At 45.2% G+C, this 288,358-nt stretch overlaps 1 protein-coding gene across 2 annotated transcripts; it reads right to left on the reverse strand.

Moving 5' to 3' along the window:
* Positions 1-220,670: 220,670 nt before the first annotated feature.
* IL10 (interleukin 10) lies at positions 220,671-237,706 on the reverse strand. 2 transcript variants are annotated; one of them, XM_069238593.1, is made up of 5 exons: positions 237,407-237,706; positions 230,370-230,432; positions 229,300-229,452; positions 224,939-225,004; positions 220,671-222,904 (listed from the first exon to the last, which is right to left on the reverse strand). In XM_069238593.1, the coding sequence occupies exons 1-5, from the start codon at positions 237,572-237,574 to the stop codon at positions 222,815-222,817; spliced, it is 540 nt and encodes a 179-aa protein (XP_069094694.1). In that variant the 5' UTR covers positions 237,575-237,706; the 3' UTR covers positions 220,671-222,814. The 2 variants fall into 2 exon arrangements, with proteins under 2 accessions (XP_069094694.1, XP_069094695.1); XM_069238594.1 differs by lacking the exon at positions 237,407-237,706 and adding an exon at positions 236,473-236,673.
* Positions 237,707-288,358: the final 50,652 nt, after the last annotated feature.

Genomic DNA, 288,358 nt, shown 5'->3' on the forward strand with positions numbered 1-288,358 from the left:
ATTTCAGGCACACTATTTTAGCAAACTAGGCCTGCTGTTGTGTACTTTTGCCCAGTTACATTTTATTTAGCTTTGGTTTATTTTTCTAGCAATAGCCACATTTGCAGTGTTGTTTTATTTTCCTCAATCTATTTGTTCTTTCACCTAGGTCATACATTTCACTTTATGCTTTCTTCAAGGCTGCAGTCAGATAGGGTTGCCAGCAAAAGTGGTATGCTATGTCGCCAACATTCATAGAAACACACATAGTCCTATGTGGTGACCCTATCCTAGAATGTTAACTGTTTTATTATAAAAACAATCCTTTGTCCCATACATGTTAAATGAGGATTCCAGCCAGATGACCTCGACTGCATGCTGATTGATCCGCTACAGCTGTTTGCTTAGACTGCTGAGTCCCTTGCCTACATAGGGAGGATGTCTCTCTAGACTACTCAGGTATGAGGGACGGTTTCTTCCCAGGGGGGAACCTGAAGGGCAGATTAAGCCTTATTATACTGTGCTCTAACATAGTTTAGGTAGGAGAACTATATATCACTCCTAGTGACAGTATGGAGGGACTGTTTTTGTGTTTCACTCTCCTTGTCACAGCTTTGCTTTTATTGTGTTTTATTATCCTAGTTATTGCAATACGTGCCACTTTATCTAAGATGCAGTTACCTCAATAAATCCTTATTGAACTATACTCTGCCTCTATTTGTCTTTGTCTGTGTGAGACTAACGTAGCTGAGAGAAAGGGATAAGTTCTGATCGACCATGATTCCCCTGAGGAGTCTTTCTTGTCATTTGCCCGGTTGCCACAATCATCCCTGCTCTTGGGTAGAGATGAGATGCTTATAGTTAGCCGGAAAACCCACCAGATTAGGCTGACAGGTGGCACATGGTGTGGGACTGTACTCAGTACCCCACAATCTATGTGATCCTACAGCCAAATCCAGTAGTTTCATTAGGATAATGAGAACCTACGCAACACCTCTTAAAGCTAATTGCTTTGTTTACCTCTTCCTCTGTGGTGCCTGGGTGGGTTGGGATAGAAGTCAGCCGAGAGCAACAAGTCACCCTCTCCCACTTATAAAATTATGCACTGCAGGTCTCCCTGCGAACCTGTCCACTTCGCTTGCAGGCTCTATGTGTGGCAGGGGCCAGCACTACCCCTCGGCACCAGGGCAGGACTGGGAACCCAAAGCAGCCCTGGCAAATTTTGTCAGACCAGCCCCCATAGGGTGCATAGCGAGTGAGTCTGACCACTACAATGGGGATTGGGGGGTTCTCCCCTCCTCCAAGAAAATTTTGGGGGAAAATGTCAAAAAGAGGGCACTGCAGTGCGTAACTGCAAAAGCAATACATTCTACAGCACATTTTTCATTATATATTCAATTGTACTCATTTTAAGACATAGTAAATGATGACCTTTCAGGGCACTAGGGTATGGCAATCTTTACTGAGACTCTTCAACGATCCCCTCACCCTCTAACAGTGCCTCTCAGCTCTCCATAGCCCCTATCTTACATGTATTTCATTTGTTTTATAGCTCCTCTCTTACCAGCGTAGAGTGTTGGAGAATTTACATGATATACACACATACATAGACAAAAATTTGTATGTGTATAATCAGAGAACAGAAAACGTCACATAAGACAAAGGGGGCTACAAAGTGAAGAATTCATTTCATCCATACTGGTAGGCATTTTTTAAGAGTGCTTAGTCTGGGGAAGTTCAGGATTCAGAGTTCAGAACATAATACAGTAGTTAGGGTTGATTTTACTAATATCAATTTATTTCTACCCAAACAAACTTTTTTTTAGCAAAATCAGGATAATCAAAGACTGGGAAAAAAACATTACTTTCTAACCTACACTATGCAGTTTTCATGCAGCTCCTTGATGCCATTTCATAGCTCACTGCTAGATTATGATTGCAACTGCACAGAACCAAATAGATCTTTGTGACCAAAGCAGTATCCCACTGTGCATTGCTCATAAAATAAGAATCTGTGATCTTCCTAGTACATGTTCCTTTCCAGCATGCATATTAATACACTGCACGACCTTAAATGAGTTATAACTGCCACTAGACAAAACTCTGATCTCTCTCCAGCAGGTACATTAACCACCAGAGTTATCTTTGCGCTTTTATAGTTGCCTGAAAACTGTTGAATATACAAGAAACTCTGCAGTGCTTTTAAAACTGCTTCGCCGCTACAAAACCGCCCCCCCCCCCACTAACAAAAGCAGCCCCTCACCCTTCCAGCCATATGGGGAATGCCCCATGCCCAGGCCAGTCCGGCCTTGCTCGCCACCTCCATGCTCGTGCTTCTTGAGTTATCCAATTACTCAGCAGTTTACACATGCACCAGCCCAGAAATGTACACAGGTACCCTGTTAATGGCCCCTGCTTTTTTGTCTATTATGTGCGCGACCCCCGCCTCACTCCCGCAATCCTTCCACCAGGAGAAGAGGAAGCAGAGCTCATCACAGCCTGACATTAAAACAATACAAAATAATCTGAACATCTGACACATTTATTGATTGTAGTCAGGGCAGAGCAAGCCCTCTGTCGTCTGAGCCTGGGTGCCATGCCCCTGCCGCACCCTTGATAGCTACACCCCTGGTAACCTTTACTGAGGAAGTTCAAATGGCTATGAAGTCAATCTTTCTCCCCCAGTCTGGCATCTCCTAACACTGTCTCCTGTTTGCAGTTTACTATAATCACCTTCAAACTCAGATTCCTAATTGTGCATTTCCTCATTAAGTTTAACTTGTTATCAATGTGCTCTGATCTGATCAAGAATGGTGACCTAAGCAGACTAAAACCGCCCACTTCTTTTTTACCCATGGAGATTTAATCAAAGAAATCCTGGCATACCCGTGTCTTTGTGCTTATAATATTGTATGCATAAAATAGATATTATGTGCCCCTGCCTCTAGCCACCCCCAGCCGCCTTCTTCCATAATGAGTTCAGCAATTTATTATCCGTCGCAGAGGTTAAACTTTCCATGCCAAGGGACCAGAAATGTTAAATGCTGGGTAATGAACTCTGCTCAGATGTACTATTCTTCCAGCCTTGGCTGACAACTTTTAGAGCGATGGCAGCCTCCATGAAATGCAGTTTTCCAATTTTCCAGCAGGCATACGTTTTCTTGCTCAGTGAAACCAAGTTCTCTTACAACAGTTATACATTCATCTATCCTTTTCTTGCCAATGGAATTTTGTGACTTTCAGAGAAAATTATTTTTTCACTATAAACTAATATTATGAGCAGGGTGGGAAACCAAGATAATAAACAACATGCATCAGTAAATTCAGTAGTTATCGCCTTGGCTAGATAGGGCGATTGTGATTTTTTGCATTATTATTGCAAGCCTATGCCACTGAAATAAAAGAATGAAAAAAATAGACCGCCATTTAAACGTGGCCGCCACACTTGCAAAAAAGTGTTGCATTTACAGAACATTTACTGATGTGGCTATTATGTCAATTATGTTTTTTTAACTAAAAGGCCTTTCAATTGGGGCTTGCATTTATTAATATTATTGGTGTTATTATTATTATTATTATTATTATTATTATTATTACTGTTTATCAAAGTCATTCCCTTTCAAATAAGCTGTGAGGTTCGATGTTATAAATGCAAGAGTTTGTTCTAAGTCTTAAGAGTAAAGTGTTTTTGAATAGAAATGTTTTGTTCTCTCTCTGTAATATGATGAGGAAAGGACACCACAGTTTGGCTCAGGGCTGGTAACCCTGAGATGTTTGACTTGCCTCACGAGACGGACAGATTTACATCTAAGTCATTTAAACCTGGCCCTTGTTAATTGTGCATTGGGGTTCTATAGGCAGCCAGTACAATGAGATAAGGACTGTTGCTATGTATTCAGAGTATCTTCTCCAAAACTAAGATCCTTTATTGATATTTCACATGAATTGCATTCATGTTAGACGAGGGGAGGCAGAAACCTCCTTGTTAACTACAGCTGTAGGTTTGATAAGGGTTGCAAAGAAATGGTGTACCACTTCTTACTCAAGAATCCATCTGACACAGGCAGAAGAGCAGCAGGTACGGATGGGGTGATGGGGTGGGGTGCAGGCTGAAGACAGGCGGCAGTTGCAGGAAGGAAATTCGATTCGATGTTGTTCGCAGATAAACAGGTTTAACTGCAAAAAGCTGGTGCAAAAATACATCTGCATTTTGGGAACTTTTCCTTTTTCTGGCATTTGTGGGGTGGGACCAAGGAGGTTGGGAACTAAAGTTTTCAAGCAGTCAGGGGCTTAAGGGCGGAGGAACATCAGTCCCCTTTCCCTCCACCCGCCAGCAGCAGCAGCTGCAAATCCTTTAAAATAAAAGGATAATAAACTTTGTTTAGGGCCACAGGCTGTGAAGTGTGCAGAGCACATGTATGTTTGACCAGCCGTTTTGGGCCGGCCAAACATACATGCGCAGTGTGCTCTCTGCAGCTCAGCAACACAGTTGCCGGGCTGTAGAGAGCCTACGTGGTCCCCCAGTCTGCCTGGGAGCGCCTTAGCTGGGACCTCCCTGCCAACCCCGACGCTGCTTTGAGCCAGCCAGCTGGAAAGAGGAGCGCAGCGCAGGACGGCGTGGACAAGGTAAGCAGTATTTTTTTTTAATTTAATTTATTTTAAAGTTTATTACCCCACCCACCCTCACCCCTTATCTGCCCGCTGCCCCACCCCTTCCAAAACCCGCTCCTGCAAGCAGTGACAGGTTGGGCAGCATGGCAGGGTCAGACATTCTGCATGGGAAAGACCATTGGCTTAGAAGCTCATTATAGTTTAAGAATAGCGGCCGTTTGAGCCAGGAGGACTCTTAGAATAGAGCATTGTGGAAGCAAATCATTTCGCTATCCAGATTGATGTATGTTGGCCAGTAGTATTGTAAAATAATTAAGGAGGCCATTAAAAAAGGCGGAGTAGCAACATAAGGCACAAATCTCTGGTTAGTCACATTATTCACTTGTACTTTTATTTTATTGTGACCATGTTTCTGTTTCAGCATGCAGGCTTTTGGAGCGTATTGTGTCAAGCTTGAATGGAGGAGGCCTGCATGGCATTTATACTCCAAGATTTTTCTTCTGTGCTTTCTTCTCATACTGCCTGTGTCCTTGGCTGGTAGTCTGTATTAAAATGTTTGTGATTTCAATATTTAATATGACTTTTATTCAATGTTAAGAATTCATTTCTAGTCAGTCAGTCACAAAACTTTATTCGGCAAATGCCATAAAAGTACAGACAAAAACACAAATACCACACAATAATTACGTTACAGTAAATAGATAGAAGAATAAAATAGTACCATATCTAAAACATTACGTAAACATCCGGTCTAAAATCTCATAAAAGAAACAAATAAAACTCATAACATAAGAAAAATCACAATAACAGAATACAAAGATTAACTTACAATATTAAACTATACATACATATACATTTAAAATGAAATGAGCCTTTTCCTAATGCTTAAAGAAGCTGTAACAAAATCTAATACAAAATGACAAATTTGTCTATCTGGCAATCTCTGAAAATATATTAAAGCTTCCTTGTAATGGATGGGTCTAACAGAACGTAAAGTGGGTAAAATGCAAACCCCTCTAGGAGCAGCATAAAAAGGGCAAAAGAGAAAAAAGTGCAAAGTACTCTGGGTTGATCTAGAATCACAGGGACAAAGAGGTAAATCCCTTTTCCAAAAACATGGTTCAGGAAACGCTACTTTAAAATGAATTAAATTAAGTCTAAAAAGTGTTAAAAAAGAAAGTATCTTAAAACTGGAAAACCAGGTCAGATAAGGTTCAAGGCATGGGGCTGTCACAACCTGAGAATAGGAATCAAAGGATTTTAATTTCAGAGAACTGTAAAATCTCAGGTCTGATATGTACTCGGAGTAAGTAGCCTTCAGAACGGACCTAGAATTTATAGTTAATAGGTGAGGTTCATCAAACATATATCTAAGACCTAAATTCTCAAAAGAGTTTCGTAGAAACATAAGCCAGGGGATCCTATTTGAATTTTCCAATTGTAAGCATTCGGAAATACAATCTTGGACCAATTTTGCCATTGGGTTTAGCCAACATCTAATCCAAAGCAATAATGGCGCCAAAAAAACCCTATCCTCCAAAAAACACTGACCAAGTTCTTCGTGGCAGATGATATTTGCAGTACATTTTGGAACCAACAGTAATCTTCGCAAAAATTTATTTTCGACCCTCTGGAGAGATGGTACCTTTACACAGCCCCAGACGCCTGCTCCGTAGAGCACAGCTGCGGTACACTTAGAATTATACAGAGTTTTCATATGTGCGGGGGGTCTATGGCCTAGTTTATTAGAGAAGCGAAAGATCGCTTCGGTGTTCCTTATCAGCTGTTGGAGCTTAAAATTAATATGAGTCTTCCAGGACAGAGAGGAACTCAAATGCATGCCTAGGTAACAAAAATCTTTGACCTTAATAAGAGAATGCCCTCCCATAGTAAATTGTTTGGATTTTGTGTTACGTGGGCCACAGGTCATGACAAAAGTCTTGGGGTAATTGACCTTCAAATCGAGGCTCGACATAAACTCATAAAACATGTCCAATAAGCCCTGTAAGCCATTTGCAGTACGAGCAATTAAAACTGCATCATCCGCATATAATAAAACTGGAAGTAATCTTTGGCCCATCTTCGGTACATCCTTTGCTTGTTTAACCAAAAAATCATAGAGCCCATTTATATAAATCAAGAAAAGAAAAGGGGCTAAAATACATCCTTGCCTTACGCCCCTGGTTGACGGAATAGGAGGGGTTCTCTGCCCAGATGAGCCGACCTGAACAGAGACCGTTAGGTCTGTATGTAGACGTTTAATAAGCTCCAATAGAGCCGGGTCACACCCTAGAACTTCTAGGATTTGCCATAACTTGGATCTGTTAACCAAATCAAAGGCACTGGTTAGATCGATAAAAGCCATGTGGATGGACTCTTTCTTAACAGACACATATTTATTAAGTATCAATTGTAAGTTTAAAACTTGCTCAACTGTGCCCACACCGGGTCTAAAACCAAATTGGATGGGAGATAAAATCTGGGCATCTGTTACCCAATCTTCTAAACGGGACAAGATCACACTACCTAAAATCTTTGCCGTTGAATCAATAAGGGAGATTGGTCTGTAACAAGAGGGGTCTTGTCTATTACCTTTTTTAAAGATGGGAACAATAATAGCCGATTTCCATGAAGAGGGCACATTACTAGTTACCACGTTGTTCAACACATTTGTAACCAAAGGGCCCCAGAGCTCAATTTCTGATTTAAAAAGGTCGACAGGAACCCCATCGGGTCCAGGGGCCTTTCCCTGCCTTGATCTATCAATGGCATCTTTGACCTCATGGAGATCAAAAATAATATTTAGGGCCTTAAAGTTAAAATCTGGAGTAAAATGTGTAGCAGGAGTAACTGCCACATGCGAATTCTCATAAGTTTCAGAGCAGAAAACTTTCCTAAAATGATTTATCCAGACATCCTCAGTAATAAAACATTCATTGGCCAAAGAGTTCTTATCAGAAAAGTAAGGGTGATTTATCACTTTCCAGAATTTGGAAGTGACCTTAAATTCAGATGCGGCCAAAAGATCGCTCCAAGCCCTGGACCTAATTTCGGATTTCCGTTTATCAAGGGCAACCTTATAGTCAGTCCTCGCTGATTTTACTAATTGACGTGCGGGAGGAACTGCTTTAAGAGCTTCTTTAAGTTTTTTATGGGCTAAAGAACACGCAGAATCAAACCATCTATGGACCACCGGCCCCTTCCCGGGCCTGTCCATCACCAGGGCGCGTGAGATATCACTACTTAAGGATTCGAATTCTCGCACAATACAGTCAGAGTCTGATTGCTGAGACAAACACGTATAAATCGTATCAGACCTACTTCTTACAATTTCTTGGTTAAACTTTTTAGGGTCAATTTTATCCCATTTTAAACGAATGCCACTATTTAAATTATAAACTGTAGCAGCACACAAATTTTTGTTCAAGGGTGCCTGATTTACTTTTAGGTCCAGTGTAATACTAAGAGGGTTGTGATCACTTGCACAATGAGGCGTAATCTTAAAATTTCTAATTAGATAAAAATCAGAAGAGCTGATAAGTATAAAATCAATGGTACTCCCCTTCAAATTCCCGGTGTAAGTGGGCGTATTACGGGCATCAGGGGCCAATTTCTCTGTAACGTGAACCAGATCAAATTTACAAATAAAAGAATTTAAGGCATCTCCTTCAGAGGTATGATTAAAATGAATTGGTGACTCTCTACCCTCAACAGGGAAGGCACACAAGTCCGTGTGTTCTTTACAGCATAAGGGAATGTTAAAATCACCCACCCAGAAAATAGTTAAATCACTAAACTGTAAAGCATGTGAGGAATCTATAAAATCCATTACCTCTTCCAGATGGGTCATAAGGAAGCCCCGAGGGATATTATTATAAAAGTTTAAAATTAGAATATCCTTTTGCCCGCTTATAGAGACGAGAACAACCATAAAATAAGGGGAAGACCAAATTAGGGACACATTTAAAAGCGGAAGATTTACAGAAACAAGTACTAAAAGGCCACCACTAGCTCTCCCCATGTGAGAACTCCGTGCCGGCTGGCAAAAAGAAGTAAAGCCATTCAAGAAAAACATATCTTTAGACCAAGTTTCCTGTAGACAAATTATATCATAAGAAGAAATGAAACTCTTCCAGTCCGAATTGTTAGTTTTAGATCGCAACCCTGCTACATTCCAACTGAGCAGGGTTAGTGGTCTAAATGCAGAACATAATGATGAGACTTTGGTATTTAGATGAGTTTGTAAATCTGTAGTACACATTCCTGTGCCCCTGATACGCTTGGATTGGACGGTCCCAACCATCCGTCTCTCTAAATTAGAAGAACAGTGGTGGGTCACCGATAGTCAATCATTCTCATCAAAGTGACTAAGGGTTGAGAATCTATTGCTAGTTGGAACGTTGACCTGTAAGAGAGACCTATCTGGCTCTTGGCTGTGCATGCTTAAATTAGAAATAGGACGATTTGGTAAAAGCACAGGGTCATAAAAATGGTGCAGGGAATGGATTTGAATCTTGTTATTTAACATATTACAATAGGCCGATTTAGTCAAAAAATAATCTACTGACTGAGGATTGGCAAAGTTTAAAATAACATAATCGCCCTCCTTCAATTCTTTTGAGAAGCCAACCCTCTTCACCCTTCGGGCCATAAGAATCTTATCATTACGGAAGCCTGAAGAATTTGGTTTAAATTTAGAATTCAACCAATGGCCGGCTTTCCTAATTAAAGAGTGGGTATCTTCTAGTTTGCGGCACTCCAAAGGAGGAACGTTAGAAAGAACCAAAACGTACGGATTACAGTCCGGAGGTAAATGTAAAAAGTCTGCATGATTAGTGAATAAGTTGGAGCCATTGTCTTGCAACCTAGAGGAGTGAGCCTTCCTTGCTGGACATAATACAGGGTTATCCACAAGGGTTCCTTGGCCAGGGACAACTTGTAGATCAGACAAATAGTTACCGGCTCCTTGGGGTGCCAATGTAGGGGGAGGAGTAGGTAAATGAACTGATTCGGGGCCAGGGAGAATTCCCGAGCTAAGTGGGCCAGGTTTAGAGAAACTAGATAAAAGCCTAGTTACATCATTAAAAAAACAATCAAGCTTCTCGGTAATCAAAGTTGTAATTTTAGCCTCTAAAGTTGCACAAAATAATTTAAGTGTCGAGTCAAATCTATTAGAGCCATCTTCAGAAATGATCGTACTTGGAAGACATTCAGAGGTAAAAACCAAGGGGGCTGAAGGTTTGTTACTTTGGGTCAAATGGGTAGGTAAGTTCTTTTTAAAACCTGTGACATTTTTTACATTTTTTGGCTTTTTCCCGGCTCGCCTCTTCTTCGTAGGTGGAGAAACAGTCTGAGAACCCTCAGAAGGAGGAGTAACTAAAAGGGGAGAAGAAGTAGTACGATCAAAAGTAGGAATTTTGTCTTCTTTCAACTGGATGGAGTTTGTTGTTAAGGACAGTGGTGAAAGACCAGTACTTAAGGAGGTAGGAGCGTGGCTGATAAGTTCCAGAGAAGGTTCCAGCGGAGGATATTGGACAGTACTTTGGACAGCCCCAATCCTTTCTTCTACATGTTCTAGTTCAGACTCAATGGCCCCCATTACAGAGGATAAATAACTGGTAATGGAGGACTGGAGGGAGCTGGACCCACCTATCCCCTTTTGAACATTAATTTTCCTTTTCCCCATATTTAATAAGAGATCGCACTGTACCTGGCGCAGCACACAAGTATAAATGACACTGTAGAGAGGAGAAGGCGTTAGAGGGGGGGCCCAGCCCGGCCTCTTCCGGTCGATGACGGGCGAAGGACGGGCCCGCCCTTTGCCCGGGCTTCGCCCGGGCGCCGCCCGCGCGCGTCCCGCGGTTGCGGGCGCGCTGTGTATTAAAGAAGGGCTTCCCGCCCTATCAGCAGCTGAGGCTGCCTCCGGCAAAGTTTAAAGGGCTCCCGCCCAGGAAAGAAGTTGTGCGCGTCCCGCGGTTGCGGGCGCGCTGTGTATTAAAGAAGGGCTTCCCGCCCTATCAGCAGCTGAGGCTGCCTCCGGCAAAGTTTAAAGGGCTCCCGCCCAGGAAAGAAGTTGTGCGCGTCCCGCGGTTGCGGGCGCGCTGTGTATTAAAGAAGGGCTTCCCGCCCTATCAGCAGCTGAGGCTGCCTCCGGCAAAGTTTAAAGGGCTCCCGCCCAGGAAAGAAGTTGTGCGCGTCCCGCGGTTGCGGGCGCGCTGTGTATTAAAGAAGGGCTTCCCGCCCTATCAGCAGCTGAGGCTGCCTCCGGCAAAGTTTAAAGGGCTCCCGCCCAGGAAAGAAGTTGTGCGCGTCCCGCGGTTGCGGGCGCGCTGTGTATTAAAGAAGGGCTTCCCGCCCTATCAGCAGCTGAGGCTGCCTCCGGCAAAGTTTAAAGGGCTCCCGCCCAGGAAAGAAGTTGTGCGCGTCCCGCGGTTGCGGGTGCGCTGTGTATTAAAGAAGGGCTTCCCGCCCTATCAGCAGCTGAGGCTGCCTCCGGCAAAGTTTAAAGGGCTCCCGCCCAGGAAAGAAGTTGTGCGCGTCCCGCGGTTGCGGGCGCGCTGTGTATTAAAGAAGGGCTTCCCGCCCTATCAGCAGCTGAGGCTGCCTCCGGCAAAGTTTAAAGGGCTCCCGCCCAGGAAAGAAGTTGTGCGCGTCCCGCGGTTGCGGGCGCGCTGTGTATTAAAGAAGGGCTTCCCGCCCTATCAGCAGCTGAGGCTGCCTCCGGCAAAGTTTAAAGGGCTCCCGCCCAGGAAAGAAGTTGTGCGCGTCCCGCGGTTGCGGGCGCGCTGTGTATTAAAGAAGGGCTTCCCGCCCTATCAGCCACCATGTTCTTTAAGTTATAATGAAGCCATCATTTGGGTTAATCCATAGAACAGCAAATCAACGCTTCCTCTTTCTTAAGTGAATACTTTGTTATAAATACTTACAAAATATGTTTACAATTTCCATATTCACTTTATACATTCTGTTGGAAATGGCCTCTCTGCAGGGTCACCCCCAAAACCTTTTGCCGTCCTCCTTCTCCTTTTCTGACCTAATTTTTGCTGACTTTAGGACTCTGCGCACTTTACCACTGCTAATCAAATTAAAGTGCATATGCTCTCTCCCTAAAACATGGTAACATTGGCTCATACCCAATTGGTATATTTAATTTACTTGTAAGTCTCTAGTAAAATACACTACATGTGTTCAGGGCCTGTAAATTAAATGCTACTAGTGGGCCTACAGCACTGGTTGTGTCACCCACATAAGTAGCCCATTAACCATGTCTCAAACCTGCCACTGCAAGGCCTGTGAGAGCAGTTTCACTGCTACCTCGACTTGGCGTTTAAAAGTACTTGCCAAGCCTTAAACTCCCACTTTTCTACATATACGTCACCCCTAAGGTAGGCCCTAGGTAGCCCATAGGGCAGGGTGTTCTGTAGGTAAAAGGCAAGAGATACACATGTGTGTTTTATACGTCCTGGTGGTGGAAAACACCCTAAGTTTGTTTTCTACTGCTGTGAGGCCTGTTCGTTTCATAGGCAAACATTAAAGCTAATCTTATATACGGTTTGAGTGTAGATTCTGATCAGAAAGGGCTAAATAGGTCATGCTTAGTATGGCCGGAATGGTAATAGAAAATCCTGCTTATTGGTGAGGTTGAATTTTGTAGTACTATTTTAGAAATGCCACTTTTAGAAAGTGAGCATTTCTGGGCACTTAAAATCCTTCTGTGCCTTGCTGCTGTCTCCAATCCACGTCTGGACTGGGCTAGTTGACAGCTCCCTTGTGCATTTCACCGATACAACCGCAAACAGAGGATGCTCAGTCACTCCTGCACACATCTGCATACTGAATGGGTCTTCCTGGGCTGGAAGGGTGAAGGGCCTGATACTTACATTTCTTTTTTTGTGTTGTACTTTTTTATTGTTTTCATAGACCACAGCAATATACAAAAATGCAGACCATAGGCCTTCAAGACCTGCATATCGTATACATCCGAATGGCTGTCATAATTACACACGTTAGGATAATAAGCAAATTAGGAGAATATCTACGTCCATGGCACATGGCTATTGTTATCATAGTGTTGAAAAAGAAAATAATCATAGTACAGTAGTACAAGAATACACTAATACAGTACCCTATTATAATAAAACCATAAAGCAAGAACACAACAACTCCATGGTGTAACTCTAGTACAGTATTGTAATTCTAGCATGAGGACAAAATAGCGTTCCAACATTCTCTCTCTGCTCTGCCCCAAACCCCAATAAGGGACAGGGACAGACCTACCCTCCCAAAGCATCCCTTCACTAGGTAAGCGACAGGGATGGGCAATATTGGGATGTTAAAGGAAGATGATGAATGGTGAAGAAAAGATAACTCTGGGAGACCTCCAGCTAGAAGGTATGAGCTGAGGATAAAGAACGAAGTCCCAGTATATTGTAAAAAAGGATAGTAACCTGCCCTTGGAATGGGGAGAGAGAAACCTGAAAGGGACCCTGAATGTAAAAGTAGGGGACAGAGAAGTGTACAAACTCCCCAGTGAGAGTAATGTAGGTAAAGAGATTAGACATCCCTGGATGCTAGAAGAAACAAATATGAAATGGTCATAAGTGAGGGGGGGGGAGGTTATCCAGAGAAGGAGGAATATACAAACCAGACTAGCAAACAGAGAAGGGTATCACTGTGATTATGCAATTTAAAAAAAGCAATGAAGCTTTGTGAAAGACAAACGTGCTAGAAGAAGAATTGGGGAGAATAGAAAGGGAGAAAGGATATGAATAAGAATGAGAAAAAATAAGAAAGAAAAGGTGCAGAGACAAAAGTGGAAATGAGTGCGAGTGAGAAATTAATAATGAAAAGAGTAATGGTAGTGGCAGTGATAGTGGTAGTGACCGAGGGGGAATGAACTGCACAAAGAGGGAAAGGGGGCAGAACAGAGGACATAGAATAGGCGCAACGATGGGGACATGAAAAGGAGGAGATAAATAATTAAATTGAAAATGGGAAAGACAGGAGAGAGGGGAAGGGGAGGGAAAGAGGTAGGAACAGAGGATCAGTACAGCCTCAATAGAGTGCGTGCTTGCATTTAACGGAGGCCATTACAGGATCGAAAGGGATGGAGCTAATCAATGAATAATGGCAAGTGGCTCAGAGAAACGGGGCTCAGTCCGGGCGGTTTTGTTGCGACCTCTCATAGGAAGAACTCAGCTCACTGGCCCGGAGAGAAAGGGCGACCATGTTTGTAAAAACACATCTGCTCTATCCTGCAGGTCATATATAAGTCGTTCGTGGGAGGCTGCTTGGTACATTGCAGTAATCCATTCTTCATGGGAAGGGGCGGCTGCCACACGCCAATGCCTGAGGATACATAGTTTTGCTGTGGCCAGTGCGGTGAGCAATAAACGGCATTGTGGTCGGGAGAGATCATAGAGCCCTCCAGTGTCATGCATTAGTAAAAGGGAAGGGGTCAGAAGAGATGGCAGGGGTAACACTTCCCTAAGGGTATTCCCCACCAACCGCCAAAAAGGCTGAATGACCCGGCAATCATGTAAAATATGGGGCAAATCACAATGAGCGTGTGGGCATCTCCAGCAAGAGGGGTGAGACAGTAATCGTGCAGTATGCAGTTTCTGGGGGGTCCAATACCAATCATGTAAGGTTTTAAAAAGACAAAATTTAAAGCGGGCCTCTATGGCACCCCGATCTCTGGCCTCAATTAAGTCTGCCCAATCCTCTCGGTCGTAGTCGATCTGTAGGCGTGCCTGCCACTTATTCTTGAGGGAAGTAAGGAGGGGGAGTGAGAAGAGATGTCAATTTAATAATGCCTGCAGTCCAGATACAACCCCCCTTCAATTGACCCCAGGTTTGCCTGCCACTTACATTTCAAAGGACAATGGCCTGCCCTCACACAGTGGACTGCCGAACCCCCTACTGGGACCCTGGCAGACAGGGTTGTACTGAAAGGGGACTTTGTACACTTCAAACCCATTCTTTGAAGTCTCCCCCACTTCAAAGCACTTTTGGGTACATACACTGGGTCCCTGACCCTACCAATTTAGACACTTCCTGGAAGAGACACTCTGAACCAGATCCTGCAACCTGCCAAGAGGAGATGCCAGGCTGCCCAAAGGACTCACCTGCTGTGAAGGACTGCTGCCTTGCTTTTGCCCTGCTGCCGTGCTGGCCTCTGGCTCTGCTGATAAGTGCTCTCCAAGGGCTTGGATTGAGCTTGCCTCCTGTTTCCTGAAGTCTCAGGGCAAAAAAGAATTCATCTCTGCAAAGGAACTCCTTGTGTGGTGAAAATTGACACAAAGCCTGCCAGAATCGATGCACAGCCTGCTTAGCGGTGAAAGAATCACTGCATCGCCGAACCGGAACGATGCAGCCCGGCTCCCCAAGGGGAGATCGACGCAGCGCCAACGCTGCAACTGGAACTTCAATGCACAGCTCACCGGATCAATGCATCGCCGAGCCGGAACGATGCAGCCTGACTTCCTGTGAGAGGAATCGACGCAGTGCAAGCTGTGTGACAGAAACTCCGCCGCATCACCCACCTGATCGATGCAACAGCTGTGGCTTTGTCCCGCATGCCCAGGATTTCCAAGCATCGTCCCTGGGCATCAAAAGACCACGCATCGCAAAGAGGATTCAAGCCTGCGCGCCGGACCAGAATTCGATGCAAAGCCCTTGCCTTGTGGAAAAGAATAGACGGATCGTCTGTGTGTGCCCGGAAATCCGATGCACCCCTACCTTTTTCCACGTATCTCCTCCTCTGCGGTCTTAGTGCATGTAATTTTGATGCAAACCAGGTACTTTGTGCTTGCAAGAGACAATTGCTTTTAAGAACTAAAGACTCTTATTATTATTATCAAAGTGATATTTCAACTTGTGATTATCAAATCTTGATCGTTTTGATCGTAATTTATTCAGATAAATACCTCATATTTTTCTGGAACAGTGTGGTGTATTTTTGTAGTGTTTTTCACTGTGTTATTGCATGATTTATTGCACAAATACTTTATATACTGCCTTCTAAGTTAAGCCTGACTGCTCAGTGTCAAGCTACCAGAGGGTGGGCACAGGATCATTTGGATGGTGTGTGACTTACCATGACTAGGATTGTGGTCCCTACTTGGACAAGGATGCATACTTCTGCCAACTAGAGACCCCATTTCTAATAGCCCCCTATGAAATTTCGAGTGCAGGGGGCGCTCACACTTTTATTACGGTAACTTGTTGGTTGCAGTACGTGGAATGGCAAAAAATATGTTACGGACTGTTTATGCTGTTGTTTAAGTTTGCTCTATTCTTCATTGCTCGATATACTGACATGATAACATGTCCATGTTTTCTTGACAGGGTGAAAAATGATATCCTGATTTCCATAGGATAGCTCCTGGAAAGATTGGGAAGGCCCCTACTGTGTCACTAGCTAACTTGGAATACATCCAGAATGGAGTTTTCCAAGATTGTTTTAGTAAAAGGATATGCACTGCTGCAAAATTTAGATGACCTGGAGTGTGGAAACCTGAAGATAGGTTGATGCCTTGCCATCAGTCGCTAGCTAGGGCCTACTATAAAAAAATACACTATTCCCAGAGAGTTCACAATACAGCTACACTTTGAAAGGACAGAAAAGGAAGAACCTGGAGGAAGAGCCTCTGCATGTGGAAAGGACTGGGTCATCGCCAGCTTTCCCTTTGTGCCAAAGAACTAGAAATTTTCTCAGGAGTCAGACAAGCTGGCCTCAAGGATCAGACGGGCTCTCCCAAGGACATAATGAACAGGAAGGTATGATACTTTGCTGAATAACCAACTGGGCAGTGTACTGGAGTGTAGCTAGGCACTAGCTTCTTGAAGTAATCTCTTACTTTTTTGTGAGCTCTTATACCCTGGCACCCAGGAAGCTGTCCCATGCACTTTGGGAGCTTGAAGACTAGTTAAGAGAAAGTATTTTAGGATTCTACTAGTGTTGGGACTTAGGAAATATTAGAGCTACACTACAGAGGAGTAGGACAAGAAGACAGCTTTAATTGAGAAAGAAACGATCACGACTGGTATGATTTCCAGATCTTTAGTGCTTTGAGCTTTGTCCCGCAAGAACAGAAACTTTAGTGGGACATAGGCCAGAAGGCATTTATCCTTTTTGAACCCTGCCTGAATATAGTTATCAATATCTTATAACTGGAGTATTTTGGCTTCCATAATTTCTTCTATGCTCAAAGGTAAAACTTGAGTACAGTTGTTTTTTCAAGTTTTCAGCCTGGGAGCTTTTGGCAATAAACCTCAAGGCATCAGCTGGACCATAAAAATATACTTATTTTGATATAAACTCTGTTTTTGTGTGTCAGGTTTAAAGAATTAGTTTCACTGAGCTTTCAAGTTTGCTTCATTTCTAATGAAAACTAGTATTTGCTCCCGCAATGGCTTCTCATGATGGCCACAAACACATCAGGGTGTCATCAATATTTTGCAGAAATAGGACACAAATTGTTCCTTAAAGGTTATAAAGACTATATTCATCAGCTATATAAAGAGCCTAAATGCAGAGAAAATATTAGATTGATTACAGCTGGTTTGAGTCACCTCTGAGCACACGATGCAATGCATGTGTTTGAGCGTTCAGCTGCTAATTCATGGCATGATTAAAATGAAGGGGGTCATTACAACCCTGGCAGTCAGAGACCACCAGGGCTGTTTTGGCGATTGCATTGCCAACAGGCTGGCGGTGCAATCTTGAGAATTTTGACCGCGGCGGAAGCGGTTTCCTGCCACATTTGCCCCGGCGGTGATAATCCGCCTGGGCAGCACTGCTTGCAGCGCTGCCCAGGGGATTACGAGTCCCTGACCGCCAGCCTTTTCTTTTTTACCTTTCCTGGCGGTATGGGGAGTCGCGGGGGCCCCTAGAGGGCCCTTGCACTGCCTATGCCACTGGCATGGGCAGTGCAGGGGCCCCCTGACAGGGCCCCATGCAGCTTTTCACTGTCTGCTCTGCAGACAGTGAAAAGCGCGACTGGTGCAACTGCACCCGTCGCACGGCCGCAACACCGCCAGCTCCATTTGGAGCCGGCTCCTGTGTTGCGGGCGAGATCGCCGCCGGCCCAGCGGGGATCTCATAATGACCGCGGCGGGAGTGCAGCTGCATTGGCGGCCGCCCGGCGGTCAGATCTTGGCAAGGTCATAATGAGGGCCTAAGTCTTTAGTTATAGCTACAGATAGATTTAGTTGTTTAGAATACCTCATGTCATCAGTTCTTGTAAAAGTACAACATGGAGTACAGAGAGAAAAAGTAGGAATTGAGTCATTCCCTTTCAGCTCTTGGCTTTCATATATTTTCATGATCTGACATTGCTTGGATGGTCTGTCAATCATGACCAATGCATTTAGTGGATGGTAATGTTGTTCTACTTGTGTTCTCTTTAGATTTTGGTGATGGGGCATCAAGTAGACATTTTGCAACACTGTAGATAAGACACAACATGTAGATTGTATTTGAGAGGTAGTAAGTGTTCTTTGATGGCATACCAGCATTTTCATGTTTAAGTGTATGTTGCTTGTGCTGGCTTAACGTGTTATAAAGACATAGGACCTTAATTAGAGTTTGGTGGATGAGTACCCGGCCACAAATGTGTCAAATTACCTAGACACCAAACCCTTGGTCTGTCATCTCTATTTAGAGTTGGGCAAATTGTCATGTCTCTGGTGGTGAAGGCATTGCCAGTGCAAACTTTTGACCAATGGCCTGATGAACACTGTACCGACAATGTACCTCAGGCTATTTGCTGTATTTACGGCAGACATTCCCACGTTCCTGTTTGAGACCGCCAAAGAAAGCCTGGTGGTTCCGAAAAGCAAGCAAATAAATTACCCCTACACTAGGTGAAAATACCAGGATGTCGCAGACATTTATATTTTGTTTTTCAAAAACAAACTCCAGCTATGGGACTTTAGTTTGGAAAAACGTAACACGTGAACAAGGTGCTTGGACAGCAAAGCTTCAGTGCCTTCGGGGAAGCCAAACAGATCCTCTAATAGCATAGAGATCCGCCAGGTAGGTGGAACGCTACAAATATGATGGGCTGTAGTACACCAAGAAAAGGCCCTGGCAGAATGAATTACAGCCTGCAAAGAGCTAAATAATACCCTTGATGTTGTTCACTAGTCAGCCTTGCATGCGTGTTTGCTTTGCTTTCATGTTAACATTTTCATGGACCTATCTTTTCCTATTTGTTCACAAAATAAAATGGTACATGGACATAGACTTTCTTAACAATACAACAAATATACATGCATTTTGGGTAAGTTCCAATTATTACTATCAACCACCCAGCTTAAGAAAATGTACTTTCCACTAACAGTACTTTATTTTAAACACACTAAACAGCCATTATATGAGTTTTTCTGCACAAACACCATATCAATATATTACCATGCATCATTTAACACCTTTATACCACTACTTCAAGCATGCTAAATATATCCAACTTTCAAACTGTACAAAAAACATTTTTTCATCAATACACATGTATACTCAGACATTTTTGTTATATAATAAAACAATCTAGTCACCCCCACTTTCATGAAGGTTTCCATTACCTTTGCGAAACTTCCCTTTTCGTGAAGTAATGTATACCTATTTAACTTTCACACTACATCAACATCTAAAAATAAAAAAGTCTCCCTTACCACGGTTCTACAAATACCAATCTTTTTAGCACGTACACAATTGCTAAAATCAAAAATGAATTACTAACGACCCGTATTTGCTGTATTTTTTCATTTGATTTGTGATACATCTAATACTACTTGGCTACATTTATCATTGCGGTTGTTGTATACAAAGTAACAGCACTTTTGTTCTTTCACATGTGATTCCCAGTGTTGCTTAGCCCATTTAGTTAAACTTCGGGAATTTCTTTGTGATGCACTCTTCTACATCAACATGTGTACGGCAAGTCTGCAATCTTTCCAAATTACCTTCCGTTCGTTTCCTATACAGCAACATGAGAAGTAGACGATCTTGCACCTCGCACACCCATGATCTGCTTGCTTCCATCCACAACAGTTTTTTTGTTTTACATGTTTTCCCCCCTTGCTGCCTGTGTCCAGCACACACAATAAATGTTCAACCACAGCTTTTTATTGTGCAAAGTTCATTTTCTATTCAAGCACTCCAAAATATAAAAACATTACGACACATAGGGGGTCATTATGACCCTGGCGGTCCTGCACCGCCACTCTGGCGGTGGCAGCCAGAATGCCGACAGCGTGGTGGTGCAGGACCGCCAAATTTTGACAATGATAGTGAACTGGCTGTATTGCAGCCAGTTCACCACCTGTATCGCCAGGGAGGTAGGACCGCCTGGCCGAAGGTAGACCACCTTCGACCCAGCGGTCCACCTAACACCGCCCACGTTATTTTGTGCATCCTTACTGTCAGGGATTCCGTGGCAGCAGCCCGCCACGGAATCGCTGGCGGTAATGATACTGGTGACAGAAATGCTCATTCCTGTTGCCACTGCAGGACTCCCCAATCCCCCCCTCCATGTAGGACCTACCCCCCACCTCCCTACTCCATGTGAAGCCCCCCACCCCCAAGCCATGGCACACTCATTCACACACACATGCACCCACTGGCACAACACCCCCCAACTACCACATACACACATTCATACACACACAATACACGTGCACACAACACCTCCACCCTCCTCCATTCACACAAACACACACCCACATTCACGCACACAACACTCAACACCCTGCCTCCCCCTTCCCTGTCGGTCGATCACCTTACCTGCTGGTCACGGTGGTAGTTCGGGAGGGAACGTGGTCCATGGCGCTTGCTCTGCCGCCAGCGCCCCCCCACCACAACACCGCCACGCCTACTACTAAGTCGTAATAGGTGTGGCGGTGTTGTGTTGACGTGGCGGTTGCCAGCAGAACAACCTCCACTGCACCGCCTACCACCAGTATGGCTGCTGGCGTCTCTCTGCAAAATAATGGCGGAGAGCCGCCAGCAGTCATAATATGGCGGTCTCGTGGCTGGTGGGACTTCCGAAGTCAAAATGAGGGCCATAGTCTTCCATATAAAGTCAGTATGACTGCATTAAAATTAGTGCCAGATACAGCAATGGGGACCCAGACCTAGACCAGTCACTAATATCCTACTCTTATAATTTGAGCGCAACACTATTTCATTCATTGTACTTCAGTACCAAATTTTCACCACAGGAGATTCAACTCTGGCCGATTGCGATGGGCTCGGTGTTCCTGTGTGTGAAATCATGGGTGTGAGAACACTGGGACCACTTTTAATGGGCACACTTCTGTCTGTAGAAATGACAAAGGTTTTCACAGCCAGTTTCCATCTGGTCATTGAATGTGGAAAATATCTGTGTTGAAAGCTCTTAATTCAGGAGTCTCATGCGGAACCAGACCTGTTTCTTGAGGGTCCAAAATACAATTACACATTTCAGGGTCTTGAATTTATGATGACTGGAATTAGTGGGAGAGATACCAGCCAGGACCAGTATTGCAGGTATCTGTCCTGCTTTATTCAGGGAATAACAGTATTTCATCAGCAATAAAACATTTCCTTACAATGATGGTACACATTATCACAGGTGGAGGTCACATTGGATGATAGTTCGAATAAAAGTATCTTCTATGCTATACTTCATCAGATTTATTCTCCTGACTTGTTTTAATAATCATTTTCTGTGATGTACAATTTACCTCTGCTATTGCTTCCTGTTCAGCCCAAAATCATGCTTTAATATTATGGGATTTTCTTTCTAGATCAGCTGAGGATACCACGAACAGACAATTGCCCAACTATTACCAAATACTTTCTGTTAGGCCTGGTATCCTCAGCGTGTTTTGCCCATCTAAAGTTTTGTTTGCAGCCTTCCTGTTTGCTGATTTTGTTTTTGCTGGCTTTAGGATTCTGCACAATATACCATTACTAACTATTGCTAAAGTGCTTGTGCTTGCTCCTTAAAACATGATAGTATTGGCTTATACCTAATTAGCATCCTTAATTTACTTGTACTTCCCAGGGCCTGTAAATTAAATGCTACTAGTGGGCGTACAGCAATGATTGTGTCACCCACTTAAGTAACACTTAAAACATGTCAAAGGCCTGTCATTGCAGTCTGTATCTTCAGTTTTAAACCACCATTTCAACATGGGAAAATAAACCTTTTGCCAGACCCACACTTTCCTTTTAACACATATAAGTTATTCTTAGGGTAGGTCCCTGGATAGCTCAGAGGGCAAGGTGCAATATATTCAAAACGTAGGACATGTACTTTTAAGTTTTACATTTCCTGGTAGTGAAAAAGTCATTTATTTTACACTACTGCAAGGCCTACATCTCCCATAGGATCACAATGAAGTTACCTTATTCCATTTAATAAGATATAACTTCCAAATGGCATGAGGTAAATAGTTCTTGTTTGGTGCCTTTGGAATTGTAATGAAAAATCCTAACTTATGGTGAAGTCAGATGTTACATTACAATTTTGAAAATGTCACTGTTAGTAAGTTGGCATTTTCCTGCCTTAGCCATTTGGTGCCTGCAAACTGTCTCTGGTTCACATGACGGGGGTAGTTGACAGTAGGGCTTTGTGTATTCCTCCTAAACAGCCACACACAGTGGGGAGCTTCGGTGTGCCTGGATGAGCCATCATTGCCAGGATGGGTTGGAGGAGCCAGGCACATCCCCATTTACACGTGAATATGCTGTATCCTGCCTCCACTCAAAGGGCTGCATACCTCCTACAGTTAGTTTGGAACCAGGGCAGGGCAAGGAAGGTAGGACACCTGTGCACTTCAAAGGCACACCTCTAGAAGCTTCTCCTACTTCAGAGGCAGAACTGGATATAAATATTGGACCCCAGACACCAACTCTTCAGTACACTTTTGGACCTGTGGATACTTTGCCAGGAAGAAGGACTGCTGTGCTGCTGAAAGGACCACCACTTTCCTGGACAGCTGCTCTGAAGGACTGCTGTCCTGCTGACCTACTGCCTCCTGCCTGCTGCCCTTTCGCCTGTGTGAGAAGGACTGGGCCTGCTTCTGTTAAAGCCAGGATGCCAGAGTGACTTCAAGGGTTCTATGGCTGGCCTCTTGACTTGAGCCTCAGGGACAGAAGCCTCCAACAACCTCAACTGCAACATCAGGACTCTGCCATCCGTGAGTCTACCCTGCCAAGTGGTGTCACTCCAGTCCTGGACCCTTGGAAACGGGCCTAAGGCGCTCTGCCAGCATTGTGGTGTCAGAAGCACTGACGCATCTCCTCCGCTGTGCAGTGCAACCCCGAGCAGAACCAACGCATCACTGCTGCTGCCTGGATCTTCCCCATCACAAAGACTCGCATTGCAGCCTACTGCTTCATCAGAATGCATCCTCGGTGCAGTCCATCTCATCCCTCATCAACGGCAGCCTCCAGGACGATGAAGGATTATGCATCGCAGCCTCATGGCTCCTCAGAACTCACGTGCTGTGCATCCTAGATGCCAGACTTCATATCGCAAGCCGTTCTCAACAGGATCCTCAACTATGATGCAGAACCGCGCAACTCAGCCTTGTTGCATCTTGGAATCGATGCACTACTTCGGCTGCAAGGCGCATATTCGATGCAGGCCTTCGCAATGCTCCACAAACCAGGATTTAGGGTACTTTGTTGAGCAGGCCTAACTGGCACCCTGTAGCTGGGCACACTCTCCATTTTGATCAGACTGAACTTGTTACTTTGTCCCAGTCTGCCGACCAGATATCCACAGTTGGTGCATTGTGCGTTTTGGTGCCATTTTCACTGAAATCTTGAAAATTGTATATTTCCGGTCCTACTGGAAACCTGGTGTGGGGTCCCTTTTTGTGTGGTTTCACTTTGTTTCTCTTTGAACTATTGTACAAATGCTTTACACAATTGCCTCTGAATTAAGCCTGCGTGCTCCTTGCCAAGCTATCAGATGGTTAGGCACAGGTTAATTTGGGGTTGACTTTTGCCTCACTCTTACAAGGATTATGCTTGCTGTTTGACCAGGGCTTACACCGCAGTGAACCAACAACCCAATTTCTCACACTTTCCCTCACAAAAGTCAGACCGATTAGCTGACTGTTGAGTTTGTGTGTGCCATTGTAAAAGAGGTTGAAACACCCTACTCCTCTGACACCAGACTCCCAAATGAGCACAGCACTAAAGACAATAACAATGCTCAAGGAAAGATTCCTTCATAGGTGGGCTGCCTGATGTGATCTTGTCTAGACAAGGACCTCTTGGTTTCTATTCCTGGTGACTCATGTTTTTCTTCACTGAAGCAGAAATACACTTAAGGCTGTTTAGTCGCAGAGGGCAAGTTGCTTGGAAGTGTGGCTTAATAGCTCCTGTCAAGTCTGGGTCACTCAGATTTGCATAATGCATCTACCATTTTTGCAGTAGTCAATAACAAAGACAAATTCACAAGTGATGGAATGACAACAGAGTTTCTTTGATTACCAGCTGAGTTATGTGGATATGTTTTTATACCATGGGAATGTCCTCTAGCCAAAAACTGGATCAATGCCCATGGTGAAAGATTGAACAAACAATATTACTTCTTACACGCTTCATGAAAAATGTATTCCTGTATCCTTGTTGGACTTTGCCATCTCTGCAGGGTCACCCCAAATGTTTTGACTTCACCTCTTCTATTTTTGCGCAATTTCTTTTTGTTGGCCTGCCTTAGGGCTCTATGCAGTTTACTCCTGCTAACCAGTGCTAAAGCACTTGTGCTCATTCCCTAAAACATGAAAGAACTGGTTTACACTTGATTGGTATATTAAATTGAATTCTAAGTCCCTATTAAAGTAGTATACAATATACCCAGGGTTGGTATAAAATGTTATTTGTTGCCTGCAGCACTTGTGGTGCCACTCACTTAAGTAGTCCTTTAAAATATGTCCCAGGTCTGCCATTGGAGACTGACTGCAGTGTTAAACCTCCAATTCGAATTGGCAAAATAAACCCCTTGCCAAGCTTTAAACTCTGCTTTTATTACATATAACTCATCCATAAGGTAGGCCCTAGGCTGCCCAAAAGGAAGGGGGCATTGTAATGAAAATTTACGTTTTACATGTCCTGGTAGTGAAAAAAATTCTAAATTTGTTTTTCACTATTGTGAGGTGTACTTCTCACATAGAATGACATTGGGTTGCCCTGTTACGTCTAATAAGTGCTAAGATTTGATTAGGATTAAGTAGAAAAGTAATGTTCGGTGTCTGAGCATTTGTAATTTAAAAAACTCTTTAATGGTAAAGTCGGATTTTAACTCACAATTTTGTAAATCCCACTTTTGGAAAGTTGCCATTGTCTTGCCTTATTTGGTGCCTGCAGCTTGTTCCTGGATTACGTGACTGGCTGTAGTTGGCAGTTGGACTTTGTTTATTCCTCCCAGACAACCACACAATAGAGGGATTAGGTGTGCCTAGATGGGCACTCACTGGCAGAGTGAGAGCAGATCTAGATACTGCCCCACTTGCAAATCCATAGGCTGTGTCCTGCTTTCACACAAAGGACTTCACATCACTTCATTGTTCAGGCACCCAGTTTGCGATCCAGGGCAGGAGGGCAGGAAACTCCAAGCACTTCAAAGGGAATTCTCTAGAAACTTCTAATTCAACAAAGTCACCAGAAAAATAGGGCACTCAGACTCTCTCTTCAGCTCAAACTCTGGCCCTGCAGAAGGACTCTGGGGACTGCCTACAATTGTAGCCTGCTATGTACTTCAGAAGACTGCTTTGCTGCACCTAGAAAGGACTGCTTTGCTTCCTGAAGCCTGGCATGAACCTTTAGAGGCCTGCCCTGCTGCTTGAGTCCTGTTCCACTTCTTGCACCCAAGACTACCAGTGTGACTCCATGGGCTACTTGTCTAGCCTCCTGATCAGAGCCTCCGGGACACAAAAGGCTGCAACCATCTTGAATCTGCACCTGGATGCACCATTAGAGGGTCCCAACCCTCCAAATAGTGCTCCCAAGTCCTATGCCCTTGGAAGTAGTGCCAACCTACTAGTCTTTTAAGACAAGGTGCATCACTTGTTTGTAAATTTTTCACTGCAGCAGCAAATCCTGTCCAATGAGCCTTCACAGACGGGTTATCTGGCCTCGTGGAGCTGTTCTGGGCTATAGCCACCTGCCTCTACCCGCTGGAGATTTTCAACCTCTAAAAAAAGGGACTAAGGCCCTCATTATGTCCCTGGCTGTCTTCTGACCGCCAGGGGAATGGTGGTGGTTTCACCACCGAGGGGCTGGCGGTGAAGACCGCCACATTATGAGTGTGGCAGGTTGGCCGTTGCCAACCCACCACATCCCCGCCTGTACCGCCAGGGCGGTTGGATCCACCGAGCCAGAGATTAGCATCTACGACCCTGAATGCCACCATTCGTATTAGGAGCCAGCTTTCCACCAGGGTTTCCGTGGCGGTAGCACTGCCACGAAAACCCTGGTGGAAAGGCAAGCGGTGACAGGAAATTTATTTCCTGTCACCGGCAGACAACTCCCCCACCCCTCTCCATACCAGAACTTCCCACCCCCCATCATAACAGCACCCCTCTTCTACTACAGCACCCCACCCCTTCTCCCCCTGGCCCCATAAGCCCCATCTAGTACAGCACCCCCCACATACATGCACACAGACCCCCACACTCACCCCACATACACTCATTCACGCACCCCGCATACACTCATACACCAACACTGACATACACGCATTCACTCACAAGCATCCCTACACGCATTCACTCAAAAGCATCCGTACAAGCATTCACCTCAACATTCATACATGCACTCACTTCAACATTCATACATGCACTCACTTCAACATTCATACACGCACTCACTTCAACATTCATACACTCATTCACACACTCATACACACACCCATGCATACACGCATATACACACGCATACACACATGCATACACACATACATGCACACATGCAGACAACACCTACTCACATATGCACATGCAACACCCACCACCCTCCCACTCCCCTCCCCTGTCAGATGCCCGACTTACCTTGTCTGGCGAGGAGGTCACCCGGCAAGGAATGGGAATGGTAGCTTCCATCTCTGGCAGCACCCCACCATCAGGACACCCCCAGGCCGTGTTACAGATTGTAATATGGCTGGTGGAGTCCTTTTGGCAGGGTGGGCTGGTGGTGGAACCGTCCATACGACTCCAACTGCCAGCACGACTACTGGAGGATTTCCGCCCAAAATTTGGCAGAAATCCTTCAGTACTCCTGATATGGTGGGCGGAAGACCACCAGCACTGGCAGTCTTCTGGTGCTCGTGGCTTTGGCGGTCTTGTAAAAAGACTGCCAAAGTCGTAATGAGGGCCTAAGTCTGAACGTGGAAATCTTCATTGCGACTTCGTCCTTTAGCTCCACAACAGCGACACCTCCTTTTAGGACACTGACTGCAGCTTTGTCCTGCTGAACTTCTACCTTCTCAGACACTTTTTGATGTCATTTTTTCTAAGTCTGTAGGTAAGTGCTAACCGGGCTCAATCTACTATTGTATCTGACTTGCACTCCATCGCATTTGGCCATATTTTTAAACTTTGACCTGGTTTAGGCATGACTAGATGTCCTTAATTGGCGTTTTCATCTTTTAGGAGCTAGATTTTTACATTAAAATTTAAAAACTCCTAACTCTGGCTCTACTGATTGGCTTTTTGTAATTTTGGGGTCAAATAATTTGCTACAATTTACTCAAGTTTTCTAAATTGGTGTGGGGTTTTTCTTGTATTGTGTTTTCACTTTATTACAGTTTGTGTGCTGCATATATAGTTTACGCATTGCCTAAATTAAGCCTGACTGCTTGTATGCCTTACTACAAGAGGGTTAAGCACAGGTTAATTTAGTAACTTTTCACCCTGACAGGAATTGAGCTGTTGATTGAGCAGGATTAACACCCCACTCAATCAGCAACCCAATTTCTCACAATCCTCCAGTCTCATTCTATAGATTTGCACTGGGCCAAATATTTTCCCTCTATCCACCGCTTTCTACGTTCATTGCAGTTGGTACAAAGGCACTGTATTTATGTCAATGTGTTATTTATGTTAATTGGTTCTTCATTTTACGTTTTAGTTTGTTGACCCAAAATCCAAAGCGTAAGGAGGCAACATCACAAACAATCTCCCTTGTAGCTAACAGCACGCTGTTTCCGCTTCGTCTCGTTTTATATAACAAAAAAGATTTACACTAAACAGGGAAATCCCTTTTGTCTACCATTGTACATAACTACATCTCCTCTCCAGACTCCGGCTTCCCCAACTGTCAAATCGCCTGTGGTTTTGCTTCAAAAGATGTATAGTGGGTTTCTGCCACTTCTGCATTTTGTTGGTCTGGTCGTCGCCCTGCATTGTTTTTTTTTACAAATTAACAGACAAGGTGTCGACACCGCGGTGACCGCAGTCTGGATGGTTGGCACTGGCGGAATCCCCGGCTCAGGGGAAGATGCTTTAAGGGCAACCCATCCTCCATATCGATTTTGTCAGCTTCTCTCGTGATTTTTATATTTAAATGCATAATATGTTATGCAATTTTAAGCTTAACTGAGCTGACGCAGAGGATGACTCACTCTACGTATGTGGCAAAAGCTCAGACAGTGAGCATGATTACTTTTTTGTTTTTATTACGGTTGGTAAAAAGCAAATCTGGCACCCTATTGGCTGTCGTGATGTAATTTGGCCTCCTAGAGGACCAGCAATAGTTTGTGTTTCAGTGGGTCTATGTCTCTTTTCATGAAAGAAAATCCTGAGGCCCTGTCGGCAGAAATGCACCCCCTAATTCCTTAACTGCATGCATTATTGCTTTCTTTTGTTGCTGCCACAATGACTTTAGCCTCTCCCTTTAGGCCGCTGTTATGCTTTGTGTATTGCTCTTAAGTTCTTCCCTGTAGTTTTTGTTCTTGAGACAGGAAGTTATCCAACCTACTAGGCGTATTCCAAGCAGACTGCTGTCCTCCCTCTCTAGTGTCTAAGTGTGGAGTTGTTTTCGTAGATTCCTTCCTAACTTCTCTTCTGGAAAATTATATCGGATGCCTACGTCTAGTTTTGTTACTTTTTAGCAGAGGAGAACATTTTCTGATTGGTCCTTGCCTCTTCCCCCTTATAAGTGCCCATCTATGGCTTATGATTGGATGTGGGTCCAGAAAGACTGACTCTGCTCCACCTACAATGACGTTTCCTCAGCACAGGTCCCTGGGGAGACCATTTGTCTGATATGTTTCAGCGGCGGCCAACATAAATTATAAGTGGGGGTGCGGGTGGAGGGGGCCCAGGTCCCAGGGGAGGAGCTCGAGTAGGGAGCAAGGAGGGGTGGAGGGGATTAAACAAAAAAAGACACTTACCTGGTTCTGCCGTCAGCCATGCGCTTCTCTGCTTCCTGGTCCCAGCAGTCCCTGGGATAGCATGGAAGACTCCCTGTGCAATCTCTGTGCTGCTCTCATGCTATTACCTAGTGTGAGAGCATCACAGGGATTGGTATGAGTGGGCTTGTTTGCAGCTCGCTCAGGCACAGAGAGTCTGTGCTGTTTCTCCAACCCAGCTGTCAAATACAGATTGGTTGGAGAAACCTAACTACGCATGTCTGTTTGTCTGGCCTAGAACGACAGGCCAAACAGATATGCACAGTTAAGGGCACACTCCACTCCTCCCCCTCACCCCCACCACCAAGGCCCAGCCCCATTCTTCCCTGCACTCTGTAGCTCAGCCAGCAGCATAAAAATGAAACAATACGACACATCATTTTATTTTTCTGCCTGAGGTTCTGACCCAGCAGGGTGAGGCTCCTCCGCTATTGTGGAGGAGCTGCCACTGATATGTATATTGGTGGTGTGGCAATTACAGGACCCTATGTAGGGGAAGCAGAAAGCTGATGGCAGAGAAGTGAGATTATCTGTGACCAGAAGAATGAAGGAGATTAAGGAGCAGCGAGCAAGGGTGATCTGGGGAATGCATGAAGATCCAGAGTCACCAAATAGGGAGGTAAGTCATGAAGCAGTTTGCTGTAGTGGACAACATCCACGAAAGGAAAGCTGGCAAATAAGTCAGGTGGGTGGTAGAGCATCCAATAATATGGAGGTGTAAGCTGGACCTTCAGGTACAGCAGGACATCGGATGGGGGTCTATGTCAGCCCTCTGCAGGAGAAGCATGAAAGAGGCGTATTGTTTAGAAATCCGAATCAGTCCTCAACAGACGATATGGAAGAATCAAAACTGATTATTTTAAATGGGAGATGTTAAAATGGGGTTTCTGGTTGGCTAGGGTATGCACCTAAGTCAGGCAGAACCCACCACTCTGGTCAGGGCGAGGGAGTTACACACCCAAGATAACCCCTGCTCACCCCTTTGGTAGCTTGGCACAAGCAGTCCCGCTTATCCCAGAAGCAATGTGTAAAGCGTTTGTACAACCCACACACTACACACATGACACAATAAATATACCACAAAGGCAACACAACAACAAGTTATATAAAATAAACTGTATTGCATAAAACATCATTAGACCAAAAACAACATGTATCAGTAATACCCTGCTACACAAGCAGTTGTCAGAATGTCATACAGGTTACCAGTATTCAGAGACAATAGGCAGTAGTCTGGTAAACATATGGGTTACTGGTTATTCTGCAACACAAGCTGTAGGCAGATTGGCAGTATCACCAAAAATACACATGCCATTCTACACACATTAGCACGAATGCCAAGGCATAATTATGGATGCAAACATAAGAAGCTACAACTACACATGGCATATGTCATAACCCCAACATTTCCCTCCCAATACAAATCATACTGGCCTTTGAGGGGGTTAGGTATAGAGGGACAAGGCCCCCACAGTAACGGGGGCAGGCACACAGTGGAGGCTGGGCGGGAGTGAACGAGTATTCAATTTTTGGAACAGAGAGAAAAGGAATAAGCTATTGGGAACCTAGAGTGGAAAGACCAACAAAGAGGAAAATGCCTTAATTCTTAGTCTTATACAGGAGGGGACCCATTCCTACAGAAAAACTATGATGACCACAACACAGACCTCTTTGCACTATAGCAGCGGTCCTCAATCTGTGGCTCCAACCTTCCTATTATTATTTTTTCCAATTATCAACAATGTTTAGAGCGGGGTCCCAAGCTTCCATTAATTATTCACTTGGGGTTCCCGGATTCCAATAATGATTCATTGGGGTTCCCCAGGTTCCAGTAATGATAAAGTGGGAATCCACAGAATTCAAAATGTTGGGAACCACTGCACTATAGCACAAGGGTGTCTGTGTTGGCTCATGGCAACCAAAAGTGCACCAGTACAGGAAGAGAGAAGAACAGTAGATATGGAGTTCTGCTCTCTCCCGTTGATGCAACAAAGCACAGCAACTTGACTTGCTGCACTGTGATGCATCGTTTCTTTTTAAATTTTGCCTGTAATGCATTGCATTCACCTTTGGTTTGAAACAAGCAGCATTCCACATTGGAAAAAATCATGATTGCTATATGATTCTAGCCAGACCTCTGCAACTTTTTCAGTATTGTTTTTTCTTTGCATTCTGTTACTTTTGATCCTGCCCTCATAATGTCTAAAAAAAAAACTGCAAACCAACACATTCAAATGAAATACAGGGCTGAGAAGATTACACACCCACCCTGAGACAATCAGAGTTCCTGTTTCTGTTTGCTGGCTGGTAATACATAATACATTTATAAACCAGACTGTCCTCAAACAAATCTGTTCACTTAAAAAAAGTGACACTATCCTGGATTCTTTTTTCGGAAGTTGTGACGGTTTTGAAAATAGCATTTGAGACAAAATATCATTAAGGAAGAAAACTGGAAAAGCTGCCTGTGGTCTCTACAAGGCCCTCCCAGACTTTTATCTCATTAGAATGATTCACAGCACTATTAAGGCGAAGCTTGTCAGATTCAAGTTGAGTCGAGTCCTAGGTTACTGAGCAATATTGATTCAGTTAAAAGTGGCATCTGTTATTTAAGCGCATAGGATGATGAATTCTGCATGGTGCACTATATTAAAGGTGTAGGAAAACCAGGCTTTTGGCAGATGCTCCTTCACTTGTTGCCTGCATTTGGACCCCTAGATGCTGGTTTCAACTCTGATAGTGCACTGGGACCTGCTATGTGTTCTTTTCCTAAATTAATTGTTGACATGGTAAATTCCTGACTGGCAATACTTTACCCCTTTTGTAAGATCCTACTAGATGGTACCCAGGGTATAGGTGGTAAAGGGGTCCCCAGGGCTGAAGGACGATGTTATACCACCCTAGGTGACACAGGCAAACCACTGATAACAGGCCTGCCACTGCAGATTGCCCAAGTGGTGCAAACTGCTCGAGTTAATCTGTGCTCTCATCATGAGTGGCACAGCCCCATGCACTGCCTTACATATATGTCAGACACTCCTAAGGAAGGCCTCTGTAGCCCAGGAAGCATGGTGCATAATATGTTCTTGGAAAAACATTTTATTGATTTTGCAACACAGGAGCAAGGAAATGTGCCAAATAATATCAGTGATTCAGCACCATGGTCAAACATCAACCCTCCCTGAATCCATTGTAGCTTCATAACAAACTGGCCACCAAAGCCATGTACAACAGTATGATAGTTCACACCCCTGTTGTTCATGTTGCCATGTCGGTAGTATCCCCTCCCCGCATTTTGAAAGGCTCCACTCAGGGCAATTGCATTGTAGACTCACTGGAGGTTATGTCGGGTGGCCCAATGGGGTATGAACTCAGATTAGTTTGGTGGACCAGACGAGTCATGACTCCCAACAAACGTGTGGCTATCATTTTGACCCATATTTTGGCCTCCACATTGAGAAGTGATATTGGTCTAAAGTCCTCACAATGAGTACCCTCAGTGCCCGGTTTCAGCAACACTACAGTCTCGGTTGTCTGGAGATAAACAGGTAATTCACCAGTCTTCACAGACTCACAAAAGGTCTTTAGCTTAAGGAGGCCTGTCTGTGTTGATACTAGGTGCCAGAATTTGACTGGGAAGCCATTTGGGCCCAGCACCTTGCCCAGATTGAGCTGAGTCAGGGCTACAAGCACTTTCTCCCTGGGGACATCTGCCTCCAGGGTCTCACTCTCCCCTGGAGTTAGTCACAGAATTGGTAAGTCTGCCACAAATCGGGGTAGGTCCTCGCAGGGACTCACGGGGTCCATATTATACAGTATAGCTAACAGTAATAATCTGTAAATGCTTCCACAATGGGTCCACTCCCAGTCACCAGTGAACCATCCTCTGCCAACAAGTAGGCCACCTGGGCTCCCGCCCCCCTTGCATGCACAACCAAGGCGATGTGTTGCTGTCCTTGTCACGCCATTGATAGATTCTACTGTGGGGGGTGAGCCACGCTTCTCTCTCCTCTTGTGTAGGCTCCTGTTGGAGCACTATTTGGGTATGTAGTGAATCTAGCAGAAGAGGGTCCTGCTGTGTAAACAAGTATTGATTTTTAAAGTCAATATCTTTTCTTCCAGGTTCAAGACCTTCTGCCTATCCCTGTCCCGTTTACCTTTAGAGTAGGTAATCAGTCACCCCTCACTGTGGCCTTCTGCCTCTCCCACAGGGTACCGCTAGAGGTTACAGATCCCTCATTGTCTTCTTGGAACTGCTGGCAGGCCTGTTGACACAGTTCGCGAAATTCTTCCTCCCTGAAGAACCAGTGGTCTAGGTGCCATCTCACCCCTCCCCTCTGGGCTCCCCATGATATTTCCATTGCCACCGGCGAGTGGTTTGAGAGGCCCTGGACCATCAGGTGTACATCATGGACGCAGTGGCTCACCTAAACAGGCATAAAGAAATAATCCAATGAGAAAAGGAGCAATGTGATCCAGAGTAGAAGGTATAACTTCTCTCCCCAGGGTGATGGACCCTCCATGCGTTCCAGTTTTGTGCAAAGGCCAACAACAATGTAGTCTCCTGGTCTATTCCCATTGAGGCCGAGGACCGATCCAGGCCTGTGTCACACACCCCATTAAAATATTCCCATCACCTCTGCCACCTCGGGCAATTCTCAAATAAGATCTCCAAGTTTGACTAGGAAGTCTGAACTAAGAGGGGGCAGGGCATAGACACTCATCAAAGAGATGGGACTTCCACATAGAGTGCCTGTCACTGCCACGTATCAGCCACAGTTGTCATGCCGCACCTTGGAGACCACCGAGGGGACCCGGCTCCAAACCAGAATTGCTGTGCCCCTCGAGCCCCTATGGAAACTGGAGTGGTATACCTGGCCATATCCCTTGAGAGCCAGAAATGGTCATCTATTCCCCAGGAGATGAGTCTTCTGAAGCATTACTATATCTGCATTGGTCCGCAGGGCTGCTTTAATCACTGCTCCCTCTTAAGTTTATCCAGCATCCCATTAACATTCCAAGAGAGGAACTTTAGCATATTCATAGGTGTGTGTCTCTGCTCAGAATTCAGTGATCTAGTATTGTGTGCTATGTCCCCGGTGTGTCCGTGTATCATGTCGGAGGATAACTATATAACAGTTTGAAAAATCATCCTTTGGGACCCAGCTGGATAGCCACTCCCACATGAATTTAGCTGGCGTGGATTCCTCTGCCACCTCCGAAATGCCCACCACTCGAATGTTGTTCCTCCGGGACCTCCCTTCCCTGTCCTCAGCCTATGCCTCCAACTGCCCCACCAGGCACTGCAGCGTGGCCAGATGGTCGTTCTGTGACTTGACAGTGACCTTTGACCCTGTCACCAGGCCTGTCGCTCCCCCCATCTGCCACGCAGCCCCCTGTGGGTTGAACCTCCGTTGCCGCGTTTGCTGCCTGACTACTCGCTCCCTTTTTTATTCTGTACCCCTGCGCTTGGCTTCTGTGCCTCATTGCTTTTTCATTCTGTGCCCCTGTGTTTTGCTTTCTGTACCCCTGTGCTCTGTTGTCCCTCTCCCGTCGTCTTTTCCTGCCGTTTTTTCCCCGGGTTTTCCCTGGGTTTTTCCCTCGCCGCTGAGCCCCTGCTGCCCCGCCCCCTTCACTCCCATTGGCTGCCCCGCTCCCACCTCCCAGCTGCTCCTCCCTCCCTCTGCCCTCATATGGAGGCCGCGAAGCGGTGGTAGGGAGCGACCTTTGACCCTGTCACCAGGCAGGTCGCTCCCCCCATCTGCCATGCAGCCCCCTGTGGGTTGAACCTCTGTTGCCGCTTTTGCCGCCTGACTACTCGCTCCCTTTTTTATTCTGTACCCCTGCGCTTGGCTTCTGTGCCACTTTGTATTTTCATTCTGTGTCCCTGAGTTTTGCTTTCTGTACCCCTGTGCTCTGTTGTCCCTCTCCCGCCGTCTTTTCCCGCCGTTTTTTCCCCAGGTTTTCCCCAGGTTTTTCCCTTGCCGCTGAGCCCCTGCTGCCCCGCCCCCTTCACTCCCATTGGCCGCCCCACTCCCACCTCCCAGCTGCTCCTCCCTCCCTCTGCCCTCATATGGAGGCCGCGAAGCGGGCGCGCCGCTGGTGCGCTGAAGGCGCGCCTAAGGCAAGCCCGTCTGCGCTCGTCCGCACCTGGACCGCACCCAGCACCAGAACCCCTGGAACCCGCACCCCCGCAACGCCAGACTGCACTACGACGCAAGCACCCTCCACGCACTCAACACCAGACGAGACCACCCCTGCTACCGGGCCACCCCAAAACGCACCCAGGGGCCTTTCACCTGCCGGAACTGCAGATTCACCAGCATCCAACCCTCCACACCATCAGCCAGAGAACCCAACCACCTCTGCTGCATCCTCCTCAACACCCGCTCCGCTCGCAAGCACGCCATCGAACTCTGGGACCTCCTAGACTCCACCGCCTCCGACATCGCCTTCCTGACGGAGAGCTGGCTGAACGCCACCTCAGCACCAGACATCGCCATAGCCATCCCACAGGGCTACAAGATCTCCCGCAGAGACCGCACCAACGGAGTGGGAGGAGGAATCGCCATCATCCACAAAGACTCCATCAAAACCTCAACGAACACCGATGACACCCTCACCGCCGCCGAGCACATGCACTTCCAGATCCACACCGACCCCAACACCACCCTCAGAGGAACTCTCATCTACAGACCTCCCGGACCCTGCCCACAGTTCAGTGACACCATTGCCGACCTCATCAGCACCCACGCCCTCGCTTCCACGGACTACATCCTCCTCGGGGACCTGAACTTCCACCTCGAGAACAACAACGACGCCAACTCCACCGCCCTGATCGACAGCCTCGCCAACCTCTGACTCAAACAGCTCGTAACGACACCCACTCACGCCGCTGGACACACGCTCGACCCCATCTTCTCCGCAAGCCCCCACGTCTCCTTCAACCACACCACCGAACCACACTGGACCGACCACAGATGCGTCCACTTCACGTTCAGAAAACCCACCACACACCACCGCACCCAACAGCTACCACGCCGCTGCTGGGGCAAGGTCACCGAGGACTAACTGACTACCGCCCTCGCACTGAGACCACCCACCAACCCCACCGACCCAGACACCGCCGCGACCAACCTCACACAGTGGATCAACGACTGCGCCAACACCCTCGCCCCTCTCAAGACCTCTACAACCAAACACACCAACAAGAAAGCCGTCTGGTTCACCGAGGACCTCCGGATCTCCAAGCAAACCTGTCGGAAGCTGGAGAAGAAATGGCTCCATGACCAAACACCAGACAACCACACAGCCCTCAAGAGCGCCACCCGCAGACACCACCAACTCATCAGGACCGCCAAGAAGACCGCCTTCAAGGACCGCCTAGACAACAACGCACACAACACCAAAGAGCTCTTCAGCATCGTGAAAGAACTCTCTAACCCCAGCTCCAACACCAACGACATCCCGCCATCTCAAGACCTGTGCGACTCTCTGGCCACCTTCTTCCACCACAAGATCACCGACATCCACGACAGCTTCAACTCCGACCCCCCCGCACCCACCACCGAGTCCACCACCCCTGCGACTACCACTAGCACCAGTCACCTGACCGTCTGGTCCAGCGTCAGCGACGAAGACACCATCAAAACCATCAACTGCATCCACTCCGGAACCCCATCGGACCCCTGCCCTCACCACTTCTTCAACAAAGCCAGCGCAACCATCGCGCCCCACCTCCGGAAAACAATCAACTGTTCCTTCAAGACAGCAACCTTCCCAGAAAGCTGGAAGCACGCCGAGATCAACGCCCTTCTGAAGAAGCCCAAGGCGGACCCCAAGGACCTCAAGAACTTCCGGCCCATCTCCCTGCTCCCTTTCCCGGCAAAAGTGACCGAGAAGATTGATGGACAAAGGAGAAACAGCCGCCCTCATCCTCCTGGACCTATCAGCAGCCTTTGACACAGTCTGCCACCGCACCCTATCAGCACGCCTCCATGACGCCGGTATCCAAGAGAAGGCCCTGGCCTGGACCACATCCTTCCTCTCCGGCAGAACCCAGAGTGTACGCCTCCCACCCTTCCGCTCCAAAGCCACCGAGATCATCTGCGGCGTCCCACAGGGATCCTCCCTCAGCCCGACACTGTTCAATATCTACATGGCCCCCCTCGCCCACGTCGCACGACAACACAACCTCAACATCATCTCCTACGCCGACGACACCCAGCTGATCATATCCCTCACCGAAGATCCCCACACCGCCAAAGCTAACCTCCACCGAGGAATGAAGGCCGTAGCCGACTGGATGAAGGACAGCAGACTGAAGCTGAACTCAGACAAGACGGAGGTCCTCATTCTCGGACCCACCCCATCAGCCTGGGACGATTCTTGGTGGCCCACGTCACTAGGCACAGCCCCGGAACCCACGGACCACGCACGCAACATGGGGGTCATCCTTGACTCCACTCTCTCCATGACCAGGCAAGTCAACGCCGTCTCCGCTTCCTGCTTCAACACCCTCCGTATGCTCCGCAGAATCTTCAAATGGATCCCCCTCGACACGAGAAAAAACGTTACCCAGGCCCTCATCACCAACAGACTCGACTACGGGAACGCCCTCTACTCAGGAACTACAAACAAGCTCCTGAGACGACTCCAACGCATCCAGAACGCCTCGGCCCGACTCATCCTCGATGTCCCCCGCCGCAGCCACATCACACTCCACCTGAGAGGCCTGCACTGGCTCTCCGTCAACAAAAGGATCACCTTCAAGCTCCTGATCCACGCACACAAAGCACTGCACAACACTGGACCCACCTAGCTCAACAACCGACTCAGCTTCCACACCCCCACCCGAAGCCTCCGCTCAGCCAACCTCGCCCTCGCCACAGTCCCCCGCATCCGAAAAACCACCGCAGGCGGCAGATCCTTCTCCTACCTCACCGCCAAGACCTGGAACACTCTCCTCACCATCCTACGACAGACCCAGGATCTGCTGGCCTTCAGAAGACTCCTCAAGACCTCGCTCTTCGACCAGTAGCACCCCCACTCCCCAGCGCCTTGAGACCCTCGCGGGTATGTAGCGCGCTTTACAAATGCAGTGATTGATTGATTGATTGATTGATTGACATTGTCTTCAACTTCCGATACCCTGGACTTCACCTCTGGTGCATGGTGTTTCGGAGGTCCTGACGGATGAGTACAAGATCCACCTTGAGTTCCCCCATCTTGCCTTCTAGGGTGCACTTCAAGTCTTGAATCGCCATTAAGGACCAAGAAGGTCTGCAGGTCCGCATCCATTGGGACTCCTCCCCCCATTGCGCCCCTTCAAGTGTAGAGCCCAGCTGCTTGGTGTACTTATAAATTTTTTGTTAAGAAGCTGCGGCCTTTGGCATATCTCTGGCTATGGCCCAGCCTCGATGTGGAAGCGTAGGAGATCAGGGCCAGTCCGGGGTTTCACCTCCTCTTCCAGATTAACTGTAATGGTGGGCACAAGCAAATCCATTCGGCCTGTGTCTCTGGGGGTCACTGTCTGCCCCATGGGGTGATGTCACACGTGCCCAGGCCAACCGCAGTCAACCCCCTCCAGGGCCACAGCAGATCCACAGTCCTCAATACGGGGGGCCCCAACCCCAATCACCAATCACTAGCTTAGTGTGGGGGAGGCCCCCTGAGGGGGCTCAACTCAGCCTACAAAAGTGGAAATGGGTCCCACTCACCTGTTGTAGTTCAGAATGTCTGGGTAGACTGATCCCCACAAATCTCTCTCTAGAGTGCAAGTGCAGTCCGTAGGATGACCCCCCATCACCACTGCTGCAATGTTCAATACTGCTGGGGATGGAAGGTTGTGTTTCCCCTCACAGTCACATGTTGAATGTCATCACAGGTGAGGAAAGGGAGGGGGGAGCCCCTGGCCTCCCTTCCTTACTCTCACTAATGTCTGGGCTGCACCGGGTTGCTCCTCCATCAAGCACATGAGGTCTCCCTTGCACTGGTCTCAGGGTCTCCTCACACACAAACAGGTCCACCTCCACTGCTTCGCTGTCAGGCCTGCTGTGACTCTGACCCTTGCGGCCCCCATGTCTACCTGTAGATCATCAGTAGGTCTCTAATAGGCCCACTGTCTCCCGAGGCAGCTCTGGCCTCTCCCCACCCCCGCTGCATGTGTCAGGGGCCGTCGTGGCAAGGCCGGCTCAGCCCACCTCCCCGCACATCCTTCCAGCCACACTGTCACCTCCAATGCTTTCGCTCAGCCTCCTGCACCAAAACTGGTCCTCTACAGTGGCAATGCAGATTGGAACCACCCTACGGCTCAACCTGGGCCTGACAGCCCTGCGGAGTGGCGGTAGACAACAGATTCACTGCTGGGGGCCTGGAGCTACTTTACAGAGCATCTTCACCAGCATAACCACGCCCTATGGAGCATTATACTTAAGGTGCAGGCATATAAGCACAAGCTCATATGTCTCTATAGCACCCTTTCCATTATGATACTCTATAACATCTTTTCAGGAGTCCAGACATTAGTTGTTTTAAAGAAAGACAACTGCCCCAAAGATGTTTATTCCTATTATCCAATTAGTCTTTTAAATACGGACTGAGTTGCTAATGAAAGTTTGGATGAGACGGATGACTCTGGCAGCACAGGCACTAATACATCATGACCAGACGGCGTTTGTCACGGGTTGGCTCATGTCGGTGTTCCTATTATAGGTAGTAGACTATTTTTCTGCCAATCAGACTCATGCTGTAGTAATAATGGTTGATGCATAAAAAGTTGGTAAACTGGTACGCAATATTCTATGGTTTAGGGAGGTTTGGCCTCCCTGCTGGGTTCATCACGAAGCTGCACAATCTCTATCTAGGGGCACAAGCTCATATTTATGTGAATGCTACTTTGGCAAAGGTGCTAAATATAAAGAGGGGTATGAGACATGGGTGCCCCCTGTCCCCAATTTTTTTTTTAGAGAGCCCTTAGCTGCTAGGATCTGGGTGAAGCAGGCAATTAATGCACCCCTTGATGGGATGCCGAAGTTAAAAACGTTTCTGGCTGACATTATTCCATATCTTAGGTCAGAGGAGCAGAACATTCAGGAGGTCATTAAGGAGTTTGCATAGTTTGAAGAGATTGGGGGGTACAAAATTAATCAGACTAAAATTGAATTGCTTTTATTCAGTTCTTCAGTTAGTGAACTCCCTACAGGCTTGCAGCAACAGGCTGTACAACAAAACCGATCAGCTACCTGGGGATCCATCTAACAAGGAATTATGCTGAGTTTTCACTTCAATTATGCAGAGATGCTCAAGAAGAGAAGGGGCTTGTTGGAGAGATGGGCTCTGCTCTCCTTAACAATAGTGGGTAGAGTGGCACTTATTAAAATGTCAATTCTACCATTGCTGCTCTTTCTCTTTATGAATGTGCCCATCACAATCAAAAATCAAGAATTAGATGCACTTTAAGGTATTTTGTTTGGAACAAGAACGCCTCTAGGGTTATACTGTCGGTACTTCAACTTGATATCAATCAGTTGAGTTTGGTGCTACCCCATATGCAGACATATTATTATGCTGCTATGGTTGATCAGCTAGCCAGGTCAATAGATCAAGATAGGATGTTTGATCTTCTTTATAATAATAGAATGATCCGGGAAGGGGGAACTCAGCTGCCAGTGTTATCAAAACAGCCAAGTTATCCATGAAAAACAGATACAAGGGGCTGCAAGAGATGTGCGTTTTTTCCAAGTATTCTGTCGATCCAAAATTATTGCAGGAGGCATTGCATATCTTACGTTGCAGGAGTGTAGGTATGCAAGGTTGTCAGTACCACTGAGTCAGGCAAGGTTATGGAATATCAAGATGGTTTAAAGAACGCAGCCATTTATTGTTAAGGGGGAAGTGCATCACATGGCAGGAAGTACAAGCCTGATGTGGAGACTCCTGTAAGCAGTTTTTTCTGGGGTTTACGCAGTTTTCCAACTTTTTTGAAAGACCACTGCTTGGATTCCAGAACTTATCCCCACCTTGTCCTGCGATCACTTGTGAGGTTGAATCTGAAGGGGGTAGGTAACTGGTACAGACTACTCCGTGGACAAGCTGAGAGGCCTCAACTGGGAAGTTTCTTAAAAGAATCCAACTCTCCACACAATGCACTATTTCGGAGGTTGAATGGAATACAACTTTATTGCTAGACCATAAGGCACTGAGGGTTGCTATTTTTAACAGGATCTCATTCTTATCTCATTGGATAACATATTATACTCCTGAGGCCCTCCATAAAATAGATCATTATTTCTGCTTCCAGCAATCGTGAATTGGGGTCTGGTTGCACATTTGATTTACCTGTCAGAGGTTAGAGAAAGTTTGATAAAGGTCTTTGCTGATCTCAGCCTTGCCCTCCAGACAAAGCAGGACCCGGAACCGGAGATGGCATTCTTTGGCTTGGCTAGTAAGGACCAGAGGTTGGGCATGGAAAAATGGATCTTGACATTTGTTTCTGTTGCCTCAGTAGTCTCTCTATCTCTGATCCTGCAGAACCGGAGATCATCTAGGGTTCCAGTATTCCAGGAGTGGTTGAATAAAATGCTCAGGATGAAAATATTTGAAGTGGCATATGCAAGTCAGGTAAGGGGATTAAAAAGATTTCGGGCCTTATGGGGATCCTTGGAGGTATTGGAAGTGCTGTGGCCTAGTCTACCAGCTGCGCTATTGCAGGCACAATGAGCTCTTTCTGGGTTGGGGGGGTGAGGGTTTCAGGTGCAAGACGAGTTCCAGAGGAAGCTGGAAATCACCTAGGATATGATCCTTCTTACTATCTCCATACACATGAGTTTTGGGTACATGTGATTGCTGTGTTTATTAGCATTTTAACTCTTTGCACATTTGCACATCAGTATTGAAATAAGATGATTTGAGGGGGGCAGGATAAAATGGTTTGTTCGCTCTCTGTGTTTTACTGATGTGTCTCTATTTGTACAAAGGAGGGACACTGGCATGTTGCTATTTTATTCTGTTTCTAGGTGTTAATATAATGATTTGGTTGGAGGGGATGGCTGCTGCAATACAGCTGGCTATGCATTTGCACTTTACTATCTCTATGATGGTGTGATAGCACTTTACTTAGTGATTTGCTGCTAGTAGCATAACTCATTATACCTGCGACAGTTGCTATCTGACTACGATATTAACACAAAGGCACTTTAGGATTTTTCTTTCACTATTTTCAGGTCTCTCAATTTCTGTTCAGCTGAGATCAACTATTCTAAATTGTAAATTGTGACCTTTTATTCATATAAGTTTGTTGCTGTATTAGAGCGTTGATACATCTTGGGTAGCTGATTGATTTTTGATTCTCCTCAATAATTTATTTTTTTAAAGTGTATTCTGCACAAGAAAGCCATTAAATTGACTTTAGCATCAAGAAGTATTTTTCCAAAATGTTTTTACATTTTTCTATTTGGCTTGTAAGGATTCTGGATAGACCCCCATTCAACGGGATACTCAATAGGCCTAGTGAGTTAGGAATTTTTGCTAACAGTTTTTCCACATTTTTAATAAGGTCCCACCTCTTAGGTTAACAAGCACAATGCATGCTGGCAAGACTCTCAACTTGCCCATCCAGCCAGCCCTCAGAATCAGTGATCTGAGAGCCTTGTGCGAAGCTAGTGGCATTGGCTATAGAGCTGCAGCCAAAAATGAGCACCTGAAAAAGGCTCTCAGCCTCTATGAAGAAGAGAAAGTAGAGAAGGAGGCTTCTTCCTCAGAAGGTGAACTTGTAGTGGAGGAAGAAGAGGCCCTTGTCCCAGAAGATGATGGAGAAGAAGGTGCAGACCATGACTCTCAACCCTTCCCCAGATCCTTCTTACCAGTGGGAAGTAACAGTAGTCACTCTAGTGTCCCCCAGTTGGGAGGGTGGCTAGGATCCTTGAGGACAAACTTAACCAAATCTCCTTGGAGGAGAAAAAGCTTGAACTTGAGGAAAGTAAACCAGCCCTTGAAGAGAGAAGGGTTAGGCTGGGCCTATGGCCCAAGGATGGTGGCAGCGAAAAGAAACCAAGAGAGAAGGCTAAGTCCTTTGACCCAGAAATTCCTAAAGGGCATGTCCCCAAGTTTAGTAATGCTGATGACATTGACAAATGGTTTGCAGACTTTGAGAGGGCCTGTAGAATGGAGAGGTCATCAACCGTGGGTCTCTCTACTTTGGAAGTTATTCCCAGTTAAGGGCAAAGATAGACTTCTGACCCTTCTTGAGGAAGTGGCTGAATCTTACAAACATGTGAAAGAGATACTCTCAGAAGGGGTTGCCCTCACCACTGAAGAATTTAGACTGAAATTTAGGGATACCCAGAAAGGTCTACGCCAGCCTTGGGTGGACTTTATGGACTGCTCAGTCAGTGCATTGGAGGGCTGGAAATATAGTAAGAGGGTTGACACATATGATGCTTTCTGATTTAATTATGAAAGAATGCATTTTGACAAACTGTACCTCAGGTAAGTTACGCCAGTATCTAGTGGATTCATCCCCTTCTAGTCTCAGGGAGTTGGCTAAGAAACCTAAGTGGGTTAGGTCAAGCGTACCCAAAAAGACCCATAGGGGTGACTCCAAGAAGGGGGGGATTAGACCTAAAAAAAAGCAAAGGAGGGAGGTTCTAAACCCGTCAAAGAGACTCCCTCAGGATCCCAGAACCCTTAAAAAGGAAGAGAGCAAGACCAAACCCAACTGTGACAAGCAGAGGCAAGGTGACCCAGGGCGTAAACACTCTTAGTCAACATTCTGTACTTTGACTGTCAGAAGACAGGTCATATCAGAGGGGATGCCTCCTGCCCCAAAACGTGGTTAGCACTGGACTGTCCATTGTAGCCATAGGTGAGGAATCCTCAGAAGAGGAAGTCCTCTTAGATTTAAACTGGGAGAAAGGTCCAGTTGGTGAGCAGGTGATCCCTGAGGGTGGTAGTAGGCAATTTCACCCCATTCAGGTGAATAGGATCCCTGTCATTGGTTTAAGAGACACATATGCCAGTCACACCATAGTGGCTGACAGGTTGGTGTCCCCAGATCAGTTTGTGCTAAGAAAGATAAAGAGGGTAAGGGGGGTCCCTGAGGAGGTCACAGAGAGACCTTAGAGGCAGTGTGCCCTTAGCTGGTGTAAGGTGGTGGTCAGTTCTTACCTCCCCTTCAATTGTGTTCGTTTTAGTTTCGAAACTTATATAAAAATAAGCTCTATTTTTATGAATTGGTGTCAGATTTCTTTTAAGTTGTGTCAATTACTTATCATCCATATTTGTGGTGTGAAATGCTTAACACACGTAGCTCTAAGTAAAGACTGACTGCTCTTTGCCACAGTACCAGGGCTGAGCTATGGATTTACTAGTGTGAATTCAAGGACAATCTATGAGGTGTACTAAGAGTATTACATGGTGAGGACTAATCCCACACCACATAATTCTCCACTTTCCTACAAAGGACAGTAATGAAAAACAGTGATTGGCACATCAGAATTGAAACCCATTTGAGCAGTATGGAACCAGATTACTAGCATTTCTCACAATAGTAATCAATGATGCAGGTCGTTGTTAAGATTCACTGGTAAGCCTCTGCAACTACACTCTGGATACTTTTGTCTGATATTTGGCTTGGCGACCATGTGACCGTATTTCACCGATAGGTCGTCACACAGTTTTATTTTTTTAACCATCAGTTTGTGTGATGGAATATTATGAGTCCAGTTACGATTTGCACTTTTATCTGTGCAGGCAACATACTCTGTGTTCCAGCCTAAAGAGCAGGGATGCCTGAAGGTGCCACACAAAACATGGAGTCACACAAGAGCCATGTTGAGGAATGTGTGAGGAGGGAAGAGCTATGAGAAGAAGTCTCACAGCCAAAGTTCGTGTGTTGTTTGAGTCCTTGTGTCATGGACGTCAGTTCACCAAAATGCAAGGGGTAGCCATGGTGACATCACACACCCCTTGCCCTTCATTTTCACATGCACATACACATTTAAAAAACAAGGAGAAGGGTGTCCCAACAGACATCCATAAGTAGGAGCTACGGATGAGCTGCTGCTCTATTCCAGACCACTGTCTTGTCCCCCTGAGTCCACAAAGGAAGTGCCGGGGTCGCAAGGGGCAAGCCAGTAGTCACTGTTGCAACCCCTGGAGACCCCTAAATGATTTATATGCCTTGTGTGCTCCTGCAGCAGAAATGAGATAACAACTGATTCCGAAGTAAAACTTTAACATCATGCACATGAAGATATCCAATCAAATGGGCTACCACCCTTCTGAATTCAGTGTCAGTAGTGCAGATCTAACCAGAGAGAAGAGTGGTAAAGAATAAAGCTGACAGAAAATAAAACAGAACTTCTGATCTGTGGAGAGGAATACGTTTTTAGGTTTATCCTGCACACTGCTTGTGGTGTGGTTGTGAAATCTATTGTATTTAGTATAAATCTTAAAAGGAGCTTGCATTCCGCCCCTTGTTTTTCATTGGTTCCTGTTCTTGCAATTTACTTTTCTTATCTTTCACTTGGCTGTAGCATATTTCCTGCATTTACCAATGCTTGTTCCTTGTGTGTTTGCTCTTATCAGTTTCCCGTTGACCAAGTACTGTTTCTATCTGCTTTTGTGGAACTATTTTTTGTGTGCGTAGAAGCTGTAGGAAAATCTCCATCGAAATATTTTTCTCATAACATTTGTATAGAAGCAAAGCTTTGCAACAGAGAAATCTTTATAACTTCTTGAGGTTGTGACTTTTTTCTGTTCATGCAGAACCTGGCATTCGGAATTCTGATTTAATACAACCCTGATTTTGAGACCAATGGCGGAAGTCCAATGCAGGGAGACGAGCAGCTACGACCATCTTTACAGAATTCAGCACCGCCTTTTGCAACTGGGGCCTTGTTACTGTGTCCCCTTCTCAAAGCTCCAAGGCTCCCCTAAACTGGGTCTTCCCCACTGCAGGGTTTCCATCTTAGCCCACGTCTCCTCGCCTTCATTCCACACGTGCCATGTCATCGGTCCCTTGTCGGCAGGGCCTCTAAACCGAAGCTTTGCTCACTCGCTCGATTTGTGCCTGTGGCACTCACTTCCTCCAGCTCTCTCTAAGCCCTACTCTCCATCACTCACTGCCCCCATTCCCTCTTCCACTCTCCCTATCACACTTATTTACCCTGCTCTCGTTCATTATTCCTCGCTCTCCCATCCTCTATCTCACTGAGTTCCGCGCGGTCCATCTTTCTTGTACCCTTGATCTCTCCATCCCCTCTCGACCTCACTCTTCTGTCTTCTCTGTGATGATCTGTTGCTCTCCATTGTTTCTTTTTCACTCCTCTCTATGTTTCACATCCCACTGTTCCACTCCCGTTCCTCGCTTCCTCCTCTGACTCTTTCCCCGTCCCTTCGTAGATCGCTCTTCCACTTCCATCTAACCCACTTCTCTTCGTCTCACTTTCTCCCTCATTCTGCACACATCTACCCTCTTGTAGCACCTCACTCTCTCTCCCTTCCCCAACTTGCATGCCGAATGCCCACCAACCCGTCCGTTGCATGCACCCCTTCCTCCTGCTGTTTTAACCTCTCTCCATTGCTGTACCTCCTCTCTCCTCATAGCTCTGCTTTTTCTTTCTTCTTCTACCTCCTTTCTCGTTTTCTTCTCTCACCATCTCTCTTCCTCCTTCATCCACCCTACCCTGGCCCTTCATTCCCCCACTTCCCGCCTTCCCTGTTTCATCATTTAATGTCTCAGAACAATGTGTGCTTTGATCTAGACTCGTATCAAGAGGCTGCTTTCTCTCTAACTTGAACTTAAATAAACATGCATTGGCAAAGCTAATAGGTTTGACCTCTGGTTTTGTCACTTTTTATTTAGACATGTCACACAGCAGCGCTAGGTGCAGTGCAGCATGTCAAAGTTTTTTTTTAAACTAGTGCTGCTGTGTGACATGTCTAAAAAACATTGATAAAACCAATAGATTTTGTAGAGGCTAAACCAACTGGCTTTGTCAATGCTTGTTTCATATTGACACAGTGCATAATGTCTCTTCAACAAGCCAACACCAGGGGGAAATGTAAAAATGCTGTTTAACATTTCTGGTAAGTAAACGTGGTAAGAATTCAAATCTGGACAAAACCACCAATGTAATCTATTTTAAATTGTAAATCATGGATAATAAACTTTGGTTCTTATATTTCTTCCAGCAAAGGCATGCATTTGCCCATAAAAAAAAACAAAACAAAAAAAAAAAAAGCTCCTACCAAAACAAGAGTTGACAGAGGCAATAAATCCGACCTCAGTGTGCTAACACACACAAACCGCATTTAATATGCATGTGTTTGCATACCTCAGTATATAAAAGCTAGGCTTATTGTATTTGCCAATGCCTGGTTAAGTTTGCAGTTTCTGGGTATGGCGTCTTGAGGAAAGTGAATGACAATGAATCTAGCGGACTCTAGAAGGGAGAAGTGGAACATTAACATTGAAACGGCATAACAATTGTAAGCTATAACTAATTGTTTTAAGTTATAACTAGCTTTCTTCTGTAGGCGAGTGCTACTATGTAGAAGGGGAATGTTTGTGTAGATCATTTCATGTTTGTTTTTTGGCGTTCTGTGCTGGCATTCTACTGTTCCATGTAATTATGCAATTAAATTAGCTACGGTAGACCTCATTTAAAACGTGTAGGTCTCTTTATAAAATTGAATTAAATCATGCTTAAAAACACACCATTTGGCTTAATTTATTTGAACAGCTTTTATTTTTAAGCCGCGAATATTCTAAGGACGCACTACAAAAACTAACACGAATCCACATAAATAATTTCTTTTAAATAAAACAATATTTTCAGTGACTATCTACTGAATTACTTTTTCTTGCTTACTACAGGCAAGAAAACAAAGTGCAAAATGTCCAAAGACAGATATTGTTAATTTAAATATTCATAATGAACTAAAAACAAATTAATAGTAAAACTAAACAGTCCGTATAAACCATAAACCAAAGAGTGAACTATCATTCTGAATATGATTTTGCTAAATGTTCACAATGACAGACAAGTACTTGCAACTACAGTCAACAACAAATCGTAGCAAGAGTTTTTATATGTCTATTTATATGAATGTAACATTATGGGTTTTAGTACTAGAAATAAACAAAGCCATATTGCACAAACGAAGCTTTGAATATTAAAAGCATCACCACCAAAATTAGAAAGAATGGCTTACCAAACGATCGTCAAAATAAATTATATAAATGCTCACATATTATTTTTAAAGACACATTTATATTTGGTTTTATGCAGACTTACTTGCACAATTTTTTTTAATTTCAAAATAGCATCTGGTAAATACTAAAAAGCATTAAAATACTTATGTTGATCATATCCGAAGTACACATTTGTACACATTTGCCTATAGTGCTCAATGTGTTGCTTTGAGGGTTGTAGTTTGCAAGATAGATTCTGTGTTCATCAAATAATCACTGACATGCTGAGAACAACGCAGATCCTACATTGCAATGGAAGCACTTCCTTGGAGGCAATCCTTCTTTCCAATGTGACTTGTGAGTTCACCAAATAATATCCTACCAGCTGCAGTTGATGCTAAAAACAATGTGTAGTGTTTGCAAATCTATGACAGAACCCTTTTGGCTCTGAACAGACTCCATAGCAGTGTGACAGAATTGATAGAACAGAATGTAATGAAGGATTAGTTTAAAATGTGGGGAGTTCACAAATACACACAGAGGAATAAAGACATCTGATTAGATAGGGGATAAATAATCCAAAGAAAGGCAGTGCTTTCCCAGAGAGTTTGCCGTGGTCCAAGCAAACTGCTCATGCATGCCACGTGTGCCTTTGTGGAAGTGTTGAGTTGAAGGTTGGCGTATGCAGAGTCAGCACAACTCCAGCAGGTGTGATTTGTTGGAACATAAATAAAGCTTCACTAAGAAGTCTGCACATCGGTGATCAAGAAATCACAACCAAGGCCATACAGAAAATGCAAAACGGTACCATGCTGCCACGCAAAATTACATTATACATTGAATGGACTATTAACACTGAAGGTGGATGCAGCCAGGTTTACAAAGAGCAGTCAAAGACAGTCATAATTTACCACATAAAGTTGCAAACAGAAACAATGCAAGCCAGAGATCAACCAGGTGTCAGAAAATGCAAACTGAAGTGTAGAAAGGAGGAAATAAATTACTTACAGAGCCTGCTAAGCAGAGTCATCATCCTGTGGCCGAGAGTATCTGAAGGAGAAGTACCTGGGGTTGTGTCTACAGATCTGTCCATACCTGCAGCGGTGAGAATTTTGGCAGAAGGCTGTTCTGCCGATGGAGCCCATCAAGGATGACCCTGAGGCCAGTCCATTGCAGGGCCGAGTTAGGAGCATGAATGAAACAGATCCTGATTTCCAGCAAAAAGCATCAGAGAAACCTTTATTTACAGCTTAAGCCAGTCCCTTAAACAGTTATCATGCTACCACCATCCTGAAATCACCCCCTTTCGATATCACCAAAAAGCAAAATATTGGCAACAGACCGACTGCTTGGATAGAGACATTTAAAGATTTTGTTGAAGCATTTCAAGATACTGATAACAGAAAGACTATCAAATATCTCAAAAATCTTGCTGGTGATGGTGTGAAAGAAGTCATAAAGAAAATGCCGGTAAGTGACAAAGAAGTCATGTACCGTCAGATTAAAGACACTTTGAATCTCAAATTCAATCCAGTACCAAATGTTCATTACGTTCAATACATTTTCAGTCAAGAAATTCAAAGAGTTGGTGAAACTATTGATGAATTTGTGGAAAGACTCGATGCACTCATCAAACACTGTAAGTTCAATGAACGCAATGATGAAAAACCTATGTGTCTTAGAGTTATTGATGGATGTTTGTCTGATTTATTCATACGATGAATGCTGACAGAAACTCTTAGTCTGGAGCGAGAGCTGAGGAGTGTGCTGAAAGTCATGCTGCTGACATGAAGGTCCTAGGTGCCTAGAGCGGATCAGTCATGAGTGTGAAAGGTAAGCCAAAGCAAAAGACTAATGAATACAAAGTGATTTCTACATGTAAAAAGAAGTTATGTTTTAGATGTGGATTTTCATTTCAACATGAAGGAAAGTGTCCCGCTATTGGGCAGTTGTGTAAAGGCTGTGGAAAAGAGATCTATTTTGTGACAGTGTGTACAGCGAAGGGAAAAAGTAAGTGTGCCACAGCGCGAAGACAAAATGGCCGACAGAATGTTCCAGAAGCAACATTCAACACACTCCTACAAAGCCAAGTGGCGACATCAGTTAAGACAAACTTATACTCAAAGAAGTTGATCATAACCTAATTCATTGTCAAAAAGTTCATCAATCTCAATAACAAGTGAAAGTGAAGAAAGTGATTGTGCCATGTCAATGTTTACCTCAAAGAAACGTGTCCATGTTGGACTGGTAGCATGTGAAGAAAAATGTCAGTCAAAGAAAAGTTGATATGCCAAAGCAGAAAAATCATACAAACACTGTCCAAACATTACACTAAAAATAAATGGTTTTTCAATATCTTACATTATCGACAGTGGTGCAGTGATAAACATAGTGCCTGAAGAGAAATGCAATGAACTATCTCCATTATCATTGAGGACTAAAGTGTTTACTCGGGCTGCAATAAAGAATCAAGGTTCATTTGTAGCGACAGTGAAACATAAGAAAATGAAGGTACATGCACCAATCCATGTGCTTCATGGTACAGTATCAGGTGCCTGTTTACTCAGTTTCAATATGGCTCCTGATAAGAGACTCATTTCTGTGATTTGCAACATGAATGCTCATCACAAAATAGTAAATCAATTCCTTTCATTGTTTCATGGTTTAGGAAAGCTTAAGACTATGAAAGTAAAACTGCATATTAATTAGGATGTCCTTTCTATTGATCAGAGACAGAGACAAGCTACTTTTCATTTACAAGAAGCTTTTGAAAAAGGAACTTGAATCGTTATTTAAGCATGATATTACTGAGTGTTCCACTGGTCCAACATCATGGGTTTCTTCCATAGTAATAGTGCCCAAAAAGGACAGTGAAGAAACTGTGTGCATCTGCGTTGACATGTGGAAGGCAAACCAGGCAATTGAACGAGAACGCCATGCAGGTCCACACATCCTTGACACAATGATGTAATTGAATAGAGAATGTAAGTGCATTTAGGTTGGGCTGATTATATATTAAATTGTATTTATGGACATACATTTTACTTTTTTACTGGTTTCTTAACATTCACTACGCCAGTTGCATTGTATCTCGGAAGGTGCGGGTCTGTCAGAGCCCTCCCTTCCATTATTGTTTCCGGTCGGTCATGTGCCGGTCACGTGGACTTTGACGTCTCTACCGGCATGCTTATCTTTGACCTGATGGTGCCGCGCAGTGGATGCACAGAGCTGGACGCGCCTAAGGAAAGCCCGTCTGCGTCCGACCGGGGCCGGGGACTGGGGACTTTGCTCTGCCACAGGCAACTTCGAGCCGGATTTCTTATTCATCTCACACTTTCCACTCATTAGCAGAAGGCTTGCGGTGTAAGTACTCGATGATGATGGCCTCAAACAATCTTACAGAGTGGTGGTGCAAACACTGCTGTTGGTCACTCCAGACTTCAGCTGCTTGCTGTCCTTTATATGGGGAAGGCAAAAGGGCTAAAACAAAAGTGGTTCAAATTATTGATCCTTTAGCTTGTGCTATGATTAATGCTCGTTCCTTGTCTAAACATCAGTTGGAAATTGAAGATTTGATTGGTCACCATAAGTTAGACTGCCTTTTTATTACGGAAATTTAGGCTAAGGCTGATTCCAATCAGGATTTTATTGTGGTGACGCCTCCAGGATACACCTTTAATAGACTGAATAGAACTAAAGCCAGAGGTGGTGGGTTAGCCATTATATGTAAGTCTTATCTCATGCGCCAGTGGGATGCTGCTAATCCCATATCTACGATCTGCAAAGGAATGTATTTCAAGATTCGTAAAAAAAACTCTGTTTTACTTGAAGGACTTTGGTCTGCCGACCTCCAGGTCCTTACTCTACCTTCCTGTAGTATTGGCCTAATTTGATCGAGCCGTTAGCCACAATCACAAAATGTATTATAATAGTAGATTTTAATCTTTATTTTGACGATAGTCAATACCCTCATAATAAGGAATTTTTAAATTTCATGGCCGTCTTTGACTGGGAACTTAAAGTTAAATCTGCCACTTACATGGCTGGCCACATATTAGACAGGATTTTTGCCCATCCTGAGGACCAGGTGATGGTGACAAACATGCCACTTGAGAGGGCTGATCATCATCTCCTAACCTTTAGGTGTATGATTGTACATTCCGTTCAATACATTAGTGCTAACCATAAATCTGTAAGACATTGGAATCATATTAAAAAGTATCAGCTAGGCCCAGCCTTGGCTGCTGTTTGGGAAGCTGCTGGAAATCTCTCTATGTCTGCTCTAGACAGTTTTAATTATGGTATTAATTATGCTACCAATCAACTTGCTCCGGTTGAGTCCTCGGCCCCTTCAGGAAACAAAAAATCAGATGTCCATGTTTTACTAAGGACCTCAAGCTTCTACAAAGGAAATATCGTCAGCAAGAAAGACGATGGACGTTAGCTCCTAATTCAGTAGAGAAAGATAAGATTAGAATGGTCCGAAGGCTTATAAAGATGGTAGTTTTAAGGCCAAATTGGATTATTTTACTCTAAGGATTAAGGGGGCATTGAACGCCCCTAGGGAACTGTTTAGTGTGATACGGACCTTGATGGTGCCCCCTCCCTCCTCTGAGGTGGACAATTCTCAAGAATTCTGTAATAAGGTAGCAACTTTTTTTGAAAATGAAATTTTACAAAGTCACTCAAGCTTATATCACTCTGAAGACACTTCACGGATGTTGGTAAAAACCTGGCTCTTTCCTCTGTATTTTCTTTTTTCTTGCCCTCCTCTTGCTCTTTGACACTTACTGTTTTCGCTTTAGCGCTTCGATTACACAGCCGTAATGCGCTTTACGAATACCAAATACAAATACAATAGTGCAAAGGTCTTTTCTCACCCTGATTTTTCCACTCATAGGGCGCTCAGACAAACCCTTGCACAGGCCTGCCGCTGCAGCCTGTGTGAAATAGTGCACACACTATTTCACAGCCATTTTCACTGCACTTAAGGAACTTATAAGTCACCAATATGTCTAACCCTCACTTGCTGAAGGTTAGATGCAAAGCTACTAAGTGTGAGGGAACCCTTGCACTAGCAAAGGTGCCCCACATAGTTCAGGGCCATTTCCCGGGACTTTGTGAGTGCGGGGACGCCATTACACGTGTGTACTACATATAGGTCAATACCTATATGTAGCTTCACAATGGTAACTCCGATTATGGCCATGTAACACGTCTAAGATCATGGAATTGTCCCCCCATTCCAAATCTGGTATTGGGGAGCCAATTCCATGCATTCTGGGGGTTCCAGCATGGACCCCCAGTACTACTTAAACCAGCTCTCTGAGGCTTGCACTGCAGCTACAGCTGCTGCCACCCCACAGACAGGGTTCTGTCCTCCTGGGGTCTGAGCAGCTCAGTCCCAGGAAGGCAGAACAAAGCATTTCCTCTGAGATCATGGTGTTACACCCTCTCCCTTTGGAAATAGGTGTTGCAGGCTGGGGAGGGGTAGCCTCCCCCAGCCTCTGGAAATGCTTTGAAGGGCACAGATGGTGCCCTCCTTGCATAAACCAGTCTACACCGGTTCAGGGACCCCTTGTCCCCTGCTCTGGCACGAAAGTGGACAAAGGAAAGGGGGGTGACCACTACCCTGTCCTTCACCACCCCAGTGGTGGTGCCCAGAGCTTCTCCAGTGTGTCCCAGACTTCAGCCATTTTGCTTTGCAAGGTGTGGGGGCACTCTGGAGGGCTCTGAGTATCCACTGCCAGCAGGTGATGTCAGAGACCCCTCCTGATAGGTCCTTACCTGATGAGGTAGCCAATCCCCCTCTCAGGGCTATTTATGGTCTCTCCTGTGGATTCTCTTTAGATTCTGCTTGCAAGTTTTCTTCAGCAATCCTATGCAACTACTACTTCACCCTCTGACCTCGGATCAACTGCAGCCTACTCCAGGAACCGCTGTAATAGTAACAAAGTATCCACAAGGGATACTTTTCTTCTTCAACTTCAGCTCCAGCCAGCAACTGCAACGTTTCCACGATGTGCACGCTCTAGGGACTTCCTGTCTTCATTCTGCACCAGAAGGACCGAAGAAATCTCCCATGGGATTACAGATTCACTCCCATGCTCACGCAGGCACTTCCCAAGACGACGACCGGTACCCTTGGACTCCTCTCACAGCGACGAGCATGTTCCTAAGGACACAGAGGGTGGAACCCATCGACATAGGCTATCCTGAGGTCCTGCTGACGCAATTTGGAGGAGGTAGGACCTTGCCTTCCCTGAGAGTGACAGTAGCCCTGTGTAACGCGTCTTCTTCACCTCCTGAAGCCTCTGTGCCCTATTTGAAGAATTCCTTCATGCACAGCCTAGCCCAGGTCCCCAGCACTCCATCCTCTGATGCTCAACTTGCTGAGTTGTTCTCTTTGTAGGTTAGAAACATATGTTTAAAGAAGTGTTTTGTGGTACAGGTACATACCACCGAAACCTACTCTGAAGTGACATGAGTCTGCATTTGCTAGGCCACATGTCCACACATGCACAGGGAAGATACTTTCCGTGCCCACCATGCCAGCCCTTTCATTATCACTCAAGTGTAAGGGTGAAGTCTGTACTATGATAGTTGCCTGTAGGGACTGTATGCATTGAGTCAGTGTTGCAGAGTGTAACTGTGTTTGTCCAGTCAGGCCTAATGAAACCACTTTGCTGTGTGGTGTTTCATTGTGGCTCACATCACAGTACATGTTGCTGGAGCATCGAATACCTGATGTCATTAGGCTTGCTTAGTCATTGTAGGCCTTGAGCTGGGTAGTGGGTAAGTCTGCAGATGAATCCAAAAGTGTGTAGTCATGTCCCTCTACTTATTGGTATGTGCTTCACACTTGTGGTGTGTTGACAAATTGCACATTTTATGCTTGGTGTTTCTGACGTGTATGACACAACCATTTGAGCAAAAACATGTGTTTGTAATCACTTGATTTGTCTCTTGAATCCATATAGGTAAACACTCATCAAAAGAAGGAGATTTGGAGAGCCATCGCCCAGGAGGTGCAGACCCTTGGGTTCCATAGCTGGCAAAGTGCCCACTGTTGCAAGAGGTGGAAGGACTTGAGGTGCTGGGCCAGAAGATCTCAAAGATTCAGATAGGGCTGTCCTCCCAATGTGGGCGGGCACACCTTGAAGCATGACCCCCCCTAGGGACCCGCATTCTGGCAGCAGCATACCCGGACCTTGATGGGCATTTGCAGGGGGCACAGCAGCCACAGGGAGTACAGGAAATATTACTTCCTGTCAAAAAGCCAAGTTAATGTTTTAGGTTCTGACATCTCCTGATGACTTGGGATGGACCATGTGTGACACACATGATGAGTAACTGTTTGTGTAGATATGTAATTTGGTGCATATTGATGTGCCTTGCCTAGTAGCCCAGAGACCTGGATCACAACTGAGTATAATCCCCAAAACAATTGCTCCCAGAGGACAACACATTGCTTTGAACAGTGATCAATCAAGGAAGGTTTGTTGTTGTAGTGGGTCTAAATTCTATGCAACAGACCTCTACTCCTCGGTGTTACAGTCCAAAGAAAAAGAAGTGAAAGATCACTGTCCTCAGCCATGTGTCTGGTTAAGTGAGTAAATGGGCATCTGCTCCCAAGAGGTCACTTGTTTTCAGTGTGTGATGAGTGCTGGTGCCTCACTACTGTCTGACATGTGAAGGTGGCATCACACATGTGACAGAGCATACATTGTTCTTTTGGTGCAGCTACAGATCAAAACTTTCCCTTGGTGAGTGGTGAATGTACATTGACATGCTTTATGTCCCTGTTTCACTGTTGCTAAAATTCCTTGTGCTGACATGTTAGCATATGTCCCATTCTATTTTAACAAAATGTGTACACTGCTGTTTCATGCTTAATCTACCTTTGTTCACAGGAAGATTTCTGGATTCCCTCACATATAGTTGCATGCCAACCTGTCTTTGGAATTGGACATATGCAATGGGGCTACATTTTATGCGGTGCCACAGACAGGAGTGTATTACCATTGATTGTTGGCTCACACATACTCTCACCCGTCATTGCATGTCATTTGGCATGTACAACTTCAGTAGCAATGAGAGATATGACATGTAGGACTAGAGTTTTTACACACAATGCCAATTTCCATGCCATTGATGTGGCATCAAGTGGCAAAGTGCACTGAACGTGTTAAATGGGAAAGATTTGTTGCCTGACTGTTGGCACACTTCATGGAGTGACTTGCAGTTTTGTTGGAATCACATGTGGTTGGGTAGAACCATTCATCCACGGACATCTGGGTTTGCAGGACCAAAATGGAGACAGTGATGTAGCTTCCCATTGGGCAACATGTCCAGGGCCTTCTACAAGTTTTTGTAAATCCCCGGGCCTCTCCAATATACAAAGAACTAATGGCTTCTACTGATACATTTAGAGTTTGTCATTGTAAGGGGTGCCATATAGTAGTGGTGATTTTCCAGGGGCTAGCTGTTTCATTGTGTTATGTATTTTAGCAACATATCTCCCTGTCAATTTGCACATTTTGACTACAATGTACATTTCCTTGACAAATATGTAGTACATCTGAGCAACATTTGTATTACCTCCATGACTCAATTAGGACAATTTACACATGGTGAAGTGTGCATTGTTGACATGTTTCCATTGTGACGTGAGTATTTCCATGTCACCTTCTTCAGGATACTGTACTGCTGTCAGCAACATGGCAGGATTTGGAGCATCATTTCTTATTATTGTGTTATTGAGTATGTGACAAATAGATGTCTGCATGACCTTGTTTGGGATCTGTTGGAATGAACTTGGCGTTGGCCTACTATTGTATGACAACAGTTAACAGGTATGCTCCATGAGGCAAAACATTGAAGGTGATATGGTCTTCTACTTGTTCAATGGTTATTATGATTGCCCAACTTCATCCATGCAATTGGAGATCTGAGACCTGATGTTTCTGTGGGTAACTGTTGACAGTTCATATGTCATACATGCATATGTATGATTCATGTAGAAGCTACCTTGAAGTAGTTTGTTGCTGGGGCCTACTTGACATCATGGTACTGTTTGTAAATCACAGGTTTTGTTCAGGTGTGATTAGGAGCATGTGGAGACCCTTTTCCCTTTGTATTTGGAGCATAATCCCAGGCAAGTGAAGGAGACAGGGTGAAACCTCCAGTCATGACACCACCTACACGGAGGGACCCAGTGGCCCGGAAGTTGAGGGGAGTGCCACCGAGGGCACAGGATCAACCTTGTCATCTTTAGATTTACCTCCAGTGGCCACTTCCTAGTGGTGGGGGACCCATCAGGACCTGTTCCTGTACCATCCTTGTCTGCCATCCCCAGTACTAGCACCATCCTTCCTCTTTGCTCCCCACTCAATTGGCCATGCCCTTTCACCTTAGAAGGTGGGCGTCTCCTTTGCCCTAGGTACCTCAGTGCCAGCCCCTGTTACTCCTGCTGCCCAGAGTGAGAAGGCTATTGACCACCTGAGGAGTATCAGGAGGTCAATAGCCTTCTGTGGGGCAGACTGCCGTTGTGAATACCATCCAGGGGTTGGTAAGCCAACTTCAGACAAATGCTTTCCTGGAAGACATTCATAGTGACATGTCAATCAATCAATCAATCAGGAATTTGTAAAGCGCACTACTCACCCATGAGGGTCTCAAGGCGCTGAGAAGGGGGGGGAGGAGAAGTAGGGAGTATTTCTACTGCTCAAACAGCCAGGTCTTGAGCAGTTTCCTGAAGGTAAGGAGGTCTTTGGTCTGGCGCAGGTGGGTTGGAAGAGTGTTCCACGTTTTGGTGGCGAGGTGCGAGAATGATCTACCGCTGGTTGTAGTTCTGCGGATGCGTGGGACTCTGGCGAGGGCGTGGTCGGTGGAGCGGCGATGCCTGGTCAGGGTGCAGAAGTAGAGACGTCTGTTATTCTCGTCCGGTGTTGTGCAGTGCTTTGTGAGCGTGGGTGAGGAGTTTGAAGGTGATTCTTTTGTTGACTGGGAGCCAGTGCAGGTTTCTCAGGTGGTCTGTGATGTGGCAGTGGCGGGGAATGTCCAAGGTGAGGCGTGCAGAGGCGTTCTGGATGCAGTGCAGCCTCTTCTAGAGTTTGGCCATGGTTCCTGCGTAGAGGGCATTGCCGTAGTCCAGTTTGCTGCTTCCGAGGGCTTGGGTGGCTGTTCTTCTGGTTTTGGTGGGTATCCATTTGTAGATCTTTCAGAGCATGCAGAGAGTGTTGAAGCAGGAGGAGGAGATGGCATTGACTTGTTGGGTCATGGATAATGGGGAGTCCAAGATGAATCCTGGGTTGCGTGCGTTGTTTGTGGGAGTCAGAGCGGCTCCGAAAGTGGCAGGGCATCAGGAGTCATCCCATGCGGAGGGGGTGGAGCTGAAGATGAGGACTTTCGTCTTGCCGGAATTGAGTTTGAGGCATCCATTCGGGAATGGCCTTCATTCCTTCATGGAGGTTGGTCTTGGCAGAGTCCTTGGTGAGGGATAGGATCAGCTGGGTGTCGTCGGAGTATGAGATGATGTTGAGGTTATGGCATTGGGTGATGTTAGCAAGCAGGGCCATGTAGACGTTGAAGAGGGTCAGGCTGAGGGATGAACCCTGGGGTACGGCACAGATGATTTTGGTGGCCTCCAAGCGGAAAGGGGGGGAGGCGGACTGTCTGGGTTCTGCCGGTGAGAAAGGAGGTGACCCAGTCCAGGGCTCTGTCACGGATTCCTGCATTGCTGAGGCGTGAGCGTGGGGTGTGGTGGCAGATGGTGTTGAACGCGGCCGAGAGGTCCAGGAGGATGGGGGCCGCGGTTTCACCTTTGTCCAGTATGGTTGTGATGTCATCAGTGGCGGCAATGAGGGCGATTTCGGTACTGTGGTTGCTGTGGAATCCGGATTGGGAAGGGTCCAGGGTGCAGTTTTCCTCAAAGAAGCGGGTTAGTTGTCTGTTGACAGCCTTCTATGAATTTTGCCGGGAAGTGTAGCAGGGTGATAGGCCAGAAGTTCTTGAGGTCCTTTTGGTCCGCCTTGGATTTTTTGTAGAGGGCGTTGATCTTGGCATGTTTTCAGCTCTCTGGGAAGGTGGCAGACTCGAAAGAGCTGTTGATGATCTTCCGTAGTTGGGGTGCGATGACAGAGCTTGCTTTGTTGAGGATGTGGTGAGTGCAGTGGTCATATGGAGAGCCGGAGTGGATGGTGTTCATGATTTCGATGGTGTCTGGCCTACAGAAATCTTCTCAGGCTCTGGCCTCCTCAATAATGACAGCAATCTATCCCCAACCCCCCCTCCCACATCTTCTCTCCTCCATATCCAAATTCCCTATTCCCCTACTTGTCCTAAGCACACAGACACATCCGCATGCACCAACCTCAACACACTCAAGCAGCACACAGCGACACAAACTCTACCAGGCACACAGGCATGCAGGCACTCAACATTCACCCACAGACACCACATCAGCCACCATTTCAACAGACACTCCCACTGACCCACACACCACATCCACCATTCCCACAGACACCACCATAACACCCAGTGACACATCCATCACACCCACCATACACCCAGACAAGACCTGTGAGAAAGTAGTCTCTTTGTAGCATGGTTATCCCCACTTTTGTCTTGTTTGTGAGTGTATGTCAGTGTTTCTTTACTGTCTCACTGGGATCCTGCTAGCCAGGACCCCAGTGCTCATAGTTTGTGGCCTACTGTGTGTGTTGTCAGTAGTGCTTAACTGTGTCACTGAAGTACTGCTAACCAGAACTTCAGTGCTTATGCTCTCTTTGCTTCCAAATTAGTCACTATAGTTTAGTGACTTCATACGCCAATTCCAATTGGCACATTGGACCCCCCCATTAAGTCCCTAGTATATGATACCTAAGTCCCCAGGGCATTGGAGTTCCAGGAGATCCTTATGGGCAGCAGCATTTCTTTTGCCACCCATAAGGAGCTCAGACAAACCATTTCACAGGACTGCCACTGCAGCCTGAATGAAATAGTGCACACACTATTTCACAGCCATTTTCGCTGCACTTAAGTAACTTATAAGTCACCTATACGTCTAACTTTCAATTACTGAAGGCTAGGTGCAAAGTTATTAAGTGTGAGGGCACCCTTGCACTAGCAAAGGTGCCCATATACAGTCCAGGGCCAAATCCCCAGACTTTGTGAGTGCGGGGCCACCATTACACTTGTGCACTACATATAGGTCAATACCTATATGTAGCTTCACAATGGTATCTCGAATATGGCCATGTAAGGTGTCTAGGATCATGGAATTGTCCCCCCAATCCCATGCATCCTGTGGGCTCCACCATGGACTCCCAGGACTGCCAAACCAGCTCTCTGAGGCTTGCACTGCGGCTACACCTGCTGCCACCTCACAGACAGGGTTCTGCCCTCCTGGGGTCTGAGCAGCCCAGTCACAGGAAGGCAGAACAGAGCATTTCCTTTGGGAGGAGGGTATTATGCCCTCTTCCTTTGGAAATAGCTGTTACAGGCTTGGGAGGGGTAGCCTTCCAGAGCCTCTGGAAATGCTTTACAGGGCACAGATGGTGCCCTCCTTGCATAAGCCAGTCTACACCTGTTCAGGGACCCCTGTCCCTGCTCTGGCGTGAAACTGGACAATGGGAAGGGGAGTGACCACTGCCCTGTCAATCACCACTCCAGGGGTTGTGCCCAGAGCTCCTGCATTGTGTCCCGTGCATTAGCCATCTTGTTTCCCAAGGTGTGGGGACCCTGTGGAGATCTCTGAGTGGCCAGTGCCAACAGGTGACGTCAGAGACCCCTCCTGATAGGTGCGTACCTGGGTACGTAGCCAATCCCCCTCTCAGGGCTACTTAGGGTCTCTCCTGTGGGTTGCTCTTCAGATTTGGCTTGCAAATTTCCACCAGGAATCCTCTGCAACTCCTGCTTCATCCTCTGACCTCAGATCAACCACAGACTGCTCCAGGAACCGCTGTAAATGCAACAAAGTATCCAAAAAGGCTACTGCGACTCTACAACTTCAGCTCCAGCCAGCAACTGCAACAGTTTCCATGGTGTGCACACTCTGGGGATTCCGTGTCTTCACCCTGCACCAGAAGGACCAAAATAATCTCCAGTGGAGTGACAGAGTCACTTCCCTGCTCCAGCAGGCACTTTCTAAGACAACAACAGGTTCTCTGAGACTCCTCTCCTGATGACGAGCATGCTCCTTGGAACACAGGTGGTGGACCCCTTTGGCACAGACTGTCCTAAGGTCCAGCTGTCCAAATTTGGAGGAGCTAACAGCTTGCCTTCCCCGTTTGCGACAGTACCCCTGTGCACCACGTCATCTTCACCTCCTGAGGCCTCTGTGCACTATTTGCAAGAATCCTTCATGCACAGCCTGGCCCAGGTCCCTAGCACTCTATCCTGTGACGCTCAACTCGCTGAGTTGTTCTCCGGCGGCGTGGGACCTTCTTTTGTAGTGCTGCAGCAACCGGAATTTGCACTTTCTTTGTCCCCGTGTCCTGGGACCTCTGTGGGTGCTGTCTGGTCATCTGTTAGTTCCCTCCAGTGTTGGGAGCCCCTCCTGCCTCCTCACTCTGAGTTGAGGCCCCCATATTCCTCCTAGGTCCAGGCAGCGCCATTTTGACACAATCCGCGACATTGCTTGAACCAAGGCTTGTTGGACTATTGCAGCACTACAACTCGCCTGCATCCAACATCTTCATGTGGGACATCCTTTGCATCAATCAGGAACCCACAGCCATCTTCTTTGGTGCTCTTCTGCAGACTTCTTCTAACTGGAGAATCCTCTTTTGCACCATCTGCTAGGTTGGCAGGGGCTCCTGTCCTTCCTGGAATCTTCTGCGGCTTCCGGACTTGGTCTCCTCTCTTTACAGGTCTTCAGGTCCAGGAATCCACCATTTGTTGCTTGCAGTCTTGCTTTGTTCTTGCAATAACTCTATTCACGACTTTTAGTGTGTCCTAAGGAAACTTGCAGTACTTTACTCCTACTTTTCTGGGCTCACTACACTTGCCTAGGGGGGAATTAGTGATTCGCATTCCACTTTCAAAGTATATGGGTTGTGTTGCCCCAAGGCCTATTTCTTCCTATTGCATTCTATGGTATTTTCTATTGTATGCACGAGCCTATGACTATTTACTTACCTGCTTTTGGTGTCTAGTGTATATATTGTGTATAATACTTACCTCCAGAAGGAATATTGCCTCTAAGATAATTTTGGTCTTGTGTCACTAAAATAAAGTACCTTTATTTTTTGTAACACTGAGTGTTGTCTTTTATTGTGTATAAGTACTGTGTAAATATAAGTGGTATTGCAGGAGCTTTGCATGTCTCCTAGTTCAGCCTAAGCTGCTCTGCCACAGCTACCTCTATCAGCCTGAGCTGCTAGAACACTACTACATTTCACTAATAAGGGAAACTGGACCTGGTATGAGGTGTAAGTACCTAAGGTACCCACTACAAGCCGGGCCAGCCTCATACAACAGCTCACAACCCACAGCCCCACACACCTCAGTCACCATACCCCCAGACACCACCACAACACCCACAGACACATCCACCACATTTGCTGTTGTTTTCTAATATCTGACTTTGTGGGAAGTGTTGGTCACCCAAGACAAGGGTAGATGCTCACTGTATGGATATGTGGGTGTTGATCCAATTGGGGTGTCATTGCATTGTGTTATGCTTGCTAGGGTAAGTATTTCATCTTGTGTTGGCTAATGTCAGCATGTATGGTGTAGATTTGTCCCCTGATATAGACTGTACTTTCGTCTCATGTGCGGGAGCTAGAGTTTTGTTTGTCCACACATGGAGGGTGTTAAATTGTGGTAGCTTCCTTTGGATTTGACTGACCATGTGTTCACTTTGATGTGTGTACCTTACAGCTACATCATCTAGATGTCTGGACCATGCTGTTGCCGTTGTATGTGCTTTCTTGACTTGCACTTACACATTTGGCAGCTAGGCATATCTCTTGGCTCAAATATTGTTTGTCCCTGAGATACCGGAAGGGTCAGTTCCTATGCAAATGCTCTTTTAGGGGTGTGTGCCAAGTGAAATGTATCCATGAATGCTCCTGATGTCGCCATCACTATTATGCAGGTATTGTTTGCATTGTGAGCTTTGGATATTCGTTTCACAACCTATTGTGCATCCCATTGACCTTCCATTATGTTGCAATGTGGGTGCTGTGTGGGTCCATCGATGAGCAGCACCTGCGGCAGGACGTGTGTGTGATGGGCTCCATGGCGGCACAGATCATGTAACACTGTCTGCAGGTGAGTTGCTTCCTTTATGCTTTCCGTTTCCACCTGCTGGGATGTGGTGGTTGGACTGCCACGTCAAGCTGACAGTAGGCATCATCATAATGTTTCCGTCTGAAACACCAGCTCCGTCAACCTTTTTGTCCTGCCTCGCCACCGCAGTGGTCTGCGCTGCCTGGTGGTGCTGGTGGGATTGTGGCAGTCTTTCCCTATGGGACTGCCAGCATTGTAATACTGTGGTCTGACTGCCAAGCAGATGATGGTCACACCGCCGCCATGGTGGTGCACAAACCGCCAAACTCGTAATGCGACCCTTTGAGACTACGTAACATTCATTTCAATATGTAATAATAATTTTAAAGCAAATCCACATAAGTTCGGAGCAGGCCATATTCATTTAAACTGCAATCATATTTATTTAAACATGGCTTGTGTTCATTTCAATTTTTGTCTAATTCAATTCAAAGCATGTTACATTTATCTCACAGTTTCATTTTCATTTCAAAAAGTGTGATATTCATGTTACAGAATGTCATATAACTTTTGACAAGGGCCATATTAATTTCATCAGGTGTCATATTCATTTCAAAGTGGCTCATATTCATCTTAACATGTGTCATATTCCTTTCTTTGAATGTCATTCATTTCAATGGCTGTCATATTCACCTTAACACCTGTCATAATAATTTTAACAGGGGTCATATCCATTTCAACATAGGTCATATTAATTTCAATATATGCAGTATTAATTTTACTGTGTATCATATCAATTTCAAAGCACAACATATTCATTTTGACAAGTTTCATTTTAATTTTAGCATTGGTCATATTCAGTTTAAGACATGTTGAATTCATTTCGGTGGAGCTCATATTTGTTTCAATGCATGTCATATTCATCTTAGCATGTGTCATATTTCTTTCAATGGATGCTTCATTCATATTAACACATCTTAATTTTAACATGAATCATATCCATTGCAACATATATTGTAATCATGTCAATGTATATCATATCACTTTCAATGCAAGCCATATTCATTGTGATAAATGTCATGATCATTTTAACGTTTCTCATATTAATTTTAAAACATGTCAAATTAATTTCAATGAAGGTCATATTTATTTCAACATAGGTCATATTCATTTTAACATGTGTTATATTCTTTTCCATTAAAGTTAGGTTTATTTCAATGGATGCCATATTCATATTAACACTTGTCATATTAATTTAAGATGCATCTTATCAATTTTAACATATATCATATTAATTTGAATATGTATCATATTAGTTTGAATATGTGTCATATTAATTTCAAGGCATGCCTTATTCATTTTAACAAATCTCATGTGAATTTCAGCTGTGGTCATACTCATTTGAAGATATGTCTACTTCAATTCAATGGGGTTGCATTAATTTCAACACAAGCCATATTCATTTTCAATCATCTCCTATTCATTTCTGTGTGTCTCATATTCATTGCCATCTCGGTAATATTCATTTCAACACAATTCAAATTCATTGCAACATGTTTAATGTTCATTTCAATGTACATTGTATGTCAACACCAGGGCAGTGCGCGCTCTATTGGCGACTAGAATGCAAAAACCCAGCACTCTCAAAACAACGTAATTTATGCATTGTGCTGATATGTTGTTGTTTAACCTTTTGCATTGCAGAGTTCAATCCTGAAGACTTATTTTTAATGTGCTTACAAATGCTGTTCATTTGCATTGTATTGCTGCAGGCTTTCAGAGTGTGTAAGGGTGTGGTCCCTTTCCAGGGCCTTCTAGAGACTTTCCCTGCAACATGCCTGGGTGTGGTTGTGGGCTGGGCCAAGACTCTATAAAAAGGAGCCAGCCCAGCTCCAAGTGCTCACTATTTAGAGGTCCCGGTGCAGAGCAGCAGCTACTTCCTGAGCTCCTGTCCCGGTGGCCTATTTGATCTTCCAGACATCTGACTTTCATTCTTCATTTGGAGATCCTTGTTCTGGGCGGTAAAACGGTGGTTGGGCTGGCCTCCCGACGCCGTTATCAAGAACTCTCATGTTCTTGGGCCTAATTCTTTTATGATTTGACAGAGTACTTTGTGCGTGTGAAATATGCGCTTGAGTGTTTGTGACATTTGCAGGGTGGCTTGCGAATCAACAAGACGCGCGATTCGTTTCATGATAATTTAATCTTGTTATTCATTGCACGCTACCATTTCTTGACATTTGCATGGTGGCTTAAGAATCGGCAAGACGCGCAATTCGTTTTATGGTGTTTTAACTTTGTTGTTCATTGCGCGCTACCATTTCTTGACATTTACATGGTGGCTTAAGAATCAGCAAAAGACGCGCAATTCGTTTCATTGTACTTTGATCTTGTTATTCATTGTGAGCTGTTATTTCTTGGCGTTTACATCGTGGTTTACGAATCGGCAAGACGTGCAATTCGTTTAATGATGATTTGACTTTGATATTCATTGCGTACTACCATTTCTTGGCATTTTACATGGTGACACTCAAATTGGCAAGACGCATGATTCTCTCCTCGAGTTTAATTCATGTTGTTTATTGTATGCCACTATTCTAAGATATTTATCATGTAATATTTGAGTTGACAAGTTACGTGATTTGTTTTCCTGAATCCATATTGTGTTATTCATGGTGCACAATCATTTTATGGTGTTTACTATATATATATATATATAAATCTACAATATGCGCAATTTGTGTTGAAACATTTTAAGAGTACACAGAAGATCAGAGTTTCTAGATGCAATATTGTATGGTCCTAGTATGCATTCTCAAAAAAGGATTTATATGACTGGTTTAAAATTTAGTCAGAATGTTTTTCTGATTCTCATGTAAAGGAAAGTACTTGAATAAGAAAGTTTTCATTTAATCCATCTTGATTCCCTTACAGGTATCCGGCCATCTTGAAACTTAGTCATTTTAAATTTAATTCTTAGATTGCTCATGTTTTCAGAATGACTATGCTTAGAATCATAGTCTAGTATTGATTTCAGGAGATATAATTTTCATATTGTGTGCTCTAACCTTTTTCTTTCTACAGGCCTCCTTCCCAGCTTTTTCCCTTCCTAATCCCCTCTTCCCCTCTTGAACTCTCTTAGCCTCTGTGATTTATCTATCAGAGTCTTGGAGCTGTTCAGTGGTGTACGTGTTGGGAACGTGTGCAGACCCCGAGGATCTGGTGACTCTGACATTGTATTAGTTTCAGTGTGCATTGTTTTCTTTTCAGAATATAATATATTCATTTCAATACTTTATATTATTTTCAATCTGCCATATTAATTTCAATGTATGCCATATTTCTCTTGGCATAAGTTAATCATTTCAAGAAATGCCTCATTCTTTTTGGTGAATACTGTATTCGTTTCAGTGATTGCTTTATTGTTTACAGTGAGGGCCATATTAATTTCAGTATGATTTATATTTATTTCAGTATATTTCTTATTCAATTGTGTGTGTTTGTTATTCTTATTAAGCACTAAGTAGCATATTAATTCCGCCAGGTTTCATATTTGTTTTGGTTCAATTCAGATTCACTCTGCCAGGTATCATAATTAATTTGACACATAGTACATTCATTCTGGTGGGGGTCATATTCATTTTGCAGCACGCTATGCATTTCAGGAGGTGTCCAATATGGGGAGCTGTTATTTTGACATGAACAGCTTCCCATACAGTGGCCCCGCCGAAAATGTCAAGGGGGCAGCAGTGCTTCCACATGCACAGGAATGAAATGGGGTGTGGCCCAGAAGACGAAGCACCCCGAGGGCGGAAGGCCCACAAAACGTAAACAAATCACTTTCTAATTTGGCAGCGGTTATTTACACCCTCCTTCTATCTTATATAAAACATCCTGTTCGAACAGTTTCCATACTATAACAGCACAATAGTTTCTTTTATTGCACAAAATACACACTAACATTCATGTTTCTCAGGGTAGCATAAATATATTCCAATCCCATAGTATCCACTGTCTTTTCAATGTGCAATGATGGCTCTGAGAGTAAGCATAAGCTGCACATGAGCAGGTTGTGTTTCCGTATATACACAAAAACATTCCCTAGCTTGGAGATGCATGTCCCTACAAGTATCTTGTTGTAACCTCTGCACCATTCCTTAAAGTTTGCAGCCGCTATATCGCTAGCTGTTGTTTATAGAGGTAGATAAGACTCATTCCAAGCTGGGTCTGCAATACAGCAAGTCGCTTCCCCATGTTACTGGAATGTGTGTTCCTATAGTCGTAAACAGGTTACAAATGTATTCAGGAAGTAGATAAGTGCAGCATTTGGTGTGTAAATGCATATAAGCACTAGAGGCTTCCAATTTACCCTACCCTTTACCATCAGTGATATATCGTTGGAATCAGTGTACAAACAATGAAACCCTTGATCTCCCCAAATTAATACGCACCTACATAGGTGGAATATTTCATATCTGCTCTCACCAGCATTTTTGGAGTTTTTGACTATCACTACCTGTGAAATGTGTTCCCACACAAATGGCTTTATGGACTCACCCTTCCATCTGCTTTTGATAACTCAGTATATTATGTCACTAGGCAGGACTTTCCAGGTCATTAATGTATATACACTGACGTTTGTCACCATGTTAATGTTAGTGTCAGGTATGTGGTGTTCCTATTCATGGCAACTTGCTATGTTCAGCCATGCATGACTAGGAGACTTTAGTAACTCAGTGCATTAATAATTGCAACTTTTTTCAGACTTTTGACTATGTTATCATTCCCCATAGAGCTAGGATCCCTCTTACCCCACCAAACTTTCATCAATTTACTCCAAAGAATACCTCAAGTGTAGACGAGACAATAATTGCAAAAAGTGATAATATGTCAACGTGAAGACAGCAGAATATGAAGGGAGATAAATCCCTTAAAAAGGTTTAAAAATAGATATAAAATTCCAAAGACAGAGTGCATGTTTTTCTCCATTGTGTGTGCGCACTTCCTCTCCTCAGACCTGTTCAGACCTCTTACAGCAATGAAATTCCATAAAGCAGTGGTTCCCAACCTTTTGACTTATGTGGACCCCCACTTTATCATTACTGGAACCAGGAGGACGCCCACTGAATCATTATTGGAACCTGTGGACCCCACCTCTGAGTCATTAATGAAAGCTGCAGATCTAATCTGTTAATATTATTTAATACTGTAAGCAGTCGCAGACCCCCTGAGGAGGCTTCACAGACCCCCAGGGGTCCCTGAACCACAGGTGGGAACCACTGCCATAGAGTACTCTAGATTGTAAAATTTTGTTGGTTGCCTTCAGCATACCAATATAGCTTAAATTGTTATTTGGGGAAACACTGTAATATAATCCATATTAGTGGAGGGTTTCTAAATAATACTATTGTTAGACCTGACAGCCTTAGGGTGGTCACCCCCCAACTTTTTGCCTGCCTCCCTCCACTTTTTGACACTGTTTTTGCTGGTTTAAGGACTCTGTGCACTTTACCGGCGCCCCCCCCAAGCGCCTTGAGACCGTCACGGGTAAGTAGTGTGCTTTACAAATGCTCTGATTGATTGATTGATTACCACTGCTAACCAGTGCTAAAGTACATATGCTCTCTCCCTTAAAACATGGTGACATTGGCTCATACCTAATTGGCATATTTAATTTACTTGTACATCTCTAGTAAAGTGCACTGCATGTACCCAGGGACTGTAAATTAAATGCTACTATAGTGGGCCTGCACCACTATTTGTGCCACCCACACACGTTGCCCCTTAACCATGTCTCAGGCTCGCCATTGCAAGGCCTGTGTGTGTGCAGTTTCTCTGCCACTTCGACTTGGCATTTAAAAGTACTTGCCAAGCCTGAAACGCCCCTTTTTTACCATATAAGTCACCTCTAAGGTATGCCCTGGATAACCCACAGGGCAGGGTGCAATGTAGGTAAAAGGCAGGATATCTACCTTTGTGTTTTATATGTCCTGGTAGTGGAAAACTCCTAAATTTGTTTTCCACTGCTGTGAGGCCTGCTCATTTCATGGGCTAACGTTAGGGCTACCCTTACATACCTTTTGAGTGGTAGGTTCTGATCAGAAAGGGGTAGACAGGTCATATTTAGAATGACCAGAATGGTTACTATTTTAGAAATGCCACTTTTAGAAAGTGAGCATTTCTCTGCACTTAAAATCCTTCTGTGCCTTACAGCCTGTCTCCAATCCACGTCTGGGCTGGGCTGGTTGACAGCTCCCTAATGCATTTCACCCAGACACCACAAACACAGGATGCTCAGTCACACCTGCACACACCTGCATACTGAATCGGTCTTCATGGGCTGGAAGGGTGGAGGGCCTGACACTTATATTTCAAAGGACAGTGGCCTGCCCTCAAACAAAGGACTGCCAAACCCCCTACTGAGACCCTAGCAGACAGGATTTTACTGAAAGGGGGCTTTGTGCACTTCAAAACCACTCTTTGAAGTCTCCCCCACTTCAAAGGCCCTTTTGGGTAGATACATTGGGTCCCTGACCCCACCAACTCAGACACTTCTTGTCTGTAACCTGCCAGGAGAAGCTGCCTGGCTTCCCAAAGGACTCACCTGGACTGCTTTGCTGTAAAGGACTGCTGCCTTGCTGTTGCCCTGCTGCCTTGTCGGTCTATAGCTCTGCTGAGAAATGCTCTCCAAGGGCTTGGATTGAGCTTGCCTCTTTTTTCCTGAAGTCTCAGGGCCAAAAAGACTTCATCTCTGCAAAGAAACTCCTTGTGCTGCGAAAATCGACACACAGCCTGCCGTAATCGATGCATAGCCTGCCTAGTAGTGAAAGAATCACCACATTGCTGAACCGGAATAACACAGACCGGCTCCCCGAGTGGAGATCGACGCAGCGCCAGCGTTACGACTGGAACTTTGACGCACAGCCAACTGGATCGACACATCACAGAGCCGGAACGACACAGCCCGACTTCCTGTGGGAGGAATCGACGAGGCACCTGTAGTGCTACAGAAACTTCGGTGCATTGCCCAGTGGATCGGCGCAGCACCTGTGACTTTGTCATGCAGGCCCATGATTTCTACGCATCGTCACTGGGCGTCAAAAGACCCCGCATCGCAAAGAGGATTCAAGCCTGTGTGCTGGAATTTGATGCAAAGTCCTTTCCGCATGGAAAATAAACGACGCATCTTATGTGTGCACACAGAAATCTGATGAACACCCTTCATTTTCCTCACATACCCTCCTCTGTGGTCTCTGTGCGTGTAATTTTGACGCATGCCAGGTACTTTGTTCTGCAAGCGACACTTGTTGCTTTTTAAAGACTTAATGAATTATTTATTTATATTTATCTGAATGAATTTTGACCTTAATTCATTCAGAGAAATATCTTATATTTTTTCTAAACCTGTTTGGTATATTTTCATGGTGTTTTCACTGTGTTATTGCATGATATATTGCACAAATACTTTACACATTGCCTTCTAAGTTAAGCCTGACTGCTCAGCTCCAAGCTACCAGAGGGCTTGCACAGGATAATTTGGATTGTGTTTGACTTACCCTGGCTAGGATTAGGGTCCCTACTTGGACAAGGGTGTATGCCTCTGCCAACTAGAGACTCAATTTCTAACAACTATCAACAGACATCAGTGTAACTTCCAATCCATCTTGTAGGCTTATCAGAGATTTCTCTGAATCTGTATCCAGTATCACAGAACTGAGCTATGGACCTGGCCCTTGTCCTCTGCATGCTGTACGTCGCTGTCCAACCACGTGTTGCAACACTGCAGATTTATATTTTACTGGTTGCACCCTGGTTAGTCATATCAACCTCTTTGCGTGCTTCCTATTTCCTTGAACACGTCATTGCGTCCATCAAGGTTCTGGTCTGGTTCTTCCTGTCAACCTGTCTTTTGAAATACTCAGTCCAATGCTTCTTTAACATCCTTGAAAAAACATGTTGTCCCTTCTAAGATCAACTTCAGTTTTGTAAGAAAGAGACAAGTATTTAGGACCTAACCGATGAAGCTTTTTCTTCACCCACAGATAGGAGACATGCTCATTTTGTACTGCTATGTGGCGATCATGAAAGATATCTTTTTAGCACTTTTGTATAGTATTAAGCTAGTGTTCCTTGCTCTTTCCAATTTGTAATCATGGTCCCTATAATTCAGGAGCCTTGAAATAATTGTTAATGGCCTGGATCCTGGCGATTGGAAGAATTTAGTGCTGCAGCCATAGAACACCAGTCCTTCAAGAACCGCTCCATTGATGGCCCTTTGCTTTCTTGAGTAGGCCTTGCGTGATGACATTGTACACTGCAGTTGTTACGCTGTGCCTTGGCCCAATACTCTCACCCTGTCTTCAAATTCCTCTGCTTAGTTATGAAGATCCACAACATCAGGTTCAGGGTAAGTCAAATTGGATTCTACCTCTGTCACTCTACCTACCAACTTGCATTGGTCAACACTCAGGATGTTGACTTCACTTGCTACTGAGTTTATTTTATGCTTCATTGCTGCTCCTGTGTCTTGAACGCCCCGGACTATGCAATCAAACTTGTCAGTGCTCTGTCTTTGGGTCAATTCTCTTTTTGCCTTGGGAAACCAAGATCAATGGCATTTAAAGTAGTTGGCATTCCATGTGCTCTGAGAGTGTCTCAAAATGAGTGACCTTTAGCCTCTCCTTGTCTGCTCACTCAAACATCTGCTGTGTGTGAGCGAGATCCATGCTGTGATGTTCCCTTGTTTTTATGATGAAGAATATAGGTCAGATTTAATTTGGGACACAGCTAAATCAATTGACAGAGCAATACTAGCTTACTGTGGTACAGAATCTATCTTATAGGCAAAGGTCTGTATATCACATGACTTACTTGGAAGCTGGAAGGGGCTGAGGGAGCGTAGCACTTATACTCAAAATTAACATGAAATGTTTATGAACTGATGCATAATAATGCCGCATAGAAAATGTATTAATGTGCTTTTGCTAAACGTGTGCTTGAAATGTGCCCACGGGGAGTGGCCGTCAATATATACGGGGATTAATGAAACTGACTGATAATAATGAAATGAGATGTTAAAGTATGATTTTACACTAATATTAAGAGTTATACATAAGGATTTGCTAGCAAATCATTAGACTTTAGTTAGCATGAGTCGAGGCCTAGCTGCCCGGTTTCATATTAAATGTGTTTTTCTAATGTGCAATGTGCTGACTTGCTGAAGGACAAAGCTAAAGGATGAATGTAACCGTAGTAGATCCGTTCTCATGAAATTCGACTTACTAGAAGAAACATTTTTGCTGAATGCAACACTGTAGACTAGTTACAGGTACAAGGTCACCTGAACCGGTACAGACAATGGACCTACTGACTGAAGAAGAGAGAGGACCACAAGAGTATGAAGTCATACTGGACATTCTGCTCGCTGGAGACGTCAATCATAAGAACCAATAAACTACGTGAGAACTGTTATGGGGTGACAAAATTTGATACTAACACTGTAAACCCATTGAATGAAGATAGTGGGGTGCCAACCCTATCCAATCAGAGATTAGGGGACTGTACAACAGAAAAGGGATAAAAACCTTTGACACGAGGAGTCATTAGGAGATGCCATCACGAACTTTTGTTATGACCCAGACACTTTGTCACTCTGCATAGAGACTTTGCTGTTTGGTTCTTCAAACCATCCTTGCCTTACCTTGCCCGTTATATACTTTTCCTCCTTATGAGGGAAGTGTCCCTTTTTACCCATCTTGCTGAATTCCCTGGCTGATGGCTAATCAACTGATGTTCTGAGGATGAAGACTGAATCTGTATGCTGACCCATTACGGAGGGTAACTATATGATGATGAAATTGTAATTGTCTGATTGCCTTTCCTTTCTCAGTACCAACTGCTTCTTTTAACAGAGACCATAGTTAGATGTTTTCCAAATTAGTGTTACCAAATTGTTTTGCATGAAGCCCAACATGCCAATGCTAATTCGAGGTTAGTTAACGGGTTCACTAAAGCGGACGCAAATAGACAAATGACTGGTTCAATGCATTGTTGAATGATGCATTAATGATACTCTACTAAGGTTAATTCATGGTGACGTCGTGCTATGTTCTAATATTCGTGATCTTCGCCTTATTGAAATCCTATTCGATTTGCCATATTATGACAATGCTGATCTGTTTCATGGTTTTGAGACTAATAAACTTACTAGTAGAATTGTAATTAATAGGGAATAAAAATCACAAAATCATACTAAACTGGTGTGGTTATTCATGACTGAAAGGTCATGGTGGTTTCTGAGTCTTATTGATGACGGTATTGACATATTGATTGACATGTTAATCAGCTATCTCGTCCTAAGGTGTCTTCAATCTGGGCCAAAAGATTAATTGGCCTAAAATGAGTCCCAGAGGGAATAAATTAACAAGATTGGGACGCGTTACCAGTTCCAAACACTGATTCTCCAGGGTGCACTTTTTCTTGTCCTGCCAAATAACTGGAGAATGTAGCAATGAGCGTTACTCTCACCATATTTGTATCACTTGCTAGTGAATTGTAAGACAAAGTTTCAGTGTAATTGACTTTCAAAAAATGCTGTGTGTCTCTGTGTATCTACCATATGTTTTTCTGAAGTCACCAAGTGCTTGTCTCCCTATTCGAGGTCGAGTCACCTTAGCCTTTGTGAGCCAGGACTAATATTCCTATCTCATGAGTCCCTGTTGATCCTGTGACAGGTAGGATGAAAATGGTGGTGTTAAGAAGGTGCTCAATCATCTTCCCTCAATTAGTTCAATTTTCAAACAATTGTAGGAAGTTGGGTTACTAGTTGAGGAATTGTAACCCTACTTAAGCAGCAAACACAATTCCTGTCAGGATGAAGTCACAAGCAACCCCAAATTAACCTGCGCTTAGCCCTCTGGTAGCTTGCGCAAAGCAGTCTGACTTAACTTAGAGGCAATGTGTAAGGTGGTTATGGGGCACTTCAAACAGTGATAAAGTGACAACATATTACAAGAAAATTCTCACCCAATTCAGAAGAATAGAGTAAAATCTACTAAAGTATTTGAGGCCAAAAGAACAAAACCCCAATCAGTAGAACTGGATATATGCCATTTTAAAGATTTAAGTGAAAACAGTGCCTAGAAGCTCAAAGCTCCAACTGTGTTTATCTGGTTACACCAGACTGAGAACAAATTACAGGTTCAGGTGGACAGGGATGGAGCACGGGCCGGATAAAGGGCCTGCTGAACAAAGTTTCTCAAATCCGGGTTGCAGAGCACTGCGCAGTCCAGCCAAGGAGGTGTCACACAGAGGCGGTTCTGGGGAGCTGCGGGGCTGTGATGCAAAGTTCTGTGTCAAGGACACATTAAATAGCAATGGTTCCTAGGAGCTGCAGGGCAGTGATGCAAGGTCCTGCATCGAGGAGGCATTGCACAGCCGTGATTCTGAGGAGCTACAGGGTCCTACGTTGGGGAAGCGTCTCGCTGTGGAAGTTCCAATGCAGTGCTCCGAGAAGATCCATTGCGCTGCTTTTCCTCTACCCAAGGGAACACAGTTAAGCTAGCAGAGTACCTTCAGGCCCACTTCAAAGGGTCCTGGACCTGGGTGGCACCACTTGGGGGACAGGACTCACAGCAGGCACAGTCCAGCTGTTGGGTTCAAGGTTGTTGGAGCCTTTTATGTCCTTGAGGCTCTGACCAGGGAGCCATTAAGAGCCAACAAAAACGGGTTCAGGAAGCAGTACTGTGACAGTAAAAAGCTTGGGGTTGACCTTGCAAAGAAGGCCAAATCCAACAACGATCATCTTGGTTGTCAGCTCAAATCATTGTTTTGAATACCCCCTATGATGCCAGTGTTACCCTGGTCTTTTTTCTAGGGGTTGACATGTAGTCCTTGTTCACCAGGTACAATCTGGCATTTGTAGTCCCCCATGTAATCATGCTGTTCCCACCCTCATTCCTTGCAGGATAATTAAATGGCAGCCTCTGAGCAGACCACTTGAGCAGCCACCTGCTAGGTGCCACTACCTTTGCTGTTCCTGAAGTTACCATATATTACAAAGGATTTTCAGCCCATGTAAGACAAACTAGAATACCACTTGCTCATGAACAGGCCAGAAGAACAGGAAGACAGATGTTTTCTTGAGGGATTGAGTCTGGATAAAAGAAAATGAAGTCACATTTATCACATAAGAAACTGCTAGATTGAGAGCGCTGGTAACATTACAAGACATACCTACAGGTGATGAGGAGGGCCTAGCAGTCTCTAAGTCATCTTAACTTTACATGCTATGTGGGTCTTCTCTGGCAAGCTCTTTCTAGGAATGCAGCATTTTCAGAGTTGGGAGAATTAAAACATTGAAATCAAATTGAGCTCACCAGGCTGATCATAGAGGGTTTGGAGTGGTTGGGTATTTGACAATTTTTTCTGAAACAGTTGAATGTTCTAATGTAAGGGTGACATAGAAGAGACAGATATGCTTTGATGCAGCAGATGCAGTAAGTGTAATTTTGTATGCTGAGCTATGGAGGAGAGCATTATTTTTGTGAGGGTACCTCATTGTTTTTCTGCATTTTCTTCCAATGGAGTGAAATCTGGACTTTGGGGATATGTCATGGAGGCAGAAAGAATACTTTAAATATGGGTATGTAAGTTGTGATAGGAAGTAGGAACAGATAACTGATGAAGGAAGGATGTGTTGAGGTTGAGCTCACAAAGAGCATAAGTGCTGATGTGCTTGAAGAATAACGATCAGTTTTTTAATACAAGCAACAGGGTGTGACAATTTCTTCAACAATATCTTATCTCGTTAGCAAAGCAAACAACAGAGTCAACTGGTCTAAATTTCCAGTGACATATCTTAGTGAATCACCGTTCTTAAATGTTATACACAAATTTTGAAAAAAGACTTGTTATTGAAACACCCACAACCTTTGTCTGTATTGTTACTCACATCGTTTCATAAGGCTACTTGTCATATCTTAAATTGAAGCTCTTGGGGAAACCTTCAAAGTTTTCTCAAGTGCATTGCAAACAAGTTCCTCTCTCACATGTGCCAATATCAGACTGACTCATACTTTTTCAGTGCCTCTAGTATGCTTGAACCACAAAGCATTTTGATGGATAACAGTGGACAATTAAGTAAAAATAAAGTTTAATGCAGAGCCTTATTCATACAAGCAAAGCTAGTGGAATGTTATATTAAAACATTATGCTATTCTACTGAGATTGTGGAACTACTGCACTCACAACATTAGAGTATCAAGCTAGAACCTGGAATTTCTAGACTGGTACAACCTACAAAATATACTGAACACCTACTGACTTATAAATGTGTGTTGTCGATACAGGCATGTTCCCCGCATGTTAAATAGGTGTAAAACCCTGTGTTGACTGACCCTACTGCAAGTGAAGCTCTTAGCTTGTGTTTTGTTGGCCAAGCTGGCTTTAGGTCTAGTGCATGAAGAGCACCCTTTTTTACTAACATAGGACTACTGCCATGTCCTGGTTGTTGACATGAAGCCCTGGTAGCAGCATACCACTTTTTACAAATAAATAATATTGGACAAACCGTTTTACTGTTTCTGTAGGAGTGTGACCTACTGTCCTCACTTGTGTAAAGTTCAGCTTAGATGTAACACTCAGACCTTTCATTGACATTCCCTGCATATGTCGAGTGCATGTGAATTGTGCGTATGAGTGTGGTGGTTGATAGCAAGACTTTGGGCCTGATTTTGAGTTTGCAGAGAGGTTACTCCATCGCAAACACAACAGATATCCCATCCACCATATTACAAGTTTCACAGGCTATAATGTTTGTGATTGAGTAACCCCCTCCGCCAAACTTTAAATCAGGCCCTAAGTTTGTTGTGGTGAAAGTCTTGTTGATGGGACCAGTGGGATCAATTTCAAGTGGGATCAATTTTGGATAGCACCAGGTATTATATAGCTTATGATGGAGGATGGTATCCAGCTTCCCCAGATAGTAGAAGTGTATTGTCAGAATTCCTGGAGCTGAGGGAAATAGATCCAGTCCCTAAAGTGAGGGCAGATAGAGACAGGGCTATCCTTGTAAATTTAATGAGAATCTTTTAGCAGGGGATTGCAGATTAGTCCTTCACGATTACTGCCATTTGGTGGATGATAGGGAGAGAGGGAGAGTTAACAGATTCTGTTGTTAAGGTTGAGGACATTTCTAAGCAGGGTCTGCTCTTTTGTCTCTCCCTCACTGCAACTTCAAGAAGGATGATTACTGACAGGTGCAGTGTCTTCATGCTTCATTGTGTCCATTTGTTGCATGCTTGGATCGAGCACCATCACTGCCATTACTACCTTCCACAAAAAGCGGAGTCTGCACTGCAGTCAGAAATTAAATTTGAAAGGGATCCACCTCAACTTGGTTTCAGGACTTTAAACAGTGGATCAACATCCTTTGCCTGGAAAAACAGTCTAACAGTGGAATCCCAACTATTCCATTTTGTTCCAGTTCAATGTTCTTCCTGATGAACCAAGGGAGTTCTCTGCAGAGTACTAGAAGGGATGCTGTGATCCAGGGTTGGTGTGAGCATGACAGCCAGTTGCCCAGATGTGAGTGGACATCACCAGACGTCTTCACATCTTGCTACAGAATCTGATTGAGATCTTGGCAGACGAGTTACTCCGTCACAACAAATCCTATTCCTATAAGCCAGAAAGTGACAGTCAGTGGTGGAAGTGTAATTTGCAAGATCAAGGCCTTCAAATTTGAATTATTTTGTGAAGCAGACTTTATTATTTGTATTCAGCAAGCAGAAGTGAGAGCATTGACTTATTGCTTAAACAAAAAAGAGTAATCTGCCCAGATATTTAACAGCAGATTTCGGTATGGGTGGAGACCCTAACTCAATGGGCCCCCAATGATCACCCCACTCTTGTGAGTGTTTCTCTAGCTGAACTATCTCCATTTTCTTCGCATTCAATTTCAAACAGTTGGAAAGCATCAATTCAGCAACAGATGTCATGCAGCTCTAAGAATTGATGGAAACAGCTTCAGTCACAGCAGACAGTGATATAATAAGCTGGGTATCATTTGCGTAGGATACTAATGATAACCCAAATAAATTCACCACATCTGCCAATGGCCTTACATAAATATTAAATAGAGTAGTACTTAGGGATGAGCCTTGTGAACACCATAACCTAAAGTCCCCTTGATAGAGGCAAAAGGTTGGGTAATCATCTGCAAAGACTAATCTTTTAGAAGCCAGACTTAGGAAGCATTTTAATTAATGAGCTGCCTGGCGGATGTGGATTGCCTTAACACAAAACAGAATTTTAAGTGGTCTTACATTACACGCAGCTACCAAATTCCTGAGGAAACATAAAGAAGACTGCTTTTCCGAGTTTTCCATACAAAAAAATGTTTTTATTAATAAAAATTGGTATGCATAAATAAACGTGGGACTTGACCGGAAACATGTGAATAGGTGAATGCAGGTTTTTTTTTTTTTTTTTTTGCAGTGTGCGAGTTTTCTTACAGTATATGGTTGAATAATTTCGGTATTACAAGGAAGAGCAGTTTGGTGTTTATTGGGAAAGGTTACAGAGAATGTGTATGCTGGCTCCTCGCTTTGCGGTCATTACTTTTCGGCACTCTTCGCTATTCTTCACTTTAATACAGTGCTCAAAGCAGCAATGTGTATAATGAAACGGTTCCAAGCCTGCCTTCCTACCTCTGCAATTTAAGTTAATATCTTTTATGATTGTCTGACAATATCCCCCATGTATTTTAGCCTGAAACTGTATTGCTTTCTGTTAGACTTTTGAATTCATGCAGGGTCATCCCCAATATCTTTGCATCCTGCCTCTTATTTTTTCTGACCTGTTGCTGTTGGCTTTTGAACTCTGAGCACTTTACCACTGCTAACCAGTGCTAAAGTGCATATGCTCTCTGTGTAAATTGTAATTGGTTTAGCCATGATTGGCATATTTGATCTACTAGTAAGTCCCTAGTAAAGTGCACTAGAGGTGCCAGGGCCTGTAAATCAAATGCTACTAGTGGGCCTGCAGCACTGGTTGTGCCACCCACATAAGTAGCCCTGTAATCATGTCTCAGACCTGCCACTGCAGTGTCTGTGTGTGCAGTTTTTAACTGTAAATTCGACTTGGCAAGTGTACCCACTTGTGAGGCCTAAATCTTCCCTTTTCTTACATGTAAGACACCCCTAACGTAGGCCCTAGGTAGCCCCAAGGTCAGGGTGCAGTGTATGGTTAAGGTAGGACATATAGGGGGTGATTCTAACCCTGGCGGTCGGTGATAAAGCGGCGGCCAACTCGCCAACAGGCCGGCGGTCCAAAAAATGGAATTCTGACCCTGGCGGGAACCGCCAACACAGCCCGCCACTTTAACACTCCGACCGCCACGGCGGGACAAACAAACAGGTTGGCGGTCACCGCCAACAGACAGGCGGCAGACAATGTACCGCCCACCCTATCACAACTCACCAATCCGCCACCTTTTCCGGGGCGGGAGCCCCGCCGATATAAACACGGCGGAAACAGACTACGAATGGGAAAACGCTCACCTCTATGCACTCCACGAGGAAGGAGGACAGCATGGAACCCGAATTAAACATCCTACCTGCTCTCGTCTACCTGCTCATCTACCACGAGTACGAACGCTGGCGCAGACGACAACGGTGAGTACTGCACCTACGACACAGGGGAGGGGGGAGGAGGAAAGGTTACGGCACACACATATGCGACCCCCACACCCCCCAAACTATGTACACACCAATGCAGAGCAACAAGTCACAGTGACACCATCCAAACCCCCCTGAAAAATGCAAAGACATAATTAAATAGAGAAACAAAATTTATGTAAAAAATAGCCTCTGTTAAGTCATGGTCAAATAGCAATAAAAATAATACAAAAGAAAATAAATATTTTGTGCAATCGATAAACCGAGGCAATTAGTCCTGCACATTTAACGAAATTCCAAGTGTCCGTGGGCCAAAGTGTATCAACACAAGGGCAAAGCCCACACAGGAGACCTGAGTCCGTTGGAGAGAACACTGCTGGGGCATCTGATGATAAAACTACAGGCACCTCAGGGGGAAGGGAAGGGGGGGCACCACAGCCACATGAGTCCACGACGCCAGATCCACGAAGGGGCCACCATGCCCACTGTGCCATCCAGGTGAGTGCAAAGCCACAGTCTCTCAATGTCTCTACAGTGGGTGGTTTGCCCACTGTGCCATCCTGGGGAGTGCAAAGCCACAGTCTCTCAATGTCTCTACAGTGGGTGGTTTGCCCACTGTACAATCCTGGGGAGTGCAAAGCCACAGTCCATCTGGTGGATTACAGAGACCACTGGTCATGGAGGAGGCATGGTGGGCACAGTGAACCGTGAACAGTAGCTCGACACAGAACCAGCACAGTCATTGTGCCAGCGGTGCTTGAGACGGCGGGGCACAGCGGAGGGTTGCTTGACAGGAAGGGCCCAGCGGAGCGGTGCTTGACAGGAAGGGCCCAGCGGAGCGGTGCTTGAGACGGCAGGGCCCAGCGGAACGGTGCTTGACAGGAAGGGCCCGCGGAGCGGTGCTTGAGACGGCGGGGCCCTGTTCAGCGGTGCTTGAGACGGCGGGGCCCAGCGGAGCGGTGCTTGACAGGAAGGGCCCAGCGGAGCGGTGCTTGAGACGGCGGGGCCCAGCGGAGCGGTGCTTGACAGGAAGGGCCCAGCAGAGCGGTGCTTGAGACGGCGGGGCCCAGCGGAGAGGTGCTTGACAGGAAGGGCCCAGCGGAGCGGTGCTTGACAGGAAGGGCCCAGCGGAGCGGTGCTTGAGACGGCGGGGCCCAGCGGAGCCGTGCTTGACAGGAAGGGCCCAGCGGAGCGGTGCTTGACAGGAAGGGCCCAGCGGAGCGGTGCTTGAGACGGCGGGACCCAGCGGAGCGGTGCTTGACAGGAAGGGCCCAGTGGAGCGGTGCTTGAGACGGCGGGGCCCAGCGGAGCGGTGCTTGACAGGAAGGGCCCAGCGGAGCGGTGCTTGACAGGAAGGGCCCAGCGGAGCGGTGCTTGAGACGGCGGGGCCCTGTTCAGCGGTGCTTGAGACGGCGGGGCCCAGCGGAGCGGTGCTTGACAGGAAGGGCCCAGCGGAGCGGTGCTTGAGACGGTGGGGCCCAGCGGAGCGGTGCTTGAGACGGCGGGGCCCAGCGGAGCGGTGCTTGACAGGAAGGGCCCAGCGGAGCGGTGCTTGACAGGAAGGGCCCAGTGGAGCGGTGCTTGAGACGGCGGGGCCCAGCGGAGCGGTGCTTGACAGGAAGGGCCCAGCGGAGCGGTGCTTGACAGGAAGGGCCCAGCGGAGCGGTGCTTGAGATGGCGGGGCCCAGCGGAGCGGTGCTTGAGACGGCGGGGCCCAGCGGAGTGGTGCTTGACAGGAAGGGCCCAGCGGAGCGGTGCTTGAGACGGCGGGGCCCAGCGGAGCGGTGCTTGAGACGGCGGGGCCCAGCGGAGCGGTGCTTGACAGGAAGGGCCCAGCGGAGCGGTGCTTGACAGGAAGGGCCCAGCGGAGCGGTGCTTGAGACGGCGGGGCCCTGTTCAGCGGTGCTTGAGACGGCGGGGCCCAGCGTAGCAGTGCTTGACAGGAAGGGCCCAGCGGAGCGGTGCTTGACAGGAAGGGCCCAGCGGAGCGGTGCTTGACAGGAAGGGCCCAGCGGAGCGGTGCTTGAGACGGCGGGGCCCAGCGGAGCGGTGCTTGAGACGGCGGGGCCCAACGGAGCGGTGCTTGACAGGAAGGGCCCAGCGGAGCGGTGCTTGACAGGAAGGGCCCAGCGGAGCGGTGCTTGAGGCGGCGGGGCCCTGTTCAGCGGTGCTTGAGACGGCGGGGCCCTGTTCAGCGGTGCTCTTCTGCACGGCGGGGCCTTGTTCAGTGGTGCTCTTCTGCACGGCGTGGCCCTGTTCAGCGGTGCTCTTCTGCACGGCGGGGCCCTGTTCAGCGGTGCTCTTCTGCACGGCGGGGCCCTGTTCAGCGGTGCTCTTCTGCACGGCGGGGCCCTGTTCAGCGGTGCTTGTCCAGTAATTCAAGGGAGCCAGACCTGGCCTGGACTCCCTGCTCAGTCGCCCTCCGACCGTGCAGTTGCTGGACCCTTCGGTGACGGAGTCCTGGGCCCTTGGGTGTCCTCCCTTACACCCGGGATTGGGCTTGTGGGGCCCTCCTGCTCCGCGCTCCTGCTGGCTGACTTCTCCGCCCTGCTGCCCTTTCGCTCCTTAGATGAGGCTCTCTGGGCCTTGCCTCCCCTGGATGTTGTGGCAGGTGAAGTGGCCGAACTTTGGTCCTTGGGTGCAGCCGTGTCAGTCTTCTCACGGCGGCCCTTGAGTTTCCGGGTCCTCTTGCCAGGGGGGGGGCTGGCTGTCCCCTTGCTGGACTCCAGAACCCATGCACTACAGTGAAACTTGTAGCTGGGCTGGTGGTGGCTGAGGTGCTCTTGGGACTCTTAGCAGATGGAGGGGGTGGGTCAGGGGAGGGAAAGAGGTTAAGATTGGAGAGGTAAAGTTTTTTAGGACCAAGGTAAAGGGTGGGAGTAGTGGTGATGGGAGTGGAGGAAGAGGATGTGGTTGTAGGAGAGTCAGGTGTGCTGTGTTTGGGTGCAGGTGATTGTGACGTAGGCTGTCGTGAGGTGGATGGCTGTTGGGTGGGTGGCTGCCTGCGTTTGTGTGTCTTGGAAGAGGGGGTGACAGACACAGTGGGAGAGGACACAGGGGACGTGTAAATGGCAGTGGGGGTGGTGACTGCACGTGTGCGGACTGTACTGGAGGGTGTGGTGGTGATGGAAGCACTGGCTGATGGTGGTGTGCATGCAGGTGTGAGTGTAGACGTCACAGGGAGGGAGGAGGGAGACGAGGAGGAGGGGGACACATAGGTGGTAGTGACTGTTGGCATGTCTGCATCTGGGTGTTGCTTGGGTGACTGTTTGTGGGATCTGTGGTGCTTGTGTCTGGATGAGCTGCCCTTGGGTGTTGAGGTGTGTGCAGGCTGGTCTGATGGTGTGGATGGGATAGGCTGAGGAACAGGAGACAGAGACAGGGTGGAGGCAGTTAGAAGAGGGAGGCTGGATACAAGGACAATGGCTGCCGTCAGTGCTGAGGCCAGAGCATTGAACGATCGTTGATGGGCAGCCTGACCCGAATGAATGCCCTCCAGGTAGGCATTGCTCCGATGCACCTCCCTTTCTACCCCCTGGATGGCATTCAAAAAGGTAGTCTGCCCAACAATGATGGTCTGAAGGAGGTCAATGACCTCCTCACTGAGGGCAGCAGGGGTAACAGGGGCAGGGGCTGAGGTGCCTGGGGCGAAGGAGACGCCCACCTTCTTGGGCGAGCGGGCACGGAGTGTAGGCTGAGGGGCTGCTGGGAGGGCGGGGCTGGTGCGCTGGGTGGCGGCTGTACCTGTAGAGGCGGGGGGCCCGGATGTTGCCGCCACCGCTAGGGAGCTCCCATCCGAGGATGTGTCGGTGTCGCTGGTGTCACCACCGGTCCTCGTTATGGTGCTCCCCTCGCCCTCTGTATCACTGGTGCCCTCGGTGTCTGTACCACGGCCCACCGGGTCCTTGTGAGTTGCAGCTCCCTCGTGCTCCGATGCCAATTCTCCTCCGCCTGATGATGCTAATGCACACATGCACAAGAAGATTAAGAAAAAGGGTGGGGGGAGAAAAAAAAAAACAGGTTGAGTGCATGCAATGTCAACACCGTTGGCGGAGAGGACAGACACAGGAGCCTCATGCACTACGCTGCGCAATCGGGGTATACTACTCAGTACTTGTGACCAGGCCTACAGGTCTATGCACAACAAATACACACATGGATGATGCAGGACCATGGATAGCTGTACTTGGCACCCTACAGAGGTGGGGGGCGGGGGCACTGGGCCATGCCTAAAGGAGAGGACTACACTACAGAAAGCGCCCTGGCCTAATGTCACCCACAACCCTCCTCCCCCACCCAGACGCCTCCACTGCGCATATAGATAGCAGAATGTGCTGATACTCACCCCCTTGTGTCTGCTGTGATGTCCTCAAGCGCCCATCCAAATCAGGGTAGGCCACCGCCAGGATCCGGGACATCAGGGGGGTCAGGGTACGACTGGCACCCCTCCTAGGTTGGGAGGCCATCCCCAGCAGTGACTCGGCGGTCTTCCTGGTCCCGCGGCGGATGTCCTCCCACCTCTTGCGGCAGTGGGTGCCCCGTCTGATGTGGACCCCCAGGGCCCGGACTTCCTTGGCGATGGCACGCCAAATGTCGACTTTCTGATGGGCGCTGACCTATTTGACATGTACAGGGTGGGAAAGTAAATATCATCATTTATCTGCATGTTAGATGTGATTGCCCCCCCCTCCCCAACTTTGCCATGTGGCACATGCTCTCATCTGTTGTGCGTTGCACTCCTCATTCGCTCCCCACCCCACCATCTTACATCCACCCCACTCAACACAGGCATAGCCCATTCAATGTGCACCCAGTGTACTTACCTGTTGGTCTGGAGGACCGTAGAGTAACGCATACTGGGGGAGGACCCCATCCACAAGTTTCTCCAACTCTTCAGACGTGAAGGCAGGGGCCCTTTCCCCAGTCGCAGCAGCCATTGTCTCTTCCAGACCGAGGTCACAGCAGCACTTGCAGTATAGGTCCTCTCCTGTGGATGATCAGGTCTCGAGTGATTAAGCAGATAGAAAATGGCGGTCACGCCCGCGGCGGTGCGTACTGCGGCGGTGCGTACCGCGACCGCCGGCGCACATCCTCATTGGCTCCTGAAACCCATAGGCTTCAATGTTAACCAATGCGTCTTCGTACAGCGGTCTTCGACCGCCTACCGCCACGGTGTGCCACGCCAGCGCATTGACCTCACATCCCATTGTCCCACTTCACAGGTCAGGCAGCCGCCATTTCAAGGGCCCACATGGCTTAATTTCAACTGCGTCACACAGGCCTAGGCCTTGCATTGCCACACATACACGCCTTTCTATACATAGATAACCGTGTGCTATGCAAGCTGTGGTGAACGTACCTGTGATTTGCTTGACTCCATACTCCATGTTGTCCTTCCTAGGCACCGTCCGCTGGGACTTGCGAGGAGAAGGATGAATCCTCGCGTGTACCGACCGCTGGTGGACCTGTCGACAATGGAAGAACGCCATATCATACTACGTTACCGATTTGACCGTGCCACTATACATGAACTGTGTGCCCAGCTGGAGCCAGCCCTGATGTCCCCCATCCGCCAACCCACAGGAATCCCCCCTCTAGTGCAGGTTCTGTCAGTCCTCCATTTTTTGGCAAGTGGCTCATTCCAGACAACAGTGGCCATGTCATCTGGAATGTCTCAGCCTATGTTTTCTAAGATTTTGTCCAGAGTGTTGTCTGCCCTGACGAAACACATGCGGAGCTACATTGTTTTCCCTGAGGAGGCTGATTTGGCCACTGTGAAGGGTGATTTCTATGCCCTTGGACATATCCCCAACATCATTGGTGCCATTGATGGGACCCATGTGGCTTTAGTACCCCCAAAAGACGATGAGCAGGTGTACAGAAACAGGAAAAATTACCATTCTATGAATGTCCAGGTGGTCTGTTTGGCTGACCAGTACATCTCCCATGTAAATGCCAAGTTCCCTGGGTCAGTGCATGACGCGTATGTTATGCGTAATAGCAGCATCCCTTATGTGATGGAACAGCTACAGAGACAACGTGTGTGGCTAATTGGTGACTCTGGTTACCCCAACCTGCCTTGGCTATTGACCCCAGTGAGGAATCCCCGGACCAGGGCAGAGGAACGGTACAATGAGGCCCATGGTCGAACTAGGAGGATCATAGAAAGAACCTTCGGCCTTCTGAAGGCCAGGTTTAGGTGCCTGCATATGACAGGTGGATCCCTGATGTACTCACCAAAGAAGGTGTGCCAGATCATCGTGGCCTGCTGTATGCTGCACAATCTAGCATTGCGACGGCAGGTGCCTTTCCTGCAGGAGGATGGTCCAGATGGTGGTGTTGTAGCAGCTGTGGAGCCTGTGGAGAGTGAAGAGGAGGAAGACGACGGGGAAGACACAGACAACAGGGACACAGTTATCCAACAGTATTTTCAGTAGCACACAGGTAAGAATCACCCACGCCATTTAACATTTACTTAAAGCCTCCTACATCTCTACTTTGTGTATTTCCCCACAGTTCTTTTTAACTGATTTTTGATGTTCCCTTCCCTTTTCAGTGCTGTATGACCCACTGCGTGACTTCTGCTTGGTTAGCCCATGGACTAAAGCTTATTGACATCGGTATGTTGTCATGACAAATTGACTGAACATTATTGAACAGTAATGTGTAATACATTTGTAAAAAATACAGGCTGACTCCTGAATGATTTCAGTGCAATGAGTGATTTATTTATAGTGCTAGATATTGGTACATGATATTAAAACGGTGATGGGTGATGGTGGAGTAATGTCCATGGCAGAGTCCAGTTCTCAGTTTCACAGGTGCATTGTCCATATGCCTGTGGAAGGATGGAGCAGGGGCTGTTTAAGGTTGGACAGGGTGACAATGTGGGACAGTGGGATGACATCAGGGGGTATCTTAGGCTGGCGGGTGTCTTAGCATCCTACTCTGTCTTCCTGTGAGATCTTAGGTTCCGCTTGCGGGGTGGTTGTTCTTCAGCAGGAGGTGGGGTTCTGGTGGCCTGTCGTTGTGGTGGGGCCTCCTGTCCACTAGCGCCGGCGGAGGTGGTAGGCTGTTCCTGGTCCTGGCTAGTGACAGGGGCCCTTTGGGGTGCCACATGGTCCTGCAATGTGTTTTCTATCCGGTTGAGGGCCTGGACTATGGTCCCCATAGCGGTACCGATGTTCCTGAGTTCATTGCTTACCCCCATGTAGCGTTCCTCCTGCTGTGCCTGGATCTCCGTGAACCTGGCCAGTACCGTCGCCATCGTCTCCTGGGAGTGGTGGTATGCTCCCATGATGGTGGTGAGGGCCTCTTGGAGAGTCGGTTCCCTGGGCCTGTCCTCCCCCCCCTGTCGCACTGCAGCCCTCCCAGTTGCCCTGTTTCCCCGGGCCTCTGTCCCCTGGACGGTGTGCCCACTACCACTGCCCCCAGGTCCCTGTTGTTGTTGGGGTGTTGGGTCAGCCTGGGTGCCCTGTAGTGGCGGACACACCGCTGATTGACGCGTCCTGGAGACAGAGGCATGGGCCCGCTGGGTGGGGGCTGTGCTGATATTCCCAGAGGGGGTTGGGTCTGCTGTGGCCTGTATCTGTGTGTGGGGAACCGACTGTCCAGAGGTCCCCGATGGTCCGGGCTGGTCATCAGGTTCTAGGTCGACAGAGCTGCTGTCCTCACTGGGGGCCTGTTCTGGGGGTGGGATGGACAAATCTGGACCCTCCGTGGCGGTGTGTTGGCGTTCGGGCCCTGCAGGGGTAAAAGAGTATGGTTATTGCATTCAGGGGTTGGTGTTGTTTAGGGTGGGTTGTGCTGGTGAGACATTGGCAGGGAGGATGTGTGCTGGGGGGTTGAGATTGGGGGTGAGGGTGGGGGTGTGGTTTGGCATGCTGGGGGGGGGGGTGAAGTAGTTGAGAATCGACTTACCAGAGTCCAATCCTCCGGGTACTCCAGCGAGGCCATCAGGATGCAGGATGTTTACTACCTCTTGCTCCCATGCTGTGAATTGGGGTGGAGTGGGTGGGGGTCCGCCGCCAGTCTTTTGCACAGCGATGTTGTGTCTTGACACCATCGAGCACACCTTCCCCCGTAGGTCGTTCCATCGCTTTCGGATTTCTTCCCGATTTCTGGGATGCTGTCCCACAGCGTTGACCCTGTCTACGATCCTTTGCCATAGCTCTGCCTTCCTGGCTATTGTGGTGTGTTGCACCTGTGTGCTGAAGAGCTGGGGCTCTACCCTAATGATTTCCTCCACCTTGACCCTGAGTTCTTGGTCCGAGAACCTGGGGTGTCTTTGGGGTGCCATGGGGTGGTGTGGATGAGGTGTGGGGTGGTGTTTGTGGTTATGTGCGTGGTGATGTGTGCGTAGATGTGGTGTGGGTGATGATGTTGGGTTCCTGTGTGTGTTGTGCTTTGCGTTCCCTGTGCTCTCTCTCAGTGTATTGCGCCTTCTCTCAGATATTTGTGGTCGTAGGGGTTTGTGGGTGATGTGGGTGTGTGTTTTATATTTAATTGGGTGTGTGGGAGTGTTGTTTGGATGTGTATCAGGTGTGTGTATTTCAAATTGTCCAATGTGGCTGTGTTTTGTATATGTGTGTGTATTTTGACCGCGGCGGTGTGTACCGCCAATAGAATACCGCGGTTAAAAGACCGCCGCGTGGATTCGTGGGTCAGAATGGCATGGGCGTGTTTGTGTTGTCGTGGCGGTGGAGGTTTGGTCATCTCCAGTTTATCACTGCCTGCTGATGAGGCGGGCTTCCGTGGATGTCGGGTTTTTGGCGGTTTCACAGTTGGAGGTCAGAATGACCGTGGCGGTTTACCGCGGCGGTAGAATGGCGGACTTCTGACCGCGGTAAGGGCCTTTTACCGCCGAGGTCAGAATGACCCCCATAGTAATGTGTTTCATATGTCCTAACAGTGAAATATTTCAAAATGTGTTTTTTACTGTTGCAAGGCCTGTCCCACTCATAGGTTAACATGGGGGCTACCTTTAAATATGATTAAAGTGTAGATTCCCTTTGGGAGCGGATGGACATGTGGAGTTTGGGGTTTCTGAGCTCACAATTTAAAAATACATCTTTTAGTAAAGTTGATTTTAAGATTGTATGTTTGAAAATGCCACTTTTAGAGAGTGAGCATTTTTTTTGCTTATACAATTTCTGTGACTCTGCCTGTTTGTGGATTCCCTGTTTGGGTCAGTTTGACAGTTGGGCTGGTTGCACCTCACACTAGACAGTGACACAAAGGGAGCTGTGGTGTAGTCTGCTGATGCTGATGAACCATCTGTGCTATGAGGGGGGGAGTGGTCACTCACACCTGAAAGGGCTGTGCCTGCCCTCACAGAATGCAGTCTCCAACCCCCTGGTGAGTGTCAGGGGCCTGGCCTGGGCAAGGTAGGATTTCACAATAAAGAGAGACTTTGCTTTGAAGTAGGCCTACTTCAAAGGAGAAATTGGATATAAGAAGGGCAACCAAAACCACAGACTGTAGAACACTTCTGGAAACCGAGAGGAACCTCTGCCTGGAGAAGAGCTGAAGAGCTGAGGAAGAAGAGCTGCCCTGCCTGTGACTGTGCTTTGTGGTGCTATCCTGCAGTTGCCACTTCTGCCAGAGTAAGAGGGCAAAGACTGGACTTTGTGTGCCTTCCATCTTGTGAAGATCTCCAAGGGCTTGATTTAGAGCATGCTTCCTGTTGTTTGAAGTCTCAGGGACAGCAAAGACTTCTCTCTGCCTGCACCTGGAGTCTCTGGAGAGACTCCTACTCTGCCCTATGGTGCTCATCCAGTTCCTGGGATCCTGAAACGAGAAGCTGGTAGCCTAAGAGGAGGCAATCCATACACGAGCGCCGTGTGGGTAAAAGATTGATGCAACTCCGATCTGCAGCTGAACAAACGACGCACCGCCAGCTCTGTGGCTGAAAATCGACGCTCGCCAGAAACGCAACCGAAGAATCGATGTACGGAGCTGGAGAAACGACACACAGCATCACTGACGGAGGCTGGGAGATCGAAACCCGCGGTGCATGGTTTTCAGATCATTGTGCGGCTGGATTTCCAATGCAAGCACTGCTGGGAGTGTAAAAACAACACAAGGCCTGCCCGGACTCGAGAGTGCTGACCGGATCGACGCATCACTCTCCTGCGAAGAGAAGAAACGACACGCCCGACCCGACGAAAGGAGAAACAACGCAAGGTTCCGCTCGTGAGTGGAACTGACGCATCGCAAGCCCTTTTTGAGGCACACTCGCCCGCGCTGGGTTATTGTTGACGCACCCAAGGTACATTTTCACGTCAACAGTGTTAGTGTGTGTTTTAAACTACATAAACACTCTTTTTGCTTTTTAATTGATAACTTGACTTGTGTATTGTGGATTTTTGTCGTTTTGGTCTGTTTTATTTAGATAAATATTTCCTATTTTTCTAAACCTGTGTTGTGTCATTTTGTAGTGTTGTCATTAAGTTACTGTGTGTGTTGGTACAAATACTTTACACCTAACACTCTGAAGTTAAGCCTACTGCTCTGCCAAGCTACCAAGGGGGTTAGCAGGGGTTAGCTGAGGGTGATTCTCTTTTACCCTGACTAGAGTGAGGGTCCTTGCTTGAACAGGGGGGGTAACCTGACTGTCAACCAAAGACCCCATTTCTAACACTTTCCACGTTCAAAATGTTGAACGCATCTATTAACGAACACACATTACAATCATATCCCTGAATAACAGCTCATTCAGGCCTGGTACCACGTTCTTGTAAGTCCCTCATTTTCCGCCCTGAAATGATGCCCTATTTCTCCCGAAGATCCCTGCTACAATGTGAGGACACCGCAGCTAGATGTTCGAGCCACTGTTCTGCAGCATTGAAAGTCCTGTTGCACGGGCGTGCATGCTTCTAATTTGAGCTGAGTGCCATGTGGTTTGTGAAAACGCAGGCTCCTTCTGTTTAAGGTGATTAATTATTCAAGCCCCATCCACTCATTTTATTGTCAGGTTTGAACAAGCTCTGATTCAGTAAGGAGATAAGAGACAACGTAAACACTCACTTTTTTAAGGAGATAATATAAGATCGCTATCGCAGGGCATTTCGTAAAGACTATTTGTTCTAGGGGGGAAAAAACAAGGGCTCATAAAGACAAGCAGGAGACTAACAAAACAGGGAAACATGCACAGATAGCAGAGGAAGTGCAGCGGCTGTGAAGCACTCACCCCTCTGATCAAAGAAAAAAAACACTCTCATTTGTGGGAAGTGCTGGTTGCAAATTAAAATGAGGGCAAGCTGGCCCTGGAAAAGCCCCCTCCGCTGTTGTTTTAATGTTTGCAGAGGGAGCTGGTGGGGAGGAGGGACTGAACACGCACCTACGGTGTAAGACCAACAGGCAAATACTAAAAAAAAATTGCCCTACAGAAGACATAAACAGGACATTGCGTAATTACACAGTAGTTTGTGCTGCTCCCAAAGTGAAAAAGGCAGGACAAGGAGGCAGAACTGACCACTAGAAAGCAAGGATTTTTAAAGAACACTGGAACCAACAAATGAAATCGCTGGAACACACAGTAATAGTATACTTAAAAGTATACAACACATCTAGCGCTTAAGCTCAACCTAAAAAGGAAAATCTTTTATAGAATTCAGGATACCATGTCGAGTCCCATCAGGAAAATCCACCAACAATCTAACCACTGCGGGCAACTCAGTTCACTGCATCATCCATTATGCACATTTGGGATGAAACAGTAGTAAAGCATGAATTACACAAAAACTGTAACACTGCCCTAACCTGCATTTTGCAGGTTAAAGATACTCACCTCTTTACCAGAAACTCGTTGACAAGAAATACATTCCTGAAATTTCTGGAAGAAAGGTGTGGCTTCCATGGTTTATCATTTAAAAAAAAAAAAAAAATAGGGTCAAGGTCATGCCTCATTTGACCTCTCCCACCATGTGATGAAAGCCTTATCTCTGGTGTCTGATGGAAGCACCAGGTTATCACATCCTATTAAAATCGCCTGACTCTTCTCAACTTTTCATTGATGCCTCCCTTTTGGCACAGTTCTCTGTGATTGTGTGTGAGAACGGGGCAGTCTTCATCACAACCTCTTGTGCCAGAGCACCACAGTCCCCAGCTCTGACCCAGCGAGGATACCAACACCGGAGCAGCACACAGCAGCACACAGCAGCTGCTGCTCTGGCGCCAGGCTCTGCAATGTGACTTCCCCATCAACATCTCCCAGCCATGAGCATACCTGAAGGGGAGGTTATGTCAGCTGTGTTAGAGGGGGCAAATATTCTTAGGAACTTGTAATAATGCTGCCCAATCTAATTCAGTTTCATTGTAGTCAAAGGTTTTGTTTCATGGCAAACAGGTGAACTGGAATTGCCTTTTGCGGCATTTACATGGAGATTTATGGTGAAGAGTTCAGGTTTAGACGACCTGAGGAAAAGCAGCCTTTATTTTTATTTTATTTTTCATTGGAATTTACACAAAGAAATAATGTTGATTCCTTTCCTTTTCTGACACAGCCTGCGCTGAGAAAGATATACCCTTTGCCTATTGCTTCCGAAAAAATTACACCCTGGCTTTTATTGGTTAAGAGTGACTGCACCATGGAACTGAGTATAATTTCCTCATATATGTTTTATTGTTGTGTTTAGCATCTTTCAGAATTATTTTCGACTATGATTCAGAATTATTCATCCAGGAAAGAGGTAAAGGTTGCAAGAAGGAGGTGGTAGAAAACATTGTTCACGATGTCATTTATTTCTCTGAATAAATGTATTTTATTTTTATTTAACATGGTGTTTGCTGTGTAGACAGCCAAGAACATTCATATCGCACTGAGGTTTGTAAATAATATTTTTGTGTTTTAATTCAAATCCATTACATTTATGAAGTAATTAGTATTGTTCTGTTTCTTCGGTAATCTTAGTCACCTAGTACTACAGGAGTACTGGCTGCTGTATTTCTTCCCATTTTGCCCTTTTCCCCAGGAGGCCTTTTTACTCAATTTTAGTTTGGGCAGACAATCTAAGTGGGAAGAGGAGGGAAATATTCGGAGACAGCCCAGAATACCATTGCAGTAGAGCTGGAGGTTTTCCTTTTTCTAAAACCTTAATCACTGTAGAAATACCTTCTTTAGTTATCAGCATCTGAAACCGTTCTCCTGTTTGTTTTGGTATTCTAATATACTTTACCAGACTATCTACCCTTTCTACTGTTATAACCTGTGCTTGATTAAATTAGACAGCTGCTTTCAGAATAATTCACTGACCCTAGTTTGCCTGTGTAGCATCTCACCAGAGTAATCTTTGAGCCCTAGAATCATAGTGTAGCTGCTTTGACCTCCCAATCTATGAAACAGTTGTCTCTACCTTCTGCATGGGTACTTATGTAGGCTATCCCAAGCATCAGCCAACTTCCTATTAAATAGATGTTAATATTTATAAAATATAAAAGAATAAGGACCTGATTTAGATCTCGGTGGACGAGTTACTCCGCACAATGGTAACAGATTTCCCAGCCAAAATATAAATCCCATTATATCCTCCGGGATTTATATTTCGGCGGACGACATATCAGTCACCGTTGTGAAGGAATAACTTGTCTGCTGAGATCTAAATCAAGTGCTAAGTGATGAAAATAATAGATACAAATTAGAATAATTAAGTCTTTATTGGCAATTTGGCAGATTAAACGGGTCCGAAGGTTGTTTTGACAATGTGAATAGTCAAACACAAGAGATTGTGAGTATTGGGAAATTAAGGCCCTCATTTTGAACTTGGTGGCAAATTAGAATAATTAAGTCTTTATTGGCAATTTGGCAGATTAAACGGGTCCGAAGGTTGTTTTGACAATGTGAATAGTCAAACACAAGAGATTGTGAGTATTGGGAAATTAAGGCCCTCATTTTGAACTTGGTGGCAAACACCGCCTACTGCCGTGCTGACGGCCAACAAAAGACCGCCAGTGGTGGTGGATAGCACACTGCTGTATAATGATGCCAAAAGGACATACTGCCAAAAAATTGACAACTCCCGTCCCGGAACTGATGGCGGTGTGGTGTTTCATTATATGGTGGGTGGGTTGGGCCTTTCCACTGAGCTGAAGATGGGCTCCGCCGTCATAGGTGGCACTACCAAAATGGCGGTGAGTGGGTTGGCTGCCGGCTGAGTCTACTGTGCATTATTATATGGCGATCTGGACCGCCAGCCTGTTGGAGGTAGTTACCGCCACCGCCGCCGTAGTGGTGTTCAGGTTCATAATGAGGGCCTAAATAAGAATCAAATGGAAGAGAAAGAATGTTTTTCCACAAAGTTTAATAAACACTGAGTACGTGTGGAAAGCTCATGAGTCAAGTGCGGGTGGGGGATAGAAAGTTATAAAAGTTTAATTTTTTGAATTTTATAGCACTGTCTTGTTTGTTTTATTTTGTATTTACATCAAATAACATTATGTGATGGTGAGGTTTGAAATGATTGAGGATGAGCGTGGTAGGGGTCATGCCACCCCTTCTTCAAAAATGGGAATAAAGAGCATTTTTTTTTTCTACATGTATGCATATATGGAAACACCATGCTGTTTGTAATGCATGTAGTAGTTTTAGGCAAAAGTATTTAAACAGAGCCAGGCCAGGATACAATGAGTTAAAACTATACAATCTGATAAAATCACACTGGGTAAGTCTTATGCCTATTAGCAGGGTTATCTGCCCCTATCAAGTCATTGCATCATGCATTCTTTGAAAGAGAAAGCAATGTTTTGACACCTCAGTTATGCTATACTATATCTATAACAAAGAACTTTGCATTGTAGTAATGAACGCTTGAATGCGTGTTTATTAGTACACTTGATATGTTATTGGCCATATTTATTTCAAATGACATAGAATATATATAATATATAAATTGAACAATATAGGAATCAACTGCTTGCAGAAGTGAAAATAAGAAAAAAGTGGATTAAAGGGAGATGAAATAATAAAAAACATACAGAAACTTAAAAAAATGAAGAATTATTTGGAACAATGTGTAAAAAACCATGAACATGTGTTTAATCTGTACCTGATGATGTCTTATCTGACATTCCATTGATGCTCACACATCTGCCTCTTTTTTGCACATAAAAGAAAAAGTTTTGTACTCCAGGTCTGGTCTTGGAATGCAAACAATATACATAAGGAAAGCATGTTGTAGGACGCTGGCTCTGTATATACTATTTCAAAGTAAGAAATAGTGTACACAGAGTCCAAGGGTTCCCCTTAGAGGTAAGATAGTGCCAAAATTAGATAGTTCTAATGCTCTATTTTGTGGTAGTGTGGTCGAGCAGTAGGCTTATCAGAGGGTAGTGTTAAGCATTTGTTGTACACACACAGGCAATAAATGAGGAACACACACTCAAAGACTTACTCCAGGCCAATAGGTTTTCTTATAGAAAAATACCTTTTCTTAGTTTATTTTAAGAACCACAGGTTCAGGATTTGAAGTAAACACATACAATGCAAGGTAATTCACATAGGTAACTTAGGAACTTTGAATAAAAGCAATATCATATACAGTCTTTGTAAAAATGGCAATAAGCTATTTTCAAAGTCGACACTGCGAAAATCGACAGTTCCTGAGGGAGGTAAGTAAAGGTTAGTTTGTGAGGTAAGTGAAACACTTACAAGTCTCAGTTCTGGGGCATAGGCAGCCCACCGTGGGGGTTCAAGGCAACCCCAAAGTTACCACACCAGCAGCTCAGGGCCGGTCAGGTACAGAGGTCAAAGAGGTGCCCAAAACACACAGGCGCCTATGGAGAACAGGGGTGCTCCGGTTCCAGTTTGCCAGCAGGTAAGTTCCCGTGTCCTCAGGGGGCAGACCAGGGGGGTTTTGTAGAGCACTGGGGAGGACAGAAGTAGGCACACAAAACACACCCTCAGCGGCACAGGGGCGGCCGGGTGCAGTGTGCAAAGCAGTCGTCTGGTTTCAGATAGGAATCAATGGAGGGACCCGGGGGTCACTCTATCGGTGAAGGCAGGCAAAGGGGGGGGCTTCTCGGGGCAGACACCACCTGGGCTAGGCAGAGGGACGCCTGGGGATCACTCCTGCACTGAGGTTCGGTTCCTTCAGGTCCTGGGGACTGCGAGTGCAGTGTTGGTTCCAGGCGTCGGGTCCCTTGTTACAGGCAGTCGCGGTCAGGGGAATCCTCTGGATTCTCTCTGCAGGCGTCGCTGTGGGGGCTCAGGGGGGTCATCTCTGGCTACTTACAGGCTCGCAGTCACCGGGGAGTCCTCCTTGTGGTGTTTGTTCTCTGGATCTCGAGCCGGGAGCGTCGGGTGCAGAGTGTGAAGTCTCACGCTTCAGGCGGGAAACGTGCAGTCTTTGGAAGTTGCTTCTTTGTTGCAAAGAAGTTGCTGGTTTTGAGCAGAGCCGCTGCTCACAGGAGTTTCTTGGTCCTTTAGTCCAGGGCAGTCCTCTGAGGCTTCAGAGGTTGCTGGTCCCTGTCAGATGCGTTGCTGGTTGCAGGTTTTCGAAGTTGGAGACAGGCCGGTAAGGCTGGGGCCAAAGCAGTTGTCGCCGTCCGTCTTCTCTGCAGGCTTGTAGGTCAGCAGTCCTTATTGTTTCTTCAGGTTGCAGAAATCTGATTTCCTGGGTTCAGGGTCGCCCCTAAATACTCAATTTCAGGGTGTGTTTAGGTTTGCGGGGCAGTAGCCAATGGCTACTGTCCTTGAGGGTGGCTACACCCTCCTTTTGCCTCCTCCCTGAGGGGAGGGAGGCACATCCCTATTGCTATTGGGGGAATCCTCCAAAATCAAGATGGAGGATTTCTAAAGGCAGGGGTCACCTCAGCTCAGGGCACCTTAGGGGCTGTCCTGCCTGGTAGGTGACTCCTCCTTGTTTTTCTCATTATCTCCTCTGGAGTTGCCCCCAACATTGGGGGCTGTGACCAGGGGGCGGGCATCTCCACTAGCTGGAGTGCTCTGGGGCATTGTAACATGAAGCCTGAGCCTCTGAGGCTCACTGCTAGGTGTTACAGTTCCTGCAGGGGGGAGGTGTTAAGCACCTCCACCCAATGCAGGCTTTGTTTCTGTCCTCAGAGAACATAAAGGCTCTCACCCCAGGGGGGAAGAAACTTGTCTCAGTGGCAGGCTGGCACTGACCAGTCAGTCCTGCACTGAAGGATTGGGTAAATTGCAGGGGGCATCTTCTAAGATGCCCTTGTGTGCATTTTGTTATTAATCCAACACTGGCATCAGTGTGGGTTTAAAATTCTGAGACGTTTGATACCAAACCTCCCAGTATTCAATGTAGCTATTATGGAGCTGTGGAGTTTGTTTTGACAAACTCCCAGACCATATACTTAATATGGCCACCCTGTACTTACAATGTCTAAGAATAGACTTAGATGCTGTAGGGGCATATTGCTCATGCAGCTATGCCCTCACCTGTGGTATAGTGCACCCTGCCTTAGGGCGGTAAGGCCTGCTAGAGGGGTGACTTACCTATGCCACAGGCAGTAGTTTGTGGGCATGGGATCCTGAGGGGGATGCCATGTCGACTTTGCCTTTTTCTCCCCACCAACACACACAATCTGTAATGGCAGTGTACATGTGTTAGATGAGGGGTCCCTTAGGGTGGCACAACGCATGCTGCAGCCCTTATGGACCTTCCCTGGTCACAGGGCCCTTGGTACCACTGGTACTTTTTACAAGGGACTTATCTGTGTGCCAGGGGTGTGCCAATTGTGGAAACAATGGTACATTTTTGGTGAAAGAACACTGGTGCTGGGGCCTGGTTAGCAGGGTCCCAGCACACTTCTCAGTCAAGTCAGCATCAATATCAGGCAAAATTTGGGGGGTAAACTGCAACAGGGAGTCATTTTCCTACACATGCCTAATAAACTCAGATACTTACCCATGTTTCAGTTCCTTAATCTTATATCTGCAATTGAAACAGAGAGTAGATGTTGCCTTCATGACTGAAGTTAGAGGGTGATGTTCCTTCCATGAGGACGTGCATGTAAGGAACCCGTTGATCCTTGTTGTTCCAGTCATATTCTTCCTAGGCAATGACAAACAAATGCATCACTGTATGCATATCCGAGCATAAACATAATCTTGCAAACTCACTTTACATAATAAAGGGTTATGACTATGTGAGAGTATGTCACAAACGTTACAGCTTATATAAGCTATCATAAATAAACAGGTTTAAATGAAGTAAAATGCTACCATTGCTGCCATCAGGACCAAATAGAAAGTTAACAAAAATTACAATAATTGATTCGGTGATACCATGACAGGGGGACAAAAAATGGAAAGGTATAAGAAATGTAAAGATATAAGAAGGCAAATTCATTGTCACTGGTTCACGAAAAAATTGACTGTTCTCCTGAATGTGGAGTACATAAATATCATGTCACAGTAATATTGTGGACAAAATATTGAGGGACAAAATATTGAAAGGTAAATGCACAGAAAGAAATATTGATTTAATAATTCTTATCTTCACCTCTATGGACCTTGACAATAGATATGTTGCCAAGGTCTAAAGATGTGGAGTTAGCTATAGAAAATCTATCCATACCTTCTGATATTCTTTTCATTTAAATGTTGTCAACAATATTCTTTTTGTGCGATAGCCAGGGCTCAATATTCAGGAGTCACACCAAATAAATCCATGATGTGTTCTCAATTGATTGCTTAATAAGTTCTTGGCGCAGCTACAGATTTAACTGCCCCAAGTAATGGAACATGAAGCGTATTTGGTATGAGTGGTATTGTAATGCTAATTACAAATGCTTAATGCTACACAACTCAGTGGTACTCATTTTATTGACCACATGAGCATGAAAGTCAAAGTGGATTTACTGGGATTTCAGTGAATGGCAATGAAGTCAAAAACAGAACCCTGCAATTGATACAATAGTTCGATGCTATCCAGTCTGGCTTTTTGCTTTGTCATATTCATCAACTGATTCAGTACACAGGGTAAATGATTCACATTCCAGTTCACCATTATTTTACCTACTATACCACTCTTGGTGGAGACACAGTAGTGTAACCAACCTTGAGGGGGCCCCCCTGCAAAATACACAGAGGCACCCCCTGCCAAAGTCACTTAGGAGCTCTCAGGTCAGGGTACTAGCCTGAGGGGGCCTCTGGAACTTGGCCCCCCTCACCCCATGGGTCTGTGGGGGGCTTTGTTACTCCACTGCAAAGACAAGCCATACCCAAATAAGTTTTGGACTTGCCCCACTAGGAACAGTCTAGCACAACATCAAAGCATTGAATATCTAATGCTCCTTTTTAGGAGACTGAATATGGCAAGATCTCAGAAGACGAAGAATAGAAAGTGAAACCTAATAATGCATCAGGTGCTAGGGACTGAAAAGGTAGAGACCTTGTTACTAAGAGGCTTCTATTAAAGCAGTAATTCTAATCTATGTATTTCTCTTCATTCTTGCTCAGAGGTTAACGGAGGGCTTCTTGGCCTTACACCCAGATGAATGGATATTCCAATATGAAAGACAATCGGCAAGGACTGCCACATACAGACTGTTGAATATATTGATTTATCAAGGATAAATCATCCTTTTTGGTTAAATTGATTAATTTGTTCTCTCATACTATCATGAATACACCCCAAAATTGCTGTTGCTGTCATACAGCTATTCATGTTCTCCTCTTTGGTTTGTTAAGACTTGCTGAACGGAAAGCTTGTTGCTTAGAAATGCGGAACTTGATAGGATGACAATTAGTAAACTTCCTAGATATATTGTTTTCTTTTCTAGGTCTGGCTTGACAGTGCAGCTGTTAATAATTCTTTAGGCATTATACAGGGTGGACTTTTGCTCCCCACAGGGAACTATTTTTCTCTTCTTACCTGCTACTGGCTATTTGGTGTATCATTCCACTTACAGTGTTTCCGAGCAATGCATTGGGGACTATTTTACATTTCATAAGAATACCAAACCAGCAGAGATTACATTTATGGAAAACAACCAGAAGAAGAGGAAGGAAAGCCGCCATATAAGAAGCAAGCAAATGAGAATGGCAAGAAGGCCAACCAATTGTGAGCAATGGTCGGGCTCTAAGCTCCCTCTAGGTTTTTGGTACATTCAACAAGAGTCTGTCACCTATGGACAGGTAAACATTTCTGGCAGGAGAGACCTTTACGCAGCCTTTCCAAAAGCAATACCATTCTGTAGGCTCGTAGGTGATGTTCTGTGAAGGAGCTATGACATATTGGCCCTCATTACAACCCTGGCGGTAAATCCCGCTCACCGCCGTGCTGAAGGCCGCCAACATACCGTGGCCACGGCGGAAATCTGCTACAGGTATTACGACCCACATCTCGTAATCTGCCACTATACAGACACCCACACAAGTCCGCCACACCAAAGGTCAGTGATAAACTGGTGATAGCAAAACCCACACCGCCACGCCAACAAGAATGCACCCACACTATCACGACCCCCGAATCAACGCCGCGGTCTTTCAACCGCGGTAATCCATTGGTGGTACACACCGCTGCGCTCAAAATACAAAACACAACCACATTGGACAAATCGAAATACACACACCTGATACACATACACACACCACACCCACACAATATAAATCTCACACCCACATTATCCACAACCCCTTACAATTACATTTTTGTGAAGAAGAACAGAGAGAGAATAGCTAACACTACACCAGCATCCACAGGCACACCACACCATCACGCATACAACATCCACACACCTCCAGCAACACACACCAACACAACATTTCACACAGCACAACAGCAAACATCACCCACACCACATCATGGCACCTCAAAGACACCCCAGGTTTTCTGAGGAGGAGCTCAGGGTCATGGTGGAGGAAATCACCCGGTCGGAGCCACAGCTTTTCGGATCACAGGTGCAGCACATGTCCATTGCTAGGAAGATGGATTTATGGCAGAGAATCGTCGACAGGGTCAACGCAGTGGGACAGCATCCAAGAACATGGGATGACATCAGGGAGAGGTGGAATGACCTACAGGGGAAGGTACGTTCTGTGGTATCCAGACACCAGATTGCTCTACAGAGCACTGGCAGTGGACCCCCACCACCTCCCCCACAACTAACAACATGGGAGGAGCAAGTCTTGGCAACACTGCATCCTGAGGGCCTCACAGGAATAGCACGAGGAGTGGACTCTGATAAGTCATATCTTTATTACCATATTCCCCCACCCCACCTGCATGCCATCAAATACCCTCACCCTCACCCCCATCACTCCAACACCTCACATATGCCCCACTATCACAACCCAGCCATCCCAATACCAAGCCCTGAATGCAACACCAAAGCATGGACACCCATTGCCAAAGCATGTCCAGTACAGACACCCATACAGACCCAAAAACACTAATCGCACAATGGCAAACACAGCAAGGCAAGCACAGGAGTAGAGTGTAACTCACCCAATGCACAAGATGGCACACACAGATACTAAAACTATGCATTTACACCCCAACAGGACCCATACCCAATGTCACCGGACAGGAGGTGCCTGAAATATCCAGTCACCCTGCAGAAGAGGCCCACAGTGATGACAGCAGCTCTGCACGCCTGGATCAAGATTACCAGCCCGGCCCATCAGGGACCTCTGGACAGTCGGTTCCCCTGCCACAGTCACAAGCCACCACAGAGCCTCCCCCCTCAGGAGACACCACCACGGCACCCACCCAGCGGGCCCATCCCTCTGTCCCCAGGACACGTCAATCAGCAGTGTGTCCACCACTACAGGGACCACAGGCAAACCCACCAACCCAAGACAATGAGGGACCGGGGGTCAGTGGCAGTGGGCACACGGTTCAGGGGACAGAGGCACAGGATAACAGGGAAACTGAGAGGACTGCGTGCAACATGGGGAGGACAGGCCCAGGGAACCCACTCTACACGAGGCACTCTCCAACATCATGGGAGCATACCATCATTCCCAGGAGACCATGGGCACGGTACTGGCCAAGTTTCAGGAGACCCAGCGGCTGCAGGAGGAACACTACCTGGGGATCAGGGAGGACTTAAAGTCCATCAACACCACCCTGGTCACCATTGCAGGGGTGCTGGCAGACCTGGCCAACACCATGAGGGACACAGTGGGACACAAACGGGCCCCTGACACTAGCCTGAACAATGAACAGCCCTCCACCTCCGCCGGCGCTAGTGGACAGGAGGCCCCGCCACAGGACAAACAGGCCACCAGCACCCCACCCCCTGCAGAAGGAGAACCAGCCCGCAAACGGTCCCTGAGATCCAGGAACAAGACAGAAAACATTGCCAAGACCCCCGCCAGGAAATAAGACTCTCCTGATTGTCACCCTTCTGTCCCACTTTGTCACCCTGTCCACCTTAAACTGCCATTGCTCCCCTTCCTATGCCCCCTTGGACAATGCACATGTGAGACCAAGAGACTGAACTCTACCATGGACATTCCTCCACCATCACCCCAGCCCATTGCACATCCCCCTCCACTTATTAGCACATAAATAAACACCCTTGAATCACAAATCAATCTGGAATCAGTCTGTACTTTTACAAATGTGTAATTGCAACCTTTCGGAAATATAGCAATGTCAATGTTCATGTTCACATACCAATGTAACACAGTTGTTGGGCAGAAGTAAACATAGCAGAGGGCACCTGTCAGATGGAGGCACCGGAACCTGGCCTTCAGGAGGCCGAAGGCGCGCTCTATTATCCTCCTAGTTCACCCATGTCCCTCAATTTATTGTTCCTCTGCTCTTGTCCTGAGATTCCTCACTGGGGTCAGTATCCATAGCAGGTTGGGGTAACCTGAGTCACCTGCAAATATCGAGGGACAACTGTTAGACATCCTCCAAACATTAGGGACTCTCCCATACCCAGACACCTATTTAAACTGTGTGGGGACCTTGGGCTCACCTATTAGCCACACCCAGTGCCTTTGGATTTGCCCCATCACATAAGGGATGCTGCTATTCCTCAAAATGTAAGCGTCAAGCACAGAGCCAGGATACTTGGCATTCACATGGGAGATGAACTGGTCTGCTAAACACACCATCTGCACATTCATAGAATAATAGCTTTTGCGGTTTCTGTACACCTGTTCATTCCTGCGGGGGGGGACAAATGCCACATGTGTACCATCAATGGCACCAATGATGTTGGGGATATGTCCCAGGGCATAGAAGTCACCTTTCACTGTGGACAAATCCTCCAACTGAGGGAACATGATGTAGCTGCGCATGTGTTTCAGCAGGGAAGACAACACTCTGGACAACACGTTAGAGAACATTGGCTGTGACATCCCTGATGCCATGGCCACTGTTGTTTGAAAGGACCCACTGGCCAGGAAATGGAGTACTGACAGGACATGCACTAGAGGGGGGATTCCTGTGGGATGGCGGATAGCTGACATCAGGTCTGGCTCCAACTGGGCACACAGTTCCTGGATTGTGGCATGATCAAGTCTGTAAGTGATAATGATGTGTCTGTCTTACATTGTCAACAGGTCCACCAGGGGTCTGTACACCGGAGGATGCCGCCATCTCATCTCCTGCCCCAGTGGACGTGCCCTATGGAGGAGAAGGGTGAGCAGAGGGTCATACACCACATAGGTTTCACAAGGCTGTTTTGCACAATCGTGAACTATTCTTTGTGTGCCTTTGTCTGTCCGTATTTATGGCCAAAAGTGTTGTGGTGCAGTTAGTTGGCCTGCCATGTGGCCACCTGAAATGGCGGCTGCCTGACCTGTAAGAAGGGACAAGGGTAAATGAGGTAACTGAGCTGGCACTGTGCTGCGTCGCGGTAGGCGGTCGAAGACCGCTGCGCTATTCAGCATTGGTTATCACTGGGCCCTATGGGTTCCAGGAGCCAATGATGATGTACGCCGGTGGTGACGGTATGCACCGCCGCGGACGTGACCGCCATTTTCTATCTGTTCACACACTTGATACCTGACCTTCAACAGGAGAGGACCTACACTGCAAGTGCTGCTGTGACCTGAGTCTGGATGCAACAATGGCTACAGTGTCTGCCTTCACTGCGGAGGAGTTGTACAAACTGGTGGATGGGGTCCTGCCCCAGTACACGCAACTCGACGGTCCGCCAGACAAACAGGTGAGTACACTGTGTGCATGTTGGATGGCACATGATTGTATGGATGGTCATGGATGGAAGAGACGGGGGCACAGGCCAGCATGTGAGGATGGTGAGTGTATGTTTTTCTGGGCCAGGGTGGGAGGTTTGTGGCCAATGAGTGAGTAGAACTGGACGGGGAGTAACATCCATTTTTACTTCACTATTCCTCTAGGTCAGCGCCCACCAGAAGAAGGGTATTTGACGTGCCATCGTCAAGGAAGTGTGGACCCTGGGGGTCTACCATAGACGGAGCACCCACTGCCAGAAAAGATGGGAGGACCTGCGCCGCTGGAGCAAGAAGACGGTGGGGGCCCAGCTGGGGATGGCCTCCCAATGTGGAAGGGGTGCCCGTCGCACCATGACCCCCCTGATGTACCAGATCCTGGCGGTGGCATATACTGAGTTGGGTGGGCGCTTGAGGGCATCACAGCAGCCACAAGGGGGTGAGTACAGTCTTATTCTGCTGACTCAGCGCGCTTGACGAGGTGTCTGGGTGGGGTCGGTGGGCTGTGGGTTCCCCTGTGGCAGGGCAGACGCACTAAGGTACATCCATTGTTTTGCAGGCTCAGTGCCACTCCAACCCCAAAGGTGGTAGTTGCCCTCTACACCTAGTCAGGTTCCTATGGGTTCCAGCTGTGCATTAAATGGGTCTAGGCAGAGTCCCCCATGGGCATGTACTTTTCCCCTGCACTGTTAGTGCATGCACTAGTGCATAGGGCTGCCTCCTGTGTATTGTGTCCGCCAACGGTAGTGGTGTTGCAGGCATTGACCATGTGTCTCTTCTGTCTTTCTCCCGCTTTTTGTTTTGTTACCCTCTCCCTGTGTGCATTAGCATCATCTGGTGGAGGAGCATTGGCACTGCAGCAGGAGGGAGCTGTAACCCACATAGCCCTGGAGGGTGAATTTACGGAGTCTGAAGGCACCAGTGGGACGGAGGGCCAGGGGAGCTCCATGACGGGGACAGGAGTAGACACCAGCGACAGCGACTCCTCCTCTGATGGGAGCTCCCTTGCAGTGGCGGGCATCTCTGTGCCCACCCCAACAACAGGTACGGCTGCTATCCCCCCTACCAGCACCGCCCTCCCAGCAGCCCCTCATTGTGTTTCCCGTGCCCGCTCACCCGGGAGGGTGGGCATCTCCTTCACCCCAGGCACCTCAGCCCCTCCCCCAGTCAGCCCTGCTGCCCTCAGTGAGGAGGCTATTGACCGCCTGAGATCCCTCACTGTTGGGCAATCAACCATTTTGAATGCCATCCAGGGTGTCGAGAGGCATTTGCAGCAAACAAATGCATACCTGGAGGGCATTCATTCTGGCGTGACAGCCCAACAGAGAGCATTTCAGGCTCTGGCCTCAGCACTGATGGCAGCCTTTGTCCCTGTGTCCAGCCTCCCCCCTCTAACTTCCACTACCCAGCCCCAATCCCCTCTACCTCAGCCTATCCCAAGCACACCATCAGACCAGCATTCACCCAAATCAACACACAAAAGTCGCTCAGGCAAACATAAGCACCACACATCCCACAGGAACTCACACAAGCACCATACCCATGCAGACACACCAACATCCACTGCCTCCATTGTGTACCCCTCCTCCACGTCCTCCTCCTCCCTCCCAGTTTCGTCTCCACTCACACCTGCATGCAGCACATCCTCAGCCACTACCTCCATCACCAGCACGCCCATCACCACACACCGCTCATGTGCACTCACCACCCCAACTACCATGCACACGTCCCCTGTGTCCTCTCCCAGTGTGTCTGTGAGCCCTCCTCCCAAACTACACAAACGCAGGCACACACCCACCCAACAGCCATCCACCTCACAACAGCCTCCCGCCCATGCACCTTCACCCAAATTCAGCAGATGTACACCTCCTACAACCACTCCCTCTTCCTCCACTCCCGAACCCCGTCCATCTTCCCATCCCAGTGTGACTAAAAAACTTTTCTTGGCTAACATTGACCTCTTCCCTACACCTCCCCCTCCCCCGTCCTTCCCCTAGGGCCAGGATGTCCAGGTCCCAGTCCAGTACCTCAGCCACCAAATCCTCCAGCACTGTGGTCTCAGCAAGTCTGGTCACATCGCGGGCAGCACCCATCAGGGATGCCACTGTGCCAGGGAAGGGACACAAGGGCAAAGGGAAGTCAGGACAGGGCACGGAGCCTCTGGCTGAGGGACTAGAGTCACCCCTTCTGGCAACCAGAACAGCAACCTTTACTGCGGTGGACACCGCCACCTGCACTGCCACCTGCACGTCTGCTCCCTCAGTGGGCAGCCGTCTGAGGCTGCAGGAGGCGTCCTGCTGGCTCCCTCCACAGGTGCTGACACATTCACCACCGGCAGAATCTCTGCCACAGACACCACCGCAACCACCGCCACCAGCCCCGCGACGTGATCAGACAGTGCCACCACAGCCGACATGGCTAACATTCCCAGTGGACAGCCGTCCGAGGCTGGAGGTGATGTCCTGGACCCTGCACAGACTACTTGAGGCTCGACACCCAGCACTGTTTGTACCAGCAGGTGGCAGGCAATGACACAGCAGGGTGGAGTGTGTCTCTGCCTCCATGGAGTATCATGCTACCTGTTCTCAGGCAATCTCGTGACACACACACCCAGGTGAGGGGATGGGTCCTGCCACACTGCTTGTGAAGCACTCTGGGCACCTAGCCCCCTCCAGAACCAGTGGAGAACAGCATCCACTACCCCAGTCCTTGGCAGGATGAAGCACTCTGGGCACAAAACCCCCTCCAGAACCAGTGGAGAACAGCATCCACTACCCCAGTCCTTGGCAGGATGAAGCACTCTGGGTACAAAGCCCCCTCCAGAACCAGTGGAGAAAAGCATCCACTACCCCAGTCCTTGGCAGGATGAAGCACTCTGGGCACCAAGCCCCAACCAGAACCAGTGGAGAACAGCATCCACTACCCCAGTCCTTGGCAGGATGAAGCACTCTGGGCACAAAGCCCCCTCCAGAACCAGTGGAACATGTCAACAACTTGAGAGACTGTGGCTTTGCACTCCCCAGGATAAAGCAGTGGGCAACCCACCCACTTGAGAGACTTGAGAGACTGTGGCTTTGCACTCCCCAGGATAAAGCAGTGGGCATGGGGCCCCCTCGTGGAGCAGTGGCATTGTCGGTTCATCCGGCTGAGGTGCCCCACCTCCCCCTGAGGTGCCTGTTTATTTTCGATCTGATGCCCCAGCAGTGTTCTCTCCGTTTCGAGTCAGGTATCATGTGTGGGCAAGAGGAAGTAGACCAACATGGGCAGGACTTGTAACTCAGGCTCCATGGTGTCCTGGTTCCCCGTTGGTTATTGAGAGGTGAGTGGTTTCCGTTCTAAGTTCTGTTTTTGCCGTTCTTTTTGATGGTGTTGGTACCGCCCCGGAAAAGGTGACGGATAGGCCTGTTGTAATGGGGTGGGCGGTAGATTGTGTTCTGCCTGTCTGTTGGCGGTTACTGCCACGTTGTTTGTTTCTACCGCCGTGGAGGTCTGAGTGTTAAAGTGGCTGTCTATGTTGGCGGTTTCTGCCATGGTCGTGATTCTATTTTTTTAACCGCCGGCCTGTTGGCGGTATTACCGCCGCTTTAACATTGACCGCCAGGGTTGTGATGAGGGCCATTGTCTTAGACAAATAACTCCCAGTGAACCAACTCTGGTGGGTTGGAGCTTCAGCTGTGCGCAAGCCTCTTCATGTTTAAGGTAGATTTTCTTAGATGAAATAGTCAATGACATAACGATCCTGCACTACGACCTGCAGGCAGCCCAGGACTGAGAACATTGGTCCCAGGATAGCTATAACGATGAAGGTTTTTTTCCCCAAATTTAGTCATTCCAGGATGCATTTTTCATAGAAAAACGGGGTCTTGGTGCCACAACATTGTGTCATCTCAACCATGCGTACTAATCCCGCCCCTCCCAGAAATGTGTGATCTTGGACAAATCGCTTCTCTCCCCTGTGTGTCAAATCTCTAATTTTACAAGACTGAATGCCCTTCAACGCAAGAGAAACACTGATATTAAACATCGTTGAAAAAAAACGGAAATATTCATTGTATTTAAATTCACAATACTTTATACGCAGGGCACAGGTCTTAATACTTCCATTTAAGATACGTTTCTACACACGGAGATTTTTTGCAGACACTTTTAAAATCAGACTTCGGCAAATATTTGCTTAAGAAGAGTACTCCGCTACTTTAAGAAGAGGTGACCTGTTGGAGTGACATGTTCCTACGGCCCCTGCACAGGTGCAGTTCTTCTTCATAACATGATACTTTAGAGCAAAAGCCCATTTTACATCCACAAAACTAGATTAGTAACCCCATTTTGAAGCCATAGAGATTAAAAACGTGCTTCCGGTGCACTCTGGGTGATATTACTCATAGTAGTATCTAGCTCACCGCTTTAAGTGGTTATGCAACCTGCAAAGCATGTTCACTATTGCAAGTAGGCTGGAAACTTCTCATGTGCCTAGACGTCTGTCGCAATTACAACAGAAAGGGCCTGTCGTCATTTTTTATTATTTTCTCTGTCCCCAGCCTTTTTCAACAACATTTTTATCCCCTCGCTCTTTCAGGTCGTGCAGTTTCGAATTATTTGTGCTTATAACATGATGCCCTGTCTTATCACAAATCCTTTTCATTTCAGTCACAGCTGGCGACTTGGTAAAGTGTCAGGCGGGGTGGGGGGAATAAAACAAACAATTTAAAAAAAAAACCTTACCTGAACCTTGCCGACACTCTCCACCCCTCTCCGTTTCACTGCAGGCTGCCAGCCTGCCCTGTGGCCAATCATGATGCTACTCAAAGCAGCGTTATGATTGGCTGGAGCGCCCTGGAGGGGTGCTCCAATGCAGACTGGGTGCCTGGGCTTACTCTCTCTAACCTGGCAACACAGTGCTGGATTGGAGAGAGCCCTTGTGCGCATGTGTGTTTGGTTGGCCCGAGACAGCTGGCCACACATGAATGTGCACTAAGGGGAATGTTCTATGCAGTCCCCTCACTGCTTGTCACACCCATGGCCTCGCCCCTTTAGGAATAAACATAGTTTATTATTGTTTTATTTTTGAAAGTTTGCAGCTCCTGCTGCTGGTGGGGGAGGCGACGCTCCTCTGCCACAGCGGAGGAGACGCACCTGTCTAATGTTTTTAGAACAGGTAAGCGCACAAAGCATTTATATACGATTTATAAACTCTCCTTAAAGAGCACTATATGGCAATGAAAGTGCACAATCATACACGAACTTTTCTCCCCTCCAGTTTCTCATTGACTACATCCTTGCCTTCAGCTCTGTACAACACTCAGCTGCTCGTTGGCTAGGTTACCACTATGCAAAGAAAATAAACATAAATGCATATTTGATATTTATTTGGCCCCGCACATTTTAGAGATTTCCATCTCTGCCAATCATTTTTCACATGAGCATGCATACACCATCCATGGATCTCCTACAAACAAGTACGTACATGCAGGCCAGGATAACAGCAGCCAGGGAGTAGGGGGAGACAACCTTTTGAACTGACAAGCGAGTAAATATGGAGACCTGAATCTGAGATTCAAGACCTAAACTCTTATTCTCAGTCACACTACCTCTTTATTAAAGTCCTTGCTTTAACATAAGGCATTCTCATGTTTTAAAAAGGCAGGATGAATTCTGACTGCAAATGTTAACTAAAAAGGGGCAGTGCTTCTCAAGTGGGCATTAGGTTAACACAAGGAAATAAAGGGCCATATATACGAACGCATTTATAGTCACAGAATGGGTAAAACCCTTTGGTACATCTGGACCAAAGTGATTTGTCGGGCATCACAAATATTGGCCAAATCTGATAGCTGAGAGAATCGTGCCTGCTGCCAGAGGGAACTTTAGCCTTTGTTCATATCTCACAATAAAGTTAGCATTGTTTTCATTAATTCTATTTGACAGTGTACTATTTTCAAGTATTGACAGATTTAAGAATGGGTGATTGGCTGTTTTACCGCTATATTGTGGTGTTGAGCGAGTTGACTTCTCTATTGTACTTGCTGCCTTTGCCCTGCAAAGGACGATGGCACGGTTCTCCTCTTCATCACTTCAGTACATGCAGGCATCTGTATCAATCCAGCTGGGATCTCTCTCATCTCAGCTGGGGTTGAACACAACATTGTAGCAAGTATCTCTGATACTTCCTTTGCCTACATTTAAATGCTCGACCTATGCAACAATGTGATATGTTTTGCTGGCTACAGTCTTCTTGTCCTGGAATTATTAAAGAGTGTTTCTTCTACTGTGTGTCACTGCCCCCTTAGCTGAATTATTAGTTAAGTTTTTCCCTTTTACTTAATCGGGGCTCAGTTCTGTGGGTAGTTGTTTGTGTGTATAATTCTTGTGAGTGGGCTGTTACGCTGCTTACCTTTGAAACAGCCTCTTACCAGACACAATATTGAAGGAATTGAAAAAAGTGCTTCCTGGTAAAACCACCATTTAATTTAGACCAGCGTGAGTCTGATTCCACTTTGCTAGGAACGCCAGAAAGGGCAAATCAGACAGGAGTCTGTCACTATTGATTAGGGTTTAGCCCAGGAGGTGATACAGTCAACAGTGACTTTGACGAACATTGAATGAAGGGTGACATTGGTAACATTATAGCAGCCCCTTATCATAAACTCATTGACCATTTACCACCTTACCCTAGTAAGGGAGCATGCCATTTCACCTACTAGCACACAGGTGAATCTACCAATTCTCAGGGCTAGAGCCAGCAGGCTATCTCCTTGATAAGTATTGGAAAAACAGCTATTGTGGCAGAGAGGAGAAAGATTTTCTTTATGAGGACAGAGCTGAAAGTGGTAGGAATGGCCGGCAAATAATGAATCCAGATACTGATGGTCATTTATTTGGACACCATTTCTACTTATGTATAGACATATACATCTCTCGACAAGGTGCAGCAAAATCTCTATAAGGTATTCAACCCAAGTATTTTTGGTAAAGCCCGCCGAGGCAGATTGCGCACTTACAGCACTCCTCAACATAAATCCTTCTGGCCAGCTTTGCATACCCAGTGAGGAGTGCATTCTCCAGGCTTAAGCAGTATCTCCTTCGACTCCAAAATGATGGCCCATTCATGGGCAGCTTGCAGTGGCCATTCTCACCTCAGTAATGTTAGATCAATTTCCATTAAACCTTCCTTCCCCAAGAAAGCAGGGTGGCCGACTTGCCCTCTTTCTTTGCAATTTAAGCATGATTATGTTAGACATTTGGGTTTTTACAAACAATCCAGGTTTATAAACAAGAATTTTAAACCTCTTGTTCAATTGATTCCTCCCTATTCTATGGTTTTATCTCCCTTAGGGAGGGAATTGATGACAGAGGGAATTTATGAAATTTGCCAAAGGAATACTAAAGAAGGATACTCAGCAATTTGTTTTTGGTTCTAAAATGAGATGAGGGGTTTGTACTTTACAAGTATTTCAAAATGGAAGATGTTCATTGCTTGAGGGATGCCCCTTAAATAGGGGATTGGTTGGCAAAGGTAAAGTTGAAGAGCTCTTATCTGTCAGTCCTGATGCACCAGTCCCACAGTCAGTTTCTACAGTTTCTTTGGAAGAGGTTGTTCTCAGCTCCTTGGTGTTCCACCAAACTGATGATGACATTATTGAGATCTCACACAATAAGGCTGGTGATACTTGGATGATATATTGCTGAAGCCTTGCACCAGGGAGCAGTTGAACAAGTAGATACTATAGGTAATATCCCTTCTTCAGAGATTAGTTTTTGTAATAAATGAGGAGGCGTCTGTTGGATTGGGTGATCTCCCATATGGAAGGCATTGAATGGAAAATCAATTTATGTCTGACCCCTAAACATCACAATAAAATCTGACTGCAGCAAACTAGGCAGGCCAGGTGTGGGGTGTTGGGGTGTATGGGAAGCAGGATGAAGAGATGTAACACCATTAGGCAAGTGATCTACTGAAGGGACTTAATATAATATAAACTACTTGGAGCATACTGCAGTTTTCCTTATTGCAAAATGCTTAGCTCAGGATCAGGTAAATTGCTATATTATTCTTTTGATGGATAATGAGTCACAGGTGAGGTAGAGGAACAAATCGGAAGTGTTTAAGATCCAAGGGTATAGCAGACTTGACCAATGATTGTTCATATGTTTGTCTAGAAAGGGGAATTATGGTTGAGGTGGAATATTACCCAGGACTATCCAACTCAGTAGTGGATTGGGGATGCAGATTCCTACAGGACAGAAGTGATCTGGTCCATGGATTCAGTGGTATTTTAGAAGTGCTTTGTCTATACAGCCCATTTCAGGTGGATCTGTTTGCTTCCTGATTACACCACTTGTTTCCCAGGTTTTTCTGTTGTAGACGGGATTAAGAAGCAGTGACAGTGGATGCTTCCCTTCAGGAGTAGCATTCCTTTAAGGGTTATGCCTTCCATGCCAATGCAGTGATTGTGAAGACACTGCTGCATGTCAAGAAAGATTTAGCCTGCCTCGGTCTGGTGACTACTTTTTGGCTAGCTGAAGTATAGAGACCTAAACTACCACAGCTCTCTATAGATTTTCCCTGTGTTCTTTCATTGTTTCCTATGTTACTCCAGCACCCTCAGAGTTGTCTTCATGAGTTCGTAGTATGAGGTTTTGGGGATTTCCTGTCCTGTCCTGAGGCTTTAACAAAAGGCAGTGTCTATCATCAGGGAATCTTGGTTTCCTTACACTCAATCCCATTATCACATAAGCCTGGGCTACCTGGGTTATCTCCGGGGTAGAACAGAAGATTGATATAATATCTTCCTCTCTGGTAGATGTAGTAAGTTTTTTGGTCTCTGGAAAGGCCTATACAGCTAATCCTTATCGGTCGGCATTTGCTATAGGTGACATTTTGGACAACATTAAACCAGGGAGAAAACACTTTCTTATTTGCAGAGCCTCTACAAAGACATATTCTGCTTTGTGGGGTGTTAATGAGGTGCTGGACTTGCTCTTATCCTGATATGATAACGAGTTTCTTTTTTTGAAACAGTTATCAATGAAATTGGTTGTTACTTTGTTTAAGCATGTTTTGAAGACTGTTGGATGTGAGAACATTAGATGTGGATAATAGTTTTTTTTCTCTACAGGGCATGACTTTCTACATTACAAGATGTATAACGATGTTGTCCTCTTTCTATTTTTACCCCTGGTTGTCCAGTGTGAAAAAAAATGTGTGTGGCTAGATGCCTTCATTGCTTTGAATCCTAACCTTCTGCTTTGTGCCCCCTCATGCTTCACAGCTTTTGATTTAACTTAAAATCCTTTTAACCCAGTATCTACTTCCACCCTGGCCAGATGAGTTAGATGGGTAATAAATGAAGCTGGCAATGATGTATTCTTTTTCGTACACCAAACTGTAAGTAGGACTTTGGTGTTTAAAGCTGATATTTGTCACAGACATCAGAAGGACATTCTTAAAGTGTCAGATTGGCCTGTAGAGCCTACTTTTAAAACCTATTATTAGATACTGTTAGAACATGTGCTTTGTAGTGTAATTGCAAAGCTTTCAATTTGTCATAATCGTACATTAGGCATTGCAATTGAATGGAAAAACTCCCCCCAGTGCGACAGGAGATTAAGATTCTATTAAAGCCAAAGATTATCTGTCCTTGTCACTTTCTTAACCTGTTTTCTTTTAATTTCTCAGGCTATTGTTACAGACACTTGCATCTCCAAGGGAGGATGTTTTCTTCTCAAGCTTTGTGGATTTCAGTGACGTTCTGCTTGCATCCAAGGGTCTGCTTTGCATCAGTTTGAGAAACTAGAGTTAATGCAGTTTTTATCATTCTTTAAAAACTATTTTGTATCCATAATCAATGCAATGAAGGGGAAGTTTGCTGCCCTACTGATATACTTATATTCTTAGCCATATGCTGGTTGGTGGTTGCGTTGTGAGAGCATTACACTACTGATGTGGGTTAGTATCTTGAGCAAGCAGATTCCTAAAACACTCATGAGGGTGTACATTTTAGGTACAGAATAGCTTTTTGGTTCCATATATTTATAATTTGCATACTTTCACAAAGAAACAAAGACACTGGAAGAAACAAATGTGAACATGTACACTATAAGAATTAGGCAACTTAATCTTGGTTTTCTGCAGGTCATATGCATCAAATACAGAAATATACAATTTCTCTTTTTTTTGCATTTCTGGTTCAATATTGATGAAAGTAATACACTATTTTACTTAGTTCAGGTTCAGATAGTGCTTAATTTAGCAGTTTTGCTAATTTTAAGTGTTGTAAATGAGGAGTAGTGTTACCGGTTAAAACTAATTACAACCATCAAAACACCACTGAAGAGAATAATTGTTTTGTCGGTAGAAATTGGAAAACACATGGATTTTCCTGCACTTTTGCTGTTTGGCACTGCTTAATGTCAAATCATATAGTTGCAGCCCCTATCTCCAAGCACATTTATGTTATGGATGCTCCTGCCATGGCCCACTATGACTATGCTACCGCACTTAATATGCCCTGGTGGCCATCTGCAAGATCCATGGTTCGCTGGGACCTACTTTCAATACCGGGTTGGGAGTATGGCGCACATCATATGGCTTCTGCTCATTGTTCACTGAATGTTGCTGTGTAGTTGAACTCTGAGCAGTTTCTTGATCTAGGCTACCTCCATGATTCCATAGTGCTTATTTGATAGCAGGACAGAGCTTTGCTTTTTGAAAGCTTAGGTGTCAAGATTGCGGCAACAAAGATCACTGTGAATATGCTTGACTTCAGAATCAATGTCCTCCCATAAAGCACTGCACCAAACACTCTTGCTCATTGGTTTACATTGCGATTGTCTGAAAAGCATGGCTTTCGGAGTTGCATTCCTTCATACCGAAGGCTTCAGGGGTGTATTCTGAGCATGTTCGGTGCCCATGTACTATGGAAAGAGGTTCATGGGCTGGTTTAAGTGAAATTGTGCTGCTCTTAGTGCATACATTAATTCAGAAAATGTGTATAAGCTGTAGACGATACTGCATGAAACACAAAGAGGCAACCATTGCTCAGTTGTTTGTAGTATTTGTTGCAGACGGTGCAGAATCAGCAAAACAAGCAATGACAAAACCAGTAGATCTCATGATTTGGTTGTGCCAATGCAGTTATCTTGGCTTTGCCAATGCTTTTGTTATTATTGGAAAAATTGATGTTGATGTGCACCATGATACGTTCATATATGAGAGCAAAATCACTTCACTATTATCAAATCCACTCGTCATGAACTTTCTGTCAACCCTGACTCAAAAGTTACTGACTGACAGGTCACAGTTGGGGCAGCACGTAGCCAGCAGACAAAGGTGAGAACAGGAAACTCAGGTCAGTCCTACAAATAGGCGCAGCGACTCCGCAAAGGTCCGAGAAGAATGGCCCCAGTAAAGCACACATAGCCAGAGGGGTACACACATTTCCAAACACCATAAGGTCAGATGCCACATGTAGTTAGGAACACTCAACAAATCAGAACACAGCACACAAAGTACATGTAGCGATCGCACGCTCCTCAGGCCGGACATCTGGACACATTATCTATTGGCCTTCATTGTGTCCACGCAAGGTTGAGGCCGCATTTGTTATCAGGACCTTATTTATGACTCCAGGACAACAGTTTACATTCTTTACCCTAAAAAGGAATGTTAACATTGTTTTATGGTGCTCAGAGAAATGTATAAAACACCACTTAAAATCGTTGTGCTTTGAGACAGTCCTCAGACCCCGATTCTGTAACTGTTCTCCCGGTCTTAATGTTTAATTAAAAAAACTGTTCCTTTTTTGCCATATGCCTTTTTTTTCGTTTCTTCAAGGTAAATTCCTATTCAAACAACATTTTGGTGAGCCAGCCAGGAAACTGATTGATACCTCAGACCTGACTGCAACAGAAGGAAGGGGGCACATTTGCGCAACAAGGAAAGGTGAGCCAACGCCGCTATTGATTGGAAGTTCTGCTGAATCTGCAGGCGGAGGTCCTTCCTGAAGTGACCATCAGAGGGTAAGAGACAACATCAGAGCCTTAGTCCAGCATCTGACGTATGACAAACTAGGAAGCAAAGTACAAATTTAACCTGAGCACCTTGCCACTGACAGAGGTCTAGCATGCTACCTCTTTTATGTGTCCAAACTCAGTAGCTGAAAAGAAGCCTTGGAGGCGTTCCTGCAGAAGTCACCTTTTTTTGATAGTCAGCACACTAGGAAAGGTGAATGTTGTTTGCTTGGACCACTGGGCATGACACAGATGGTATGCTTGTCCCCTGGGTGTGATAGAAGTTTGAGGCTTCGTTGGTTGGACCACTGGGCATGACATAGATGATACGCTTGTCACCTGGGTGTGATACAGGGTTGAGGTTTGTCACTTGGACTGCTGGGCATGACACAGATGGTGCACATGTCTCCTGGGTGTGATACAGGGTTGATCCCTTATAGCTTGGACCACTGGCCATGACACCAATGTTATGCCTGACCCCTGGGTGTGACATAGGGTGTGTTTTTTTTTGTGACGCTTGAACCGCAGGGCATGACACAGATGGCACGCTTGTTCTCTGGTGTGATACAGGGATTGAAGCTTCACCGCTTGGACCATTGGGTGTGACACAGACGTACACATAGGCTCTGGGTGTGATATAGGGCCTGCAACTCAATCTTATGTCTTAGTCTAAAAGTGTTTCTCAGTGCTATAAGTTTCTTAACACTGTAATTATCTGAAAGAAGCGAGAGGTCATGTTCACTTTGACCGCTGGGCGTGACACAGATGGTACACATGACGTCTGGGTGTGATAAATTGTGTGATTCAGATGTGAGGGAAACGATTTGGATCTGGGAGACTAGGTGTAGCTTGTGTTTGGCCAAGTAGGGCCTATGCTTGTCCAGTTATTCCTTTTTCTCTGCCTAAATTATTATTATCTTTGTCCTGAAGCCGATATTAACCGACTATCAGGCTCACATAGTCCCATATACCTCACAGAGCTTCCCCTGGTCACAGGATAGATGCGCTAGGAGCGGGATAAGGTATTTTTGACAAAGTCACAATTTTTTCTCTGTCAGTTTTTTTCTGTTTTTGAAAGTTGATGAAACTTGATGTATCTTTGATATTGTGGTGCTGATAAATTAATGCAACTGCATTTTGTCTTGAATGTTGTGTTTCTCAATGACTCATTTGCTGTCTGAAGATGTTGCTATTTTTTAAAATCACTATTTAATGCCAAAGTAAAGTTTGCAATTTGATGCCAAATTCCATGATGTTTGAACTAACTGTTAGAAATTATTTAGGTGTTGCGGCAGAGTCAGGTGCCATGGACGCGGGTGACTCACGCTGTAGCAGGACTTCAGAGGTGCTGCAGTGGTGTCTGGCCTGTGTCGTAGGTCACGGTCTTTGCATTCAGCGGGTACCACAACTCCTGTGCAGGCAACGGTGTGTGGTCAGAGACCGGCACCAGTTTCAGAGACAATCTAGAAGTCGATGCAGTAGTTTCTTCCTTGTTGCACCAGAACTCACTCCCAAGGGCCCAGTAAATCAATTTGGCACCACTTGGCAAGTCAGGACTCTTAGCAAGAGAGCTCAGGTTCTGCCAGGTAAAGACTTCGATGTTCCTGAGAGTTCTTAACAGGAGGCAAGCTCTGTCCAAGCCCTTAGAAAACCTTTGGAAGCAGGATGTAGAACGCCAAGTCCAGTCCTTGCACTCCCAGGGCAGAAACAGCAAGCAGCAGGTCAGCACAACAAACCAACATGCAGAGTGGCAGTCCCTCCAACTGCATCCAGCTCCTCTTTCTGGCAGAATATCCTCAGTCCAGAAGTATTCTAACTATGTGGTGTAGGAGGTCCAGTGCTTATAGCCATTTCTCTCTTTGAAGTAAGCAAACTTCAAAGAGAATTCTTTGTAGTGCAGAAGACCCTGCTTTTCCCTACCCTTGCCCCAGACACACTCCAGGGGGCTGGAGACTGCTTTGTGCAAGGACAGGTACAGCCCTATTCAGGTGCAAGTATCAGCTCTTCCCACCACTCTAGCTTAGGAAGACCCATCTGCCTGGTGATGGACCATCATGATACACAGGGGCCATGGGGCCATTAGGATATGCAGGGCACACCTCAGCTCTCTTTGTGTGAGTGTCTAGAGTGAATGCAAAAACAGCCCAACTTTCATCTAAATGAAGATGTGTATTTAGCAGACAGGCAGAGGCACAGCATTTCTAAGCAAGAAATTGCCCACTTTCTAAAAGTGACATTTTCAGACTTACAATTGAAAAACCAACCTCACCAAAATATGTATTTTTAAATTGTGAGTTCAGAGACCTCAGACTCTATATCTCTAACTGCTCCCAATGGGAAACTACACTTAAGAGTTAGTTAAAGGTAATTCCCATGTAACACTATGGGAGAGACAGTCCTTGCAATAGTGAAAAAAACAGATTTAGCAGTAGTTCACTATCAGGACATGTGGAGCACACCAGGACATGTCCTACTTTTTACGTACACTGCACCCTGCCCATGGGGCTGCCCGGGGCCTACTTTGGGGTGACTTGCATGCAGTAAAAGGGAACATTTGGGTCAGGCAAGCAGGTGCACTGGCCAGGTCGAAATTGCAGTTTAACACTGCTCACACAGATACTACAATGGCAGGCCTGAGACATATTTGCAGGGATAGACATGTGGGTGGCACAATCAGTGCTGCAGGTCCACCAGTAGCCTTTGATTTACAGGCCCTTGGCACACCTGGTGCACTGTACTAGAGACTTACTAGTAAATCAAGTAGGCCAATCATGGTCAGAGGCAAAATGTTTTTGGGATAACCCTGCAAAAAGGGCCATTTCTAACACTAATGACAGCACTTTCTTCCAGGTTGTGACCCTTCATATGCATAGCTATTTGTATTTGTGAAATGTTTATGTTGATGCATCTGTAAATAACTAAATAAATGTAAGTAGTTAAAATTAACAATCCCTTTGTATATATTTCCCCACTACCAGAATATAATTAACAATCCCTGTTTATATATTTCCCTGGTACCAGAGTAAACATAAGATTCCCTAAAGGGAGAAAAGCTATATGTATATAACTTAACATTCCCTAAAAATAGAAAAAATAGAAGTGTATCTGTCCTTAAACAAACTGCCCAATTTATCATGGAGTAGCCACTAAACACATGCAAACCAGGTTCCCCACACAGGCTAAAGAATTTAACATGTTATCCCATGAATGGCAAACACACACAAAGGCACATGCGTTTCCCTGGCCAAAGGAGGAAACCTTTGACACTAACATAATCAAACACATGAGGACACACATACGGACCAAGTACGTAGGGCAAAAGAAGGACAGAAGGAAAGCACTAAAATTTTGAACCATCTTCGAGGAGGCCCAGACCGATAAACCTAACCCACAGTCAGCAAGCAAAACATCTGCAACTACCCATCCACATGCAGTAATGGAGGGGCTCTCCCTGATGCCTGCCATCCCTGCATTAGGTTACACCAATCCACTGGTCAAGGGAGCCGTAGGGTCCCCTACTGAACAAAGAAATATTAGGTCCAGGCATGACGGTCTAACAAGCCAGAAGGCCCAGGAAATCCCAGCTCCATCCCAGTCCAGCGCTAGAGCTCCCCAGAGTTCGACACCCCCTGTCCGTCACGTTTAGCCCATTGACCCTCAGCAGCACAGAGAACAGGCACACCCATTGGTTCCAGTGAACACACTCAAGAGACAGTGAGATTCATAGCGGTTCTGAACAGTGACAGAACTAGTGGGGGTGAGAAAGGGGTCCTGGTCTTCTGGGATCTCCTATGACGAGGAGGGAGCCACAGGGTTTGCACATAACACAAAGAAAAATAACAGTACAGCAGAAGCACAATGTGGAGCAACAGACCAAACAGTGAAAATAGAACAACACGTGACAACTACCATAAAACACATCAACAACACAATGCAAAAATGCAGCACAAAAATACAAAAGGCTAGGACATGTACAAATAGTCTGAGCACGCAGTACTGCCTTCACAAATCTCCTTACCTTATATGGCCATTGAAGTTCTGACTGCCAAGCACGTGTATCGGGGCCAAGAAACATTTTTGTGTGATATGTTTCCTGCTTTCTCTCTGTCACTTCAACCTTCTAAACCTGAAATTATGGTTGGTAGATTATCTCTAATGGCAACTCATAAATAAATCTGGTATAATGCTACCAGGGATTGACTGAGGTCTGCAATTCTTTCTTTCTTTCCTTCTTTCTTTCTTCCTTTCTTTCTTTCTTTGTTTTTTTTCTCCCCTTCTTTACCAAAGGCAAGAGGCAGGCAGCCAAACTCAGACTGGTTGGCTTTTTTCAGGCTGTTGGCCAACATCTTTTTTTTTAAAGTTTACTTAAACTATGTGTATAACATTGTTACCTATCTGTGTTTTTGTCATATGTTTTTTCACCCACTCCAGCAAGCATAAAGGGGCAATGTGTCAGTCCAATTTACCCGTTGGCTGACCTCACTATGATTTACAGCTTGCTGCCCTTTTAAAAGGAGCACATCAACACACAAAGGGGTTCCCTGCAGTGCCAGGGAGTACTATGAAAATGTGTGTTTTTTTTAGACAAAGACAACACTTTTGCCTTTACCCAGTGTTTTTGTTTAGATTGATGAGAGCCCGGCAGCATCCTGAACAATAATGTTTTGCAAAAACCATGACAAAACAAAACAAGAATTAACAAGACGCTGGTGGCCAACAGCAGACCTATTGGCTTTGCCAGTTCTTGTTTTTATGAATGTGGCAAACATAGCAGAAAATAAAGAAGATTCATTGCAGATTATTCAATTTCTGTGTCACAACATGTATATGGAACTCTAGCTAGCTGGGATTAAAAATGGCACTGCACTACTTTTGCCAACCGGCAGGTTCAGAAAAGACACATGGACCTTTTTGTTTAACTATAACATACACTACGGGCCTAGAGTCCATGGTTCTCAATTTATCAACGCTAAAAGATTGTAGGCCGAGTCGCTCCCAGAGAGTTGGCCCTTACGACGAACCACAAAAGTGCATTAGCCATTGAATTATGCTGTTGGGATTAAAAACTATAATTAACAGGATTAGGTTCTAGTATACTAACTCATTAAGCGATTATACTGGGATTTGAGCCATTTCCTAGCAGCTGAATCGCTGCAGTAATGGCATCAATTCACTGACCAACTTCAAGGTAGCTGCTGAGCCCGTGTAGTGATGACACGAGGAAATATGGCAAATGCCAGCCCTGAACTGCAAATAGCCAGTTTCAAATTACTTTCAACGGCTTCGCATTTCTAATTTCCGACTGCCAGCAGCAACTTCAGTTGTATGAGAATCAACATTCGAAACAAGTATGCTGCCTTCTTTACCTGCCCCACTTTTTGCAAAATACATTTTTGTGTATAACCGCCTGTATGTCTCACTTATTTGTGTTTCTTTCCCTTAAAACATTTATTTAATCACCAGTATAAAATTTTCTTAAGTCTCCAATCACACATTTTGGAACATTCGTCAGCATGCAGAGCTTAAGGTGTCCATCTCACTTCACACAATGGTGCAGGGCATCGCCTAACTCTCTAAATCACTAAGCATTGTTTACAGAACACCGCAGGCATGCAACATTGAAACAATAGGCAGCTATGTGTTTCTTTTTATGGCCATGGAGACATCAGGTCTATCTTTTCAAAGTTAATTTTGTGGAAATTGGGTTGAGTAGAGATAGGGGTGTAAAAATAAAACTGACAAAACTGACCTGCGAGGGACGGGGTAGCAATGGAGGTGGTGGGCACAAGGGGAGTGCATTCAGCAAACAAACGTGCTTTTAAAGATTTTCTGGATGGAAGTGTTGCAGATAATAAGGAGAAAGTTGATTTGCCTGTGCCTTTGTTGAATTCTTACACAAACCGGTCCCCAATTCGATAGCGCAGTGCCCACCTCCCTCTACAAACGATTTTTCTTCATACACTGGTTTGTAATTTTAGTTCCTTTTTATGTGTTCATGAAAATGAACACTGTCAATCTATTTTATAGGCATGCTTGTTGGGTTCTTTTCTGAAAGTAGAATTAGCTTCCTCTGGGTTTTCTTGCATTATTGTTAGGAGGAGCAAGGGTGTTGATGTCATTGTGCTGAGTAGCAAGAAGACATAGGCTTGAAAACAAACACATGCACTCTCATGGAGTGCTTAGGCAAAAAGAAACAGGCATTTGCAATGAAATGGGTCTCAGATTTGCTCTGTTTAGAGCTATGAGCGTTGTAAAGTCCTAACCGGACTTTTATTGCCGCTGAAAATGAAAATGAAAGGTAATACATTTTTTCATAAGTGAGCTGACGGCCACCATGAGCGTGAAAGAGACACACAAAAAGAAACAGAACTTGCTCGCAGTCAAACGTATTAGCAAAAGTGCAATTATCCATGTAGCGGGGTCGATGTTGTGCAAAGCGCTCAACTACTGCCCAGCAAGATAGCGCTGCATAGCAAATAAAAATAAAAATTAGTCCAGAAACCATGCTGAAAACAGGGAGCCTCGTATGCTTTCAGTAGTTGGCCGGTGCACTCAAGGAGGGATAAACATAAAAAAAGTGATGACATATGCATGCCTTTCACAAATGAAATCAAGCGAATTTTAAAAGGCACGGCCGTGAGCCAATAAAACTGATAGGAAAGCGGTGGTTGTGGTTAAAAGCCCACAAAGAGATTACAGCAGGCTAGAGCACTTGTGCACTCAACCCTGAAAAAGTAGTTTGCTAGGAGTGAGCAGTGAAAGTACACAAGTGAAAAGACTGTGGTCCAGGAGAGGGGCAAGCACAAGATGAATAAGGCAGGCCATTGAATAAGAAGCGATCAAATGAAAGTGACAATAAACCAACCAAAAGTAAGCAATGGCTGGACTTCGTGCCCACTGCAAGATCTTGATAAGTTGACAATAAGTCTTGTGATCTCTGCTAAACTCGTAGACTAGTTCAGAATCTGACATAATTATAGCCCCTGGATCACCAAGTTCATCATTCATCTTGGCACCCAAACAAGACTTGGCACTTATCACCTGTATAAAACACTGACTATATTTTATGGAAACAGATAAAGCTACACTCCAATTTTCTCCCCAAGGAGGAAAATACAATGTGGCAGTGCACACTGCACAGAATGCAAAGGTAAAGTATCTTGTGCAATTGCACCATCGAATATGCCTGGCAGGAACATAGTCCCTGCACTGCATTAAAAAACACAAAAACCTATCCAAATGCTTGGTAAACATCAATGGTTAGAAGTCGTGGCTGGCCTTCAAATAAGTACCAAGGCACAGCACAACATTGTAAAATAAACATCATTTGCTCATGCAAACGACCCAAAGCATTCTGCATGTGATGAGGCTTCTTTACAACGTTAGCTATATGTGTCATTGGTATTGAGTTGGTGCCACCATAGTGCTCTGCTGTATGAGGAAGCAGCCCACAGTATGTATATTAATTTCCTAGCAAACTTATTTCCTATTAGAGCATGACAATATATTAGCCTAGTCATTTCTTGGTATCTCAAGGCAAAGAACAGGACAGTGTTTTACTCGTTTTCAATAACTGAGCACCGAAGACCCGCTATACATATCTTGTGTCCTAAGTAGAAAATCTTCATTCAGCATATTGTTTCCAGTTGTCTGAAGTAGACAGGAACGATAAGATATGTTAAATGTCCACAAATAACCTTTTATCTGCTACAATCAAGTCCTAATGGGATGAAAACATATTTCCTTTCACAGATAACATTGACACGGTGTGGAATTGGACATCTAAAAACAGGGATGTGAGTACTGGGAAATTAGACAGGCAGGGAATTGGGATAAATAATAAAATGTTATTTGAAAGAGAAAATTCGATGAAAGGTACACGCAAGGGAGTAAGGAACAGAAAATAATGCATTAATAATTGACAATAGGAATTAAAGAGGGAAGAAAATAAATAAAAGAGCATTTCTTTATAAACACTGGAAAACACCATCCTTGTGATTTTGTACAGGACCAAAAAGAATAAACACTGATAACCACAGGTTTTTACAGTATTTGAAAACATCAGAAACTATTAAAAAAACCACTGGAAAGCACAACAAATACAACCTGAAAATAAGAAAGCCTAATGAGTGTTACCATCACCCAAATAGAAGCTTGAAAGTCTGAGTTTCTCTTGCTCAGTTCCAGCTCATGATGCACAGAGCAGACCAGGTGTCAGCATCAGATGCTTTAGCCATTAGGCTAGCTTACCAAAGCACTACAGTTACATAACTCTTTCCCCTCCACTCTAGGAATTTCAGTATAGCCTGTCATGTGGCGCCGGCAGCTTGAAATCTCTACATCTTACAAGGCTAAAAGGTTCTGCAGATCACATTCCGTGCAAGTGTTCATCCAGAACAGAAAAGCATCAAGCCACCTGAGAACATCCATACTCATAGCTGTCAATCATTCAATCAATCACTTGTAAAGCGCGAATTATCACCCGTGTTGTCTTAAGGCGCTGTTGCGGGCATGCTGCTTACTTGAAAAGCCAGGTTTTAAGATTAGTCCTGAACTGCCTGAGTAGGAGCGTGTTTCATGTCCGGGCTGCGAGATAAGAGGATTTGCCTCCAGCTGTGCTCTTCCTAATTCTGGGGATGTCGGCGAGGTCGAGTTGGGAGGCTCGGAGCTGGCCGGTGGGGGTGTAAAAGGTCAGGCAGTGTTTAAGGTAGGCTGGTCTTATGTTATGCAGTGCCTTGCAAGTGTGCATCAGTAACTTGTAGGGGATGTGTTTGTCAACCGGGAGCCAGTACAGGTCTCTTAGGTGGGCGAAGATGTGGCTGTGATGGGGGATGTTCAGGATGAGTCTGGCTGCTGCGTACTGGATTCTTGGTAGTCTTGTTTGGAGCTTCTTTATGATGCTGACATAGAGTGTGATGCCGTAGTCTAGTTTGCTGCTGACAAGCACGTGGATGGCGTCTTTCTTGTCTCGGTGGTGATCCACATGAAAATCTACAGAAGTAGGCACAGGGTGTGGAAGCAAGAGAGTGAGATGACGTTGACTTGGTGGGTCATGGAGAGGGTGGAGTCAAGGATGATGCCGAGCTTGCGTGCGTGGTCGGTGGAGGCGTTTCCTAGAGCAATTGGCCACCAGGAGCCATCTCAGGCAGAAAGGGTGGAGCAAATTACGGTTATCTCTGTCTTGTCTGAATTGAGTTTGAGGCAGCTGTTTTCATCCAGGCGACGGCTGCTCTCATTCCGTCATGGAAATTTCTCTTGGCTGTTGAGGTCAAGGAGAGGATCAGTTGGGTATCGTTGGCATAGGATGTGATGTTTAGGTTGTGCTGTCTCAAGATTTTAGCGAGCAGGGCCATGTAGATGTTGAAGAGGGCCAGGATTAGTGCGGATCCCTGGGGTACTCCAAAGAATGTTTCTTTGGGTGCTGAGGTGAATGGCGGTAGCCTGACACTCTGGGTTCTTCCTGTAAGGAAGGATCGAATCAATTCCAGTGCTTTACCACGGATGCCAGAGTCATGGAGTCTGGTGCAGACAGTAGAGTGTGAGACTGTGTCGAACATGGCTGCGAGGTCGAGGAGGATGAGTGCGGCCATGTCTAAGTGGCCCAGTACGGCATAGATGTCATCAGTGGCTGTGAGGAGGGCTGTTTCAGTGCTGTGGTTGCTTCTGAATCCGGACTGGGAGGGATCTAGGACCTGCTTTGCTTCGAGGAACTCTGTGAGTTGCATGTTGACGGCTTTTTCAGTTACCTTGGCTGGGAAGGGGAGCAGAGAGATGCGTCTGTAATTCTTCAAATTCCTTGGGTCAGCAGAGGGTTTCTTCAGGAGTGGGTTGATCTTTGCATACTTTCAGTCAAATGGTTAGGTGGCAGTTTTGATAGAGAGGTTTATAGTCCGGCAGACTCTGGTGTGTGATGACAGTGCTGGCCAGGTTGAAAATGTGATGTGGGCACGGGTCTGAGGGTACCCCTGAGTGTATGGAATTCATGAGTTTCTGGGTGTCCTCTGTGGAGACAGGGGCCCAATGGTTCAGGGTCTGGTGTGGCGTGGGGTCTGTGGTGGTGCTGGGGGCAGGCTTTGGTTCTTGAATCTTTCATATATGTCCAGGACTTTTCAGTGAAAAAAGGTTTTATTTTAATTTACCATTCTAACATTGCAATCTGCCATTTTAGGACAGAAAATTAAAAATGGACACCATGTGTCTCGACATATGCACAGGCTGCCATGTATCACTTCATGACGGAAATGCTCTTATTTGTCGACCCTTTAAAGGTTTTCTGGTCATGAGTTTGCATGCATCTTTTAATTAGCATGGAAAAGTGGGTAAGTATTTGGGCTACTCACCTCAAAGAATAAGGCTGCCACCTGCTAGAGTTCAAACCAAAAAAAATAAAAACCTGCACTCAACGCCTTGTAACTTGACACAGAGCAGTCAGTCTTAAATCAAAGGCAATGTATAAAGTATTTAAGCAGTGCATAAACAGTACATAATGTCTCACAAAACAATATAAATCCACAACAAATTTAAAACTAAAATGTTATGAGTCACCTAAGATCAAAATTACAAAAATTAATTATCAGGAACCAAGGATATACATTTTTAAAGACTTAAACTGAAAAAGCTCCAAGTAAAAGAAAGCACCCAATGTATGGTCATGGTAGGCTGGAACCAAGGAGAAAGTCTGTAAGTCCAAAAGCTCAAATAAGTCCCACTTCAGAAAGGTACTCTCGACCTGATTTAGAATGCAGAGAATGGACTTTATTCCATTAGGAAGACAGAGTAAAATACGCTATTGCCCTGATGGAGTATCCATCCAACACATTTAAAGACATCAACCAGTTCTGGGGACATCTCCAACACAATGGTTCCTGTCCATATGTTAAAAGTTTGATGGACAGCTCCATTAAACATCACGGTCACCCACCAAATTGTTCGCTTAATTTTGTTTGTTCAAAACCAAAACTCCAAAGCATTATTTTATTTTTGAAAAAAACTAAAACTGATGACCCCCACACCATGGGAGCTGTCTCATGGGACAAAGAAACCATGGAAGTTGTCTTCCATGGTGTAGGGTCATTTAAAAGTTTTCTCTGTCCAGCCAGGTTTTTCACAGCTGTAAAGGAAAGTGAAAACCGGTCTTTTGACTAGCCACTCTAAATTGAGTGGGCTGTCACATGGCCACAACTCTGTTACTTTTTGAGAAGGAGAATCCTTCACACGTGGATGCTGCTGAAGCTGTAGACACCACTGTGGAACCAAAGGCAGTAGAGTATAGGTGAAGCAGGTTGGTCCAGCTGAAGCTCTGGAGATAACGTTTTCACAGGTTTCCATATCTTTTTCTGCTGGCCAACCAACCACATGAGTATATTTCTAAGGCTGCCAGGCCCTTAGGGGAAAGGACATAGAGACCCTCAGGGTATCAAGCAGATACTAGCAACAAAGTCCAGTCCACTTGCCACTGGTCCTCTTCAATTCTTCACAGGAATACCCCCTTTAACTTTTTTATGTTCCTGGAGCCACCCAGCTGGATCAGCCTTATGAACCTTGGAGATCTTTCTGTCCTTGGATTTCAAGTGGATGGGGGTTGTAACTCTTCTGGCCACAGGGTCACAGATGCCAAATGCAACAGGTTCAGTCCATCTCATACCCATTTTCAAGTCTAGCAAGTAGGGGAAAGGACATGGAGACCCTAAGGGTGTCAAGCAGAGACTAGTAACAAAGTCCAGTCCCAGTCCAGTCACCAGTGGCCCACTTTGATTCTTCACGGGCATGCCCCCTTCAACTTTTTTATGTTCCTGGAGTCGCTCAGAGGATCAGTTGGATGAACCTTGGAAATCTTTCTGTCCTTGGATTTCAAGTGGATCGGGGTTCTAACTCCTCTGGTCACATGTCACAAATGCCAAATGCAGCAGGTTCAGTCAATTTGGTATCCTTTCATGAGTCCATCAGTATTCTGAGGAAGGCTGATTGAGGGCCCAGCTTTGTACAGTTCACCAGTCTGTGAATGGGGGTGTCCTTAAGACATTCCTAGTCCCTCTCTGACCAATGGAGTAAATGTGCCTTGGCCTACCTACTTGTTTCCCTTACTGCAAACAGGCCAAAAGGCAATAGTCCAGTGCAAATCCAAGATGGTCTTCAGCCACACTAAATTTGGGTTCTGGGAGCAGGGGTGTGTCAGGAATGCACAATAGAAAATGCAAGTGTCCTCCCACATCTAACACTAAAATCCATTTTGAAGCAGGTCCTGGACTCACAGCATAAAGTAAGACTGAAGTCTTGTAAGACAAAGCAGGGTCCTTCAGTAACCAGACAGGGGATACACAACACTTAGAGATGTGTGTCTGTTTGATCTCTTTCAAAAGCGGAAAATATTTACATGTTTCACAGACAACTTCTCATGCAGGGTTTGAAACTGTTGTGCCAACAGGAGGAGCAGCATCCCCCATTCTGAATATTCTGCTGAGCTCAGATGGGCCATCCCTGCCCATTCAAGTTGACTTTTCAATCAAAGTACTCTATTTTGCAGCTCTAGAAATTAATTTCTCACTACATTGCAGGCAGGGCAGGAATATCCAGCAGCTGCATGCTAGGGCTAACCAACCTACAGAGACTTGGGCAAGTAAATCTAACTTTTCTGAAAGTTATATTTCCTAACTAGTTAGAAAAATCTGACCAATCCCAACAATAAATTGTATTTTTCTGTAGCTGTTTCAAATTGGATAATGCAGAAATTGTGATTTAATCTGTAGTAATCAGTATTTCTTATGAGGAAACCTAAACCCAATGCAGTGAAAGTACCTTTTGATTAAATTAATTGGATTTTTCTGTAGCTGTTTCAAATTGGATAATGCAGAAATTGTGATTTAATCTGTAGTAATCAGTATTTCTTATGAGGAAACCTAAACCCAATGCAGTGAAAGTAGCTTTTGATTAAATTAATTGGATTTTTCTTCAGTTGTTTCAAATTGGATAAAGCAGAAATTGTGATTTAATCTGTAGTAATTAGTATTTCTTACGGGGAAACCTAAACTCAATCCTGCGAAAATAGCTCTTGATGATGGATTCACTGTATTCACATGCCAACATTAATTTAGGCATGCACCATCTCTAGGCAATAAGCACTCTACATTATGGGCAATAATGACATTTTAGATTTCACTTTTTTAGCTCTTAGAAGTGATTTAGGGCCAGATGTAGCAAGCCTTTTGCGCCTCGCAAACTGCGAAAAACGCAGTTTGCGAGGCACAAAAGGCCTTACGCGATGCAGAGTCACATTTTGTGAATCGGTACGGACTCGCAAAATGTGATTCCGACTCGCAAATAGGAAGGGGTGTTCCCTTCCTATTTGCGACCGCATCGCGATGTTGAGTTGCTTTGTGACCGCGAAAGCGGTCGCAAACCAACTCGCAGTTACCATCCACTTGAAGTAGATGGTAACTCATTCGCAAAAGGGAAGGGGTCCCCATGGGACCCCTTCCCCTTTGTGAATGCCACAAAAAAGTATTTTTCAGAGCAGGCAGTGGTCCTATGGACCACTGCCTGCTCTGAAAAAAACGAAACTAAATGGTTTCGGTATGTTTTCTTTTTGCAGCTCGTTTTCCTTTAAGGAAAACGGGCTGCAAAAAAAAAAAAAAAAAAAAATGCTTTATTTAAAAGCAGTCACAGACATGGTGGTCTGCTGTCTCTAGCAGGCCACCATCCCTGTGAGTGCCTAGACTCTCTATGGGGTCGCAAACTGCGACCCACCTCATTAATATTCATGAGGTGGGTCTTTGCGACCCCATAGCGAGTCGCAGAAGGCGTCTGAGACACCTTTCTGCATTTCATTTTGTGAGTTGCAAATTGCGAGTCGCTAGTACTCGCAATTTGCAACTCGCAAAATAAAACCTACCTACATCTGGCCCTTAGTCCTGTAAAAGTTTAATTTAGGTGTGCCTGGAAATATAAAGTTATGAAAACTGTAGAGAACCAGACTTCAGCTGAGGCCACTGTCATGTTTTCAGGATCATAAAGTGGATGGCACAATATAGCTCTTCAGTCCACATGTGGCATTGAATCTTACATAAATCTTACTTATAATGTCCTTATTGTAAAATTAATTATGCCAAATCAACTTTTCAACAAATTATTACTTTGTTTTAGGGGGTCACAGCACATCCACTGGGCAATGGATATGAGTGTCCCAGTGTTAAAGTACAAAATTGCCAGAAGGTGAGACACAATTTTCTTTTTTTTTAAAGTGGAGCTGATAACTTAAAACAAACTCACACTGCAACATTTAGCAGCAAACATTGGCAAAGTGAATAGCTCAGCTTTTTAGAACAGAAACCTAGGCCCTTATTACGAGTGTGGCGGAGGTGCCACGATCGGACCGCCGACACCGCCAGGTTGCCGCCAGTCAAGAGCCTGGTGGTGCTGGCGGTCTTAATCTGCCAGGGCAGCGCTGCAAGCAGCACTGCCCTGGGGATTACGAGTCCCCTCTCCTCGGGCTTGCAAAGGCTGGTGGAGACAGGGTACTAGGGGCACCAGGGGCCTTGATTACAGGCAGTGAAAAGTGTGACGGGTGCTGTCGCACCTGACGCATCGCAACCATTGCCAAGCTGGCGTCAATGTTGTGGCCTGTTTCCTGCTGGCCCAGCAGGAAACTTGCAATAGGGCCATGGGTGGAAAAAAAAAGTGACGGTTTTCCGACCCAAAGAGTTTGGTGGGTGACCTCTGCCACCTGCCAAACTCTTAATAAGGCCCTAGGGGGCCCGAGGTACCTTATTAAGAGTTTGGTGGGTGGCGGAGGCCCTATGGGCCTTATTAAGAGACTCTTTGGGTCAGAAAACCGCCACTGGAGTTTTCCGCCCGCTGGCCCTATTGCGAGTTTCCCACTGGGCCAGCAGACGGAAACAGCATTTCCACCTGCTGGACCTGCTGCAAACAGGCCACAACACTGTTACTCAGGCAGTGAAAAGCACAACGGGGCTGTCCATGGGGGCCCCTGCACTGTCCATGCCCCGGCACCTTGTCTCCGCCAGCCTGTGCACGGTGGTTACCACCACGGTCGTAATATAGTGGTTGGACTGGCACTTTGGCAACGGTCTGAAGACCGCCACACTCGTAATAAGGGCCTGTTAGACCTGACAGCCTTAGGGTAGTCACCCCTAACTTTTTGCCTGCCTCCCTCCACTTTGTGGATACTGTTTTGCTGGTTTTTAGACTCTGCGCACTTTACCACTGCTAACCAGTGCTAAAGTGCATATGCTCTCTCTCTGTAAACATGGTAACTTTGGATCATACCTGATTGAACTATTTAATCTACTTATAAGTCCCCAGTAATGTGCACTCCAGGTGCCTAGGGCCTATAGATTAAATGCTACTAGTGGACCTGCAGCACGGATTGTGCCACCCACTTAAGTAGCCCCTTTTCCTTGTCTCAGGCCTACCATTGCTAGGCCTGTGTGGGCAGTTTCACTGCCACCTCGACTTGGCATTTAAAAGTACCTGCCAAGCATAGAGCTCCCCTTTTTCTACATATAAGTCACCCTTAATGTGTGCCCTGGGTATCCCCTAGAGCAGGGTGCTGTGTAGGTAAAAGGCAGGACATGTACCTGTGTAGTTATATGTCCTGGTAGTGTAAAAAACCCTCAATTCGTTTTTGCACTGCTGTGAGCCCTGCTCCCTTCATAGGCTAACATTGGGGCTGCCCTCATACACTGTTGAAGTGGCAGCTGCTGATCTGAAAGGAGCAGGGAGGTCATATTTAGTATGGCCAGAATGGTAATACAAGATCCTACTGACTGGTGAAGTCGGATTTAATATTACTATTCTAGAAATGCCACTTTTAGAAAGTGAGCATTTCTTTGCACTTAAATCCTTCTGTGCCTTACAATCCACGTCTGGCTAGGTTTAGTTGACAGCTCCTTGTGCAGACTCAGACACACCCCAAACACAGGGTACTCAGCCTCACTTGCATACATCTGCATTTTGAATGGGTCTTCCTGGGCTGGGAGGGTGGAGGGCCTACCCTCACACAAAGGACTGCCACACCCCCTACTGGGACCCTGGCAGACAGGATTGAACTGAAAGGGGACCTGGTGCACTTCTTAGCCACTCTTTGAAGTCTCCCCTACTTCAAAGGCACATTTGGGTATAAAACAGGGCCTCTGCCCTACCTCATCAGACACTTGCTGGAGAAGAAACCTGAACCAGAACTACACCCTGCCAAGAAGAACTGCCTGGCTGCTCAAAGGACTCACCTGTCTGCTTTCTACAAAGGACTGCTGCCTTGCTGTTGCCCTGCTGCCTTGCTGAACTCCTCTCTGGCTGTGAAAGTGCTCTCCAAGGGCTTGGATAGAGCTTGCCTCCTGTTCCCTGAAGTCTCAGGACCAAAAAGACTTCCCTCTTTCCTTTGGACGCTCCGTGCGTTGAAAATTTCGACGCACAGCTTGTTCGGCGGCAAGAAAAACATCGCTGATCAACGCGACGCTCTGGGGAGATCGTAACTTCGACGCGCAGCCCCGCAGATCGACATCCCGAGGAGAAATCGACGCGACGCCTGCCGCGAGATCGTATTTCCGACGCGCAGCCCCGCAGATCGACATCCAGAGGAGAAATCGACGCGACGCCTGCCGCAAGATCGTAATTCCGACGCGCAGCCCCGCAGGTCGACATCCAGAGGAGAAATCGACGCGACGCCTGCCGCGAGATCGTAATTCCGACGCCCAGCCCCACAGATCGACGCGCAGCCAGAGAACAAGCAGGAAAATCCACGCACAGACCCAGGACATCTGGTAATCCCCGCGATCCACAAAGAGAGACTCTTTGCGCGCCGGGAAAACGACGCACGACTTCCCCGCGTGGAAAATAACAACGCAAGTCCGTGTGTGCTGAGGAGAAATCGACGCGCACACCCTTTTTCCACGCACCTCTTCTTTTGTGGCCCTCTGAGGAGATTTTTCCACGAGAAACCAGGTACTTGTGCTTGAAAGAGACTTTGTTTATATTCTAAAGACTTAAGACACTTTATATCACTTTTCAGTGATATCTTTACAAATTCATATTGCAACTTTATTCTCTTATGACCTACAAATATCCTGATAAATATTCTATATTTTTCTAAACACTGTGTGGTGTATTTTTGTGGTGCTATATGGTGGTATTGTATGATGTATTGCACAAATACTTTACACATTGCCTTCTAAGTTAAGCCTGACTGCTCGTGCCAAGCTACCAGAGGGTGGGCACAGGATAATCTTGGATTGTGTGTGTGACTTACCCTGACTAGAGTGAGGGCTTTTGCTTGGACAGGGGGTAACCTGACTGCCAACCAAAAACCCCATTTCTAACATTGGTGATCAGCGGTGAGGATAGGACTTGTATTTGTGCAGTGACATACAGTAGCTAAGTATTTCACTACCTACCCACAGTTGAAGGTCAACTTGGTTTTTATCTCTTTTTGCAAATCCGTTTTTTCTGACAATTTTCAAAAACTTAAATCCTCACTCAACATGTCTCTGACTGGGTCTCAGACAGGGGACTTTGACCTAGTCCAGTTGGATACATATACGGTCAAACAACTAAGAGGATTCTGCAGGGCATTGAGGGTACCCACCCAAGGGGCCTCCAGAAAGGAGGACTTTCAAGTGGCGCTGAGGGCCTGGGCAGAAGCCCATTTAGAGGATGAAGAGGAAGAGGAGCCAGAAAATGGCCCCTCAGAGGAATTTTCACTATCTGTGGATGGTGTTACCACTGCAATTGTGCACCCTTCCGGACCAGGGAGCAGTGTCTCCATGCAAAGCCTGACCGCAGAGGAAAGGAGAGAAGAAAGGGAGTTCCAATTGCAAATGGCAAAATTGAAAATTGAGGCTCAACAGGAGGAGAGGAGGGCAGAAAGAGAAACCAAACAAGCTGAGGCTGAAAGAACAGCCAAACAAGCAGAAGCTGAAAGAGCAGCCAAACAAGCAGAAGCTGAAAGGGCAGCCAAACAGGCAGAAGCAGAAAGGGCTTTGGCTGAAAAGAAACTGTTGTTGGCTCATGAACTGAGTCTCAAGGAGCTGGAGATCAAGGCAAGACAGTCTGAATCCAGCAATAATGGTGGCAGCATACTTACAGGACCTGCTGGAGAAAAGAAGGTTCGTATACCCAAAAATGTGGTGCCCAGTTTTGTGGTGGGAGATGACATAGATAAATGGTTAGCTGCTTATGAAGTTGCACTAAGGGCTCATGAGGTTCCTGAAGGGCAATGGGGGGTAGCTATGTGGGGTTATGTACCGCCATTGGGGAGGGATACACTCCTCACATTGGATCAACCTGATCAAAACACATACCCACTTCAGAAAGCCACTTTACTTGCCAAGTTTGGGCTGACCCCTGAGGGATACCGTCAGAGGTTCAGGGACAGCACCAAACAAACCACACAAACATGGGTAGATTTCTTTGACTTTTCCAGTAAGGCACTGAATGGATGGGTGCGGGGCAACAAAGTAGCTGATTATAAAAGTTTATATGACTTGATTCTAAGAGAGCATATGCTTAATACTACTTATACAGAGTTGCGCCAGCACTTAGTGGATAGCAAGCTGACTGACCCCAGAAAGCTTGCTGAAGAGGCGGACCTCTGGGTTAGCACCAGAGTGTCCAAGAAGGTACCTGGGGGGGACTCCCACAAAGGTGGTCAGGGTTCCCAACAGAAGAAAGAAGGGGGAGATAAACTTGTAGATAAGGAACTCTCCAAAGGCCCCCAAAAGAATTCCCAGGGAGGGGGTGGCAACCCTTCCTTTTCCAAATTTGGGAGAAAACCAGGGACATATGACAGGTCAGGGAGATCTAGCCCCAAATGCATGGAGTGTTACCAGTATGGTCACTATAAAGGCGATCCCCAGTGCCCCAAGAGGGCACCGTCCACTACTGGACAGGTCCCTGGGTTGACTAGTGTAGCGCTCGGGGGGGAGATGGACCCAGATAGCTGTGGGGGACAGGTAGAGATTTCCCTAGTGTCCCTGGGAGAAGGAGAAATGATGTCCAAGGTCCACATGCCTAAAAATACTTCCAAGTACCGGCAGTGGGTCCGCATTGATGGGCAGAAGGTGGAGGCTCTGCGTGACACAGGAGCCAGTATGACTACTATCAAGAGTCAGCTGGTGTCCACAGAGCAGATAATCCCTAATACATTCCACCAGGTCATAGTCGCTGACAATCGCGAGAGTCACCTACCGGTGGCTCGGGTTCCCTTTGAGTGGGGGGGGGTCTCTGGTACTCTGAAAGTAGCTGTGAGTCCTGCCATGCCTGTAGATTTTCTGTTAGGCAATGATCTAGAGCATACTGCTTGGAAAGAAGTAGAGCTCAGATCTCACCTGGAGATGTTAGGGTTACCTGAGTGGGTCTGCATGACCACCCGGTCCATGGCTGACCGAGAGGGAAGTCAAGGGCATCTGGAGCCTGGAACGATGGCCCAGAGAGCTGCCAAGAGGAGGGACGAGGGGCGCGGGAAACCGGCCCCAGAAGTTCCCACAGTGGCTGACAGGGCTCCTGAGGAGGAGACTCCCGAGCCAACTGGGGAAGACATTGCCACCCTAGGTGACTTACCTGAGCTTGCTGGCTGGCAAGTTGAGGGTGGACCCACCAGGGAGGAATTCTGCAAGGCGCAGAAAGAGTGTCCCACTCTAGAAGGGTTGAGGAAACAAGCCTTAAACCAGGCAGCAGGTGACGCCTCTGGCTATCACCACCTATATTGGGAGAATGATCTCCTCTACAGTGAGCCTAGGGTTCCGGTCTTTGGGGCAGCACGTGTGCTGGTGGTCCCCCAATGCTACCGAGCCTTCCTACTGGGTCTGGCTCACGACATTCCCCTGGCAGGACATTTGGGACAAGACAAGACCTTCAACAGGCTTGTCACCCACTTTCACTGGCCCAAAATGAGGACACACTCAGACAAATTCTGCAGGGCTTGTCCTACCTGCCAAGCTAGTGGTAAAGCAGGAAAGAGGGTTAAAACCCCCCTGATTCCACTTCCTGTCGTTGGCACCCCCTTTGAAAGGGTGGGCGTCGACATTGTTGGCCCCTTGGACCCCAAAACTGCCTTAGGCAACAGGTTTATCCTGGTTTTGGTGGACCATGCCACCCGGTACCCAGAGGCAATCCCTCTGAGGACCGTAACTGCATCGGTGGTAGCCAGAACCCTGATGGGGATATTTACCCGTGTGGGATTCCCCAAGGAGATAGTGTCTGACAGAGGCACTAACTTCATGTCCGCGTACATGAAGCATCTGTGGGATGCGTGTGGTGTAACCTACAAGTTCACCACACCCTATCACCCCCAGTCTAATGGGCTTGTGGAGAGATTCAACAAGACCCTGAAAGGCATGATTGGTGGCCTCCCTGAGGCCATGGGGCGTAAATGGGACGTCCTCTTACCATGCCTTCTCTTTGCTTACAGAGAGGTCCCCCAGAGGGGGGTAGGGTTCAGTCCCTTTGAGCTTCTCTATGGGTACCCCGTCAGGGGACCCTTAAGCATTGTCAAGGAGGGATTGGAGAACGCTCCAAAGACACCCCCTCAGGACGTGGTCAGCTACATGTTGGCCCTCCGCAATCAGATGACCCGCTTCTGGAAAGAGGCCCAAAGTAACCTGGAGGCCAGTCAAGAGGTGATGAAACAATGGTATGACCAGAAGGCCACTCTGGTAGAGTTTCAACCTGGAGACAAAGTGTGGGTAATGGAGCCAGTAGAGCCCAGAGCTCTCCAGGACCGCTGGTCTGGCCCATTTGAAATAAAGGAGCGGAAAGGGGAGGCCACTTACCTAGTGGACCTCCAAACCCCTAGGAACCCCCTAAGGGTGCTCCACGTGAACCGACTAAAAGCTCATTTTGAGAGGTCGGAGATCAACATGCTTCTGGTCACAGATGAAGGAATGGAAGAGGAGAGTGAACCTCTCCCTGACCTCCTCTCTGCCCAAGAAGGTGATGGGTCCGTAAGCGGGGTCATTCTGTCTGACTCCCTGACTCTAAACCAGAAAGGAGACTGCTATGAGCTGTTGGAGCAGTTCTCCCCCCTCTTCTCCCTTACGCCTGGACTGACCCACCTCTGTGTTCATGATATTGACACCGGTAACAGTCTCCCTGTGAAGAACAAAATTTACAGGTTGTCAGATAAGGTGAAGGCCAGCATCAAGGAGATGTTGACGCTAGGGGTTATTGAGAAGTCCAGTAGTCCCTGGGCCAGCCCAGTGGTGTTGGTCCCTAAGGCTACTGCCCCAGGCGCGAAGCCAGAACTCCGGTTCTGCGTGGACTACCGGGGTCTCAACTCAGTCACACGGACTGATGCTCACCCCATCCCCCGAGCTGATGAGCTCGTGGACAGGCTAGGCGCTGCCAAGTTCCTGAGTACGTTTGATCTTACTTCAGGGTACTGGCAGATCGCCCTGACTGAGGGGGCTAAGGAAAGGTCCGCCTTTTCCACCCCTGACGGCCATTACCAGTTCCGGGTGATGCCGTTTGGATTGAAAAATGCCCCCGCTACCTTCCAACGGTTGGTTAACGGGGTCCTGGCTGGCAAGGATGCCTTCTGTGCAGCCTAACTGGATGACATAGCTGTCTACAGTTCCAGCTGGGAGGAACACCTGCTCCACCTCAAGGAGGTGCTTCAGGCCCTGCAACAGGCAGGCCTGACCATCAAGGCTAGTATGTGCCAGATTGGGCAGGGTTCCGTGGTGTACTTGGGACACCTAGTAGGTGGTGGCAAGGTGCAGCCACTCCAGGCCAAGATCGAAACTATAAAGGCCTGGCAACCACCCCGAACCCAGACTGAGGTGAGAGCCTTTTTAGGCCTCACCGGATACTACCGCAGGTTTGTCAAGGGCTATGGTACCATTGTGTCCCCCTTGACAGAACTCACGTCCAAGAAGCAACCTAGGTTGGTGAATTGGACAGAGGCTTGTCAGAAAGCCTTTGATGCCCTGAAGGAAGCCATGTGCACGGCCCCCGTGCTCAAGGCCCCTGACTACTCCCAGGAATTTATCGTGCAGACAGACGCTTCAGAGCATGGCATAGGGGCAGTTCTAGCACAGCTGAATGAGGAGGGCAGAGATCAACCGGTAGTCTTTATTAGCAGAAGACTATTACCACGGGAACAGAGGTGGAGTGCTATTGAAAGAGAAGCTATTGCTGTGGTCTGGGCACTGAAGAAGCTGAGACCCTACCTGTTTGGGACTCACTTCCTAGTTCAGACAGACCACAGGCCCCTCAGATGGCTCATGCAGATGAGGGGTGAGAATCCAAAACTCTTGAGGTGGTCCATTTCCCTACAGGGGATGGACTTTACGGTGGAACATCGCCCAGGGGTTGACCACGCCAATGCTGATGGTTTCTCCAGGTACTTCCGCCTTAGCGATGAGAGCTCCCAAGAGGTCGGGTAGCTCTCCCCACTTTCAGCTGGGGGGGACACATGTTAGACCTGACAGCCTTAGGGTAGTCACCCCTAACTTTTTGCCTGCCTCCCCCCACTTTGTGGATACTGTTTTGCTGGTTTTTAGACTCTGCGCACTTTACCACTGCTAACCAGTGCTAAAGTGCATATGCTCTCTCTCTGTAAACATGGTAACTTTGGATCATACCTGATTGAACTATTTAATCTACTTATAAGTCCCCAGTAATGTGCACTCCAGGTGCCTAGGGCCTATAGATTAAATGCTACTAGTGGACCTGCAGCACGGATTGTGCCACCCACTTAAGTAGCCCCTTTTCCTTGTCTCAGGCCTACCATTGCTAGGCCTGTGTGGGCAGTTTCACTGCCACCTCGACTTGGCATTTAAAAGTACCTGCCAAGCATAGAGCTCCCCTTTTTCTACATATAAGTCACCCTTAATGTGTGCCCTGGGTATCCCCTAGAGCAGGGTGCTGTGTAGGTAAAAGGCAGGACATGTACCTGTGTAGTTATATGTCCTGGTAGTGTAAAAAACCCTCAATTCGTTTTTGCACTGCTGTGAGCCCTGCTCCCTTCATAGGCTAACATTGGGGCTGCCCTCATACACTGTTGAAGTGGCAGCTGCTGATCTGAAAGGAGCAGGGAGGTCATATTTAGTATGGCCAGAATGGTAATACAAGATCCTACTGACTGGTGAAGTCGGATTTAATATTACTATTCTAGAAATGCCACTTTTAGAAAGTGAGCATTTCTTTGCACTTAAATCCTTCTGTGCCTTACAATCCACGTCTGGCTAGGTTTAGTTGACAGCTCCTTGTGCATTCACTCAGACACACCCCAAACACAGGGTACTCAGCCTCACTTGCATACATCTGCATTTTGAATGGGTCTTCCTGGGCTGGGAGGGTGGAGGGCCTACCCTCACACAAAGGACTGCCACACCCCCTACTGGGACCCTGGCAGACAGGATTGAACTGAAAGGGGACCTGGTGCACTTCTTAGCCACTCTTTGAAGTCTCCCCTACTTCAAAGGCACATTTGGGTATAAAACAGGGCCTCTGCCCTACCTCATCAGACACTTGCTGGAGAAGAAACCTGAACCAGAACTACACCCTGCCAAGAAGAACTGCCTGGCTGCTCAAAGGACTCACCTGTCTGCTTTCTACAAAGGACTGCTGCCTTGCTGTTGCCCTGCTGCCTTGCTGAACTCCTCTCTGGCTGTGAAAGTGCTCTCCAAGGGCTTGGATAGAGCTTGCCTCCTGTTCCCTGAAGTCTCAGGACCAAAAAGACTTCCCTCTTTCCTTTGGACGCTCCGTGCGTTGAAAATTTCGACGCACAGCTTGTTCGGCGGCAAGAAAAACGCCGCACACCGACGCTGATCAACGCGACGCTCTGGGGAGATCGTAACTTCGACGCGCAGCCCCGCAGATCGACATCCCGAGGAGAAATCGACGCGACGCCTGCCGCAAGATCGTATTTCCGACGCGCAGCCCCGCAGATCGACATCCAGAGGAGAAATCGACGCGACGCCTGCCGCGAGATCGTAATTCCGACGCGCAGCCCCGCAGGTCGACATCCAGAGGAGAAATCGACGCGACGCCTGCCGCGAGATCGTAATTCCGACGCCCAGCCCCACAGATCGACGCGCAGCCAGAGAACAAGCAGGAAAATCCACGCACAGACCCAGGACATCTGGTAATCCCCGCGATCCACAAAGAGAGACTCTTCGCGCGCCGGGAAAACGACGCACGACTTCCCCGCGTGGAAAATAACGACGCGAGTCCGTGTGTGCTGAGGAGAAATCGACGCGCACACCCTTTTTCCACGCACCTCTTCTTTTGTGGCCCTCTGAGGAGATTTTTCCACGAGAAACCAGGTACTTGTGCTTGAAAGAGACTTTGTTTATATTCTAAAGACTTAAGACACTTTATATCACTTTTCAGTGATATCTTTACAAATTCATATTGCAACTTTATTCTCTTATGACCTACAAATATCCTGATAAATATTCTATATTTTTCTAAACACTGTGTGGTGTATTTTTGTGGTGCTATATGGTGGTATTGTATGATGTATTGCACAAATACTTTACACATTGCCTTCTAAGTTAAGCCTGACTGCTCGTGCCAAGCTACCAGAGGGTGGGCACAGGATAATCTTGGATTGTGTGTGTGACTTACCCTGACTAGAGTGAGGGCTTTTGCTTGGACAGGGGGTAACCTGACTGCCAACCAAAAACCCCATTTCTAACAGGGCCCTAGTGTCTTTGCCTTGCAGCTCAAGCTTAGACGTAGCGAACATTAGCTTTCTTTGAGGATCGTATGCAATGTCTGGAACTGACTATGCACCAGGTGACCCCAGAGCCTGATGGAATGTTTAAAAAAACATGTTCTAAATCAAAGTTAATGTTTTGAGCAAACTACTGGTCATCACTTCCTCAAAATGTAACTCTCCCTCAACTGAATGTAGGTGGCAGTAAACTGAAATGACTCACCCTGCATTAAATCAGTGAACCACTGACTACTTTTAAGACCCTTCTGAAAACTCATCTTTTTAAAAAGTCTTAATATGGGCCTGATTCCTATATTTTGAGGCTTTTCTTTGTTTGCATCTTGACACAACTTGGTGCCAGGATGCTCCTTTTGGAGCAGCCTTTGCGCTTCATTCATTCATTCACTTACTAAGGAAATACTCAAATCTGCTATTTTTATGCTTACTTTTTTTAGGCCTTTCTCGTGATGCAGAGAATGTCAGGGTTGGTATAAACATAGCAAAACAAAGCAAAATAAAAAGCTTGTTGCACTTATTGTGGCATGTGAATTTTGTTATTTAGGAGGAAGCATCCCACTTGGGCATATGAAAAGTATACTGGACTTTAAGTGATGTGGCCTGTGTATACAACACATAACTAAGGCCCATGGTTAACATACTTAGCTTCGGCATGTCTGATCAACATCCATTCTCGTGCTGGGGTGCCAAATTGAAAATGTAGCTTTGGGGAAATGGGTGTAAAGCAGTTTTCTGGCCTTATATCTTCAATATCTCATGTAGTACTTTGCATCTGATTTACCGTCTCTTTGTCCTACATTACCCCCTGGTATGCACCATGGTACCTGACAGCAGTAAAACCTAAAATTACCACATGTACACCTTTTATAATGACCTTAAGGTTATAACCCTTCACGAGACATATGTGTGGATAGAAGAATCGTGATGGTAGCTGCTGCACTATCCAGCTGAATATGAGGTAAGACATATGTTTGGATGCTTTTGAAGAAACTGACATTTGTATCTACTTTGGGGTGAAAAGATAAAGCAAGTGATGACCTTACCCCATAATGCATGATAGAAGTTACTGTTGTTTGGTTGGTTGCCCAAGTGTAGAAAAGAATGTCAGTGGAACTTTCCAGTAGTTTAGCCAATTGAGAGCTGGTGTTCTAAGAGAGAGGATCAATGGTGACTTCCTATGGCAGCATTTGGGCAGGCCTGCGAGGCCACCACCATACCATGGATGTTTTGGTAGCAAGGAATAGCAGTAATCCAGTATGGACCCCGACAGGGGCAGTTTCTCATTTAGGGCTGAGGGGCTGTGCCCTCTGAAATTCCCTACACATTCATAAAAAAAATATTAAATAGCTCGATTTGTTTAGAGATACCACTATATATCTAAACAAAACAATGCATTTAAGTCTGGTCTGTCTGTCCCAGGCTGCCTGCCCCACCTCACTTTGAAGCACGAGACAGAAGCCAGGCAGCAAATCAACTTTCCACATTGTGACTCAGGACGCAGGGCTGACTGATCTAAAGCCCTTCATTTTCATTGTGGTCTACGGCACATTACACTACAGGCCAGTGATGCTTTTAGCGTCATGATTTTGGGCATCAAAATATTCATCCCTGTGTAAGGGCAGCCATCTGTCATTAACAGGCATAGATCCCATTCTTCTCCATTCATCACGCAGTAGGAGTGGATGCAAGCACATGTGATTTAGTGCCTTTTCTTCAGTAACGGTAAGTGTTATAATGCTAAACTTGTGTTATAATGCTAAACTTGTGTTATTTTTATTGTATGAGACCCCTTGTCACACTAACCTCCACTATGTGACACCCAGGCACTGGCTGCAGAGTGCAGGCTCCTTTAGAAGTGGAGCTGCTGTGTTTGTTCCTCATGAAACTGTTCCAAAAGACGAGCAGGGTTCTTGCTCCCTTACAAAATGGATCCAATTATCTGAGCCAAACGCAAGGGGAGAAATACGTGCTCACAGTAAAGGCAATTATCTGCTGAAAGACATTAAAGCTGACCCTATCTTCATGCCCTTATCATTGGCTATGCGTTATTTGCTGAGACAAAAGCATAACATTTTTTCTCTTACCTAGAAAACTGTATGATGTATAAATTATCATAAAATGCTTGTTTGAAAACTAAAAATAAAATGATGCCAGTCCATGTTGAGAGGCTGGCAGGTTACATCTTTTAATGACTTGCTCAAAATACTATCATTTATGCGACTGGGTAGGTAGTAATGAATTAGATTGTTTTATTACTCTCACTAGAGACATAGGGGGTGATTCTGACCCGGCGGGAGCACCGCCAACAGGCTGGCGGTGCCCCGCAGGGCATTCTGACCGCGGCGGTTTGGCCGCGGTGAGAACAGGAAAACCGGCGGTCTCCCGCCGGTTTTCCACTGCCCTATGGAATCCTCCATGGCGGCGCAGCTTGCTGCACCGCCATGGGGATTCTGACACCCCATACCGCCATCCTGTTCCTGGCAGTTCGCCCGCCAGGAACAGGATGGCGGCATGGGGTGTCGTGGGGCCCCTGGGGGCCCCTGCAGTGCCCATGCCAATGGCATGGTTACTGCAGGGGCCCCCGTAAGAGGGCCCCACAACTGCTCCCGTCGCACCTTCCCACTCCGCCGGCTCCATTCGGAGCCGGCTTCCTCGTGGGAAGGGGTTTCCCGCTGGGCTGGCGGGCGGCCTTCTGGCGGTCGCCCGCCAGCCCAGCGGGAAACACAGAATCACCGCAGCGGTCTTTAGACCGCGGAGCGGTGTTCTGTCGGGGGAACTCTGGCGGGCGGCCTCCGCCGCCCGCAAGAGTTAGAATGACCCCTATAGTTAGTTAGTAGGGCCCTCTCCAAAAACTATTTACCTTTAAAGGTTTTTTTGCCAGTTGATTAGATAGAAGCACATTGTCTTGCGTTATGAACCAACGTGGCATGCTATCTTTCACTGGTTTGCAGAGCACCACATAAAACCATGGGCTGCTGCTGGATATGCTGTCCTCCACATCTACCTCACACACCAACCAACACTCACAAACTTACCTCCTGATAGCATCATCTTCAAGTTTGTTAGAGGAGGTTGTTGTTGGGAGGTTTGTCTATAACATTCTTGAAGATACAGTATGTATGGTGTGGTACTGGTAGTTACTGTGCTTTTCAGAGTATTTGAGAGTTTGAAATTCTTTCAATGCATTTGCCTCAACCAACTGAGAGATAAAGCAGGTGAATTGTTGTGGGATCGAATAGATGGCACAAACAGGGTTAGACAGGTCTTCTATTCCACTGGGTATTCCCCCCGTGGGTGGAACACCTGAAGGCAGCTTTTGAAAGCCAAGGCTTATCAAGGTTCATCATAGTGAAATAAAAGTGACTTTAATGTCTGGAATATACATGGTCTCACCATTAATCCTTACAACCATTTTACAATTAGTTTTTAGTGCTGTCTGCATTCTTCATTTTATGTTACTGTGTCCGATATTTGTTGCTGTGTTATGCACAACTTTTCCTGTTTTGTATTTTACAATCCTATGATGAAAATCAAGCTTATAGCTCTTGGTGTACTTTCCAGAAGTAGTCCACTTTAAAGCTGAATATCAGCGTAAGATTTATGCTACGGGTGTAAAGCATTTTCATTGTTATTTTAGTGCATCGTCTTCTAAGTGGAATACAGATCCAAAATGTTATGTAGAACAAGCGGCCTGCTAAAATTAATTAAAAGGGGCTAGGTCTAGGTCATTTAATGAATGAAGGAAGATTCATTTGTAAATGTTACTCTGTGTGAAACAGTGTATTTTTGGAAACTGATGCCACAAACATGGATTGATATGAATGCTAAAATGTGTGTCAGCCAGTTAGTTCCTCTTATTTCACATGTTTTACTTAATGTTGCATTCCCCAAGAGAGTTTGCTGTTTCATCATGCTATTTTTCTGTGCAAAGTACTACTCTTGCATAGTGTAAACTTTGATTCGTGTTTATGAGGGTCTTTGATTGAGAGCATTGGTGTTGAGGCTGAAGGCAAAGCAAATTATGTGACAGTGGGTTGGTCTCTCTGCAGAGCAAACAGAACAATAGTAATGTATTCCAGTTGTAAATGAAATTCAGTGTAAATGTGTGTGAAGGCGTGGGTAGAGGTCAAATATTTAGAAGGCAAAAGCAAAATGAAATAAAGTGCTTAAATGTGAATGAGTGCAGTGTATTTTTGGGGTGGTAAAATGAGGGAGATGCGAGGGAGTGCATTCAGGGGAGAGTGAAAAGAGATTGCCGAAGAGGAAAGACAGGAGGTTGCAAATGTGTACATGCATGAGATGTGAAGATAAAAAGGGCATACATATCCAATGTAAAGCACACATAACTAAAAGCCATACTCCTTCCATAGGCCTCGCTAACATTTAATTCACAATCATACAATTTCAGAATTGAAACATTTCCAATGTTAATTATTAATAACTAATCATTGTTGTTACTCATTTAGCTTAAACAGCTAACAACCATTAACAAAGCCAATAGTACTGACAGATTTTAGGTGTATGTCAGCTGTTGTGTTATATTTCTGGATACAATAACATCTCGGACAGAAACCAAAATACAGGCCTAGTGGCACACTATGGGAATCACAGAAAGTTATTATACATGTTCCCTTTTAGAGAGCCCTCACTTTTTTCATCCCACTTACAGATCTGTCTGAACATATTTCTGTATGATTCATTGCAGCCAGCACCTGTAGGTGCTTACTGATGCCTGGTTTGAGCATTTTCTTCCAAAGTTGATGCTGCATGCAGTGTAAGACACAGGGCAAGCACACACTTTAAAGGGCCTGAAGCTGTTGCGCTGTTCAATTTACACCTTAAAGTAACTATTGAACGTATTAATGCAGTAAGATATGGGGCAGTTTTTTACGTGTTTGGTATTTCAAGACTATACTTTCCCACTGCTTTATAAACCTTGCTTTCTCACTAAATTCAGTTGCTTTCAAATGCACCATTTTTAAATCTTTTTTCTTGCGAGGAGGACTTACCTTAGATCCCACTTTTGTCCATTAAGATTGCTTACTTTAAAATATTTCCTTTTATTCCACAAACCTGCAGAACTACGGTCATTTTGGCTTTAGTCATTTCCAGATTAGATTATGGAAATGCGCTTTTACTCAATCTGGATAAAGAATCTTTGCACAAACTACAGCTAATGCAGAACACTGCTGCCAGGCTTTTATTAAAATTGCCTCGCGGGGCCTCTGTTAAGAGGTGCCTTAAAGATCTACACTGGCTTCCGGTAATCCAGCGGCTCTCTTTTATGGCTCTCTGCATCACCCATAAGGCTGTCCATGGGATTGGGCCTAAGGCTCTAACCACCAAGCTGCAATGGCACAGGCCGAATCGGCTGTTGCGCTCGGCCTGTGCCTATCAAATTCAAACATCCCGCACTAAGAAAGTAAAGTGGGGAGACAGAGCATTTACCATTGCGGCTGCTAAAATCTGGAACTCTCTACCATTGAACATAAGGCAAGAACATAACTATCTAATATTTAGGAAATTGGTCAAGACTTGGCTGTTTCCTCAATAAGTTTGGGAGTTTTCCGGTTAAGTTACCCCGCCTCACCCAGTTAGCGCTTCGATGCCCTTGGGCCGGAACGCGCTTTATAAATACTCAATACAATACAATACAATACAATACTTCACTCGCTACATAAAATCATACCCAACTTTTACGCTCCACCACTTTCAGATGTCATCAGCTACCACTGGACATTGAATGCATCACAGTTTATGTGAAGAAGTACCATCCCTAAAGGTGCCTAAGCACTGTGCCTTATTGAGCTTATTGAGCACTGTGCCATATTGAGTTTGGCAGATTCCCCCAAAGCTCTCTGTATCACGAAGCTTGTCTTTTCCTGGTGCATTACTGCTCAGGGGACAGACAGGACTCATGGCCGTGCAGAGGTCGATTCCTTAAGTAGGCAGTGACATGCAGAAAGTAATCACTAAAGGCCTTAGTTCTCTGCAAGGAGAAGCAGGACCATTCTTTCGATTTGGCCACTTCCATCATACATCTCGTCCCTCACACATTCCTGCAAGACTTTCATGCACATGCCAATACTTATGTCTTCTTGAGAGGGGCTTAGACAGGACTTGTATCCCACATGGTACCATGATGTAGTTCTCTGATGAGTAGGTGTATGACCCTTCTGGGATGTACCGCTAGACAGGGAGGGGGTATCTGCCTGTGTTGGAGAGACATTTTGTAATTTTGCTGCTATGAATGGCAGTTTATTGGGCTGACAAATGAGGTATAGTGCAAGTTCATATATGTTGCCATATGAGCCTCCTTGTACCAGACCTTTAAGATGGCCAAGGTTGTTCATAGTTATATCAGCCCTGCTTTTAAAGAGAATATTATGTAAAAATAGCTTTCCAGACTAGAGAGCCCAAACAGCTTTATGCACTTGATTATTTTTTTGGTCAAGACACGTGGGGAAGAGCTTTCTGAACCAACCACCAGGATAGTGGCACGATAATTGTTTTGTAGATTATAGGTTATGAGCCTGGTTTACAGTTTGGCGGACGGGTTACTCCATCACAAATGTGGCAGATATCCCGTCTGACGTATTACGAATCCTATAGGATATAATTGTAACCCAATCCATCAAACTCCAAATCAGGCCCTATGTCTTTATCGTATACTCCCTCTGTGGCCCACAATGTGTGTCCACTCTTGAATAATAGATTAGCACCAACAAGACCCACCCAAATGAAGTGCAACCCGAGATGGCTTCATAGCTCACTGGACAGACGAGCACTACACAATGCAGACATTGCTGAGATGGGTCTGTTTTGGCACTACATACCTCTCAGCTTGTTTGGTTTGTGAGGAAATAATAGGTCTGTACCACTATGTGGAGTGTTGCAGAGCAACAGATAGCTAATGCTAAGGCCGGGAGTAAGCTGGGTCCTAGAGAAAGGGTGTGAGTGTACTGGTACAGAGTAAATAGTTTAAGAGAGCAGGTCCCCACACAGATTAGTAGAGTGATGAATCATATGTGAACAGCTTATTGTGCAAGGTGAGCCCCATGTTTCTTTTTAATGGTCACAGGTGAATGTCCTGGGGAGTGTTAGAGCAGAAGAAATGCATGTGCTTAGGAGCTCCATGTTCAGTCACTGTGGAAGGGCATTCACGATGACACTTTGCAACAAATGTCAGTGCTGTTGTTGCTAGCAGTACAGAAAACAGGTGTAAGCACTTTGCTTACTCCACCCAGGCAATCCCTGCCCAGAAGAAAGCATGTGCAGGTTAGAGCTAGAGTGACCACAGCTCAGGATGCGACAACACTGCTGAACTGATGAGAGAGAGTGGAGATTGACTTTTGGGACTGTTTTATGTAATAGCATGTTAATATATCATGTAATTAGAACTTGTTTATTTTCCTATGTGTTAGAAATGGGGTCTTTGGTTGACAGTCAGGTTACCCCCTGTTCAAGCAAGGACCCTCACTCTAGTCAGGGTAAAAGAGAATCACCCTCAGCTAACCCCTGCTTACCCCCTTGGTAGCTTGGCAGAGCAGTAGGCTTAACCTCAGAGTGCTAGGTGTACAGTATTTGTACTAACACACACAGTAACTCAATGAAAACACTATAAAATGACACAACACCAGTCTAGAACAATAGGAAATATTTATCTAAACAAAACAAGACCAAAACGACAAACATCCGACATACACAAGTCAAGTTATGCATTTTTAGAGATTAAACTAAAAAAATAGCGCTTAGAAACAAAAATGCTTCGATGAGATGTTAACACGGCGTCGTGACGGAGTCGTTCCCAACAAGCCGACACCAGCGGCGCCGGACACGGAGTCGTGTAGACCCCCAAGTACAGTAGCTTTGGTGAAGAGTGAAAACAAGCCGATGCGCGAAGTCGGGGATCGCGGCGTCTGTGAGAAACGTTGAATCAGTGCACTTCGAGCGGCGTCAGTCACGACGTGGTGCAGCGACTTCCACGGAGTCGCGGACTTCAGCGGGGCTGCAGCGGCATAGGGCCTGCGAAGAGCGTCGCGTTCCAGCGAGGGTCACGGCGTCGGGTGCAGGCGGCGTTACCGGATTCAGCAGCGGCGTCGGTCCAGAGTCGTCCGAAGTCGATTTCCTTGGATTTCCACCAGCTTTCCTTTCAAGGGCCCAGGGACTGCATTGAGGCACCACTTGTCAGAGCAGGAGTCTCTCCAGAGACTCCAGGTGCTGGCAGAGAGAAGTCTTTGCTGTCCCTGAGACTTCAAACAACAGGAGGCAAGCTCTAACTCAAGCCCTTGGAGAATTCTTCACAAGAGGGAAGGCACACAAAGTCCAGTCTTTGCCCTCTTACTCTGGCAGAAGCAGCACTGCAGGAAAGCTCCACAAAGCACAGTCACAGGCAGGGCAGCACTTCTTACTCAGCTATCAGCTCTTCTCCAGGCAGAGGTTCCTCTTGGTTCCAGAAGTGTTTCTAAAGTCTGTAAGTTTGGGTGCCCTTCTTATACCCATTTTAGTCTTTGAAATCACCTTTCTTCAAAGGGGACTCACACCTACTTGTGAAATCCTGCCTTGCCCAGGCAAGGCCTCAGACACACACCAGGGGGTTGGAGTCTGCATTGTCAGAGGCAGGCACAGTCCTTTCAGATGAGAGTGACCACTCCACACCTCCCTCCTAGCAGGGATGGCTAATCAGGAAATGCAGGTTACACCCCAGCTCCCTTTGTGTCACTGTCTGGTGTGAGGTGAAAAACAACCCAACTGTCAAACTGACCCAGACAGGGAATCCACAAACACGGCAGAGTCACAGAATGGTTTAAGCAAGAAAATGCTCACTTTCTAAAAGTGGCATTTTCAAACGCACAATCTTAAAATCAACTTTACTAAAAGATGTATTTTTAAATTGTGAGTTCAGGGACCCCAAACTCCACATGTCCATCTACTCTCTAGGGGAATCTACCCTTTAATCATATTTAACGGTAGCCCCCATATTATCCAATGAGAGAGATAGGCCTTGCAACAGTGAAAAACGAAGTTGGCAGTATTTCACTGTCAGGACATATAAACCACATTAATATATGTCCTACCTTATCCATACACTGCACCCTGCTCTTGGGGCTACCTAGGGCCTACCTTAGGGTTGCCTTTCATGTAAGAAAAGGGAAGGTTTAGGCCTGGCAAGTGGGTACACTTGCCAAGTCTAATTTATAGTGTAAAAGTACACACACAGACACTGCAGTGGCAGGTCTGAGACATGATTACAGGGTTACTTATGTGGGTGGCACAACCAGTGCTGCAGGCCCACTAGTAACATTTGATTTACAGGCCCTGGGCACCTCTAGTGCACTTTACTAGGGACTTAACAGTAAAACAAATATGCCAATCATGGAGAACCAATCACGTACACATTTTAAACAGGAGCACTTGCACTTTAGCACTGGTTAGCAGTGGTGAAGTGCCCAGAGTAACAAAACAATAAAATCAGAGTCCAGCACACATCAACAACCTGGGGAACAGAGGCAAAAAGTTAAGGGAGACCACCCCAAGGATGAAAAGTCTAACACGTGTCCCCCCCAGCTAAAAGTGGGGAGCAACTACCCAACCTCATGGGAGTTCTCATCACTAAGGCGGAAGAACCTGGACAGACCATCAGCATTGGCGTGCTCTGTACCAGGACGATGTTCCACCGTAAAATCCATCCCCTGTAGGGAAATGGACCACCTCAACAGTTTTGGATTCTCACCCCTCATCTGCATAAACCATCTGAGGGGCCTGTGGTCGGTCTGAACTCGGAAGTGAGTCTCAAACAAGTAGGGTCTTAGCTTCTTCAGTGCCCAGACCACAGCAAACGCTTCACGTTCTATGGCACTCCACCTACATTCCCTGGGTAGTAACCTCCTGCTAATGAAGGCTACGGGTTGATCTAGGCCCTCTTCATTAAGCTGTGAGAGTACTGCTCCAATACCATGCTCTGAGGCGTCTGTTTGCACAACAAACTCCTTGGAGTAGTCAGGTGCCTGCAGCACAGGTGCTGTGCACATGGCAGCCTTCAGGGCATCAAAAGCGTTCTGGCAAGCCTCTGTCCAGATCACTTTCTTGGGTTGCTTCTTAGAAGTCAACTCAGTTAAGGGGGTAACAATGGTATCATATACTTTAACAAACCTCCGGTAATATCCTGTGAGACCTAAAAGGGCTCTCACTTCAATCTGGGTCTTGGGAGGCTCCCAAGCCAGAATCGTGTCAATCTTAGGCTTTAGGGGTGCCACCTGGCCACTCCCCACCTGGTGTCCTAAGTACACCACAGAACCCTGCCCTATTTGGCACTTGCTCGCCTTAATAGTGAGGCCTGCCTTCTGCAGGGACTCTAACACTCTCCAGAGGTGTTGCAGGTGTTCCTCCCATGTGGAACTAAACACAGCAATGTCATCCAGGTAGGCGGCACTGAACTCATCCAGTCCTGCCAACACCTGGTTGACCAATCGCTGAAAGGTGGCAGGGGCATTCTTCATCCCAAAGGGCATCACGTTGAAGTGGAAGTGCCCATCTGGGGTAGAGAATGCTGACCTCTACTTTGCCCCCTCAGTTAAGGCAATCTGCCAGTACCCAGATGTTAAATCAAACGTACTGAGGTACTTGGCAGCTCCTAACCGATCAATGAGCTCATCAGCTCGGGGGATGGGGTGTGCGTCAGTCTTGCTGACCGCATTGAGAACCCGGTAGTCCACACAGAACCTAAGTTCTGGGGTGGCACCAGGAGCAGCAGCCTTTGGGACCAATACCACTGGGCTGGCCCAAGGACTGCTGGAGTGCTCAATAACCCCTAGGGTTAACATTTTGGAGACTTCCTCCTTAATGCAAGCCCTGACCCTGTCAGTCACCCTGTAAACCTTATGTTTAACAGGTGTACTGTCCCCAGTGTCCACATCATGTGTGTACAGGTGTGTGACTCCTGGGATCAGGGAAAACAGCGAGGCGAACTGTCCCAACACGTGGTGACAGTCCCTCTGCTGTTCCTCAGTCAGGGAGGGGGAGAGGATCACTCCCTACACAGACCCATCTTTCTCTCCTGCAGACAGGAGGTCAGGAAGAGGCTCACTCTCTTCCTCCACCCATCATCTGTCGCTAGGAGCATGGATAGCTCAGTTCGCTCAAAGTGTGGTTTGAGGCGGTTGACATGTAGGATCCGCAAAGGGTTCCTGGGGGATTGCAAGTCTACCAGATAGGTGACCTCGCTCTTTCTTTCCACCACCTCAAAAGGCCCAGTCCACTTATCTTGGAGAGCCCTAGGCTCCACTGGTGCCATGACCCACACTTTTTGTCCAGGCTGAAACTCAACCAGAGTGGCATTCTGGTCGTACCACCGTTTCATATCCTCCTGGCTTGCTTCCAGGTTCTCCTGAGCGAGACTCCTGAAGTGGGCAGTCTGGTTTCTTAGTGCCAGCATGTAGCTAAATACATCCTGGGGTGGTTTACTAGGAGCTTTCTCCAAAGCCTCCTTCACCAGACTGAGCGATCCCCTCACAGGGTGGCCATAGATGAGTTCAAAGGGGCTAAAGCCAAGTCCCTTTTGAGGCACCTCCCAGTAAGCGAACAGAAGGCATGGCAAGAGGACGTCCCATTCACGCCTCAAGGGCTCTGACAGGCCCTGAATCATGCCTTTCAAGGTGCGGTTGAATCTCTCAACCAGACCATTACTTTGGGGGTGGTAAGGTGTGGTGAACTTGTAGGTTACCCCACACACCTTCCACAGAGACTTCATATAAGTGGATATGAAGTTTGTACTTCTATCAGATACTACTTCCTTGGGGAACCCCATGCGGGTAAAAACTCCCATCAAGGCACGTCCCACCACGGGGGCAGTGACCGTCCTTAGAGGAATGGCTTCTGGGTACCGTGTGGCATGGTCCACCAAGACCAGGATGAACCTGTTGCCCATGGCTGTCTTGGGATCCAGAGGCCCCACAATGTCAATCCCTACCCTTTCAAAGGGAGTACTGACTACAGGTAAAGGTTGGAGGGGAGCTTTGCATTTCCCCCCACTCTTGCCACTTGCCTGACAAGTCTGACAAGACCTACAATAAGCAGCTGACTGCTTGTGCATCAAGGGCCAGTAAAAGTGGGAGACAAGCCTCTTATAGGTCTTGTCCTGCCCTGGATGTCCTGCCAAAGGCACATCATGAGCCAAACCCAGTAGGAAGGCACTGAAGCACTGGGGTACCACCAGCATACGAGCTGACCCAGGCTCAGGAACCTTAGGCTCACTATACAGGAGGCCATCCTCCCAATATATCAGGTGAGTACCTGGCGCCTCGCCAGCCGCCTGGGCTGCAGCCTGCTGCCGCAGCCCCTCAAGAGTAGGGCACTCCTTCTGCGCTGTGCAGAATGCTTCCCTGGTGGGTCCCCCTTCCTGCTGCCACTGTGACAGCTCAGGGACCTCCCCCAGTTCAGCCACCTGCTCCCCTGTAGGTTCCGGGGCGTCACCCTCAGGCTCTGCCTCCTCCCGGACCGTGGGAACCTCAGGCCGGTTTCCCGCGCCCCCTGCCCTTCCTCTTCTTGGCGGTCCCCTGGGCCACTGTTTCAGGCTCCAGGGGCTCTTGACTACCCTGATTGGCTGCCATTGACCGGGTGGATACGCATACCCACCCAGGCAGACCCAACATCTCCAAGTGAGACCTGTGTTCCACCTCCTTCCAAGGGCAATCCTCCAGGTCGTTACCTAGCAAACAATCAACAGGCTTGTTTGGACTCACAGCTACTTTCCAGGAACCTGAGACCCCCCCCCCATTCAAAGGGAACATGCGCCACTCTGCAGAGGCGCTCAGAGTTGTCTACCGCAACTACTTGGTGAAGTACCCGGGGACCAATCTGCTCTTCAGACACCAGGTGACTCCTCACTGTAGTCACACTGGCTCCTGTGTCTCTCAGAGCCTCCACCCTCTGTCCATTGATGGTCACCCATTGCCTGTACTTCTTAGTGTTATCAGGCACTAGGTTTCTCTGGACCATCTCACTGTCCCCTAGTGAGACAAGGGTCATTTCTGCTGGTTCCCACCCACCTAAAACCAACTCCTCCCCAAGCACTACACTGGCCAAACCCTGGGACGGTGCACCAGTGGGTGCCGGTGTACTTTTGGGGCATTTGTGGTCCCCCCTCACATGACCCACCTGGTCACATGCATAGCACTTACGTGGGGGAACCACCTGCCACTGGCTTCCCTTTGGACAACTATGGCTTCTTTTCACTGGGGGGTTGGGAATCCTTACCCTGGGAATCAGTTTGGGGCCCTTTAGAGAACTCCCCCTGTTTGCCCTTACCCCCCCCCTTTCTTCTGAGAGGGACCCTGCCCACCCTTGGCGTGGTCTTCCCCATACCTCTTTTGGACCCTTGTGCTCTCCCAGTGGTCCGCTTCCTGTGCAAGCTTCCTGGGGTCAGTCAGCTTGCTGTCAATGAGGTGCTGGCGCAGCTCTGGAAAACATAAACTGTACAAGTGCTCCCAAGCAATTAAATTGTAAAGCCCCTCATACGTGTTTACCTTGCTGCCCTTCACCCAACCATCCAGTGACCTGCAAAAAGAATCAACACATTCCAACCATGTTTGGGATTCCTTTCTCTTGTAGGATCTAAACTTCTCCTTGTACTGCTCAGGGGTGAGACCATACCTGGTGAGTAAGGCCTCCTTCATGACAGGGTAGGTGAGATCCTGAGCATCCCCTAAGGCTGTCAGTGTGTCCCTCCCCTCTGCCTCAAAATGCTTCCACAGGGCTGCCCCCCCAATGAGCTTCAGGGACCAGGTTCATGTGGAGAGCTGACTCATAACCCTTGAACCACAAGTAGATATCATCCTCCCTCTTATAATCCCTCACAAGGTCTTTTGGGATGTGTACCCTTCTCTCAGGCTGCACTGTAGGATTGCTGCCACCATCTCTACTGGACTGGCTTCTATGATCCATCTCTCTCAAGCTAAGCTCATGAGCCATTGCTAACTTCCTCTCCTCAAGGGCTAGCCTCCTCTGCTCCAATTGGTACTCCCTTTCTGCCTGTCTGTCCTGTAACTCCTCAGATGTCAGACCCTTGGATGAGACACTCCTACCTGCCCTGGAGACCTTCTCCCTGGACATAACAGGCCCACCCACAATACCATTGTGTACTGAACACTCTTCCTCATCCTCGTCATCTCCCTCATCCTCTGTGTGCCCTTCAGTGCTCTTGGCTGTCACCCAGGCCCTTAGCGCCTTTTGAAGCTCCTCCTTCCTGGATGAGCTCCTAATGGGACAGTCATACCTTTTACAGAACTGCTTCAACTGAGCTTTGGTATAACTCTCCAATTTCTCAAGGTCAAAGTCAGCTCCAACTGATGCATCTCTATCATGGGACATGATGAAGATTCAAAAACAAGTGTAAAGTTCCAAAGGCAGAAAAACAAGTTCCCAAATGAAGTTCCAAAGAAAGTCAATCAAGGAATCAGCGAGAAAAAAAATGAATGCAGAGCAAAAACAGTCCAAATACAAAAAAAACAAAAATCACAAGACTAGTAGTATGTGGTCACGTAGTGGTCTGAACTCAAACAGTAGTGTACACTTAATTACTGTATGTCAAGTACAAATACAAGTCCAAATCCCAACCGCTGATCACCAATGTTAGAAATGGGGTCTTTGGTTGACAATCAGGTTACCCCCTGTTCAAGCAAGGACCCTCACTCAAGTCAGGGTAAAAGAGAATCACCCTCAGCTAACCCCTGCTTACCCCCTTGGTAGCTTGGCAGAACAGTAGGCTTAACCTCAGAGTGCTAGGTGTACAGTATTTGTACCAACACACACAGTAACTCAACGAAAACACTATAAAATGACACAACACCAGTTTAGAAAAATAGGAAATATTGATCTAAACAAAACAAGACCAAAATGACAAAAATCCGACATACACAAGTCAAGTTATGAATTTTTAGAGATTAAACTCAAAAAATAGCGCTTAGAAACAAAAATGCTTCAATGAGATGTTAACACAGCGTCGTGACGGAGTCGTTCCCAACAAGCCGACACCAGCGGCGCCGGACACAGAGTCGTGTAGACCCCCAAGTACAGTACCTTTGGTGAAGAGTGAAAACAAGCCGATGCGCGAAGTCGGGGATCGCGGCGTCTGTGCGAAACGTTGAATCCGTGCACTTCGAGCGGCGTCGGTCATGACGTGGTGCAGCGACTTCCACGGAGTTGCGGACTTCAGCGGGGCTGCAGCGACGTCAGGCCTGCAAAGAGCATCGCGTTCCAGCGAGGGTCACGGCGTCGGGTGCAGGCGGCGTTACCGGATTCAGCAGCGACGTATGTCCGGAGTCATCCGAATTCGATTTCCTTGGATTTCCACCAGCTTTCCTTTCAAGGGCCCAGGGACTGGATAGGGCACCACTTGTCAGAGCAGGAGTCGCTCCAGAGACTCCAGGTGCTGGCAGAGAGAAGTCTTTGCTGTCCTTGAGACTTCAAACAACAGGAGGCAAGCACTAACTCAAGCCCTTGGAGATTTCTTCACAAGATGGAAGGCACATAATGTCCAGTCTTTGCCCTCTTACTCTGGCAGAAGCAGCACTGCAGGAAAGCTTCACAAAGCACAGTCACAGGCAGGGCAGCACTTCTTTCTCAGCTATCAGCTCTTCTCCAGGCAGAAGTTCCTCTTGGTTCCAGAAGTGTTTCTAAAGTCTGTAGGTTTGGGTGCCCTTATTATACCCATTTTAGTCTTTGAAGTCACCTTTCTTCAAAGGGGACTCACACCTACTTGTGAAATCCTGCCTTGCCCAGGCAAGGCCTCAGACACACACCAGGGGGTTGGAGTCTGCATTGTCAGAGGCAGGCACAGTCCTTTCAGATGAGAGTGACCACTCCACCCCTCCCTCCTAGGAGAGATGGCTAATCGGGAAATGCAGGTTACACCCCAGCTCCCTTTGTGTCACTGTCTGGTGTGAGGTGAAAAACAACCCAACTGTCAAACTGACCCAGATAGGGAATCCACAAACACGGCAGAGTCACAGAATGGTTTAAGCAAGAAAATGCTCACTTTCTAAAAGTGGCATTTTCAAACGCACAATCTTAAAATCAACTTTACTAAAAGATGTATTTTTAAATTGTGAGTTCAGGGACCCCAAACTCCACATGTCCATCTACTCTCTAGGGGAATCTACCCTTTAATCATATTTAAATGTAGCCCCCATATTATCCTATGAGAGAGACAGGCCTTGCAACAGTGAAAAACGAAGTTGGCAGTATTTCAGTGTCAGGACATATAAACCACATTTATATATGTCCTACCTTATCCATACACTGCACCCTGCCCTTGGGGCTACCTAGGGCCTACCTTAGGGGTGCCTTACATGTAAGAAAGGGGAAGGTTTAGGCCTGGCAAGTGGGTACACTTGCCAAGTCTAATTTATAGTGTAACAGTACACACACAGACACTGCAGTGGCAGGTCTGAGACATGATTACAGGGTTACTTATGTAGGTGGCACAACCAGTGCTGCAGGCCCACTAGTAGCATTTGATTTACAGGCCCTGGGCACCTCCAGTGCACTTTACTAGGGACTTAACAGTAAAACAAATATGCCAATCATGGAGAACCAATTACGTACACATTTTAAACAGGAGCACTTGCACTTTAGCACTGGTTAGCAGTGGTGAAGTGCCCAGAGTAACAAAACAATAAAATCAGAGTCCAGCACACATCAACAACCTGGGGAACAGAGGCAAAAAGTTAAGGGAGACCACGCCAAGGATGAAAAGTCTAACACTATGTATCTTTGGGTTACTGTGTTTCAAAAAGTTTCTTGAGATCCCATCTGGCGTGTGTGTTCTGGAACTTTATTTCAGGCATTCACAGCTGAGGCATCTCACAGAGTTGTTGTGGGTCATTTTACTGGAAATAAACCTATATGATTTCTCAATTACAATGTATTCTGTGGTATATATTTGCTGGGAAGTTGATCACAACATATTTGGCAATGAGTGTGCCATTGTGCTACCATTTGGATGATCTACAGACAACTCTTGCATCTTCAAATGTCAGATATCATCTATTACATAAGAATCCTGCCATCTTTACACAATCGCCTGCCTGAAAAGGTATTGTTGGTGGCCATGTTCCAACTTTTCAGGCATAACTGGCTTGTATCACTGCTTACCAACTGGTTATTGTTGAATTTCAAGCAACTGCTGTATGAATGCGAGCCTGTCCATGTGGTGGCGTGGAGCAGCAAGTTCCGACATACGCATGGCTATGCAAGGGTTTATAAGGAGCATTACTGTCTTTCTTTCTTTCTGGTCAGATCTTGAGTTGAAACAATACGTAAGTGTGATTGCGCAACATGCTTACGCACGCCACATTACTCACAGTGACCATCTTAGTTTGGGAAAGACTGTTTTATGCACTCATCACATATTGGTTTTTAAGCATCATTATTAACAGAGGAACGTTGCTGATGATTTGCCATCTCTTCATTCCGTGAACTGGTTGAATTTGACTATTTTCAGAAGAGCATTTATTCGGAGTGCTTTACATTTGTGAACAAACCATTTGGGACTCAGGGCAAACTCAAAGAATTTGGTGCAACCACCTCCCTTTTTTATAGTTTCCCAGGAAACCTCATATGTTGTGGTAAACAATTGCTCATAGGGTATGAGAATTATATGGTAGCAATTGATTCCACTGACGTTGATGTTGTCCGACATACAGCATTTCTTTTCAATAATCTAGATGATCCAGGGCAACAAGTATACGATAACTTGCCACATGTTAATTCTCCTCAGAAGCTGACTCCTGAGGTGAATGTACCAAATCAGAGGCTCGTAAAGCCAAACAATAATCAGAATAACTGTCAGTTATGCTTGAAAGGCATACTTTCTTCAGGAGAAACCAAAATATAGTGGAAACTGTGGTGGATGATTTAGGTGTTTTAAGAGTTCTTCAAGCAAAATGTGAATTTGGTAGCAATCTTGATATTTTTCTTTGTTATTAATTTGTGTTTAGCTCCACATGTAGAAAATATAAGAACATATCGTGAGCTGCAAGAATCTTTCACTTAGTAAAGTCTTAGATATTGTGAAAAGTATAGAGGAATCTCTTATATACCATGTGGATGTATAAAAATATAATAGATTCAAGTGTGGTCTCTGGCACACAAGACATACAAGTTCCAAGCACACCCTCTAATGCAGGCGTAACATATTGGCAGATGTCATCCATGTTCCACATTGATGGGCAAAGGGCCTTGGAGCATACTGATTTGGAATGTAAAAAGTGCAGAAGAGGCCGTGAATTCACTCTCCTTGCCAGAAACAAGTAAAAAGACCTGTTTTGCCACAATTCTCAATTTTAAAGATTTAAGTGGAAATAGTTCTAAAAAAGCACAAAATGGCAGCTTTGGTAATCTTGTCGCTCTAGGCCAGGACAAATTCACAAGTTTAGGTTGACTGTGATGGAGCGCAAGCAGGCTTCAGGGACCCAGTTTGGCCCAATGAAAAAATACCTTAAATCCTGATTGCAGAGTGATGTGCAGTGCCATGTTGAAGATGTGTCATGCAGCAGAGGCAATTAGAGATCCTGGGGTGGAGATGCATCGCACAGTTGTGGTTCCAGGGAGCTGCAAGGCTGTGATGCGAGATCCTGCATTGTCATGAAGGATGCCATTCACGAGGGGCTTGCAATCTGAAGTCAGAGGTCAAAGATGTATTGCCCGCCAGCGGTTCTCATACACTGTGGCGCTGCAATGCTAAGTCTTGCATCCGGGACGCATTGTGCAGCAATTCCAATGCAGAGTAATGCGAGGTGATGCAATGTGCTGCATTGGTTCTGCTAGGACTACTAATGGGCTGACAAACCACTGTCAGGCCCACTTCTAAGGGTCCAGGTCTAGGGTGCCACCACTTGGGAGGGTAGGACTCACAGCTGGCAACATCCAGGTGCTGGGATCAGGGTTGTTAGAGCCTGTTCTGTTCTTAATTCTCTGATCAGGACGACAGCCATCTAACCCTTGAAGCCATTCTGATGGTTCTGCGTTCAAGATGCAAGTCCAATCCTTCTCACTCAGGCAGGAGGGCAGCAGAGCAGCACAGCAGGGCAGCAGAGTGGCACTCATAACTGCAGCAAAGCAGCAGAAGTCGTTTTTCTGAGTCTCCCACAGGTCCAGATGTGTGCTGAAGAGTTGGGTCTGAAGGTCTAACAGTTATACCTTGTGCCCACTTTGTGGTATGTGAAAATTTTAGAGGTTTCCACCCCAGAGGTGCTAAGAATGTCCTGCCTCCCTGCCCTAGCCCCAGATTGTCTGGGGTCATAAGTGACGAGCGGCAAACCCTTTCTGAGTGTGTTTAGGCAGACACTTTGTCATGTGCAAGTGCAGTAGTTGACAGCGCCTCCCCATCATCAAGTCAAAGATGGCCCATCCTACCAACACCTATGGCCCTTTGTTTCACTGTCTAGTAGCGATACACAAAGATCAACTGCCAGCAACACCTAGTCATGTGACCCATTGAACAGATTGCAGGCATCAAATGATTAGGACAAGAAAATACCAACTTTCTAAAAGTGGCATTTTCAGAATTGTGACATAAAATCCAGCCTCCCCAGTGAAGAGGGTTTTAAATTACAATTATTTAGACACCAAACTCAATATTCCCTCTCTTCTCAATTGAAAGGTATCACTTATTAAATATATTAGGTTAACCCAATGTCATCCTACGGGAGAGGTATGCCCCAGAGTAGTGAAAAACAAATTAAAGAGTTTTTCACTACCAGGACATGTAGAACCTAAAAGTACATGTCCAGCATTTTCAATACATTGCACCTTGCCCCCTGGACTGTCAAGGGCCTACCCTAGGGTTGACATATGTAATTAAAAGGGAGACTTGGCCTGGCAAGAGGTTTATCTTGCCATGTTGACATGGTCGTTTTCAATTGCACACACACTCTGCATTGGCAGGCCTGAGATGTGTTTAAAGGGTTATGTAAGTTGATGGCACTATCAAAGCTAAGGGCCCACTAGCAGCATTTAATTTAGATGCACTGGTTACATGTGGTACCAAATTTCCAAGGGCATGTAAGCCAATGCTACCATGTTAAAAGGAAATGGTACAAGTACTTTAGCACTAGTTAGCAGTGGTAAGGGGTGCAAACGCCTGAAACCAGCAAAAGCCAAGTCAGCAAAAGCAAGTGACTGGAAGGCAAAAGGTTCGGGTAATCCACACCAAGATGTCAGGTCTAACACAATATATGAGAAATCTTTACAAATGGGTAGAATAAAAACTGATCACAATGAAACATGAAATGCCAGTAAGTAAATGTTAAAACTATGACTTTCCACTTCTAAGCAAAACACTTAATAGCATACAAGAACACATAATCCGCATTATAAAATACCAAAGCATGATTTTTATCAAAATTAGATACTTATAGCGGATTATAGGTGAGAAGAAGAAAAATGCATTTGGACAATTACAAATCACAGCATACCTTTGAGATGTAAATTAGTCCCTCATGCATGGAAACGTAAGCACTCCATAAGTGGCAGAGCGATATACAAAGCAGCCTGAGGTGAGAGTATGTGTGCTTTTTAGAATTTGTCATGATAGGTCCTGCAGACCTCTGCGCTGTCAAGCCAGACATAGGACTGCAAATAGTATCTAGTTTCATTACATTTCACCTGACCGTGTAGGCAGCACACAGATTAAGAGGAGAGAACCAAACACATGTGGTATGGTGTTTTATTTTTAGTTTATTTGTTGCAGTTTCAAGAATATTCCGTATAGCTGCCAAGTAAACCCGGAACACACGTTAAACATTAACTCAGCTCAGAGGCATTAGCCAACAGCACACAAATGTTTTTGCAAATTTGGTGAATGAACTTTTACGTCGTCTGTTTATTGGGACCCATTCTGAAGTACTCTTCCACTTGCCATTTCTAATGACTGAATGGTGAACAAACTGGCAAATGCAAACTTCTCATAATCCCATGGTGAGCTTGAAGGAGAGATGAACATATTTATAAGGTGTACAAAAGAAAGAAAATGAGGGACACAATAAAACCATAAGTATTATATTAACAATCGAGAATAGAATTGAGGCCAGATCTCCCTAGGATCACAGGAGGCACACTTTTAAGAAATGAGAAGAAAAGAAAGCTAGTGTGTTTTTGTATGGCCTGGCTGCTGTTTTTAAGCCTTGTCTACAGACAGTTTTAAGCTGTCTGTGGTTGGAGACTTATTGTTGACAATACCAATATTGACACTGGTCTTTGAGTCAGACCACTGCTTACCATCGATTAGCTTTCTTGTCAATCTCATTGCGTGTATACTTTTCAATGGCTTCCCTTCCTCTTCTTGTATGTGCCTCTCGTCTGAAGCATAGCTTCTTTGTATCCTTCCATGCCTGTACATCAGGTAAGTACCGTTACCTTGCTTGTTTAAGCACTCCCTGGTAGTGCATGCTTTTTCTTGCTCTCTCCTTGCCTTTCCCACTATCACAGCCCACTCCAGGGCTTTCGATGTTCCACTCCTGCAAGCTTGTCCAGTACTTTCGCTGCCCCTCCATGTCCTGCTCATCTTTATCTATTCACACCTCTCCCCCAGCTCCTCCATTGCCCCCCCCCCCCCAGTCGCGGCTGGTGCTCTACCCTCCATGGCTGTCATCCCCCCATCACCCTGCCCCTTTAAAAACAAAACGCTAATAAACATCGTTTATTATCGCTTTGTTTTTTAAAGTTTGCAGCTGCTGCTGCCTGTGTGTGTGGGGAGATAAAAAGATTAACTTTGGGGCGTTGATGGAATGTGCTTGAGCAGGCCCTCCCTTAAGAATGTCCGCCAACACTTGACCTTTATCATGACTGAACTGAAAACAAATTGGCAACCATAAATTTCATATTTCACTGATGAGATTGAAGAAATGTGAAACATAGGCCAGGAAGTGCATGAAGGAAACAGGTGAGTGACAACCGTGACACTGCAAATACCGTAATGCCAGGCAGCAAACTAACTGAAAATAGACCACATCAGCCTAGCCACAAATAAGGCGCACGTTTATGAACTGAGAAGAGAAGAAAGCTGAATTGCATTATTGTGGTCAGGCACAGTTTTCGCAGCTTCCTTCTTCCTCCGGTTCTATTGACCATAATTACTCACTCTAACTGAAAACTGACCGCAGCTATGGCAACGGTATTCAACAACACCGATCGGTAATTAAAAGAGTGTGTGGTTTCATCCGTGATCTGACCCTTATCTGTTTTGCTTAAAACCACTGAGAATTATTTCTAATCGACGTAGCAGATTTTGATTGTGCAGGGAAACAAATATGTGTCTGATAATCATGAACTTCAGAATTCCTACCCCATGCCCTTCAGTCAGAAAAATGGAGTTGGCCGCCCTACTAATTATTTGAAAAAATGCAGCATGTGTTTAATTAACATAACAGTGAATTTGTGAAGCACCCTTATCACCTGAGGGTATTAAGGCGCTGGATAACAGATGTTTATTGTTAGCCAACTCAATGGTACTCATTTTGTGGAGGTCAGAAGGATAAAAGGCTGAGTGGATCCTGCTGAGATTGTGAACCTGTGACTAGGAGGTCGAACACAGGTCCCTACACTGGGCAGATTAGTCCACTAACCCACCAGACCCTCCAGACTAATAGCTAACCATGAAACAGTCTTAAAACACTACCTACAATTTCTACACAATTGTGAAATTGTTTCACATGTTTCTCACAATTCTGGCTGACTGAGAAATATATTAAACAATATTAATGCTCCTACCCGGGTCTAGATTGTTGAAAGGAATCTAACACAAAGCTGTTAAATGTCTAAATGAATGATAGGTCCGGTAGGGTCCTAGCTACAATGAATATGGATTTAGCTGCCAGCAAAGGACCACGGACATTGAGAAATAGCAAGGGATAGGCTATGCATGCATTCTCTGGCAAGTTGTAAATCCTCAAAGAATATCATAAGAAACTTAACGCATTACAGAGAAGGATAGTGAAATGGCAGATATAATCTCTGTGAACGACCCAATCTTAACTCTACCAAGACTGTCTGGACAACAATGTTACTCTTCAGGATGCATCGCTTGAACATGCAGTATATCCCCAAAAGCTATGGACGTCATTAACAGGTCGCCAAGGATTGCAGTTGCGACTCCTGGCACTGCCTTTGCGACCCTAGGTATCAGATGTGGCAAATTCAGTACCAGGAACACAATGGCGGCTTGCAGAGACCTCAGTTGGGGCTGCACTCTCTCTGTTTTATGTCAGTTTTTTGTATTAAACTAATAGTGAGTAATATTACATTATTCACTATTAGAGTACTAAAAATGGAATACAGTTAACTAGAATATGACAAGCTGAGGTATGTAAAAAAAAAACTTGAAATGTATATTTTATGAGTGCTTGCGAGCGGGAGAGTGTGCTAGTGTGAATGTGTGTTGTGTACTTATGTGTAGAATGAGTGTGAGTGAAAGTGAAGGACAAAGGGCGTGTAATGACGCTTCCACCGCCCCTTATGTGAATTGACATCCACGGAAAGCTTCTGGTTTAGGAGATCGTCCTTGGAAATTAGGCCCTTTCGTCCGTGTTTACTCGCCATCTTCCTCCTTTCCTGTCTTTTGCTCTTTATCTCCATCTCCTTTCTTGACCATTCCTCCACGCAGCTCCAGTGTGTCAGGATAGGACGTCACGATAGGACGTGAAAAAGGACTACTGTTTTATTTTTTTGACATTGCTACTCTTCTAGTGTTGCTTATATTTTAAATAATTCGATTTCGAATCATTCTTTGTTATTTTAGAGGTAGTCTGCTTTTAACCTTTTCTGTGTTTCCAGAGCTAATGTTTTATGTCATGTGCAGTGATTTTTTTCTGAAAATGTTCAAAAATGATTATGATCACATTTAGCTTTCACTAAATGATGCATTTATAATTTGTTGACAGATTAATGAACACCTGCTACCAATAGAGAAGCTCTCTTGTCCCTTCATGCAACCGTGGCATGTAATGATAGAAAGTGAGAACTAACAAATGCCTGCTACCAACAGACCAGATGGATGGCAGTCTTTGGATTTTACAAATATGCTCATCAGCCTTGTTGACCTAGGTCTGTTACTGGTCACTCGGCCACATCTCGGATGTCACTAATGTGCCATCTTCCTGGAGTGAATTCCTAATCACAGCACAATTATTGCTCTCAGAGAGGCAAGGCTGGGTAGGTTTGGGATCATCACTAGGCCCCGGCAGACCAAAAAATCTTTAGCCTACATTCACGGTTTGTACCATTCACAAAACTTTATGTATTTAGCGGTGAAATTCACTGTGACATCGACAAATGTATAAAAACTGACTTAGAGGGAGAAGCCATCAGTCACTTGCTTTTTTGTAAACTATACTTTTCCTTCTTCTGCTATCCTCTCGCCCAGTTTGCTAAAAAAAAATCCGCTTTGTGTGTGTGTTACACTCTTTTGCTTTGGGAAAAATTCTGTTGATGAAAAATAAGTTTTGGTCCCATGACTGCTGGTAGGTCTCACCTACAGCCATTGGATTACATTATGCACTGCCCTCTTCTTCCATTACTTTTCCTTTGTTTTCCCATCACTTTATCCAACCTTACATTTTTACCTTCTACATCTCTACTCTCTTTCTTTCCTTTAGTCCCCTCATCACTTCAGTTTCATCAATCATCTGTACTGTTCCAGCCCTATTCACCCACATGTGGAGATGTACTCTGTTTCCCTTGCAATACGATTTGGATTAATTAAAACAGTCATCCCCAAATCATTTAAGAGTGTGTTGTTCAGAGTCTGTGTGCTGCTTTACAGGTGGAAAAGCCCTCTCCAGGACTGACCTTTCCTAACAGCAAACCTGTATTATTATGAATTCTCATTCACTGACCAGACTAGTTCTTCATATGGCACAATGCTCTTTTTTCCTGCACAGTATCAATACTGTGAATCATTCTCTTGCCAATAATTGCCACTGCTCAAAACACCACACTGACTGCACAGTTGTTCTATTAGGTAAAGTCAGTCCTAACTACCCATGCCATTTCCTGCTTCATCCCAACAAATGACCCTGACACTGTCACCAGCTTTACCACATGGTGTTAGTACTGCTGGATTCAGGCTTTGTAAACAACATTATAATGTGGGCGACGACCTGGAAACTGAATCCACTGAGGGTTAAGATTTTAGTCATGACGTTTTTTCATAGGTCATGTGGAAAACACAGAACTGGCCAAACATGGCAAACCTGTCAACTATGTAATAACTTAAAAACCTGTCCTCAAAGAGTAGGGAAGAAAAAAACTGAAGCCTTTTCTGATTTTAGGCCGAGCCTAGACAGTGCTTTTGCTTAGAGGCTTTTTGTGTATGCTTTGTGGGGTTCAACTCCACCCATTGCTTGCCCATTGCTTTTCATTTGCCTGTGTTGGTGTCCTTTGCAAATCCTTGCTTGCTAATGGGCAATCCTTCCTCTTTGTCACTCTCTTTTGTTTATATTTTCCTTCCATGGAGCACTGGCCAAGTACTGTATCCTTACGCTTTAGGTGTTTATGTGTACCTTAGGGTACTACTTTTTTTTTGGTCCTGCCTGTTTGTGTTTCAGTGTGGGTGTATGTTCTCTCCTCTGACGGCCAGCACAGAGCCTCAAGCTTTTCAGTTGCTCCGATTTCCATTTTGGAAGGCCTACAGATTTTGATTTTTTCAGCATGGCATCCGCTTCATGGACACTCCGTTACATGTTTCAGTTGCTTCATGTTTCAGGTAACTGTCATGTTCTGCTGCTTTGCTTTTTATTTTTTCAGCATGGCACCCACTTCATGGACGCCGTGCTTCATCCAATTAAGAGCATCCCGTCAGCATCAGGAATGTTGACATTTATGCCAAAATTCAGAACAGAGAGCACTTTACACAGAGATCAGTGCAGTACCTGCTTCAGGGCTGCCACGCTTCATCACAGAGCAACAGCACAGAGAAAGAGCACTCTACACAGAGATCAACATGATGCCTGCTTCAGGGCCAATGCGCTTCATCACACAGCAACAGAGCTTCATTCTGAAGGTCTTTCCTGGTGCCCGCGGTGAGGGTTTTAGAGTCACCTCCATGAAGGGCAGAGCAGACAAGCTGACAAAAACGAAACCCCAAGCAGGCTGCCTAAAATGGCTTCCATTTGCTGCCAGGACAGGGAAAGTTGTTGCTGTATTTAAAATGGGAAGGTCCCTGTTTGTTTTACACACTCATGGATATGGTCTGTGAAATAGAAGGAAATAAACGTAACTTTTATTCTTTATGCTGGAAAGTAAGCCACATCTTTATTAAATGGTGTAAAATTAGCTGTTCACAACCTTTGTTGATTTTTAACTTTAAAATAGTTATATGTAATTTATAGACACAATCTACATATTTATTAATGATTTACAAACAATTAAATATTCAGTGTTTTCTTTTTGGAAAAAAAGATTTTTGCTGATGCAGTTCATAAAAATGAAGAAAGAAATGGCTCTCTTCCAAGATGGCAGTCTTGTTAATGTCACCCTGAAAGCAGCCATTTCACTGGCCGTTAGACTTAGTTTTTTTTTGTTCTATGTTTGTATAAGCACAGTGCATATTTTCTGGGCATGCGGTCCCTTGGTGAATATTGTATCTGTTCAAATGCTGTCTCTACAGGTGCAGTTTATTTTATGCACCCTTTCCATTGGTGTTTTCTGTGCACACAGGAAGCCACATCAACATACATCTGAGGGCAGAGCAGAACATTTTTCACAAGGGGCGAAGGAGTGGGAACCAACCAAATCCCAAGTCTGGTAGAGCCAATAAGCTCACAGCTGCATACTTCCTCTCAGCTCTTTGTTAACATGTTCCAAAGTGGAGAGATTTGATTTTTTTTACTTTCAGTTATGGCTCTTGGGTTGAAAATATGTGAAAATTCATTCATTGTGTTACTCTTAAACAGTGGAAACAAGTCCGCTCACAACTTGCTCTCAAGTGCCTCCAGCGGTACAAGCGCTATATGTGAGTACTGCCAGGCACTCATATTTCTGGTCTACTCTCACCCCTGTGAGATGAAGGAAAGAATGCAGCAGACACGAACAGTAAGTGGATTACCACCATTTTATGAGCCTTCTTTAAGAGTAAACAAATGTGAATGTTGTGGGATGTGTTGTGTTCATTGGGCCTCTCACTTTCTCAGTAAGAAGCACAGCAAAATAAAATAATACATCCTTTAGGCAAAATGGTTGTTTTTTTTCCTACAGTATGCTTACTCAATGGTAAGTAAAAATTCTATCCTGAAGTGGAAGTTCGTAAATTAAGGGTCCAGCCATGCTATCACGGCATGTGTTGTTACTGCATCATAACATGGGGGTGATTCCTCCAATGATGCACAGCACTGTATAAAGGCATTTTCATGCTTTGCCAGTGAGCTGTAAAAATGGGATTGCAATGGTGGTATTGCCCTCTCACAAATAATTGAGCAATGTGGTGTCACCGTGTTCATACGGGATTACAGCATGGAAAAGGTGCTTGGTCAGCATTATCATAAAGCTAGCGGTAACTCTGCAAACAGAAATGTGAAAATACCTGTAGATACCTTTTCTCACATGATATTACAGTTTCATCGTGCTAAACTTTAAATTCAGGGTTATTAAAAGTGACGTAATGCGGGCACTATATTGGATGTGAACTATTTCATGAGCAAAAATGCACTATGCCATTATTCGAGAGACAATCACATGCATAGACATCTCTGTCTATTCGCTATTGTGACATTCTTCAAAAGCTGCTACATATTTGACTTCTCTATTTCTGTCCCTGTGCTATCCAGCCTCTCTCCATTTTTCAGCAGCAGGCAGTGAAAATGTCAAAAAGGTGTAACCTGTGACCTGGTACTGCTCATTTTGATAGCCTACCTTTAATCATGCAGATGCCATTTGCCAGCTTGTGTGATAAAAAGCAAGAGTCATCTGGAGGAAATAAAAAAAAAGGTTTGTGGCTCAGTATTTGGTTTTCTGTAGTGCACGTTATGACCCACTCTCGATTGAAACAGTGCAATTGGCTGAAGGAAGCATGAGTGCTCTCTGTTAAAGTCCCATTAAAATTTGAAAGGAGCTCATGTGGTCTTAAGCTTTTCTCAGAACCCACATTCTATCAAAATCAATTTTAAGCATGGACGACTAGTGGTTCTAGGAAACAACATTCAAAGGTATGTCACTGACATACCGCATATCTCCACTACACAACTTCATACCACACCACACAAATTCACAACAAACAATTCCAGTCCAACACATCTCTTCCTTCTACTTCCAACAGCCCTATCAACTCTCTTCCACACTGCCACTACTCCCCTCCGCCACCCGCCAAGGTTGTAATGAGGGCCATCGCCTCTAACAAGACAGGTACTGCTGATAATTGAAAGACTCAAACTCATCTTCTTCTCAGCAACAGCGAGAAGGTAAAGTCGATCTGTATGGGACCCAGAGATTTTGACATACGCAGGTTGTGTCAAAACAACTGCTCAGGACCCACATTTTCAGGCTTCCCAAATGGACTACCCACTCCCTGCCGTGCACCATTTCAGAGTCTTTCAGGCAATCTCTGCAGAAGTGCTTGGATTTGGCGCTCAGGCTCAAGAATGACAGCACAACAGGAAGGCGCAACATGTGTCAGTCGAACAAAAAGGCACTGCATTGGACCTTCCAACTCACACAGTGCCGATGTGTGTCACACAATCTCGGCTCCCTCCACACGATGACCCAGTGAAGAGGCAATATCACACGATGGCAAAGAAACTGGAAATTGTGGTAGTCCAAAGGAAAACACTTAGATTGCGGTTGCAGGTAAGGTTTATTACCCACCAGAGGCACCTTAACAACTGTTCAGCACCCTCCGTGATCGTCCCTGTCCCTAACTGTCACTCTATGCCTTCCCCAACATTCCACCTCCCATCGTTCTGTTTACACAGGTAGAATACCACACGTCTTTCCTTTTTTTGTAAACAATACCTCCCCCAAAATGTAAACCAAAAAAAGATGCCATATTTATGATAACTCTTAAAACTGTACATTAATTCAATAACAACAATTTCAAGAAAATAATGGAAATAACATAAGTACCATACATATTCCCTGCATTTCGTACCTATGTAGCTTTACATAAATTATATGATAAATATGATCATCATTTCCATTAAAAGAAATAAAGAGAAATATATATATATTTTTTTATTATACTTCAATAAATGACATATTAACCCATTAAAAACTCTTTAAATTTCTCAGGGAGTTTCAAATTACGTTGACTTCCATGATACGTTTGGTGAAATTCCCTCTACAATGGAACAATTGGAACAATTTTGTATCAAATCCGCTTCCACATCATTACTGAAACAAGAACCATTACTTTCACAGAAATACAAAGAACAGAACCACAACACTCTGTTTCTGAATCAAACTCATCACTTGTAACACAGTTTACTTTGTTGGACATACCAGCTCTGCACACTCTCCCAAAATGTCCTCTTTTTTTACATTTTGAAAAAGATTTGTCTAAAGCTGGGCACACTTTAAAATTGCTTACATTGTATGGACTACCATATCTGTAACATAACATGCCATTTCCCCTCCTATCTATACCTTTAAAACATATTTTTTTCTGTTTAACATTGACCTTGTTTCTTACAACATTAACTTCTGTACTGACGTTAATAATTTTTTGATGTTGACCTCTGATCTCATTTACTAACTTTTCAGATTGTTTGATGCCCTTTGCAATATTTATTATAGCACTCAATGAAGTCTCTGTACCAGCCCATAACCTTTCCTGGATTTTTTAACTTTTCGTTTTCATAATTATTTGATCTCACAGAACTTGGTCATATGTGATTGTCTCAAATTTGCAAAAAAAGCTAGAGCTCTTAAAGCTGAAATATAGTCCTCAATAGATTAATCTTCTTTTGGAGAACGAGAATAAAATTTGAACCTTTTCATCACAGAATTTTTTTTTTCCCCAAATCTGTTTTTTAACTTTTTCACTGCTTGCTCAAAAACATCCATGTCACCTATGTTTTCTAAAGTAGAAAGGTTAGTAAATTCCTTCAACTCCAATCCTCCCAAACAATGTTTAAGTAAGGCAAGTTTCCTTTGAGAAGAACAGTCTTCATCTTCTAATACATCCAGATATGCTTGAAACACTGGAAACTATAGTTCCCATTCCATAAGGGGTTCTCCTGCAGATTGCAAAAATAGAGGAGGAGCCACAATGTTTGACATCTTGAGCAGACAGAAAAAAAAAACTTCTTGTGGTTATATTATATGTTTTTAAATTACTTGTTGCAAGTTTCTGCAATTCTAAATATCATAGATTGTTCAACAAGTAATGCTTGGCGATAGAATTACAATCTTGGTAACCCAAACCAAAATGGCAGGTAAGTTATCAAATATTCAAGAAACAAAATTGTTGAATTTCACTCATACACACAATGAATTATGGGAAAGAAACCAAAAATATGGACTTCTAAAAATATTGGCCAAACCAAAATAGCCGCTGTAATTTTCACCCAATTCAAAATGGCCACCGTAAAAGCATTGTATGGGTAATGAATTGTGGGAAGAGAGACTCCCCGACAATCTTCTCAAAAGGTTGTAGATCCAAAATGGGCACCGTCAATTTTGCCCAATCCAAAATGGCCACTGTAACAATGTTGAATCCGCAATGGATTATGGGAAGTGAATCCTCCACTCAATAGGAGAAACAGCAGAAAAGCTCCTCCAGTCTATCTCACGAACAGCTGAAAAACAGCTGAAAAAAAACCAAAATATTATATAGTCACACCTGCTTGAATCTTCTCTTGGAAATATTGGCTTGCTGGAGTCACCGCTCCACAACAAGACAAGGTGATGATTCTGAACGAACGCTGCCTCTGGACTCCGACTCATTGCCAAATGGATGTGGTAATCCAAAGGAAAACACTTAGATTGCGATTACAGGTAAGGTTTATTATCCACCAGAGGCAGCTTAACAATCGTTCATCACCCTCCGTGATCGGTCCTGTCCCCAACCATCACCTCCCAATGTTCTGTTTACACAGGTAGAATACCACAGAAATCATTGCATAGAGTGGATTTCCAGCTCATCTTTTGAGGCTTTGAACAGCTGATGTCCATTAAGGGATATGAAAACACCCCAGGACATCAGCACCAGCCTCATTACGCTTTTTCTTTACATTAGGGGCTTTGAGGCAAGAAGGCAAATGTTGCTCTTAAGTACTTCTCTGCACAAGGCCCTACAACCTCCAAGGCCCACCTCCTGCTTCACACTGTGAATTAATTTTTTTACTTGGCTGGTCTGTCTAAACCCCTAATCTGCATAGCCAGTAACCTACAGGCGTCTAGTGTATTTTCATGCACAGCTGCACATACTGCTTCCTTTTTGACTCCAAGAATTAGGGGGTTACTTTGCACCTAGGTGAGATCCTGTGCTGTACAGCTGCTACCTGCATATTGGCTATGTGTAAAGATCACTGTTTCACGTCTTCATTAGGTATCCACTTTTATTGAGAATAAGTAATATCATGCCATCTTCAGCACAGCTCCCCCTTTCAGTCGTATCTCCTTCCAGCTTCCTTCTCAGTCCTAAAATTCCATGTGATGTCAACACCTACATCATTACATTCCAGGTTCCACTAACACTTCCTTACAAGAAATCTCCACACATCTCCCCTTACACCACATAAATAGTTTAAAAAACAACATAATAAAAAAAACATTATATATCAATAGTAATTTACACTAAATATAAAATCGTCTTTCACATGGAAAAAGGTTCATTACTTAACGATTAATTTTACATACACTTCCATTGCTCCATGTATGTAAAATTGTCTTTCACATGGAAAAAGGTTCATTACTTAACAATTAATTTTACATACACTTTCCATGCTCCATGACGAGCCATTCTCCAAGATCACTACATTTCGTTTAACTTCCTTCACTAACTGAGGAGTGGAATATTTGCTATTCCCTTTTAGGACAATTTCACCCATTCTTGTCACCACCCAGTCACCCTTTTCTATGTGACAGCGTTTCGCACCCATTCTCATGTCATAATGTTGGATGTTCTTCCTTTGCATTTTTTCAACTTTTCCTCTCACTGCTTTTATGTCCACTGATATCATTTCTTTTGTTTTTAACCACAAAGGACACTCTTTCACACCAGACTCTCTCCCTTTTAAAGATACAAATGGTGACACACCTATTGTCGAATGTGGGGTTGTACGGTATGTCCACATCATTTTGTTCAACTCCCTTCTCCAAGGAGGATGATTGGCCAATGACAATTGAATATTCTCCATCACTATACGATTTACCCTTTCAACCAAACCATTGGCCTGTGGATGGAATAGAAGAACTCTTTCATGAATGATTCCCATTTTTTTCAAATAATCAGTCATCTCTAATGACACAAATTGTACACCATTATCGGATACAATTGTTTTGGGAATCCCTTCTTCCATAAAGTTTATTCAAAGAATTACATAACTTTTGAGGTATTTACCTGCTCAACTATTTTGATAATGAACCATTTTGTGTGATAATCCACTAACAGCATTATAAATCTACTCTTGATGCCCAGCCTTGAAACAGAACCAGTAAAGTCTACAGCTAGCTTTTCCCAAGGCCTATCTAGAAACTTCATGGGTGCTAATGGAGTTTGCCTTATTACATTAGTTTTATCGCTCTTAGCACATGCAACACAATTTTTCACTGTTTCCACTACTTGCTTATCCATCCCTGGCCACCAAAATGACTGTCTTATCTTTCTCTTCATCATCCCACGACCTAAATGTCCTTGATGAGTGATATCAATAATGTGTTTTCGCATACCTTCTGGTGGAACAATTTGATCTCTTCTCAACAATCTCCCATTCTGTAAGCTTAACTGATCTCTAACCTTGAATAGCTAGACACATCACTACCATGTTCATCTTCACTTTTCCACCCATTGACCACTTTATCCTCCACTCTCCTCACAACAGGATCGTTCGTTCTGGCACTCTCCCACTCGTGTTTACTTACAGCCAACTCTCCTAAAACCGTTTCAATGATTCCTTCAATTCCACTTTCCATAACTTCATCCACACTTATTGGCATTCTTGAAAGACAATCTGCCACACATTTCTGTTCCCTTTCACAAATTCAATATCAAAGTTGTAATCCATCGCAGACAATAACCACCTTGAAACACGTGGTGTCACGTTGCCCTCTAATCCACGGCCACCTTTCAAAATATATGTTAGCAGCTTACGATCCATCCTTAGTCTGAAAGGTATTCCCCATAAATAAAATCTAAAATGATTGATTCCCCAGCAACAAGGCAAAGCCTCCCTTTGTATCACAGAGTACGAAACCTCCGCACCCTGCAACCTTCTTGAAGCAAACCCAACTACATATTCTTCTCTTTCTTTACCCTGCATCAATATTGCTCCAATGCCTATATTACTGGCATCAGTGGTTATGTAAGTTTTAGCAGTCACATCGAAAACCCCCAAAGTAGGAGCCTGCAAGATACACCTCGTTAATTCCTTAAAGGCATGCCTACATTCTTCATTCCAATCATACACCACTCTTTTTTTTATCAACTTTCTCAAGGGTTCAACTATCTCTGTAAAGTTCATTATGAATTTTGCACAGTATTCTGCAAGTCCTAAGAATGATCTCAACTCATCCTTGCAACCAGGTTCAGGTGCCTGCTCAATCGCAGCCACTATACGTTTCATAGGTCTAATACCACAACTACTTATAGTGTGCCCTCAGTATGTTTCTTCAGATTTCTGAATTTGACATCTTTCTTCCTTCATAGTTAAGCCTTTTAATTCTAATCTACACATCACTTCCTCAAACAAAAGATCTTGCTCAGACTTTCCCAATAATTAATATATCATCCTGAAAGCATAACACCTTAGCCATATCCCCAAAGATCTCCCCCGTTATCCTGTGGAATACAGCAGAAGCAGAGCCTAGACCAAAAGGCATCCTCTTATAACGAAAAGCCCCTAAAGGCGTTACAAAAGATGTCAAGTGTCTAGAATCCTCGTGTAAATTCACTTGATGATAGACAGATGACATATCCAGAACACTAAATACACATTCTTTTCCTTCCACAGATAACATTTCGGAAATGTTCGGCAAAGGTTGCCTATCAACCCATATATTTTAGTTTAGGTCTCTAAGGTCAATGTATAGGCAAATCTTTCCAGTATCCTTTGGCGCCACTACAATCAGAGCAAGCCATTCCAAAGATTCAATGGGTTCGATAATATCATCTTGTATTAACCTATCTAGCTCCTGTCTCAAGGTCTCTCTCATCAAATTTGGAACATTTCTTACTTTATGAACCACCGGCTTTGCATTTTTCTTCAGTACTATTTTATGGAAAAACCCTTCAAGAGACCCAATTTTTGTGAAAAGACTTCTGAATGTTTTCCAATCAGAGGATGCTGAGGCCTTATGCTCACTTCCTCCACTTTTTGTTTCTCATAAGCATTACAGGGTCTTTAGCATTGGGATCCAGAACTATGCCCAAGTCTCTTTGGTGACGCCAACGCAATAAATTTGTTCTGTAGTCTGTGATATATAGTTTTCCTTTAACAGCTCTTCCTTCCTTACATGCTTGTTTGGCATTTCTGCATGTGAAGTTCCACTTACAACGTTGCAGTCATTAAGATCACCATCTACGATTAAAATTATTTCTTCAACACTATCACAAACATCCTGAATTTCCTGAACTGTCCTGCCACCACCACCATTAAACTTAAATTTACAAACTTTAGCAAAATGTCCTCTTTTGCTACAATTGCAACAAATTGCATTTCTGGCTGCACACATTTTGCTAGAAGCGATGTGTCCTGGAGCACCACACCGATAACACTTTACTCTCTTCCCCCAAATTTCCTTTGCTTTTCTCCATCCATTCCTTCATATTTTTCCGTGGATTTGTTTCTTTCTGTATTTGTTTGTAAGTCATTTTTATTCTTAATTTCACCAACAATGCTTTGTTTGCCTTCTTTATTAGGTTCATCCATCTCTTGCAGCCATATAGCTGTGTGTTCCATCCTTTTTGCTATCTGTATCGCCTCCTCCAAGTTGGGATCTTTCATTAATAACTTCTCTCTTATTCTTTTATCATACGTGCATTGTACAATCTGATCCCTTATCAAAGAATCAGACAATTGTTAAAAACTGCAAGACAACGCAAGTCCTCTTAGAGTTGCTACACGGGACGCTATGTCTTCATCCATTCTTTGCATTCTTGAAAAAGATTTATGGTGTTCTAAGACAAGATTAGTTTTAGGTGTAAACTGAATGTCCAGCATTTGCAAAACATTTGCAGGTTGTCCATCCTCCATTCCCAAAGAGACTTCAGGTAGATCCTCATATATTCTTCTCCCCTCAACACCTAGATGGTGGAGAAGAATTGCTTGTCTTCTGAGCGGGCCATAACAATCACCCACAATCGCCAATATATAAGTTATAAAAAATTTTTTCCATTGTTTCCATGGAATGGGTGGTTTTCCAGGTGTAGCCAAGAAAGGTGGTGGTGAAGACATATTTTGGTCCCCCATAATGTCTGTTGTTATGTAAGATTCTATTTTACAATTCTTTTTATTTATTATTGATATTCATTAATTAATGTTCATTGCAGTTGTTTTGTCATTGCACACTCTCATTCTATTATAAAAGTCCTTCTTTTGTTTTTCCTTTATTATACTGTTATTGTCTTTCTTCTATTTCATTGCAGGAAGGTGAAAGTAACCAGTGAGAAATTGCCAGTAACCAGAAGGTAAGACGTCAATTTTCGCCGTCTGTAACTTTAATGAAAATATTCAGTCACGGTTGATTGCACAAGTGTAAAGAATAACACCTACACCGTGCGCTTCACAGAGCATGTGCTTGTAACCATAGAGATTGTGGTTTCCGGCAACAAGGAAAAAAAAAAACATCAGCTGCCGACGCGATTAATAGTAGAGATCGGCGCTTTATAATTATTTACTTATGTAGACTGTTATGCGCTCTGTGTGCGATTCGGCTTTTACAGCATTGTGCACCACAATTGCTGTCGGGCAGTGCGCTTTTATTACAACTCGTATTTCACTATACGGTGAAGTTGTAATTAACGAGTCACATGTGACAATACTGGAAAGCACGCGTTCATGCATTCAAAGTAACGTCACCGCAAATCGCTCGAGCTCTTCGTATTTCCTCAAGCACTGAACTTTATCCTCATTTAAAAAATGCACGCGCTCAGTAAACGTTAGTTTTCAAAGTCCATATCACTTGTTCTTAAAGCCTAAACAACAGTTTTAACATGAATCTGTTCACCAAGGTTTCTTCGGAATATATATATATTACCTTGAAGCTTTTCTTTTTTTCTCTTTTCCCGAGAAGAAAGTTTAAGTCAATGAAGTTCATAAGGAGTTGTAAAATATTCCAGGAGTGAAGATGTTCCTTTAAAATCTGTCTCCTGCACGGAAGTACCTCATCGCCAATGTGAAGATCATTCTTTCACGTCTTCATTAGGTATCCACTTTTATTGAGAATAAGTAATATCATGTAATCTTCAGCACAGCTCCCCCTTCCAGTCTTATCTCCTTCCATCTTCCTTCTCAGTCCTAACATTCCATATGATGTCAACACCTACATCATTACATTCTAGGCTCCACTAACACATCCTATCTCCACACAATGCTTAGCTGAACCAGGCAGTGTAGTGTACCTGGGCCTAGAGTGACTAAACCTGCACTGATCTCCTCCTGAAGAAACAAAAAACGACCCAGAGCTGTTCCTCAGCCACTGGCACTTCACCCAATACCCACATGCACACCTCTTGCCAGTCCAATCCTGATTCAAGGTGTTGGCTATGCCTGAGAAATCCATCACTCACCACTGGTAATATCGAGTGTTTTAAAAAAGAGTACATTTCTGCAGATATAATTAAATATCGAGGAGACAGCTATACATAAGTACCAGGTCTTTGCCAATATTTCTAAGATTATGGGGGTCATTCCGACCCTGGCGGTCATGGGGCCGGGGCCCGCGGAAGCACCGACAACAGGCTGGCGGTGCTTCCTGGGCCATTCTGACTGTGGCGGTAAAGCCGCGGTCAGAAAAGGGCAACCGGCGTTTTCCTGCCGGTTTACCCCTGGCCCAGGGAATCCTCCATGGCGGCGCTGCTTGCAGCACCGCCATGGGGATTCCGACCCCCTTCCCGCCATCCTGTTCCTGGCGGTTTTTACCACCAGGAACAGGATGGCGGGAACGGGTGTCGTGGGGCCCCTGGGGGCCCCTGCACTGCCCATGCCACTGGCATGGGCAGTGCAGGGGCCCCCTAACAGGGCCCCATAAAGATTTTCAGTGTCTGCGGTGCGGTCATTCGGCGGTTCCCGCCAGGCGGGCGGCTCCCGCCGCCCGCCAGGGTCAGAATGAACCCCTATGTCTGTTCAAGCATCATCATGTATGTGCAGGGCTTGCAAAGGAAGCCATTTTCCAGTGATTTTCTGGAAAAGTTGAGTATTTGATTCGCAAGGAGATTTAAAAGCAAAAAACAAACCTCTCATGATTCCATAGAGCAACATAATTTTCAGAACAGTGAAGAGGGATAATTGGCTAATGGCCCACTGTGCATTTGCCTATGAGGATTCTTTTAAGAGATACAGAAAAGTACCTATTGGCACTACTGTGCCAACATCACATTGATTTTATCCAACTACACACTCTGTTGAATGAATGAATACAACATTTCATATGCCTCTTTTATAAATATGAATAATTGTTGTCAAAATAAAATTATGCGTGTAATATACGTTTTAAATCACACCTGTCTTTCAGTTCTTCATATAATCCATTAATCAACCCAAGGTTGCTCTTTCACCCATCAATCCTTCTAGTACAAAATACTATAGTTAGCCTGACTTTACAACTTTGCCTACTTTGTATGTGAACTTTACAGTGCAGCAAACATGCAAAGTCAAAAAAGAAAGGAGAAATGAAATAATTTCTCCTTTTAATGTTTGCTTTCAGATGCTATTAATTTTTTACATAAAACTCTTGTTAGTAGGTAGGTTTTCACGTAAAAAACCATGGGTGATATCATGGAAGCAATCGTGTACCACCCATGGAGGACACCCTTGACGCAGAGCATTACTTTTTCTTGCAAACCAATGGAAACCAATTTGCAATGGTTTGTAAATACAAAAAAAGATTTAGAGTTGGGTCTGTGTTACAAAAGTAGAGAAAACCCAATGCAAAACCTTTGTAAATCTGGGCCTCAGTCTCACATACAGATTATAATGCATACCATCAACTTCTGAAAAACAGGTGATCACCGGTGCCTTTCGAATTCTAACATAGCATCTGGACTCAAGGCTGTACTACTGCATCTGTTAAAAGTTATTCCACCTCCCACTAACTTTTCTGCAGAACAAAATAAATCTTCAGCTCAAACCCGCCTGTTTCTCTCCCTCCGTGAACCAGTGTCAGCCCTGCACACACTGTGGGGCCATAAAAAGTGAACACTGCACTCCATTGTAAAGAAACATCTATGCCCATGTGACATGCAGCTTGTTGCACAATGTAAGGTAGGAAAGGAGACTGATATTATCATTTAGTCAGAGGCAAATGTGTAGCCTATTTATAAGCGTGACAGGAGTAATACATTGCTGACGGCCCTGTTATCTGTTCCTTGCACATAAAGACATAAGGGACAAACTGTGATTTTGTTCACCGAAATAGTAAAAAAAAACATACATAAACTTTAGCAGTATGACTTTGTACCTAACGTACTCTCAAACATTTGAATTAATAAAAAATTGTCTCAGAGTGATCCCTATCGAAGTGACAGTAGTAGATTCCTTTGTGGGGCTGTGTGTTAAGCACCACGTTCAAACATGATCACCATGTTTTTCAATGCAGAGACCTTTTATTTTGATATGGAAATATGTGCTATTGAACATTCACCAAGTGAATAACTACTGTGATTCAATGGACTGCACATTTCTAGCATATTGTGCTGTTCTATAAATTTGTCATGCAGTCGTGATTATCAAGCTTCTGAAACATGGTTAAATATTTTCATGAGTGCTTGGTTTAGAATTGCTCAACAAGTAGCTACAAAAACAGTTGGATGTTTTATGCTTTTTGCTTAGTTTAAGAGTTATTCCAGGGATGTTGTAAACACTATAGCCCTCATTAGGAGTCTGGCGATAAGCATACCGCTGCGGTGAAGTTGGCGGATGCACCGCCGCGGACCTGGCAGTGAAGACCGCCATATCACAAGTACTGGGAAGGCACCTACAGAACACAGCTAAGTCACCGTCCGGCCTGCCACAGTGGACAGGCTGGTGCGCCAGTCAGCAGCCATCTTCAACCTGGCAGTCAGGCACGCATTGCACTGTTGCATCTGGGAGGCCAGTCCCTGGATGTCATTCACAATAGTTGTCTGCCCCACAGAGCTGGACCTCAGGAGGTCAATAGCCTCCTCATTGAGGGCAGCAGGGCTGACTGGGGCAGGGGCAGAGGTGTCTGTGGTGAAGGAGATGCCCACCGTCTTGGTTGAGCAGGCACTCGGTGGGGAGCTACAGGGAGGGCGGTGCTGGTAAGGGGGTTAGCGGACAATGATGGTGCTGGGATGGTCCCAGATGGGTCTGCCACTGCCAGGGAGCGTCCACTGGAGGAGGAATCAGAAGATGTAGTGGTCAATCCAGTCTCCCAGTGGCATTCCCCTTGCCCTGTGGCCCACTGGTCCCCTCGGCTCCGCTGGTGTCAGCCTTCTGGGTCCCGTGGGCTGCAGCTTCCCCACTCACTGGTGCCCCTTCTCCTTCGTCAGATGATGCTGATGTACACAAAGACAGCGGAGGACAGGGAGGGAGAAAGAGAGAGAGACAGGGTGTAATGGGTCAGTGCCAGCAACAGTCACACAGGGTAGAACAACAGCATTTTATGCCATGCCATGATACACTATACCCACCTCTGAACATCCTTCAACTTGGGAACACCATGGAGAAAACCGCAACAATGCACATGTCAACCACTGATGGTCTGACTGATACAAACATGTACATAAGGTGTGTCATACCCACCACACCTGTCCAGTACCTTCCCACTAACCATGGTCATTGAGACAGGCATGCAGAGGACTTCACACCAAACAGGATCCTGCACAGTTAGTTGGCAGCCTGCTTGGCTATTGTCAAGTAGCACTGTCAACACTTGGTGCACCCACCCCACTACACATGCAGTGCCTGCCAGCTGAATGAGGTCATGGATCCATACATGGCACAGTGTTTGGCCAGGACCAATCAAAATGCCCTGACACCCCAGGTCTAATTATCCTGTTGCCATGAGCTGGTAAGCACATCTAGCTAGTAGGTGGCCACACAGTTTCAACATTGGAGAAGTCTGCCCGCTACAACTGACTGCATGGCATTACCTACACCTGTGACGCCAATCCTGCCCAGATGGACACAACCCATAGTAGACATCATTGTCCTTAGCATCCACGCCACAGCCACCCAATGGTGCCCACTCAGAGCCTCCATACATGTTGCAAGTGAGAGTGAGTACTTACCTCCATGTGGCTGCTGTGCTGCCCTCAAGCGCCCATCCACCTTAGGGTAGGCTACCACCAATATGCGGGCCACTGGAGGGGGGTCATGGTCTGATGGGTACCCCTCTCTCATTGGGAGGACGTTCCCAGCTGGGCTTCCACGGTCTTCTGGGCCCAGCGTCTCAGGTCCTCCCACTGCCTTTTGCAGTGGGTGCTCCGCTGGGCATGGACCACCAGGGTCCGCACCTGCTTGGCGATGGCAAGCCAAATCCCCTTCTTCTGATGGGTACTGACCTGCATAGGTGACACAGACAGATGGACACAGTCATGTAGATTGGCACCCCTGGGACAGTAGTGCACAGCACACAACACACTTTCACACCCACACGTCATCACCCAACATAGCATTAGGCCCCTCACCCATGCCCATGCTCCATACACACTACCACCTACCAAGGCCCCCATCCCCATGCGCACAAATCACATACAGGACAATGACATTGGGTTCACCTGCTGCTCTGGTGCCCCATACAACTGTCCATACAGAGGCAGGACCCCGTCCACGAGCCGCTCCACTTTTCCTGGGTGAGGGCTGTGGCTCTGTCTCCTGCAGGACGTGGCATCTTGGCAACGAGAGTCAGAACACAGCAGCATACGCAGTGGAGGTCTTCAGTGCACGAAGTTTAGGAGTCAACTGAGCATAAGCACATGAAATGGCAGTCAATAGGCAATAGTGTTAATCAATGGTGAGTTGCACGGCGGTTGTAACCGCCTACCGCCATGACGTGTTAGGCTGGCGGGATGATCTCACTTCAACCTGTCCCAAGCATTCAGACAGGTGGCTACCATTTTACATATCCAATGTGTAATGTGTGTGAAAGTAAATGTGTCATGGGTAAAATGCTGGCCTGCGGCCACATCAACACCATCATCACAATCTATGGTGCACAACATTAATCCAGCTCTCTCCTGTTCCCAGAGACGATGGACGGTTGAGGATGAGGAATGCACCGGTATACAGGCCCCTACTAGACATCGCCACCCTGGGGAATTGTCACATCACCCAGATCTATTGCCTGAACCGTGTGACCATAATGGTACTAGTGGCCCAGTTGGAGCCGGATCTGTTGCCTGCCATTCGCTATCCCAATGCCATCCCTCCCAGAGTACAGGTGTTGTCAGTCCTCCACTACCTTGCTTCAGGCTCCTTCCAGGTGACAGTGGGCCTCACCTTTGGGATGTCGCAGCCCATGTTCAGCAACCTCCTGAGGGATGTACTGTGTTCCCTGATAAAACATATGGCCAGCTACATCCCATTATCATGACGTGCAGAATTGGCTACTGTCAAGGCAGCGTTCTACGCTGTGGCACCTGTCCCACATGTCATTGGGGCCGATGATGGCATCCACATTGCCCTGGTGCACAGAAACAGCAAAAACTTTAATTCCGTCAATGTGCAGGTGGTGTGTCTCATGGCCATCCTGTGGAACAGCAGCACCCCACACATGAAGGCACTACTCCAGAGGGACCGGGCCTGGCTCATCAGTATGTACCACTGCATATATGTGCCCCTCAGCTAACTGCACCCTTGTGTCCCTGCCCTATTGCCCTCCAGGTCTTGACATGCCTCTTCCCTCTAGGCACACAGGTGACTCTGGCTATCCAACGAGCCCTGGCTCCTGACACCCGTGAGGCGTCCAACCTCAGTCAATGATGCCCACGGTCGTAACAGATGGGTCATTGAGAGATGCTTCAACCTGCTGAAGGCCAGGTACCGCTGTTTGCATGTCTCCGGGGGTGCCCTGCAGAAGGTGTGTCAGATCATTGTGGCCTGCTGCACGAGCTGGCCCTAAGGTGTCACATCCCATTGCTGGATGTGGAGGTGGGGCTAGCTGTGTCAGTGGCTGATGAAGGGGACATGGGGAGTGATGAAGAAGAGGATGATGAGGATGCAGATTACTCCAGGGCTGATTTGACATTACTTCGGCTGAGATGCAGGTATGTGTAAACGGTGTGGTATGTGTCCTCTGCAACTGTTTGCCTTGTCCCTGATGCCACCTGTTGTCTGTGGCCACTGATGGTAGTGGTTGCAGCTCTGAGCCTGAGTGAGTTGGGAGGGGGTCCATGACTGAGGTAGTCACAGTGTACAGGTCAGGCTAACAGTCAGGCAGGTGGTGTACTGGTGCACTAGTGCCATCAATGTGAATGTACAATGTTCCCTGAGTTGCCTGTTCAAGTGCTATGTGTGTGCCACACAGGGTTGTTGCATCTGTGCAGCATCCATCCTGGGAGTCGACATTGGCTGGCAGTGCTACATTGTTGTTGGTGGCAGTGGGTATGGGGTCAGGTCTGGCGCTGGATGCTGTGAGGGTGGGACCATTGGGTTGGTATGTTTTGTTTATGTGTGTTGGTACTAGCCATATGGTTGTGGACCTGACTGGCATATCTGCTTTGGATACCTATTCCTACGGTGCACTTGTGTGGAGTTGGTATCTGTGACTCCTACAGTGATTGTTGTCCCTCTCTTGTTCTACTTTCAGGACAATGTTGTGGTGTTCTGTGGTCCCTGTCTGGGTTGTTACCTCCATTGACACATATCTCCAGCCACTGCCTGCTCTACGATTGACCTCCTGGCATTTTGCTCCCCCCTCTGTCACCCTTCCATGAATGTGCTGGGTTGCCACTTGTACACATATTGGCAGTTCCATGCGTACTCCTGGCAAATAAATACGTAGACATGGACTGTGCTCAATTGTTGTTTATTTGGGATGTACAAGTGTAAGGGGTGATGAGTGGGGTCATGGCGGCAGAGGTCATCAGAGTGGTGAGGCCAGCTGTAGGTAGTCCAGGTACAGTCTGCTGGCCATGGGTGGACAGAGATATGGGAGTGGACAGTCGACAGGGTGTCACAGTCACACACAAGGGAGAATGTTCAAGGGAGGGTGTTGGTATACACCCAGGACTTGGTTGAGGCCCTCCTGGCCAGTCAGTTGGTGTGGCTGTCCCGGCTCTTGGGCCACAGTTCCCCTCCCACTGCCCTTGGCCCCCTGTGCCTGTGCTTCTGGCACAGTGTGCCCACTCCCAGTATCAGCAGGGCTTCATTTCCTGGGGTGGGTGCCCTTGACTCTGGCCTCTGCACTATGTGGCACACCTCTGATTGATGGGTCCCTGAGGCACAGGTTTACGGTTCAGGGTCTGGCTGTGGTGTTGTTGCCAAATGGGTAGGGGCTTCTGGCGTGTCCAGGGTGGTTGTGCCATTGGTGGACTGTCCAGTGGCCCAAGATGGCCCAGGCAAGTCGTCCTCATCCAGACATCCAGTGGGGCCTTCATACTGGGGAGGGCTGTCTGAGCCTGGAATCCTCTGCAGGGTATCAGTGGCAGGGGTACCTGTGGATGGATACTGTAGATGTTAGTTGTGTGACTGTAGTTCTTGTGTCCCTGTTGTGTTGCATGCAGTGGCTCGACTTGCTTCCCAGTGATAGCAATTACAGTTGCTGCACTGCAGATATTGATTTGGATTGGATTGTGGGAGCTGTGGTTCTTCACAATGTGGATGACATCCGTGCATTAGGGGTGTGTGAGTAGGGATGTGGGAGTGGGGTGGTGTGACATGCAGAGGACGGGCGTGGGTGTTTGGGACAGGTCAGTGTGGTGGGTTGCAGTGGTTTGGAGAGTGGTGGGGAGGCATGCTGGGTGTGGATGGTTGGTGCTTGGAAGGTATTGCTGACCTAACTGTCAAGCCCTCTGCTGATGCCAGTCAGGCCCTCAGGATACACGATGTCCAGGACCTTCTTCTCCCAGGATGTCAACTGTAGGGGAGGAGGTGGGAGCCCACCGCCGGTCTTGTTACTGGCTATCCTCTGCTTGGACGCCATGGAACGGACCTTCCCCTGAGGTCGTTCTACCTCTCCCTGATGTCCTCCCTTGTGCGTGGGTATGTGCAGACTGTGTTGACCCTGTCGACGATCCTTTGCCATAACTCCGTCTTTTTGGCTACGGATGTTTGCTGTACCTGGACTCCCATGAGCTGTGGCACTACTCCGATGATCTAGTCCACTATAATCCGCAACTCATTGTCAGTGAACCGTGGGTGCTTCTGGCGTGACATGTTGTGGGGTGGGTATGTGGTGTGCGCGTCGGGTGTGTGTTGAAGTGGGGGTGTTTGGCTGTGTGTGCTGGTGAGCTGTGGTTTTTTGTGCTAGGTGTAGCCATTGTGGTATTGGCTACTTTCCACAGTGCCTTTTGGTTCTGCTGCCGTGCGAACCACCAACGGTGTCCGCCGTGCATGTTCCGCTGTGCTGGTGGTTGCCTCATAATATGAAGGTCAGAATAGTGTAGGATTAGTAGGGCTGGCAGTTGATCAGTCACTCTTTCGCCGTGGGTTAGCCTGGCGGTGTTGGTTTTGTGTCTTTATTTGGGCGGTTTGTGTTTTGTGACGCGTAATCTGGCAGTCGCTTTACCGCCACCACTGCTGGTATGGTGGTGCCATTTTGCATGGGGGTCTTCCCCGAAAACCGTCAAACTCGTAATGAGGGCCTATGGGCCTGATTTAGATATTGGCGAACCGGTTACGCTGTCACAACGGTGACAGATATCCCATCTGCAGAAATCTAAATCCCATAGGATTCAAGGTATTTAGATATTGGCGGATGGGATAGTTATCACTGTGGTGATGGAGTAACCCGTCCGTAAATATCTAAATCAGGCCCCATGACTTTTCCCTTTCAGATTCCTATTATTTGTCTCACCTGACTTTTCTATTTCATCTGTTGTCTTTTCAGGTGTTTGTATTTATTTCATAGAAAGTATGACATGGCCCTTTTTAGATTTTTCTATTTCTTTTGTACTATGTTTCAGACCTTTACATTTTTATTTAAGGTTCTTATATTTCTTTAATAGAAAGAGTGGGTTTCCTTGAAACACATGGGCCCTCATTACAACCCTGGCGGTCCAAGACCGCCAGGGCTGTTTTGGCTGAAGCACCGCCAACAGGCTGGCGGTGCTTCAGAGGGGATTACCGGGGCCGGCAGTCGCCCGACAAATTTGCCCCAGCGGTGATAATCTGCCAGGGCAGCGCTGCTTGCAGCGCTGCCCAGGGGATTACAAGTCCCCGACCGCCAGCCTTTCCCTGGCGGTTTGAACCGCCAGGAAAAGGCTGGCGGTACAGGGAGTCGTGGGCCCCTGGGGGCCCCTGCACTGCCCATGCCACTGGCATGGGCAGTGCAGGGGCCCCCTGACAGGGCCTAATGCAGCTTTTCACTGTCTGCTATGCAGACAGTGAAAAGCGCGACGGGTGCAACTGCATCCGTCGCACGGCCCCAACACCGCCAGCTCCATTTGGAGCCGGCTCCTATGTTGCAGCCAAGATCCCCGCTGGGCCGGCGGGCAGAAACCAGGTTTCCACCCGCTGGCCCAGCGGGGATCTCATAATGACCACGGCGGGGTGCGGCCGCATTGGCGGCCGCCCGGCGGTCAGATCTTGGCGGGCAGCTGTAGCCGCCCGCCAAGGTCATAATGAGGGCCATGATGGAAATTATGATATCATAATGGCTACTCACTCACTCACAGGAACAATGGATTTAACCAAGATCTGTGACTGGGGGTTAATGTTTGAAAAGTTTCAGCACTCCGTCCATCATCTTGTTATGTTGCTATGTTTGCCAGGGTATTCCCAGACATAGGTCCCTTGCTTGCTGTAACACTGGATTCAAGCTTGCCTGGCTGATGAGGGGTGAGACCCTGAAACAGATCAAAGGATTCTTGTCTCCTGTCCAGGGCGGCCTGGCCCGGCAGTTTGGGCTGGACTGTTCCCATGAGGATCAGGGTTAAGACTGATTTGCGTATCGCTAGGTCCAAACTGGGTGTCATGGTGTGCAAAAGAATGATGGATTCAACCCAGATCTGTAACTGAGGGTGAGTGACTGAAAAGTTTCAGCACTGCATCCATTGTTTTGTTGGGTAACCAGAGTTTATACCTGGAAGTCAGACACAGTCATATGCTCATCAAAGGGTTAATTCTAGAACCCGACCCTACTCTTTATGATTCTGTTATCAGCCATCTCCCTTCCTGAGATGTGTCCAGGCCCCTTCCTTGTGATCAATCACTGAATCAAAGAGCAGTATTCGAAATGCAAATGGAGTCTGTTCCCTCCATTGTGTCCCCACCCAGCTCTCAGGAATGCATCAATCCTCAAATCTGTCTGGGGGGAGTGAGGGGTGATTCCTCTCCTCCTCATGTCTTCACATTCACTAGTGGATGCTGCACAACTCTTAATCTATAATGTACTGCACTTCAAACAAGCACACATACACCCTACACATGTTTTAGCCACATAAACGCTGCACCCCTACATCTCTAATGTAAGGTACTCCTGTCAGGCGTACATATACCCAGTACATGCACTAACCACACAGGCACTGCTTAGTACTGCTCCATCCTTGTAGGCTACCCTTCCCAGGCACACATACCTTCAACGCAGAGTCACTAGTCCTGTGCTGCACAGCACTCCGCCTTCCTCAAGAGTGAGTTAAGCTGAACTTTTAAAAAGGTGAGTGAGCTGCAGGGCTCACTCCAGAGAGATAGGGTAAAAGATCATGTTCACTACTATTGATCACTACACAGTATGCTGCCACCCCCCCCCACTTGTGCTGCTTTCATCTTGGTGAAGCTGATAGCAGTCCACTACTTTAACAATAGCACTTTTCGCTCCCCTTCTGGTGCAGTCTATGAGATAGGCCTATGTCATGGCACACATGCGTGATCTGTGTTCGCCTATAACAAAGAGTCAGCATTAGGAAACCAAACAACCGTACAGTTGGTGTTGGAAAATGGCCCTCTCTGAAGAGTCACCCCAAACCTTTTGCCTTCCACTTCCTCTTTTTCTAACCTTGTTTTTGTTGGCTTTAGGACTCTGATCACTTTACCACTGCTAACCAGTGCTAAAGTGCATGTGCTCTCTCCTCTAAACATGGTAATATTGGCTCATACCCAATCAACATTGTTAGAAATGGGATCTTTGGTTAGCAGTCAGGTTACCCCCTGTCCAAGCAAGGACCCTCACTCTAGTCAGGGTAAAGGAGAATCACACTCAGTTAACCCCCGCTCAACCCCTTGGTAGCTTGATAGCTTGGCACAAGGAGGCAGGCTTAACTTCAGAGTCTAGGTGTAAAGTATTTGTACCAACACAAACAGTAATGCAGTGAACCACTACAAAATGACACAACACAAGTTTAGAAAAATATTCAATATTTTATCTGAATAAACAAGACCAAATACAATAAAATCCACAATATACAGTTAAAATAGCACTTAAAAGCAAAAAAACAGTGATCTGAGGTGAAAACACAGCAATTTGGTAAACCACAGCATCGTAACAAAGTCGTTCACGGTACAGTATCTTTAGAACAAATAGAACAAATAGAAAACAAGCCGGTGCACAGAGTCGGGTAGAGCGGCTTCGCTGGATACGATGCGGCGTCGGTTCCGGTGCCATGGGGTAGGAAGAGTGCGGTGTCGCGCAGCGGCGTTGGGTCCTTGCTACAGGGTGGTAGAGGTGAGCGGCGTCGGATGTAAAGTTGGTCCCTTGATTCAAGCAGATGCGAGTCCGGCGGAGTTACAATGCTTCAGCCCAACCACATGGGGTCGCAATGACGTCACGGGCCGTAGGCGCTGCGATGTGTCGGAACATCACCAACGTTGGACTTACGACACTCTGATGTCAGTGAAGTCGGGCAGGATCAGCAGTTGCAGCGAGGCGAGGTCTACAGGGTCGGAGGGCTTCCACGAAGTCCACGGCTTTGGGGCAGGTGGCGTCGCGTCTCCGGGGTAGCAACATCAGCTCACAGGGTCGTCGGATTCACACTTCAGCAAGGTCCACGGCCTCGGGGCAAGCAGAGTCGCGGTTACGGGCTGCGGCGTCCTTTGCGAAGTCGCACGGCGTTATCTGGTGCTGGTAGACTGGTTTTTCTCCAGGAATTCACTTTCAGGGGACCAGGAACTGGAATGGCACCCTCTGACAAGCTAGAGTCCACAGCTGGTAGACTCAGGTCTGCTTGGTGAAGCCTTTGTTGTCCCTGAGGCTTCAAAACAGGAAGCAAACTCTAATCCAAGCCCTTGGAGTCTCTTCTCAAGCAGGAATGTAACAAAGTCCAGTCTCTGTCCCCTTGCACAAGCAGAAACAGCAAATGAAGGATAGCTCCACAAAGAACAATCACAGACAGGGTAGCACTTCTCAGCTCTTCAGCTCTTCACCAGGTAGAGGTTCCTCTTGAATCTTCTTAAAGCAATCTAATGTTTCTGGGGTTTGGGTGCTCTTCTTATACCCATATTGGCCTTTGAAGTAGGCCTACTTCAAAGGAAAGTCTCTCTTGTTTGTGAGATCCTGCCTTGCCCAGGCCAGGCCCAAGACACACACCAGGGGGTTGGAGTCTGCATTGTGTGAGGGCAGGCACAACCCTTTCCGGTGTAAGTGACCACTCCTCCCCTCCCTCCTAGAACAGATGGCTCTTCAGGATATGCAGGCTACACCCAGCTCCCTTTGTATCACTGTCTAGAGAGAGGTGCAAACAGCCCAACTGTCAAACTGACCCAGACAGGGAATCCACAAACAGGCAGAGTCACAGAATGGTGAGCGACTACTTTCTAAAAGTGGCATTTTCAAACACACAATCTCAAAACCAACTTTACTAAAAGATCTATTTTTAAATTGTGAGTTCAGAGACCCCAAACTCCAGATGTCCATCTGCTCCCAAAGGGAATCTACACTTTAATCATATTTATAGGTAGTCCCCATGTTAACCTTTGAGAGAGATAGGCCTTGCAACAGTGAAAAACGAATTTGGCAGTATTTCACTGTCAGGACATTTAAAATACACACAAGTACATGTCCCACATTTAACATACACTGCACTCTGCTCATGGGGGCTACCTAGGGCCTACCTTAGGGGTGTCTTACATGTAAGAAAAGGAAAGGGTTAGGCCTGGCAAGCAGGTACACTTTCCAAGTTGAATTGGCAGTCAAAAACTGCACACACAGACACTGCAGTGGCACGTCTGAGCCATGTTTACAGGGCTACTAATGTGGGTGGCACAACCAGTACTGCAGGCCCACTAGTAGCATTTGATTTACAGGCCCTGAGCACCTCTAGTGCACTGTACTAGGGACGTACCAGTAAATCAAATATGCCAATCATGGAAATCCAAATACACATACATTTTACATAGGAGCACTTGCACTTTAGCACTGGATAGCAGTGGTAAAGTGCCCAGAGTAACAAAAACAGCAACCTGGGGAACAGAGGCAAACAATTAGGGGAGACCGCACCAAGGATGCCAAGTCTAACAGGCATATTTAATGTACTTATAAGTCCCTAGAAAGTGCACTACATTTGCCCAGAACCTGTAAATTAAATCCTACTAGTAGGCCTGTAGTACTGTTCATGTCATCCACTTACGTCGGCTCTTAACCATGTCTCAGGCCTGCCGTTGCAGAGCCTGTGTACCAGTTTTACACTGCCACATCGACCTTACAAGCTAAAATCTTGCCAGACCTAGGAGTTCCCTTTGAATACATATGTCAGCCCTAAGGTAGGCCCACCTACAGGGCTGGATGGCATGTATTTAAAAGGTAGGACGTGTACTTTTAAGTTTTACATGCCCTGGTAGTAAAAACGTCTACATTCTTTTTTCACTAATGCAAGGCCTGTAACCCCCATAGGACAACATTGTGATTACTTTATTACATCATTTAAGTGTAATTCCCAACCTGGAGGAGATAAGTTTGTCAAGTGTGGTGTCTCTGAGCTCACAATTTAAAATCACAACTTTTAGTGGAGTTGGATTTTAAATTGCAGTTCTGCAAATGCCAAGTTGTCATTTTCCTACTTTAACAAAAAAACAAATTGCCTTTCTGTGCTTGTACACACATACTTCCCCTCTAGCCAAAAGATCTTAAACCACCATCTATTATTTGGGTAAAAGCTTGGTATTCTTGGTTGTAGAAGGCAATGCACTGTAAACTTCAACACTCAATAAAACAATAGAATCCAAATAAAGTCTGTCTCACTGTCTGACTGATTTTTATACCAAAAGATCATATCTTTAATGTGTATATCAAAATTATATATGCAAATTAAAACCTTTTCAATACATTCATTTTTCTGTACATGTGCAAAAACAATTTAAAAACCCCAAATCTCAGAAACCTTTTTATACATCAATTAATATCATATACAGGTAAACATATTTAAAAACACAAAATAAAAACTTCTTGTTGACGCGGTATTTACACCACCTTCATTAGGACGTACTTAAATGACACATGATATTCTGAAGTTTATTTCCTCTTCGGTCTCTGGGTCAGTTTGGGGCAGAACCTTACTCCCATCTTATTAACCCTCTTCATTTGTAGATTCACAGATGCATTTTACTAATACTTATTTAAGAGAAGTAGTTTTGAGTATCTCTATAACTTGATCTATTGCTCCTCGATCTGGAAAATCTAGATATGACTTCCGCAAGCAATACTCTTTGCTTTTTAACACTTGCTTCTGCACAATTTGCACTTTGGATATACTTTGTTTTCTGTTTCATTACAGAACAAAGTATGACAGGTATTTTGGACTGCTGGACACTTTGTGATACAAACAAGCATCTCCTGCAGATTCTGTCTGTCTTATAAGTCAATTGTTCTTAATTTAGCCATTTTGTGCCTACTGCCTGTCTCCAGTACACGTCATGGGTGAGGTGACAGCTGGGCTTGTGCATTCCTTCTAGACAGCCACACACAAAGGGAGCTTAAGTGCGACTTCTAAGTCATCAACATCCTATTGGGCCAACATAAACAGGGCAGGAGGGAGGGGCTGACACATCTGACTGGTCAGTGTCCTGCCACATACAAAGAGCTGCCTACCGCCCCAGTGGTGAGTCTGGTGCCTGGGCATGAAGGGAGGACAACTGTGCACACCAAGGACCTTTCTTCAAAGTCTCCCCTGTTCAAAGGCTCAACTGACCCCTGCACCCTGTCTCTGCCAGCCTTTACATGGCAGGCTACCTCCATGAAACTGCTGGGGGAGAAAGGGGTTGTAATCCCCAGGGCAGCGTTGGTGCTGCGTTGCCCTGGTGGATTAGGACCGACAGCACAGCCAGACCGATTTGAAGTCGTAATCTGGCAGTGCTGGCGGTCCGATCACTGCGTTACCATCACGGTTGTAATATGGTGCTCAGACCGCCGCATTGGCGGAGGTCCGACCGCCATTACGATCCTGACGGTCAGTAGACCACCAGGGTCATAATGAGGCCTTGAGTGTTATAAATGTTATGATTTCACACATATGGCAGCCTTGAGGGAAGAGGTGGCCACATACTGTTTTCTTCTTATACACCCTAAGCGCAGCTGATTATAATGCACGCTCAGAATCTGAATGTTGATCCTCTAGGGGTGCTCTTGCACTCATTTGTACATAAGAAGAGTTTTAGATCTTATATAATAGAAAACAGTGTAATAAATAAATGTGAGGTATGCATGACTCAGAGGCTTACAAGTTTCAGCCCAGCGCTTGGGATTCCTAGGGTTGCCCAATTTTTACATAAGAATTGTGTTTCGTACTGACAGAGGCATACGCTGACAGGTACTCTGTTTGCTTTTCTGGCAGGTTCGGTACTTCCCCCAGCAAACGCAGATGTTTTGGTATTATTCAAGTCTTTCAGGAAGCTGATCCTGTGTAGAAATTCCGCACAGCAGAGGTTCTGTACTTTTTGACGTCTGAGGTGAAGAGGAAGTATACCTCATTTTCCACAGTCCCAGGGCACTGTTGACAAATGCGGCCCGGCTCTGCTTTCCAAGTCTTCATGTGATGTTTTCTTTTATTTTACAGTCTAGAAGCACTCACCATAAACGTGAACATTTTTTTACCTGTGTTTTGGGATATTTATAATGAGAGATTAGTTTCTATCTAACGTTTTATAACATTTCATTACATCCTGGCCCATCTTCTCATCCCACTCCTCCTGATTCAAGAGAGGCATCGTCCACTTACTAATTCACTGAAAGAAAAAGTGAAATAAGCTTATTTTTATGTTTATGGTCACCCTTCATTCAATAATTCACGGAGAAAGAGGTATGGTTTACAGAATCCTACTGTAAATCTCCTTATGCATTTATAAAATGTTTTTAGGGTCGAGCCTGCGTTGCATGCGCTCGCGCATGCGTATCGCAGCGAGACGCTGTAGTAGTTAGAAAAGGGCTCGGAGCCCTGTCGACATCACGTCAGTTTTTTCATTGGTTCGTGGCCTTGCCTATTAAAATCTGCTTGCTTTCATTAGTCGAAGGCATGCATACCTCATGCCTTTTCCGGTGGCTAGCCCTCCTCGAGCGCAGCGACCAAGTACAGAAAGCATGCGAGGTTCGCTGTTTTCTGTCCGGCTCGTGGACTACTTTTTCTCTAATTTACTAGTGTGATTTCCCTTGGCAGAAGTCGAGCGCTTTACATAGTTAATTGCACTTTTTCGGGTTAGGTAAATAAATGCACTTTTGCCGATAGGTGAAAAGTCGGGTTAGGAGTTTACAACGCTATCAGCTCTAACATGAGCAAACGCGAGACTCGTTGCATTGCAAATGCTTGTTTTAGTTGTCGGTATGTTTTAAGTCCTTGCTTACCTAGATGTTTGTCAGCTAAGCTACAGCGAGGTGCAGGGAGACGGGAGAGTAAGCAGCAGTGTAACAGCCCTTCGAAACAGGAGAAGTGGACATGGTCCACTTTTAACAATGACCCATTTTCGGTGTGGGTACTGAGCAACCCAGTACTTAAAGAACTTTGAGCTCATTTGGGCATCTTTTTGCTGAGGTGTACTTCATAAAGAACTGAAGGAAACAGAACCTTAAATAAAGCGAAATTGAATGTAAAACTGTAATGATAGAAGGAAATATTGAAAACTGACTCATAGGTAGAGGCGCAACATTAAAATAATGAAGATACTTTGATGATACTGAGAGAGAGCGTAATCTAAGCATTACCTATTTAGATGTGAAATGCTTATACTAATGCTGCATTAATAATATTATTCATTGAAACGTGTTTTTAAACGTGGAGAATTATTGTATGCATATACTAATAACAACTATAAGAAATGATCACTTGTATTGTGATTAATTGAATATGTTAACATGTACGAAGATTGCATTTATTAGAATCCATAAGCCGTAAGTTAGCGCGAGTCAAAGAATTAGCCGTGTAGCTCTCATATTAAAGCATATTTTTCTGTTTCTCCAGTGTGCTGACTTGCAAAAGGCCATGACCCAGCATTTGTTCTGTTTCTCTGTTTTGTGTAACAATGATAGTTATATTCCCATCCGCATTCTAGCTGCTTTAGTATAAGTTTATACACTTTGCAACAAATATGGAAACTTTCAAGGACATTCTACCATGGAAAAAAGAACTTTTGACCTGAAGAGTGTGCCAGAGAATGAAGTAACCCCGGATGTGCCACCTACGAAAACGCCAATTATGAAGACCAATCAAAATGTTATGAATTATCATGAAATGACAAGTGCATTACTCAATGTATAATTTGATAGGTTACAGATAGTGGGATTGTAATGACTATCCAATAGAATTTTGGGGGAAGGTATCACGAAAAAGGGAGAAAAACTCATGACACAGGAGACTCGGCAGATCTAGGTAGGGAATGATATTGATTGCATCCAGAACTTTGTCACTCTGTTTGGTGACTTGAGACTTAATAAACCATCCTCACGCTTAGTCGCCCCATTGCACTTTCTTCCTTATGAGGGAAGTGTCCCCTGTCCTTAGACTAGATAGACTGACGACGATCCAACTGATGTCCTGGAGACGAAGTCTGATCCTGTATGCTGACTCATACCAAGGAGGGTAATTATGACAGTTGCTCTTGTAATTTGTCCAATTGCTTTTCCTTCTAGGTACCAACTGCTGTATTTCTGATTAAAAGTCCTTAGTTAGATGTTTTCTAAATCGGTGTTCTAAATTTTTTTAGCATGAAGTCCAACATGCTGATGCTAATTAGTGGTTAGATTAGATATTCACCTTGACTGACAAACGGACATGACTGACATTGTACTATGCTGAACTGGGCTTATATGATGTTCTATGCATTCTGACTTGTGTTTCTCTTATGTTAGTATCTTAATGGTTCTGATCTTTACATTGTCAACATCTTATCACAGTTGCCATATCGTGACTATGCTCTTTTGCTTTTCGGTTTTGAGATTAATACATTTGCTATTAGATTGTAATCAATAGGGAATAAAATTCACAAAACTTCAATAAAGGTGTGGTTATTCATGACTGAAAAGTCATGGTGGCGCCGACAGTTTAACCAACCTCTAAAGTGAAATATATTGTGGTGATATATGTTGATAATATTATTGATATATTGCTTGACATATTGATCAGTTACCTCGTCTTACGGTGTCTCACCACTGGGTCAAAAGATTCATCGGCCTAAAACGAGTCCTAATGTGTATAAATTGACATGGAAGGAGGCGTTATCAATACTTTGCTAACAGTATCAAAAATAGAGCTTAAAAATATGATTGTTGTGGTGGTCGCTACTGCTTACATGGATAACACTGTACGTGCACAAGAGCACAAGGTAATAAAAGGAAATGGAGAAGAGGATAGAGGCTCTCCATAATATGGAACATTTGTGCAAGGTGCGATTTATTGAAGTGATTGCACATATCATAAGCCAGTTTTGCTTTGAAGAGCCTTGAACAGTTTCAGAGGACCTATTTAGCCAGGAACAGGTAAGCACGATATGCGTCCTTCCATTAAGCATAAATTAGAAGATTTTATGTGGAGCTTCCTTCTACCCTGAAGTAAATTTGTTATGTTAGCATAGCTGTCTCTTCTTCCCCTATGGACCAAGGATGCCACTCCACAAGATTTAGGAGGCGTGCAAGTGGATTCTAGCATTAAAAGAACTTTCTCAGCAAAACCTTTCTATGAGAATATGGATGTATATGTGATAAATACAGCTCAAACTGTACAAAAAGGTTTCCAACACCTTTAGGTACCCATGGAATAAAGAACAATGAACTGAACTACAATCTACGGAGTGGGCAGAAACCCCAGATACCAAGGTCAATAAAAATAATAAATGTAGGGGTGGGGTCTGCCCACTATGGGCATGGCCATGCCACCACCCCTATAAAAATATGGGGACAGTATTCCCGCTTCCCTTAGAGGTCACACGGGGTGATTGCCCACAATCTGTCTCCACCCCCCACCCCGGGAGGGGGTGATAGAAAGTCCACTAGACATCAGGGTAATAAAATACAAAGGGGTGGGGGGCTGACCACCATGAACATGGTCATGTCCCCACTCGCAACAAGAGGGCATACAGTCTTTCTGTCCCCCTTGGATGATAATTAGGACAATTACCCCAACTTGCTCCACTGGGGATAGAAAGCTTTCAAAACAATAGAGAATATATGTATATAGTATTTTTGTCTGTTTGGGGGAGAAGCCCTTCCCCCGGCATGGACCCATGCACACCCTACCCTCTGGGAGGGGTGAACAAGGGTATTCACCCCTAATCTGATCCCTGTTGGGTGGACTGGGCAGAATGCCCACTCATATCAGGCATTTAGAAATGGAGCCAGAACAAACAAAAGGAGGGTGTGGCCTACCCTGGCATTAAGCCATACTTCCTTCCCAGAAGGAGTAATAGTGTATTTCTGCTCCTCCAGGAGCAGGTAGGAGTTTTGTCCCAATTGGGGCAATTGCCCCAAATATGCCCCCTTTAAGGGGAGTAGAATGTCCACCTGACACCCTGAATTTAGGGATGGGAGCTGCCCACCATGGGCATAGCCATGACGTCACCCCTATAAAAATATGGTGTGAGTCTTTCTGCTTCCCCTGGAGGTCAGATGGGGTGATTGCCCACAATCTGCCCGGAGGTGGGAGAAACCCACAAAACATCAGGGGAAAAAGTACATAGGGGTGGGGGCTGGCCTCTCTGGGCATGACTGTGCCCACATGCTTAACAAGAGGACAGACAGTAATTCTGCTTCACTTGGTGGCAGATTGTGAGGATTACCCCAATTTTCCCCACTGGGGGAAGAAGGCCCTGTGTACACCATAGACTGCATTTATGCAGTATTTGTGTGGGGGGGGGGGGGCACCCCCTGGGCATGGGCTCATGTTCTCCTCACCAGACCTGTAGACTTTCTGCCACCCCGGTTGGGGTGGACAAGGGCATTCGCCTTCCAACTGCTCCCTTTGGGTGCAGGGGGACAGAATGCCCACTAAAAACCAGGGATTCCAAAATGGAGCCAAAAACAAGTAAAAGGAGGGTGCAGCCTTCCCTGGCATTGAGCAGTACCTCCTCCCCAGAAGAGTTAATAGTTTCTTTCTGTCCCCCTGAGGGCAGTTTGGAGTTTTGACCCTGTTGGGGAGATTGCCATAAATATACCTCTCACGGAGGGTGGGGGGTAGAACGTTCACCTGACACCAGAGATTTTGCCTTTGGGCAAAATAAAGTGATACGGGTGTTGCACTCTTGCATTCACACCCCCAAACCCCAAAAAAGGTCAAACCAGTCTTTCTCCCCACCCCTCTCCCCAGGGGCAGACAGGAGGTTTGCCCCATTGAACCCTGGAGGCCAGAAAGCCCACTGGATGTCAGGAATATGTTTTTTTTAATAAATCAATTTAGTGGTTGTGGCCCAGCCTAATATTTACCCCACTCTCACCTCTAAAGCCTTAACAATCTTTCTACTCCCCTGTGCACTAAGAAATCCCATCCCAATGGCAAACAAGAGGACATTTGATTCCTTCGGCTGTTATTTTGACATGTGGGCCAGTAGAGTGTGGATAACTCCCAATATCTTCCCACTTGCAATGGTAAATGGCTGCACTCATTGGGGCTGGGTAGGCTGCCACCTGGGAAAACCTACCAGACCAGACAGTTCTGAAAGCTAGACACTTGGGGAAGTCCAGGGCAGGTGCTTTGCATGGATCCCACAACATGTTCTTACCCAGAGTGCCCTGCAAACTGCAAAAATTGGCTAAAACCCTCACTTTCTTCACATGTCTGTGAGGAAAACCTCTGGAATATGCAGGGTGCCACAAATTTCTTACCAGTAACAATGGTAGCTCACTTGTGTGGATGGGCCAAGAGACCTTGACACAAAAGGCATTAAAATGCTATGTAGAAAGATCAGTGACAGGGACAGATGTCCATTTGTGGACATGCATGGCTGCCACCCATGGACACCTACAAACTACACACAATTTTGAAAATTAGGTAACAAGGGGATTCCAGGGTGGCATGTCTTGCACAGATCCCATGAGGTTTTCTTACGTACAATGTCATTAATACTTATGGCACAGCACCTAATGGCCGCTGGAAAAAAGCGGCATACAGTTTGTGAATTAATATTTTCAATTTGATTTGTGACTAAAGTCACCTTTTTTTATCCACATAACTTTTCATTTCAATAATTTAAAAACTTTGTTAAACATGATTTTGTTCCCAGCCAAATTACTGAGTTGAGTACACTCCAATCACAGTACTTCGCTCAGGAGCTACAAGGGAAAAGTATACCTGTGTTTACAAAAAAAAAGGTTATTTAGAAATACAATTTCCATTCAAACATGTACCTGTTCCTCTGTGTTCCCATACACCTGACTGTACAGGGACAAGACTTCTATTGTCAGAATTTCCAACTCCTCTTCTTAGAAGGTAGGGGCCCTGTCACCTACTCTGTAACAGCAGCAATAGTGGAGAAGGTGTTGTTGGTTGCAATGTTAGGAATCAAGTGAGCTTTTATCATAACGCTGAGGACATGTACACGACGTATGTGATTGTCAATGGAGACAGACACAGCCATTGGCTTTTGAATGTTGCAGTGACACTTGATCAACTTCCACGAGGCCCGTCGGATTACAAATGTCTTGATGGCAAGGTCGGGTGCCCGCTATTTTAGAATTATGGGGGTTATTACAACTTTGGAGGAGGTGTTAATCCGTCCCAAAAGTGACAGTAAAGTGACGGATATACCACCAGCCGTATTACAAGTTCCATAGGATATAATGGACTCGTAATACGGCTGGTGGTATATCTGTCATGTTACCGTCACTTTTGGGACGGATTAACACCTCCTCCAAAGTTGTAATAACCACCTATATATTCTAACACCTGGATATAATGGGTGTTCTGATTTATTGATTTTCTTTTAGGAGTTATTTGCTGGCTTTTGGACTATATTCGCAGTTACTGTGAGTAGTGAATATAATTGCCTTCTAATAAATAATTTAGATGTTGGCATCTTTTCGGCAAATGTGGTTTGTTCTGCTTCGGGTGTTTCTGATTTACATCCTGGTTTCACTTGTGGAGTATTTCATTCTCTATTATTCTTTCATTGTTTTTTTCACAATTATTTTTCAATTTCTGTTTTATTGTTGACTCCTGCAATTTTAGGCTATTTAGTGTATTTTAAAATGTTAAGTGCATCACCACCACTCAAAATGGTGGCTAGTTTGTTTTAATGTGCAAAATGCAAACATTACTGTTTTTAACAAATTTGAAACAGTATAATGTAATGCGTTACTGCGTAAAAATGCTATGGTGACCTGGTTTAATTTATACTTCCATTGACAGACTTTTAGAACAAAAATCATTAAAAAAATAATTTGTAAATAATACATGTAAAGTATATTATTGCACATTATTTTCTGAAAATATAAGACATGCAAAAAATTGTTATTTTAAGTTACAATGGGCCAGATGTATCAAGCCTTTTTGCATTAGCAAACGGTGTGAATGCCCATTTGCGAATGCAAAAATGCCTTTCAGTATTTATTAAAGGCATTCACAATGCAAATTTAAGGAATCGCTAAAATAGCGATTTCTTAAATTTGCGACCCCATTTAGTTCTCTAAATAAGAAAACGCAAATAAGGAACCCTTATTTGCGATTTCTAACCCACATGTGTAAAGCAATTCCTTAATGCGAATTTTGCATTAAGGAATCGCAATTTCCACCAAGTAAAACTTGGTGGTAACCATGTGCAAATTTAAAAAATGCATTAAAAATTAATTTTTAAAATTGACACGTAAGGCACACATGCCCCTTTGGCATGTGTGTGCCTTACATGTCCAAAAAACATTTTGGGGTGCAGCAGAGGGGGCACCCTGGGGTTTTGCATTTACAAAATTGCGAATTCCAATTAGGAATTTGCTATTTCAGAAATGCAAAAAATTGCAAATATGGGCCTACAGGCCCATAGGTGTGAATGGGGGCTGTATCGCAATTTACGATTCGGTAATAGCATTTGCGATTTTTAAGAAATCGCAATTACCGAATCGCAAATATGATACATAGCATTTTGCGAATCAGAAATGGCGATTTCTTAAAATTCGCTATTACCGATTCGCAAAAGGCTTTTTTGATACATCTGGCCCAATATCACCAAAAAGAGATGTGTACATATATGCCACAAAAACATATGGAATTTTACAAAGACATGAAATATGTGTTGTAGGAAGTTGGCTCTGTATGCACTATTTCAAAGTAAGGAATAGTATGCACAGAGTCCAAGGGTTCCCCTCAGAGGTAAGATAGTGGCAAAAAGAGATAATACTAATGCTCTATTTTGTGGTAGTGTGGTCGAGCAGTAGGCTTATCAAAGGAGTAGTGTTAAGCATTTGTTGTACATACACACAGGCAATAAATGAGGAACACACACTCAGAGACAATTCCAAGCCAATAGGTTTTGTTATAGAAAAATATATTTTCTTAGTTTATTTTAAGAACCACAGGTTCAAATTCTACATATAATATCTCATTTGAAAGGTATTGCAGGTAAGTACTTTAGGAACTTTGAATAATTACAGTAGCATATATACTTTTCACATAAACCACAAATAGCTGTTTTAAAAGTGGACACAGTGCAATTTTCACAGTTCCTGGGGGAGGTAAAGTATTTTTAGTTTTAGCAGGTAAGTAAATTACCTACAGGGTTCAGTTTTGGGTACAAGGTAGCCCACCGTTGGGGGTTCAGAGCAACCCCAAAGTTACCACACCAGCAGCTCAGGGCCGGTCAGGTGCAGAGGTCAAAGAGGTGCCCAAAACACATAGGCTTCAATGGAGAGAAGGGGGTGCCCTGGTTCCAGTCTGCCAGCAGGTAAGTACCCGTGTCTTCGGAGGGCAGACCAGGGGGGTTTTGTAGGGCACCGGGGGGGACACAAGTCCACACAGAAAGTACACCCTCAGCAGCACGGGGGCGGCCGGGTGCAGTGTGCAAACAAGCGTCGGGTTCTCTGTAGGTTTCAATGGGAGACCAAGGGGTCTCTTCAGCGGTGCAGGCAGGCAAGGGGGGGGGCTCCTCGGGGTAGCCACCACCTGGGCAAGGGAGAGGGCCTCCTAGGGGTCACTCCTGCACAGAAGTTCCGATCCTTCAGGTGCTGGGGGCTGCGGGTGCAGGGTCTTTTCCAGCCGTCGGGAAATTAGAGTTCAGGCAGTCGCGGTCAGGGGGAGCCTCGGGATTCCCTCTGCAGGCGTCGCTGTGGGGGCTCAGGGGGGACAACTTTGGTTACTCACGGTCTCGGAGTCGCCGGAGGGTCCTCCTTGAGGTGTTGGTTCTCCACCAGTCGAGTCGGGGTCGCCGGGTGCAGTGTTGCAAGTCTCACGCTTCTTGCGGGGAGTCGCAGGGGTCTTTAAATCTGCTCCTTTGAAACAAAGTTGCAGTTCTTTTGGAGCAGTGCCGCTGTCCTCGGGAGTTTCTTGTCTTTCTTGAAGCAGGGCAGTCCTCTGAGGATTCAGAGGTCGCTGGTCCTTGGGAAAGTGTCGCTGGAGCAGGTTTCTTTGGAAGGCAGGAGACAGGCCGGTAAGACTGGGGCCAAAGCAGTTGGTGTCTTCTGTTCTTCTTCTGCAGGGGTTCTTCAGCTCAGCAGTCCTCTTCTTCTTGTAGTTTCAGGAATCTAAATTCTTAGGTTCAGGGAAGCCCTTAAATACTAAATTTAAGGGCGTGTTTAGGTCTGGGGGGTTAGTAGCCAATGGCTACTAGCCCTGAGGGTAGGTACACCCTCTTTGTGCCTCCTCCCAAGGGGAGGGGGTCACATCCCTAATCCTATTGGGGGAATCCTCCATGTGCAAGATGGAGGATTTCTAAAAGTTAGAGTTACTTCAGCTCAGGACACCTTAGGGGCTGTCCTGACTGGCCAGTGACTCCTCCTTGTTATTCTCATTATTTTCTCTGGCCTTGCCGCCAAAAGTGGGGGCCGTGGCCGGAGGGGGCGGGCAATTCCACTAGCTGGTGTGTCCTGCGGTGCTGGAACAAAGGGGTGAGCCTTTGAGGCTCTCCGCCAGGTGTTACAGCTCCTGCCTGGGGGAGGTGTTAGCATCTCCACCCAGTGCAGGCTTTGTTACTGGCCTCAGAGTGACAAAGGCACTCTCCCCATGGGGCCAGCAACATGTCTCTAGTGTGGCAGGCTGCTGGAACCAGTCAGCCTACACAGATAGTCGGTTAAGGTTTCAGGGGGCACCTCTAAGGTGCCCTCTGGGGTGTATTTCACAATAAAATGTACACTGGCATCAGTGTGCATTTATTGTGCTGAGAAGTTTGATACCAAACTTCCCAGTTTTCAGTGTAGCCATTATGGTGCTGTGGAGTTCGTGTTTGACAGACTCCCAGACCATATACTCTTATGGCTACCCTGCACTTACAATGTCTAAGGTTTGGCTTAGACACTGTAGGGGCACAGTGCTCATGCACTGGTGCCCTCACCTATGGTATAGTGCACCCTGCCTTAGGGCTGTAAGGCCTGCTAGAGGGGTGACTTATCTATACTTGCATAGGCAGTGAGAGGCTGGCATGGCACCCTGAGGGGAGTGCCATGTCGACTTACTCATTTTGGTCTCACCAGCACACACAAGCTAGCAAGCAGTGTGTATGTGCTGAGTGAGGGGTCTCCAGGGTGGCATAAGATATGCTGCAGCCCTTAGAGACCTTACCTGGCATCAGGGCCCTTGGTACCAGAGGTACCAGTTACAAGGGACTTACCTGGATGCCAGGGTATGCCAATCGTGGGTACAAAAGTACAGGTTAGGGAAAGAACACTGGTGCTGGGGCCTGGTTAGCAGGCCTCAGCACACTTTCAATTCAAAACATAGCATCAGCAAAGGCAAAAAGTCAGGGGGTAACCATGCCAAGGAGGCATTTCCTTACATGTGTTAATTATCAAAAATATGTTTGCACATTTAAAGTGATTTTTCTCTCTTTTCTCAATATTAAATACAGACATATGTACCCAGGGAGAGGTAGAAGACTAGACCATATCCAGGCATTACCACTATGGAGGAAAGGGATATTAGCAAAAACATCAGATTGAATGGGCAATCAATTTTTGATTTATGTCATCAGCTCGAGCCAGATCTTCTGCCTCACAATAGGAATCTCACATCAATAACACCAATAGCGAAAATCATGTCAGTAAGCCATTTTGTGGCCACAAGATCCTTCGAAAAGACTGTCACATTATCCAGTGGCATGTCATAGCCAACTTTCAGTGGTGTGCTACAAGAAGTCCTTTCTTTAATGATGAGACACATCAACAGCTTTTTCTAATTTCCATGAAATGAGGATTTTGTAAATGTGAAGGGAGATTTTTATACTTTGGGTGGCCTTCCACAAGTGGTTGGAGCAATTTATAGCACACATATTGCCTTAGTGCCACCTCACAACAGAGAATAGGTCTACCGCAATTGGAAGAACTTCCATTCAGTCAATATACACGTTGTCTCCTTATCTGATTTATACATCACAAGTGTGTGTGACCATTTTCCATGATCTATACATGGATTGCTTTGTACTATGGAACAACTCCATACTCTTGTAAATGTCACAACTTGGACATGAGAGAGCCTGGCATGGTGTAAGTACAATCTGTATATATGTTTGGTCAATTTCTGGTTTAAGAATGTACAATGGAATTAGATATTTTGCTCAATATATATTTTTTCATATAGGAGACTCAGTTTATCCTAACCAACCACAGTTGTCAGCACTGCTGAGGAATCCAACAATGCCAGTGGAAGTCCCTTTTTCTTCCACCACGACTGGCAATTCTCTCTCTGTAAAATGGGGATTTCTCCTCCCTGCCATTAGGAGTAACTAAAATAAATAAAATAGTGGCTAACATGTTAATGATTTTTTTTAATGAGACAAATGAAAAATGAACAGAGGGAGGAAAAAAGGATAACCTGACTTCTGAGTGGTAAATTCAGCAGCAAAATGACGTTGTGCAGTGGAATGAAAAGGACCATGGTCTGAAATAGAGTGTGTTTTACAGCATGGTATGCAGGTATTCATAGTTGGCCAATATACATCAGGTGTTTGCTGTTGGCATCCATCCAATAGCCACTGATATTGTACAATGTTGAGTGGGTCCCGCAACTGACTCTCATCTTTAGGAATCCACAGCCAGATCAATGCCAGCACGACTGTGAAATCTAAATATGCTTGGCACAACCCCACCACCCCAATGGCGACAGAGTACTGTTAACCAGCATTGCGATCCACTGAGTCGGCAGCGGTAAATCGTTTATGGGGCAGACTACACTCTGTCGACGTGGATGGAAGTTCAGCTGGAATACATTTAAATATGGCACACGGAATTCCTTCAGCTTGACAGAGTACCTGGAACCACCATCATGGGAGGACGACAGAACCCCTGTCAAAATCTAAATCAGGCCCTCTATTCTTCTTGCATATTTTAAAGGCTGATTCACATCCTGGTTTCACTAGTGGCATACCTCATTGTGTATTACTCTTTCCTTGTTTTTTACAATTATGTTTTGTTGTGGACTCCAACAATTTTAGGCTTTACTTCTTTACAAGGATCTACATACCTGTATAAAACCCAACTGTTTGTCCTGAGGATGGTCTCATGTACTGGTTAGGTGGTTGGAAAGCGAAATGTCGACATACTGACCACCGCAATTATCACACCTGAAGGACTCAGAAGCTTTTTCTGCAAATACTGCTACAGAACAAGGAGTACTATATGGTTGGCCTGTCTCGGATCACTACTTGGACTCTAAAAACATAACTTTGAGGATCTTGTTTTTACAGTGGGAAAGTGAGATTTGTTGTTGACCCTTTTTTATTTGCCTGCCATGATTAATAAGTCCAATTTGTGTTGACTTGCTACTTATTGCATATTGTGCAATGGGGCTCAGATATATCTTTAGCATGTCCAACAAGATACTGAGTGGGAATTTTTCTCCTTCAGAAACTGTCTAAAAATGGCATTTTCAAAATGATAATAAAAAACCCGACTTATCATTAGAGATTATTTTTCATTACAGTTTCATAGACCTGTGTACCTGGTCCCAAAGCAAAGTTTGTACTTATTAAATGAAGAAAGGCAACCCATTGTTATTTTATGGGACAGGTAGGTCTCACAGTAATGAAAAACAAATGTTGATGTTTTTCACTACCAGAACATATAAAACTTTAAAGTACATGACCAACCTTTTACTAACAAATGCACCCTGCCCTATGGGCTTCCCAGGGCCAAATTAGGGGTGACTTTTATGCAATAAAAGGGGAGGTTAAGGCTTGGCAAGGGGATTATATTGGCAAGTCGAATTGGCAGTTTAAAACTGCATTCAGGAGGCAATGGCAGGCCTGGGACATCTTTAAAAGTGATACTTATGTGTGTGGCACATTTATTGATCAAAACATCATAACCACTCTTGCATTAAACAGACAGTAAATAATTTATTACACAAGAACACCTACTAAAAATAACAGGTCATAGCAGAACAAAATAGCTCTGCATAAGTTGCATTGACATGGTACAGGCATTGTCATGTGATGTATTGGAGCATGGGTTGATCAGTTTGGAAGACAGGCAGCCCACTGCTTCAGAACATGAGAATGCTGCCTTTATCAGTGGTGCTGCAATACTGGGGTTGTCTGCTCCAGAACTGAGCTTGTCCAACCACATATTTTAAACACAATATGATGCTATAAATGTCTCTGTGCAATGTATTCATTCTTTGGGCAATCCACAAAGGTAACTTTCACTTGTGAGAAAGTTCCACGTATAAGTTTACTCTTACACTTTTGAGTAACTTTCCAACTTTTCGCTACTTTCCGTTTAGGAGTGTAAACTTACATGTCTCTACCACTGAAAGATGGGGTGGAGTGGTGTGGCCAGGATCACACATGGCCAACAGCTAATACTGCAACACTCTGCCATGGCAAAAAATGAAGGTAGGGATTTAAAATAGAACTCCACAGCAAATAATGGCAAATAATGTTGCATTTTATTTTGGCCTTTAAAAAAATATATATAAGATTATAGGGACATTATAATTAGGTTCAGATTTTACATGCACAAAACCATAGAAATTCAGCTGCTATAGTTAGAGTTAATTTAAGTAACTATAACTCATGCCCTTGTCGATTTTCTGCTCAAGTTGGCAGGTCTGCTATTTGCTATCTTGGTGTTTTTTTGTCCAGTTCATCACTTCATTATACGTTGCACTTAGGAGAGAGAATGTGGTGCTGCAGCCAGAGCTGCAGATTTTGCAGCTGGGGAACCAAGTTTGAGTTTTCAGCATCAACTGGGCATCCAGTGATTCTGGGCAAACCACTTAATCTCCCCATGCCAAAAGCCCAAAAGGAATGTGTTCTTCTGTAATGTAGGTGATGCCCAGGTAAAGCACTTCAATACTTTGGGTCAAGTCTGTGCAGTATAAAACTGCAAAAAAACAAAAAAAACATCAGTGTTCTGCACACTTCTGTCATTGGGCTATACTTGGGCTACATTTGAGTGATATTTGTGCTACATTTGGGCTCCATTTTCACTGGTGGCTATCTTGGGAGACTCTTTTGTTGTGAAGCTCCTTAATCTCCCCATTTACTACAGTATCCTCAGTAGAAAATGCTTTCAGTTTTCCATTTTGATTCCATCAAGATAGCTGTCATGTGTGCCACACTTTTGGCATAAATTCAGAATGTGCCTGTTGTCTACATGTCAGAATGTTTTAATGAAATAGAAGAGGACGATATTTGAGAACACACTTGAAATGTGTCCTAATTTTTCTTACTACAGCATTAACTTTAATTTCTATGACAAAATGAAACCCCTCATTCTGTTGTTTTCAGGTTAAATGTTTTAAGTGTTACCAGTTTGATTCAATCAAGATGCCTTCAGGTGTGCCACACTCTTTTCATTATAAGAATGTTAGTGCTCTAGTTGTTCCTTAGAACACTCTGGGAGACTGCAGTAGAGCACAAGGGAATCAACTGACAGGCTGCTCAAAGTACATGTTTTACTGAGAATGTCAGACTTCATTCTCATACGGCTGAAAAAGATAGTGTGAATTTACAGACAATATGCTCTCATTTTAGCTTCTGGAGCGCCTTCTATAACCTCTTTGGGAAAATCATGAGAAAACAGTTTTCTCTCAAATATGATTCATGAAATCCCAGCAGAAGGCATTTTCACAGGATAAAATCACCTTAGTAACAAATGATTTATTTTGTAACTAAAATCTGTTATCATCCTTTATATGTTCTCCTTTTTGTGACCCTCAAAACCTGTCATTCACTGCAACGCATTTCAATGGGTGCTGTCATGCATATTGGTCCAAGGATGGCTGTCACTACTTTCTGGTTGAGGTGCTGACAGCCAATCAGATCTAACTATGAGATCTGTGCTTAAGCTCTGCCCAGATATACAAATGTGGGTTTCCTTCAATATCTCAAAAACTGCTGAATGGATTTACACTAAACAACAATAAGCATGGTTTTTGGACCAAAAGCTACCTTTCTGCCAAATTTGGTGTAATTCTGTCCAGCGGTTCAGGCGGTAATCATGTTCAAAATCTCTATGGGAAATTACCATTGGAAACACACTTTTTTGACCCTTCCCTTTTCTCGACTCCTGTTTGACAGATCACCCCAAAACTTTCCATGAACAACAAGACCATTAGGCACACTTGTTTTGGAAACTTTCATAAACATTCATCAAACAGCACCAACGATATAGTTAAGTCATCATGATCAAAACACTTTATTCGGTTTAAAAGTTATCAACCATAAGAACAAGTAAATAAACAGCACATCACATAACACTTACAATAATTAATAAAAAGAAAAGGAAAAATCACTACCAAAATTACAGCGCAACAACTATTCTTCTCAATAAATACTTTTAAACAGAGTTTAAAAAAAGAATTGCATTTAACCAGCAAATTTATCACCTCACAGACTGATAGTAATTTTAACACATTTAAAAATTACATTCAAAATTTTATTGCTCAATTAATAATTCAATAAGGGTAAAAGTTTATAAAAACATTTAAAAATTATCAACACTGTTCTGCCAGGTTATAGCTCTCTTTAGAAAAGATCCTACCCCCTCCACACCAGCATATCAGAAACTATACACAACCACAAGAAAGTTGGGTGATATTGCACAAAACCCCTAGACCTCAGCAAAGGAAATAAATAATGTCACCTAAAGGGAGCATAAAAATCACAGAACAGAGTCAAATGAATTAGGGTCTGTAAGGACACACCATCACAGGGGCACAATGTTATAGATTTTTTATCAAACTGGCATTATGGAAAACACAAATTACTTCTAATTACCCTCAAACAGAATCGCAAAATGAGAGTCCTTTCCCTGACATTTCTTATGTCCAAGAGGTACGCATCTGGGCCCACCCCCATCTTTAACATTATAAAATCCCTCACTGATTTTTTCCTTAATTCCTCCCCCTCCCTCTTTGCCCCTGAGATTTTAAAGAAATTCTCCTTTGCCCAATGTTTGTCAGAGCAGGTTACACCCTCTGGTGCATCAAACATATCTAAACGACCAAGTGCAATGGTTACTTTCCTTATATATACCAGCCAGGCAATATCCTTTGCATGATCACATAGCATGCAATCCCTCAGGATCTCTCTGTTTAAAGAAGCAAACTCGTTAGTCCAAATAGAAATCCACAACAAGAAAGGAGCAATCTTGAGGACATCTATAAAATGTAAGTCCAATTCAGCATGCAAACAAAAACCAGAGGTGTTTTGGCCAAGTACTAGCAGCCTTCTACAGAAGCAATTTTCCTCTATCAGAGGGGCCCTATTTTCTTGACAGACCCAAAGTGGTGTCCCATACAGCAAAACTGGAAGATATTTGCGCCTGTATACTTCAAGCAGGGGCTTGAAAGGTTTATTTGCTACCCTTGCAGCAAACTCAAACATGGCACCAACCGTGGCATTAAAAAGCATCCCTCTCCTAGAGATGCAGGATTTCCAGGTGCCCTTATCATCAAAATGTATCCCTAGAAAGGGGAATTCTTGTACCTTACTAATAACTTGATCATTTATCTTCAGCCTTCCCACCCTACTAAACGGTTTGCCATACACCATAAAATGTGATTTACTGCAATTTATCTCTAAATCTAAGGTGGACATAAAAGTTTCATACGCTTTGACCACCTCATGGAGTCCATTCATGGTGCAGGCCATAGGAGCTGCATCGTCAGCATAGATCAATACCGGGACACTCTTGCCATTGATTTTAGGAGCATCAAATCAAAAACATTTATAAAGCGCGCTACTCACCCGTGAGGGTCTCAAGGCGCGAGGGGAAAGGGGGTTACTGCTGCCCGAAAAGCCAGGTTTTGAGCTGCCTTCCGAATGCAGGGTGATCCTGGGTGGTCCAGAGGTTGGCGGAGAGGGAGTTCCAAGTCTTGGCCGCCAGGTAGGAGAAGGATTTCCCACCTGCCGTGGTGCGGCGGATGCGAGGGACGGCGGCGAGTGCAAGGTTGGCGGAGCGAAGTTGACGGGGGGGCGTGTAGAAACTGAGGCGACGGTTGAAGTATTCGGGTCCCTTGTTGTGGAGGGCTTTGTGTGCATGGGTGAGGAGCCGGAAGGTGATCCTTTTGCTGACGGGAAGCCAGTGCAGGTGTCTCAAGTGGGCGGAGATGTGGCTGTTGCGGGGTATGTCGAAGACGAGGCGGGCGGAGGCGTTTTGTATTTGCTGCAGATGTTTCTGGAGTTTAGCGGTGCTTCCTGCATATAGGGTGTTTCCGTAGTCCAGGCGGCTTGTGACGAGGGCGTGGGTCACAGTTTTTCTGGTGTCGGCGGGGATCCAGCGGAAGATCTTTCGGAGCATGCGGAGAGTGAGGAAGCAGGAAGATGATACGGCGTTGACTTGTTTGGTCATGGTGAGAAGCGGGTCCAGGATGAATCCGAGGTTGCGTGCGTGGTCTGAGGGGGTAGGTGCGGTGCCAAGGGCCGTGGGCCACCAAGAGTCGTCCCACGCGGACGGGGTGTTTCCGAGGATGAGGACTTCAGTTTTATCTGAGTTCAGTTTCAGACGGCTGAGTTTCATCCATTGTGCGACGTCTTTCATTCCATCTTGCAGGTTGGTCTTGGCGCCAGTGGGGTCTTTGGTGAGGGAGAGTATCAGCTGAGTGTCGTCGGCGTAGGAGGTGATGGGGAGGTGACGAATGGGAGCGGGGGGGGCGGGACCGAGCAGGAGGTGGAAGCGGGAAAGCAGAGGGCGGTGGGACAGGTAGAGGGGGAGGGGAAAAAAGATTGGGAAGGGGGGATTACAGAGGAGGAGAGGAGGAGAGGAGTCAGGAAGAGAGGGGTAGAAGAGTCAGGGGAGAAGAGTAAAGAGAGAAGAGTCAAGAAGAAAAGAGTCAAGAGGAAGAGTCAAGAAGAATAGTCACGAGGAAGAGTCAAGAAGAAGAGTCACGAGGAAGAGTCAAGAAGAAGAGGAGCGAGGAGTCAGGAAGAAGAGTCAAGAAGAAGAGGAGAGAGGAGTCAGGAAGAAGAGGAGAGACCATAGTGGCAGACATCAACATCAAGCATCCTTGCATCGTTCAACTAAAAAATCATACAGCCCATTTGTGTATAGAAGGAAAAGGATAGGAGCCAAAACACACCTCTGGCGCACACCCCTATTAAGCTCAAATGAATCTGTGCATTCCCCATTAGGCCCAACCCTCACATTTGCATTTATTCCTAGGTGGAGATTTGGGGATCCATGCCCAACAGGGTTAACCTTTCCCACAGCTTACTTCGATTAACCTTATCAAAGGTACAGCTGAGATCCATAAAAGCAAGATACAAAGTGCCCCTCTTAGCTTGTGTGTATTTGCCAGTCAGCATAAGCAGATTTAAACATTGCTCCTGGGTACCAAGCCCTTCCCTAAAACCATATTGCACCCTGCTCAGAATTGCATTTTCAGACATCTAATCCTCAATACGCCTTAAAATAATCCAACCAGGAATTTTTGCTGAGGAATCAAGAAGTGAGATTGGGCGATACGACTTTGGGTCATTTTGATTTCCCTTTTTATAGACGGGTATAATACATGCTGATCTCCAAGTAGTAGGGATTCCAGCACTAACTGCTACATTGAGGACATTGAGCAAAATAGAAGCCCACAACTGAGGACAGTGTTTGCATAGATCCATTGGGATAGTATCGGGCCCGGGGCTTAATGGCTAGCACTGCCTTGCACTGCCTTGCAGCGCCTCCCTCACCTCTTCAAGTGTAAACCTAATAGGTAAATTAGGGGGGTCACCATACTGTTCACCAATTTTCTCTCCTAAGGGGCTCCCCCAAACAAAATCCTACAAAAATGGCTCACCCAAACCTCAGGGGCAATATTACAGCCCAAACCCTCAGATGTTTCTTTCTTAATGGAACCCCTATTTACATCCTTCCAGAACAGGCCTGGGTTCTTGTAGTATGATGCACATTCCAATTCTTCCCAGGCCAGCTCCTTAAGCTGTTGCTTCCTAGCCCTCAGAACGATTTTGTAATGATACTTTGCATTTCTTACATGGGCCTTATCTCTTGGATGTTAATTTAGTGCCCTCCTCAGAGATTTCTTTGCCTCATAACAGGGCTTGCTGAACCATCCACCCTGGTACTTACAAGAGGGCTGGGCAGCTACAATCATACATTCTTTAAATGCTACATTTACTCTGAGCATGGCATCCATGACTTCCCCTGATCTTAGGGATTCAGCCAAGAGAGTTCCTGTAATCAGATTTCGATTTTTACCCAACACCCTCTCTACTACTTGCTGGATATTTACCTGTCTCCTATCAAGTCTCCTACCCTGATCTTTAGTTCTCACCGAGACTGGCCCTCCCCACACTGGTTTTCATAAGATCTCATGGAAGTTAAAAAAAATTGTGACGGGGTTGTGATCACTAAAATACTTCTCTACCACCTCACATGCATAACCACATTTTTGAGGACACAAAGAAGTATTAAGTTGTCATTCCAGCCCCCCTGCCTACAAAAGTTGGGGCCTGATGTGTACCTACTACTTCCAGGTCGCATGTATTCACGAGACCCAAACTCCGTAGGCCCTTGATCAGGTCCCCACCCCTTGGGTCCTGTAATCCCTCAGCTGTATATATCTCAGAATCCTGCTCAAAAAGATTCAACACAGTACTATGCCCCTGACACAACAGCACAGAACTCCGAACCAAACCCCTCCAATCTACACTTCAGTATCTGTAAGACTGGAAAAAGGACCCCAATTAGACAGCCGGAGTCCCAAACAGCATTATAGAAGTTTACCAGCAGGGCAATACATTTATTTGGAAAGACTACCCAGACTAATTAAAAACCCTGATGTTTACAGGTAATTTGATATGCTCTTGCTATTTTAGAAAATCAGATTAGGGTAACTAGTCCCCCTTTAGGGCGTCCTCCTTGAGGCCGCACGGCCAGGACTGAAAACCTTTGATATCCATTCTAGACTGCCAGCTCATCCGACCAAGTTTCTTGAAGTAAGATAAAATTATAATGTACCAAAAACTGTATCCATTTACAATTTAATAGCTTAGTGTCATACCCTGCTACATTCCATGAAATAAGACAGCACTTTGCGGTCATTCCACCCTGACATTCCGCGTTCATAGTAAAATTTGGGGGTTCTACCACACCCACTGAAGTTCTCCATACATAACGTCTATCTACCTCCTCCAGATTTGGAAAAATAATAGGACCATTACCCAGGCTGGTTGACTGTAAGTCACCCTGCACTAAATTAGGATTGCTAGTTGGAAAATCAACAATCTGCCGAGTACGATTATAAAAGAAACCTAAGGGGACCATACCAATCTTTCCCTTCATCTGGGATACCAAACGTTGTGTCAAGAGGAGCCGTTGGGCCAGACCTGGATATCTACAATTTACAATAATACAATCCCCATTTCCATCCTTTACCCGAGGCCCGACCCAATTAATTCAATTCTAACAAACAAGATATCCCTAAAATCCTTGCAAACAAAATCACAGTTTTTGCTCTGCCAGTGACAAGTCTTATTTTTTAGTTGGTCCGTGGATTCACTTGTACCTGGTGCTAAGGAGGGAACTTCTGTAAGCACCACCACATAAGGGGCGCTGGCTGGAGGGAGCTCCAAACAGACAAGTGGAAGACCTTTCTCCAGATCCAAATTTTGAACCTCACTACTTTCTTGAGACACCACCACATTCTCCACGTGCCTGCTTCCAGTTGACCTTCCATCTCTCAACCTGTGATTTACCCTTACATCTGCAGCTGAATCAACCAAAGCAGACTCCACACAATTTCCAGGAGCCCCCAAATTTAAGAAGCTTGTGGGTTGCCGCATCTCTCTTTCCAGGGCTCTAGGTTTCCCTCATGTAGAAACACCCACTCAGACAATTGTCTTTGAAGCCTAGGATCCAGAAGGCCACCCTTGACTGGGACTCAACTAAACTTCTCCTTTCCAATCAACAGGGAAACTGCATATTCAAGCGCCTGCAATTTCTCCATGACTGGGGCCATACTAGCCTCAATCATTTCCTTGAACTTCATCAGTAGATTTTCTACACCAAGACCTGGGCACTGACTGAAGCTAGTGCCATCCGCAGAACCCGAGGGATTCAGATTAGCAGACAAGGGCAGTTTTAATTTTTTTCCAAGTTTCTTCAGTGTCTTTTTATTTTTCAAAGGAGGGCTACTGCTGCCAGGAGGGGAAACAATCAGAAGCCTCTTACTCTTCCTTGTTGTTCCAACCAAACCCTTTACCCCTGTTTCTACTGGCAGTGGGGTTTTGGGCAAATCCCCCTGCTCTATCCGTAAGAGTCCATCCTCACATTCAGAGGATCCCAGAGCCTCATTTTCTATAGAGACTTGCTGCCAATCACCCATCTCCAGCGAGAGTCTCCTCTCTGCCAAATCAATCTCCTTAGTAACAACCCCAACTGCTCTAGCAAGAAAGGAATCTAATGTTGTATTAGATTTTCCCTTGCCTCCTCCACACTGATCCCCAATTTGCAGGGCCCTTCTCCTGCTCATCCTCACAGTTTGCCAAGAGGGGCCTCCCAGCAGAACAACAGGTCAACCACAACCACTATTTAGATGGTAATTTCTCATAGGAGGGAAGGAAGCTTCTCTTCACGGTGGAGGTCAAACTTTATAGAAGTTGTGCGAGAGTCAATAAAGTCAATCACTCACCCACTGTACCGGGTCTAAGTGGGGTGGACGAGCAATGACGGGCGAAGGATGGGCCCGCCCTTGGCCCGGGCTTTGCTCAGGCACGTCCTTCACGCATCCCATGCAGCAGTAAACACCTCAGCGTTTTGAAGCGCTCACTGTCCTTGGCTCCGCCCCTCCCTCCTGGCGGCCTTCTGGGACACAGAGTCCCCTTTCACGATAGCGTGCGTCCTACGCAGCGGTAAACACCTCAGCGCTTTGAAGCGCTCACTGTCCTTGGCTCCGCCCCTTCCTCCTGGTGGCCTTCTGGGACACAGAGTCCCCCTTCACAATAGCGCATGGGAAATTACATCAACCATCAGAATTTAAATTCAAATGCAAATGGGCAGAATTCCTGGCTCCTGGCATCCAGGCATGGAGAGGCGCAGGTGGCCTTGTCTTTGGTGCGCCAACGGTGCTTTCCCGCATTGATCCGTTCCTTTATCCTCTATTAAACACATGGGGTTAGTGCTAGAGAGCTAACGTGCTCCTCTCACACATTTCATTTAGGCGGGGGATGTATCTAGTTTATCTGCCTTGGTGAAACCCGGTTACAAATTATCTCTTCCTCCTAAACACCACTTTAAATTGGCGTTGTACATCCTGCTCTCAGTCCATAAACACTGCACCGGCCCAGTTCACAACAAGCTGTAGCTCCCAAGTCAACAAACGCTTTGTCTATGGAAACTGCTGCTATAGATTGAGCTGAGCGAGTTTATAACAGCAGTAGTTAATTGCCTGGTGGGGAAAGCCCCAGGCCCGGATTTTATACGCTTTCTTATCTTTGAATCCCTTTTGACAAGAACCTTAGCTGGTGCCCATTGTGACTAGTAGAACCAGGGCTGGGGCCTCGGTAGGATCGAGAATGGCTTCATTTAGAGATTATTAGCAGTCCCTAAAACTACTATTTCTTTTTTGCCTCTCTAAGGTTGGCATAGAATTTATTAGCGATGCCATAAAGATGCAACCTCTCCTTCTATGGTTTAGGATCTGGACAAGGAGCCAAACCTCTTTTAACCAGGCAGTCTTTACTGATTGCCTGAAGTTGGACTAATGCTTAAAACCCCTGGATCCGGCACAATTGTAACACATGGTTTAGCCTGGGCCCAGAAGAATTTTTTTACTTCCCTTGGCTAGTTTCCTAAATACTTTAAGAGTATGTTTTTAGCTAAATGTACACATGGGAGAGCAAAGGAGAAGCCAACAAGCCCACTTCCAGGTATTTTTCGAGATTTGCACATGTAATGGTATTGAGATGTACCTAACCTGAGTTAGCAATCGGCATTACATGTTCCTATTAGTGAGGCTCAGATTGAGCACTGTGCACTTTCTAGTTGGCTCCCCTCAGCAGGGTTCCTATCTTGTCACCTTACCGCTGTCCCTGTGATGGCTGTCCTGAACAAAGTATGTAGCATTTTATGTTTCTTGTAATACTAAGTATCTCTGGGGAAACAGTATAGCTTACCTTTGTAAAACAGGTCTATATCAAATATAGTAGGACCACTTTAGCCTTCCCATGATCTCTGATAACTGTGAGAATTTCTTTCTCTTTTGCTATTTATATTCAATGTGCTATACATCAGAGGGCAAGTGTTGTATTGTAATGGGTTCAATTTTCACATGCATTTTATTCTGAATGTTTTATGTGATTTTAATGGTTTTATGACTCTTTTATGGTCAAGAAAGAAATCCACCTAAAGTAAAAAATATATATTAACGTGTATTAAAACTTATTAACAGTGAAGCACAGAATTAGTTGAAGTTATTTAATTATATTTTAATACAATTAATATTAAATTCAAAAGAAAGTATTAAAATATTTTTAAATTTAAGGTAACAATATTTCTTATGGCTCTTCTATTATTGTCCAGGAGAGGCTATTGCTGTACCATTGGTTGTCCATGTGTTGATCTAGTCTTAATCCACCTCGGAGCTGGAATACATTTAGTACAATTTGGGTCCTTCTTGGCTTTAGTAACTGTAGAAGTACAGTATGTGAATAGTAATAGGCTTACGGTTTTATGCGTAGATGGTCCCTCCCTAAACCCCTCTCAAACCCCGTGAACGCTGAAATTTTACTAATAAATATTCATGTATTCTGAATGTTGAATCTGCCTAGAATATAGAAAATAATGGATGACTTGGAAATGTGCCTATTTGGGTCAGTAATTACAAAGTGTCTGTATTAATTGCTCATTAAAATGAAATGATGGGCTCATGTTTAGATTAATGTAGTAGTGTGTTATATTGATGATTTCTCATTATGTATGTGCTTTATTAAATTGTAGGCCTTAAGTTAGCGAGGTTTTGGGCCTAGTTGCACAGTCTCATGTTAAGTTGCTGTACTGCCATTTGATAAGTTTTGTTTTGACCAATGACTTTGTGTTTCACCACTGCGCATATTAGTTGCTCAATGTTCACCAGTAGCACATGGTATGTTTTGTTCAGTTGAGCCGCCTATTGGCTTTGACATGGCATTAGCCATTACTTTCTGTATTCAGTTGAGCCGCCTATGGGCTTTGACATCGCATTAGCCATTACATTCTGTATTCTGCCTATTGGCTTTGACATGCTGTATCCAGTCTAGCCGCCTATTGGCTTTGACATTGCATTACATGATGTATTCAATTTAGCTGCCTATTGACTTTGACATGCTATTAGATATTCTGCCTATTGGCTTTGACATGATATTAGACATTGCATTTTGTATTCAGCTCCGCTGCCTATTGGCTTTGACATGATATCATACATTGCATTTTGTATTCAGCTCAGCTGCCTATGGGCTTTGACATGATATAAGACATTGCATTTTGTATTCAGCTTAGATGCCTATTGGCTTTGACATGACACTAGACATTGCATTTGATATTTAGGTTAGCTGCCTATTGCCTTTAACATGACATTGCATTTGATATTTAGGTTAGCTGCCCATTGCCTTTAACGTGGAGTTAGACATTGCAGTTGAGAATCCAAGCTGTATTTTTCCAAGCTGTGTTTTTGCACCAGAGAACCAAGATGTTTTTCTCACAGTAGACTAGACATGATAAGAGAGAGTACATGGGTGTTGTTTTTTCTTCGCTTGAGCTTGGGAACAGGAGTAGTCTTGGAGACCTGGCCAGTCTCCAGAGGGCTTGCTCAGTTTCCCAGGTCTGAGAGGAGGGGGCACACCTTTGTAACGAATGTAACAGGCTGCAGAGGGTCAGATTCGAATCTGCCGGACCTCGTGCTGGAGCTTGGCGCCAGCTGCCAGCAATCCTGTGTGGGTAGATGAATCTCTCTTTCTCGCGGCTGACAGGGGTCCTCAGCTTGCAGACCTTAGAAAGATGAAGCTGTGAATAGTTCCCACACGGTGAAGTATTTGTTTTGCTTTGCATTCAATATCTTATAAATATAACCTGCTGTGTATATTGCAAACTGATATATTTTGTTTGATTAACGCGGACTTGAAAGCTACTAATTCGTCATACATAAAATATTGTGGTTGGGGAAGAACTAACAACAATAAAAGTCTTCTTTGACCTCAGAAGTGCATTTCTGTTGTGTTATGTTAGTGCTTAGAAACTAGATAAGAGGAAAGCACTACAGTTGCACTGTTCAAATAATTCACATAAAATGGCTTTTTAGAGAAACGAATACTTGTATTATTTCACTGAGCTGACCAAACAGTAGTAAATGGTTTTCTTTTCCCATGAGAACTGCTTGCTAGAATATGCTTTATTAGCTATTGTTACAATGTAAAGTTTAGTGTGTGAGAAAGCAATGTTCCCAGGAACTAACAATGGATGCAGTGATTGAAGGACAGAGAGACACAAAATTGTTACCTGACGAGTCCAACGATGGGAATAGAAGAGGAGCCAATCATCGACATGTGAAAGACAGTGTAGTTATATCTTAGATTAGAAATTCCACTTTCATTGGACTAAATGTAAACATACAATTCTTTGACCAAAGGCAATGTGGGAAGAGTTTTAGATGATTTTAACTTAGCCTGACCGCATCGAGAGAAGAGGGGCTTATCCCCGTTTTCCTTCTCCACCAATGAGGTGTACTCGCATTGATTTCTTTCACTTCGAGAATTCTATCTTTAACTTTATTGCTTAGACTTTTGATGCTGAATGCTGATCCGTAAACTATGCTTTACAAATGGTTCGGATAGTTTAGAGTCCCCTGTTCTGAACCATTTTCTTACGTGGTCCGATGCTGATGCTGACCGAACAGATGTTCAATCGCCGAAAACAATCATAGTTTGATGATCCATAATGAGGAAAGGTATTAATCAAATGCTATTGTTTGATATAATTTCTCTTCTGTTTATAGGATTCCAACCGCTAATTTTGATAGTCCCATACCTAGATGTTTTCCAAATGTGTGTTGATTAAATTGCTTTGCATGAAGCCCAAACATGCTATTCTAATCAAAAGGTTAGCTAGGAGAACCAAAGAAAATGTTTGCTAATTATTAACAACAGTTGATGTTGTTTCTTTGCTGAATCTAAATGTATGCTGTTTCTATAGCACAGTTATTTTTGTTAGTGATTTGTACTATCATTCTAGAGTGTGAAACAATTCATGCTTTGCTTAAGCTGAGATTATTTAGAAGATGTGGTCAACCAGTGCTGTTTCTGTATGAATACCATTTAATTTTGAGACTAAGTTAAGTAATGTTAGCATTGATAATATAGGGAAATAAACATTCTAACTTTTACATAAAGGTGTGGTTATTCATGGCCAAAGGGGTCATGTGCGTGGAATTACCAACTCCAAAGATTATTGATACTGTTGATTGATGTGTGTTATTGATTTGTATTGAAATTGAGTCCTACGGTGGGAGTTACTCTAAGCTCAGTCAAAACCTTGAACCTCGAACCTCTAACGTGTCACCTTATTATTAAAAGATAAGAAACCAATTAAGGTCAGACGCGCTAGCAACCCTTTCTAAACCCCTTCTTACTCCTCCAATTTAGGAATAAGTATTCACAATTTTGCAGCCACTCTCACTGGTTCTTTCCACATTTACTACTAAGTAGTAATCTTACATGTGTGAGTATCTCCCCACAGGAAAAATAGGAGAGGTGGAGGTAGGCATTTATACTTGTAGGCTTGTGAATTGCATTTCATAGTACTTTAGTTGTACTGTTGCAATAGTAAATGTACAAAAAAATACAGTTTATGAATAGGGCCCGCTGCATTTTGAATCACATTTAGCAGTTGCGGTCAGAGTACCAAGACTATGCAAGATTTCATATCATCTGAATCTTTGCCAACATAGAACAGTTGCATGACTAGTTCTGATTTACAATGAACAATGGGTTAGTTAATTAATTATTTTGGCAACTGTTTAAAATGCTTTTCTTCTCCTGGGCAAACATATCTCATCATTTATAGGCATGATGTAAAGATTCTGCTGTAATATATAACTAACATTTTGTTATAGATATAAAGGTCAAGATCAACTCCTGACAGAGCCACATTTCAATTCATTGCTGAGCAGCTCTACTTAGGAATAATGAAGACATAAATAGTATGGATAACCAATACACAGATATTGCAATAATTCAACAATTAATTCAAACCAGGAATGTTGTTAATCCCTGTATCACAATTATTTTATTGAAGAATCCGTTATGCAATTATATAAATCTACAAAGAGTATAAAAATAAACAATATGTGTCAAGGCAAAAACCTCACAAAAAGAGGAGCACCATATTACTACATTGTAGCAAATACACTCCAAACATAATTATACTATGTAATAATGAACTGTATTTATACTGACAGAAGTAATTGCTTTATCTCTAAGAATAAATAGAGATTAGGATTCTTACTTATCCCTGTTGAGTATTTACTGACCAAAAGTAAAATCTAGTTTTATTCACTTTCTGTAAAATACAGAATCTTCTGTGCTTTCTCGTGAAACATGTGTCCTTAAGTATAAGGTGTGCTGGCTCACCACAATGCGTATACATAAACTTTTCAGCCACAGTAGATGTCAAATTGGTATTCTTAATGCATTGATAAGTGCTGTCACTCTCAATCATCATTTCTTTTCTGCGAACTTGGTATATGAGAGTTGACAGTTGCAGTGTTCTTCTTGCTTGAGTGGGAATGTGCACTAGTGGCTTGCACTACCGATTTTGCCACAGTATCCTTGATGATCTTGGATGACTTCAGAAGCAGATGGAGCACACTTGCTTATCTCAAAACTCCCCTTATAACAAAGACCAGCATCGAAAAGGCAGATATTTGTTTAAGATATCGGGCATGATAAGCAAATACTTGGTTGCAGATGATTGAAGGAGCTAACTTCAGCATAGGTGGTCTGATTATCAACTGCAAACTATTATCAAATTATATCTGCCAAAGATGTTTGTGATAAATATGAAAGCTATGTACAGAAGGAAGATGCTTCATGCCGGTACTGTGGCCTAATAACACCACAGCAGTGTGCTACAATGACATCATTAAGACAACTGAGGTTAGTAACTGAAGTGGCTGTCTTATATACTTTCAATGACAACAGAAGAAACAAGTTAAATATACTTTCATTATAAAACCTTATTATGGTTTATGTTTTTCACTATTCACTTGTCATGTAAGATGAACAATAACAGATGACAGTTTTTTAATTCAACTTACTGGTGTACCTTTGTTTGCAATATGTGCTTCCTAACCTAAATACTACTGTCACCACTAAACAAATCTAGGGATTCACATAACCTGTCAGCTAAACCCGGAGAAAGAAATAGGTGGCCAAATCTGTAAATTTAAATTATGTACAGACTGCTGAAAACTTCCTCCAGAAAGAAAAAAACAATGATTTTAAAGTGAGTAAAAATTGACAATTGTGATGACATCTACTGAAAGATTCTTCAAAACTGGCCATTCACCTGCAAAGAATACAAATACAATAAACAAACTTTTCAGTAGGTGCTCAAATATCCAGCAGCAATAGTAACTCACACAAAAATAAATAATCACAGCTAACTCTATCTAGAGACATTGAATAACATTAATTCCAGAGTACAAAATATCAGACCTGCTGCAAACTTTCAAGTATGAATTATCTCCACCAGTTTTAAAAGACACTGATAGAGACATCGGAGTCTTGAGCAGAGCAGGCTTCAAATAATGACAGTGTCTTTTGACAACACTGAGGTACATATAAACCCTACTCAAATTCCCTAAGCTGTTGTAAATACGACTTTTCACTAACAAGTAGCGAAGACCTGAATAACGAAAACCACTTCAGTCACCACCAGATAGAAATTGTTAACCAATAAATAAATATGAATTACAAAATTGATTGGTCTGGTGTTATACATTTGCTTTGAGTTACCTATACCGTGTTAGTAAAGTCATTATACCCTGTTATACTTGGGACAACTAGACCCATTTTTACCCATTCAATGTAATTATTTTTCATGTAGTGGTACCACTCCTGTGATTACAGATTGGTGCCCAAGATCCTCATCCAGAAAATAAACTACTATCTTGGCTTAAAACCAGCTGCCGTTCGGGAACATCAGAGTCTGTTGCCTTTCTGCGGTATTTCTATACATGGGTTAATTGTTATGAAATTCTCTCGCCAGCTCTTCTTTGAGGAATCATCAGCATCCTTCTGGATTCAAGCGTCACACTTCGTCTCAAAATCGGAGGGTTAGCTGTCAAGAATTGTGAGCTCATCTCCCAGGTCAGACACTGTGTCAATGGCACATTTGTCTATGCTAATCGTTGCCTTCTTATCTTTTCTTGGACATCAAATATTCCTCGATGTAGTCAATAAAAATGTCAAATTCTCCCATTGCCTTGTTGATACCATTGTCTTCCATCTGTGTGTGTGAAAGAGGAAGAAACATTAGATCGTTGCTTTAAGATGTGTGGACAGAGAATTCATTAGGCGGACAGTTGCATTGTTTGTTTCACTGAATGGTAGTAAAAGAATGGCAATTGGAATGGCATATGGAAGGGTAATATATACAATGTTGTATTGTGTGAATGTAAAATGTGTAGGAAAAAGGATAGTGCTTTTGTTGTCAAGACCACACAATTAACAAATGAAGAGGGTCAAAGACATTTTACAAAGTCGGAAATTCCCAAATCTTGGCTATAAATTGCAGAAATTACCAACTTTAAGCAGATTCACTTAAACCCAACAAGTGTATGTATAGAAATCTACATGATTGGAATTTACTTTCATTCTCTTAGTGGTCCACTCTAACGATGGAGCATTGTTTGCATGTACAAGTGAAACAGGCATGCATTAATTTGTTCTTTCCTCACTTAGACATCATTTTCCAGGCACAGTAACTATTTCCTCAACATCTCTAGCGCCTGTAAACGCACTTCCTTCTACATTTGGTAAAAGTGCCTTTACTTGGGTTTCCAGCGTGAGAATAAGCCCACAAAATCCGTGTCGATACACACACATTTTCAGGATTTGCTCTGCCCATAACCACCTAATTGTTAGTTTCCCCAGTTTGAACTGCCATTTGAAGTGGAGAAATCCACAAATACTGTATATTTCAGAATCACTTAATTGAACAGAATTATTAGCGAAATTGAATCTTGGCATCATTGTATCAGCCGAGTAAATGTATTATTATAATCACCCTTTCAAAACACAGACGCGGACAAGTGGCTATGGCGAGAATTAGGCAAACTAACCATTTATATTTCTCTAGTGATGAGATTGCAACATCCAATGACTGAACCTTTTACAGGAAGCTGAATATGTCAACCTGCTCATTAGTATGGAATGTGTTGACACAGTCGTTTTAGACTCTGGATATTTTCCATAAATAATTTTATGACTAATTCGCTAAGTACTTTAGTTCTAGTCACAATGACGTTAGTCATGAACATGATCATGCCGCCTCCTCCATGCAAGGATGTAATGACTCTGAGGAACATTCACATTTCTGTTGAATGACCCGCAGAAGCACTCCAGGAAATTACGAACTTCTGACACAGAAGGGAACTCCACTTGATCGGGGCATGCAGTGTAATTTCTTCTTAGACCTTTTCCGGTGTCTTTACTACATTTCTGCCCAGATTTACTACTTCTCTCTCAAATAAGGTTGTCTCTTTCACTTGAATGTTGTTGGTATGTCAGGAGCAATTTGCACGAAAACGATGTTCTATTTACTAGCAGGCGACCATATTCATAATGTAGAGGCAAACTACTGGTCAACATATGTTTCAGCCAATTAAGACGCAGTGAACGCTCTGCCCTGCCCTGCTTTTCTAAAGCTAACTAGAACTTGCAGAAGAGGAGAAAAGGCCGTGATTTCACAATCAGGAATTTGCAAAGATTTCCCTTTGCACAGTTGGTGACATTTTTATCAAACTTTGCATAGTTCACAAACTAAGTTGCAAAGTTGAAAGAACTGAATTAAAGGAAAAGTATACTCCTGAAAAATTCCCGATTGCAACTCGAGATATTTCTCACAGCATATTCGTTCACTGGAAATTTCGTCCACACATGATTTATTGTGAAGTTGCCATGCATTCGCATTTATCACAAAGAGCTCAGTTTCAAAACTTCGCAAAATTTGCAGAAAAAAACAATTCCACCCACTCTTAGCTGTCCTCTCCGACCGATCTCTATGCTGGGAGAACATCAGCTTGTAGATAAAAAACAGAATTCCCTTCATAAAAATAAATGAAGTGTTATTAACAAAGTTAACTAAAAGCCTGAAATTACTTAGCCAGTGACAGCAAAAATGCAAACTCTACTTATGTATATCACTTTGTTTTGTCGTGAAATATGTACCATTATAGCGATATTGACTTTTAATCGTAATTGCTAGACAAAACCATGCCAAATTTCTTTTGCGAACATGGTGTTTTACACTAGTACTCACCTTGCTGTAGGTTTCCTTGATCTGTCGTATAGTTTTGGTCCTCTTCTCGCAGGCCAAAAAACGATGCTTTAAAGAAAATAGAACACGTTAGTCAACTTTCCTGCTAAATGAATCATGCAAAGGTTCACTTACACAGACCACAAATAGTTCCATAAGCAAGTACGATCTAGTCCTAGTTTGTTTTGCTAAACTCCATGACGTCTGTCCCTCTGTGTCCCAAATATTTTGCCTGCTGAAACCAGGAGAATTTACCAAGCGGTGTGACATCTGTATCCTGAGTTAAGTATAACATTGACATTTGCACTTGGTAAATAATACATATGTGGAATGATAGGGTCACCTCTCTATTTTTGCAAGGATGAGTCTAGTTCAGAGGCAGACCAGCATGCCATACTGCTATTAACCAACAGTTACTTCCATTTACATGCCCTCTATCCGGACCGTCTGCAACACTAAATTCACATAGGGCTAAATTTACAAAGATGTGGCTGTGAGTCGGTGTGACTTACTCTTGTAATATTCTTGGCCTACCCATAAATACCAGTATTAAGCCAGAATAACTCCTGTCTTGCTATTGGATTCCAGGAGTAAGCCAGGATTGTTAAGAAAGTAAATCGTACCTTCTAAAACCCATACCTTTGTGAATCGGTGCATATTATTAAATGCAAATTGTTTATTGTGTCTCTACGAGCACCCCACCTTCATCAGATGGGGTGGCTTGTGAATTTCTAACAGTTTGTACCACATTGTTCATTGCATTTTAACTTCAAGAATATGTAGTGGTGTGGTTATAGGTCTTGTTGGGGTTAGTGTCGGGTGCCTTTATCTCACTCTTACCCAAACAGAAAATGTAGGGATTTTGTCTGCTTGAAAAATTTACATTTCTTAGTTTGTTGCAGATTTTGGACATTAAAACATTGAGAAGATTTCTGAACTTTGGGAAATTGCCCATAGATTTTCTATATGAACCAGACTTTCCAGACAGAGAATTTAAGAACAGCAGGAAGAAATAATTATTGGGGTTAATTGTTGAGCAACAGGCTAAAGTAAGCAGTTGAAAGCTGCCCATTTGAGTCAGTTAATTATTAAGTGACTCACAACCACTATACATTTCTTAAGCACAAATGCTGTATCGGGTGTACAAATGTGCAAAGATGAGGGGACTAAGGCAAGGTTTGAGAGGGTGCAGGACTTTGAAAGACTGCTGAGAGATCTGTGCAATATTGGGAGGATGTGAGAGGTGGATAAAGACCCTGTAGATAAAGATAGATAGGAAATGAGGGGAATATAGAGCCTACGTTTTAGAAATTCGCTTATTTTCTAACATTGAGGAACTTTGAAAATACATACAGATGCTTTTTCAATACTATTGACATTAATCTAAGCAGCATTAATATATTTCCACCAAATGTTTGCTAGATTTCAATCATTTCCCTCAAGAATGAGCAAATATTTCAGCAGATTTGCACCTATTTTCTACAAATCTGGTCTGTCTCTAGTGTATATCAAATATAACTTTCATAAAAGATAGATGTTTTATAATTATGCCAGTCTGGTTCATCCAACTATAAATATGGCAAAATCTGATGCTGTGATAAGCCCAATAACAGGCATCAACCAACGAATCTAAGACTGACCTTTGGATGTTGCGCTGCCAGTGAGTGTGATTCCGACTTTGGAATTAATTTCCATTTGATCTCCCTCAGGTGTGTGTTATTGGGTACATACATTCACAGTAGAGTTCATTTTCATGCTTCATGCTAGGTTCAAGAACTCTAATGGTCCATAAAGTTTTACATGAATCATAAATTATATGGTTGTCTTTTATCTCTGTTTTCTACAAATGACTTGTCTTTGCCAATCCTGGAGGTCCCTCTGTTAGAAATGGAGTCTTTGGTTAGCAGTCAGGTTACCCCCTTTCCAAGCAAGGACCCTCACTCTTGTCAGGGTAAAAGAGAATTTCCCTCAGCTATCTCAGGCTCACCCCTTAGTAGCTAGGCACGAGCAGGCAGGCTTAACTTCAGAGTGCTAAGTGTAAAGTATTTGTACCAATACACACAGTAATTAAATGAAAACACTACAAAATGACACAACACAGGTTTAGAAAAATGGAGAATATTTATCTAAACAAGACAAGACCAAAACGACAAAAATCCACTATACACGAGTCAAGTTATCAATTAAGAACCAAGAAGAGTCTTCATGAGATTTTAAACACAACGCTAACGCTGTTAGTGAGGAAATGTACCTGGGTGCGTCAAAAATAACCCCACACGGGCGAATGTGCATCAAAAGTGGCTTGCGATGCGTCGATATCCGTCAGTTGGGTTGGGGTGCGTTGTTCCTTCTCTTCGCAAGAGAGCGATGCGTTGATCCAAACAGCACCCTCGGGTCCGGGCAGGCCCTGCTTCGTTTTTACACGCCCAGCGATGTTTGCGTCAGAAATCCTGCTGCACAATGATTTGAAAAACCATGCAGCGTGGATTGCGATCTCACTAGCCTCCGTCAGCGATGCTGTGTGTCTTTTCTCCAGCCGCAAGCGTTGATTTCAGCCACGAAGCCGGCAGTGCATCGATTTTTCAGCCGCATCTCTGAGTTGCGTTGATCTTTTCCCCGCACGGCAGTCTGGGCGTGGATTTCTTACTCTTGTTCTGCCAGCTTCTCCCTTCAGGGTCCCAGGAACTGGATGGGCACCACTTGGCAGGGTAGGAGTCTCGGCAGAGGCTCCAGGTGCTGGCAGAGAGAAGTCATTGCTGTCCCTGAGACTTCAACAACAGGAGGCAAGCTCTATTTCAAGCCCTTGGAGAGTTCTTCACAAGCAGGAAGGCACACAAAGTCCAGTCTTTGTCCTCTAGCACAGGCAGATGCAGCAACTGCAGGATAGCTCCACAAAGCACAGTCCTCAGCTCTTCAGCTCTTCTCCAGGCAGAGGTTCCTCTTGGTTTTCAGAAGTGATCTAAAGTCTGTGGTTTTGGGTGCCCTTCTTATACCCATTTTGCCCTTTGAATTAGGCTTACTTCAAAGAAAAGTCCCTCTTGTTTTTTAAATCCTGCCTTGCCCAGGCCAGGCCCCAGACACACACCAGGGGGTTGGAGACTGCATTGTGTGAGGGCAAGCACAGCCCTTTCAGGTGTGAGTGACCACTCCTCCCCTCCCTCCGAGCACAAATGGCTCATCAGGATATGCAGGCTACACCCCAGCTCCCTTTGTGTCACTGTCTAGAGAGAGGTGCAAACAGCCCAACTGTCAAACTGACCCAGACAGGGAATCCACAAACAGGCAGAGTCACAGAATGGTTTAAACAAGAAAATGCTCACTTTCTAAAAATGGCATTTTCAAACACACAATCTGAAAATCAACTTTACTAAAATATGTATTTTTAAATTGTGAGCTCAGAGACCCCAAATTCCACATGTCTATCCGTTCCCAACGGGAATCTACACTTTAATCATAGTTAAAGGCAGCCCCTATGTTAACCTATGAGAGGGATAGGCCTTGCAACAGTGAAAACCGAGTTAGCAGTATTTCACTGTTAGGACACATAACACACAGTAGTATATGTTCTACCTCAAACATACACTGCGCCCTGCCCATGGGGCTACCTAGGCCCTACCTTATGGGTGCCTTACATGTAAGAAAAGGAAAGGTTTAGGCCTGGCAAGTGGGTACACTTGCCAAGTCGAATTGTCAGTCAAAAACTGCACACACAGACACTGCAGTGGCAGGTCTGAGCCATGTTTACAGAGTTAATAATGTGGGTGGCACAACCAGTGCTGTAGGCCCACTAGCAGCATTTGATTTACAGGCCCTGGGCACCTCTAGCGCACTATACTTGGACTTACCAGTAAATCAAATATGCCAATCATGGATGAACCAATTACATACACCTTTTGCATAGGAGCACTTGCACTTTAGCACTGGATAGCAGTGGTAAAGTGCCCAGAGTAACAAAGACAACAAAAACAGAATCCAGCACACATCAACAACATGGGGAACAGAGGCAAAAAGTTAAGGGAGACCACGCCAAGGATGAAAAGTCTAAGACCCTCCAATTCTAGAAGGGAGGGACTCCCACACTGGACTTTACAATGAGCAAAGTACTTTTAGTCACTGGCAATTATCTCCTCTCTTTAAATATGGGTCCCCTTACTAGCGGTCTTTGACTATTACACATTGGTATCCTCTTTACCAACAATTTGGATATGGCACTGTATAATATCTGGTGGGTGAAGAGTTTTGGTGTTGCTTTTAGGCCTCAATTCCATGTGTCATTTGTCTAGCTTGGCATTTGCTTTCACACATATAATCATTTTGTCACTTTTAGGTCAATGTTAAACTTGAAATGATAAGCAAATACTCACACAGCGCTTGAGCATATGCCTCAGCTCAAACAACGTGTTTCCGATGAAGTTGACTGTCTGCTCGATGGACTTGTTTTGGCTATTGGCCTTAGGTAGCACCTCGTCCAGATAGAAGCGAAGCATTTCTGAAACAGAGTGGCATCCCAGTTGACCCTACAGACAAGGGAAAATGAACATAATTATGAAATGTGTCTCATTTCAGCTGTGTTGGAGACATGATCTTGAGACCTGTTATTAGTTTTTGCAGATGTGACATCTCTGCCTGTGCTTCATATAGGGGCTCAGATGAAAACAGATCAATAACAGATTAATGAAAGGTGCTTCTTTACTCCCTTTGTCTGTTGTTAAGAATTAGAAGCAGATTAAATTGGCAGTCCTTTGTAGGCAAACCAAATTGAAATCTAATTCAGGCAAATCACAATGCAGTGCCTTCTTTGGAGAGCCAATATCAAATCCCCTCTTGGAAAATCCAAAATCAAATTGGTCCTTTTGTAAACAATATGTAAATTCCTTCTTGGTTGAACCCAAACCAAAATAGAATCTGGAGTTAGAGGATCAGAAATGGAACAACATGATGGGTGAATCCCAGTAGAATCTCTTCTCGAAAGAACAAACAAATATATTATTTGATTGGCCAACTGTAAATTCTTTCTAAAAGGAATTTCAATTACATCATGTTCTTTCTTAAATTTCTGGTGAATGTTTGTGGTGGTAACCAATAATGAACGGTTTCTCCACACAATCAAAGTTTATGTTTTCTCAATTTAGGAGGGAGAAGATGATAAATAAGTATTTTAATTCCTGTAAAATGAATGTTAGCCTGCCTCAATTCAAACTAGCATGACATCTCCAAAGTGGCATAGAGGTGCTCTTTAGCAACTGACTGGTGCATTATTCACCACAAACTGTTGATAACACTGAGCAGTACATTAGGAAATACATGTTCCTTTTAGTGCAACTCTCAAAACCATCCACCCTCTACAAATGTAGCAAGTGCCTATAAATTACTTCAAGGTATTTCAGTGAAGAAGCAAAACTCTTGGCTATGATATGTATAACAATTTGCCTACCTTAAAATCTTCCAATAAATCATCCCGCAGTAGTATTGTGTCTAGATTATTATCTTTCATTTGCTGTAAGAAAGTAAGAAAAGAAAATGGTTTGTATTCTCAAATGAAAAGGTCAAACAAAGGTAGAACTATATCACTCAATTAAATCTGAAGGAAAAAATACAGGTAAACATATAAGACACAAGTTTTAGAAAACACCTGAGCAAGGATAAGAGGGTCTCTAATACATGTTGTGATGTAGACCAAGACATTGTAGTTCCAATCTTGAGTTCCTCTCCTCACTAAATTGTGTGTTGTACACCTCATGGTGGGGCCACTGTTCCCTTATCACAAAGGCTTTTGAAACGACCTTCTGCAAGTCTCTTTGTAATACAGCAGATTTTTTACAAAACTGAAATTGTTCAGGTTTCAAAAGGATAGTCTGATCTTCAGCGATTTGACTGAGATGTGTCTGGAGAGTTGACATCGTGACATTCCTCAACATTAAACTTATGCCTCCGGACGTGATTTTAAATCCCACAACTCGCCAAATAACATTGCCTCACTTCCTCTCTGCATGACCTCCTCTCCAATCACCCTTTCCACTCCTACGGCTTTTCCTCCATTCCTCCAGCTACTGCTCGCATTCCTGACACTCACTCTGTACTAATAAATGAAATTAGGAAAGGGTACCATAGGTGCCTGCCTCTTTGTGAATGCCAAGAGATATTGGAAAAGAGGCTATAAAAAGCTAAAGAAAATAGGTGGATAGTGACAACTGCGGTGGGCCTGTCAGCATGGTGGAAGGTATCACCGTCAAGTTCTTGGCAGTTCAAGTTACAAACATATGAAAAGGGTGCCACAAGAGAATTAAATGTTAAAAGTCCAAGTCAAATATTTTGTTGTTTTGGGAGGGAAAGGGCAGTGCTATCCAGAATTCCGAAGTTGCTGTGACCGCTGATTACATTGGTTCTTCCAACTGAAGATGAGTATTTTTTGTCACAGGCAGTATTATCACCTCATTCTGAGCCTGTCCTACTTTTGAAGTAATTAAATTGTCTGTAACGTTTTGACTCATTCAATGACTCCGATAGCACATTTGCTGTAGAAAGCACAGCAGGAACACCGGCCATGAGTAGCTCTCAGATACACTGAGCTTCTGTGCGTTCTGCAGACCTTGATGTCTCTTCATACGTGGATACCTGGTGGTCTCTTACCGCGCCAGCACGATCCTGATAAATCACTCCCCACCCCCATAATAAAAGAGTAACATATTTCATGCAGCATGGCTAGGTCCATATATATTTACCAACGTCATCCTCAAAGGCAGACACACTTCCGTGTGTGTAAGACGAGGTTACGTGTAGTTGCACTTCGATGCTGCAGCCAGAGCCCACTCACTCACACGCCTGCAGGAAGGAATGACTGGGGCAACCACAGAGCAGCATCTGTATGAGTGAGTGCTTCGGTGAGGGCAGTTGCTCTTAAATACCAAACTGGCCTGTTGTTTTCAAGAATGGGGGCACATTATGGTATTCGTTAAATTCGCTGTACAGATGTTTAAGGCACTTAACATAAGTCAGCAAAGGTAAAACGCTTAACAAGAACGATGCTTGTTTGGATTAAACGGAATGTACATTACTAATGTGAAATATACACATCTAATCACTTTGTTTCCCAAAAGAGGCACGTGAAAAGTTGTTCTTTTTCGTGTAATGTTACTTTGCATTTTTGTGTATAGCTAACATTCTCCATTCCAGCAGCACTTTGGTATTCCTACGATAGTTGAAGGTTGGTGAGGTGCTTTTCACTAAGAAGGATGCTCCCACCGGCACCTTGAACCTCGCTTCAGCCGTGCCTCCATCCTCGCACCCTTGAATTAATCCCAGGTTTTCTTTCCTGAGCAAGTTATGCCTGCTGGTCTTCTCTGTGTTCCCCTTGAGATGTATTTAATAGCCCTGTGTTCTCAGGTTTGGTCTCCATGTGTTCTCTCTCTCATAGACTCCTAATTTCTAATTATAGTCATAAGCATAGAAACCTACACCAGGGGACCTCCACCAACTCATCAAATTATGCTGAGATGATGGACGCCTGATATTCCATCAATTCGTTATTGGCATATGGGGTCTGTTTCAATTCCACACGTTCCATATTGGTACTCTTGCTGATGTTGTATAGCGCTGAGTTGGCTGTGTATGTCATTCCTTGTGCTCTGCTACTGGGCGACCTCTAGTTATCTGCTTAAAAAGTTGATGGTTTTCATTCTAAAACTGCACTCTGTAGTACGTTTTGTAGTACTACAAAATGTAAGTTTTGCCTTTTGTTCTACGTGTGGAGTGTTCTGTCCCCACTGTGCAGTTTCCACATATGTAACTATAGATTTTACCATTAAAAGTGGGAGAAACACACGGGAGTGGGTGGCAAAAGGAGCAGAATTACTACTAAAAGGGATGGGATTATGGAGGAGTAAAGAGGGTTTAAGGAGGGCCAAGGAGGGCTTTGGGGAGGGATGTCACCATGTACTTAAGAGTAGGCCAATAGTACTACTCTGGGGGTGGAGACATGTAACTTGCTGTTTGTAGTAAATTACACTCTGAGTTTGTGAATATTGTAAGTCATACATTTACTACAAAGTGTAAACTTACACAAATGTGTAATTTAGCTTTGTGAATCAGGCCCTATGTGTGCGGGTCTGCCATGTGAGATTAATTACTCAAAGGTTTACTAATGCTAATGATATACTGACCAAAGGCTTGGGACACTGTCATGTCACACTGCACACTGTATTCTCAGATGCATCCCTTTGCTATCTTCTAATAGTACATGTCCATGTGGACGTATAACAAATGCACCAAATGTATGTATATGTTTGTTACACCTTTGGGTGTCTGAAAAATAAGCTGTTCTGCTGGCTGACTTTCGGATCAGCGATGTCACGTATATGAACTGACTACTCGTGCAGTTGTTTTCTCCTCACTGATGCGTTGAACCCATTTAACAAAAACGCATCACAGTGAGGAGGGAAACTGTTTGAGCACTGCAGAAACATAACTGAGTTGCAGATAAAACTCTAAAAGCACCATACAGAAACAAAAATCAGGTGAAACACTGTATATCAACTGCAAAAGCCGTACTCAGCCTGAGTTTGAAGACTTCCTGCAAAAACACATTAAAAACACAATGGTTGCTAAAACATTGCACGAACATAACACAATGTGGCTTCAAATATAGCACGAACATCACACGATGAGAGCCAAAATAATGTTGGAGCAGAAATCAGCTAAACCATACATGTTGCTAGGACATGACCAAGCAAGTGATGAAATACTGTATATCCAATGCGAAACCATACCATAGTGAGAGATGAAGTACTCACTGCACACTGCTTGCACACTTCATGAACAGTGCTGGAATACTACACAACAACTGAATGAACACAGCAGAGAAGTATGGCAAACGCACTGACGGTACAAAGACGGAGCTTAATTATTGCATGAGCGAACAACACGCATCAAAGCGCTATATTTACGGGGATTTGTAGAATATACACCTAGCTGCAGAGCAACAGATTATTATATGAGTTTATACAAAGTAGAGTCTGTTGGGTTAATAGTAGAGTGGAAGGGGCAGTAATGGGGGCAGAGGCAGGACAGGTGGGAGACATTCAGGTAAAGAAGGGTCTCTTCAGAGGTGATCCAAAACTGGGGATGAGTTATCCAGGGATGTACTGTTGCTTGAAGAGATGTGTCGTCAGTTTCATCCTGAAGTGAAGGAGAAGGGAACTCAGTGGTGAATGAGTGATTAAATACTGCATTTACAGTGCAGGACAGCAACACAACCACTGATGAACAACTACACAAACATTACAGAGCCAGACCAGCTACAAGGCAAACCCACTGCAGGATATTGACACAGGGACTGCAACAGCACTGTAGGAATGTAACTCAGTGAGATCTGAAATACAATGTACACAGCAGGTATATGACACAGTTATAACTGCAAATGCACAACGGGAACTTAAAAGAGCTGTAGCTGATTCTCTGCAATTTCACTACTGAAGCATCAACCAAAGAGCCCGAAATATGACAAGCACTGCAGGAACGTAACACAGTAACAGCTGAAATACTCGACAGGCAGAGTGGCATCATAACACCGCCAGAGCTGCCATGCTGCAAATCCACTGCAAAACCCATAACACTGGCAGACTTGTAAAGTCCACTGCAGGGACATAGCACTGTAAGAGCTGACATACCATGTGCAGACGTTTTGAGATTTTGTATTATTCCTTAAGCAGGAGGTATCCCACCAATTTCATAGTACCCTAAAACACACTATGCGGCCTCGCTGATAGCTAAGGCACAACGCAGCAGGGGTTTCCCCACAGAAACGGGTGTTAGATATTTAAATAACAACAAATTAACATTAAAGTTAGGAAACAGCACAATAGCATTGCCTACCCAGTTTAGTGAAAATTTGACTATGAAAGCTGACACCAAAATAGTCAAAATCTGACTGTAAGAGTTAGAGATATTAATTCTTGAAGCTTGGAGTTATAAAACATAAAGCAAACAAAAGCACCAGTGTAACTGAATGTGGGTTTGGCAACTTTGCCAACTTGTCCTGACCCTGTTAACTTGGACTTGGTCACTTTCCTGAGCACAAAGACCTATTGTGAGGAGTAACTGAATACTACAGTGGTGTAATACAGCAGTGCTACAATAATACAGGAACATGGCACTGCTGCACCAACACAGCTTGTGCTCACATATTCCAACATAACAAGAAGACGTAATGCAGGAACATACCTAAGCCGGTGCTGAAATAACACAGGAGCACAGCAGAGCAAGTGCTCAAATATTGCCAATCCACTGCATGAACATAAAACAATCCGTGCTGAAATGCTATAAACACAACGGAATAGCCAGTGCAGAAATCCCAGACTAACATTAACTTGTATGAACACATTGCATACCCACTGCAGAACCATAACTGAACCAGTTCTAAAATGCCACATATCCGCTACTGAGACATAACGCAACCAGTGCTGAACTAAAGCAACAACGTACTGAAATACTGTACACCCAATCAATCAGTTTTTATAAAGCGCAATTACTCACCCTTGAGGGTCTCAAGGCGCTGGTGGAGGGTGCAGAAAAATAACAAAACCACCGCTGAAGTAGTGCAGAACTACTGCAGGACTATAACCCACTCCTGAAATCTGAATACCACGAAGGTACACAGAGTAACAGAGCTAGTGTGCAAATACTGCAGTTTCACTTAAATACTGCATACCCACTGAAGAATCAAAACGTACACATTGCAGAACGATGGCATATCTGCAGCAGAGGCACAACAAAGCCACTGCTGTACTACTGCACAACCATTGTGGATTTTTTGCCAACCGAGAGGATGACAGTAGCCGAAGGCCAATATTAGTAGATATGCCTCTACGCTGTGTTTTGTGAGTTGTGTAATACAGCACAACAAATATGATTGTTGCGCAGCATGTAAAATGAAATATCTCCCTTAGACTATGTGTCACTCTCATCGCATGAGAGAATGCTTAACTCACGGAGGTATCTTACACACCTAAAACACACACCTTACTCCTTATGTGCCTTGAAACATATGAAAAGTGCCCCAGGCATAATACATTCTGCCCTACGATAAAATACTGAATTACGTCAAAATATTCACCAGTAGTGGACCCCCTACGCCATAGGAAAAGACATGATTGATGGGCAGTGCAACCAGGACTACTGGAATTATATGGTTAACAAAAATAATGGTTTCTTGGTTAAATGGACCAAAAATGACTAAAATTCCAGCAACGTGTTTTGGCACACAGTGAAAGTCCCTCCACAGAAGTTGACTGGCCACCTTTCTCTTGCTTATTGGTGTATTTAACTATCAAGCTGGTACTACGAAGGTGAAACGTTTGCCAAGGCAGCCTTAACGTGTCCAAATGACAAAATAATGAAGTAACACTATCACAAAATGTGCTGCAGTTTGCCTTTCCTGGTCCCACTATTTAGCCACGTAATTTGGTCTTCCCGTGGTGCATAATTCCTGTGGACCTGTATGTATAAACAGTACATACAATTTAGAAACAAACTGAACTTACCCGTTGTTCGTATTGAGAAAGAAGGGTAAAGCACCCCGTCTCCATGTGACCCTGGCCGGGGATAAGAAACTCCGCGGGGCCGTTGAAGTGTGCATTACCGAAATCTCAGCTCAGTGAGCAACGTCCCTTGGGGGTAGAACCCGCGCTCAGCCGGGAAACACTGCGCGCACAGAAGCCGCGACGCGCACCGGGAGCAGCAACAGAGAGACTGCAAGACTGGGCGCGTTGAACGGAAGTCTGCTTTGCCTGTCCTCAAAATGTTTGGCAAGCAGACGCCTCCGTTTCCTTTGAGTGCCCCTTTTGGTTGCAAGAAGGAAAAACAGTCTTTCAGACTGAGGGGTGGCAGAAATGTTCGCGAGAGGGAATTAAGTGTATACGACGGAGAGAAACGTGAGTAGGTCAGAGTGAGAAGCGAGTGTGTGTGGGAGAGGACGGGAGAGCCTCTATGTGACAGAAGCTTTAGAATATACGTGCTTGTGTAAAAGGGAAAGACACATACGCATGTGTCTGTGTCAGGTGTACCTGTATTGAGCGAGGGAGAAGTGTGATGGGCGCGCTGGTGCCATCTTAGTGCGAGACCCAGAGAAATAACAATAAACACATGGAGTTTGCACAGCTTATGTTTTGATATCTCACGCAATGTATACTGTATACTTTTATAGCAGGCAGAGAAAGGGACGGAAGAGACAAGGTCCCCATCTGCTGTTGATATCATTGAAATTACCTTTGATGTGTAGGAACATAGAAAGCAAACATATATGCCAACTTCACAAGTGCAGAATCTTTTAACATGAAGCATGATGTGCTGCATTTTTTAAAGTAAAACTGATGTATATGTTCTCATGCAATATTCCATTGTATCTTTTTATGAATCTATCACCGCACACACAACAGGAAGTCTGGATGTCGAACGAAATCTATGGAAGATACTTACGAAGTAGTCCTTGACTTTGTCGAAGGTGTTGCGCAGCTCGCGCAGCATAGAAGGGAACACGCTGGAAACGTGGGCGCAGCCTTCCTCCGGGTCTGCGGCTGGTCTCCCAAAGTCAGCAGTGACTGAAATTGCCAGGATGGCAGGCAGCAAGCATAGACACCGCATCATTCACCTGTCTGTTTTATGGTTAACGATCTGTCGGTTGCAGCGATAGCGCCCAGAAGCCAAAAATAGACGCAAACTGCTTCCTTGCCCTTCATCCTCTGGTGGCACTGGTTATATACCCCACAGCGAATGGCAGTTTCCTCTAACAGCTTCCGCAGAAGCATTCGGGGTTACTGTATTATTGCTTGTCTTCCCGGCATAGGTTTCCCCACCCCTGACGGGCCCCCTCCTACGTAGTCCTCCCCCACAGAGCCATCCCTCGTTGTAATCATCAATACTTGGTCAAAAAAAGTTTCTGCATTCTCCCCTTATTCTTTACTTCTGATTTTTTTTAGCAAATCCTCCTCGACAATAAAATTCATTGTTATGCCCCCTGGAGTTCAAATGGAATGTGTATCTCCTGCGCCAAATTCTGTCACAGTCGAAGTTCTGCGATTCCGCGCCTTCATTTTCGTCATCCATTTTTTGCACTTCTGACAGGTTTCAGTAGTAAAACATCTGCTGCTGCAGTTTTCAAGAAACAATTAAAACGTGGAGATAACTCTGGTGATTAATGTTGGTGCTGAGAAGAGACCCGAGATTTATCTCCGGGCAGTTTCACTTATGCTAAAGTAGCCCAGAGGGTTAAGATACCTGCTGCATAGAACGTGTACCTCGCAAATCACTAAACAAATATCATGAGGCTATCTCAGTAGGATGCTGCTTTTGTCACAGAGATCCTTTTGTTAGTTGAAGTTCATAAGTTACAACCCTAACATAGCACAGTGAGCTACGAACTTTTATCAAAGAGCTGAATGCAAACTGCATGGTGTAGGTTACCACCCTGACAAATACTTATTCTGCAGCCTTTCATTTTCCTAATGTTGCTAAAAGGGTTAATTTGGGTAGACAGCCGACCACTGTGGTAGTTTTAAATCCTGAGATTGCGCTTCCCCAAACCAAAAATTCGTACAATATACCGACTACTAGTATCGGTAACGTGAATTCTACTCCATGTAATCCTCATTATCTTGTGAAACGTTTTATAAACTGATATATACATTTCAGTTTCATTGGCCCTGTACAGTGTGTGTGACGTAAAGTGCCCTGACACCCTACACTGGTCCGGTGGAGCTGTGAGCCAAATGTAATGCTTGTGAAAAAGAAACTATGGAGATATGAAGGGCACAAATGGAGCGTGGCAGTAAGGGAATTTGTGGAGAAGGTGATTTTTTGGGGGAGGGGGCCCAACAAAGATTAACGCACTGGGCGCACCAGCGTTCAAGCCGGCCCTGGACAGGTGAACGTGTTATCTTCATTAATTAACACAGACGGAACCCAGGTGTCAGCAGCGCAGACATCCCTCTCAGACAATTGAAACAGCAGACGCAGCGGCGTCGCTCACACACACATACAGGGCAGACAGCATGTAAACATCTCTCGAGCTCAGAAATGACAGCAGCAAACGTGGAAGCAGTGAAAGCCTATAATTCACACAGAATGAGTACTCACAGCAGTCACACCAAAGCCAGCAGGAGTGTCGACCTTCCTCGCACACTAAACAGGCAGACAGACCACAGGCAACAGCAGCGCAAAGTACGGGACACACAAATATCGCCAGTGCGAGCTTGTTCAGGCTCACTACAGCAACACCTGCCCCCTCTGTTGAGACTAACTGACAATTTTGAGATGTAAATAATATAGGGCAAACCTGGCCTAGAGGCATCAGGGTGTTTTACATAAGCACCAGATTACATTACGAAAATGCAGGTTTTTTTTTTTAGGCACAAGGAGGTTAAGTTATTTGCCCGGGATCACAGGATGTTGAGTTAACACTGGGATTCAGACATATTTCCCTAGTTCCTAATTTTGCAATTCTGCTAGGCCATGTCTCCTCAGTTAATATTAATGTCAGTGGTGGCTGGCGATCTTTGAAAGTGGAGGGGTATAATACCACCCACAAGTTCACCCCATTTTTTAAATTTGTCTCACTCATACTCACTCCATCTCACACTGAGACCCAGATTAACACATATTTTGCACTGGGATTGCATCACAAAGGTGACACAAACCTTCACAAACATGTTTCTTTAATGTACTTTTCAGTGCAAAACCTGTTTTTCACTGAAAAGTTGCCTGGAAGTAATGCGAAGCGCTGCTTTGTGTTACTCACTGTCAAGGGGGCAATCCATCAGTAGGACATACGCATTGCCATGCAAGGACCTATGGTTTTTGATGCAAAACCCTATCAACTAACAAAACAGGTGTTAAAAAGGAAAAACATGCTTTTATTTCTCCTAACTTTCCCATTTTGCATATGTACTGCTCTGTATAGCACACATCCCAAGTAGGAAAAGGTTTAAAATTAGCAAAAGCATAGTATTTTGCACTGGAAGGGCACCCAGTACTAAACCTATGCAAGACTCACACAGAGTCTATTGCACTATGGCGCAAAGGTGTCTGTTTGGCGCTCAGTAGCCTAATTGTGCGTCAGGGAGCAAGGCGGGACTGGTCGTACTGGGCATTGGACATTTCAGGACGACCAGTTTTGTATCAGTGCAGCAGTTTTGAGAGCACTGCAGAGTTCCCTGTGTATCCAACAGTTTTCAGCAAACATAAGAGTGCCAAGATAACTCTGGTAAATAACATACCTGCTGGAGAGAGATCAGAGTTTTGTCTAGTTTCAGTTTTGACTCATCTAAGGTAGCACAGAGGGTTAATGTGCCTGCTGCAAAGAACGGTACTATGCAGATCACAGAACAGTATTTCATGTCCATAGCTCAGTGGGATACTGCTTTTTGTCACAGAGATCCTTTTGCTACTGAGCAGTTCATAATTTACAATCATAATCTAACACAGTGAGCTATGAACTGCCATCAAGGAGCTGCATGCTAACTCCATGGTATAGGTTAGAAAGTTCTGTTTTTCCCAGTCTTTGATTGTCCTAATTTTTCTAAAAAGGGTTTGTTTGGTAGAAATAAATTGTTATTAATAAAGTCAATCCTATCCACCGTGTTGCATTATTAATCTTGAGTTAATGCTTCCCCAGACTAAGCACTCTTAAAAATGCTTACCACTTTAGATGACATGTGAATCCTACACCTTGTAGTCTTCTTTGTTCTATGTAACATTTTCTGTACATTGATTTACCCTCAAGTGATTCATTGTCTCTGCATGTGTGTGTGCGCCAACACCCTTCACTGGTAAAAAGAGGTGCTATAGAACAAATGAAATGCATGTGAGAGAGGGGTTCTGAAGAGATGAGAGGCAATGTTAGAGGGTGATGGTGAGGGAATAATTGAAGAACCCCAATAATGATTGCTATATCCTAGTGTACTGTAAGATCTTCATTTACTATGCTTTACAAACTAACACAATTTAATATATAACGAAAAACGTGTTGTAGAATCCACAAATTTTGCCTTTTTCACCCCAAAGTTTCTTGGGGAAAGAACTGCCAAAGCCCCACTGTAGTGGCCAGGCTTGCCCGCTATGGACCCCATGGGGGAATGGTCTGACAAAATTTGCCTGGGCTGCTTTGGGTTATCAATCCAGCCCTGCGTAGGGAGTGAGCAGGATAGTGCCATATCTTCAAAGATATGGCACTTTCCTGCTATTTCCCTCTCAGGTGATACAGTAACTTTGTGTGCTGTGCTGCGCTGTGTGAACGTTTTTATAATCTGGGCTTTAGTGTCTCTCCCCTCATTCACTCTAACTCACATTCTGTCAGTTGCTCATTCCCACTCATACTCACTCCCATTCACTGTTACTCACATGCAAACATACTGAAGTTTTCTCATACTCAGTTACTAACACAATTACACACTGGTGCAACTGTACCTGCTGCACCATTGATAACTATAGCCACAACTAACTTCTACTCCCTCTCACAACCTTCAATCACTCATTCTAACACACTCATACTCCTTTACTCACTCTCTCAGACTCACTTTCACCTGTTCATACACACTCCTAAACTCTGATTCTCACCTTCAATCCCAAACACACATACACGCTTTCACTAACTCCCATTCACATTCAATCACTCACAAACACACACATACATAGAGAAATAACATTTTTGTTTTACTTATTTATATGGCAACTCAAAAGGTAATTTGCAGCAGCAAAGCAGGAATCTGGTGCTCAGCATTGGAACCAGCAAGCCATGACTCCCAACGTGGAGCCAGAAGGAGCAGCAAGGGCAGGATTGAAAAGGGGAAGATCCACCACAATACTTCTCCCAGCTTCTTAATATGACTGGAAGCACAGGCCCAAAAGAAGTTGGTACAGTGCTTGGGATCATGCCTCAGAACCCTCCTCCTCCTTCTGTCATCAGGAGCCTGGAATGGAGGCAGAGAGGGCTGACTTGGAGACTGGCAGCATTCATGAAAACATGAAACTCATTAAGGTGGTGGTTTCACAAGGCTGTCATGCCACACAGTTATGCTAACAGGCGATACACATGCAGTGGTGCAGTGCAGCACATGACTGTGCTCATCTGCCTCAAACGTGTTCTTTCTTTCAGTTTGGTAGGGCTGGACATGCACACTACATCAGGGACACACTGCAATTTGTTCCAAAGCAAGGTCCTTGTGTGCTTTTCACCTTTTGCGTTTGGTGCTCGCACATATAACAGACTGAGAAGGCAGATCAGAAAGACACTGTGGATAGACAGCACTGGCCACTTCTCCCCCAAAAGCTTTTTGCCACAGCATCATGGTGTCCCCCAGTTTGCTCTGCTCTCATTTGTTCTACCTCTTGACCATCCTTACCATCTTTGTAAATGGCAGTTGGTGGCTGGAAAACATTTAGTCAAAGGGAAAACCTTGCCTTCTCCTAATCCAAGACTGTTAGAAATAGGGTTTCTGGTTGGCTAGGGTATGCACCTAAGCCAGGTAGAGTCCACACCCACTCTAGTCAGGGCAAAGGAGTTACACACCAAAGATAACTCCTGCACACCGCCTTGGTAGCTTGGCACGGGCAGTCAGGCCTATCCCAGAGGCAACTGTACAACACACACAACCCAGATGTCGCACTATTCCCACCACAAAGGAAACACAACACCAAGTTATATAAAAAACTGTATTGTACACAACATCATTAGACCAAACACAACATGTCAGTAATACCCTGCTAGCCAAGCAGTTGTCAGAACATTACACAGTACTGTTACTCTGCAGAAACCAACAGTAGTCACATATAACACACAGGATTACTCATTATTCTACAACATCAGCAGTAGTCAGGAAAAACATTACTACAATAATGCACATCACAAGATCCTCATAAATGCCCATATCAGGAACATTAGGAAATGCATGGCAAGTCATAAAAATAGGTTAGCATAAGATTCACAGAATGCCCATAATATGAACATCAGAGAAATATATGGTAAGTCAGGGACACATATTAGCCTACATGCCCATACCAAGGAACATATGGAAACATATTGCAAGTCATACAAAAAAAGGTTAGCACAACATTCTCTGAAAGCCCATAAAAGGAACATCAAATGTACCTGCTTTTAGAATGGAGGCACCTTGAGTGCCATGAAGAAAAATAAATCACAGCGAAAACAGGTGCCAGAGGCGCTCGCACATCGACATAGGTTTATCTAATGTCCATCAGTAATTGTCTTTTTCAAGAACAGCTAGTCATGGGTGACAGGCTACCCATACACCTGCCACCTCAGGTGTCAAAGGAACACACACTGCAAGCAGTGGGTGGTAGCCTAAAAAAGAACATAAAGGCCAGGGCACACCCAAAGTGAAATTTCGTATAGTGGATCCAAGTAGTGCTCCAAGAATTGAATCGAAGTCCGGCAAGTAGGTGACACTGGATATTTATTGCAGGTGAGAACAGATGTTGAGGGTTCCAATCAAATTACAACAATAATATAAGTCCATACATCAAAAACAGCCGACACGTGTTTTGTCTTCAAGACTTTGTCAAGGCTTCAGTTATGCAGACAAATGAAATTCACAGAAATATAGCGGAGTCCCGAGAATTCGTTTAGAAGATATAACTCAAACAGTAAGTCAATCATGAGGAGTACAGATAACCATGGGGGCTAGGAAAAGCCTGGTAACGCGTGTATTCCAACCGTGCCGGTCGCGTTGGTATCAGTCAAGTATGGAATTCCATACTTGACTGACACCGACGCGACCGGCACGGTACGGCTTCCATGAAGGAAAAGGGTGCCCTCTGCGCTCCTCAGTGCTAAAACAGGGGCCGCTTTATGATTGGGGAGTGTGGGGTTGCACGCACCCTCTCCGGTCTGATACAGGGGCCCCTCCTAGGGCCGGTGCCCAAAATGGGGTACCCACTGTCCCTCTGCCCCTCCCCGGGGCCCGACCTGTTCTCCCAGGGGAGCAGAACAACAATATGAAGGGGGGCAATCGGTGCGGGGGGGGGGCTCCGATAAGGCTTCCTCCCCACCCGTGACCTCAGTGAGAAAATGAGGGCCTTGGTGGAGCAGGGGGGGCCTCCGATGAGGTCTCCTCCCCGCTCGTCCTCCCAAACTCACTGGCTGGCCCGCACCCGATCTTGTGGGTGAGTCAGATCCAGCCCAACCGGGCAGCAGCGATGATTGAGCCAAAGTCGGGGCTGGCCAGTGCCCTGGGGGTGCTCTTCGGAGCGTGAATTGCCCCGGGGGCACCGCTAGGGACGCACTCACCACATTCTTCTTCCAGCAGTTTCCCTGGAGCACTAAGGAAAGCGCAGTGCAACACGCTTGATGCGACAGCCCTCCCAGGCTGCGGTGGTGATCTCCTCCGCAACACTGTGAAGCACTCACAAGGCGCTATGGGCAAGAAAATAAAGCACTCTGAAGGAGCTAGACAGCCCAAAAGGAAAAGTGCTCTCCAGGTGCTTCAGCAGAAGGCAACCAGGTGCTCTCAAGGCGCTATGTCATAAAACATAAAGCACTCCTCATGCGCTTCCCCCAGGCTACTGCAGGGGTCAGGGGCCATAGCACCCAGTCTCTGGGGACACCAAAGTGGAGCACATGGCGGAAGGGCCCAACAAACAGGCCAGCACAAAGGGTTTGCAGACAGTGGCATTTCCTCCAAGTGACCCAGCAGGTTACAGGTCTGCATAACAGCAGCAGTCCAAGGCGGTTCCTGGTGAGTCCCTCCAGCAGCATTCTGGGGGTCATTCCGACCCCGGCGGTCAATGACCGCCGGGGTCGGCGGGAGCACCGCCAACAGGCTGGCGGTGCCCCGCAGGGCATTCTGACCGCAGCGGTTTGGCCGCGGTCAGAACAGGAAAACCGGCGGTGTCCCGCCGGTTTTCCGCTGCCCTGAGGAATCTCCCATGGCGGCGCAGATTCCGACCCCCTCACCGCCATCCTGTTCCTGGTGGTTCCGACCGCCAGGAACAGGATGGCGGTGAGGGGTGTCGTGGGGCCCCTGGGGGCCCCTGCAGTGCCCATGCCAATGGCATGGGCACTGCAGGGGCCCCAGTAAGCGGGCCCCACTTTGAATTTCAGTGTCTGCATAGCAGACACTGAAATTCGCGACGGGTGCTACTGCACCCGTCGCACCCTTCCCACTCCGCCGGCTTCATTCGGAGCCGGCTTCCTCGTGGGAAGGGGTTTCCCGCTGGGCTGGCGGGCGGCCTTCTGGCGGTCGCCCGCCAGCCCAGCGGGAAACACAGAATGGCCGCCGCGGTCTTTTGACCGCGGTGCGGTCATTCGGCGGTTCCCGCCGCCCGCCGGGGTCTGAATGACCCCCTCTGTGTCCTGTTACAAGCAAGTTCAGAAGTGTCTCTGTGTCTCATTTTCATGGGGAAAACCACTGTACTTATACTCAGTTTTGCACAAGTTTAACAAAGAGGGGGCGAGGATATTCCAACCAGTTACAATTGGTTTCAGGAGTGTCCCCTCTCTCCTCCAGCACAGGCTCCAGACATCAGTTGGGGGTAAATAAGCCCTTTGTGTGAGGCCAGGGCACAGCCTTTACAGATTCAAGTGTGCCCAGCCTCCCCTTCTCTCAGCCCAGGAAGACCATTCAAAATGTAGATATATCTCTGTGATATCTCCACCCTCCCTGTGTACAGGCTGTCTGAAAAGTATGCACAAAGCCCAGCTGTCACTCTGCCCAGATGTGGATTGGAGTCAAGCTGCAAAACACCAGAGTCAGAAGCACCAAGAAATGCTCACTTTCTAGAAGTGGCATTTTTGTAATGATGGTAAAAATTCCACCTACACCAGTAAACAGCATCTCTCACTACCAATAAAACCATACCAAACATACCTACGCTATCCCTCATAAATCAGAGAATACCCCCTAGACATAAGGCAGGGCATTTCCAATGCAATCCTATGAGATGACAGCACTCACAGCAGTGAGAAACCAAATCAGCCGTTTGTCACTACCAGAACAGGCCACACAACCAGGCCCATGTCCTGCCTTCTACATACATAGCACCCTGCCCATAGGGCTAGCTAAGGCCTACAGTAGATGTGACTTACATGTAGGAAAAGGAGATTTCTGGGCCTGGTAAGTAAACTTAGATGTCAGGGTCCTGTGGCAGAAACTGTGCATGCAGGCCCTGCACTAGCAGGCCTGAGACAGGTTCGAAAGGCTACTTCTGTGGGTGGCACAAGCAGCACTGCAGGCCCACTAGTAGCATTTAATTTACAGGCCCTGGGTATAGGGATACCATTGTACAAGGGACTTACAGGTAAATTAAATGTGCCAATTAGGTGTAAGCCAACCATACCAACTTTAGAAGGAAAAGGACCTGCACTTTAGCAGTGATCAGCAGTGATAAATTGCTCAGAGTCCTAGAGCCAACAGCAAGAGTGCAGAAAAAACAGGAGGATGCAGAAAAAAAGTCTGGGGATGAGCCCGCAAAAAGGGCCAGGTCCAACAAAGACACATTCACATTTTAAAGGATCCAAATTGTTAAGTGTAGACCCATGGGTTGACACACACACTTCAGAGACATGGTCCACCTGACTCCCCCCTTTTCGGAGTCTACCTGTTCTAAACTCACAGTGGTGCTCAGACAGAAGAGCTCAAATTTTATGTTTTTTCTTCAACTTTTCTTTTTTGTTCAGTCCCACTCTTTCCTTCCCATGTGCTACAGTACATTTTAACCTCTATTGAATTGCACATAGGTAGTCACCTGGACCTGAACACTGTTCGTCCTGCCCTATGCCCTTTTTGTCACTCTCTTCAAATGTCTCTGCCTTCTCTCCTGTTCTCTGTTATCCTTCCTTTTCATTTTTCCTAACCCACTGCTTCCCACCCACCTTGTTTCATATTTAACATTGACTCCTTGTGTCAATCCGATTTTTCCTGCTTTTATAGATTTCCTCACTAAAAATGTAGACCAAAAGGACATAGCAATATGACATAATAGCAATGAGTATCACAAAGACGTTCACAAGAAAGCGTACTCTGCAAAGAAAGAGGGTGTACAATTGAGAGGGTATAAGAAGACAAGGTAATGAGAGATCGGCAGTGTAACTGTGGAACATAGTACCATGTCTCCAAACTGTTTCAGCCCAAAGTACCATTCAAAAGGGTGAAGTCTGCTCAGTATTTAGAAGCTCACTTTATTGTCTATTTTATTAAGAAGTGGAAGATGGTTGTTCCTCCAGAAATAGGCTGAAGAGTAAGAATATATAAACTAGTTATTTCACAGAGAGAAGTAGGTCATTGTGCCTACAGAGACGTAGGTCATTGTGCCTACAGAGACTGTGCAGCTCTGCCACAAAAATACCTAATCATCTTGTAGAGTTGAACTCACACATTTGCAGAGAGAGCTGAGCTCAAGCACAGATGCAGCAAAGTCCCTGCATAAATAATGCAGAACCCATGCACAGATAGAGCAGAGACCATGCACCCATTGGTAATTTCTTTCACTGAGCCGGAGCGGAGTTCCTGCTTGTATAGTGCAGCTGCCCTGGGCAGAAAGCGCTGAGCTCTTCCAAGTGTGCAGCTGAGCTGCACTACAGACAGCGCTGAGCCCCTCACAGCCATAGACTGAGATACAAAAAGTTCACAGGCAGAGCTGAGCTCTTTCAGCATTCATTCCTATAATGTAAAACCTGAGGTTCTGTAGGGGCTGATGAACCAGGGCCAGCAAATATCTTGTGGGAGCAACACAAGTCTCTCACCCTCATTAACCCTCCACATGGCCAGTTTCTGATTTAGAATGGGGAGGAGAAGGTTGGAGGGCAGATGACAGTGGGACAGAAGAGACAGACAGAAGCAACTGAAGAGAGAGAGATAGAGAGACAAGGTAGAAAGTAGTGAAAGAGAATTAAGCATGTGTGAGAGTATGGATAAAAAGGTGTGAAAGAGAGGAGAAAGAAATGAGAGAAGAATGTTACTGAGATGGAAATGAACAGAGACTGAGTGTGAAATGGGAGACACCAGAGTGAGAGACACATGAACAACACCACAACAGTTATGCTAAGGAAAACGTTATATTATTAGAAAAGTATTTGTGAAGTGCACAGTTTACCCCCAAGAGCATCCTGGTGCTGAGAAAACAGGGGCTATGTCGGAAGTGACTGGGTCATGTCCAGGTGAAGAGCCATGTTTTTAGTTTTCTGTTGAGCTCAAGTACAGAGGAGGCAGCTCTAGTGTGTAGGAGCGGCAAAAGGTAGGAGGACGCATGATAGCTGACTTTGGTTCTTTGTGTGTGGGGATGTGTGAGAAAAGGAATTTGGCTGAGCAGAAGTGTCTGGTAGGTGTTGTAGATGATGCATCAATTGTAGTAGGTGGGGCAGAGGTTGTTTAGGACTTTGAAACTGTGTGAGAGCAGTTTAAAGAGTGTGGACTAGTGAATGGGGAGCCATTGGAGGCCTTTGAGGAGAGGGGTGATATGAATGTGGGGGAAAGCCTGAGTGTGAGTCTGGCCACTGGATTTTGTGTGGTCTGAAGTCTTCTAGCAGTAGAGACTGATTCAGCCACAAACAGACATCATCATCTTGTAGAGTTGAATTCACTCATCTGCAGATAGAGCTGAGCTCCAATACAGATGCAGCCAAGCTGCCGTACTTCAGCTTGTTGGTGATGATGGTTTGGGTGACCAGTCTGCATGTGTTGCGTGGAAAGCATTAGAATTTTTAATTGAGCATTTTGTGGGTGTGGAAGCAGAAGGCGGTGACTACATTGACTACAGCAAGCTTCACAGCACATTTAACTGATCCCTTTTGCTCCTTTCATCAAATGTCTGCCTCTTACGGTGTCACTGGACAGTGGTGGTGGTGCTGGTTGTTTATGATGGCAGTACCCATCTCAAGGAAACATTTTGTTCATTAGCACATTTCATTTTTAGCAAATTAACTACTGGGTTGAAGTGAAGGTGTTACACATGTGACAGATTGACATGGCAGCTAAGTTTTAGAATTGTAAAGGTGGTCTTGTCCATTTCGAACTTATGTTTTATGTGTAACAACAAACGTAAACACTTACAATACTGAAGGAGGTTGCATTTTGTATAGTCACTTCCCTAGCTTGGTTGAAGTAGGCACACCCCAAAGTGAGTGAATGAAGGAGTAAAACATAAAACTTGTGAGGGCAGTTCAACTTCAAGGGTGCAATAGGAGGGATTTCTTGCAGGAGTCTCTGTTGGTGCATGGGGGCTAATCATTAAAGTATGGCTTGGTGGCACCACAAACAAAGGGAAGGACACCAATCATGGTACCCTCAAATCATGCCCCCCTTAGTGGACAAAAGTTCTGTGTACTCCCCTATACTACTAGCTGTCCCTTCCATCTCCCTGCAAGCCATACATCTGTTCAGATGAAGGAACATAAACTCTGCACTGGTTGAGAGTGCAAGCACTGTGCACAGGCAGGAGCTACAGGAGTCCACTGAAAGCAGTGCAGCAGGGTTTTGGGCATGCACACACCTTCCCACATGTATGGGTCTACTTACAGGTCTCCTTCTTGCTATCTCAATCTACCCTTGCAGGAGTGTCTTATTCTGTTGATGCTCACCATATCAAGAATACATTTAATTTTCATGTGGCTTCAGCTCTTTCACTAATATGGCTGCCAACACTACTTACCTGATGAATTTCTGTTGTAGCAAGCACACATTCAAATCTATGCAACCTTTTTCATTTTGAGAGAAAGAAATAGTGACAAGTTTGGCTTAAGTGTAAGTGTGTATTTTTATAAGAAAATCACTCTAGAGCTAATACAATGACAGCTGGCAGGATAGTTGTAATTTAGAATATTTCCTCATTTCTCTTACAGCAGTGCTTAGCCATTCTAAAGAATTATGGCAGGGCAAAAAACTGAAAAAAGTTTTTTTCAACCTTAGATGTCAGAATATACGACATCATGAAAGGTACTCATCCCCACCATTATTGCAGATGAGTACAATCGAGATTATTGAGAAGACATTACATCTTTGAGTAAAAATGTGTGTGTTACATGTTTTGGTGCTTTAATTGCACAAAAAGCAGCTGTATAAAACCCATGTCTTTTCATGGAACCATGGAAAATATTTCATGGTTACATGTGAAATTCACACTTTGTTGTCATAGGGGTAGTCTCCAAACCAATTTGCAGAGGTTTTCATCGCCTGGGCTACTAGGATTATGTGACTTGAATGATCAAAATTATCTTTATATTATGCAGAATAAAATGCAAATTATATGGCACTTTATTTGGAGGTATTATTGTCATTCCTTTGAGCTATAAACAACAATTTTGGTGAAATTTGCATATTTTGGAAACTATGTGGTAAATGCATAATTATGCTGTAAACTCTGCAGCTACATATTCACATAAATCCACTGATCTCACAATTGCCTATTGTTTTATCAAGAACTTATTTGGACAGGTAAACAAAACCTCACCAGTTAAACTCCAGTCACAGCCCATTGTTAGCTGCTCTTTGAATAAAACAGATTGCAATATAGAAAATACATAACAGATACATTGCCATTTCCATCTCATGCTTCTAGTGACATTTACAAACCACAGGGCCAAAAATGTCACCAGAACCCCTCAATGATAGTGTTGGACTAGACTACACAGTACTGTTCTGAATGCTCTGTATGTACTTAACTTTAAACCTTTGTGTATATCCAAATTGCTAAACCTCAACCTTAAACACGAGACAACTCAATTAGGTGCTACCTATCTATAACACATAAATACTAAATCATTTGTATTCGATCTAGTCACTAGACAGCTTGAGGAATGTGGCCTAATGGCTATGTTAAAAGATGAACAGAACATGAGTGTTCACAAAATGTGGTGAAATGAAATGTTTGGAGCTTTTTTGAAAATTCTATTTCATCAGCTAATGAAAGAGATGTTGTATTTAGCTGTGGGTGAGCCCACCTCATTTTTTGACAGACAGATAGAAGCCCTCCACGATTTTCTCTATCCCGGTTAATCCTACACACCTCATGTCTACACATTAGTGTTTGTCTTCTTAACGCCATTATGCATTGAAAAGGTGAGAAAATGTACACCTGCAGATAAGTATTCTGGGAACATTTTTGTAATAAATTGGATTATTATTTGGGTGGGTGACAACCCACGGTAGGGAACAATCATGACCGTTGTCAGGTGGGGCCATCAAAGTCACTAAATAAACATGAGCTAAATCACCTGGTAGCTGTGGTACATTCCAGACAGTATTATCTTCGAGGCAATGTGTGAAACACTTATGTAGTATAAAGGAAGTAAAAATCCAAAAATTCAAAGCAATAAAATTTATTAGAAAAAAGAACACAGTTCAATAAACAAATTACACCAAAATGAAAAAAAACAAAATAAAGGGAACATGAGATATGAATTTTGGGGGTTTTAAGTAGAACTAGTGGCAAGAAGCATAGTGTGCCAATGTTAGTCAGTGGTCGCAGTAGACATGGACCTAGACACAATTTAATACTGATCACAATGGAGCGTTGGTCGGAAACATCAACCAAATTGGTCATGGTCAAAGTTTTTATCTTTTGACTTTTGTTCTTAAAGTCCCAGTCCACCACAGGAGTACACTTCTGAAGCCTTCCAGGATCTCAAGGAAGACACAGAGAGACTCACAGGGTGTCAGGCAGAGGCCAAACAGCAGGGTTCAGTCCAGCTCCAGTAGCCACTGATCAGCTAGATAGTTACAAGATCAGGCCCATTGTAGCTTGTTGTGTTCCTGTAGCTTTGACAGAAAGCCAGCCTTATGACGTTTGGAGCCTGCTTGTTTGCCCTTGGCAAAAGAGGAGAAAGTCCTGTTCCCCAGGGCTCCTCTCAGCTTACAGACAGCAGGTCAATTTCTTCTCCAGGTCCAGTAATGTTTTGAAGTGCCACATTTATACCTGAAAAGAGCTAGTGGGGGAACAATGTCTCTTGGGGATGCCCTAACCCATAAGGTAAAAGTTCCAAGGGCTAACTCTACCCACTTTGGGCATGTTCAAGGTGGTAGAGGTAGAAAACTACAGCCACACAAAACCTGGGCTCAGAAGATTGAAGTATGTTTTTGGAATGTACTATGCATTTTATACGATCTTTTATAAAAGTAATTAGCATTTCGCGCCAGTACATTTCACTGATCTAATTAAGCATTACTGCCTGCACCTGTGGCCAATAACAGCTGTTTATTACCTTCCCTGTAGTTATGAGCCAGAGACACAGCCAAGAGTAAATAACAAGGTAGGGTTAATTAACAGATGATAATGCCCTGCACGTAATACCAATAAGCTGTCAGTACTCGTCCAAAGTGTCCAATCCAAAATAAGGAGTGCTGAGTGAGCAAGAGCAGTTCACGCCTTAATGAATGGGTGAAAAACCAACTCAAGCAGCTAGGCTTTCTATCTTATTTTCTAAATCTGTTTCCAAAATCCAGTAGATACCAAACACATCAGAGTGGTCTCAATTTTTAATTAATTTCAAGGCAATATACTCATCACATTCACATTCAGTAGCCCATTACAAATTAAAGCAAAAGACAGTAGCTTTATGTGAATAATAAAGGTAAAGTAAACATTCAGGCTACATATATCAGTGCAATTTATATGTTACGGTGCAGAGTGAATTTAACTGAGTTGTTCAATGGAATGAAGTATGGAGTAATCATAGTAATCTACTTTTGTATTTCAGTGCTATGTAATCATAATAATCTATAATGCGATGTGTTACAAAGTATTCAAAGTAACATACAGATCCATCACAGAGAAAAGCAGTCAAAGCAACATTCTGTGATCAGCAGTGTTAAAGGTGGAGATTAATCTTCTTTTGTATTGAGATGCAATGCAAAACAACCTTGCAAACCTTCTGTAGTCTTATACAGGGCAACATAATCAAGACAAACCCTTTAAGTAATGTAATGCAGGGTAATTTAATAAATGAACTATTCTGCAAACCGAGACATGGTAAAGTAATACGTCACATCCTATTGATCTAATGCATGATAAAGTAGTCAGACCAAATGGAATGCAAAGTAGTTAGAGTAATCAACTACAATGCAAAAGAGAATAACATAATCTTACAAGGCAAACTAACCACAGTAATTTGTAATTTATTAATTAATCGTATTTATCATACACTACGTTTTTGAAGTTGGGGTTAAAAGCACACTCCATACCCCCAGTTTTTCCCCATCGTTTGCAGACCACAAAGAAGCCAGCACAAACCGCAGCAAGGAGCTCTTTGCCATTGTGAAAGAGTTCTCCAAATCCACAGCCGCACAGAACAACATCACCTACGCCCAAGAACTGTGTGACACAATGGAGGACTTCTTCCACAACAAGATCTCAGTCATCTATGAAAACATCAGACCCTAACCCTGCCACCCACAGTAACAGCCTTCTCATACCCAGAAACACAAACCCTGAACACCTGCTCACCCATTGGGACACTTTCACAACTCAAGCTACAATTTCCATCATGAACTCTGTGCACTCAGTATTATCCACGGACCCCTGTCACCACCACATCTTCACCCTGGGGAGCAAGATGATCGTTGACGTGTTCTAGAAAGTCCTGAATGCCTCCATCACCTTGATCTCCTTCCCTAAGGATTGGAAATATTGCAGAAGTGAGACCCCTCTTGATGAAACGATCCACGGACCCAGCAGAACCAAAGAACTACCGGCCCATCGTCCTGCTTCCCTTTCCATTGAAGGTTCTCAAGAATGCAATCAAACAGCAACTCACTGAAAACCTGGAGCACAACAACCTCCTGGACCTCTCTCATTCCGGATTCCAGGCCAACCAAAGCACGGAGACAGCACTGATCACAGCCACCAACGACATTAAGGCCCTCCTGGACCATGGCGAAACGGCAGTCCCCATCCTCCTGGACTTGTCAGTACCATTCAACACCATCTCCCATCAAATCTTGATCAGCAGACTCCACTACATCAGAATCCACGGAGATGCTCTCAAATGGATTGACTCAAACCTCACTGGAAAAACCCAGAGAATCTGTTTCCCACCATTCACCTTGGAACCCAAGAAGATCATTTGCGGTGTTCCCCAAGGATTGTCCCTCAGCCCCACCCTCTTCAATATGTGCATGACCCCCCCTGGTCAACACCATCAGATCACACGGACCCAACATCATCTCCAATGCAGATAACACCCAGCTCATTCTCTCATTGACAGAAGACCCCTCCACCACCAGAGCCAAATCCCACAGATGTGTGATGAACCTCACCAACAGGATGAAGGACAACTGTCTCAAACTCAACACAGACATGACGGAAGTCCTCATCTTTGGGAACAACAACTTGCCATGAAATGACACATGGTGGCATGCTGAACTCAGCCATTTCCCACCTCGACAGACCACGCCCGCAACCTCAACATCATCTTGGACAGCAAGCTATCTATGAAGGACCAGATAAACACAGTTTAATTATCCTGCTTACACACCCTACGCATGCTCCACAAGATCTTCAGGTGGCTTCCAGTCAAACCGAGAAGAACCATCACACAGGCCTTTGTCACCAGCAGGCTAGACTACAGGAACACACTCTACTTAGAAATCATTGTACACCTTCTGAAGAGACTACAGACGATACAAAACTCAGTGGCAAGAATTATCCTCCACTTCCCCGGATGGACCCACATCACTCCCCACCTCAAGAATCTAAACTGGCTCTCAATCCAGAAGAGATGCCAGTTAAAGATGTTGACCCATGCATACAAAGCCCAGCACAATGAAGGACCAGCATACATCAACAAATACATGACCTTCCACCAACCTACCAGGCACCTATGATCTGCCTCCCTCTTCCATGCAGACACCTTGGGGATCTGCCAAGGCAACAGCAGAGGACGTTCCTTCTCTCACCTGGTGGCCAAAGCTTGGAATGACCTTCCTTTGCACCTCAAGACTGCCTCAACGCTCCGGCAATTCAGGAAAGGACTCAATACCTGGCTGTTCAAATGAACAAATCACCACAAAGCTGTAAGCAGTTCCAGCACCTTTAGCCCCCCAGAGGTAATTTGCTGCTCTTTATAAATTCTTGATTGATTGATTGATCCTTTCAAATTGCTCCATCTTTCAAACAGTGTTAACCTTCCTATACCTCCTATTTTCCTGTATTGCTTACCTTTACAGTTTCCATCACCTACCTATTTCATTTGGTAAAAGTTTACATACAGATGCGTTTTTTACTTTTATTTTATTTTATGCTTTTTACAGCATTGTAACATGGGACACCAGCAATGGTGTCATTGTGGAGGAGAATTAATTGAATAGATGGATTAATTTTTAACAATACTTTTGTAGTACAGCTTTGTGAACTGAATTGCTTTGTGATCTTGGCCCCTTCAGTGCCAGGCACATGCCCCTTCTAAATGCCTCCACTTCTTCTGCAAGCTCCCCTACTCACAGGCTTGGGAACAGCCAACTATCCTCCAATTTCTGAAAAAAACATCTGCAGACCCTTCAATGCTCGACTGATCTCCTGCTATCATTCCACGGTCTTAGAAAAAATCATCAACAGATGCATCACAGAATAGCTCAATGACCTCCAACTCCTCAACACCATGCAACCTGGTTTCAGACCCACTCACAGCATGAAAATTGCCCTCAACAAGACCTTTTGAAATCAGCATGACTCCAGATGGAGGAGACACAGCAGCCCTTATCTTTCAGGACTTCTACGCAGCATTTAACACAGTCTCCTACCCCATCCTCATTCAACGCCTGAACAATATTGGAATCAAAGAACATGCACTACAAAGGATCTGCTCTTTTTTGACTGAAAAGACCCAGTCACTATACACCTTGGACACCTGCAACCTAATCTGTGGAGTTCCGCATGGTACCGTCCTGAACCTCTTCAATGCGTGCATGATCCCTCTAGCCAGCATTATCCACTCTCATGACATCAATAATCTCTTCCACACCAACCACACACAACACATTCTCTCACGAAGAAGGCGCTCAGTACCCAGATCAAATTGAGTTCCTGCGTGACTAAAATTGACTGATTGAAATTGCCCACTGGATAAAGCCCAACTGTCTGAAGCTAAACACCGACAAGACCAAAATCGTGACGATCGGGAAGAGTACTTCACCTGTGGGACTCCACCTGGGGACCAGCAGGGTTGACAGCAACACCTACCCCGTCACCCAATGCTGAGAACCTCGGGATTGCCATCAGCAACAAACACAACATGACCGCCCAAGTCAGCTCCGTCACTGCCCCTCATGATTCCATACCGTGAAGGTGTTGAGGAAGAATATAAATGGCTCTCAAGCAGCACCCGAAAAGCCAACATCATGCCCTTGTCACAAGCAGTCTGGACTAGAGGAATGCCCTCAATGCAAGGATCAATAAAAACTCATCAGACAGCGGCAGATCATTCAGAACTCAATGACCAGAATCACTTTCAACCTCCCATGCCACACTCACTTCAGCCCACACCTGAAGAAGATTCACTGGCTCCCCGTAAACAAACAAATACAATTCAAACTCCTCACCCAGACTCTAAAGGCACTTCATAACACGGGTCCAGTATATCTCAACAATCACATCTACTTTCACAAACCTTCCAGACACCTCCTCTCATATGGTGTCTTATTTGCCTACGTCCCACACATATGGAAAACGAGATCCTGCAATCAAGCCATCTCAATAATCGCTCCTAACGCATGAAATGACCTGCCACAACACATGAGTCTCCTTTTTATTTTACTTCTTGAATTCTTCACAGAGCCAAAGACCTGGCTTTTTGAGTAGTTTCCCTAGGACCTAGTTTGGCTAGACGCAGACCTGCTCAGCATAAGGATACCCTCCCATGTGATAGTGTGCTCTACAGATCTGCATAGCATAACACAACACAACATACTTTCACACAACAAAGCAACATGACATAACATAACATGATTCTTCATAACTGGAGTGATTGTTCAGATGATTTATACAATCTGTAGGTCTAACAAATTAATAGGTGGTGACATTTATGTCAGTCCCGGGCATCAGATACACGTTACCAAAGGATAAATGTGTAACCATGCAGATGGCACCAGGGACACTGCTGCTGCAAATTTCTTTTAGATTAGAACACAGTCAAGAGTTACTTTGGGTACAAATATGGCCCTACATAATTTTAATTATGCTTACAAAATCTCATACAGTTTTGCATAGTCTTCGCCCCTTGGTTTGGCCTGGTTTGCACAGAAAATGTCTTGCAGAGACGTTAAAACAATTTTTGAGAGATATTGCCGCTTGGACCAATCTCTTGACAGCATCTTCCACGAGCTTGTGTACGTGAGCTCACCCTTGATAACTGAAGCCAAGTGAGATACCTCCAAACCTCAATTTGCATAATTTAGCTTAATTGTATTTAACTGTCTGAAACTGAACTAAAGTTAAAGGTGAAAATGATGCTTTTCATCCTCTCCCAGATAAAAGTACATGAAATCATATGTGCATGTATGAATGGCACAGGATCAATCTATTCAGATCTGCTGGAGTCTCCCTTCCTCCAAATGCATTATTTCCCTCCACTAATATGCCCCTCTTTCTTTCTGTATATTAGAGACAACAAACATAGGGCCAGCAGTGTGGTTCCCTGACAGAGTTTCAGGAAAACTACTCAGTAAGTAAATGAGTTCTTTTTAGGTTAATTGTATGTAATTTTATCTTATGTGGATATCCTGAAATTCTGGCATGTACCAGTTTCAGCTCTATGTGAACGATATCAACATGTGTGATGGAGAGAAGAATAAAGAAGAATGACAATATCATCGGACTTCTTCAGTCTTCTGTTGCCCATCCCAGAATTCTCTAGCACTAGGATGGGCAGGAGAGCTTTCGCCTATCTCACCTTTCAAGCATGAAGTTCCCTTCCCTTCTCAGCTACCCTTCCTTGCCTCTGCAAATAGCATTAAAGCTTAAAGTCCATCTGTTCACAATATAGTTTTGTGGTTCACTACAAGTTATTTTTTAAGCTCCAAGACAGCTCTTTGTCATACGCTTTTCAAAATAGCATTCATTCATTCAGTTATTCATTCATTCATCGGTTGTTTTCCTGTTGTAGCTGATCTGATGAATTGTTTGAATGGGGAAACTGAAACATTTGAAGGTCTGTATTGAATGAGATTGGAAGTATATCTCAAGCATTTGCAATGCAATGGGTCTCACATTTGTTCGACTTAGAGCTATTAGTGTTGTAAGGTCCTAACCAGACTTTTCTTGCCACATGAATTGAAAATTAAAAGTAATACAGTTTTACATAAGCAAGCCAATTTAAAGTGCCATGCCATGAGCGTGAAGGAGCACATAAAAGGAAACAGAAGTTCACTCGCAGTCAAACTTATCGGAAGTTATGCAATTATCTATGTGACAGGGTTGATGTTATGCAAAGTGCTTGACTACTGCCAGCGAGATTGCACTGCATTGGAAATAAAAAGAAAAAGTTGTCCAGAAGCTATGCGGAAAACATGGAGCCTCTAATGTTTTCAGTAGTTTACTAGTGCTGTCAAGGAGGGCTAAACACCAGAAAAGGCAGGACATATGGATGCCTTTTACAAATGAAATCAAGTGAATTTTAAAAGGCAAGCCCACGAACTAACGAAACTGATGGGCGTGACATGGGCGCAGTTAAAAGTCCACCGAGAGAGTACAACAGGGGTCAGAGTGTTTGCGCGCTCAACACTAAAAATGGGATCGTTCAAAGTGTAGTAAAGTTTTTCTGGACCAAACTTTGCTGCACAATCGTCAAATCTTTCATGATCCCCGACTGCTTAAAAGCAAAACCAGGCCATTCACATAGTCTTCTAAGAAGCACTGAGTTGGTGTTACTCTTTCTTAGTGGGTCGGATCCAATTGATATCCATGCCCCCATACCACTGCAAAAAAGTGGCAGACATCCCATATAACTCAAAGATCTGCCCTAGCCATTAATCTTTTTAATATCTATGTACAATATCTAAGGGATATGATTCACAGATTCTGCTTCCAGGTGGACCCTGTGCCGATAATACTCAGATTCTTTTAAAATTGGGAGCAGACACAAAGGCAATGCTGCTCCTTAAATTCCCGCATGCATCAAAAGTTGAATGAAAGCACTCCACCTTAAACTTAATGAAGAGAAGATGGAGATCTTTATTTGCTGAAGAAATTCCTTAACATATTTAGAACATGTTGAGGCTGTCATCCGTGGGCAACACCCTCTTCCCCACCAGTTAGGTGAAAATCTTGGATTTTGGCTAGAACAGGATCTATCTTTAGCCATTCAAATTGATAAGACTGGACTAAGTACCTTGTCATTATGAGGACCTTGAGGAAAATTCCCCTTTTACTCCTTCGAGATTATTGGGTGATGATCCTCAGTGTTACCATGCCCCAATCTCCCACTCTTCCACCCTTCCCATTTAAATTGTGGAAATTCCCTCTGCTTGAAGTGCAGCATTTGGCTCTTTGTCTCATTTCAGAGCTACGTAAGTTTGATCATGTATTACAAGTAACTTTGCATGATGCATCGAGTGTACTAAAATACGGCCCAAAACAGATATCAGCTCTGGTCTCTCAACATGCACCTACAAGAGCCCTGAGGTCTGAACACTTGATGCCCCGAAGGCGCCTTATTATCATTGAGACCGTCTGGGGAAGGTTTTTCACAGTACTGGGCCCATCACTTTATAAATAACAGGCCTTTGAAAGTACAACAAACCAATTTCTATTATAGGTTTCGTAAAACAACTTAAAAACAGTTCTACTGTGCTTTCTTCTGGTTTCTCTGGCGCATTAATTAGTCCGTGGCTGTCTTGCTCCATGATGTCGATGGGAGTTTGTGTGCTTAAAGTATAAATAAACAAATAAATAAACTTTTGAATTTTTAACCATTATCTTTGAGGTTTTGGTAGTAAACACATGTCCAAAGGGAAAATACAACAACTCAGTCTGTTAGTTCAGTCAAAATTACGGAACATGTTAAAATAACCATGATAATGTTATGCAGAGAACTTGTTTTTATAGTAATTTACATCCTATTAAAAAAGCTAATTCGACTATTTAACTTCCTGAAGGGAAACACCAGAAAAGGCCTTTCTCAGGCCAGAAGGCGGTTTAATGTGCCTTTCAAATGAGCAAAAAACAGAACAGAGGACTCAACGACGAGAAACAAACTTCTTTGCAAATGCTGTTCTTGAAATGTGTTCCACAGAAAGCTTAAAAAAATACATTATTTTCGACGTTTTTGTTCTTAAAGAGGGATTGTATACAAAGAGCTAAGGCAAAACAAATCAGCTTCTTAACTTCTGGTGAAAAACTTCTAATTTGAAATGTGATTAGCGCTCACTTCATGATCTTGATCTGTTTCATTCATATTTCAGTTTATTTTTATGACAGAAGAACCCTCCACGAATTATCACTCTCGCAAAAACCTCCATCAATATTGCCACTATGATCACCAACATCAGTGCCACCCCCAGGCCAGACACTGTCACCAAACCTCAGAAGGAATGTGATCATTATCTCCCTTCCCACTATGTGACCACATAAAGATGTAATTCAAAGAAAGTTCAGAAAATGGATACTCACAAACATTTCCATGGGGGTTCAAATGTGTGGTTTGTCGCATGCCCAGGGGCCGCTTTGTGAGGGTCGGGTGGTGTAATGTGGGTGCGTTAGGAATGTTAGAAATGGGGTCTTTGGTTGGCAGTCAGGTTGCCCCCTATCCAAGCAAGGACCCTCACGCTAGTCAGGGTAAAGGAGAATCAACCTTAGTTAACCCCCACTCACCTTCTCCGTAGCTTGGCACTAGCAGGCAGGCTTAACTTCAGAAGCAATATGTAAAGTATTTGTAGCAACACACACAGTAATAGTGTAAGCACTACAAAATAGACACCACACCAGTTTAGAAAAATAGGTAATATTTATCTAAATCAAACAAGACCAAAATGACAAAAATCCAACATACATAAGTCAAGATATGAATTTTCAAAAGAATTAGAGTCTTAATCCTTAGAAAACAGTGGGAATGCTGTTGTTACACAAAGTACCTGGTTAGCGTAAAAACTAAAGCCACACGGGCGAGCGTGCGTAGGAAAAGGGGAGCGATGCGTTAATTCCTTACTTGTAAGTGAGGCTGTGCGTCGTTTCTTTCACTGGTCGGGTCAGCAATGCGTTGTTTCTCTCCTTCGCAAGACAGTGATGCGTTGATTTCCAGGTGGGGCACCTTGGATCCGTGCAGAGTCGGGTTGACTTGGATGCCCAGGGACGATGCGTGGAAAATCCAGTCGTACGGTGTTCAAAAACAGTGCTGCGTGGGGTTTATGTCATTATCAACCTCCGTAAGCGGGTGTTGCACGTCATTTCTCCAGCCACAATGCGTTGATCTCCCAGCCACGATGCAGGTGGAGAGTTGATTTCAGCCGCAATGCCGGCGGTGCATCGTTTATCAGCCATGTTGCGGAAGGTGCATTGTAAATTTCCCTGTGCTGCGTTCGGTGAATGGATTTTCAGTTCTTGTCTGCCAGCTTCACCTTTCAAGGGCCCAGGGACTGGATAGGGCACCACTTGGCAGGGCAGGAGTCTCAGCAGAGATACCAGGTGCTGGCAGGGGAAGTCTTTGATGGCCCTGAGACTTCAACAATACGAGGCAAGCTCAGTTCAAGCCATTGGAGAGTCTTCTCAAGCAGGAATGCACAACAAAGTCCTGTCTTTGTCCCCTTTCACAGGTAGAAGCAGCAACTGCAGGATATCCCAAGAAAGCACAGTCACAGGCAGGGGCAGCACTTCTCCTCAGCTCTTCTGCTTGGCAGAGGTTCCTCTTGATTCAAGAAGTGATCTAATTTTCAGGGGGGTTGAGTCCACTACTTATACCCCTTTCTGCCTTTGAAGTAAGCAAACTTCAGAGGAAAGTCTCTCTTGTTTGTAAGAACCTGCCTTGCCCAGGATAGACCCCTGACATACACCAGGGGGTTGGAGACTGCATTTCAGGTGTGAGTGGCCACTCCTCCTCTACCTCCCAGCACAGATGGCTCATCCGGATATGCAGGGTACATCCCTGTTCCCTTTGTATCTCTGTCTAGAGAGAAGTGCAAACAGCCCAATTGTCAAACTGACCCAGACAGGGAATCCACAAACAGGCAGAGTTACAGAATGGGTTAAGCAAGAAAATGCATACTTTCTAAAAGTGGCATTTTCAAACACACAATCTAGAAACAAACTTTTCTAAAATATGTATGTTTAAATTGTGAGTTCAGAGACTCTAAACTCCATATTTCTATCTGCCCCCAAAGGGAATCTGTACTTTAATAATATTTAAAGGTAGCCCCCCATCTTAACCTATGGGAAAGATAGGCCTTACACAGTGAAGACCAAACTTGGCAGTATTTCACTGTTAGGTCATATAAAGCACATTAGTATATGTCCTACCATAAACATACACTGCACCCTGCCCATGGGGCTAACTAGGGCCTACCTCAGGGGTGCTTTAGATGTATAAAAAGGGAAGGTTTAAGCCTGGCAAGTGGGTACACCTGCCAAGTCGAATTGTCAGTTTACAACTGCACACACAGACACTGCAGTGGCAACTCTGAGCCATGTTTATAGGGCTACTAATGTTGGTGGCACAACTAGTGCTGCAGGCCCACTAGTAGCATTTGATTTACAGGCTCTGGGCATCTCTAGTGCACTGTACTAGGGACTTACTAGTAAATCAAATATGCCAATCATGGAAAGCCAATTACACATACATTTTACATAGGAGCACTTGCACTTTAGCACTGGATAGCAGTGGTAAAGTGCCCAGAATATCAAAAACAGTAGGTCCAGAACACATCAACAACCTTGGAAACAGAGGCAAAAAGTTAGGGTAGGCAACACCAAGGATGCCAAGTCTAACAGGGAAGAAAAGCATGTATCTGGTGTGGACAACAAACCTTCACATGACTTCTGTACGCCACCCACACTCTGCCCTAATGGGCCAAGAATGAAAGACAAAGCATTAACTTTTGATGTAAAACATGAGATACTCATCTTGCGAGTTGAGGTGTGTCCTGTATTTCCTGATGAGTCTTCCTGAGCTAGAGTAGGAGGGAGGAGCTGACAACTGCACTTGAAAGGGCTGTGCCCGCCCTCACACAATACAGTCTCCAACCCTTAGTATGTGTCAGGGGAGGGCAAGGAAGAGGCAGGGTCTTGTGCACTACAATGACTTTCCTTTGAAGTTTGCCTCTTCAAAGGCAGAAACGAGTATAAGTAGGGGACCCAAAACCCCAGACTTTCAGATTGCTTCTGGATCAAGAGGAACCTCTGCCAAGGAGAAGAGTTCGATAGTTGAGGAAGACCTGCTACTCTGCCTGTTGCTTTGCTGTGCTGGCCTGCTGCTTCTGCCTGAAGAGGTAATGGACTGGACTTTGCTTTCTGAAAACCTGCTCGTGAAATTTCTCCAAGGGCTTGGACTGAGCTTGCCCCTGTGCTGAAGTCTCAGGGAAATCAAAGACTTCATCTGCCAGTGCCTGGGCTCTTCTGCTGAGAATCCTGACTTGATAAGTGGTACCAAATCCAGTCCTTGGACCCTTAGAAGTGAAAGCTGGTAACCTTCTGGGTAAAATCCATGCACCGCTCTGAAAGCGTCAGAGGAATCGACATAGCGTCTGTCCTGCGGCTCAAAATTCAACGCAGCACCTGCCTCGCGGCTGAAGTATCAACGCAGCCCCTGTTCTCAACGCGGACCATTCTCACAGTGCGTCGGAATTTTCCACGCATCAATCCTGGGCTTAAAAATCTTCAACATCACCACACAGTCCGGAGGCTGCTTGTCTGGAAATTGACACATCCTTTCCCTGCAAAGAAGGAATCAATGCATCGCTTGCCCGGTGGAGAAAGAATCGAAACATGGCGTCACTTGTGAGTAAGGAATCAACGCATCGCTTGCTTTTCTGATGATCGCTCGCCCGTGCAACTTTATTTTTGACGCGTACCAGGTACTTAATGCCATTGATTTCTATGGATTAAGACTGTTTTAAGTTGAAAAATTAAATCTTTGCTTGTGTATGTTGGACTTTGGTCTTGTTTGATTTAGATAAATATTGGCTATTTATATAAACTGGTGTGGAGTCCTTTTGTGGTGTTTTACCTGTGTTACTCTGTGTGAGTGTACAAATACTTTACACATTGCCTCTGAGATACGCCTGACTGCTTGTGCCAAGCTACCAAGGGGGTGAGCAGGGGTTATCTGAGCTGTGTATCTTCCTTACCCTGACTAGAGTGAGGGTCTCAACTTGGAGAGGGTGCAAACTGACTGCCAACTAGAGACCCCATTTTTAACAACATGTTATACATCTTTTCTGAAAATGATGGATAACAGCATACCTTCTTCAAAAGGATATTCCAAAGAAACTCAATTACACACTCTGAGGAAATTAGTTTCTCAAAAATTCTCAATGAGAAAAATACATGTCCAATGATATAAAAAAATTGGCAGTTAAATGGCTGCTACTGCCCTCCCATGATACAAAGGGCAAATTACAAGTGTTGCAGCATTTTGATATGCCATTTATCAGCCTGTTTAAATCAGGCCACCCAGATGTCTGAAAGACCATCCTTTCCTCATGTTTATAGCAAGGTGACTCATATACAATATCTAGTAGTTCATTGCAGAATTATTTTGGAGTTAAACAGTTACCTCTCCACATCAAAACCTTGCTCTTTGATCTAAGTCCTCCACAAGTTCTCAATATAACCATGCTTGTCTAAGGTGTTGACTCTCAGTCAGTCATATGTCATTTCTCACCAGCAGCGGCCTGAGAGGGTTTGAATGGCCAAAGGTACATCCTCCTAAACACTAGTACTACTTTGAAAAGGGACTATGGTTCTGCTACTAGAATGCCGGACACTGTATCATTCTATTGGATAATGAACATTCTAATCAATCCATAGGTCTTCTAATATGAAATGGTTGCATGGATAATAAGAGAACATGTTTTTACTCAAATGATGCTGCACTGTAAATTGTAGCTTGCTTCATCATAGAGTCTGCTCCTCATTGTGATAAAATGTCCATTATGAGCTCGTCTTGGGCTCTTCATCTGACTTTTAGAAGTGTGAGCAATGTATCCTCTTTATTAATTGGTTAGGTGGTCAGGTACGTAATTGAGTGCATTGTCTTCATGATTTAGGAGAAGTACCTGTCCCAGTGGTGTTCACTGTTGTTTACTTACAATTACCTGGTGGCTTGTACTTCATATCACAGATGGTTGCAGCATGTAGTGATGATGGCGCGGAGACCAAAAATCCTATTTGCCAAAACCTGAAATAACTTGATCCTCCAAAGCCAGCCACGGAGTAACTGCCTCAGGTAGAACCAATACTCGCTAGGCAATAATGGAACATGAACAACATTCCACATTCCACCGCTCAACCCACTACATTGCCACAATTCCCCTTCCTTTCTACAGAACATATAAAATAAAAATAAAACAAAATGAGAAAAATGCAATAAGTGATAACATAATAACATAAGTTGAGATACAATTCACCAACACCTCTGTACATATGCAATAAATGGGAGCTTAAAAACATATAAAGAGATGCATTACATTAACTCTCCGGTACATAGTCACTCAAGTGAGTGGGAGGTGTCCGAGAACGCTGAGATCTTTGGAAACAAGTTGTCCCCCTCCCCTCCTGGGGAACACTCCTGCCCATCCCTCCAACATTCATGCCTCCACCTCTTCCCAAGCATCCACTCGAACCTCCTTTCAACTCATTGTCACTCATCAACATGAAGCCATTTAGACCTTCATCATTGTACACTCCTTTGTCCTTTACTTCACCACCCTTTTGATATGATGTTGCTTTGTGTCAATCCCACTTGTTTCCATTGGTAAGAACAATGTGATTTTTTATGTACCTCTTTCACCTTGTAAGAGCCTCAAAACTTAGACAAACCCCCACTCAATCAATCATTCTTCACGTTCACCCAATCTCCAACTTGAATGATGTTACACACCTCTCTCCTCAAACCTCCCCCATCCACTTGATCCTCACACTTCAACTACTATAGTGGAGTCAGTTTTGTATTGGATTTTCTTCCCCTCTGTTGGAGGCGGCTCGGTCCTGTTGGCTAAAGCGTAAGCTCAGCCAGGTGAAACGTGCCACTCCTGTCCGGGGTGGTCAAGTTCACCTGGTGGATAACCTGTGCTCACCCATGGATAGCTTGGCACAGAGCAGTCAGGCTTATCTCAGAGGCAATGTGTAAAGCAATAGCCCAGCAGATTCCCAAAACACCCCAGCTGAATGACCCCAATAGAAGACTTCACACAGGTTGTATGTATAGAAAAATTGAATTCAACACACACACACGATTAACATAGTTTGATTACAATGTGATCTTAGCGTAAATGTCAATGAGCACACAACACACAATATTCAATGTAAATTTGGCCGTGAATCTCAAAGACCCAGGCAACACATGATAATAGGCCCCACCATGTTAAACACTGATCACTGTACAGGGAGTGCAGAATTATTAGGCAAGTTGTATTTTTGAGGATTAATTTTATTATTGAACAACAACCATGTTCTCAATGAACCCAAAAAACTCATTAATATCAAAGCTGAATATTTTTGGAAGTAGTTTTTAGTTTGTTTTTAGTTTTAGCTATGTTAGGGGGATATCTGTGTGTGCAGGTGACTATTACTGTGCATAATTATTAGGCAACTTAACAAAAAAAAATATATACCCATTTCAATTATTTATTATTACCAGTGAAACCAATATAACATCTCAACATTCACAAATATACATTTCTGACATTCAAAAACAAAACAAAAACAAATCAGTGACCAATATAGCCACCTTTCTTTGCAAGGACACTCAAAAGCCTGCCATCCATGGATTCTGTCAGTGTTTTGATCTGTTCACCATCAACATTGCGTGCAGCAGCAACCACAGCCTCCCAGACACTGTTCAGAGAGGTGTACTGTTTTCCCTCCTTGTAAATCTCACATTTGATGATGGACCACAGGTTCTCAATGGGGCTCAGATCAGGTGAACAAGGAGGCCATGTCATTAGATTTCCTTCTTTTATACCCTTTCTTGCCAGCCACGCTGTGGAGTACTTGGACGCGTGTGATGGAGCATTGTCCTGCATGAGAATCATGTTTTTCTTGAAGGATGCAGACTTCTTCCTGTACCACTGCTTGAAGAAGGTGTCTTCCAGGAACTGGCAGTAGGACTGGGAGTTGAGCTTGACTCCATCCTCAACCCGAAAAGGCCCCACAAGCTCATCTTTGATGATACCAGCCCAAACCAGTACTCCACCTCCACCTTGCTGGCGTCTGAGTCGGACTGGAGCTCTCTGCCCTTTACCAATCCAGCCACGGGCCCATCCATCTGGCCCATCAAGACTCACTCTCATTTCATCAGTCCATAAAACCTTAGAAAAAGTCTTGAGATATTTCTTGGCCCAGTCTTGACATTTCAGCTTGTGTGTCTTGTTCAGTGGTGGTCGTCTTTCAGCCTTTCTTACCTTGGCCATGTCTCTGAGTATTGCACACCTTGTGCTTTTGGGCACTCCAGTGATGTTGCAGCTCTGAAATATGGCCAAACTGGTGGCAAGTGGCATCGTGGCAGCTGCACGCTTGACTTTTCTCAGTTCATGGGCAGTTATTTTGCGCCTTGGTTTTTCCACACGCTTCTTGCGACCCTGTTGACTATTTTGAATGAAACGCTTGATTGTTCGATGATCACGCTTCAGAAGCTTTGCAATTTTAAGAGTGCTGCATCCCTCTGCAAGATATCTCACTATTTTTGACTTTTCTGAGCCTGTCAAGTCCTTCTTTTGACCCATTTTGCCAAAGGAAAGGAAGTTGCCTAATAATTATGCACACCTAATATAGGGTGTTGATGTCATTAGACCACACCCCTTCTCATTACAGAGATGCACATCACCTAATATGCTTAATTGGTAGTAGGCTTTTGAGCCTATACAGCTTGGAGTAAGACAACATGCATAAAGAGGATGATGTGGTCAAAATACTCATTTGCCTAATAATTCTGCACTCCCTGTATATACATTTGAGAAAAACATTCCTTCCCTCCCTGCACCCTCATAAGACACCCACCTGCTGTCAGCATTAGATTCACCCTCACTGTACCCATGATCAGTGTACGCGCATAATCTAGGGTGAGCCCCGGGGCCGACAGTAGCAGAACAATGTATATCACAGTAAGCCACACTCCCACCTAGACCCACGGCCTCAGCCATGATAATAACATGTGATGCCAACCTTATAATTTCTCTGGCAGACCAGAGTACCCAGCAAAACAACAGTGCTGCCCCAGTTCTCAATTAGACCCACTCTTTCACATCCATCCCAAACCTAGACATGGGACTTGGGTATCAGTTGTCACTGGTATGAATGGACACACTCTTGCACACTCACTGGGTCCCAACCCACACTGCACCTGCCAACCAGCCTCCAGTTAACCTTGCCGCACCACAACACCACAGATTATAGTAACTTTTTCCTGGCCACTCATGGCTAATTTACAACTCCCCAGATGTTTGGGTCAAGGTGGAGGATAGGAATATAGGAGGTTACTCAGATGTCTGAAAAACACAGGGGGTGGTTACACGGCTAACTGTTAGACTCAGAGGCACCCAGCCCTGCCAGACAATCCAATGTTACCAAACAATAACCAAATTCAGCACCTCCGGGAATGGAAAGGTGCACCGGGAGTGTTGATTTGACCCACGCTTGACACTTCAGGTTGCAAATTACCAGGTCTGTGTCTCCGGACTGGAGACACTCTGGGGGTCATTATGACCCAGACGGACGGACGGCGTTAATATGGAGGAAAGTACTACCAACAGGCTGGCATGTACCACACCGACCGCCACAGCGGTAATGACCACGGGGTAGAGACCTCAGTCTCCAGCCCGGCGGCCGTCACTTGCCCGCCTGTGGGATTATGACCCCGCCTACCGCCATGGTTTTTCGTGGCAATCTTACCGCCATGAAAACCATGGCGATAGGCACTATTAGTGACAGAGAATCCCTTCCCTGTCACTAATAGGGGTTTTCCCGCCCACCTCCCCCACCCAGGATTTCCCCCACCCCGCCTTCTCCCCAGACCCACCACTACATACATGCACCTTCATTCACACACGAACACACGCATACACACACTCATACCCACATTTATCCATGTATGCATACATCCATTCACATGCACATCAACACACACTGTCATACAAACAAGCACCCACACATTCACACAACACAACATACATGCATTCACACATCCATACATGCACACACAGACAACACGCATCACACACCCGCATACAAGCACGCACAGACATACACACACACAACACACCCCGCCCCCCTCCCCTGTTGCAACACCCGACTTACCTGATGTCAGGAGGTCCTCCGGCAGGAGACGGGACGGGGCGCTGCTGCCAGCAGCAGCATCCACCAGCAGAACACCACCAGGCCTTATCATGGGTCATGATATGGTTGCGGCGGTTTACTGGCATGGTGCTGCTGCTGGCAGCAGCGCCACTTTACTGCCATCCGCCGGCATGGCCACAGCCGGAGTTCTGCCATCATTCTGTTGTAAATCCAGCTGTGGTCAAAATCCGACTAATGGCTGGTAGCCGCGGCGACGGTCTTTTGGTGGCCGTCACTGCAATAGTAGGTGTTTTTTACCACCAGGGATGTAATGAGCCCCTCTGTCTGATACCCGTGAACTTCCAGGGGCTCCAGACAGATTTGATCCCATGTAGAAAGTGCTCAGTGTCATGCCCCAATTACTGGAGGTTTCCTGATGGCACCAGGTTTCTTCTACCAACTCCTAGCATCATAACACCTCGGCGGGAGGCAGAAATCCGATGCGTAATTACTGGAACCGCACCAGACATTCTGGTTCTACTCTGAAACGGGCACAGCACACAATGAGCATGCAGCCGAGGGTCACACAAGAGAAATGCTCCCACTTGACCTCAACGAGGCCCCAGCAGGGTCCGACAAAAGTGATCCATTCACTTCACAAGCCATCTCAGGGTGCAGTGGTCTGCATGTTGAAGTACCACACACCATTAGTGCAAGCAATATGTTGCTACCTCACACCTGGTGTGTCTGGTCTCCAGACTTAGTTCCTGGTCCACATGCACTGCTATTGCCAGGTGGAGTTCGGCATGATGTTCACACAGAGGGCTCCATGTATTACCAATCACAACGTAGATCCCTCTCAGGAGGTCTTTAATGTCCTTCAGACTTCTGCAGAGAACAGGAGGCAGCTTACCTGTCTTCCAGAGCCTCTCCAGGATGCCACACAGCAGCAGGCAATCAGCCTCAGGCTAGTCTCTAACTGGTAAAGGTGTGTGGAGCCCCTTCCTTGTACAGTTATGTTCCTGGGCACCAAGATTCCTGTGACAGTGTGCCAGTGTGGTCCAGCCACACTGGTCCCATGTATTCGTCATAGTACTCTTAGTTGCAGACTTTGGGTACCCCTACTTATACTAAGTACAACCTTTGAAGTGGGGGTTGGTTAGAAGGCCATTCCTTTGAACCACAGATGTCTCCTAAATTTCCTCCATGTCTGCCCTAGGGTCCTGGAATGCAGATTGTTATCTTTATGGGTTCCAGGCTCTGGCTCCGGGAGGCCAAATGTCACAACCTCTCCCCCCATCTATCTCACTAGGCCCTAAATGGCAATTATTTGATGTTCTGGATGCATGATTTTTATAGTGGTCATTCGGGGAATGTGCAAGTGCGCTCTTCCCTCAAGACCCCTGAAACAAAGCCTAATTTACAGGGCACCAGATGCCTAGAAATGCCCACTTCCCAGTGGCATTTTCTGGCAAGGGGTGACAAAGCTACCATTACCAACGGCTCAGGCTTGTCATCCTAAGTCCAACTACACCAAACAGTATAAGGCTGCTCCCCTGCAATACATTATTGCAACCTGTCTTAATAAGCCTTTGTGTCCCATATCAATGTATGGGTAGAGCTACAGTGGCAGTGCGAACATGCATGGGTGTTCAGCGCTTCCCGGGCACTTGTGCCCTAGCGCACGCACCGACCTGCCAAGGCAGGTGACATGTCGGTTGCAGCCACCCTGGTGCTCGTGCGCCTGGGTCGGCCTGAGCCCTCAGGCTCCGTTCCTATCATGAATACATGCGCTGTGAAAGTACACACACCAATGTCACTTTGACCATGTTGGCATCCACATAGGAACAACCCTACCTGATCATAGATACGGACACCTGGATTGGAGAGACCAACCCCCATCCATACCTGGCTTGGGTACTCAACCCCGCCCACGGGTGATAGTTCCAGTTTCTAACTCATATGGATGACGTGGGCACTTTCAACCTGCACTGGCAGAGGGAAAGTGCTCTGAGCTCCTAGGCTCTTGACTTGTATGGTTCCCAGCAGGGGTTAGGCACCTTCTGGGCTACTGTGCCAGCTCACCACATGGAGGGTCTCCAGTGCATATGCTTGGTACAGGTCAGCCATGCGGGCCCCATATTTTACCAAGCCTTCCAGGCCTGAAGCACACTCTGGGTCCAACCATGGCTGGTCTCACTCATGCTGGCCAGTGTGGTCTCCCAACTCGGGAAGCACCAGCATCTCCACCCTGCCCACACAAAAGGCTGATTCTCGTGGCCCATGGCCACATATCAGGGGGCCATCTTACCACCTTGGGATCTGGCTGGCTCCCTTCCGGTAGACTTCCCCCTCTTGGGGGGCCAGGTCCACCCCTACCGGGGCATGTCCTTCGGGAGGTGTCCATCTGGCTCCACACTGACTACTGACCCCTCTACTGGGGCCCTCTGAGGAAAGTATAGAGTCCACTCAGCACTAGTCCCCCTCATGGGATTCCTATTCTGAGTGCAGGTGCCTGCAGGCTCCACCGGCTCTACATGCACCAGAAATCTCCTTGGACACCAGGACCACAACCCTCATCCTCAGGTATCTAGTACACCTATTTCATGGGGCCAGCTTGAGGCAGTGCCCCAGCCACATCCTCCTCCTTACCCTATCTTCAGTAGGACAGGGTGCTCACTTCTCCACTGCCATACAACGGGGAAGTATCTATAGTCCTAAGGTCCGGCACCGGGAGACAGCATAGGCTGGGAGGAAAAGGCAAAGAATTTCAGGAGTGTTCTCTTCAGAGTGCAATGTCCAACGCCCTCAAACTTTCAAAATGAGAAACCTTACTAATGCTATTTCCCATTGTGCGATGAGCTAACACCATGCTATTGACGGTATTTTCCACATTTCTGCTTGTTTGAATCACCATGAGAATTGCTCCTTTGACCAAGAAATTGTCCCTCTCCACCAAGCCATTTGCCTGGGGGTTAGAAAGGCCTGTGCAATGATGTTTTATGTCACACTTCTCCAACTATGACTCAACTGAGGTGAGTTGAGTCCCATTGTCCATGATAAGCAATTGGGAAAAACCTTCCTTAAAAAACACCTTATTCAACACCTCAATGGTGCTTCTAGTAGTCACCTCCTTCATGAATTTGACAGTGAGCCACATGGAATGGATATCCACTATAACCACTACATTCCTGGCTTCACCATAAACACCACACAAAGGTCCAATAAAGTCCATGTAAACTGTGCCTCACGGCTTACCTGGGCCGACAATATGCACTGACACAGCTTGTAAACCTGTTTTAAGCCTTTTTTTGTATTTTCTCTGCACATAACACACTCCTCAACCCACTGGGTGATCATGTCATCCATTCCTGGTCACCAGAAATTCTCTCTGGCTCTTCTCTTTGTCATAATTTGGCCTGGGTGCCCCTCATGGGCCAGGCCAAAAATTATTCTACTCAAACCCTTAGGTGGCAGAAATGTGTCATTCCTCATAAGCACCCCACCAGTACTCAAGGTCAATTCATCCAATATTTTTACAAACTGTTTTACAGAAAGTGAAACTGTACTTTCTCTACACCCTCCTTCCACCACCATCTGTTTGACAACTTTCAAGACAAGATCGAACCCCATGCAGTCACTTCACTCTCTGGCTGTGAACGCTCCCTCTGCACATTCATCCACATCCATTAGCCATGCCACCACTCCCTCTTTCTCTTTAGCCAACACATTTTCTTTGAATACCTCAGATCACTCCAAGGACATTCATGACAAATCATCGGCTTGAGCATTACACCACCCTCGAATATGCTCGACTTTGTACCTATATTCCTACAACCTGGCAGCCAATCGGGCCAACCTGACTGATCCTTTATTTGCTCCCCTAGGGGGAAAGACTTTTATTAAATGTTTGTGGCCAGTATGGACACAAACTCCAACCCCCACAAAAATGTCTGAAAGTACACCACGCTGCTGCCAATGCCTCAAGTTCTATAACTGAGTAATTATGTTTACTCTCAGGCAAAGAACATGAAGCAAACTCCACTGCATGCTCCACCCCATCATGACATTGTGGCAAAATGGCACCCACACCACAGGCACTGGCATCAGCAGTCAATATAGTCTTAAGGTGAGTGTCAAATGGTTTTAAGATACCTGCCTCACATATCTCTTGAATCTTGTCAAAAGGCTTATATTGTCACTCTCCCCACACAAACGTACACCCTTTCCTCCAAAGATGTCTCAACTCCTCAGTTTCTTCAAAAAAATTGACCACAAATTTAGAATAGTACTCAATCAGCCTCTTAAAAGAGCATAACTGATCTTTATCTTTAGGCATGGGAGCTGAACAAATAGCTTTGAGTAAGACCTCCTTGGGCTTCACACCCTCACCCGAGATTGTATGGCCCGGGTAATCAATCATCTCCACCAAGAACCAGCATTTCTCCCTCCTCAGGGTCAACCCTGCTCCCCTGAACCTGCCCAATACCTGTCTCAATATGTCAATATATTCTTACACAGTCTTTTCAAAACATCAAGATGACATCTTGGAAATAAATGATGTTCTAAATGCCTTTGAAAAGACGCTTAGTCGAGGACAACCCGAAAGGCATCCTCATGAACCTAAAAGTGCCCTCCATAGTGACAAATGCAATCAAATCCTTGGAGTCCTTGTGCAAGCAAATCTGGTGGTAATCATTCTTCTGGTCAAGTTTGTTAAAGAACTTACCACCCTTGAGCAGCATGCGAAGCTCATTGATATTTGGCAAGGGGAATGTGTCTGTCACAATGCTCTGGTTGAGATTTCTAAGGTCTACACAAAACCTGTTTGTCATCGTTCTTTTTAGTGATTGCAACTGGTGAAATCCAGCCGGAGGCTTCCACAGGCTCAATAATGGCTTCTTTAACCATAGAAGTGCCATGGGCCAATTAGATCCGCCTGCGTTTGAAACCAAAACTGCTCAGGCTGATCTTATCTGCCCACAGCTCCACCCTCTAGCAAGAGGAAATATATTGTCACTCTGTACCTTGTCTTTCTCTGGCAACACCCTCCACAATCTCTAAAACTCTCCTCTGTCCCCTCTCACAAATACCAGGCCTAAACAAAGTTTTCTTTTGTAGAACGAAGAAGAATTTTTACCTGCTTATTTCATTACTTCAAGTGTGTTTCATACGAGGCACCCATTCAGATTTGCAAGCAGACTTGTGAGAGTCAGAGAAATCTGGTAGGCATACACGGAGGAATTCATAGTGAGAGGCAGGGGCAGAGAAAGAGGCTAGTAACAAGGAACATGACCTTACTGTGAGGTGCTGAAATATGCAGGGATAGTGCACAGAGGCACTGAGTTGGCAGTTAGGAGCACAGTGACTTGGTGCGGTGGAAGAAACAAAAGGCATTTGAAACAAAATTTTAACAGAAAGGCTGCTTTCAAATGGCAATTTGTGCGGATAACATTTTTGCCATAAATCTGTACTGTCCTATTTTCCAGACCCCTAACTTCACCCACTCACTCGTTCTTATGAATACACCGTGCTGGGAGTGATGAGTCAGAGCAGCAGCATTATTTTGCTCCATTGGAGTTGTAAAGAGAAATAAACTTTATACATGATCTTACTCGAGCTGTAAAGAGTGTGAAAACACTGCCTCCAAATGTGCTCTCTGTGTCATATTCTTAGCTGCTAATGCCTTTAAATGTGACAATTTTTCTGTCATATAAATCATTTACCTCCTGTCCGAGAGTGCATAAAAAATATTTTAGATACCTGAGGCTGAACAAAATATGCAACTCCTGCCACATTTAAAGTGTATTTGCATTCCCGAATAAATCTGAGTTGCACATGGACTGAATGCATTGTTTGGTCTTGTGACTGAAGATGGATCACAGCAGTACAGCAGGCAGTCAGGGTCTGACGCCGCTCCTCAAAAGCAAGAATAGGTAGCATGAAGGTAGTCTGGTGAGCACAGGGGGAAGGGAGGGTAGTGTGCACCTGTGAGTACCCTGTTGCTCGTTCAAATAGCACCTAAGATTTTGCAAGAATGCAAATCAACTTTCAATCTAGCAAATGCTGGAAAATGTCCATACTTTGTTAGTAACAGGTAGTGCAAATGCATGATGCTTCCAAATTATAAATCAGGCATTTTCAGTGCTAACTATAATGCAAATTAAAAGTGTGAACAAATGTACTGACCATGCACACATCACCAGCTCCAGAAAGTTGATATTTGTAGCTGACACACATTTTACTTTTGCGCCTTTCAAAGTTATTGATGGCTGAGAGGACCCATAGACTACTCGGCCATCTGTTCGTGAGTAAGATCTGCCACACCCTATTGTCAGCACCAGCAACAGTGCAGCAACCAAGCTAGGTTCAGCTGGCCATCGTCATGATAGGTAAGCGTGTTGTATTTTACTTTTGAAATATCTGAAGAAGACAGAGCATTCTTGAAAGTTCTTTCACCAGTTCTTTAGTGGGACCATAAGGGAACAGAAGGAGCAACCGAGACTGACACTGGGCTGTGTGGAAAAGGCAACTTCATTGAAAAAAGGTGCACCTAACAATACCACAACCTAGGCCTTTACGTTCACAAAACTAACAACCTCACTATACATGTAATACACCTGTAACATTAGCCCTACCCTCCCCTTCCCCCACATCCGTTGTTGCAATCCTGATTTTCCTAATATAATTGTGTGATTGCTGTCTTAAAACTCCTTTCATCTGATAATACCTCTGCAGCTGTAACTAGAATATCTTCATGCTTAACATTGAACAGCCTGGCTCTTCCAGGAGTAGCCTAGTCTACACTTCCCCTTTTTACCTGGGCTGCTGTTTTTAAGCCAACAACTCTGAAAATCAAGGTGACTGGACCTGTCCCTGCCACCCAGAAACAGCCTGGAAGGCTTTTGTCTCCCCCCGGTGCACTAGGCACAAACTGGAAACATGCTCCGCAAACAGTCCTTAATGTGCAGCAAATAGAGCTCCATGCCCATGTAGGACAAATGGATTAAAGCCCCTGAAAAATACTTAATCTTTCCAACAAAGGTCAGTACGCTCCAAAAATATGATACCATTATCTCTACAAAAAAAACATTCTCTTTATGGATCTCCCTCCTCACCTGCTCTATAACCAAAGGCCTCTGTGCCCCTCGCCGAACCTGATGCGCAACAAACACTGTCCCAACCAGGCATCTAGGTCATCCCTAAATTGCCCCCTTAGCCACCCTACTGTGCTTATTTCCTCACCAATTTGATGAAGGAGTGCCCCACCAACCACATCTACAAGACAGCACTCTTTGGACCAGCAACCTAACCTGTAAAGAAAAGGAAAAATGTGACAAGAAGTCACCAACCTATCATGCTTAAGAGGCTTCTCTTTCCACGTGCACCTTGTATTTACAACTGTCTGAGACCCATCTTTCTGCCCTAATGATGTGCCCCCTACTCCAATTCCTACGACCTGCCTCCGTAGCCAAACAAATTCTAAATGAATGGGTACCAAATGCTGAGGGGCTGAGCCCCAAAGATTTGACTGCTTTCCATAGCACAGACAGTAATTGAAAAGTTGTCACTGACTTGTTATACTTATGCATAAAAACTGGCTCATGGGGCACTCCCTGCTGCACCTGTAGACGCCGGCCCCACACTACAGGACATAACAACCTGGAAGGCTAAGACTTCAACTGAGCACTCACTCCTTGACCACTCTGGTCAGTTTTAGATCTACTGAGACAAATTCAGACACACCTCCCCCCCAAAGTGGACGTCCTCCAACAGGACCCCCCCAGACCCTCCTGCCACCCAGCAATTCTGGGACCCTAAATGCCCCAGAAAACATCCACACAAATAAAAGTACTAAATAAGGTACTCTCCCCTCTGTCAAAACATGTTGAGGGCAAAGTCGGAAGTTTGTTGGATAGAATCCCCAAAGACACCATTCTCCTGACAAACCCCCTGTGCTCTGCCACTCTAGCCCACCCCTCCAGCATCCTGTTCCCTAACTCAGCAGACGAGTCTGGCGTTCCCCCAAATGAGCTTCCCCATGAAAGCGATCCCCACTAGTTTTCCAGCTATTGTCATCTGAGATTGATCCTTTTCTATAAGCATCAGGATGAATTGCATCACATACTAACTAAAGAGGAGGTGGGTGGGTATATTATGTACCTTACCTCCTACATGTTTCGGAGTCTACCCCCAGATTCCTCATCAGGACCAAGGTGAACTCCCTTGTGTCACTCCTTGTGCGCCTACCACTAAAAGCACTTTTACTACTTGCTATGTGGTATGGTAATATATACAACTAAATTATATTAGATAATACCCATCACTATTGTTGTTCTGCTGAGAAAACCTGTGGAAGAAAAAAGGAATAAAAGAGTGAATGCATCTCTCAGGGCTGTGGTGCGATTGCCACCATCACCCAGCCAACTGGCACTTGTAATCCACATAAAAAAACAAATACAAGACATACTACACATAAGAAACACTACAACATACTTCAAAATGTGAGGCACGTCTAAGAAAACACACGTGGTGCATGCATGACCTACTTTCAGTATCTATGCTATTCGCATCTTAGGTCCTCCGGGAGGGGTGTGTGCTTGTAGCCACACCCTGAAAAAAATATGGAGCAGAAGTCATACTCACCAAGTGCGTTGTTATCATTGCACTGAATTGCATTACATCTTCAACCTTCTTCCATTCCTGTTGTCTCCTACAGGCCCGCTCTGCAAACATTCCCTCTATGCTTGCAAATATGTTTGCGCATTGGCCATTCCAAAAAAGGGCCTGCCATGTGACCTTCCTTTATCTCCTCACGCAGCTAGTCCCGTACAGCTTTCCTGTGAGCCCCAACTGATTTCAAGTTGTCCACCCAATGCCACCCTCTAGGTCCTGTGTACCCCATATGGAACCCCCTGGTAAAACCATCCAGAAGCAGAGCCACATCATCAGAATTGTCATACTATCCCAGCCAGAAGAGCAGCCTATCCATCTTAACTGGCATAGGAGCTCTTTCCCTCAGTACTCTAATAACCTAGTCACCCCGAGAGGCATTGGAGGGATTGCACTGCTGCACCCTGGAGTTGCCTGTTTGTGACTGCCCTTGTCCCCAGGTGCCACCTGTGATGTTCCCAACCCCGTAGCAATTGACGAGGGCATGTCAACCTGACCATCTAGAACATTTGTGCCAAAAACAGCAGTATTCCCGTGTGCTGAGACCGTTGCTAAAGTCCCAGCATGCCCACTGCATAATTCCACTACCTTGTCCTGTACCCTGTCCCTTGGCTGTGGCACCCACTCCACCCCGGGTGGGATGCTCACAAAAGGAGTGATAAAATATGGGCAAGCTGCTGGCAGTATAGACCGTCTTGCCAAATCGCGGGACCCATAGTGTGTTGGTATCAATCTCCGCCCCATTGCACCTCCAGATCTACTGCCATGTGGGCCGGAAACTCCTCATCATATTGGATCCAAGCATATCCTCCATAACTCATTTGGGCCTGCCTGATCACATCCATGTATTTCAATGAAGCCACCAACCGCTCTGGGTATTTCTCACAGTAGACACTGACAAAAATTGAGAATGCGGCTGTCCAATTTTCTATCGTGACAGGGACCTTAAATCACCTTGACAACTTAAACTCCTCCTCTTTGGACCCATATTTCGCCCTCAGTTTCCTATGGAGCAGCTTCAACATCTCAACGTACTCTCCCTTCCATAGCTTCCCCTTCATTGAAAGCATCAAATGAGCTCCTAAAGGCTTCGAGGCCCCCATGTAGGGGAGCTTCTTAATTTTCACCTCTTTGCTTTCCCAGCTCTCCTGTTTGTCTGTTTTGTCATCCACCACCGTAGCCTCTTCTGACCCCAACCCAGTTACTTTGTTGTCAACCATCTTGGACACACTGTCAGTTTTTACCTGCACCATAACAGTTCCATCCTGTCCCCCCTCTGTTCCAACACCAATATCTACCATGTACACCCCCTTCCAAAGGTGGGCCTTGCTACCATCACCGTGCTCTGTGGCCTCCACAGCCACTAATACCAATGCCTTCTGGCTCACCCGAAAAAGCTTACCAGGCATTAAGGTTGGTGGCTGCTCATCACTCTGCTGCCTTACCAGTTGCCCAGTCCTGGTTGCACCCCAGTGACTGTCCTCTCACCTTGTGTCACTAGGCATTTGCAAAACACGATGAACAGTGTCAGGTTACCCCCTCACCTCCTCATTGTGCTACTGTGTTACTCTATTGCGCTAACTACTCCTCACGCAGCTCACCCTCTTTCAGACTGTCCTCATCATAATCGAGCACCGTATGCCCAATTCAGTCACAGCCTGTGGCCCATGACAGACCAGCCTGTTGGTCGTCATAGTTGTATACCCCTGCATGCTATAGTGCAGGGCAGTGACCAGTCCTCTGTCACATCCTGCTACTGAACGCATAATCTGCATCTGATCGGGGACGTTGGAGGTTGCCCTGAACTTGTCTTCCCTAAGCTGCTACACGGCCGAAGGTTCACCTCCCTTGACGGTACAGCTGGCCGCCCGGGTCCCCATCTTCTCTACATGCAGGGTGCTGCGAGATGCACTGGGCACCACCACAATTCCTCTGCTGTTATGCTCTGGCACCTGTAACACAGACTAGAAGCCCAGTGTGAGGTACAAGTTCCTATTCACACTCTCCCCTTTTTCCCAATCATGCTCCAGCCTCTCATCCCCCACCACCTGGCTCCTCAACCCAACCCCACCTGAAAAGGTGCCCTATGAGCACCCCCTGTTGATTGCTGGGCCCCAGAACTCCTTCTACCCCAGCCTCACTACTGCCATGCTTATCATATACTTTTACAGGGGGCTTACACTGAAAGAAACCTTCCTCCCCTGAATCCACACTCCAAAAGCCTGCTCCTCCCACTTCTGAACTGCCCTGTCCATCCTCATCACTCCATTCCAACATTACGGCCACTATTGAAGAAGCTGGGCTCAAGGTTTGCTAAGCTAACCTTGGCTTCTGATCCGCATCTCTCAAATCCAAGGCCTCCTCCACACACATGCCAGGCAAGTCGATTTGTTCAGCCTTCAAAGCTCCTGCCTCAAATAGTTCCACTCCCTCCTCTACCACCTTGGGATCCGTATGCCCTCTTTGCCCTATTGTGATTGAGGATGCTTCAAAGGTCATCCCCAACGCCACAGAGAGCCTCCCTTCCTCTTTTCCACCTACTCCCTCTTCCTCTTGGAGACTCTTCATCCCCGTGGCTCCTCCATCCTCCCTTCCTCCCCTCCCACTCCCCATCCTCTTTCTTTCAGGGTGGAGGTCCTGGCATCATGCAAGGCCCGACCCTCCCCCACCCCCCCAAGAGAGCATGCGATCGCCAGTCAGAGGCTCACTCTGCCGCTCCTCACCCAAGTCAAACCTTCCTCACTGTGAGCCGTGGGGGGCTCCCTAACGCCTGCCGAGACAGTATGCGTGGTCTGCCCTGCCCACTGGAGGTCATTTGCCACGAGCGGGAGCTGCCCAGGGTGTTTACCTGCTCCTCTGACCATCCTGGGCGTGGCAGTGATCAGGCAAAAACCACCACCGTGACCAAAGCTGCTGCCCACCGAGAGGGATGTGCTGAAGGGAGAGCTTCCTTAATCAAGAGATCAAGCCTGCCAGCCTCCTCAAGCGGGCGCATGGCCTGCTTCACTTTATAGTCGGCGGCCATCAAGTATGAACACTGCTGCTACTCTAAACACTTACTTAAACCCTGTTAATATCCAACTAGGGCACACCATAATTGTCCATAATCTTCTTACTCATAGAAAAAAACAGTTCAAAGTGAGTATGAAGTAGCAATTATTTATTGTTCCTTCGAACAGTTCATGAAGAAGACTATTATGGTGTGCCCCAGTTGGATATTAACATGTTTTTCGGTGTCTTTGGATTTTTCCAAATGACACATTCGCATTCTTTGTGGCTGTATTCTCACTAGTGTTGGCACCCGTCAGAGTACCATTACTTATTGGTACATGCCAGTTGCTGTATCTTACTTCACCAATACAATTAGAAGTGCAAACCTACTGCACAGCTACCTCCTTTTTTCTAAATTACTTACTTAAACCCTGACCGTGTGCAGTAAACAGTACAATTGCCGCAAAGTGCTAGCCCACCACAAACTACTAATTAAGCCCCTATCTGGAGAACAAATTTGAACCCTTTTACTGAGAACCCAGCGACCGTGTCACCTCACTACAATGGTGGCTGGGAGGACAAAATGTCAGAATATATACCCCAGCACCCACGGGATAGCCCAAGTGGCCCAAAGTAGCCCACGCAGTCATGGACTGCTTCAATTCCCCAGTAACCCTTGGGATGGAGCCCTCCCTAGGGTCGACTACCCCCCAAAGCCCTATTAGAACTCCATGTCTAAATTCACTACTCATGTGCTATTCTATTTTCTGCTTTAACAGAAGACGTTTTACTCACCGCATAAATGGCGGATTTGTTTTTTGTTATGACATGATCCGCTCTAACTTGATTTGTGTATATTGCTCTAACTTAATTTATGTAGCTCGCTACGCTGCTTTCCTTATAGCTCAACCAAACAAAGCCCTTATTCTCCAAGATTAGGACAGGAGTTGCAGTTTCTCTTTTTAAAACTAAAACTGTAAAATTTCCATCTTCTTATATTATAAATGTTTAGGATAAAGGGAAATCATGTGTGCCTTGTGACGAGCCTGCTGCATTTTTCGATTGGACACCTCACTTCGATAAGTTTTTGCTGAGGAAAAAGATTTTGGCTGCACTATAGGCTTTCCTCAGATTCTCGACTGTATCAGTGTAAAAGGCACACATTTTTTAAGGGGCACGCAGCAAGCTCCGCTCATGGCACTGCCAGATGAACCATCTAGAAAGAGCCGTGTGAGGCTGCCTTTACTCCTCAGGACTAAAAGAGTCAGCACTTACATTAGCCCTTTCAATCTGGCAGTGCCTGATGGCCCAAACGCCAAAGCAGTCTGGTAGGTTTTCATGACCTCTTACTCTTGTTCCCAACTGCAGTGTTGGTTTGGCCTTCAGAGAAATCTGGCACTGCCAATGGGGTCAGCTTTAAAGGGCCAGGGTGTGGACTATTTTTCTTAGCCCTGATGTGGCCCACAGGACCAAACAAATGTCCAGCACACAGGCCTTTTTGAGCTGGACCATTTGAGTGCCAAGCTGCCCCTGTGTCAGTCCAACACTACGTAGGTTTTCCTGACCTTCAATTCTGGTATTCCATCTCACAGTGTTGGACTTGCCATTTGGGAAGTATGGCACTACGAGATGGACCAGCTTGTAAGGGCCAGTGTGTGTGTGCTGTTATTTTAACCCTGTCACAGCTCACAGGGCCAAGCAAATGTAGCACACATTGGACATTGGAATCTGGCTCTTCTGATAGTGCCAGACTGACCGAAAGGCCAGTCCAACACTGCACTCTGGTATGTTTTTCTGACCTCTTACTGTGGTGATTCTGCTCACAATGTTGGACTGGGTTTTTGGGCAGTGTGACACTGCCAGAAGGGCCAACGTGAAAGGGCCAGTATGTTGGCTGTTTTTCATTGCCCGTGATATGCCAAAGGACCTAAAACATGATCCGCACACTGACCAATATTTTAAGATAAGAGTCTTATGGTAGGTGAGTTGTAAGGGCTGATGGTCTCGTACTCTGTGGTTTTATGAGTGAGTTTAAGTGTGCCATTTTTTTTAAATATAGGTATAATTGGAAGTTAACCTGTTTGTTGTAGTAGCTCGTGTTTTGATAGGTATGTTATGGGTTGTTTCATAACCTGATGTATGTGAAATAGCGGTTGTGTAATGGGCATAGCTGAATGATGCAGCGCAAAAGAGTATTGCTCTTGGCATAGGTATGTGGCACCTGGTATATGTGTCAGTTTGATTGTTTGGTTATCTTAGGAAATTTAATTTTTTGAGGAGAAATATGTAAGTTATTCAGAGACTTTGGGATTATTGTCTGGTGTCTGTGGTAAAGACTTGTCTTAAGTCTAATACATGAGGTACTGTGTGGGTCTATGTGTGTCTATGTGTGTGTGTGTGTGTGTTTGTGTGTGTGAGATATGTTTGAAGAAGAACCACCTGTTCATGATCTTGCTTGTCTGCATGTGTTTTCGAAAAAACATAATTTATACATGCATGACTTATGTAGTGGATAAGTACTTTGTGGGTGGCAAGGGTATGCTTCAACCAATCTGATTTACTAATACTGTGCAAGAGTGGTGCCTGATGCTATTCTAAGTTGGGGGCTGATCTTATTCATGGGTGGATGATGTTGTGCAACGGAATGTGGCAGACACTGTTTATACGTGTTTTTTGTGTAGTTTAATTTACTGAGAAAATGTACAGCTTTCTGAAGCAGTGTGATAGTTTATTTTAATTGAATTGTATTCTTGAGCATCAGGTGACATGAATCATTTTCTGGTTGTGAGTTTCTAATTATAGCCCCAGCCAACCAAACAAAATTATTTTGCCTTCCTGCCAAATAAAGAAATGAGCAAAGCGAGAATGAGTAATCATAGGTTCCTGAGGGTGTTTGGGGGGTCTTTGGGTTGGTGCCAACACTTATTTTGTACTGTGGTTGCAGATGGTGGGCATGAACACATGTTTGAGTCAAGGACTTATTTCCCTTTATGATGGGTGTGTGATTGTACGTGTGGTTGTCTGATGTAGTGTACCTGTTTGTCTGAATGTGTGTATGTGCTTTTGCTTGTTGGGTGTCTGAAGGTATATATGTATGTCTGATATTAAGCATGGTTTGGGTCTTGTGTTGCATTAGAGATAAAATGTTTGTGTTTGAATATAGAATGTAGATTATTCATGCTGTGCGTGTCATTAGGTAATAGGAATATAGAATGTTTGGTATGGGAGTTGATTTGAATTACGAGCCCTCAAGCAGCTTCTTCCAGAGCTTGTCCTGTTGTCTATATTTTGAAGAAAAGAAAAATACCAACTGGAACCACGGTCTTCTTTGCGATGTGCAAGTCTGATGGAATGGGAGAGCCTGTAGTGTGTGCAGGCTACATGATGGTATGCAGCAGTGTCTGATACTGTGCAGGGTGAAAGGTGCATGCTAGGGTGTCTGGCGTGTGCATTGGTGAATGATGTTATTCATATGAGACAAACGATATATCGAGTATATTGGGGTGTATGGGCGTCTTTGAACATTGGTGTTTTAATTTGTGCATGGGTGTATGAGGCTGAGAAGACCTGATTCACAAAGGTAAACTTACCCTTTTTTTAAGCTTACGTTTATTTTGAAATTCACAATAATGAATTTTAATAGTACGTTTACGCGTGCGGAAACTCGGCAGTTGGGTGGAGAACTCCACACATAAAAAAGTTGGCATGTCTTATCTTTTTATGTGTCGAGTTCTTCCCCAAGTGTGGAGTCTCCCCACTCATGAACTTACTATTAAAGGTGTAAAGGTAGCTTGTGTACATGAGTGTCTGATGCTGTGCATGAGTGTCAAATGGCCTGAATGGTGGCCCCATGGCCTGAATGGGTGTTTGAAAGTTTGTGAGTGTCAGAATTTATGGATGGAAGATTATCATTTATGTGGGTATGTTTATTGATGTCCGGTGTGCCTAGGTGTCTGATCATAAGCACCAGTATGAGACAGTAATGTGTGTGGTAGTTTGATCATGCATTGAAAGTGTCTTATGCCATGTATGTTTACTACATTCATGGAGGGTGGTGATCTGTGGGCTGTCTGGCATAAAAAAGTACCTGATTTTGGACAGGAGTTTCTTTTGTGATATGTGTATATCCAGGGGCAGTTCTCCGTTAGGGCGGAGGAGCGTTGCCCCCCTGCCAGCAGCTGCAGCAGCAGGTGCAAACCTTTAAAAGAAAACAATAATTATTGTTTTCTTTTAAAGGGTGTGGCCACAGGGGTGACAAGCAGTGAGGGGGAGTGTAGAGCACTCCCCCTCACTGCGCATGTATGTTCGGCCAGCCAAGTCGGGCCGGCCAAACACAGATGCGCAGTAGGCTCTCTCCAGCCCAGCAGCAGAGTTGCTGTGTTGGAGAGAGCTTGCACAGGCTCCCAGTCTGCCTGGGAGTACCCTGGCTGGGTGTTCCTAACCAATCCTGATGCTGCTTTGAGCAGCGTCAGGATTGGCTGCAGGGCAGGCTGGGAGCCTGGGCCTGCAGCCAGCAGAGAAGAAGCGGATGGAGTGGTGTGGCGCGGCGATGGAGGCAAGTGTATCTTTTTATTTACATTTTTATTTACTCCCCCCCACGTGCGCCACCCTGTCCCTTCTGCACCCCGCAAGCCGCTCCTGTGTATATGTATATGTGTGTGTGTTGATGTCTAATAATACGTGAGGCTGTTTGAGTGTGTTGGTCTGTTAGTTATGCATGAATGTCTGAAGTGCATTGATGTCTGATGGTCTATGTAGATAAGTTATCGTGTCTGATCATCTGTGTGGATGCCTGACAATGTGTAATGAGTTGCTGGTTGTGTGTGAGCATATGTTAGAGTGTATGCATATTGGAGTGCAGGAATGTATGTTTGTATGAGATTGCGGGAGTATTATTGTGAACATGTACGTCTCTGTGCTTATTATCCAACTGCGTGGCAGCATTTCACAATATCCATAGGTCTTGATTGAGTATATGAGTGTATGTTAGTATACATCATTACCTGGTAAGGTGAAAGGTTGTCAGATGGCAGGTCTGGGTGCCTGATGGAGTGTGTGGGAGACTGACAGTATGTGAGGTGTCTGATAAATGCATCAATATCCGATGATGTAGATGGGTGATTGATGATGTTCAGTTGCCTAGTATAGTGGGGCTCTGGGTGTTTGTGGACATTTGTGTTTGATTGTAAGAATAGGTGAGATTGTAAGCACAGGTGAATAATGCCAGGTTAAGGTGTCACATTCCTTCTCTGACATTTTTTAGACTGAAAGACTTAGAAACATTGTTTTTTTGATTCAGAGTCTAAAATGAATAACCCCTCCATCAATTTCACCAAGTAAAATTCAAGAACTCATAGTAATTCAAGAGTACATCACAATTATTGAAATTATACTACATTTAAAAAAACTGATTCAACAAAATCAGATAAAGTAATTTTAGTATGTGAATAATATGTCATTAGAGGCCAAATGTGAAATGGCATGACTCCACTGCTAATTTAACCAAGGAAATTGTGAGAAATGACCCAAAGGTAATGGAATAATGACCTTGAAACACTTAGGGGGTCATTCCGACCCTGGCGGTCCATGACCGCCAGGGCCGGGGACCACGGAAGCACCGCCAACAGGCTGGCGGTGCTTCCAGGGCCATTCTGACCGCGGCGGTAAAGCCGCGGTCAGAAAAGGGGAACCGGCGGTTTCCTGCGGGTTTTCCCCTGGCCCAGGGAATCCTCCATGGCGGCGCTGCTTGCAGCGCCGCCATGGGGATTCCGACCCCCTTCCCGCCAGCCTGGTTCTGGCGGTTTACACCGCCAGAACCAGGCTGGTGGGAACGGGTGTCGTGGGGCCCCTGGGGGCCCCTGCACTGCCCATGCCAATGGCATGGGCAGTGCAGGGGCCCCCTAACAGGGCCCCATGTAGATTTTCACTGTCTGCTTTGCAGACAGTGAAAATCGCGACGGGTGCCACTGCACCCGTCGCACCCCTGCAACTCCGCCGGCTCCATTCGGAGCCGGCTTCCTTGTTGCAGGGTCTTTCCCGCTGGGCCGGCGGGCGCCCTTTTGGCGGTCGCCCGCCGGCCCAGCGGGAAAGTCAAAATGACCCCCGCGGTCTTTCGATGGGGGAACTTTGGCGGGTGGCCTCCGCCGCCCGCCAAAGTTGGAATGACCCCCTTAGAAAGTATGTAATCATGTGACTTTGTGGAGTTGGTGGTTGCTAGCTGATTGATGAGGCTTCTGTTGGTGAGTTTCTCTAGGACAAATAAGGCAGCAAGGAGATGGACTTGTAGTGGGTGAGTGTAGATGGGTCCACAGAGGGTTTCTTGAGTAGGGGGTGGCTGTGGTATGTTTCCAAGTGTCTCAGAAAGTTGCTGAAGTTAAGGAGGCAATCAGGATGGGTGTGAATACTTTGTTGATGTGTTGAAGTCCTTTAGAGAGGGCATAATGGGGGCAGGGGGCAGACGGTGCAACAGAATGAATGGGCTTCATAGTGGTGGTGGTCTCATCCAGTGTGATGGTGGACTATGTTGTCAGAGTAGTATTTATGATCAAAATGGGGAGATGAGTTCCCAAAACATACACAACTGCATATTTACATGCAGGCCTAAAGGCCAGTTGAAAGTCTCTAATGCCCACAGGGCAAAGTCCAGGCCCCAACTTGACTCCAAACAACATTGAGATTCCACTCTTCAGGGACATCATGTTGGAAATGGGCAGGCACCTTAGGGGTTGGGGGGCTTCTCATTAAGAGGGGACTCCTTGCCCACTGGTTCTGGAGGGGGCTCCTTGCCCTCTGGTGATATAGGGGGCTCTTTGCCCTCTGGTGATGGAGGGAGTTCCTTGCCCACTGGTTCTGAAGGGTGCTCCCTGCCCACTGGTTCTGTATGGGGCACCTTGCCCTCTGGGTCTGGAGGGTGCTCCTTGGCCTCTGGTTCAGGATGGCGCTCCTTGGCCTTAGTTTTGGGAGGGGTCTCCTTGGCCTTAGTTTTCTGAGGGGTCTCCCGGGCATTTGTCTTGGGAGGGGTCCCCTTGGCCTTTGTCTTGTGAGGGGTCTCCTTGGCCTTTGCCTTGGAAGGAGTCTCCTTGGCCTTTGTTTTGGGAGGAGTGTCCTTGGGATAGGGGGCTGGTGTTGCACTCATGTGCCCCTTAGTGGCAGCTAGAGACTTTGGGGGTGGAACAGTGTCAGACTGGGCGCTTGAGATGCTGGGCAGGGGGGTGGGACCTTCCTCTTATGGGTAGGACAGGGGAGGGGAGGGAAGAGGTCAAGACGAGAAAGGAAAAGCTTTCAGGGCCAATGTGGCGGGATGTGGGAGGAGGGATGGCATTGGAGGTAGAAGAAGTGGTTGTAGGAGGA

Source organism: Pleurodeles waltl, chromosome 6 (genome assembly GCF_031143425.1).
Source record: "Pleurodeles waltl isolate 20211129_DDA chromosome 6, aPleWal1.hap1.20221129, whole genome shotgun sequence".
Lineage (NCBI taxonomy): Eukaryota > Metazoa > Chordata > Amphibia > Caudata > Salamandridae > Pleurodeles > Pleurodeles waltl.

Excerpts from the sequence above, each read along its gene's own strand:
- IL10 (XM_069238593.1), bottom strand. The coding sequence starts at position 237,574 with ATGATGCGGTGTCTATGCTTGCTGCCTGCCATCCTGGCAATTTCAGTC. Across the intron at positions 230,433-237,406 it reads ACAAAGTCAAGGACTACTTC|CAAATGAAAGATAATAATCT; the intron begins GTAAGTATCTTC and ends ACTTTCTTACAG. Across the intron at positions 225,005-229,299 it reads GGCATATGCTCAAGCGCTGT|CATCGTTTTTTGGCCTGCGA; the intron begins GTGAGTATTTGC and ends TTTTCTTTAAAG.